The 233,704-nt window shown below is 41.2% G+C and overlaps 7 protein-coding genes across 13 annotated transcripts; 4 read left to right on the top strand and 3 right to left on the bottom strand.

The window, feature by feature from the left end:
* Positions 1–8,082: 8,082 nt before the first annotated feature.
* On the bottom strand, positions 8,083–18,488 carry gpatch2 (G patch domain containing 2). 2 transcript variants are annotated; one of them, XM_046373623.1, is made up of 10 exons: positions 18,287–18,488; positions 17,207–17,450; positions 16,305–16,855; positions 15,734–15,798; positions 14,754–14,951; positions 13,133–13,253; positions 12,417–12,456; positions 12,195–12,259; positions 11,900–11,988; positions 8,083–10,380 (listed from the first exon to the last, which is right to left on the bottom strand). In XM_046373623.1, the coding sequence occupies exons 1-10, from the start codon at positions 18,334–18,336 to the stop codon at positions 10,211–10,213; spliced, it is 1,593 nt and encodes a 530-aa protein (XP_046229579.1). In that variant the 5' UTR covers positions 18,337–18,488; the 3' UTR covers positions 8,083–10,210. The 2 variants fall into 2 exon arrangements, with proteins under 2 accessions (XP_046229579.1, XP_046229580.1); XM_046373624.1 differs by having other exon boundaries at positions 16,308–16,855; positions 18,287–18,487.
* A 991-nt stretch (positions 18,489–19,479) lies between these two features.
* Positions 19,480–35,316, top strand: lpin1b (lipin 1b). 2 transcript variants are annotated; one of them, XM_046373422.1, is made up of 20 exons: positions 19,480–19,689; positions 25,191–25,394; positions 25,544–25,639; positions 27,189–27,478; positions 28,664–28,765; positions 28,865–28,988; positions 29,110–29,446; positions 29,978–30,071; positions 30,152–30,336; positions 30,427–30,520; positions 30,752–30,821; positions 31,538–31,630; positions 31,733–31,794; positions 31,903–32,041; positions 32,172–32,320; positions 32,509–32,595; positions 32,738–32,890; positions 33,055–33,169; positions 33,272–33,375; positions 33,459–35,316. In XM_046373422.1, the coding sequence occupies exons 1-20, from the start codon at positions 19,615–19,617 to the stop codon at positions 33,631–33,633; spliced, it is 2,748 nt and encodes a 915-aa protein (XP_046229378.1). In that variant the 5' UTR covers positions 19,480–19,614; the 3' UTR covers positions 33,634–35,316. The 2 variants fall into 2 exon arrangements, with proteins under 2 accessions (XP_046229378.1, XP_046229379.1); XM_046373423.1 differs by lacking the exon at positions 19,480–19,689 and adding an exon at positions 22,952–23,196.
* Positions 35,317–36,575: 1,259 nt separating this feature from the next.
* On the top strand, positions 36,576–44,031 carry gnpat2 (glyceronephosphate O-acyltransferase 2). The gene is made up of 16 exons (XM_046372608.1): positions 36,576–36,731; positions 37,608–37,808; positions 37,913–38,089; positions 38,580–38,709; positions 38,839–38,966; positions 39,089–39,164; positions 39,397–39,548; positions 39,781–39,911; positions 40,279–40,520; positions 41,628–41,885; positions 41,968–42,047; positions 42,209–42,349; positions 43,224–43,323; positions 43,401–43,494; positions 43,628–43,689; positions 43,890–44,031. Exons 1-16 carry the CDS (start codon positions 36,720–36,722, stop codon positions 43,940–43,942), a joined length of 2,037 nt encoding a protein of 678 aa, XP_046228564.1. The 5' UTR covers positions 36,576–36,719; the 3' UTR covers positions 43,943–44,031.
* Positions 44,032–46,807: 2,776 nt separating this feature from the next.
* Positions 46,808–50,712, top strand: fam228a (family with sequence similarity 228 member A). 2 transcript variants are annotated; one of them, XM_046372609.1, is made up of 8 exons: positions 46,808–47,101; positions 47,384–47,466; positions 48,453–48,614; positions 48,690–48,767; positions 48,871–49,065; positions 49,485–49,572; positions 50,124–50,227; positions 50,392–50,712. In XM_046372609.1, the coding sequence occupies exons 1-8, from the start codon at positions 47,065–47,067 to the stop codon at positions 50,635–50,637; spliced, it is 993 nt and encodes a 330-aa protein (XP_046228565.1). In that variant the 5' UTR covers positions 46,808–47,064; the 3' UTR covers positions 50,638–50,712. The 2 variants fall into 2 exon arrangements, with proteins under 2 accessions (XP_046228565.1, XP_046228567.1); XM_046372611.1 differs by having other exon boundaries at positions 46,860–47,101; positions 50,124–50,244; positions 50,392–50,552.
* Positions 50,713–51,132: 420 nt separating this feature from the next.
* Positions 51,133–83,381, bottom strand: LOC124050263 (intersectin-2-like). Of its 2 annotated transcripts, XM_046372606.1 has the most exons (39): positions 83,255–83,381; positions 78,626–78,697; positions 73,574–73,666; positions 73,383–73,446; positions 72,813–72,988; positions 72,391–72,612; positions 70,623–70,716; positions 68,839–68,981; positions 68,539–68,602; positions 67,823–67,960; positions 67,637–67,743; positions 67,283–67,545; positions 67,049–67,198; positions 66,810–66,950; positions 66,639–66,726; positions 66,405–66,544; positions 63,491–63,630; positions 62,936–63,341; positions 61,811–61,980; positions 61,524–61,584; positions 60,272–60,504; positions 60,149–60,189; positions 59,891–60,057; positions 59,705–59,738; positions 59,420–59,547; positions 58,324–58,420; positions 57,672–57,863; positions 57,373–57,417; positions 54,799–54,920; positions 54,592–54,698; positions 54,313–54,496; positions 54,102–54,200; positions 53,812–53,979; positions 53,300–53,512; positions 52,994–53,115; positions 52,822–52,904; positions 52,294–52,377; positions 52,029–52,202; positions 51,133–51,417 (listed from the first exon to the last, which is right to left on the bottom strand). In XM_046372606.1, the coding sequence occupies exons 2-39, from the start codon at positions 78,630–78,632 to the stop codon at positions 51,266–51,268; spliced, it is 5,112 nt and encodes a 1,703-aa protein (XP_046228562.1). In that variant the 5' UTR covers positions 78,633–78,697; positions 83,255–83,381; the 3' UTR covers positions 51,133–51,265. The 2 variants fall into 2 exon arrangements, with proteins under 2 accessions (XP_046228562.1, XP_046228563.1); XM_046372607.1 differs by lacking the exon at positions 57,373–57,417.
* Positions 83,382–88,003: 4,622 nt separating this feature from the next.
* On the bottom strand, positions 88,004–94,829 carry ddx1 (DEAD (Asp-Glu-Ala-Asp) box helicase 1). The gene is made up of 26 exons (XM_046373885.1): positions 94,680–94,829; positions 94,507–94,558; positions 94,292–94,355; positions 94,183–94,212; positions 93,962–94,058; positions 93,743–93,790; positions 93,525–93,608; positions 93,367–93,450; positions 93,202–93,278; positions 93,031–93,103; positions 92,846–92,922; positions 92,645–92,759; positions 92,198–92,336; positions 91,902–91,962; positions 91,639–91,737; positions 91,375–91,464; positions 90,946–91,134; positions 90,752–90,803; positions 90,423–90,569; positions 90,144–90,235; positions 89,990–90,062; positions 89,779–89,851; positions 89,549–89,591; positions 89,370–89,465; positions 88,703–88,823; positions 88,004–88,519 (listed from the first exon to the last, which is right to left on the bottom strand). Exons 1-26 carry the CDS (start codon positions 94,693–94,695, stop codon positions 88,389–88,391), a joined length of 2,223 nt encoding a protein of 740 aa, XP_046229841.1. The 5' UTR covers positions 94,696–94,829; the 3' UTR covers positions 88,004–88,388.
* Positions 94,830–94,869: 40 nt separating this feature from the next.
* nbas (NBAS subunit of NRZ tethering complex) lies at positions 94,870–232,790 on the top strand. 3 transcript variants are annotated; one of them, XM_046373882.1, is made up of 53 exons: positions 94,870–95,111; positions 95,516–95,567; positions 96,351–96,387; positions 98,520–98,597; positions 99,261–99,308; positions 100,354–100,397; positions 104,543–104,676; positions 106,010–106,143; positions 108,455–108,553; positions 110,274–110,412; positions 110,616–110,681; positions 110,799–110,927; positions 111,369–111,432; positions 111,884–112,077; positions 113,748–114,023; positions 118,192–118,317; positions 118,637–118,788; positions 118,950–119,087; positions 124,526–124,604; positions 126,588–126,692; positions 127,292–127,428; positions 130,269–130,355; positions 131,250–131,403; positions 135,259–135,444; positions 137,374–137,547; positions 137,869–138,002; positions 140,443–140,505; positions 142,178–142,300; positions 142,414–142,516; positions 142,807–142,884; positions 143,024–143,178; positions 147,087–147,199; positions 149,287–149,400; positions 152,516–152,629; positions 154,313–154,470; positions 155,193–155,267; positions 157,122–157,298; positions 157,904–158,017; positions 159,197–159,320; positions 163,190–163,266; positions 164,161–164,298; positions 173,679–173,902; positions 174,099–174,209; positions 180,845–181,095; positions 184,896–185,236; positions 186,951–187,175; positions 190,447–190,637; positions 195,490–195,579; positions 196,307–196,490; positions 214,791–214,930; positions 220,126–220,273; positions 221,571–221,705; positions 231,671–232,790. In XM_046373882.1, exons 1-53 carry the CDS (start codon positions 95,019–95,021, stop codon positions 231,944–231,946), a joined length of 7,101 nt encoding a protein of 2,366 aa, XP_046229838.1. In that variant the 5' UTR covers positions 94,870–95,018; the 3' UTR covers positions 231,947–232,790. The 3 variants fall into 3 exon arrangements, with proteins under 3 accessions (XP_046229838.1, XP_046229839.1, XP_046229840.1); XM_046373883.1 differs by lacking the exon at positions 231,671–232,790 and adding an exon at positions 224,165–224,378; XM_046373884.1 differs by lacking the exons at positions 94,870–95,111; positions 95,516–95,567; positions 96,351–96,387; ... (1 more) ...; positions 99,261–99,308; positions 100,354–100,397 and adding an exon at positions 102,151–102,226.
* The last annotated feature ends 914 nt before the right edge of the window (positions 232,791–233,704 follow it).

Here is a 233,704-nt window from a genome sequence, read left to right as displayed (position 1 = left end):
CTTGAAATTGGATGAGGGAAAAAAAAACAAATAATAATTACGTGTTTCTCTATGTGTGTCAATTAAGGGATCCTCAAACACTAAAGTTTCATTTTACAAAAGTATAACAATCTAAGTGATTTCGGTGAAAACCTTAACCTTATACTCATAATAATCACAAAACCTGCCAGGCTGAATCACTGACATGGTGTCATTTGGTTTTTTTTTTTGTTTCTTTGTTTGTTTGGGGTTTTTTGTGATAGAAGAAACACCATCAGAAATTTGCTCCTTACAGTGAAATCAGATTTAACCTTCAGTTTATTAGCAGATCCTCACAAATTGCATTTACTTTACCAGTTAAACAAACTTTATGTGGCTGTTTTTTCTTGTTTCATATCATTGTAAACTGAATATCTTTGGGTTCTGGATTGCTGACGAGAACAAAATGAGCTTAACCTTGAGACCCGGTAAACTGTGATGAGCATTTCATTTTACAGACTGAATAATTTATAGATTGTTGAAAAATATATGCAAGAGCTCATTTGACAATCAAAAAAATAATTTGCTCTATCACTACCAGTTTCTATCAAATCTCAAAGAGATTTTTGATACAAGTGGTGATAAGAGTAAGGGAAAATAATGTGGAAATGAATATAATGAGTTAAATCATTTCCAAAAATACAAAAAACACTTTTCAAGTTAATGCCACGTCTAAACTAAAGCAACAGCGTCTGACACAGATATGAATAAACATGTATCCACACATAGAATAGAAACGCATAAGCAGACATGCATGTAACCAGGCTTTAATTGACTTACCCCTGCTGTACTTTTATCTATTCTAATCAGCTATGGCTATGTGCCAAATGTGATGCTTTTCGCTGACTACACACACGTGCGCGCACAATGAGAAGCACAGTAAGTAGTGCTTGGCGCTCCAGAAAAGGTGCAGGTGTAGCAGGTGCAACAAGATATAGTATGGTGGGCAGAAACAGGAAAACACAAAACTTTAAAACTCCCAGTAACTCTTTCAAATGTAAAAAATGAATATTTTCCTTTAAGCTGCTTTTACAGCGCAGCCTGATCTAATTTGAGTATAAGATCTAAGAAATACCTTTGATCATATCAGTACTCATCTGTGTACTAATCAGTACACAGATGAGTACTGTCGATTCTCCAGTAAGAGTGCAGTTACAGTAAGCAGGCCAGGGTCAGATAAGTCTTATGCAACGCGTTGTCACTACATCCTAATCCACTTAAAAGACTGACACGCACGTGAATGTGTTTCAACAAAAATCCGTCTTTGTGCAGACACCAAAACCCACATTTGCAAACGGAAAAAACAAGCCTTACAGCGCGAATGTAGAGATACGCGAGGATGAGGGAATTCATCTCATAAGTTTTCAAAGGAACAAAACACAACAGAAACAATTTTAATTTCATGTTTCACTTTCTTTATTAAACATAGAAAAAGTTGCTGAAAAGGCAGCCTGTGTTTTTAACACACGCTGATGGAAGGACAATGTCATTTCCAGCCTAAAAAAAGAGAGCTGCTAATATTGTAGCTGCAAAAATGACTAGATGTCAAAGGGAGTTTGGTACATGTAAACCTCAGAATTTCTGCTCCTTTCCTGTCAGTGCTGGTCTGTCTCTTCTTCTCTCGTGACGTTTTGCTCCTGCTCTGATCTGACCCCCGCCAAAACCAATCTCCACAGGAATGAAATCACCTGCGTCTAATCTGTTGCTCAGATAAAGGCCAGACAGCAGACTGCGTGGAGTGGGCCTTATCTCATTATGCACCACATGAAACAGAACAGAAAGAGACACCACATCAAATCAGCCACATGCACAGTCTCGCTACATGTGTAAACAAACACATGAACGCAAGCACACGCAAATACAAAGGAGAGAGTACATATAAAAACCCATTAAAGATAAAGAGTGTGATTTCTAATGGTAGATAATTTTATCTCAACTACAAAATACAAAAAGCCAGTCACTGAGGGCTATTATCAAGTCAAATCTCCCTAAGTTAATGTATCGCATAAAACATTATCTACACTGAGAAATAATCTTTTATAAACCATTTAGGAAACTGAATGTTGACGTTAAAACGAAGTGGCTCTTATCTCTTAGTGGCTTTTAGTTTGGCAGCTGCCATCAATGGATCCTTTATTTGCTCAAACAAAGCTGAGAAGTCTTTTTTTTTCACATATTCATACAGAAACCAAGCGCAGGTTGAAATTAAAAGAGAGATTAATATTTTTATCAGTGGCTGATATTTTTCTTGGCACCAGCTTAGCAGTCTTGAGACGCACCACAACAATAGTACAGCACACTTGAGTCAAGCCAGAGTGGCGTCAAGTGAAACACCTGAAGGGCAGAACGCTCAGGAGTAGTTTATTTTTACTGATAATTTCCTTATTAATGTGTATCACTGTACAGATCTTTTCATTTTTTGCAGAGGCTCTGTGTCGAAGTTTGTTGCGCTCATTAAACGTAATGAGTTGGTTGAATAGTTATCATCAAACAGGTTCAGATTAAAATCAGATTGTGGTTGCAAAACAGATCATAACAAATCATTTATTATATTTTTAGCACATTTTTAAGCTCATGGCTTTACGGATGGCAGCTCTATCAGACACTTGGTCCACCACTTTAATGCAGACTGAAATATCTCTGCAACTACTGGGTGGATTGCAGTGAAGTAAGGCGCAGACATTTAAGGTGTCCAGAGAATTAATCTGACTTTGGTGCTTCTCTGACTTTTCCTCTAGCGCCACCATGACATCAACATTAGCAGTTTTTACTGAAATGCTTTCAACAGATTCAAACAACCTGACGATCTCTTTATGTCAGTCCAATGTTAGCTTACCGCATTGTAATTTGGTGTATATGTTGATGTTATGTGTTGTGTTATATGCTGAATAAGTAACGTATAAGTAAAGGATTTAAAAAGTGTCTCTGTTGGACAGTTTGTGCACCGGATATTTTTAAAATTTGTCAACATATATTGCAGCCATAACAATTAAAATCAAAGAATAGATGGTTGTCAGTACTGACTGTTTATATATATATATATATTTTTTTTTTTACATAGAAATGAATCAGCCAACACATTATATGACTACAAAAGAGTTTCAGAATTACTAAAACCTCATGCTGGGTGTCAAAAATGTAAACCAAAAAGGCACTAAAAGGGGAGCCATGACATGAAGCAAAGCAAAATCCAGACAGACAGACAACAAGAAAGGGACACAAGCAAAATGGAGCAAATCAAACTGAACCCATGTGGCTGCAGTTAAACAAAAAAAAACAAAAAACAAAAACATGTATATATATTTTTACACTGCTGAGACAGGAGCTCAATAGCTGCTCCGGAGGGACTCTGCCTGTAACCGAGCACCCAGCTGCCAGCTATTGACCCCACACACCAGATGCAGCCCGTTTTCTCTGAAGAAAAGGAAAAGTATGGGTGAAGCAGACACCCTCGCAAGTGTGTTTGTGTGTGTGTTCACCCCTTTCTCCTCATCCCTCAACTCACAGCCACCAAATCTCAGCCTCCAGGGACATCTGTCGGATTGACTTCCAAAACTGGACAGTCACTCTGCATCTCCAACCCCCACCACACACACACACACACGAGCCCTCAGATCTAGTGAGTGTAATCTGCTTAGTTTATGCCTGACTCACAGTCATCCATCAATTACTGAGACAGAGGGAAAGACTATTGACACTGTGTGCAAACACCATTGTCTCGCTGCACCAACACGGTTCCTCTCAGACACTTAAATGGTCTACAGAAGGACAGGAGGAGTAAGAGGAGGAGGGTGGGGGTCGGGGCAAAGGGGAGAGAAAGATGAACATGAGTAAAGGAAGTAGAGAGGTGCAGAAAAGTAGGATGAAGAACACCAGAGAAATAGAGAGAAATGAGATACTTAAATGGCAGAAAATAGCTTTGTTCTATAAGCATGATTTACAGTTTGAGGTCTTTAAATAGATGGATGGGACGGAAATGATACATGAAAGTGATGGACGGACTGACAGATGAACAAAGCTGGAATAGGATCAGTTTCATTGTATTGATCTCTAGTGCACTGTGCAGGGATCAGAGGTCACACACAGACACACACACACACACGTCCATGTCAGAAACCTTAGAAAGCCTCAGGGAGAGACTTAAAGCAGTGTAACCATAGAAATGTCACTTAGAGCTGCTGGGACCTGCTGCTGCTGTCCTCAGAGGGTCAGTGGTCGTCAAATGCTTTTCACTTATCTGGAGGTCCAACGGTCCCACTGAGGAGGAAATGAGTCAGTGCTGGGAAACACATATGTACAGGAAGGCAGTCAGGCAGGCAGGGTTTCATTAGGACTAATTTGAGATCATTTTTATGAAAATTTGAGACTAAATGCTCATAAGATAAACTGTAGAAATGCAGGCTCTTATAATTGGTTTGCTAATAACTTAGGGTCTGGAGTGCCCCCTAGTGGGCAGATTTCTTTGAAATTCACAGCAGCTTTGTACAATGCAGCATCTTGCCTTTAGCTGACCACAAACATGATAAAGACTGATTATTTAAAGGTGTTGTTAAAGACTTTAATGGAAGTCTAATGAGAATGAAGTTTAAACAGTTTACCCTGATTATGGAGTATGCTCACAATCGATCACATTTCATGGTTTTGCCCATCCAGTCATCATGCCGTGTTGTCTTCTGGCAGGTGTCCATCTGGAGGTTCTTAGGGCGATTATGTAACCAAGTCTCCCCTAACAACATAATGTGGATTACCACAGCATGGCCCCTTCATATTCTCTACAGGCAGCACTGGATTAACTGGTCAGCTTGTGGACTCCAAGTCCAACATAGCCTTAGTTCACCCTCGTCAGTTTCTCAGTGTGTTCTCAATTAGAAAGGGAGAGGCAGGGAACTCTCTTCTCTCTTCTGTGTGAATGGTGTCCTTGAATCTTAAGTCCTCTTGTTTGGTCGTGTATTTAGTCTTATTTCTAGGTCTTTGTGGTGCGGAGGAGGTTTTTGGTCCAGCTCTGACCAACTTTTTCTGTTTACTGTATAACATTTAATGTAACGCATGTCCATAGATCTTGGAAAGGAGATTCTTACTCTTTCTATTTTTTACCTATTTAGGTTTTCACTTTTCACTCCATGTATCTTCCAGCTGCAACTGCTGGTCACTTTGCAAAGTGATATGTAATGTGCAAAACATATAATAAGCTTATAAAATACAATGTACTGTTGAAGATTAAACCTGTGGTTCAAAACTTTATTGGCTGGTAACATCTTACAAAACTGTGGTTGTCTGCCTCTGCCCCTGTCAACTTGCAGTTCACATCTGTGTTTGTCCTGACTTTAATATACCATAGACTAGAATATAGACTATAGACTATAATAAAGAGCATCATCACGTGGTGCAACGACAATCATCTGAAGCTCAATATCATTAAAACCAGTGAGTCTGTGGTCGACTACGGTGGTTCAGGTATGGACCTTGATGCAGAGAGCCTACAAATTTTAAAATGTGGATGGTTCACACACATCTTGAGCTCAGCAGCACAGAGGATCTATACAGTCAGCACAATTAGTATTTTAGCATGCTACCATTTGCTAATTAGCCCTAAATACAAAGTAGGCTACAGCTGAGACTAATGGGAAAGTCAGATTTGCAAGTATATGAGCATAAATCAAAGTACTGGACAAAACCAAAAACTTAAAGCTTGGAAATGACTAAAGTTGTTACAATTCTTCTGCTGGGAAATGTGAATGTCTGTGTTTTTGTGTGTGTGTGTGTGTGTGTGTTTGTTTGTGTGTGTCTGGACACACACACACAAACACACGCACCTGGTTCTAGACCTGTCGTAGGCAAGGGCCGCCAGTGCGGGCTCAACACACACACACAGAATCCTGGGAGTCAGCACCATACACCTACTGCTGATGTCAGGAACTATTATACACACTTTCACATAAACACATGCACAAACCAGCACGTAGTCTATCTCATCATATCACTTTTACCTCCACAGGTGGCAAATTTAGCCCTCTGGCCCACTGTCAGCATGTCTACAATAAACAAATCAACACAGACATACACAAAGACTAAATGAGCTATCCTGTCATGCTGATGAAACAAAAAGTCTACCACAGCTTTTTTGTATTCACCTTCCGGCTTTCTTTTCTCTTCTACCCATCCATCTGGAGCCACCCCTCCAACGTTGCCTAACACAGCCTGTCAGCAGCTCCACAGGTGAGCCAAGCCTCAGCTCACGACGCTGTCTCTCACCACGGAGAGCTAACGCCAGTACTCGTTTCCATGATTCCATCGCCTCCTTCGCTTCTTCTTTCTAACCCTTCACACTGCTCTGCCGTGCTTTCCTCCTGTCCTTCCTCATCTGATCGCACAGATCCACCTAGGGGACACTGCCTGGACTTTCTCGCTTTCAGCCAAAATGTGACACCAAGACCCACTGCCTCACGTCTACCCTACGCCACCCGTCTTCAGGTTTTGGGGTCCTCTTGTTCCAACTCCACCTTTCGGTCAACCCTTGCAGTCAGTTTGCATGCTCACCACAGTCCACTGAATCCTGGCCATGCAGAGGTACACCAGTCAAAATGTAATTTTCTGCAAGATTACACATGATAATGACTCGCTTTGGAGGGTCGCCATAAATGATGACTTCCAATTATAGATGCATAACTATCGATCTGTCCACAGGAGCACAGGAGCAGTGGGGAAAGGAGGGAGGAGGCACAGAGCTGTAAAGATGTACAGTAATGTTATGTTTACTGACATCTTTCTTGATGCCACACACACACACACAACGACACAGTGGACACTACTGTAATAACACAGTGAACAGCTGAACAACTGCTGAACTGCTTACAAAGTCCTACAAAGGCTGAAGAGCAAGTATTGACGGGAGTCGATAAAAAGCCTGAGAGATGAGTTCACCTGGGAGCAAAGTAGACCTTCACCTGGTCTCCCTCTCACTCACACACGCACATTATGCACAACTCTGTCTCCAGTCAAACACCACACAGGACTGTTTCTAAGCAGACAAGGAACAGAAACATATTTGCTGCATTTAAAAGAAGCTGGCATCTACTTCGTCCCATCAGCTCGTCTTATTGCCTTCGCTCAGTACTTACTGTCAGGTTCATCCACTGGCTGGATGGCTGGTCCTCCGCTCTACAGCTGCAGTCAGTCAGTCAGTCTCAAGGACAAACGCTCCAGCTCTCCTCGCCTCCGGTCTCTGTAGCTCAGCGATGCAGCAGCGCACACACACACATACACACACAAATACATAAACACCCGCACACACACACACACGTTCCCCACTCCTTCTTTCGGTCCCCTCTGATCCAGTGCTGAGTTTACCTACCTACCTGCCCAGCTTGCTCACAGGGGAGTCCTGAGAGAGTGTGTCAGACAGAAAGTGTCTAAAAGAAGGGGTGAAGAGGGGAGAGCAGGCTGTGGGAGGGACGGGAGAGGGGGGGGGCACAGCCAGCTTTCCCTTATATGCAGAGGGAGGTGGTGAGTAGAAGGGAGGGTAGAGGACACACACACAGCGCTCCTGTATTCCCATAGATACAGAGGAGGGATTTCTAATGCAGCCTTGTAAAGATGGTAGAGAGAGGAGGACGAGAAATGAAGGAGGGAAGGAGGGAGACAGAGAGAGAGAGCGAGAGAGAGCATCATATTTCAGTGATGTTGAGTCAGCATGTGAATGTGAGGCATGCGTTGATTGAGTTGGAAATAAAGGGTATGTTTTTATGGGAAGTTATGGACTGAAGCTTTCATCAAAAAGAGGCTGCGAATGTGTGTGTGTGTGTGTGTGTGTGTGCTGTCTAAGAAACATCAAGACCAAAAAGTTCTGCCGGTTTGAGTTCTATCAGCAGATGTCATGACTGGGGTGACAGGCTCAAATGTTGATGTAGAGCCAGGAATTAGCGTCTTTTACTCAAAATGTTTTCAACAGGTTTGATTTCACTGTCAGATTTCAATTTGATAAATGACCACAGGCTGGAGAAAAACAAAATTCAAACAGTAAAAAAGACATCCATTAGCAGCTAATTAGCAGACCACAACATGGCGTAGGTCAACAGTCTCAGTTTAATTTTTATTTTTGTCACTGACAGCTGGTCTCACACTCCTCTGAACAGGCCATGTGAGATAAAAGACCCTCCATTTGGTGCTCAACGGTCACAATAACAAAATAGAGGAAACAAATATTGTTACAGCACAACTTGCTGCACATTTTATTTAACTGATAATTTCTTTTATTCCTAGAACTGAATCTTTCTACCTGCAATTAAAATGATTTTACATCTGTATTCGGGACAATCTGTGGTTGCAGGTTAGCTATATTAGCTTCAGCAAATACATGAAACAATAACACAAGTAAGTGACAACAGGTATAAAACTAAAGTTAAAAAATGAAATTAAACTTGGTAGCTATGTTATCAAAGGCCCTGCACAGTCACACAGGTGTTTTCACTTGAGGCCTGAATAGAGTCAGCCCTCAGTCCTGATAGCAGCTCTCACCAGGCTAAGAAAAAACACCTGACAACCTTTTCATGTTCATGACAACAATATTCCTTCATTTTTTTTATTTTCAAATTCTGAAAGCAATGAAATGAGCTAAAGAGGTACGCACAATATGGGTTTTTCCAGTGAATACCAATGATTACCTGCTGCTCATGACCAGTACAGACCGGATTACTGATAATTTCATGTTTTTGTGTTTTAAAAAGAAGTCCTGTAGTTTATGCACACCTGAGGGTAAGAAAGGCCAAGATGTAGTGAACAAAGATGGACCATTTAATGTCCCATAGCTGTACTAAGATTTACTGTGTTAAAACCTTTTCCCCCTTCTCTGAAACCATGCGAAACATGTATTGCAAAGTACAATCATGTTGTTGTCTTCTGAAACTGTTAAAAAAAAAAATACACCAGGGATGACATATTTGGCTCTATCATCTGTGTGGCTCTGAGGAGACAAAGAGCGTGTTCTGTATATGAGCAGCAATTTCTTTATTGGATGACAGCTGATTTTCTCATTTTTTCATTATCTAGCCGATAATTTAACAGTTAACCGTTATATTAATTTAACAAGTTAACCGCTTGCATCCCTCAAGCTGAATTTATCAGTCTTCTGCATTTTACCAGAATATCTGTATGGAAATACCGAAATGGTTGTGGGAATCACATAACCATTTTTGTCATACATGGTCACTGCTCATGGCTCATGGATAAATACTGCGGGGTCTGCAGTACAAACATTTTCCAGGAATAAACACCTCAACACACTGGGTAAAGTAAGACAGTCAAGGTAGTCGCTGACCAGACTCTACCTCATGTGTCCAAATCTGTGTTTTCTGTGTAAGCCTGAGCTGCATGCACACATGGCGGTGCTAAATTAAGGGGAAAACTTGTGATTTTGATTTGTATCTTTTATGGGTTTTGAATGGATAATAATATTCCCATGACATGTCTTCTTCAATTAAAAGAATAAAATGGATGGGGAAATCATCCAGATATTCCAACACACACAACCATACAGTGTACCCTAACTTCATCACATTAAAAAAGCAACCGAAAATGAATCTTGACGTACGACCTAACAGTATAGTCTTTCATTCAAAAACTCTTGTGCAATATTGGACATTTGTCATTAATTCACTAACCAACACCGCTGACTAAAAAAAAAAAACAAAACAAAAAAAAAACAAAGCAAAACAAAGCCATCATTTGCCCGCTCTGTATATGGTCAAAAATTCCCACAGGTTCCTGGCATCTGAGGTAACAGGACTGAGGCAGCATGCCAGCTTGACACACTTGCAATGAGGCAATGTCATTGATTTTCTCCAACATGGAGTTTCTTGTGAGGACAAGTTTGCTAAACACCTTTTCTCCAACTCAGTTTCAGTCGTTCACTTTCACTGCTCATTGTTTCTCTTTGCGGACCAGTCTGTGTGGACATCCCAGGCTGCTTGAAGTTTCCCCAATATGGGAAAATATCTCTTTCATCACAGACTCTTCTTAATAAGACAAAGCCTCATTCCTTCCCTTCTTACAACTCACATTCTTGGATTACTCTGGATTTTTTTTTTTTTTTTTTTTAAATTGTTCATCGCACTGAGCATTATCTCCCTCACTACTAGTAGTTCTTGGGGTATCTAGTCCCAGCCTGCTCTGGGATCAGGATCCAGAAACCAGGAGTTCAGTTGAAACCAAGACCTGCACCTTTGGGTCTCTGCGTGGCCCGGATGGGCTCAGTAATGCCCCTGCCCTCGGGACCCAGGCCCATCCCCGGGCTCCAGCCCATGCTCTGTAACATGCGGCTCCCCATGTTGGTGTCAGGGATGGGAGGTGCATTCTCCCCAACCAATCCTGAAAAAGGAGAGGTCACGGGTTAGACTCTCAACAGCTGGTGTATACAAATACAGCAAGAACATCAAAACGTCAAATATCTTTACACAGTCAATGTTGGTTTGTGTCAGAGAAGTCAGATCTACAATATAATAACACACTTAAAACTGTGCGAGGTACGAGGTGAGACTTGAGAGTAATGAGTCTAGAAGAAGCAGTTTTTGTAATCTAGCCATTTCAAAGTTAAATTTCTTATTTTCATTTCACTCATTTGTGAATTTGTTTACTATCTGGAGCTGCCTCTGTGCACTGAGGACTCTCCTCCAGTGACATCATCACTCCGTTAAAATTGTTAAGCTACATCTAAGTAATGTAATCATGTAATCAACTTAGCCACATTTCCAGCCACGTCTGTCTCAACCAGCGGTCATTTTGTCCTCGCTCTTCCTGGAAGTTCACGGTCCAGTCACAGTGACCGGCCTGTTACCCTTTTTAATCCCATCTTTATTATGTATGAAGCACAGGTCAAAGCTGCCCGCTTTGACACACATGAATGTTGAGTCCTAGATGAGTTATAGCCAAATTGTCAGGATGTGAATTTGGCAGGCCCTCGTCGCCACCCTGCCACCCTGAGTTCAGCATCTACTGTTCCTGCACACTGCAACTGTGTCTGGAGCAAGTGCCAAACGCAGCTGATATCTGCAACACATCAACGATGGTGAAACCTTGGACAATGAAAACCTATAAAACTAAAAAAATGTATTTTTTTTTATTTATATATGCCTGCTACTTGAGTAGCTGAGAGTTATAGCTATTTTCTTCCTTTGATTTATTTTCGTAGATTTTAATATTGTTTTGGATCAGGGGATAAAAAGGGAGAACAACTTTGTGTAAGAGTGTGCACACACAACAAACAGCAATTTTGGGGGTTGGACTGTGCAAACAATTCTGGCACCAGGGTTGAAATGAGGATTGAAAATGGGACATGGCTTAAGACTAAATATACTATAATAGGAGTTTGACCTAACAGCATTAGGCTTCACTACCTCCCTCTCCCTCCTCAAAAAGCATCAACTTTCCCAGAGGGTAAAGAGAGGAGTGGTGGTGGTGGTGGTGGTGGTGAGGGGGGGTACACAAGTGTTGCTGGCTAAAAGCTAATCCAGTATCTCTGCTCTGACAGCATGACTAGCCAGCTGACTCTTGTCCAACAAAGCTTAGGAGGAAAGGGGGTTAAGAGCTAAAGCAGGGTTTAATGGTGAGAGAGGAGAGCCATATGAAGGATGAGGGACTCCCTTCCTTCAATTAATTCTTTTAAAAATGTGTAGTGAAACCCTCACTTTTCCTCCCAGTCCCTTGTGTTTACATCAGTGCATGTGCCAGACAGAAGGAGATGAGGAAACCAGGCTGGTGAACATACTGAGCTCAATCAAGAGGGGGAGGTAAACAAGTGAGAAACTGGGAGACAAAAATACAGTAAAAGGGCCAGCTGGTAAAAAGTGCCAGATGGTGTGTGAGATGTATCTAGGTGTGCATCCAGTACCTGAGGGGGCAGTGGATCCAAGGGGGGCTGCTTTTCGCCTCCGCTTGACATCCCCTGTACATAGAGAGCCGAGGTGCCCGCTGGTCTGTCTGCAAAACCAGCCAAGCGAGACAAAAATATGGCAGCTTTAGTTTTACTTCAAATGAAACTACAGAAAATGTGTTCTTATTCATTTGAAAAATACCATTAAACATTGTGAAACCAGTGCAGCAGAGACAAAGGAGGGTATTAAAAGAAATGAAGCCGAGCTCCGATCATAAATCGCCGGCGTTTTAAGTAAAACTGTTGTTCTCACCTGCTGGCTGTTTTTACTGAACAGCTCCTCCAATGCCCTCTGTCTGACCGTGGGTCCCAATGCAACTGAAGTGGCAGAGTGGGACAGACGAAGCCGTTAGCAAGTTATCCATGGAATAACACAAGACTAGTGTTTTTAACAGCGACTGCATTTGGTCCCAAAATCTAAACTGCATTTCAAATCATTTTCAAGGGTAAAACAAAGTAAAGAAACGTGGCTCACCTGTCCGTGTTCTCTTCTTGATCCCGAGCTGAACCAGGGCCTGTAGGAGATATGACATTGTCATTCAGGCCCTCAAATTCCCATCAAGGCCGCTTTCCAGAGACAGAGAGCAAACTGCTGTTCATCATCATTTCTTTCTGAAAGTGAATTGTTGGCCCTTGTCCACCACAGAAACGTTTACAGAAACCCAAAAACCTTAATAGACTTAAACTTTGGAAAATTACTTGCATTTGTGCTGCAGGAACTTAAATTAAATAATTTTAATACTTTTAATTGATTAGTCTGCAGAAACTGTGGCAAATGTGCAATCCAAACATCCCTACAAGACTCCCCGTCTGCGTCTCTATTGTCAAATAATATGGGTGTATTGTATATAATTAATGCTGCGGTGTGTGTTCCAGTTCCATACTAATTTAAGGCAATTTTATTGTATGTTTTTGTTCCATCCAACCCTGCAGTCTGCAAACCAAATTACTGTATCAGACAATTAAATCTGAGTTCATTTTAGATGGAAACTGTGGCACGTGGTTGGCTACTCCACAGTTTCAACTACTTCATTTGTATGGCACTTGTCATAGTAGTTAGTAAGATGCATCTAAAAGTGCACTCAAAACGCAGATTTATAAGAAAATATATGATGGAGATGAACAGACAAAATTTAATTTAAAGAAATTAACAACTTTTTTTTTAAAAAAAAAAAAAGGAAGGGAACTCACTCATGGGAGTCCTGGCTTTGTCTTCCCAGTCTATCACTGAAGCCTTGGCCAGAGCTGCCCTGCAGCCCCACCTCAGAAGATGGCTGGTTTCCATGGAGACGACTCAGTCTGGCCTGGAACCCTGACAAACACAAAGTGGGTTTGTCAGCAATACAACTCAGGACATGATTATTGAGATTATAAGATTAGTTTGATAATTTTAGCATTTAAGTGAAGAAGGTCACAGTGTGTCCCACCAAACTTAATGGGACAGAACACAGGGAGGGGACCTTTAAAGGAACAGTTCACCCCAGTATCAAAAATACGATTTTTCCTCTTCCCTCCAGTGCTATTTATCCACCTAGTCTGTATTGGTGTGGGTTGACATAGAGATGTCTGCCTTCACCTGAACATAATGGAACTATAGAGCACTTTGCTTGTGGTGCTCAAAGCAACAAAATTTAAAAAAATAAAGAAAAGAAACTCAATAGCAATTTCTCTTTTCAGACATTATGGGCCACTTATTCAAAAAGAACTATTTTCTCCCTACCGAACTACACCATATCACCGCACAGAAGGAAAACGCGCATCTACTGATGAACGAGAGGCTTGTGCTCGCGGTGAAGCAGGATGTCAACATTAATGGCATCCTCCTCGTTTGAGCTGTAATGCAGGCCATCCTAGGTAGCTTAGCTAAGTAGTCTCGTCCATGAGCCAATGCACAGTGATAAGGAAAGAAAATAGTTCCTACATGAAACTTTTCACAACAAGCTGTGTGGCGTAACCATGTGATTTCTGGAAAGGGATATTGCTGAGGAGGTTTTCATGCTCTGAACATCACTAGGGAAGTTCCATTTAGAGCCATTATACCTGAGACAAGGCAGATATGACTGATATCTCCAAAACTATTTAACTCTCAGCCTAACAACGGATAAATGGCACTACAGGTAGGAGGTAAAATATGTGTTTACACATACAAGGAATCTGACTTCAGTTACACTTGTTCTCAGTACCTACATAGAAGGACATAAAGACTATAATGGAAGTAAAGATAATTTTTATATATTATGGTATTAAAAAAAAACGAATCCCTTGTGAATGAGATCCGGGAAGAATCACACAGAAAACAACTAACACACAAAAAAAAGAAAAAGTACAACATCGAAGCACCAAGGCAGCCGTACATAGCTCCATATTATGCCTACAGGCAGACAGGATGAAGACCAGTGAAGATGAAAATGAAATTCAATCTGGTATTTATTATTTTGAGGTACAGCTTGCTACAGTCAAAAGCAGGTGACTTTATGCCATAAATTTACAATGCAGCACATTGAAGCCAAACTGCTCAACGGTGCTGTGGTTTCTGTCTGTGTGACACGTTTGCCTCCTACTGGTCACGAATGAGACTACAAAAACATTGTCCTATGTATGTTATGTATCTATGTAAATTTATAATCTCTATACAATGCAATCTATGGTCTTATATCACCACTGCAGACCAAACACCCTCAACCTAAAAAAAACAACATGTCAATATTGTGGCTAACAGGTGCATTACCTACATTTAACATTTAATGCCAGTGCAACTGATTTTTCTGATAACGATTATGCTGTTATACGGTCTGTCAGGTTTCTAGCTTACCTCTCTGAGCTCCAGGGCTCATGAGTGGGAAGGATCCAGTGAGGATGCTGTTGAAGACAGGGTCGGCTAGATCCAGCTCCTCTGAACCTGTCTCTCTCTCCCACCAGGGAACCACCCCTGCTATTCCACACGCGCCTCCGGGCCCTGAACCGGAGCCCGGCTCGCCGTCATAGAACCAGTCGCTCTGCTCATCATCTCCTGGAAGATAAAGGACAGAGTCAGGAAGCGTGGCCCCAGGCTCATGAGCTGTACATGTATTCAATATGTAATTCCATATTTTTCGGGGACTGAAAAGGGAAGCTCTACTATGGCTACACCTGCATGCAATACGGGATAAAAATGCAGAAAATTCAGAAAACAGGTTTGCATTCTCATCCCAAAGAAAGTCATCTGCAGTGTGCACGTGATAATAAAAACACAGCCTACGCAAAGGCTGAACTATTACTATCAGGCCTACACAGAGACATACAAAAATAATACACTGTGCTTCTGCCGTCTAACAATGCAGGACAACGTCATCTTTCTTGGTCCCTATTTCTATGAACATTAATATCTCTCATTGTCATGTTTAGCATGTCTTGTATTGAGACTCTTGTGTTGCATGTTTTAACCTGTATTAGACTATGTAGTATAAGGGCATAAAGAATGATGTTCTTTTTGACATCTACATTCTCCATTATCTATATTATTGTTACGCATGCTTATGAGTGATCTTAAGAACATTATCACTTCTGTTTTTGGTTGACTGTGTAACAACTATCCAAGGACTACAGATGAAAAATAATCTCTGGGCTAACTATAGCACATTTAGAACAATGTTTATCAATGTGCAGTGTCCATGTTACACACGCCAACGAATAAACAAAAATAATCTTTGGAATTAGATCTCAAATGCCCTCATAAACCAACATATTGTGTACTGACTGTGAACACTTATATAAAGTTTGACCAATAATGTGAATACATGTTCGAGCATGTACCTTGCCTCCCTTCATCGTTGGTGTATAGGCCTCCATCACTGCTGTTACTAACACTGCTGGTCTCACTGAAAAAGAAAGATGATAGAAATTTTTTTCTTACAAGAAAATGGTCAATATGAAATCAATTACCATCTACTAGAAGAAAAACTAGCTACCTCGCATACACTGTTAAATACTTATTTTTAATATCTTCTAAATAAATAGAAAATATGATTTTCTACAAACTTTTTTTTCCACTTTACCAACAGAGGATAAAGTTTTGAAATGTTTTCTAAGCAAAAGCAGCCATACAAGGACATCCATCCCGAACTCTCATTAAAAATAGGTAATCAAACATATAAAAATATACCATTTCACCATTTTGATATTCAATGGTTCAGACTCTAAGAAGTGCTGACATTTAAAACCCTGTCCTGCACAGAACACAGTTCTTACCTGTGGGCTGACTGTGTCTCACACACAGAGACACACACACACACTCACAACAGCATACAGTAGAAGAGACAGCGTAAAAAGTGCCGCAGCTTCTGGAAACACAGGGCACGAAGAAAAAAAAAGTCAAAACACTAACCACCTGTCACTCATGTCCTCATCTGAACCCTTCTGCTCCTCCAACTCCATCTTGTCCTTGGATCCTTCCATCGGAGAAGAGATGGGATCCTCACTCTCCACCACCACCCCTTCATCTGCAGCCTCCATTCCCAGCCTATGGGTGGCCAGTTTCCTCTTCTTCACCCTGTTCTTCCCTCCCCCTGGTCCTACAAGTCCAACTCCACAGAGCTCCACCGCTCCCCTGCCCTCATTTGCACCAAGTCTATGAGGCCTGCTGCCAACACGAGCTTTGGGGACAGGTGGGGGGCCTAGCATGGTGGAGGAAGGGGGTTCTGGTTCCACAGGTGGGTCCACAGCCATACGTTTGACCTTACGTCGCCGTCTAAGGCTGCGAGTTCCCTCCGCGGACCCCAGGACACCCAAGTCATCTGGCCACAGCGGCCGCTTGCTTCGTCCTGTGTCAGCTGTTAGGAGGGTGCGCCGTTTGGGGCCAAGTTGTTCATCTGAGTCGCTGTTGTCACGGGCATGACTGTTGGCTGCAGAGACACCCCCTGTACTGGCACGGTAGTCCTGCAACAAATGTCAACGTGGTAAATACACTGTGACACTGATTCTGATGCTGGCTTTAGACCCCTGAACAAACTTGAAGATGTTAACTAAGCCAAAGCAATATTTGAGTGAGGTAAAATTAATTTAACTCTGAGAAACTTGGAAAAAGATGGTATCAAGGAGACTAACTAGATTATCTGTTATAGGCCAAGACCAGGCCAATTCAACCACAAACAATCCCTCGTTAGTGGACAATTCTGACTTTGTGCAGAAACCAATATATCACAGTTACCAAAGGATTAGGCCAGATTAGGGTTTCAAGGTCTGTGTAACCACTGAATCACTGTCCTCCATCCGCACACCCCGCCTCACCTTGTGCTCTTCCACACTAGACTCTGAACCCTCACTGAGGTGGCCTGTCTCCCAAGGGGGGTGCGGGTTGTCTGAACGTCGTTTTCTACCCCTGCGCTTCCGAGCCTGCCTCTTCAGCAGGCAGCCCACGGCCAGTGCATGGTCTCCACCGTCACCAAAGCCACCACGCGCAGCTTGCTCGGAGCTCTCCTCCAGTGCTGACACCAGGTCATGGACCAGCTCGTCCATCGTCCGGCGAAAGTGCCTGAGAGGACAGAAAAGAAGGGACATCATGCTACTCATTATACACTTAAAAGCGTATTACAATGCAACTTGTGTTTTATTGGAGCTATCAAGTGTGTGCAAAACAACTACTCAGTGGCACAGTAAGCTGTAAAGTGTGTAAGAAGTGTGTTTGTTGGTATGATTTGTAAATTATTATTGGTGGAAGAAGTGACAGGCAATGTGGGATCATCCTTGTCATAATAAACCGAAATCCAAGCGCTTTAGCGTGAATTAGCCATCGTAACTTTAGCTGTTGAGATCGCTAAAACGTCAACCGGATACGAAACTCGCATTAGACAAATAATTATTCCCATTTGACGCATTTTCTCTTTCCGTTGAGTAAATTTAGATGCAAAATCCCCTGAGCTCCTGAGTTCTTTGCATAACTTAATACTTACTTCAATTAATCTTCATAAATATGATTTAAGAGCCTGCGATGTCGTTTGGAAACTCCTCTGAAAATGACAGTGACATTACTGTGCTTTAGTTAGCAAGCTGTTCTGGTTGTTGTTAGCTTCATGAGCTATCGTAACCCTTTCTTGTTAGCAAGCTAGGTCAACTACAACGAGCAACCAACTGTCACTAAAGATATTTAACTTCGGTTAAAAATCGAGATTCGTAGACTTAACCTTTGTTAATTTTAACGACTGTCGCCAGAAGATACACAAGAAAGAAGCCCTCCGAAGTTTAGATTAGCTTTGTTGCTAACCGGTTAGCATAGCTAGCTCTAACGCTAGCTGTGTAGCCGGCTGATTCAAGAAAGTGGAGTGGACGTGAACAATATGTTACGTCTCACTGATTTCAAAGACCACCTACCAGCCGGTTCCCGCTTTGCCGATGGTTTTTAGATTAGCTGCACGGAACATTAAAGCCGCCAAATGCCAGATACCTTTAGCCAGAAACAACGGACAAACATTTACACACCACAGACACCATCCTGACACAAAAGCTAACGATCAGCTAGCTGGATCAATATGCGACAACAGGAGGACACCGTGAAAGCAGCTAGAGGTATTACGCTGCCTTCAAGTCCTGCAGAAAATTAAAAAACTAATAATGTCACACGATAGAACAGCACCGTAGCCATACAATTGATAATTAAATTGTTCAACTTTCAGTCGGAGGTGGTCGTTGTTATCATTATTCTCCACAAGTAAAACAGTGACAACGGTTTTACTTTTCTTAATCCACGACACTATCGTTCTTCAGCCTGTAATTCATCACTGTGTGGGGACAATTTTGGGGCAAGAGTGCTTTGTTTTTCACAGGATTTGTAAGTCAGATACTCAAGTTTTGTTCTCGATATATCTGGTTACCATTTACAACAAAAGACACATAAAGTATAACAAATCTATATAAACTTAGAATGTAGTCCAAGTCCGAGCTTTAATGCAGCTAGTGAACGCAACTCCAGTCCGTTGATTACAAGTGTGCATGTATTAAGCGTTTTTGACCACTGGGGGGCAATGTAGACTTTTATTGAAAAGGCGTCGCATTAGAGGTGAATGTCATGGCCTCAAGCAGTTAAAAGGTCCGTCAAATATATATCAAATGTTACCAGTTCAAAAACATCAGTGACACCAGGGTCATATTAGTTACAGTGGTCACTGGAAGAGTCACAGGGTACCAGGGAGACTTGGAGTTCACCCCATGTGACAGGTGCACTGCTCTGGTCTGAATATCAGTGACGGGTGACACTACCATGGTCAAAATGGGGTCAATAGCAACAACAGGTGTCAGTCTCTATGTTAAGTAATGTGAAATTTACACATTGCACTGTCAGGAATGCATTTTTTATTAAGGTCAGCTCTGAGCCAAGGTAGGCTAATTTGTTGTGTGAGTAGTGTGTAATCATGTGTGTGAGACCAACATCATGATAAACAGTATTAGCAGGCACCTCCTCCTCAGATACCAAAGAAGTCAGAGGATCTGGTGTGCAATGACCACTCCAGGACCGTCTCAGGTTTCTGACCAGGGGGCCCAGGTAAATTTAGTAAGACGCTGTCCACTTGCACCCGGCAGTCAGACACTTGACATGCTAGCAGAGCGAAGAGACGAGTTGTAGACTGGTCCGGGACCTTTGGAGTTTCATACATCTGTTTAGACCAGACGCCTGCAGCTGGGATCAAACACATTATGGAATCATGATATCAACAGAGGATGATGAAGTATTTGATGAAACTGTTGAGCACTATGCCACTGACACCACCTGGAGCTGGGTAAAGTGATTTGTAAATCATCTGCATGTGTGGAAGGAAAAACCAAAGCATTAATTGTGGATAAAAAGAGTACATTTCGAACACAGTCAATGAATGTAAAGGTGAGAAGGTGGAGGATTATTTAGTTCACAGCATGAATGAAGAGATGTGCACACACACAGGAAAAAGTGTGTGTCTGGATACAAGTATGCATGCACTCACATGTGTTTCTGTGTTTTGTATGACAGCAGGGCACCACTAAAGTCCTAAGTTTATGTCATTCAGAGTGATGTTGTTATGAAATCTGACCATGAATAAAACATCAGAAATAGTGTTTTATGATTTCAAATGACAGAAGATCAAGCCTCTTCCCTGAATGCAACCGTTACTTGACATAACGAAACAGGAAGTTTTTAACCATAATTTCTTCTTTTCTTTTTTTTAAAATATCCCCCATTTTATCAACTCTTCAGCTCTTCTCTTTCACTTTCGCCTTCATTTACAGCCCTTAGTCAACAGTGTTTTTTCCAAGTTAAATCCATCTCTTATACTCATAATTTCTCTCTAATCAAGGACAAAGAGCTTTTCCTTTTAATCACTGACTTGCAGTTTGGCAGTTCCAGCTAATATTTCTCTCAGGTCTCATGACTCTCAGGCCAGAATGGCTTGAGCCAATCAGAGGCTTGATATGTGTAGAAAAGATTATACAATCAGCCTGTTGAAGCACCGTGCTCTTGCTGAGTCTATTGAAAATCTGTCTAAACAGAATGACTGGTACTTGTACATGTTTTTGATGGCTTTGGGTGATTTGTGAGGAGTTAGTCATGTCTGTAGTGCAAACATTTCACTTGGAAATAAGTAATTTGGAGCATATTTAATTTTTAAAAAAAATAATGTGTCCCCCTCCAAACTATCATAATCACAGCCCTGTGATGAACTGAGTGTGTAACCTCACAAATCAAGACATCCTCCATTCGGGATGAATTCTGGGTGAATTGGGGCTACTGTAATTCTGTGTCAGTGCATGTAAAATAAGTCAAATTTAAGATATTGGAAAATTCAAGCAAATAAACAAACAGGGGGTTTCGTTTTTATTCGGCTGGTAAAGGTTGCAGAGTGGTTTGGTGACAAGGTTGTACGTCAACTTGTTTGTTGTAGCCTGATATTTGTCGCTGCACTGACCATACATGTTTAAAATGAACTTACCATCGCGTGCTGTTCTGAGTCCAGAGAACATGGACCGAGTTCAGCTCTTCCTGGCAAAACAACTTGTTCTTAAAAACATGTGTAAGTGCAGCCATGTGGCTCGTATATCCACTAGAGAATCCAGTGACACTGACATAAGGACTGATGTGTGGACAGCCTTTATATGTAGCAGTGCCAGTATGGGTTGACCAGTGCTAGTTTGAGATATATAGTGGTATATGTCATGCCTAGTTAGTACAGCATTATTACTGACTTTGTCCCATGTTCGAGTAAATATAAAACAAAGTAGCGGGGACGCCCCTGTAGCTCAGTTGGTAGAGCGTATGATCCATGTACTGAGGCTCTCTGTCTGTTGGGTTTCAGGGTTAGTATAGTTCAGATTTATACATTTTTTGGAATCATGGTACAAATGGAAATGATGAGATCAGGAGAGACAAATATTTCTCCTTTCTCCTCATATTTTGAATTTGCAGTGAGGACAAAAATGCTAAGCATGAAAGAGAAATTCCAAGAGCACACCTCAAATATCACTGGACAAAGGTGGAAATGACACCACTGTATATATATTTACATAAGTCTTCATGCAGTAAAAGGGGAAAACAATTCCACCAATCTATTCATTAATAAAAGTGCTTAGCTGAGGTTGGAGCGTGGTCAGCAGTTTAACGAGACAAAGTTCTCAGGAAACAAACTGGAAGTGAAACTAAACACACCGAACCAATGAGGCTGTAAACAGATACAGACTCCGATGAGACAACAGCACTGATATCACGCAGTCGGCTGTGGTGACACGCACTGTTTGTTGCTCAACAAATGATCAAGTATTTTGAATGTTTAAGAGAAGCGCAGCTTTGTTTTCATCTGATTTGTTTTATCTTTAACGGTGTTGACTTGATTCACAACAGTCTCATCTGGAATGACAGTGTGAACAACATTGTGCACAAGATAACAACAAACAGTGCTCAGCAGTGTAGACTGTGATGTTTGTTCCATCACAGAAAATCTGCCACACAGTGTGGAAAAACAATTAGTTCCCGTGCAGACTCACACACACACACACACACACACACACACACACACACACACACACACACACACTGTGAAGTGACTTGATGTGGAAGAGCTGCAGAGAAGAGGCTGTGTGAGACTGTGTAGCATGCTGCATATCAAATATTTGAACTTGTGTGAGGTATTAACAGAGAAATATTTTGCTGTCAAATTTGTGGCTCTGCCCCCCTCACACACACACACACGCACACACACACACACATACACAGAGAAGAGACAGAGAGCAGCACTGGCAATACTGTAACACAGTTGACACAAATCTGATACCAATATGAGTGTGTCAGTGGGGGAAATCTAGGTCTACATTAACTCTATGTTATCATTTGTTAAGTGTAACAAAGTCTGTGTAAATGTGTGTTTGTAACTGCTGCTACTATGTTGGTATGAAATATTAGTCAACCACATCCTCCAGACACAGTTTCACTACATGGTCTCAGGTTAAACTGCCAACATCGTATGTGCTGTGAAGCGGGGCTGTGATTGGCCGGAAAGATCACCTCACTGCATCAGACTGGGTGACTTCTGACGCTGACGTAGCTCCCGCTGTTCGCCGCCGTCATGCTGCCGCACACCGCTTCTGTCACTGCTCTTTAAACCGAACTGAGGCGTTGTGGTGTGGCGAGCTCGTGTCGAAATCGTTTAACCGATGCGTCATTTTCACATGAAAACACAACATCTTTGCTTTAAAGTTTGTCAGAGTTTAACCACCCTATTTTCCTACTAACCATTAGATGTGACCTAATGACAGCAATATAGAATCTGAGGCTCTTTTCATACACTATAATAATGAAAACGACAACATGCCAGTCTTTCACTTGAACAATACCAGTTTGACGCAACCCGTCAGCTGTCTCCATCTACGTGAGCAAGAAGCCGTAATTTTGTTGCCACAGTGGCGGCGCAAACGATGCGTTTTGCAACTCAGCGGGTGGACGCTGATTGGTCCACAGGCGAGTTTTCGCTGCAGATGATGTCATCGTGATGAGGCTTGTCGGTAGAGAAACGTGTGTGTGTGTTTGTGTGTGTGTGTGTGTGTGTGAGGGAGAGAGAGAGATAGAGAGAGAAATGAGTATCGCGTTTACTTAAACGGTCCGTTTTTTGGCGCTGTAAGTCTATGGCTTTAACAAACACTCAGATATCACTCGTATCGGGAGAAGTCGGTCCTGTGATGTGTTGTTGTGCTGTCATTCACCGCTAAGGAAACGCCAGACTCCGTGTGTCGCTAAAGGCTGTCAGCATACTCAGCTATACGAGGTATGAGCCTGCTTTGGTAACGTATTTGACTGCACCTGCCGCTCTGATGATATGTCTGATAAATGCTCTGTTTTTCACACAGTTGTATTCACTGTTATGATAAATACAGAGTTCTCATAGTCATTAAACATTTATTATTCATAGCTTTTTCTGTTTGCACTGCATGTTATGAGTCAGCTGTTTACCTGCATATGTTTAATTCATGTCTTGCATCTTTAATTTGCTGAGGCTTTTTATCTTTTTAATGATTTGCAGGAGTGTGGATTATATTTTCTGAAGCCTATAGCCTGTGTGAGTAGTAATGTGGGACTAATGAGACTTTGTGAAAGTGACATACTCTCTGTCTATACTTGCAACGCTGTATCTCTAGCTCAGCCAGATTCCAGCTCACAAGGAAATCTTCACAACTGCAGCTTCTAAATCCATTAAACTAATGAGCATACCACAGTTAAACACACACCAGTGTCTTTTAAATGAGCGGTGCTTTTCTATCCGTCACCACTCCTTTGTGAAACCAAGCTGTGCTGTCAGTGTTTTGAGACATTGTTCCTCTTTTTTTTTTGTTTCATCTGCAACACAAGAAAATCTATTTTCGGATGTAGCCGTGTGTAGCAGTGTTCACACCGAAAGTGTTTCACTCTGAAAATCAGCTGTGTTTGCCAGCAGCTCTGTAACTGGATGCCTCAGTGAAACGACTGAAATGAATAATTGAGAATAATGAACGTCATTTATAAGAGGTGTTTTAAGATTGAAACATTGTTATGGCTGCTTGGATTCATCTGCTGCTCTAAAATTAGGGCTCCTGTTCCTCTGCAAGGGGCCTCTTGTCCATGTGCTCAGAAGAGAGGGGGGCTATATTGGCAGTGTTCCAGACCTATCTGCCCTGTTGATGCAATCATTTTGGTGGCTCACTGCCAACTGAGTCAAGGTCACCCCCCCATTAATAGACAGCTGAAAACTCCAAGGTGTCTTGAAAACTATAGACTCGTTTGAAATTGTGACCAAACAACTGTCATCAGATTCTGATTCAAATGGTGTTAGATACTGACTAGAGTCCCAAAGTATGCAACATCACCATTTTCTAAGTCCACTTCCTCTTCAAACCATAAGACAGTAAGGGAAATTTTAAGAGGCTGATGTGCCACGTTTTAGTGGGCTTTAAACATTTAACTACTTTGAAAAAACAGAGTGTTTATGTGATGCCAAATCAGAAGCAATAATTGGACTGAATAAGAATCCTGTAGCTGTTAGAGAACAATGCAATGATGAGCAATCACCGCAGTCAGACTAGTGCGTTCAGTCACTCACACTCTTGTTCTTGTGTAATGGTATTCGTTACCTGAAAGACATTTGCATTGTCAACATTCATAGTCCCTCTCACATGTCTCTGAAAACATTGCCTTGGTGTTCTGCTCTATTTCCCATGACGCCTCAGGTTAGCTCAGCCAGTAAACGCCATGGATGGTTATGACATCAGCTTCACCACATGAGTACAGACTGGTCTTACTTTTGTCCTTTGACCTCTGTGGTCTGGGGCGGCTGAATGGAAAACAGTCAGATAGGGTTTCCAGACTTATCAGGAATGGGAGAAGAGGCTGGGAAGGTCAAAGCCGTGACAGGTTCTTTCTACAGTATGTAGGCTACAGGCTGTCCTGGGACAAGTTAGAAGAGTACGGAACAAGAACCAGCCTCCATGTCCTCCTTCCCGTGCCATACCAGATACAGTGCATCTCAAAAAACTGACATCAGATCAGTTACTTAGAATAGGTTGACTTATACGTCATCAGGTTTGATTGACAGGCCGAAGAAGGGGACAGCAAATGCCGGTTCATAAACACCTTCTCTTCTGAAGGGTGACTCAGTTCAAAGCCTGGGTATGTCTCACTGTTGTGGAGCTTAGTGGTCACAACTAGATGATTTAGACCCTTTGTTATGGCTATAGTTTTAATGCTAAATAATTAATTAATTAATTTCTTGCCTGTCCCCTTCACCAGACCCGCCAGACCATGAACTACGTGGGCCAGCTGGCAGGCCAGGTGTTTGTCCAGGTCAAAGAACTGTACCGTGGCCTCAACCCCGCCACCCTTTCTGGCTGCATTGACGTCATTGTAGTGAGGCAGCCTGATGGATCCCTGCAGTGCTCACCTTTCCACGTACGCTTCGGCAAGATGGGCGTCCTCCGGTCCCGAGAGAAATTGGTAGGGAGACTAAAACAGGACAGCCACCTACATAGTTATGAGAAACATTTTAATATTGACAGAACTGTGAACTTTGAGATACTGGAGTACTGACGCTAACCCTGCTTTCCATTCATTCCACTCTTTTGTCACTTCCTCCTCTCCTCCAGGTGGATATGGAGATCAATGGAGAACCAGTGGCTCTACATATGAAACTTGGGGACAATGGAGAAGCATTCTTTGTACAAGAAACAGAAAATGATCAGGTATACTGCAGTGCCTTTGGTTTTGTGCAAGTGCATGCAATGCAGTGCATTAAATGGTGACTGAATGGTGACAAAAACAAGTTTCAAATGAAAACAGATATCAATCTCTGCTCTAAACTGGCTGCAATCCAGACACTCCCCTGTTTACTATTGCGAAGCGTTACCTAAACTATCTTCCTCCATACACACAGTCATAGTAGTTTGAACAAGGTCACGCTGTGTGCAGAGTTGGCACAGTGGCCAGGAATTTTTTCCTTTCCCTTTTCTACTGAAAAGCATTCCTCTGTTCATCAGTGAGTCCTGAATGCAGCATTTACTAAACTCAGGCTGTCTGACCTACATTAAATTCTGTGTCCAGTGACTGAGGCTCAACCAGAACTGGAGTGTCTTGGCAAAGAAATATTCTTATGGCAGCTTAACTAGGGCATGTGTATTGATTGTGAATTAATTGTGAATGTGTAAACTTGGTTTAACCATTAAATAAATGGTAAAATGTTGACAAGCTAAAAGGATAAGGAAATAAATACCTTCTCTTTTCTTAAACTGGGTTTGCTTTTGTGAAGCCCACAAGAACCACCATTCAAAACTCAGTTTAGATTTCAGATTTCATCAACTTTGGGGATAAAAGCTGCTGTTTTTCCTCAGTTCTTGGAAAGCTGACTTTTTCAACATCAAACATTTTCATTTGGTTTTCAAAGATTTTGAATTGCAGGTTGAAGGAGCCAAGTCATGTTATTATAAAATGATTTTTCACTGTTGTATGCACATGAGGACATGTTCAGTTTAAAGACATAAACATGCGGAAAACTACTGAGGCCAGGGGGCCGGCAGCAACAAGGGAAGTGGGTGATTTATTTTCCCCAGAGTGGTGTCACATTCCCAGTCCTGGAAGACAAGGAGGGGAGGAGGATTGTGTTTTCTGAGCCGTTTCTTTCTTGGCAAAGGGAGGCAAAAACGTGAGCGAGTATGTCAGACCACAAAACATATGATTATACCCCAGTTTTTCTCTCTCTCTCTCACTTTCCATATGTCTGCACACACACACACACATTAATATTCCCTTGTGTCCACAGCAGGAGATCCTCCTGGAAAGCATTTTCCTTTTCATAGAAGGAGGCAAAATTGCCTCTTTTCACTGGACTGAGGACCAGATTCTGTCTTGGATTGACTCGACTGTTTTGTTTCACTAGCAAACAGTCTCCTCACAGCTAAAGTTACTGCAAACAATTTGGTAGTGATTGTATTCATTTGCCTCAGACTAGAATTGGGCAAAAACACTAACAGCAGAGTCGTATTTTACACATACAGCGGCACATATTGTTCTTTGTGATGCATGCAACAGCTAATGTGAGCACAGATGTTTCATTTCTTTACTGGTGCTTCCTTGCTCTGATTTGTTTTTATTTGTGAAACGATATATTTGTGTTTGTTGTTATTATGTATTGAAAATTTATTGTCTGTTTTGTAAGGCACTTTTTGATCCTGGTTTTATAAATAAAGTTTGTATGAATTTCATAGGCATTCATTCTTTTAATTCTCATCAAAACAGGACATCCCCTCCTACCTGGCCACCTCTCCAATCTTGTCGGATGGGGCTGTATTGATGAGCTCCTCTTTGATGGGCAAGAAGAGCTCTGGGGGGCCACCCATACAGACCCTGGGCTCCACGGGTACTGCAGGAGAGACTGGCAGCATGACAATGAAGAAAAGGAGAAAGAGGAGGAGGAAGGCCCGGGCAGACAGCATGTGGAGGGAGGAGAACGGGGACTACTCTGAGGATGAAGACATGTTCACCATAGACATCAGCTCAGATGAAGGGACAGAGATGGAGAGCAACAGGTGAGACAGACTAGAATGTAGAGAGAGTGAAGGAAAAAGGGGGGGAAAGAAGGAGATGGAAGAAAACAAGGAATTAAGAAAGCAAGAGGATAATAGAAGTAGGAGAAGAGAAATGAGATACATGTGAGCTGCAAGTGAAAAGGAAAAGCAATACACGTGACAGAGTAATGGAGGGGAGGGGTGGACAGTGAGGCAGTGAGATAAAAAGTATAATTCATCATTGAAATGAGCTGTGCGAGCTGGAGTCTGTCAGGCAAGAATAAACAGACCAGTGTCTGTGGTGGAGAGGCCTCCAGCATTGGAGAAACACACTGAAAAGACATTCAAGACCATGTGGAAACATTGCTTCAGCTGTGAGATTTTTCTTTTCTTTTTTTTTTTTACTGGATAGAACAGAAGAATTGTGGCACGTGAAAAGAGGAAACCTCTTCACTGTGTGTGTTTTTGTTAAGGAGTGTATGCTTCATGTGGATACAGTAAGGAAACTGGCAGCATGTAACTTGGCCTCTGGTGTGTGGCGCAGCATTCGATTTAAAAAAGAATAGTAGCAGGTCACGTATGCAGCTATAGGAGCCATGTCCTTCCCATGCTGTATATTAAATTCCACCTATAGTGAATGAATGAGTGCTGCAGTTGTAAATAACTGCCACATGACAGATTTATTTTCATCTGTGCACGTGAGTGGAGGATGCATTACATCTCAGTTCTGGCTCATCTCTACTGCGCATTACTGCAAAATAACACCAGAATGGTTATCCCATTCATGTACAGCGAGCACAGTTACTGTCCTATAAACAACATGGCTGTAGGTGAAAACATGGTTTTCATGCTTCATTATCAGAGGAAACTTTTGGCAATGTTATTTGATGGTGATGTTTTTTTGCACATTTTCATTTTAGCTTACCAAACAAATCATAATTAGAATTACGTCTGGATTTCTTTTAAGTTATCCATATTTACAAGTTACATGCATGTTCGACTGATTCAGCATGAGAGCATTGTAGCTGCACGATATGTTATGTTTTGAGTTAAGGCAGAGTGCAGCAAGTTCAGGCATGATCTCTGTCGCTCTTGACAGTCGTTGGAAAATTGGGTGGAAAATTAAAAGGTAAAATTGCAGAATGCCACAAAGTGAAAAATGTAGGTTTTTGGGGTTTTTTTTTAAATAAAAGGTGTCTGTTTCAGGACTTCATCTCGGGACGTCTTGAGAGATGAGACAACCAGTGGCTCTTTCAAACAGACCGGCATCTACACTCGCTCAGATGGAGAGTGGAGCCCTCCTCAGAGGTGCTTCCTTCAATCATATGATGAAGACTACACATTTTTATTTAGGAAAAAAAAAAACACAGCTCTTTAGTGGTTGTTTATCCTCTGTTCCTCTGTCAGCCCTGGGAACTCTCGTCCCACGTCTCCCAAGAGTGACTCTGAACTAATGACTAAGCCATCAGAGGCAGAGAGTCAGAATCCAGCCATGCACTGGGCCTGGGGAGAGCTGCCACAGGCTGCCAAGGTAACCAAAATGCCCACCATGCGTACATACACAGAGGGAACAACTACTTATATATTTGTTTTGGTTTTGGTCTGTTGCTCTGGGTTTTCTTTATATGTCCTACTCTTCCCTGCTTTTCTAGCCATCCTTTCTCCCAGTGAAGTCTGACCCTCCACCAGTTTGCCCAGTTTCCATTCCTGTGTCTGAAAGCACACACTTCCGTGTGATAAATCACAAGTCGTCTTCAGAACAGTGCAGACCCTGCTCTGAAATATCAGCACTCAGACTGATGATGACGAAGACCACCGAGGAAACCATGGTCACAGTCAGGATGGAGTCAGAATCTGGGAGGATGGAGTCGCAGACAGTAACTTCAGAGACGCAGGCAGGTGGATGCGCGGCGGCTTGTATGGTGTCTGACTTGGAGGACATGATGTCTCGTCCACTAAGCAAGACAGACTCTCCATCCAAGAAGAAAGGTAAAGTTTCACTCAACAATACAATAAAACTTTCATTCCTTTTGGAAGTCTTGTTTATCTGTCTAACCATCTTTTATTTTGCTGAGATCATAATCAGTCGGCTGTAGTGCAGCACAGTTTGGGTTGTGGTGTTGAAATCACCAAGAAAATGCATTTGGAAGGTCTTTCGAAATATAGTGAGTTACTTGTGATAAGGCATTATAAAACATTTTTTGGTTTACCACAAACCAAATATCATTTCATGCACTGTATTAAGAAAACTAAATTTTTTAGTGTGGAGGAGTTATAAGCCAAACATAAACTTTTAAGTATAATGCTATTAAGAGGAAATTACAGAGAACAGAACAAAGAACAGATATCAGAAACTCTGTTCAATAATGGAAACATGAACAAAAAGGAAACTGGAGTCGGAGTACTTTCAAAGAAGCAGACAAAAACATCTAGAAATAAATAAATAAATAGAAATAAATGAAATAGAAAGAAATGTTGGCAGTTTACTTCAATGGTGTTTATGTCAATGCTCTCTTGCAGACAAGAGAAGCCGCCATCTTGGTTCTGATGGAATTTACCTGGATGACATCACAGAGCTTGAGCCTGAAGTGGCCGCCCTTTATTTCCCCAAGAGGTATGCGGAGTCATAACTAAAATGCAATTAAAGTTTTCGCACAAATTCCATCCATTCTAATAAACTCCTCTCCCTTGTAGTGATGGCAGCATGGCAGTGAGGAGCATCTCAGACCCAGGCCTCCACAGCACCCGTCTGTCTCCGCAGTCGGTCAGTTCTGGAGGAGACAGCGGAGTGGACAGTTACTGCGATCCCATGGCAGACTTCCCATCCATCACCATCTCTTTGTGCGGAGGACTCACTGACAACAGAGAGATCACGAAAGGTAAGATTCTCCCTGACACAACACAAAACAGTGTTGTAAGCTGTGGCAAAGGGAACATGAAGTGTGTGTGCGTGTTGTGTGTCCTTACAGAGCAGTTCCATGAGAAGATCATCTCTTACCAGCAGTTTGCTGCAAACCCCTCCATCATCGATGACCCCAACTTAGTCGTGAAAATTGGCTCAAAGTAAGACATTCATGCTTGCTTGGAGTAACAACATGTTTGTGCCTTACTGTAGTCAAACAGCATCTTATAATTCAGGGCATGCTGTGTGGATTTCACTGTCACAGCAAAAACTGCAGTGAGCGTGGGATTGTTTGAGCTCCTAAAGAGTTTTTTTGTGAAGACATTTGGCTGACAATGTGTTTTCTGCAGCACTTATGGAACTGATAAGAACATGTGTTGTTTTCTTCTCAGGTACTATAATTGGAGTACTGCAGCCCCGCTTATGCTGGCTATGCAAGCCTTTCAGAAACCGCTGCCAAAGGTAAGAAATTGATACACAGCACAGATACTGACTCAAGCTTTAGGTTGGTTCTGTTATGTGAATATCGCTCCCCCTTTTGACCTAAACTGGTACTGCATTGCGTATGTTTGCATCCCTGTATGCCTTATGCTTCTGCGCCTCTTACTGTCATTACGTTGCACTATACCTAATGTTCTATCTATAGACTTTATTAACAACAGCCTAAATGCTATTGCAGCCTGAGACAGACTTTATGTTGTGTGACCAGCACTCAAGTCAAACTTTGTCTCCCCTTCTATTTCCTTCCCTCCTATATCACCACTCCCTCCCTCTTTACTCCATCCATCCATTAGTCCTCTTGCCTCAGTTATATTCACTCAGGCTTAGAGTTTCTTCTCTGTTGTCTGACTGGAGTCCTGGGCTACAGCTCTGTAAGGCTGAGGCAACACTCTTTTTTTATCTTACCTTGTTTTCTCATCTTATGTCCCTATCTCCTATTTTTAGCTTTCTCTCCCTTCCTCATTCTTTGTCCTCTATCCATGCTTAAACTGCCTGCTCATACATGCTTTATTTTCCCCCATTCAAACCGCAGACACGTTGTTGTTTCTGTGTTACTGTTTGTTGATTTATGGTCTAGTTTGGCTTGAGTTTTTTAAATGTTGTTGGGTTTTTTTTGGTTTGTTTTTTTACAATGTTATGTTTTGGTTTTCGTGGGTATTGTGTGTGCTCCGCTTCAGGCTACCGTGGAGAACATCATGAAGGAGAAAATGCCCAAAAAAGGAGGGAGGTGGTGGTTTTCATGGCGAGGCAGAAACAGCAGTACCAAATCGGTAATTTCACCTGCATGCGTAACATTGAGACTAATGCTTTCTATGTCAGTTGTGAAGTGACTGAATGAGTTAAACAGATGAACACGGTTTCTCTCCTTGTAGGACTCGGCCTCTGAACGTGGGGCCTGTGGCTCTGCTGACCAGTCTGGGAAAATGACAAGCAGGTGAGAAACTTCAAAATAGTGTTGGCCAGAAAATAGTTATCAGACCTAAACATCCTAACTGACAGGACTAAGCATCTTTTAACACACTCTTAACCTGTCCTATGGCAGACATAAAGAAGAGTCGTCCTCTAGTGATGAAGACCACAGTGTGGCCAAACAGGGCTCTCCCATCGTCCAGTCAGATCCTGGGCTCACAGTAGGAGGCGTGTCTTATAAGAAAACACTCCGACTCACGTCAGAGCAGCTGGTGAGGAGTTTGGTTTGAAAATGCTACAGATGTTGACATTTTGTTTTGGTAATTGTGATCATCCTTCTTACATTTATATAATATTTTCTCTCTCTCTCTCTCTCTCTCTCTCTAACACACACACACAAAGTTGTCCCTCCAGCTGCAGGATGGTCCCAATGATGTGGTGTTCAGTGTGACCACTCAGTACCAGGGAACCTGCCGCTGTCAGGGCACCATCTACCTGTGGAACTGGGACGACAAGATAATTATCTCCGACATCGACGGAACCATCACCAGGTGTGTGAAACATTTTGCATCTGAAATAATTTCAGAGCAGTTTCACGCAGTTTATTCTGTGTTGATTATGAAGAAGTTTATTTATGTCCCACTTGCACATCTTTCTATCTATCCTTCAATTTTTTTTGGCAGTGTCTTTATATTTTTAATAAGGACTCACATGTTCTCTTTTGTGCATTTGCCTCCAGGTCAGACACACTGGGTCACATCCTGCCCACACTGGGGAAAGACTGGACCCACCAGGGCATTGCACAACTCTACCACAAAGTCAGCCAGTAAGCACTCACTTATCAACACACTATCAACATAAAAAGCACAAATTGCTTAATAATTGTGTGCATATGTTACACCAAAGGTCAAAACCAAATATGATTACTAGTAAATATGCTTCTTCTGTCTTACCTCTCTCTCTGTCAGAAATGGCTACAAGTTCCTGTACTGTTCAGCTCGAGCTATCGGCATGGCTGACATGACCAGAGGTTACCTCCACTGGGTCAATGAGAGAGGCACCATGCTCCCTATGGGCCCCGTCCTCCTCAGCCCGAGCAGCCTCTTTTCAGCTCTGCACAGGTCTCTCATACACACCAACACATACATTTTTCTATATCAGCACGTTATAGTAACGCAATGTGTAAAAAGATGCAGGAGACACTCTACTTGAGTGTTGTTGTACTGTGTTGATTGTTAGCTGCTATTACATCTCTGTGGTGTGTGTGTGTGTGTGTGTTTAACAGGGAGGTGATTGAGAAGAAACCAGAGAAATTCAAGGTGGAATGTCTCAATGATATCAAGAATCTCTTCTACCCCAACCAGCAGCCGTTCTATGCAGCCTTTGGCAACAGACCAACAGTATGCTCATGTTATATACAGTACAATTTTCTGGTTAAAAAATGAATTCAAATAGGCGTCATTTCACACAGAACACACGTCAATTCTTATCTATATTCACAGGATGTATATTCCTATAAAGAAGTGGGAGTGCCACTAAACAGGATTTTTACAGTGAATCCTAAAGGCGAGCTGGTGCAGGAGCACGCCAAGACCAACATCTCATCGTAAGTCCTGCACGGTTATAACTTCAGATTTTGCTTGCTAATTTAATGCATCTGATTGCTGTGATGTCCTCTCCTTTCTTAAGTTACGTACGTCTGGGCGAGGTGGTGGACCATGTGTTCCCTCTGAAGGCTCGAGCCTCCTCCTCAGACTTTCCCTGCTCGGACACCTTCAGCCACTTCACCTACTGGAGACAGCAGCCCCCCCGGGTGGAGCATCAGGGAATTACACCTCCACACACTCCCAGCCCCGCCAGCTGACCACTTGCAGCCTCCCTAGCAGGCAGACTGACTGATGGTGTGCTTGAGATGTTAGCAGTCATTTGAACGGTTACATGCATGTGATGTGAATTTGTTTGCATTTTTGTAGATGATGGAGCACTTTTAGGGGAGAGCAGAAAGCTATTCAGGAGGCCAATCTGCTGTGACTACTCTTCTAACGCACAAGACGGATGTAAGCGCACTTTTTATGAAGAGATGGCATCTGAAGCCTTCTGACTAGATGTATGTACATGTTAAACTATAGTAATTTATTCAGGCAGCTCAGCATGCATATTATTTCTGAGTAAGTGACATTGAGTTGCTAGCCTTTCTAGTCTGTTTATGCAGGTGGTGGCATTCTGTAATTTACAGATAATATGCTTGTGGTATCTGCTGACAAATGCGTCACAAAGAACACAATCATATGGTGCAGACGTCAGAAAACAAGTTACTTCAACCTGTGCCAAATACTCAGTGTAGATTTTATGTTCTCATGAATTTTTCTAGTCAAGACTGTTACAGGCCCTCAATCAGCATAGAAATGCAGATACAATCATTCAGGCTAATTTTGCTTTATAGCAATGTGTGTGTGAGTGTTACCTCTTATTCTGTCTGAAGTCAATATTAGTTATATGGTACATTTAAATGTATTACAGAGCACAGTGGATGAATGAATCTGAGATTAGGTACATTATAAAGTACTACTATTACTAACAATAATAACACCAGTAATAACTGTTATTTTTTATAGCATCTTTCATACAAAATGCTTTACAACAAAGAGATTACATGCAGTACTTCACATAAAAAGACACAGAATGAACCTAAAAACAGGGACAGTAAATTAATGGAAACTAGATAAGAATAGCAAAAATAAGATAAGATATATAAAAACAGTGGTAGAGTGAAATTAATATTTATTATCGCTGTCAAGAGAAGAGAAAGCACAACACTATTAATGGTCATAATAACAATCTGTTGACTCTAAAAACCAAGCGAAGCTCTGAACACTGAATCTCTTTTATTTTTCTGTTAAAATCACACAGTGTGCAGACTGTATGTTGTGATCAGAATGTCATTACTGTGGGTTGATTTCATGAAACGTCTTTTAATTTATCCATACAGGCATGGTTCACTCAGTAACACAGTGATTATCTCATCTAAGTGACTGTTCCGTTCCCTAAGATGTATGCTTATTTCCATAGGTGCCATTAAGTATATTTTATTTATTCACCAAATTAAATACTGACTGATATGTGCAGCTTATATACACTCATTAGTTAAGCAAAACCCATCTTTGAAAATCCTTGGACTCTTCACAGGTTACAAAGGACAGTATGTTTGACCTTTTTTTCTTCAAACTTGAAAAGGGATCCCACAGATAACATGAGGTCATGTAGTGTAGAGTGAGAGCTGCTATCAGGGTGGCCTTCTAATATAACCACCTGAACAGTATCATTCATCACAGTAGGTGTGAGTACGTTTACAAAAGAGGATGTGTATATAATGCTTTAACAGTTATTCTTTCCATGAAAGAGCTAAAATAGCCTGAGAGCGTGTTATCTTTGCCTTAACTGTGAATATGATCAATAACTTGTTCATTCACTCCGTCCACTCTGTCTTTTGACCAGGTCACTGTTAAATTGCTGTTATCAAACTCAAAATAAAAACCATATCAAAATATAAACGCTTTGGTACATCAGTTATTGTGTGTCAACTTTCTTTATTTATGCTTTCTCCTCTTAAATCACATTCAGCAGAATACAGTAGCAGACAGTAGCATTTTCCAGTTAATCCATGAGGGTTTTATCTTAAGAAGCAGAAGAATTTTCTCAACACAAAAACAAACCTTCATTCTTCAGTTTATCAGAATAGAGTAAGTAAAAAATGCCATTTGCTTCTATGATGAAACAGAAATGGTTATGTACAAGTATCTCAAATTTTTACTCAAGTACAGTACTTAAGTAAATGTAATTTTACTGTTGCTTGTATAGCAGATGTGCCATTTTAAGAAGTGGTAGACAGTTTGTTCTTCATCTTGAAAACAATAGCTAACAAAAGAGTCTCACGTCAAGGTGCATTTAGGAGTATGCTATATAGACAAATGTATTGAGAAACCTGACCAGTACACCAACAGGGACTTTAATAACATTGCATGCTAAATACATAGACAGCTTTGCAGCCATAACAGCTTCCACTCTTCTGGGAAGGCTTTCCACAAGATCCGGGAGTGTTTCTGCAGGAACTTTTGCCCATTGATGTAGTAGAGAATTTGTGAGGTCAGACACTGATGCTGGACTCACAATCTCCGTTCCAGTTCATCCCATAGGTGTTGGATGGGGTTGAGGTCAGGGATCTGTGTGGGCCAGTCAAGTTCTTCCACACCAAACTCATCCAACCATGTCTTCATGGACTTTGCTTTGTTCACTGGGACACAGTCATGCTGGAATAGAAAAAACTGTTGCCACAAAGTTGGAAGCATAGCATTGTCCAAAATGTTTTGGTATGCTAAAGCATTAAGATTTCTCTTCACAGTGAGTTGCTGAGCCCAAGCCCTTGCTTTAGCTTTCTTTCATAGGGCCCACATAACGCATGGTAAGATGCCACTTGTTTGCCAGATCTGGGCCACAAGCAGACCACAGCATTGCTGCAATTAAACAATATTTTCAAAAATAAATGGATAACTGAAACTGAAAACTCAAATTTTCTACAAATCCTTGAAAAAAACAAGAAGGGAACACTGAGTTACTAACACGAGAAACCAGACACTGACGAGGTTCTGTTGGCTGATGTGTACACTACACACTTTATGTAGACATTTGCTTCTGACAAGTTATTATTCTTTCTGCCAGCAGCTAAACTAAGCTGTTTCATTTTACTTCATCATGCAGTACAGAGGTTATTAGAGAGCACAGGGCTGTACATAAAATATGCGGGAGGAGGTTCCAAAACCCTGTGATTCCATTGGCCTGCGCCCCGGAGTGCTGCACTCTACGCAGTGCGTAGCGAGGGCAGCTTTTAAAGTACGGAAAACGAAAGTGAATGAGGACAGACACCTGCAAGGGTCGTGTTTGTTCCCGTGAAGGATGACGGATACGGTAAGACACCTGCCCGTAACAACTTTGTCCTCACCCAGAACGCTTGTTGCACCGCTTCGGGTCACTTTGTTGCTTTGTTCTTGCGCAGAGTCCGAACTTATAACAGCGATAATAAATTATGTTCAAGCGCTGACAATGAGGTAGGAATTGCCAACATACGTTTGTCGTGTTTTGGTTGTGTTATTCTTCACTGTGAGGCCGTTATTTAGCTGTAAGTAGTGCACATGGAGCTACTTGACAGAGCGGAGGAGTATTAGCTGCACAAACTTTGGCCTACTTAGAAACATATTAATGTTGCTTAATAGCTTGTGACTACCTAACAGCAGAAGGTCATAGTACAGCACAATGTCACAAGTTTATGTGTTGATTCTGCTCATTACTGACCTTTGTGGGCTCCAGAGTGTTTGAAGATCCCCTTCAGAGGTGTTTGAATAAAAGTACAGTTTGAGTGTGAGTGTAATAAACAAAACAACAATAATAATAACAAGCAACACACATTTTGAGTGGAAGAAGGGCTTGCAGTTTATTTGACATTGTTTGTCTCCTGTGTTGGTCCTTCAGTGGAAAAGTTTTTTTCCACTGTTTGCAACTTGTAACACCCTGATGAGTAATTACCCTAATTTTCTTTCTTTTTTTTGCGTTCTTTTTAAATCAGTTGACATGTAAGTATAAAAATGCTTTTATATGTTACTGGGTTTCAGCAGTGAGTAATCCCCTAAAATGTATTTTATTTTCTCTTTGCCTCCTCTCACATACACCTGATGGTAGTTCAGTCTTATTTCTCTCCTATCTAGCTATGTTTCTGTTCTGTTTTGTCTGTTGTGCCACACATTTAACCTAAATGCATTTTAATATGAGCATGACTTCCTTCTCCAGTATAGTGATTCAGACAGAGCAGGGCTGGATGATGAGGAGGAGTTTGTGGATATCCTGGAGGAGAGGAGGCGCAGAAATGATCTTGGCTTTGCCCTCAGGACCTTCAGCCCCCACCCCTACAAAGGAGCCCTGCCCTGCTCAACGGCTGACCTCAACAAAGCCGTGATGGAGTCTCAGTATCTACGCTACGTGGCCAAGGAGGTGGGACGGTTGTGATTTTAAAACAGACGTGAAAAAGAAGTTTCATGCTGCTGCTGCTGTCAACATGGAAACGATCTTTTTTTTCCCCTTGCATTCCTCCTCAGATAGCCATGGAGACGGGGTCGTCGTTGGAGAACGTGAGAGAGGAGGCTCGTGGGATTTTGGAGGAAATGTCTCAAAACCTGCAACTGGGGTTCATCAGGCTGATGGCCTACACGCTCAGCAAGGTGTTCAAGAGACTCTTCACCAGCATCTTTGTCAACATGGAAGGACTCAACAGGGTCAGGACCAAATAACTAATCAGCACTGTACACATCACAATATATACACCACTCTAATAGAGCCAGAGGAGGATACTGTACTTCCAGCCTATTTCATAACATATACAGTTGGAGTTGAAGGGTTCTGTTTTTTTTCTGTTTGACGTTTGTCTGTGATCACTGAAAATTTCTTTAGGTAAGTAAGGCACTCTGTTCTTTTTTAAAATGGTTGTTTGAGTGCTCGATCCTGACATGTAAACAAAGCAGCAATAGGAAGGATAGGTCATTAATGCAACGTCCAAATACTGTCTTTAGAATAATCTCATCAGTTGCTTGGTTTCTGTATCAAAATGGCCATCACCTGCAGCACTGGGGAGCTTTGTTATATGTCATTCACCCAACCCTGTTATGTTTCAGTCACTATAAGTCATTCAGAGAAGCCTCCAAAGCTAGGACATCTTTTTTTTGCACCCTATCTAGCCTTTGTGCTAAGCTATCTGTCACCTTGCAGCTCCAACAAGCCACGCAGGAGAGTCCAGTGATTCTGATGCCCAATCACAGGAGTTATGTGGACTTCTTGGCTATCTCCTACATCCTCTTCAGCTATGACATCCCAGTACCTGTTATTGCTGCTGGAATTCGCAAGTATCTATTTGAATTAAAACAACAGAATATTGTTGATCACCAATCATTTCACGACTTGTACCTTTTGTTTGCTCACTTCTCTCTCTTTGCCCCTCTGTTTATTCTCCCTTCTCTTCACTGTGAAGCTCTTGCAGGGATGAAGATAGTCGGAGAGATACTGCGTCGCTCTGGAGCTTTCTTTATCCGACGTGCCATTGGCTCTGACAAACTGTACTGGGCAGTGCTGTCAGAATATGTCAAAACCATTGTCAGGGTAAGAAAATAATCTGCTCTTGGGAATGGCCTCAGCTTGTTCGAGTATTCCCCAGTCCAAACTTGGCTAGTTATATTTGTCCTGTGAGGAGGGCTTCCAACAGTTAAATGTGTCTTCTGTAGAGAGGATTTGCTCCTGTGGAGTTTTATGTGGAGGGCCTGCGGAGCCGCACACTGAAGTCTCTCCCGCCCAAGCTAGGTAAGCGTCTTATTAGCACTTTGTTAATGTGCGTTTCAGGTTAGGACAGTCACCTGATACTGTATATTTATACATTGTGCATAATATTCTTGGGATACTTTATATTTTTCTCTATCTCTCATCATAACTTATTTAAGTGTATTCTTTTATTTTTGCAACTCTCATACTTAATGATCAGTTCATACTTAAATATCAGTTGGTCCACTATATTCTGTCATTGTGTTTTCTGCAGGTATGATGCACATGGTGCTGGAGCCCTATTTTAAAGGTGAGGTATATGACATCACATTGGTTCCCATCAGTATCAGCTACGACCGAGTGCTGGAGGAATCGCTGCTTGCCCATGAATTACTGGGTGTCCCCAAGCCCAAAGAAAGCACTACGGTAAGTCCCGGTAAAATTACACCTCTACCACTCCTGCATTTCTCTGATTCCTTACCAACATGATGTGTTAAAGATATAAAAATACGGAAAGAATATATTTCATCAATCCAACGATTTTCAGTTTTGATTGGACCTCACTAACTCATTAGTGCAGGTCAGAGGGGTTCTTGCATGAATAAAGCTGATTATTTCTGGCTTGTGCTTCACTCCTAGCTTTGCTGTTTCTCTGCAGGGTCTGCTGAAAGCTAGCAAAGTGCTTCAGGAGGATTATGGCACCATGCATGTGAACTTTGGCCGTCCCCTCTCAGTCCGGCAGTTGTGTCACGGCAAGATAAACCGCTGCCAGTACAACCTCATACCAAGGTAGAAAAAAACCTGAAAAGTCTTTACATGGTGTGAAATCATTTTATTTTACATATGTACCACATTCATCCAGGCTGTAGCCAGGATTAACCAGCAAAACGCCAACCAATAGCTTGCCAAACTTATTTACATTTTACTTAATCTTATATTTGTCATATCTTCTGTCTCCCTTCACTCTTGCCAGGTGGTTCTGGTGTAGAATACTAAAGTTCTTGAGTTTTTGTCTAAACACAATCAAATCTTGTCTCACAAATATTTAAATCAGCCTAAAGAAAACCTCACAAGGCATGTTGTCTGCAGTAGCTACCTACTAGTAGTCATCTCCTGTCCTACCAGCCCCTCTTCTCTACCTTTATATCTATCACAGAGATCTTCCTCAGAAGCCCAGTGCAGAGGCTCAAGCCTGTGTGAGCTGGCTGGCTCATCTGGTGGTTCGAATCCAAGAGGGGGACTCTCTAATCAGTCCTTGGTCTCTGATGGCCTGCCTGCTGCTCCAGGCCCCTATAACAGTCTTATCAGAAGAGGGCCTGCTGTGGCATCAACTCACAGAGGAAACCCTCTGGCTCAGGAAGCTGGCGCTGGACTTTGGAGCTCGTCTGAACTGGCCTGGTGAGTGAGACGACTGATGGGTTTTATATATTTGTTGTAAATTTTGTATCCTTTTTAAAAAATTAAATGCATTAATGATGTACCTATGTCAACCTTGAACACGTTTGGGATCAATGCTCTTCTTTCAAAAGGCCTTTGACAAAGTTTATTTTACATTGAATGACCAGTAGGTGGCATTTGTGTATTTCATTACAAGTGAACTGGACAAAGTTAATCTAGCTGAGGAGGCAGAGAAAGTATTCAGATAAAATAGACATATACCACACTAATAGTGCTTCGTTACAAGTTAAAGTACTGTGTTAAAATGTTACTTACATAAAAGTATGCAAGTATAATCAGGAAATGTACATAATGTGTTAAAAGTACTCCATGAAGAAAAATCCTGTGTGACTGTAAAACATTTACATATATTATACCAAAAGATTATTATTACTTATTATTACTTAAAGTTGTAATTGGTTTAGGTGGAGCTCATTTCCAACTATTTTGTGTAGAAATGTAGTTAATTATTATTTTCATGATAGATTATTGTCCTGATTATTTTTATTATTTTATTTTTATAAACTGACTGATTGTTTGGTTTGCACGACTATTGAAATAAGTGAAAATGTTGGACATAAGCTTTTGGTGTTGCTAAGCGGGGAAAGAAGGGCCCGGTTGTGAATGTGACAAACTTGAAACTGGCAATTCATACTCCTTCTGCCTTTATGTATTGTACTTGAGTAAATGTACTTGGTCTCCCTCCAGCTAAATCTGTCAGCGTCTCAGCTCGGGACGCTGCAGGTTCCTTCGACACGGTCTGAGGTAGATCAGACAGATTAGATGAATGTAAGTTGGCACAAGTGTTCAGATTCACTTAGGAGATGTTCAGTGGATTAATGCACTTAAAGCAACTTACCCTAAGAGGACCCCAACTGAACTGTCTCACTTCACAGGTCTGGTGTGTGTGTGTGTGTGTGTGTGTGTGTGTGCAGATGCACACATGCAACCACGTAAACATACACAACAATGTACAAATACATTAAAATTTTTTCTGAGATCAATACAACCCTATTAAAGTTCAAACTACCCCCTGAACAATGACAATATGGAGACTGTTTTCTGCAGGTCAAGTCCCTGACTTGGATGTGATGTCATCCACCATGGCCAATCATCGCTCCGTAGTTCACCGTAAAGCTGGACGTGTTTACCTGGTTCAGGAGGAAGAGCCTGCAAGGAAATATCCTGTCAGCCCAGAGGAGGGGGTGATCAGCAGAGCAGCCGCTGTGCTGATGCTGGCTTCCTATAGAAATCAGTCCATGCATGTTTTTGTGCGTCCTGCCATGCTTGCAACGGCCATGCACATCACAAAGACCACACAGAGGGGTGAGGGTTACACACAGCATGTTTCTCTAAAGAAGGATCTATTGTCTTGTTGCTTTATTTTGATCCACTGTTCTGTTCACAGACGAGCTCTTCGCTTTCTTCTGCTTCCTAACGGAGGTCCTCTCCAACGAATTCATCTTCATCCCTGGGAAATCATCTCAGGTAACAACCTCATCCTCCAGGGCTTGGCTTCCTCCAGCATTCTCAGAACAAATATGAAGAGGGCTAAACCTGTGTCCCAGATGATGAGTCTGCATATGCAAGTATGTAAGCACTTGATGTTGTGTGTATCTGTGTGTTGATGTCTGTCTTTCATTACTCAGGACTTTGAGGAGGCATGCTGCTTACTGAAGAAATGTGGAGCAGTCTGCGTCAGTCAACAGGAAGTGACAGTGTCAGACGCAGGGCCAGAGGTCTTATCCTTCCTGCGGGCCCTTCTGCAACCCTTCATAGAGTCTTATCAGGTCTTTTGACTTTTGCCTCCTCTGATCGTGATAGCACCACATGCTCAAGTTGGTGTTGTGAGGAGCCTTTTGTTTCATCAGGCTCAGTCAGCTACAGTCTGGGTTTCTCTTTCTAAAGTTTTGATTTGTTGCCTCTTTTGAAAACAGAACATTCCTGTCACTGATCACCCCCTACAATTATTAAGTAATTAAATCAAATGCACTCTGTTTAGGGGGAGTTTGAGACATAATGTTGACTGAGGACACATGACCTCCGTCTTTATTCTGAGAATTTGGCTTCAGCAAGCCTGGGGTAGTTTACATTGTACAGTTGAACTCTTTTCACTTATCTTTAGTTGGATTCCAGTATTTCTAGACGCAATATATTTAAATTTGATTACTTTAGGTAAACAAAAATGAATGAAGAAACACATAATAAATGGTTCAGTCTTTCTTCAACAGAATGTTATTCCTGGTAGTATGTAGTAGACACTGAAACAAAATTAAGGGCTTCATGTTGGAGATTAAATCTGGAATGCTTTACATTAGAGGCGCACCGCGCACCACGCTGCTCGGAGATGCTGTTTGGGTTGTTAGCTCACACCTGTTCTGCTCGACTGTGCCAAAAGTTTCAATGGATGCTGCGAGTGATGTTTCACGTTTGTCACTTAGTGAAATCAAAAATATAAATCCACTAACTGGAATTATGGTTTGCATTTGGAAAATCTTGAAGTTAATGATTATACAAAGCAGGTTTCCACTCAACTGTCCACAACTTTGTCTTTAACCACAAATACAAAGTTGTGCTTTAAGTATTACAAATATGTGTTTTGTATTTTTTTTGTTTGAGTTGTTTTTTTTAATTTTTTATTTATCTATTTATTTTTACATCCAGGTGATGTTCAGGTACCTGTCTGAAGAGGGAGCTCATGTGTTCTCTGAGAGACAGTTCCTACCTGCTGTGCGAAGCTTGGCTACAAAGCTCATCCTCTCAGGTAAGACAGAAAGGACCTCGGAGCTCGTGGAATGATCTCGTGTCAGCCGTCACTATCATCATATCTGTGTGTTTCAGGTGAGCTTCACACCTACGAAGCCCTTTCATCTGACACGCAGAAAAACGCTCTGTCGGCTCTGCGGCGGCTCGAGACTGTGACAAAGTTGAGGGCGTGAGTAACGGGATTAGCCTCTGCAAATCTGTTTGGTTTTAAGCTCATTTTCTGCGGTGGTTGATAAGCTGTCTGTATTTTTGATGCCAGCGTTACACTTGTTCAGTTTCTCTTTCTGTTTTCCTCATCGCAGGTCTGAACAGAATGAATGCAGAGTGAACAAAGCAGCCGTCAGAAGAATTGGAGACATTCTCTGTAAGTTGTAATAAAGATAGAACAGTTTTGTGTATGGTTTTTCAGGTGTAAACTTTGATCTGAGGTACATTGAAGTCTCTGAAGCACACTTACATTCACTTAAATGTCCTTATTATGCGTTTGAAATCCGGTGTTGACCCTTTGCTTGTGTTTAACACACCAACCAGCAAATCCTTTTTCCTTTTACTCTCTCACTGTAGCTGGGAAAATCCCTCCCCAGATGCTCCAGACTACACCTGACGCAAGACTTTAGTCTCCACTGGAACAGATCCATCTTCAGTATCAGCTCACAGTCCTGTTTGATGCTATGTGACCTCTACCGCCTTTCCCCCTTTACTTCCTGTCTGCTCTATGCAGACATCACTCTGGAACTGCTGCTCCTTAATTCTGCACTCAGACAAAATACTTTCTATCCTGGACACCAGTGGCCAGAATTAACCATGGCGGTGTTCCACTCTCGAGCGTGGTCCCCAGCCCCCCCGGCTGTGTCCTAGCTCTCATCTCTTACAGATCTGCAGGGCCAAGATAAAGCTACAGATACTTAATCAAGTAATCCAAAGGTGACAGTACTGCTGATTTTGTTTGATGGCTATAATCAGAGCTCGTTGATGAAGAAAGACGTCCGTATGACTGATACACTAGTGACGCCTGCGGATGAAGCTATTGAACCATAACTGTATTTCAGTCAGTTACATTGTGTTAGCATGTTTTTAACTTGTAGATGTATAGTTGGCTGACATTTTTAATTGAATGAATGAACAGTGGTACACTTCAAAATATACTTAATTGCTGGTCTGTTAAGTGCATTAGATACTTAACACTGACTTATGTCACTTGATTGTATGTATGTTAATATACCAGTTAAATTTAAGTACCCTAACAATGTGAAATACCATAACACATCAAAGATGTGAGTTTTGTTTGTGTTTGAGACATTTATTTTTAACTTCTTTACAGTAAATGTAAAATAAATTTAACAAAATGCACCATAGATTCTTGAATTTTTCACACTTAAATATAATTTCTGTTGGTACCATTCCCTGAACAACAGTGAGTGACAGCCAGAGGTCAAAGTTCAACCTCCAGCAGTTAGAAGAAGGCCTCTTATGTGCCAATTAACTGGTAGATATTTTTTTAGATCTGATTATCTATACACAGGTGGTACGTCAACTTTGATGCGTAAAGCGCTGACAGGGTCTTGACAAAACACCGAGATGTATTCCAACACTTTAGAATTTAGCTTTTTCTCGCTCTCTTTGGCTCTGTGGCGCTCTTTGTCCCATCTATCCTTCTCGCCGTTCATCTGGGAGAACAGGTTGATCTGGATGGTTCGCAGCGTGGCTGCCAGGACATAGAAACCTCCCTGCATCATGTGGCAGAAGGCGGCGCCCACACTGAGCGTCGCGCCCATCAGGTTGGGCACCGTCTCGCATACCACGCACATGCCCTCCAGGAAGTGCAGCGTGCCTTTCCTGGCCAGGGGCTGGTTTTGGAGGTGGTAGCCGTGGGGAGAGGGGGGTTGCTGGGCATGGTTGATCAGGTATCTCGCGCAGTCGGCGAAGTGTGTGGCCGCTCGGCGCAGCGGGAGCAGGGCCAGGTACAGGTGGCAAGCAGCTTTGGTCAGAGCATGGAACAGCAGCCGCAGCTCAAGCACGGCATTGCCTAAAAATAAGAGTTTAACAGGGTCAGCTGGAGGCTAATTTAACACTGTGGCTAATGTCAGCAACCATTACAAACAGCGTCTGACGCTGGATTAGAGTTTGTTCTCCAGCCATGTGGGCGGCGGGTGTCACCTGAGCACGCACAGCGGGTGGCTTGACGCGTCATTACGCGCGGCCCTCAGCACGGGACCCAACCTCCCACAAAATGACCTACATCACAAATCCTTCTAAAATTCTATATCTTTACATTGTAGTGTCACTTTTATCATGATTATGTCTTCAAACAATTGGTCGTAAGGACAATTAAAGTAACTAGGCTCACAAATGCCAAAGGAGAAAACTTTAAAAATGTTTGAATTGTCTCACCACGATAATAAACGAAAAAGAAAAAGAAAAACAAGATTATGTCAGTCATACATTAAATTACACCTTTTTAACTAAAGGTTTACTCGACACAACACGATGCCTGCAGATTTTACTGGGAGACATGCAGTGTGACACCCGCGGTAACGTTTTTCTTCTGAAGCTCACTTTCGTGTTGAATGAAATCGTCATGATTTCCTGATCCAGGATGCTCCGGTGCGCTATTCATCCTTTGATTTTTGGTCTTTGATTATTAACACTTAGCAAAGCTGCAAGCTAATAGGATAACTTACCCAGCAAAATGTACACCATGGATCTACGGTCTATTTTACACTTAATGCAGAGAAATAAAAGCTGTTTTTGAATTTATATGAATTTATATAGCCTTTTTTCACCATAAGTTTGAAGACCGGTGCCAAAAAGTTCCTAAAAAATCTTCGAGATGTCCTTTAACCATTATCTCTTACCGTCTATAAAGCAGAAAATCCACAGCAGGGCAATAATCGCTGCCAACCAAGTCCACCAATCCATGTAGTCTCCCACCTGTCCCGGACTCGGCAACGAAAAGACAGAAAGCAGCGAAAACGAAAGCAGTTATGATGTGGCCAAGTCCTGCCCTACCTTCACGCAGCTAATACTTAAACATTAAGTCGTCGCATTCTCGGCAGGTGTCGGAGTGTTGCAGCCTCCGCGGAACACCTTGAAAGTGCATCTGAGGTGTCAACAGGCGCATTAAGACCAGCAGACTCTTTAACCTACTGCACCTGCACCACTGTCTGGGTCTGCTAGGCTGGATCAACGCGGTCTGCGGTCAAGTTTGTCAAGTTATTAACATTTTAATGAAGGACCAAATATAAAACTCAAGTAATTAATTCGGGAGTTATACAGGCGGGAATTAGTTTGTAGAAGTGCCACAGTATGCCTCTGTGCGTCTTTTTAAGAAATTATATTAATTGTAAAAATGTAATAATTTTCTTTGTTTGACTAAATACGTCATCAGTCGCCACACTTGTGTCGATAACTTTGTCCTGTGTCAAATGTAGGGAGCTTTGGTGTCACCTAAAGGTGTTGATTTCAACATGTGCCTTAAGACCTGGTCTCGTGCTGAACGCTGCGTGCGTCCTTCAAGCGTTTCTGACCGCTCGTGTGCCGGTGCCGTATCATAGCAACGGAAAACGTTTAGACTGCAGGACACCTGGTAGAGGAGGAGGGAGGCTCGTGTTGGAAACGGAAGCTAGTCTGAGGGGAAGCCAAAGTTAGCACACCTTCATTAAAATGCGACAGCCTTCTCTTTATGTGACGAACTTCTGACGCTAAGACTAAGGAAGTTTTGGTTTTGGGAATTTTTTTAATGAACTTCCGACGTCAACGTCCTCAAGTCAAAAAAGGTAAGAAACCACAACAGTAAAAAAAAAAAACATAACTTAAGAAAAGAAACCACAACAGTGCTGTGGTAGATTCTGAATTAAAAGACACTGTTTAGGTTACATCTAGCTTAATTTACTGTTCCTACCATCTAATAATTGAATGATACGATGAATTTGGATGAATTTGGCATGTAGCCGACTAAAGCTAACTCCACATTCAGGCTTAGCAGGCCTGTAGGCCACTGGCTTATGAGCAAGTCATCACAGATGCTAAAGAACTATTTTTTCCCCCTCCTGACTTAGAGATGAGCCCCAAGAAGAAAAACACAGCCATTGGTGTGATCACCTTCCACACATCTTTACCTGTCTGCCTGCTGAAATCTCAGGTAAAACAAGACATTAAGAGCAAGCTTTTAAATGAATTCCATCAGGCATTTTTAACATACACAATTTTTCAGTATACCAGGGTGTCGTAGGGCTGAATGCTGCCTTGTTAATCATTAGACAACATGGATTTAATTGCTCAATGGCACTTAAATAATTATTTTGGAGATTTATTGCATAATGAGAGCACTGAACTCATTTTACAGTACGAGTTTAAATAGCTCTGTACTTGCCAACTATTAACTTATCTTATCTGTTTTTTTTTTAATGTCAGGGAGCTACAAAAGTACAGTATGTGTAACCTGGCCGTCCCAAGCAGGGGGTACAATGCTTGTCAGACTGTGTGGTTGCCTCTCTTTCCCTTCTGTTCTGTGCTGTATCTGAGTGTACAATGCTAGAATCTCAGTGTCCTAGGAAAGTTGAGTGGAAAGGTTTCAGGTGATTGACAGACATATGCAGTAGCCACCGTAATCCTCTTTTATTTCAGGACAATAGGAAAAAAAACAGGGCCAGGGGCAGGATCAGATGGCATGCAAATGACCAAACCAGCCGGGCAGCCAAATCCATGTACTGCAAATTATGATGTTAACTAAAAACACGGCAATAAAAGGAAGCTGCCATCCATGTACTGATGCTAAGTGATGTCAAATAAATCTCTATAGCGCACTGATATACATGTCCCACCATATGTGCTTGTGTAACAGTGAGACACAGTTCAGGTTTCCACGTAGTGACACGATCTGTCACTGCCTCTTGTGCTGGCCTCTGTTGACTTCTGTTTACTGACATGACTGTCTGGTCTGTTTGTGAACTAGGGAGTTAGGGAGTACAGGAGTAGGTTGCAATCAACTACTAGCTAATATATATTCTCTATTATTTGCAGGACGATTTAAAATGAGCAACAGTGCTTGAAAATGAAAGTGTACACTGCAAACTACAGCCTGTTGTATTAATGACCCAGTTAAGAGTGACCCTACTGGTGTTGCAGGGGTGCATGGCAGATGTGAAGGATGCCACAGAGAGCAGAGAGAACCTATCACAGCGAAGTGCGAGGACAAGGAGTGAATGTGTAAGAGTGGAGGAAAAAGATAAGGCCTCACCAGTAGCCAGACGGGATTGGCTCTCTCACACCTCCATCAGACAACTGCGGGTATTGCACTGAACTAAACTTGTACATGCACAAAAAGATGAGGCGGATTTTCTTACTATATGTGTTGCTATTTAGGCAAAAATGGAGGCTGATAATGAACAGGTGAAAGAATTAATACAACCTTTGCTGGATACAGAAAATGGTTTTATGAAGGTAAGATGCCACATTATGGCATTTATGGTACATTCTCAAAAAGGGATTTGAATCACAAGGCAACCTATTGACGTTTGTGTCTGCCATGATGGCCTTCATTTAGGAGTTGGAGAGGTTTCTGAGTCAACGGGATGTGGCAGAGCTGCGGAGGAGGGAACTGCTGCACAAGCGCTGGACTGAACGTGTATGGTTTCCCCTGCAGAGGAGGGTGGAGGAACATGTGTCCAGCTGTAGCCCCATGGAGGCCAAGAGGCGCCAGACCTTATACAGTCGCAACCTCCATCACTGCAACACCAAGGTGATACTAAATTCACCATTCAGTCCGCTTATACTTTTTTTGAAAGGCAGTCAATTGACCCCTCAGCTGAAAACAGCTTTTGTCAAGTTGTTTACTGTGATGCTTTTTATTCTGTATTAGACTTAACACAAATATGTTTCTTTTGTGCTTTGCTTTTTTACTACAAAAACAGATCAAATTTCCACAATATATGTTTAATTATCGTATCTACTACTGTAACATCTTTAATCTTCAGGCTTTGTATTTCTGAAAGCCTATCATCTAAGAGAATACAGTCCTTTCTTCTCAACATTAAAAAGCCACACTACTTCAAGATGATTTTTTCGTCACTTGAATATTTCGCTTGTTAAATTAAATAACAGCTTTGGGCGCACTGAAGTTGCCTGTGACTGATGATATATTCACTGCTCTTTGCCTAGCTCACTACAGCTGACTTAAAGGACCCACTGTACCTTCAGTTACCTGAAAGACTGAAGGAAAAAAGAACAGCCCGTTCAAATGAAGCAGGTATCTGGGTATTTTTCTTTTTCAGCCAAAAGTTAAATAAGACCTCTGTGAATGCTTTGCTTTGGGTTTGAGCTGAGAGGGACAAGTTCTCTTAAATGTAGGGGTGATTAAAGTGAGACTGTGTGGCTTTTTGAAAGAAGAATCACCACATTCTTCCTGTTACAAACAAAAAGTTGTGCTTGTGAGCAATAAAACACACCCTTGTCATGTTCAGTACACTCAGGACTTTTACTGCTTCAACCATTCTTGGTCTGGTAAGAGCAGTATCTTAAGGTGGCTAATATTAGATAACTTACTGTACCTTCATGTATTTGTAGATACAAGTATTACTGAGTCAGTTTACTGACTTCAAAACTCTTCTCCATTTGTGCTTCTGTTCTGATTAGCTTTTTAGTTTAAAAGGTTCACCATGCATGATCTTCCTTATTGTAACTTTAGCTTCAGTCAACCCAAATCTGTGTAAATTCCAAATAGATGTCAGGTTTTACATAGATTGATTGTTTTTAAACCAGTTTTCAAATTCTAAATCAGCCTCCCTTCTATTTACTTAGGATGTATACACAAGCTACCTCAGAGTCCTCTGATGTTCAGACGGGCCTCATCTAATTATGAAGTCTCTGCATTTGGAAAAACTTCAGTGAGGGATGAGACAGAAGTAAGGAAGTCCAGCAGGTACAAATATAAAGTTTTAAATCATATTTTCTGTAACACTGCTGGATCGGCGGTAACTATGTTGTACAGCTGCAACACATCATTTAAAGATGGCAGCAAACTTAAAATAAGCATAATGTGAGAAGTAATGTTGTGTGTCTCATCCAGGCTCAACACCACCACACCATATCACATCAGTGCAACTGCCACACCAGATGGAAGGTGTCATCAGGCCAGCTGCTGGTTCTCCAGATGTGGAGGTCCACAACAACCCTCAAATTTACATCAGTCTGCGCCTACATCTCAGAAAACCCCATATTTATCATAAATCTTTATCTGTGTTCTCTTCTATCTACCTCAGACACTATACTTGAAAGGGGTGTTGTGGAAACCAGGAATGTGCTGGGAAAGTAGTGAAACATTGACCTAAAACAACAACAAATGTTTACTGTATGTACATTTTATTGATACCATTTTCAGGATTTAATAGCATACTTAACATGAAACTCCATATTTCCACCATTTAATATGACATTACAATCATATATTACATTGATGTGCAAGATTTGACATGTACACCAGAGGGAGGGTATGTGTAGCAGTGTGCTAATGCCCAGCTGAATGTATAACAGGGTATGTGAAGTATGTCTTCATACAAAGAAATCAACCAGCTGCATTAATCCATTAACAGTAAGATGGTACTGTGCACAAATTTGTGCATATGAGCATTACAAAACTCGTAATTCGTTTAGCAAATCTCACTGGTTACATTTAAAATAATGTCTGTATGACTGCATTTCCAAGGACACTTGTCATTCATTATTTTGGCAAGTTCTGCTTCCCTTTCTGTTTGAGGTCACGTGAATGGATCTGGGTGGCTCAGGGAAAAACATGGCATGGACGGTAAAATCGAGAGTTTTTCATGGCAACACCTGCACTGCTACAACAATAAGGCACTTTTAGGTATGTTTGGCTCTTGATGCAAAATATCCTCTTTTCATTACTATAAAACTAGTGGTGCGTGTGTCCAAGGGTGTGTTTGTCATTTGGTTGGCTCATAAAGCTGTAGGTCTAGTTTGACCCAGACTTCTCCAGTGGCGACCTCGTGCAGTAGCAGGCGACGGTTTGCGGCACCTTTGCTCTCCATCTCTTTCTTTATAGTTGCCACTGGAACTTCAGTGCGACCCAGGAAATCTAAAGAGGCAGGAAATTAGTAAACAGCTAAAATTAATAATACAGAAACACACTCCTTCAGCGGATTTTAAATCTTAGTAGAGCCTGATTGATTTCAGGCTGATACAGACTTAATAAAAATTGGATATAGACAGTATATTGACATGTAAATCTTTTAACAGTAAACAACATTTCATTACTGTTTTACAGTTTTAAAACTAGTCAGCGCTTTCTTTTGGAAAAGATATGTAATAGTGATAATATAATACAGTAATGTGTTTCTAAATGTCCTCTAACGTACATCTTGTTGCATATCAGCCAACATAGAGATACGTAAGCTAATAACAGCTTTGTCTAACCTGATAAGTAAAACTAGTCCCAAGATTGCCAACACAATCAGTGACAGAACAATCACAAAGACAGCACAGAAAAAAAGGACAGCAGCGGAAAGGGGTTGTCTACAGCTTCAAAACATCTGTTCAAACTAGTCAAAAACAAACACCAGCAGCTGGCATGTAACCGTCATTCCTCACAAGCAGTTCTAATTGGACAAAAATTCTTAGAACTTATTTTATTTGTCTGAGCATCTCTGTGTTGTGTGGGCTGTGAGTGTGTGTCTCTCATTGACTGACCATCTGGGGAGAACTGGTCTTTCTCAAACACAGTGATGCACAGGACGTCCTGGTAGAGGTCTTTGATAAAGAACTGGCAGTTGAAGTTCCACTTTGGGTTCAGAGTGTCACTGATCGGTCGGGAGGTGTAGCACTGAGCCCCCATCGTCAGCTCACAGTACGGATTACTCTTACCTAGGGAGACATTACGCATCATACATTAGTATTTTTTTAAAGAAATGTTTAAAGGAGAGACTGACTGGATATGTGTAGACAGGGGCCTTACCGTTGGGTTTGCAAGCTTTGAGCTCCTGGGCTTCAGTGACGGTTACCAGCAGTCGGCCGATACCGCTGCTCTTTAGGGAACGAGCTAAAGCAAACACAGCTATTAGATGTTGGCCTACAGTATGCACATACAAGTGTTTATATGATTCAGATCACAGTCTTTTTATGCTTGTGTGTATTATATCCTGCAGACACACCCTTACAAATATGCCAGATGAAAAAAAGGGGTGGAACTCTTCAACAGATTTATATTTCAGCCTGTTTGCAAGAACATTAAAAAAGAAAAAAAAGAAAAAATTCTATTACAAATGGTGAGAAACACAAATACACAAGGATGTTAAAATATTAATGGATGTGTCTTTAAGTGAACCTATAGTGTAATTTTAATTTCTCTTTATTCTGAAATAGAAAATGCACATGGGTGGCTGCTGTGAAAATCCTTATTTCCTTCTATATAAAGGCAGTGTAAAACAGCCATACCAGCCAAGCTAATAAATCTCCCTCACACACACACTGGGTCAGTGTTTACCTTGGTAAGCCTTCTCTCTCTTTTTCTTCTCGGTCTCTATGAAATGTTCAGATGCTGCTTTGATTTTCTGGACCCACGTTGTCCTGCCAACACAATAAAAACATAAATCTCTTTTCACGACATGATTTGGTTTTCGATGGAATGCGTGAATATGCATAAAAACAAGGCACACCTCTCATTCAAGGTCTCAGTTTTGAGTGTGTAGACACGATCGATGTGTGAGACATGGAAGAGTGGCTCGTCACTGGACGGGTCGGGTGGCATTTTCACCAGGACCTCATTTAGAAAGAGGGGCTGGAGGAGGAGATGAAGAGATGAATGACATATGGGCAGACGTTGAGAGAAGAGAAAATTGTAAGAAATACTGTTTATGGACTTTACCTATGCACTGGCTTATAAATAAAAAAGCAATCCAAGTAGTATTTGAACACCACAAAGGTATTTACATTCCTGTCTAAGAAAGGTCCCTCTCACTTACTGTTTTGTACATCTTCAGCTGTATGTTGGTCTTGAGGCTGAATAGCTTGTCTGGTCCAGAGGAGGAGAAGGGTTTGGCGCTGTGTGTGAGGAGGAGGAAATCATTGAAAAGGAAAGCCCACAGCTCCCTGCTGCTTTTGGTTTTGTAAAGCCGACCGCTGTGGAGCAGCTTGCGAGGCCCAAGGCAATTAGTCAGCGAGTTGAAGACCAAGTGCTGAAAGACAGACAGGAACAAAGTGAGGCGTGAAGGAGGAGAGAGATGTAGGAAAGGAAGGAAACTGTCAGTAAGTGCTTTGGTGAAAAATGCTCCCTGGCTTTGCTACTGTGTGGGTGCATTTGTTTTGGTACCAGATGACATAAATTGTGAAGGAGAAGTGAAAGTGCAATTCATTTGCAGAGGGTGCATATAACTGTACTGTACTGCAGTAAGAACATATAAACATTTACAGCCTACGCATAACATGATTAAAAGTTTGATGTGCATTCATAGGAGTCATGTCTGACTGCGTTTACCTCTATAGGTCCCTCGCACTGGACGTGGCTCTGTATCCACTCCAGCCTGTCTGAATTCTCCTTCTCTCTGACTCCCTCGTTAACCTGAGAGCAGAGCTCCTCTGCTCGCTCCAGAGCCTCTTTCAGTGGTCTTCGGTCTGCGTGGCAGTCTGCAGTGTGCTCCAAGATCTGACCAGCAGGAAGAGAAATCAGACAGATCAGAGAGAGAGAGACAGAAAGAGACACGGACTCGCACAGTTAATAGAAAAAAAAAAATGTAATTTGACATATAAAGAGGATTTTCCACTAACATTCTTTATGAGCAGGGGGTAGCGTGTGATCCTCTGCATGGGCTTGAGGAGGAAGCTGGACAGCGGCATTCCTTTGCAGCGGTAGTTAGTGGCTATCTTCTGCTCGAGACGAGGCAGACGGTGAGAGAGATAAAGAATTAGAGCTCATCACACAAAACCACGTGTCTTGTGTGCCTTTGTTTCTATCTAGATTCATCCGCAAGTCGTATACCTTGAGGAACTCTTTGAAGTCAGCCTCGTTGTGGGTTTTGTTCTGCAGCAGGGCGGCGGCGTTGAGCTGGCAGGAGCAGAAGCGGATGTAGGGCTGCATGTGTGCGAGCTCCGAGGCCAGCACGTCCCCTATCAGCTGAACCGGCATGTTCTCACCTCCTGTCTTTTTACGCACACGCAGCGCCCTGGGATGATGACGATGTGGAACAAGAATTTTGTTACCTGTCTGAGCCAGACATAAAACTCAACGATTTTACATGCCCGCTGACTCTGTACCTACTTGAGTAGTTTGGTGTTACACATAATCAGCTCTCTCCAGTTAACAAAGATCATTCCCATCTCAGCCTCTGTTAGACGGCCTGACTCAGACATGGGCTTGTGGAAGACCTAAGTGACAAAGAATAATTAAACACTATCACAAAAGCAGTGGATCATATTCGGGAGTAAAAGGTCAATGCTTTCTAAATATGTTTGCGTTCTTCTGTACCTCTAACACCAGCTCCAGGTCTTCCACGTAGGTCTCCTCAGTCTGGATGAGCTCATGGATGTAACCTTGTCTCTTCCTCTCCTGAGGAGTCATGGTGTCCAGCGTCATCAGGTCAGCACACCCTACAGTGCGCACACACATGCATGCATGCACAAACACACCAACAACACAAGCATGTGCAACAGACACTTTCCTGTCAATGACGAGTACAGTGTCTGAGACAACACTACACGTCAGCATGTTAAAATCTCCCCTTTATTATAAGTTCTAGGATATCTTATTTACAGTTAATGCACAGACAAGAGTGAGGCACATTGTAGTTCCAGTACATGAACATACCAGGCAATGCTAAAGCTAAGAACATTGCAACCAAGAACGCCAAATTAAAGAATAATAAAGCACCTTCATGGTGGAGCGCTCACTCCAAATGACTGCATAGGTATGAATGTGTAAAGTAGCTAATGTTGGTGAAAGAGCAGTGGAAGACTGAGTTGGTAGTTCAAGTCTCTGAGGTACAAACTTGGCAAATGGACGTCAGTGTCAGCAGTGTGATGTCATTATCTCTGAATCTACTCTTTAACAGTTGGTATGCTAATATCTGCGTGTTTATTTTGCTGGTGTTATCACAGTTCAGTACAGGATTGGAAGCATTAATAAATGGAAGAATGAATAAGAAGGTAATAATAAAAATCACAATAAATTACTTTTAGTACGAGCAATACGCTAGCAAGCAGCAGTCAAGATTACTGGTGACTTAAGCAACAGTGAGTCCTCACATTGGTCCTTTTCAGCAAGGTTTAATGTTGTTAGTGCAAGAATGAGTGACCCTGTTAAGAAATTCTTTATCGTACTGATTCTTAGCATTTATTTAGAAAACTAGATTACTTCAATTTGATGCAACTTACATATTTTTTCATTGTACTGTGTAACCAAACTGTTATGATCCATATTTATTTTTATTTATTTAATATTTTTAGCAAAACTTTACATTTCATGCCTTTGTATCAGAGGGACAAAAGCCCGTAAAATGCGTCTAGCTGCCTCTGCCTCGCTCCCTTGGTTAATTAGTTAGTTCAAGAAACATCAAGGAATACACAAGAGAGGAGAGAGAGAAAGCAAGGGGGGTAAGGGTGAGAAATAAATGCCTTATAGAACACTACAGGATAAAAAAAAATAAAAAGAAGAGCAGGTAAAGGAAGCAAAACAAATGTAAAAAGGGATTTGGAAAAAAAAAAAAAAAAAGAGGAACACAAAGCACCACAGTCCTAAACGAGTGAGGTGGAAAGCGCAGAGCCGGGCTGTTCTTGCTGGCAGCTGGGCTTCCTGTTGCAACAGGGCATTTCGGATTGGCTCAGACAGAAGGGGTGAGGAAGAGGAAGAGAAGGAGGAGGAGGAAGAAAAGGAGGAGGAGAGGGGAAAGCCAGCATTACTGTCCTACAGAGGAAACAGAAAAAGAGATGAAGTGGAGGAGCAGGGGGGTGGGGGTGGGGGGGTGAGTGAGATGAAGGAGAGGCGGAGAGACAGTAGACATTAATATAGTTTTAATATTAATGCTAGACTCACACATGCATGTGCATTAATAATGTATTTCTGTAAATGTAAATGTTGCTACTAATCATATCAGCTCTGGTATGATGATAATTTCTTACATTTTATTTTCCTGATGAAGACCTTGTGTGCACCGGGGTGTGTGTAAGTCTGGAACATGTTCATTAGAATTAAAATTTCATTGTGTTTTGTGTCTGCAGCTTTAGTGAGTTCATTCTAATTAATTAAACGTCCAGTGCGTTCAGTTCTTGTTAACACAGATCCACTGCTGCGAGGGGAACATGCAAGCTATGAATACTAATTTCAAACACACACTTCTTGCTTAAAAATGGGCTCTTTTATATCATCACACTATCTATGTGCAAATGAGCAGTGAACAGAATCACACACTCAACAACAGAGCACTTGTGCACAGTCAAATGCATAGCGGACCAGTGCATTGTGCACAGACCTCCCAGTGGAAAAAAAAAGGATGAAATTTCTGACTGATTAGGGATGACAAATTGTGCTAGTTTAATTTGAGGCTAATCAGTGATAGTTCCATTTTATTCTGTGTCCCAGTGATTTCATGGTAAGGAGAATTTTGAGATTTTGACTCTTTTGAACGTAAACTTATTCACTTTATTGCCCAGCATTAGTTAAGAAGATCGATACCACTCTCAGTGTCTGTGCTGAATTAGCCACCTGCTAGCTCCACCTTTATTTAACTGGCACATATGAGAGTGGTAAAGACCTCCTCAATTAATTCTTGACAAGAATGTGCATAAGCATAGTTCCCAGAAGTATTCCCAGTGAATGATTTTAAATTGCTGGTGCAGCCAGTTCAAGAATACTTAAAAGGCCCACTCCTTGAATTAAACAATTATTTGACTTATTGTCTTGCTGATTTAAGAAAGTGAGAAACACTATTCATTTCAACAAGTATCATACCCAAAATATGTAAGTATGGGATTGGGCCTTTTAAGTGCAGTCAATTCATGTCCACCAAGTGAACTCAGTGATTAACAGAAACTCTTTTGACCTTACCGTCAGTCTCTCCATGCCTTGACATGGATAACGAATCTACTGTACCTGGAGTGAACCAGGTCAACTAGATTAGATTTTTCAGCAACAAGAAAGAAATTTGCTTCAGCTCAAAAACATGTTTCAGCAGTTTACATTTATGCCCGCAGTCAGTTATTTTCCCCTTCACAAACAGCACTCCCACAATAATTCCTACTACATGTGTGAATTATTGATTTTCTCTTAAATGGTGTGGCAGAAAAAAAATATTATCCCTCTGGGAGAAATTGCTAAGGCAGAAATAAAGCTCAAGGTTCACTCACATTGCTGGCTGGGGTCTGATTCTGTTGTCATCTTCACATAATTGGTTGGGAGGAGGCCTGTGACCCCATTGGCGTCTCCTTTCCACCAGTCAGGATTGGTCTTGTCGAGGATGTTGATCAACTGACCCTTGGAGAAGCTCAGCTCATCCCGATTGGCGGCGGTGTAGTCGTACATTGCAATAACTTGACACACTGAGGGATCAGAGGCACAGATGGGGATTGAGTACAGGCATGTTTACTGAATTTTTCATTCATGCTAATGCACTTATGAAACAGGAACCGCTGATGCTAACACACCAAACTAACACACAGAAACTCCATCATACAATTTTGTTATAAAATGTACTCATTCCAGGTTAGCCAGTCACTGATGCAATTTAATGGCATCTTGACATTTGCATCATACATTAATGCACATTTTTGCATCAAACTTCAAATTCAGAGACACAGACACTCATAGGGTCGTCAACATAATCATGTCCCAAAATAATCATGTATTAATGTGTTGACTTAAAATGAGTTTACAACGAATCCACTGCAATCCAAATAAGAAAATACAGAAACAACCCAGACTGTGACTGTGTAAGAAAATAAGAGATCATGCACACTGATCAGGAATGAGAAGTCATCTTCAAAATATGTCAGCCATGACCTGGCAGAGGGGAGGGGGAGGACTTGCTGCTGGAGGGACCAAGGAGCTTGACGTGCGAGGAATGAAACCAGCCTCTCTGCCGTTTTTTGCCTCGAGCCTGGAGGGGGAAAAAACCAGTGAGAGTAAATCAATCTCGAGCTGGTTCAGTTCTGAATTCTAAATCGAGAGATGAACTGATGAATCGATTTTGCTGGGCAGAGAGCAGAACCTCCAGAATCTCAGCAGTGCAAACAACAATCTATACTGAATCCTGAGTCTGGGTCTTTACTGGGAATTTATAATCACTGGCTTCATATATCAAGCTAAAGCTCAGTTTAAAGTCTGAGGAAGACCAAAGATTGCTGCTAAATAGCTCATCATTCTTGACCAAGCTTAATACAAATTAAGATCAGCATATTTATTATTGAGGGCATTGATGCCAACATTGTTAATTTAAATTTGGACTGCCTTATTGGAACCTTTACTCAGAAGTCTCATTACAGTGTCAAACTGTTCACTGACAGTTAAACCAGAGCCGTAGCAGCAGCACAAAACAGGCAGTGAGGATTGACCTCACAGTGCTGTAGGTATACAACCTATAGACAACCTTGTTATTACTCGTGTAACCTCCGGTCCACTTCTCACCAGCTCTTCATTGATCTGACAAGTCAGCACATACAAAAACACCTACAGTACGGGCTGTGCTTGAGTGGTGAAAGAAACCTTTTATTTCGCTTACATTCTGCCATTTTCTAAATGCTCTTAGCACGTGATATATTATATGTAATATATTTAACCTGATACATTTTTCTTTACAATCTGTTGATAGAGATTTAACTTTTTTCATATTATTAAATATTTCAGATTTAAATTTTCTCATTTCCTTCTATTTTCCAGCAATGTGGATACTATATGAATGGTATATACAAATATGGGCAGTAGATTTAACTGGATTCATCTTGCTTATGCATACATTATATAGAGCTCAAAGCCAAGGTGCAATTGACTTTTATCTTTTAACACTTATAATATTCCTCTACTCATCTTTTATTGAAAAAAAAAGAAAAGGAAAAAAAGATTACTATCATCCAGGGCGTCTATGGCTCTAATAACTGACCTGCAGTTCCCCGAGCCACCAGCCAGTGGAGTTCTTGGCCAGGACCACTATCAGTTGCCCTGGAGACAGACATAGCTGGTGCATGGTCAGGGTGGTGGCCGTGGTGGTTGAGACTGCCTGGGCAATCTCTGTTGACAAAACAGAAAAAGCTTAAGATGAATTTAGATTAGGCAAATATCAAGACTATTACAGAGTCAATCAGCAGACTATGACAATGTGTATGTGTGTGTGTGTGTGTGTGTGTGTGTGTGTGCAGTATTTGTGAATTGCTGTGCCCATTCTCACCAGGCTTTTTGGTTGGAGCTCCAGGTCTTGTTACCTAAAGAGCAGACAGATAGATAAATAGACAGATTAATACATAATAATCATACAAACTAATTAGTTTTTCTGGTATTATAAACATCCCAAATTTGATGTTAGAAACAGCAAAGACTTTGGTTCTTCATCACTAATGGATATCTTTTGACCCACCTCCGGTTCAACAGGTCGGACATAGTTGGAAGGGAAAACCCCTGTCTGATCGCCGATGCATCCTCGCCACCACTCCCCTTCTCTCTCCGTCACGATGACAACATCCCCCTCGACAAACGTCAGGTCCCCCACCTCTGGACTCTCATAGGTGTACAAGGCCACATACTCTGGTTAGGATGAAATGTAAGAGTGAGAGCCAGAGCCACGTGTCTCCTTCACAGTTTTTCACGTTAAAATTTAACAGATAAATACACTTACCCTCTAGCTGAACAGAGTCACATGTGTCAAATGCATCCACACTAGAATGGGAACAACACAAAGCCAAATAAGTCTTACGCTCAGCTTAAATTTAACATCAGAGGTGAGAGTGTGTCTTCATACTCTGTACTGCCACCCGTCTCCAAAGTGACACAGCTTTTGGGGAACCATCCCTGTGTCCCATTGAGCTGTCCCAACCACCAGTCTTCCCTCTGCTGCAGCACGCTAATGATGTCACCCTGTGAGAAGCTCAGCAGCGAGGTGATGATGTCACCCGCACCAGAGGAGAGGTTGAGGTGAGTTTCCGAGGTGGCTGACCACGAGGAGATGGCTCGAGCCAGCAGGGGGGCAGAGGACTGAGGAGGAGAGCATCTGGTTTTCACAATTTGGTGATCCATCAATAAAATCCACTAAACCATAAAGTGAGCCTCTAGGCCACTCATCTAGATATAAAGCAACATAAAATACAGCTATTCACCTTCCGAGTAAGAGACATAACCTACAAATGCCAGGCCTACTAACACTGATGTTATCTGTTGGGAGAAGGAGATCTGTAAATGTCTGAGTGACCCACAGAGATGCAGAGGGAGAGAGGGACTCTCAGTAGAGAAAAGCTATAAATATACAGCCATACTGCTGTTCAAGATCTGCATGTTGCTATCAGCAGCAGCATGTGTACCCGAGCCAGACCTACTTCTTTGTCTGCCAAAGCCAGTTTATAGCTCAGATATACTACGAAGGCTGAGATCACTATTCCAACAGGAAACCTAGCGAACTGCAAGCCTTAAACTATATTTAAACCTACATTAAATGATTTTTGCTTCCTGGGGGAACACTGTCACACAAAGTTACAAAGTTGACATGGTGAACCAGCCGCTTACTTACACTTATCACAGATACAGAGAAACATTAGCAATCATTCAGTCTATTTTTTTTTGGCCACTTGACAAATGCAAGTCAAATATTCACTCACATTTGGATATAGTCGATATATCAAAGCTATGCTGAAAACAGCTGCCTGCGGCTGAAAATGACATCATTGAGGGTGGTGGGTATAAATTAAAACAGTCCTGGGCCGGAAAATCAAAACAATGAGCTCAAAGAAGCTAAAACACTCAGAAGAGCCAATAGGAACTGCAGAATTGGATGATAATTCATAATTTGTCAGTACAAGAAAAGATAATAATTTGTAATTAACCCTAATTGTTCAAGATAATTAATTAAAAAAGCAGAGTTTCAACTTGCATGTGGAGTAAGCCACTAAAAAGTTCATCTATGCACTTGGAGTGAGTGTTTTTTTGAGGAAACTAAGCCATACCTAATTCAAGGCATGCCTAGAGTTAAAAGTAAACATAAGTCAAGCTTTCGTCCCTACCTTTGAATCGTCTGATTGGGCAGGAACAGTGCTGTCGTCCTCTATCTCCCCATCTGGGACTCTGGGTAAAACAGTGGGGACAAACCATTGGGGAAGGAGCCAACATAAGAATAAAAACAACCTTACAGTACTGTGGCATAAATTACAATACCCAAGGTGACTGTTACAGACTAGTAGAGGGAAAAAAAGCACAGAAATGAACTATTTTTAGAGGGGGGGAACTGAAAGATCACACAGAAAATGTCTTTGAGACTGTCCTAACCATCCTGTTTCTTCCCGTATGCTACCTTGTGTTAAGTGGTGGTGGCGGACAGGACGTTTTTCCAGGTGAACTAAGGGCAGTTTCAGGAGTAGACGGGGCAGGGCATTTCTCTGCATAACTCTGAGGGAACCAGCCCCTGTTTCCACGGTAAATACCACACAGCCAGCCAGGTTCACCGACTGTCTGCTCATCCACCTGCATCAGGGAGAGCACAGTTCAGTCAACCAAATATAACAAGGTGGTGATGATTAACATGTTGTTTTCCAACTACAGTCATCTTTTGACGCTAATCAGGAACAATTAGTATTACACAGCAATCATGAACAATTAGTGTGTTTAGACATCCATCACACAAAGATGTCAGATAGATTAGAGTGTACTAATGTGGTTACATGATAGCAGAAGCAGATACTCTCAGTGGCAGAAGAAGCACTCAGCAGACACTTTACTTAAAACTTTAGTACCAAATCTGTAGTGTAAAAATAATGCTACAAGTCAAGTTATTGCACTCAGAATCTTATTTAAGTAGAAATACATGAGTATTAGCATCAAAAATGCAGAATCATATATATATTATTCACTGTATTGTAATAAAATATCACTGATGCTGCAGTTGGTGGGACTAATATTAACTACCTTATACCGTATATACTGTTGGATTGATCAATCTGTAATAATACATCATAATTTATTATCTGAATTATTTTGTATTAATAATGTAAATATGCAAAGCTAACTACTGACAATGTGTAAATATTATGACAAATGGCAGTTATTTAGTAACGCATTGCTGTGCTCTAGCTGAGTGGTGATGCTAATGGGAGCTGCTCCAATGGTTAAGAGTTGACAGAAATAAATAACAGTGATGCACAATTCCTATATTTTAGTTGCAAATGCACATATGCTGTTTTGTCCCATTTACAAGGAGTTTGGGAAGTGACATAAAAAATAAATTTTCTTAAATGCAAGAGAGGTAAAGTGAAAGAAAATGAATGACGGGGGTGTCATTAAGAAAAGGATTTCTGAGGAATACCTGAAATATGAAATAGTAATGTTTTTGTGGCAATACATCTCACCGTCTACAGTGAGGGTAAATGCATGAATGAAACATGTGCAGTGTGTGTTCACAGTGGGAGTGTGTGTTTCATACCTCTATGAGACAGTCTGCATCTACACTCAGCTCATCTGTGTTTCGGGCCACAAACGAGTACAGAGCTCTGTACATGGTCAGCTTGGAGGAACGCTGAACCACCAACCCCAGGTGTCGCCCTCCTCCATTCAGCTCCTCTTTCCTCCTCCTCTCCTCCTCCTCTTCTTCTCTCCGTCTCCTTTCTTCCTCTTCCCTCTTTCTCTTCTCCTCCTCCTCCTCCTCCCTTCTTCTTCTCTCCTCTTCCTGTGCTTTCTCCTGGGCTGCTCGGAGGCGAGCCTGTGCCTCCCTTTCCTCCTCCTCCCTCTGTCTGGCTCTTTGCTCCTCCAGGAGCCTCCTTTGACGTGCCTCCTCTTCCTCCCTGTCCCTCCTCTCTTGCTCTCTTCTCTCCTGATCTAGTTTTGCTTGTCTGTGGGAATTAAATGCAGCTTTTTAAAACACAACACAGAGAACATGTTTTGCTGAAGGAAAAAAATGAAAAGCAGATTCACGTTAAGTATTGTGAATTATTTGCTAAAAACACAGATAAATATAAGTCACATGTTCCTTCACACTCACCTGGCAGCCTCCTCTTCCTCCCTCCTCTTCCTCTCGATCTCTTCCTCCCTGCGTCTCTGCAGCTCCCTCAGTTTCTCCTCTTTGACTCTGTACAGGTCGTCCAGGACAGCCTGCTGCCTCACCTGCTTCTCCCTCAGCTCCTGATGCAGTCACAGGATATGCAGCTCATTAGAGAGACATAAAAGACACAGGCATCAACTAGTTTAACAAGGCAGAAACAAGTGTTAATGATCAGCCGCTGAGCACAACACAGCTGTAAGCTTTCATTCTGCTCCAGCAGCCAAAGCAGCTGACATACGGTACTGTATAATGATTTGCATATTAAAGAAAGTAGACATGTTTAAAAACCCATCAACAAATGTTGTGGTTCTAAAAATATATTTGATGCAATAGTAAATATACAACCATTCCAAACAGAAAAAAGCCAGTCTACACTGACAGCCATTCACAGAAGCATGCAGATGATATATAAGCCTTTTTCTCTTTCTGACACACTTACTTTGCAGGTTAAATATTCTGCGTGTCTGTGTGTTTTACCCTCAGGGTGCATCATGTTTACACATAAAACACACACAAAAACAAATCCCACAGAGAGAAACGACAAGAAAGGGGAGACATGGCACGAAAGCAAATGCTCCATTTAATAATGAATCAAAAGACAAAAGAGCAGGCATTAGTGATGGGATCGAAACAATGAAAAGGAAAAGATTGTGGCATAAGGAAAACCGAGCGGCGAGATGGCAAAAAACATAATAAGGAGGGGTGGTTAAAAAGATTACACAGTGGGAAACAGAGAGAAACAGAGAGAGAGACAGGAAGAAAGGTAACCTTGATGAGGAGGAAGAGCTGGCTGAGGCAGGCCAGCAGAGACAGAAGGCCCCGCAGGACACAGTCATCCATATCCCCAAGCTATGAAAGAAACACACAGGGTGATGATGGAGAGTGGGGAAAGCGAGAGGAGGAGGTCAGAAGATGAAATACAATAAGTGGAATCAAAGAAAAAAGATTTAGAAGAAGCATCATAGAGAAACAAGAGAAATGGAAAAGCAGAGGTGAGAACAATGTGAATTAGTAAGACAGATATCCAGGTAGCGGGAAGCAAAGGGAAAAGAGAAGCAGGAGAGAAAGGAAGGCGTTAAAAGCTTTACAAGGCAGTTAACAAATGGAAACAAGTTAACAGATCAAAAGAGGAAGCCTTCTGGTGTTGCAATTTTAGTGTCAGAGCAACAATATTCTGTGACATCAGCCTTCACAGGTACTGAATTCTTTGGCTTCCCGCCAGTGAATGTGTGCATCTGCATTAACAGTCAGGTAACAGGGTTTTCTTTGCCTGAGAGGTGAAACTCTAATGTTACCACGACCAGTTGGACAAGATTTTGCAGCACCATTTTAGTGCAAATCACCCTGTTTTTGCTCTATTCCAGTAAGAAAGTGCTGAAGAACAGGAAAAAAAAACCCTTACAAACCAATTTCTGGTTTGTAATATTGGTATAATCCATCATACAGTGAGGCTATTTTTTTGTTACTGTCAAATTATTCTGAAAATACAGAACTTCTCTCCTCATCATATTAAATATTAATCTTAGATATAATAATCTTACAGGAATTGTTTGACATTTTGGAAAACACATTTATTTTTTTTTTTTGTAGAGAGTTAGTTGCTTTCATGTCTGGACATCATGCATGGAGTAGTCAGTTCATTATCTTAGCTAACACAAAGACTAAAAGCAGGGAGAAGAGAACCACACTGGCTCAATCCAAAGTTAAGAAGTACACCTTCCAGCAGCATTTGTAACTCAGGTGAGAAAGAAGTCACATCCTGTTTAATCAGGACACATAGAGAAATATGAAACTGGCACACTGTCGTACAGGCAATTCAGCTCTTTTCTCCAGCCTTTATATTAATCTAAACTATTTGCCTCCCAGCTGTAGCATCATTAGTGTGTAGATGCGCAGGCACAAATCTGCTTATCTAACTCTCAGAAAGAAACAAGTCTAGTTTCCATATCATATTTCTGCCCTGCAGTTGTACGCCTCTGCACACCAGTCAGGTTGTGGTTTACATCCATGTCTGTTCGGACTTATGGAACATACTGCATGTAGAGCTTCATCACAAGGTGCAACGACAATCACCTGAAGCTCAATATAAGCAAAGCCAATGAGCTTGTGGTTCAATTATGGATGTTGCTGCAAAGAAGTTGCACATTCAATAAAGATGGATACTTCACACACATCTTCAGCCCGGTAGCACAGAGGATCTATACAATCACACAAAAATAATGCGAAGTCTTAAAGGACTATTTACAAGATTTAGCTTTTTACCAAATTGTGTAAATGTAACATACTTGCTTTAATCTATACATTTATTTTTATATATTTGTGGTTACAGGCAAACATTTTTTTCTATTCATTTTTATTCTATTCATTAGCACAAAATGTACATGCAAGTCAGCGAGCATCAATTATTGTTAATGTTACATAATCTTAGCGTGGTAGTGCAGTTTCAACTAAGATTGACAAAACACAATGAATAATTTATGTTTCATGTGATGGACTGTACAGCATAAGCATGCTTTAGTGGTCTGCTTCTTGATTTTTCTACCATGGGGATGTGTAGAACAGTAGGCAAATTAAATGCTAAGACACAGTAGTATGGTCTGTAAAACGGTATATTGTGATCCAAGTTTAAATCACACATAATCAAAGTCACGCTTACACTCTTTTAGAAGGGTTTAGGTATGTGTGTTCTTCATTGATAGGTAAAAAAAGCTTGGTTTCTGTCTTCAAGAAGTGACCAAGATATTAGAGAGTTGTGAACCTAAACTGCTTCAAAGCTACTAACCTCATCTGAGACATACTGAAATGGTTGTTAACATCCTATGCATCCTGAATCCAATCTGTACTGACAACTGACCTTAAGCTCTTTATTGTACTGCTCCATTTGGACCAGTTTGTCTGTTGTCTCCTTCTCCAAAGTGTCAAGCTGGTCCTTCAGCCTGCGGCAATTCACGCCTTTCTCCGTCACGCTCCCAGTTACAGACGTCAAAGCCACAGCTAGAAGGCAAAGGGCAAAGGTCAGAGGTCAGAGGGAATTTGGTGATTATTATTACTGTGTGTTACTGTGTGCGAGCAGGTGCTTGTCACCCACAGGAGAGTTTGTTGAGGCTGATGTTTTGCAGCTTCTCAGTCAGCCTCTGTTGTTCTGGGATGAGCTGTGAGAGCTTCCTCTGCCAGTCCTTATGGCAAACACAGAGACAGCAGAAATGAAAAACGCTCATCGAAATCATTTAAATTTGACGGGGAAGAAACGAAAACGTACCTCAAACTGAAGCTGCAAGGTGTTGATCTCTGTGATGCGCGTGTCTCTCTTCTGATTGACCAGGTCCACCTCTGCCTTCAGAATCCACCTTTTGCTCTGAGCGTCACGGAGGCGGTCTGTGATCTGCTTGTGCTTGTTGCCCTGTGAGCCCAGGCAGATGTTGTTAGTGGTTGCCCACACTCTCATTAGCATTGCAAGATTAACAGTATGCACATTTTTGAATGTTAGTGTAGTCTCACCACTGCCTCCAGCTCCAACTCTAGACTCTTCTTTTTGGCTCGTAGTCGGGAGATCTCTTCTTGCTCCCCTCCTCTCCTCCTGCCCAGCTCCTCTTTCTTCCCACGCTCCCACTCCTCCCTCCGCTGGCGCTCCATCTCCTGCTTCGCCGCCTGAAAGTATGAGGGAATGTACTCATCATACATGGCAATCTTATTGTTTAATGTCTCGCAGGTGAGGCCTTTTCTCCCACTCACCTCCTTCCTCTCCAGCTCTCTCACCCTCTCTTCCTCCCTCTGTCTCTCCATCTCCATCTTCCTCTCCAACCGCCTCTCCTCCTCAAGCCTCCTCCGGTTTTCCAGCTCCCTGGCCTCCCTCTCCCTCTTTTCCTGAGCCTCCCTCTCTTCCTTCTCTCTCCTTTCCCTCTCCTTCCTCTGTGCTTCCTCCAGAGCCAGTCGCCGTTTCTCGAGTTCGGCGCTGCCTCGCGCAAAGTTCTCCTTCAGCTTGTCTTCAAAGGACACTAAGAAGAGGAGAAAGAGAGCACTATGACACAGAGGAAGACCAAAGTCTCAAATTATATGGAAACATACAGTGTGGAAGATGTGCCATACCACTGCTCTTGGTCTTTTGTGCAGGTTCTGTCTCTGTTGTGTCTATTAAACAGGGGGTTATGTAGGGTCCTGTTCCATTAACAAGTTCACTGGACTTGATCCCTCCTCTGAAATGAAAAAGACATATGGTTGTAATAAAAAAAAAAAAAAAAATTATTTGTGTCAGTGTCTGTTTGTAGATGTTACCTAAGAGAGGGAGGCACCAGGTCTTGGGGCAGTGTGAGGGGCAGAGGTCGGCCAGTTTTAGCCATATCCACCAGGTGCATGGCCAGAATGAACTCATCCCCTTGTAGCCGACCATCCTTATCCACATCTGCCAAGGTCCTATGTATGCACAACGTAGTAAGTCACATTATAAGGCAATAAAGACGAGATGATCAGTAACTTTTCTGGTGAGAATATCATAATTGTAAAGCAGCATAACTGTTTAGATGCCAGGAATAAGCTGTAAACATATGACATATAACATATGACACACGATCACCTCATAAAGTTTTGGAACGAGTGACCAAACAGTTTACACATCAAGCAACACTAACATTCACTATCAGTCACATTTTGGTCCAGTACTAACTGTCCCTTTAACTAAGTTTTGGTTCCACCAACTCCTGAAAGAAATATCTGGCTCACTGGCTGTGAAATGCTTGACTATGCTCATCAGCTGCTTGTGCTGCATGTAACATGCAGAAAGTTTATAAGAGCTTTTGTGCTGAAAACAGCCGTCTGTTGCAGCTGAAAACAATGCTGACGTGAGCACTGAGAGTGAACCAAAACAATTCATTAAATTTAAATTTAGAGCTTTATTTATGCTGTTTGGGGAAATCTTTCAGTGATGTATGACTGAAGAGCAAAGACATCACAAACAAACAAACACACACATAAACACACACACACACACTCACCAGATCGTAGCTAGCTGAGTTTGGGTCAGGTTGGATGCTATCAGTGCATTTCTAACCTGAGGTCCTGCAAAGTAAAAAAGCAGAAGTCAGTCCTCACGCCAACTGATGTGGACGTGTCTGTGTAGGTCTGACTGCTGCGTTCTGTCAAATGGGATTAAAAGCAGTTACAACAGTATACGAATTTGTGAAATGAAACTGACCCAAGCAAATCTTGAGAGGACCACTCATGAGCAGGCAAGAGGTCGTGAGAACTTCATGTTTATTTAGGTCAGAATGTGCAGATGTGTGCGGGCGATCTACCTGACAAGTAGCCGCTCATGTGTTTATCTAGCGTGTTGAACTGCTGACGGTACTTGAGTCGTGAGGCCTGTGGAACGGCCCAATCACTTGAACCCGTCTTCGGAGAGTTACTGGCCAAAGATGTGGTGGAGGAAGAATTTGAACTACGGAAAGAGTGAAAGAGAGGCATGTTGATATTTCGGGTATCACCTAAAGGGAAATTACACAATAATGTTATGTGGTCAGCGTTCTTTTCTCCCTTGTATTCAAGGCTTGACTTAAAACCACTAATTGCTTCGAGACTCCCCAGTGTTGTTTCTCGGCTCTTAATTAGCTGGTGAGGAAGCTGCTGGGAACGACCACGTGGACAATGACTCCCTGAAACAAGACAGCACTGTTTCCTCAGGCACGGCTAATCAGCCATTCTGTTTTTATTTTAAACAATGCCTCTGCAAAAACAGCAAAAGGATGGGGGTGGGTCAATGATGTTCATTTGAGAAGAATGTATTTTTTTCAGTCATTATAGGGTGGAAACTTGCAGTACTCTTGAAATAAGAAAGAGGTTTCAGGGAGACAATGGGAGACGTAGTGTGGGATCCTCCCTCTGCTCAAGGGCTTATTTCTGTGTGTGTGTGTGTGAGTGCGCCTGTGTGTCTTAGCGCCACCAAGTATGGCCGCAAATTTGTCTTGTAATAAACAGTAGAATCTGGAAACAAAACAGGAAAAGAACCATGTGTTGTACATTAAATAAGATTTTAACGTGATGTGGGTGGCTGATGGATCAACCTATAATGGTACTTGACTTTCCAACACTCCTGCTGCCCTTATTATTGCTTGCTTTACCACCTACACCTGAGGTCAGGACTTTTTGTATGAAGCACTGGGCCACTCAAAACAATACATTCAAAATGAAATCAGATGCTGGTCCTATCCTGTTTCCCAAACCACACAAAACACCAAGAGAAGGATCAAGGATATAGGATACCACTATTGTTTTTTGTTTCTTTTTCAAGGGAATCCGGCTGTTGCTGAAACTGCACAAACCTCTCAGACTCATGTTTCTTCTTTGTTTACTCCTCATTACATCTCACCACTGTAACTATTCCAGGCAAGGATTAAGTGCTTCATTCAAAAGCACAGATGAAAGTCTAACTGCCGCAGATATAGGACTACAAGCACCTCCGGTCCCTATCTCATATTTCCCTTTGAGATACAAGCTGACATTCATATCTTAAATGTAAAATGTAAACCTTACTTTGGTGGTGCACAAACACAAGTCAGGAGACCAGCAAAGTAAATAAGCTTCAACCTTAGCCATGAATACTTGTACAAAATTACATGACAACCTGATCAGTAGTTGAAATAAAACGCCAGTGAGTTGGACCTAATGTGGCTACTTAAATAAAAAAAACTCCTCTAATGTTTGTAACTCCACTTCCGACTCTTGGCAACTAGGACATCAGATTTCAGAAAACCTTCCTGCTCTGTCTGTTATCTAAGTGTTTCATCTCTGCCTGATCCTCAACTTCCCTGCTAAGTTTCTTTGTGAGCGCTAAACTAATGGGCTGGTGGTGAATGACCAGTGATTATACCAGCCTTTCTCTTAAAATCACTGCACTAAAAATGGTGCATTTTAGAAATCCTCACATTCCCAGTAAAAGCTGAAAATGTAGTACTTGATTTTAAATTTATGTTGTAGGAGGAACTTGATGTGTTAATAATGGACATTCGAAATGAGCAAAAGAGCCTCTAAAGCCAATTTGGGGGATCTGACAGTATGCATTTATTTTCATTCTGGGTCTCACCTGCTGGATCCGAGGTCCAGAAGAGAGTTTGCCTTTGACATGCCGGTGGATGGAGAGAACGTGATAGGAGAGGAGAGGCCAGAGAGAGGGAGCGCTGCAAACAGGGTTGGAGGCAGTTAGTTAATAGTTAAATATAATTTTAATAAATTCAAGGTATAATGAGAAAACAATGCGGTGGATGATTTAGAGCATGCATGTAAATATGCAGTGTACTTCTCTTATGCAATCAGTCTTGTCAAACTGTAGGCATGCAGGGTGCAATTGCCCTTGAATGTGTGCACATCTAATCTTATCTCCTCATACTTTATAGTCGCAGCACACAGAGCTCCAGCAGCAAGGTTATTGACATCTGGCTAAGAACGAAGTGATCGTGGTTGTCTGCAGTCCTGAGCTAAAGAGGGTTTGGCACCAATATATTTTCATAAACAGGGAGAGGGGGGTAACAACTAAGGGAACAACAAATAATAGTGGACATTTCACACACGCTCTCATTGCTCATTTCACAAAATAAATTGGAGTTGAACAGATAAAAATGAGATTAAAGAGAAGACAAATATAAAACATATAATACAAAACAAATGGAGAAGGAAGTGAGAGAAGAAGAGATCAAAGTCAAATAAAACAGAAATCCAACACAGACCTAATGACTAGAAACATCAAAGTCTGTATGTTCACCCACAACTGACATCAAGACTTGTCTTATCTAATTTAATCTTATCTGAGTATAGTAACTGCAGTAAAGACTCATCTGTTTGGTACTGCATACTGCAACACAAACATACAACATATACAAATGCTCTAGACTACTGCTACTACTATAGACTTCAAGGAGTATATAGATATGCTTCAGCCTTTTCATGTTGCACATGTAATCTACTCCCCAACAATACTGCACCATTAACAAACAAGATCTAAATAACTGACTGTGATACATTAATATATCCAATCAAGTCCTTCTTAAGCTCCTAGTAACTTCTACTTGATTTCAAAGTAGTGATTTAAGTTGAACTATTAAAACTCAGGAAATATTCTAAAATATTTTGAATGATACAGAAATATTCAGTTACCCGACTTAAACAATGCCCTTTAGTAATATTAATTTAGTCTGATGTTACTAGTACAACATTTTGTAATTTGAGGTATGTTGTTATTTTGGTGAAATGTCATTTAATATCTTCCAGTTTAGTCAGATTAAAAAAAAAAAAAAAAAGTTAGTAAGCTAACATGGGCTTTGTCCGCTGGTTCAGTAAGCTATGTGGAAGTGACGCCTGACAGTTACTATAACTAATGTAAGATACCTAAGATACTGTTTTCGTAGTGTTACCAAAAAAAATGACTAATCTGAAATGACAAGGAGTTGGTACAAATGGGATGTGTGTGTTTCAGGAACTTTTGAGTACATTTACTCTCAAAAGCTTAAAGCTTACACTTAAAAGCTCAAGTACCCAGAAGTACCCACACTGATTTTGTACCTGTGTTCCCTAAAGTAGAGGCTTTGTTTCTATGTGTACAAGTTTATATGGACAGCGATTCATAAAAGACAAGCTTCTCATTTATTCGGTACAGTGTTTATTTTAGCCCTCTTTTGCATTTAATCTCTTAAAGTGATGTGTGCCAAGGAGATATTGTATTGTATGAAATGAAAATGAGATTAACTGAATAGCTCTGGAACATAATTGGGCATCTTTAGTTTGCATTCATCCTCTTGATCCAGGGTCAAGTTTGAATGAATCGTTGCTAAACCAAATGGTTCCACTGCAGAACCAACCTGCATTGTTTGGAACAAGAGGCGGGGTGAGGAGGTTGACACTGCCATTGGGGAGTCCAGAGTTTCCTAGGCAGGTGATGAGCGGCAGAGTCATTGGCGTTGGTACCAGGGGTTGCACAGAGTGCATGTGGGGGTTAGCCGGGATGGGTGTTAGGATGGGCATGGTTGACAAAGCTGACATGGATGGCAGACCAACTGACAGGTTTGGCATAGAACCCATTCCTGTTACGAGGAAACACACAGGTGCAAACACACACACGAAGAGATCCAGAACATTGTTTCAGAAGACAAACTAATACGAAAAGGTACATTTGAAATAGGTTACTTTTATTTTCCTAGAGGTTAGGCAATGAGAAGAAGTGCTAAAATGTAGTGGTTTTGAAACTGGATTGTTGCCGTACTATCCTGAGAGAAATCTTTACCAAAGCGAGCTGATGAAGGGATGGCTGAAGCAGAATTGGAGACGGGAGATTGCTTCATGATGATTGGCAGGGAAGAGGGTAAGTTATGCCCCTGAAGTTTGAGTTTAATAAGCTTCATGGCAATGGAGAACTCCAGTCTGTCCATCTTCCCATCGCTGTCCATGTCAGCTAGGTGCCTAGAGGAAGAGGAGACAGAGAACTGAGGTATAATATGATCTCCTTATAGCAAAGACTGCATTCCCAGTATTTTTTTATTCACTGAGACAATAGAAAAGCCCACAAGGGACAAGGCTCTGGTGGGATTGAATTCCAAGCACTGTTATTCACATAAACACCAACACACACACACACACACACACACAAAGTACAAAGACTGTTCTAATTACAGTACACACACAGTTTACTAGGTGGGGCAGGCTGTGAAGGAAGCTAGTGCTCAACAGGAAGTTCAGAACAGGCCGAGAGGACCATACTCACCATAACAAATGGCGAACCTACCGACCTACTTGCTCTGGCCTCAGGTCAAATTATTTATAATGAAGACGCACTAAGGGATTAGTTGGTGCTTACCAAATCTCAGCCAGGACAGAAGGAGGAAGGCCAGACTGGAGGAAGAATTTTCTGGCTTGTTCTCCTGAAGCCAGACAAAAATCACAGGGGTTAAGAGAGACGTACATTTGACACAGCTACAGCTGCTCATGACTCTTCTAAGTGTTTAACATAAACAAGTATTTGGTCTGTTTGTTATGACAACAGCCTACCTGAGACATAGCCGAGGACGGGGGCGAGGCTGTCAAACTGTTTGTCGTGTTTCCCCCTCTCCTCTGGAGTGATGGCCCACACGCTGGCTCCACCTGGACAAAACCAAGAGACAATCCTGACTTTAGTTTTGTAGATTTTTAAACAGACAGTGTAACAGGACTGTGAGATCATCTTACATAACGTGAATACTGTTTGAACACAACATGTTTCCTTTGCAATAGCAGGATAAAAGATCATTTGAAACTATGTTCTACTGGATAAGACACATGCCACCAAAATGTCCAGAGTTTTGGACGGTTTTGGCCACGGAAATGTGCTTGCAACATCCCTTGCTGTCGCCATGTTTCTCATGTCTGCACTTTCAAATATCAAAATGCCTCAAGGACCAAAAGTTTACATATCAAAGATGCTGACAATTTCATTTCCACCTGCTGCTGTAGCACAGGAAAGAGAACAGCTTTTACAGGACGTTTTACAGAAAGATTTACCAAAACAAAACATTTTGTTCATTTAATGCTAAATAGGTCTATTTTACAACAAGGAACTGTAGGCTACGTAGAAGAAGAACGCTTCACTGTTTTAAACCATGTTAGGACTGCACTCCACTCAACACACACAAACACAGCAACACATTCAAAGCCCTCTAAGCAAAAATGCTAATATGGAGTTCTGTATACAGCGCCTTTTTTAACTTCACCTCCCAAAACATCTGCAGAATTTCCATCGCAAATGAGATCATCCTCCTCAGATGAAACCACTCTTAAACAAATCCTGACAATGATTAATGTATAAAAATGTTCAGTCAGCTTTTTTTCCACTCTGCTCCACTCTTGCATATCTCAAGGTAAGTTCAGGGTTGGCCATGAATTAAATATGAATTTAAATGTGCTGTGTGAGGGATATGAAACCTAATTTTTACTCAGTTTCATAAGACAACTTTAATAAAGGGGAATGAAAGATCATACGCAGAGCTGGTAATCAATTAATCATAAGAAAATCCGTGAAATTAATCAAATCATAACGCGATCGAGGTATACATTCTTCATTTCTTTTCAATAATCTCTGAAGCCATTTTTAAGAGAAGGATTGACTGTGTGCATATTGTGAACAGATGGATCTTTCCATATGGCAGTAATTGAATGACCGAGACGCAGATAAGGAGGCAATGATAGATAATGGGTCCAGACAGAGAAGATAGTGAAGGAGAGTGATGCACCAAAAGATTCATTCAAACAAGAATAGTTGAGTGACTGTAAACCATATTAAGCTGGTGTAAGAAACAACCAATCAGTTACAGCTACAGGAGAAAGTTGTAACGTTACAGATTGAAGTCAACTGGGGGGAAAAAAACAGCTCTTGTGCAGCTCATCCCCCTCTGCTCGACAGCGACAGATGGGCCTGATGCTGAAGGCTGTTAAACCTCAAACGAAATGATTTTTCATAACAGTGAAAGTGTAAAGTGTAAAATGTCAACAGACAAAGACAACATGTTGAATTTGTTGAGAATTTTTCAGTTACTCACCTTCTACTATCATGAGCTCATCATTGACTTAAGGCTGAATTCTAAAATGAAAATTTCAGATTAACACCTCCCTGGATTAAGACCCCCTCTAAACCAAACTGGGGGCTTTGATCAAGACACTTACGAGAATTTCCACAAAAACACATGAACAAGCCAACATAAAACTAAAAATGTATGTGCAATGTACACACAGATGAAATATAATATGAAGTGCATTTCCACATAACATTTTCTGTGTCTTTCTTTCTATTGATGTAAAATAAACTTAAAGGAGCAGAATTAAAAGGCAAGAAAAGACAAATATTACATTTTGAGGAGGAAACTGGAGAACTTTGTATGTTTACACAAAATCTGGGCCAAAGTTATATAAACACTAAAGTCTGAATATCTAGTCATTTGGTCTTGGTATGTAGCTTTTGGTAGATGACGTATGCAAATGATTGATGTGATGGGATTGCTTTTCATCTTTGATAATGTCGTATTCCTTTCCTGTTTCCCCAGTCTGATTTGGATTCTTCTCCTCGGATGTTAGCAACAGAGATTATCTCACACAGGAAGCTGTTTCTAAACTAACTCTTTCAACATGTACAACAATCCCAGAACCAGCCATGGTCCTAGGAAAGGGACAGTAAGACGGATGGGCCCTGTTTCTTCCTCAGCTCTGGTAGATGCAAAAAAGTTGAGAAAGTAAGAATGACATCATTGAAAATAGGACAAAAAACTTAAATCTGGTGTCTAGGGTGTAATTTATTGACCACCTTCAGGAAATACCACCCTGCCCATGATGGAACTTCCTCCACTACACTAACCCAAACACCACCACTGGCTCTTGTTGAACACACACACACACACTACACATATTACACAAACATCTCAGACGAGTGACACAGAGCTACAGCAGAGCAGTCCCTTCTATGTAGCCTGAAGATTAAATGTGAAAACCAAAAAAGTTAAAGGGAATTCAAACCTTTTCAAATGCATTAAAAGATATAATCAGAATCTGCCAGCTGTCACTGAGAAATGTCTGTTTGTCAGCAAACACTCGGCAGATTGCCTCGGGTTGGTTTCGGTATTTGAACAAACTCACTCTTCTCTACACTACCATGCAGCACCTGTTCAGGTATGTGCTTTTTCCCTGACGAAGCCAACGGTAGCAGCTCGCAGTGACCGACCTAGTTTTTGGTATTGTCAGCAAAAAATTGCAGGCACCAAAAAAAGGAGAAAGTAATTAATCTCGCACGGCGATGTAAGTATTCTTCACATCGTCTCGTTGGCTTTGACAGACCTCATTTAGACTCTATTGTAAGAGAGAAAGTGAAGCGATATTTAGCACAGAGCCACTGGGACATGCAGCTAGCGTGGCCTCATCCACAGGCCTGTCAGTTGATTCAGCGTGTGAATGGTATCAGAAGAGGGCTGAATGCTCTGTGGATAAGTGGGGCACTGCAAAGCTTCTTACACAGCAACAGCAGAGCCTGTACTCAGAGAGACCCTCCTGTGGCTTGACACTTGTTTTGGAAACAAATGGTCACTCAATGCGAGACCAGATAAAGAGGTGCCAAAATGTAACAATATGTAGAATATTAAAGCTAATTACAGTGAATGTTTTGGGCCACAGAACCAATCACAATGTTTGTTTACAGTAACATTAAGGTAGAAAACCATGTGGTGTCATCTTGGTGACATAGAATTTAATTTTCTTGTTGCTACTTTAACATCTAAAGTGCACATTTGAAGCTTTCACATAGTAACAACAGTTTGACTAATGTTGGGTTGGAAACCTAAATAACCTGTTGGGCCACAGACTAAAGAACGACAGTTTGAGTCTACAAAAACCTGAGGGGGGGAGGCGCACCGTCCTTCCTCTATGCGAAGTTAACTGTCTCCTGCTGTAGCTTCATATAACAGAGAGAGGGAATCGTATCTATATTCTCATTGTACTCAAGGCAAGAAAGTGAATAAGCTTGTTTCACCAAATGTTAAACTATTTCTTATATGTAGCTTCTGCAAACCTCCTTGTGAGGTTTCCATTAGCATGCTGACTGTTGAAGACCATAACTGTAAATCTGAATTTGTTCTTTACTTGTTTGCCAAGAGGAAAATGACATCGCTGTAACATTTATGTATCCATCCTGTCATACCCTGAACATAAAAACACCTTCCTGCCCACAACACTCAGTGAATACACAAGAGCCCTTTAGTCAATACTGAGACAATATAGCACACAGTCCATCCACAGGAAAAACAAAACAAAACTGCAGTACACTCTCATGAAATAGCTTCCACAGCAACAATGTGGAACCAACTGTATCACAGTTCACCTCCTCAGCAGCTGCTACACAAAGAGCCTGTGTGCCTTGTATGGCTTTACGTCCCTTTGTCAGTCTGTGTACTGTTGTCTAGGTGCTGCACAGTCCTTAGGAGACACTTGAGCCAAACCTCCAGACAATCAGTGCTGGTCCACAGGGGGAAACCACATCACCACTTTCATACCTATTTACATATCAAACGCTTCACCGGGGGAAGACAAGTTGATGCTTCACCGAGGTACAGTGGATCAACAGTCTCTGCACGCTGCCGGATTTCAGATAACACACGCACACACTCCTCTCCTTCTCTGGGAGTGTTGCATATCGTCCACCTGTTATGGAAATGCACAGACTAATGCCTCCCATGTAGCATGTTTCCATGGAGAAACTCATCCCATACTGCTATTGTGTTTCTGAATTGTCTTCTCACTATCTACTGTCTATCTACTGCATGAGATTAAAGCAAAGAGTGTGGTTGTATGGGTTTGACATTTTGTTAAACAGTAGAATTAGTCATGTGGACAAGATGCATCTGACACACACACACACACTTTCTCCGAGGTATCACCCATAGACATTCTTAAAGGAGTGGCAACTACTGTTCTACGATCAAAGGCTGGAAACAAGAGGACTAACACATACACAAACACATGCTATTAAGCAATTCTGACCACACCAAGGACAAAAGAGATGCATCATTTTCAAGTCTGAGTACAACAGAATTAGAGGTAGTCCCCCACACAAAGATATACACCAAAACAGCTCACGGTCTGCATAAAATGTAAAAATAATTACACATTCAAGTTCCTGTGCTGAAAAGGTTCACACAAAATGTAACTGTTTACAATTTCCAGCAAAATGTCATGCGATGAAAGGTTCAGTTTATGACTGATCCTTGACTTCAGTGCCGGATCAGTATCACGTTCAAACAGTTCAAACAGTTCAAACATGAAAACATCACAATAAATGCACCTTCGCTCTCGACGGGAAGATGACCACAGGGAAAGGTTTAACTGCCGGTTACTCTGTCTCTGTGTATCTGCTTTTGTTTCATTTTTTGCTTTCTTCCTCATCAATCTATTCCATTCAAGCTAATTTCCATCCTCCCCAAGGTGCAAATTTGCCTCCCATGGACAAACACACCATGAGTCCATGTGGACACGCACACACACACACACACACACACAAGCACATAGAAGACAAAAACAAAGTGTTCTTACCATTCATGGCTGCAGGTGGAGAAGACGGGCAGAGAGGGAAGTCCTCTACTCAGCTGGCGGGTTCTCAGACATCTGCAGGGAAAGAGAGAGAAAGATATGAGAGTGACTGTGTGTGTGTGTGTGTGTCACCGAGCAGCGGGTATAAGCGAGGAAGGCAAGCATGCGTGTGTGAATAAGGAAGAGAAGATAAAGGATGAGAATCCCTGCAAGAGGAAAAAAAAGGGTTGCAATGCAAGGAAAGCACAGTGAATGGCTAACCCAGGGAAGGATGACAGAGCGGACAGAGGAGGGGAAATAAAGAGAGGGGAGAGGAACAAAGTGAGAGAGAGAGGGAGAGAGAGCAGATGAAGAAGGAAAGAAGGAAGAGCAGAGATGCAGACAATGACAACAGGGAGAAGCAGGCAAGAGGAGGACAGAACAGACAGTTGAGGGACACGGAGGAGGGGAAAATGATGGTGGTCTGGGAGGGGAGGGAGAATTTATCATTGTCTGCGCTCAGATCACAGATGGAGGCTTAAACCAGCAGTCTTTTGCCAGTCTTAGTCTTTATTTCTCCTTGTTAATATGTCTGGCATTAGGCTTTCTGTGCAGTTACCATTAAATTAAGCTCTGTCACTTAATGGAAATATAAACATTCCTCTGAGAAATATAAATATTTACCTTAGTTACATAAATATTTGCCTTGGGACTGTGTTTATTTTTCATATTATGACTATGACTATTTGTTTCATCACAAATACAAACTTTTCTCATTGGAAATATACATATTTGACTTAGGGGTGTGTAAAGTTATATATAAATTTGTCTTATGGCAAGAATTGTCTATATTTATATATGTGCTCACATGTCTCAGCACCAAACTCCACCTTAAAAATGACTTAAGGATGTCCTTAATGCAGTCTGCATTCACTGTTGCTGTTGGGCAGGGAGAACGGCCCACTTGATGGGATTCCTCTGTGGGATCTCCGGCACAGTCTCAAGAGGTACAAGGGGCATATCATCCCATGCAGGTAATACTCTTCAATGGCAAAATGAGCCCTACAAGTATTGGCTTTCATTGTTTTTTCACCATGACAAGCCCTGCCACATAAAAACCCTCTGCTTGTGGGGTGTCATTGTTTCCTGTCCTTGTGATTTTTCTGACTGTTTTACCCTCTTCTTTGCTTTTGTTGCCATTTTTTTTTTCAGTCCAGTTGTGTTTTTTTTTAACTCCCTGTATTCTTCATCATTTGAGCTCACTACATCTTGAAAATATACACATCTTTTTTTTTCACTTTATTGGCAGTATATATATATATATTTTTTTTTTTACATACATTTATCCCATCCTTAGTTGAACACGCATGCAACACCTGGCAAATTACATGCAGTGAAACACACACAGGAGCAGTGGGCAGCATCAAGCGCCCGGGGAGCATATTGGGAGTTAAGTGCCTTGCTCAAGGGCCCATCAGCCAGCTAATGGAGGGGGGCAGCAATTTTTTCACATTAATCACTCCACCACCATCCTTCCCGTTCGTCCTGGGGGACTCGAACCGGTGACCCTCCGATCACAAGCTGCTTCTCCAACCTCTAGGCCACGGCTGCCCTCAAGGCAGATTTCACCCTAAGCTGTCTTTCCTGTTCTCATGACAATATTCTAACAACTCAACTTTGTTCTTCAGATTCTATTAGTCTCTTCACTCAGACCTACCCCTTTATTTTCTCTTGTTTCATCCATCTATCTATTGTGAAGCCTATAGCTAACAAGCTCAGCTGTGTTTCCCGTCAGGTCCGAGAAATCTCTCCCTCTTCTTTCACCAAATCATTACTTTGCACTTTTTTACCTCACTTCACTTCACTTTCCACTCTGTCTTTTCCATTTCAGCTCCCCTATTTCTTATTCATTCCTCACTTGAACACGCATCCCCTCTTATATGACTCCCACTCAAATTTTTTCATCTCTTCCTCTCCCTTCTGCTCTCTTTTGGTGTGAATTCCTGGAGGGGGGAACCGTGCTTGTTTTAGTATAAATCATTCTCTGCACATGCCGACACTGCCAATTACTTAAGAGCAATGAACCGCTCACTGCAGCGTATTGCATTGCAGCGTGTGCCTCTATGTGCGCTTTCTATTACATGCATTCAAGCTCTCACACAAACATATACACACACAATATGACCAATAAACAATGCACATGCACAAGACAATAATATTGGCTCACTGAGTCCAAAACCATAAATCTTTCTGGGAAAGTATAAATAAAAATGTACAGACAATATGAAGGAAGCTCAAAGAAAATGAATCACATTAAAACAGTCTAACACTTAACTGTGTGTGTGTGTGTATGTCATCTTCAGTTTAGACACCGTATCAACCAATAAATATAAACCAAATAAAACCAAATTTTTACTCTGCGGCCCACTAACAGGTTAATCTTGCCACGCATGTGATGACAACTGAGCTATCTTCCTGACAACTGAAAAAGGTCGGTAAACACTCAGTTAACATTACCGTGTCAACATACCACTCCAATATCAACAATGAGCCTCAAGACTCATGGTTTCATTTGTCAAAGGCGTTAATGAGCAACAAAATTTGACTGGAAATAGTGTACTCAGTTTTCCATTAATTTTCCATCGCTTATATGGGTCTGTGTTGCAGTGGTAAAGGGCAAAGACAGACAATCCAAACATCTTTCCCTGTGCAGCCCTTATGGGATACTTAAGTTTAAAAAAATGCTAGGCTACATGTAGCACTTTGACAGTTTTTGAGTTAGTGGAACAGTGTAAGACATGTTCGGGGCCAGCGGTTTGCTGACCCACCTCTCTGAGAGAGAAAATGAATCAAAGAACCTTTGACTCTGGCCTGCATGCTGATTGACACCTGTGTGTGCCGCACTGGCCTGTTCGGATGTGCGTATCAATGCAACGGCCTGTGTGCACAAGTGTGTCTGACATACACTCCTCACACAGAGGAGGACCCTGTTTGAGCAGACACAGCCCAGGAAGCTTTGCCGGGCCCGAGGAAGAAAGAAGCCTGTGTGTGTGTGCGTGTGTGTGGGTGTGTGTGTGTGCTTGTATTTTCTGTCTATTGACAAGAGCACAGAAACATACATATACAAAGAAATACACATGCCTTCCTCTGCTGTGCTGCAGGTGAAAATCAGGGATATTTCCACCAGAAGAATTTAGTCTTATATATTTGTGGGTTAACTTGAGCGCACTGATTTTTTCTTTCCTTCCACTCCCAACCCCCAGCACTCAACAGCATGTCCTAGCTCGGCTTTTTACTTCCTCTGGCACAAGACTTTTACTCTACAAGCATACTGCCAAATTTCTTTCAATACAGCAATCACACTGCTGTGACTATGTGTCACATGAAAATGGACACTAAATGTCTATCAGCTTCCACTTTCAACACACCCAATAAAAGTAGGCCTGTGCTTGTGTGCATTTACGTGTGTGTGATGCAACGCCTTCCTTTTTGGCAGGTGGATACGTAACAGTCCCTGCAGGGATGAGGCCAGGTGTCAAAGGAACTGCAGTTCAGATGGACTTTGTCACTTCAGAAAAGAAAACCTCCTCTTTTTATAGCACACAAGCTAAGCAATTTCTACAATTAATACTGCAGTGAATGAATTAGAGCATGGATAAAGTGCTAAACTCGCCTCAGTCATTTCATAGAAGAATGAAAAACTGCAATGACAAAACAAATAAGGATCTGGTAACACCTTTAAAGCTGGCTACAGTGAGATAACATAACAAGAGGTAGTTCTGGTGCTCTATTTTCTCCTCCTTTTTTGTAAAAAAGGAAAATCTTGAGCTATCATAAATGACATGACATAAAAGATTACATTAAGGGCGCTGCGTGCCAGGTCAAGACAATCAGTCCCCAGTGTGAAGTTCTAGGAATATTACAGTATTATCTTTCTCTCAAGATAAGGATATTATTTAGAGCGAATATTCTGGACACAGTCAAAGCGGCAGTCTGTCATTTCCAGTGAACACAAAAAGGTGAATATTCTCTGGGTTTATATGGGTTATATTTTCTGTCTTAAAACAATAAAGTCATTGTGTATTGCCTGAAGAAAAAAAAAAAACAGCCAGGAAGCATATTTTCAGTATTCACCATCACACCTTATCTTAAGGACACTTGATAGTGACAGTGACAGTATTATCTTGTTAAGAGAGAGCTCTTATTTTAATAATTTAACCTGATTTCGCTTTGAGATGTAAAACCACGGTATGTTAAAAATGCATTTAAACACATTCTGCAATAAATATAACGTCAGGTGAAGCTGTTTATCAGCCAGTTGCTGTGTTTTCCATTTAAAACGCAGACAAAAGGCTGTCACTCAGGGTTTAGTGACAGATGTCAGAAACTGACACAGTCACGAAGGCATTTTTCCTCTTTAGATCTACTATACATCTCCTGCGGCATTTTTTAAAAAAAATCACTTTGTTACTGTGCTACACGGGCTTCCCTTTCAGATTTAGGGTTTAATAAAGCAGGACGTCCTCGTTTAAGCTATACCATCAAGAAAAGGTAGAATGAAAATAACAAGGTCAACAGCGACAGAGTGCAGCCGGTCGATATATCACAATTGTTTCATCTTGTTAGGCATGCAAATCATTTCTGGTCATTTACCTGTTGCGGTAGAATTGCGGCGGTGATCCGACATGCAGGCTGGCAATTTAAGCTGCTGAAGAGGGAGGAACCGATCCGCCAGCTGGGGCGGGTGTGGACCAGAAATGGGTGTCTCCAGAGAGTCAAGTCCATAGTGTTACATTTACAACTTCCGCAATTGGTTTTCAAAATAAAACGCCATGACGTATATATCACTGCTTAAAACTCATGTTGCACCTGAAGCAAACTCCCTATTTATTCTTTCAAACAATAAACAGCCCAAACAACTTCTTTCCCAATATATACCAGTAATGTAGTCAATTTTATTTAAATTACTATTGAAGGGCATTTTAAACAAGCTGTAAAGGTAAGTGTTTGTTTTTTCATTCATCATTCTTTTCTTGTTTATTATTTTCCATATGCATCTCTCAGTAATTACAGGCCTGAACTAATCAATACAATCATGTTTATCTTGCCTCACGCATTTTACAAGAGGTTTTCATAAAGGCTCATGTTCACACTTCACTTACACAGACTTTAAAAAAAGTGTGTGTACATCAGAGTAATTTTATTTGACTGGTTCATATCAAACAGTGTGCTATATCTTTTGATTTGCTGTATTTTTGAAATGAGAACAAACTTTTAAAAATAATTCATCATCTTCAGCAGAACAGGAGACTACATGTGCTGTCAAGTCTAAATGACTACACTGTCACAAAGGAAAGCTGCTTATCGCCAGACTCTTGGTTGGATCTAAACACGAACTCGCCAGTGTCCACTTCACTTATTGACATGGACATAGGCTTTTATTTTGAAGGCACAAGCTCTTGACATTTGAGCTCTGGTTTCTATTTGATGCTTCGACAGGTAATCAGACAGCTCAAGGCAAAATTACTGATGAACCTGATATGCGCTTCATACACAAAAAAAAATACTGATGCACTACTTAACTGGCTAAAGTCAAAATTGTACATTATTATTAAAGCCTATTTTTGGGTTAAACCATATAATTCTACTAAGGCAACTTTGCATCATTTCCTTTTTCCTGTCTTTCCCGGCTTATGTGAAGTGAACTGAGTGAATTCCACTGAGATGTAGTTATCTGTAGTTAATTGCATGTCCCCTGTTTAAGAGCTTTGTAGCGTGTAGTGTGTTTCCCAAAGGAAACAAAAAGAAAGCTGCTGGTGTGGTGCACCCCCAACAGCCCATTTTCAGTATTACATCCACAAGTTAACTGATACCGCCTCATTAGGCCTGATACTTTCCCAGGATTATTGCTGTTGTTACAGTCTTTAAGCAGTGATGACCCTGCACATAAGATCAGTGAACCCATTCTATGTGGCTCATAGTATTCAAGAATAAAACAGAGAATGCATGCTTTCAAAACTTTATATCTCAGTGACTACTTATTTACATGACAGGTTCAAGACATGACCACTGCGAGCAATTTCCAAAAATGTTTTCATTGTCGTTGTAAGCGAACATTTTTTTCATTTGAAAAATAAAACACAAAAATAGAAACAAATAATGATGCATGAGGTCATAGAAGGAGTGCCTTCTAAAAATGAAGGAAAAACAAGTGAAAAAAACAAAAACAAAAAGCGAGAGCAAGCACTTTTATAGACAGACCAGAATGTAAGGTAAGGTGAGGTTAGGTGTTAGTGTCGGTTCCAACTACGGTACATAAACATTTATAGAACAAAGCTTCAAAAAATATGAGAGTGCATGAATGCAGCTAATGTTCAGTGTAAAACACACTTGTTGCCTGTGTCAAGTTTAATTTAGAACATTATGGATTTCCTTCCTGTTTGATGCCCTCTTCACTTCCCAACCCCATAATGCTGCTGGCACATTTTCATGCTCTTCTTCGATTGATGCACTTTCATTTCACTGAATGACGGGTGCCATGGAGTATCACAAGGATGTTGCTGCTTCAGCGGGAACTAAATACTTAACACCTGCATTGTCAAATTCTGTTTTTATGTCACTCTCCCTGTTCGGACATGCAGCTAGCATAGCATATCCCTCTGGTCCTTGGGACTCAACAGCATGTAATACAGGACACCTTCATTTTCTGATTCTGTTTTGATATTAATATCAGCATATGGACCAGTGGTTGTCAAAGTGTATCCAAGGGATCCTGCACATTCATCTTTGACTAAATGCTCAACATCCCCAGTGACTGACTCTGCTATGACATCATCACCTTGTGGATGATACTTTTCGCCAGAGCCCAGTTCTGGTTTCATTTTCCCATAATGTGGATCATGCTCCTCTTTAATTTGTATGTTTCTTTGGAGAAGGATGTGACAACCTATGATCACTGGAGTCCCATCCATCTGTACATTCACAGTTTGAGGCTCTGTTGGGGACTCTGTGTCCCTGTCGTGGGACCAAGGATCCTTGTGAGTTCTGACACCATCAAGAATACTGACGCGACTGACATCTGACTCATCTCTCCCTTGGTGCATACAACTGTCCTCATTCCTTGTTTTGTCTGGGTCTGTCTGTGGATCCATGTCACGTTTCGTTTTTTGTCTGTTATTATCTCCAAAACTCATTGAGGTGTTGGGAGGAAACACAAATGACAAAATGAAGACATTGTCAGTTCTGTTTGTTTTGTTTGTTTTTGACGATATCGCTTGACTATGGTTTGCACTTTGGTTGCGGTAGCTAATGAAAATCCCCAGCACCTGTAATCTTGTGAGCTAAGATCGAAGTTATAGTCAAGGATATCAAACACAGTGGGAAATATATAAATATTTTTCTTCTGAGTTACACATTTATGTATCTCCGCAACTACAGCTGTGGTCAACAGGTTCAAGTCCAGTTTTTCTTTCTCTCCAGATTTTGATGTTACATCTTGATCCAAGTCAATATCTGTGCAAATGGGATAACAGCTTACTGTTCTCTGATGATTTCTCCTTGATTTTACAACATTTGTCTCATGATTTGGCAGTGTGGCTCTTTCCTCCTTTGTCTGCAGTGCCAGCTTTCTGTTTTTGATTGTTTCATTCAGTTCACTTCTCTGAATGGCAGATTCCCGTTTCAGTTTGCTTACATGTCCAAGTTGTTTGGGAAATAATGTCGGAATAACAAAAACCTCATCAAACCATGCGGGTCTGTTGTCATTTGGTGCTGTCGCTCTGTGGAACACCTGTTCGGGATACTGCTCTCCGTTCTGCATGCAAATGTTGAAGTTGTGCTCAAGGACATCATTAATGAGTTTTGTTCTACACAAATTTGTGGCAAAATTAAATACTTCTTTCATAATTTCCCCTTTCAATAAGCGTGTGTCAAGTTTATCTTTTAGTTGGTCTTTGTTAACCTCAAACCTATTTTCTGGCAGCGAGGGTAACTGTCCATTATCGTCTCTTCTGTTGTGGAGAAGGTAGAGGACGGGTCCTTTTTAGGCTTTTGTGCTGTGCACTTAGCATCAACAGACGCTGTGTCAGTTGTGGTATGTGGATGAGGATGATGCAAGCGACCAGTGTCAGATTCATCCTGACAAAGCTTATGATTTTGATCTTGATAGCATTTGGGAGTATCAGGGAGTTCAAAAGGTAATTTCATTTGAGGACTGCTGTAGGTCTTTTCTTTAGTTTTTTCCATAAAATGACACAGCTCATTTTAGAAATTAAGATTAAAATTATGTTCCACTACCTAGCAGAATTGTGGCAAAAGTGTCCAATTCAACCATAATTCCATTGGTCAGTAATTTGGGATCAAGGTTTTGCTTTACTTCAGATCCTACATTGAAATCAAGACCTGAGCTCAGGAACGACACTGCCCATGCTCACATTATCTTTTTTAAGGCATGCTACCAGGAAGTTCAAAACTCTCATTTGAGGATTTGACTGCTACTTCTTAGCTGCCTTACTCTGTTCATGATCTCACATGCAAATTTATTCCTATGGTGTTGACTCTGCAGGCCAAGGTCAGAGTTGTTGTCTGGAATCTCCACGATGAATTCCTTATGGGATGAATTAAATGCTAAGACAAATTTACTAATTTCAAGCAGAACAGAATTCATCAAAGAGTTAAAACAGATGTTTCGTTTTGGGTCAAATCCAAAGTTGAATTAAAGGCCAGTCTCCAATCTCCGGGACCGTGCGAATGAACCAAACTCTTTGTTTGATGCAGAGAGGATTTGTTCTACACGGTTTGAACGCATTTTCCACATGTTCTTTGCTCCCATTTCCTCTTGTTCCACGTAAATTTTTGTTTTGGTTTTGGTCTGTTCTTCACCTCCACAAAGCCCTTTTACATCAATTTGACTTGCAAATTTTGGGTCCATATTTAAGTTCACGGTTGATAAGCTGGACGATACGTCACTGGAGGTAAGACAAAGTGCAGAAACTTGATTCAAACTTACAAGCAATGTCAGAGCTCAGAAAAAGACTTTCTGGGTTTTTTAAGTAATCGTCATTTCCAGCATTTCCTGAATCCGATTTCCTTTGAAGCTAGATCTGACTCTCCAATAGAACAAGTGTAGCTTTTCTATGTTCCCATTTCCTCTTGTTTAATGTCATGTTTGTATAGTGCATTCTTGGAAGCAAGCTCTCTTTTCTAATGTTGACTTGCAAATGGTGGATTCACATTTGAGTCCCTACATGGTAAACAGGTTGAAATGTCAGAAGCAGAGAAAAGTTTCATTCATAACCACAGAACTTGATTTTGATGAAACTGCACAGGCTACTACAGAAAAAAAACCCAAAACAAAACAAAACACGCCAAACCACTTAAATACATCAATGTTGTAGTCTGTCACTTTGTGGGGAAATAATATTTAATTTTGTCATATCAATCAGAAATCAAAACACAAAATCCAACAAATTAAGTTTTTGCATTAGCGCTAGCATTAGATGCCAAGGCGTATGTTCCAGCGGTGCAGTAAAGACATTTGAGATCGAGTCCCTCAAAATAAGGAGGGCAACAAGCTGACATTGTTCCATCTGTCAGGTTAAATCAACAACTAAACCAGTTATCATATGGATGCAAACGATACAGAAACTTGGAATCCCCACTGAAAGGATGTCATTTTCACATCTTTAAGTATACATTTTTTTAATACATTTTTTATGAGTTATGTTTATATGCTTATGTTTCTTTTCTCTGGTCAGCAGCCTACAGTGTTTTACTGGTTGGTGTGTGTTCAGAAGGCTCTGAAAAGCTGGTTTGGCAGGTATCCCAGGTGGAGGAAAGAACTTTGGGCTTCTCTTTCAAGGTTCGCCAGCTCCTGGACTGTTGGGGCCAGAACATCGACATGACCTGTGTAGTTACCACCTAGACAAAAGCGACAGGTGTGATGATTAAGACTAACACCGGACGATCAGTCTGCAAAGGCCATAATGTCTCAAATGATCCATGCAATAATTGGAGATATTTCAGATTGCTTGTTAATCCTAAAGTCAACTCAACTGTTGTGGCTAAATATATACAAACAAGCTTATACTCAATAACCCATACCTCCCAATGTCCTGCGCTGACCGTAGGTGACCTTTCCATCAAAGTCATCCACAGGTACTTTGATGTCTGGTTCACACTGTGTTATGGTGCACTTTAGATGCTCCTCAATTTCAGACAGGAGCTGTTATCAGAGCAAAGGGAAAGGGGATACAAGCAGAAATGAGGGTTCATCAAGAGTAGGAAGTTATGTCATTCTGACATTAGAGAGAGTTTACTAAGGGCTGCCAAAGTATGTATGGTGAACTACTTAAGCAATTTTAATTTGTCCAAGAGAACCACATCATCACTGATTGATTAATTTGTGGACAATCTCCTCTTGGTCCAACCCCTCCCATCTACGGACAATGACACAAACTCTACAGAGAAACGGAGAGAGAGGAAGAGTCGTTCTCTGGTATCACATCCTTCCTGTAAACGCACAATTACAATGCAACTGTTTTCATTTGTCCTTTGGTCCTTGGTTTCGATAGTTTCAACAGGGTGCATCACTAACAAGCCTCCTCCACATGCAGCTCACCTGCTGCTGTGAGACAGAAATGCAGGTGGAAAAAAAAAAAACAAAAAAAAAAAGAAAAAAAATCCTAAAATCCCAGAAAATTTTACTTCAAACAGCAAAGTTTGCTTGCTGCCTCTACTCAACTGACTCCGAGTGTGTGTCTCAGTTCACCTCTTTCTCGTTGTACCAGATGGTGCAACCTCCATCCTCCTTCAGTCGGGTGTTGTAGCAGCCTCTGCCTCGGTTCGGGCAAACATGGTACCACACCTGTGCACAAACATTTACTTCCACCAATTCTCAAAAATATACGCTGTTAAAAATCATCTGTACATTTCTGTCATACATCCTACCTTCTCTTTCTCCATGGCAACCAAGGAGATAGCCAGTCCCATTCTACAAGTTAAAAGGCAAGGATTTCATCTGTATGTTGACGTTATCATCTATTGTCTCTCACTTGAATCATTTTGTGATGAGACATTTTATGTTATATTTTTTGAAAGTTTCAGGTTGCAGTGAAGATGAATTTGATTATAATTCCGATGATTTTCCAAGCAAAATCATAACAAGAATGTATATTTACCTCTCAGCTCTTCCAACTCTGCCAATACGATGGACATAGTTCTGTTTCTCATCTGGCAGCGTGACGTTAATCACTGGAGGAAAAGAAAATAAGATGAAAGTTGTGAGAATGGATGGCAGAGTGGACCTTCCCCTCTGGCCCTTGAGGGGAATGAATAAGCAGGTTGTTTAATGATCTTTTAAGTTTTATTTTGGAAATCTAAAATCTTTACCATAAGGAACTCCATGGATGTCAATCCCCCTGGCAGCTACGTCTGTGCAGATCAAGAGCCTCACTTCTTTTCTCTGAGAACACAAAAAGGGCTTCTAAAAGTGAGAGACTGGTCGTTTTCTAAAAGGGCATCATTAAGTTGAAGTCCTTTTTACCTTAAAGCGCTCCAAGTTATTTTTCCGCTCATTGGGCTTACGGTCACCATGGAGGCAAACACAGGAAAACTGGTGGCCTTTACTGTCTGGACCTTGAATAAAGAGACCAGCACTGAGGGAGGATGCTGAACTTTTCGTGTAAAATAAAATATACTGTCACCTTATATCATTGTTCCTTTATCTTGTGTGTATGCAATTGGATATTCCCGGTTTTAAAACATCTGTCCAGTGATGGCTGAGATGTAAACTCTCAGTGGTAGGCCTACAGATGCCTCCTACCTCCTCCTTGTTGAATGAAGTACTGTTCCATGTTGTCACAGTCAATCTTGGTGCGACAGAAGATTATGGCCTGGTCCATCTTGTGCTCTTTGACGGCCCTCACCGTGTACTCGCCCTTCAGCACTTTGATAGCTTCTGACCACATTTCTAAAATGCACATATAGTACATAATGCTACAGAGTCCTTAGGTGTGACTACATCAGGAAAATGATAATACAATATTTGTGTTGTTGTTCATGTCACAGTCATGAATAGAAGACTATATCTGACACATCATACTAGAAGGATAAATTCAAATAGCCCAAACTGTGCTGCTTATCTGCTCTTACCTGCCGAATTGACTCCTGGTCTGGTGTTATCTTTGGCATGGACTTCATCCGTCTGTCCAAAGCAAAACAGATCAAAAAGGAGGTAAACTTTGTCAATGCCTTATTTAAAGCAACAACATACATGCTTAAATAAAGTATTGAAACATCCACAATGACTGACAGCAAAACAAATCGGCCCAACCCGAGAGACTCACCCTGATGTGGTTCTTGCCCAGACGCTCCCAGAGGCGATCGGTCTTAGGATTGACAGGTACTACCACATGGTGGACAGTCTCGGGGACAGAATCCTCACCCTTCAGGTCCACCCAAGTGGGAAAATGCATGATGCGCTCCGACAACTTCTTTACGTCAAACGAATGCAGTGTGGCTGAACAAACAATCACCTGGAAAAGAAGATGCTTTTAAATTAAGACCTGAAAATCAGCTTCAGGTTTGGACTTAGATGAAGCAACTGAAATGGTTCACTTTGAGTTGGCCCATCTTACAGCAGTAACATACTCTATTGAATGTACTACTTGCTTTGCTAGCTAGTGAGCGCCAGAGAGCAATTGCCTGCATATAAACATTAAACTTATTAATGTTAAAGTGGTCTCAAGATATCATCACTAAAATGTTATTGTTACCTGCAGCCTCTTGCCATCAGAAGTCACCTGAGGGATCTGCTTGTGGATCCTGTTGATAAAGTCTGTGTAGCCTGCAGAGAGCAGACCATCCTGAGTGACACAGAGAACAGCAGACAAAGGCGTCAGTGACCCCAGGGATTGTTACGCTCTGTAAATCAGCCATTAAAACTGTGTTTTTGCTTGCAGGTTATAAAAAAAAAGGCAAAGCTTCCGAAGTAAGCCACAGTAGAAGTTATTAAAATACTCTCCATGTGTTGTACATACACACTCATCCAGGACTAGAAAGCGCACTTGGGACAGACTGAGTTTCCCAGTGGATATGAGATCGTCCAGCCTGCCAGGTGTTCCCACAACAATGTCAATCTAATTATAAGACAACACACACAAAAAAAAGAGAATACAGGACATGCATGGGAACAAGGCAAAGGGAGACAAACAGCAAAAGTGATCTGTTAGTTTAAGTCTATTTCTAGTTTAACAATAACCTTATATTAACAATTTGTTTGGAGACATAATGTGTTACATACCCCCTGTTCCAGAGCAGCCAGCTGCTCTTTGGCAGCCACACCACCAATCACCAGCAGTTCCCTGTAAAAAAAGAAAGAAAAAAAAAAAAAAAAAGAAAAAAATCGACAAATGTACTGTACAGCATTTATAAAAACATTTCTAATCAAGCACTGACTCCATCTGCTGGTATGAAACAGGAATTACAATTTAAACAATTACTGGTTAGAAATACACAAACACATGCATTTTCTCCACATGACATGGTTATATGGTATTCGCGCCAACACATGTAGATACCAGCTCTGTGCAGTCATACCTGAGTTTGGGATTATCCACATATTTCTTAAATTGCTTGACATTGTTGAGGGTTTGTTCAGCCAATTCTTTGGATGGCTCGATGATCAGAGCTTTGGGTGAGTTGGACGATGCTTTCACCTGACTCACTTTGGCAGTGCCTGCACACACATATGCACACAGATGCAGAGACAACTGTCTGTTTAACACTGGGATGTATAGCAGCAACATCACACTTGGTGGCAATGCGTATCAACAATGGAAAAAATTCAGCTCTAGTACCTTGTGTTAAAAATGTAAAGTAAAGCTTTTATGACAAAAGAAAGTACAGCATCAACTATTCTAAGCTTCAAACTATCCCTGGTTCCATAAAAATGCGATGTTTAGCTCACAATCGCATTTGAATGTTTTTGTCTCTTTTCAGTGTATTTATTTGTTACAGCTGAAATGATGTTGCATCCACACACACCTGTCTGAGAAGATTTGGCTATGTGACCCTCTGGCGCCTGATTCAGGGCAACAAACTCACTCTTAGGAGCATGTTTAAAATCTTCTCCTCCAAAGTTGAACTTCAGCTCTGCATTCTGTCACACAGATAAGGAAAAGGGCAATTTTTATGGTGCAAACCCGGCAAATCTGTTGTTTTTCTATCTTTATATTTATGTGATACCTTGAGCACACAAGAGGCAAAGAAGGGCTGATTCTTCACATGTTGAGGGATCTCAAAAGCCGGACCCAAGTCAATACCTGGAAAAAAAGAAAACAGAGAGAAAAGGACAAGACACATGAATAATTTACTATCAGCTCCAGATGTCCAACACAACCACAATAATAAAGTCATAACTGAGACGGCACCATTTTTAGAAAAGGAAATTTGGCCCTTCTCCAGATCCAGGAAGCACCCAATTGTGTCATGCATGGTAAACTCCTGAAAACATGGGAAAAAAAACAAAGAAAGAAATGCTTAAAAATTATCCTCACAATTGTTTATATATGTAAAAAACACGCTCATTCATCAATTATTACCTCCCCATAGCTGTCAAACTGCTTGTTGTTGGACTTCTTTCCAGTGCCACCAAAACCAAAACCATACTTATCAGTTCCTAGAAAGAAAGAAAGAGTTTGTGAATGAATTACTGTTCCATTGAGAAAATTTATCTTAGTATGATCTGCAGCACAGAGATTGTGTACCCAAGTCCAGGGAAGCCTGACTGGTGGACCAGCCAACACGACACAGACCCTGGTCATGGCAGGTCACCTCGTAGTAGTACTTCCCTGGAGACAGAAAGACATGAATAAGTTTTAAATCTCAAGCAATTTGAAAGTGCAAGTATTTTGAAGACACACACCTTTGGTAACTGCTTTTGTAGAGCGACAGCCATGCCACTCTTTAAACTCCCTGCTCTGGCAGCACAATCCATCTGGACCAATTGCTGTGCAGGTAAAAATAAAAAGACACAGTGTGAAGAGAGGACAAAGAACAAAACTGAGATATGCTGCAGAGTTACTGTTAGAACAGAACAAGCTGGTGGGACATGATGTCACATGCTTAGTTTTCTCCTCTTACCAAAGGCTGTACTGCGATCATAAGGGTTCATCTGCCAGTTGTTGAAGACTGAGCCAAACAAATAAATAAAGAAGGTTAAACATCTGTAGACAAGTGATTTCATAATTTTATATTATACATGTATTGTTGCTTCATTATTGGACCATAGAGGTCTGTGCAATCTCATGAACACCCTTTCGGTGAAGACTGAAACCAATTATGTATTAAAAATGGTCTCACTGGCTCCTCCTGTCTTGATGGAGGCTCTGCCCTTCTTGCCCTCCTGCTGATCCTTCAGGGTCTCATACACGATCTGGATCACAGGGATACTGAAGGCCTGAGAATAGCAAGTGTCACGCTTGAGTTTTAAAATGCTTACAGAATGTTTAAACGCTTATTACAAACTGCCAACCACAAAAGTAATCTTGTATTTCAAAATTGTCTGGCTATCAAGTACTTACACCCGTTTTGCCGCTGCCAGTTTCTGCCGCCTAAAGAAATGAAAATGAAATGTAAAACTTGCATGGTGTAAATTTTGTGTCCAAGACAGGAACAAAGAGGTAGACTTACCATAAGTACATCTCCTCCACCAAGAATAAGGGGAATAGACTCCGCCTGGATGTCAGTGGGCAGCCTGAAAATAAATCAGTTCGGAGTCAACTGTTGGGCCAGCAACGGCTAACATTTAACAATAATATGGGTAGACATCTATTTCTAAAGCATGACTATGTATTCGTGTGCGCGTCAGCCAAACAGTCCAGTCCGAGGTTTGTAGAGTCACTTACAGCCAGTCTAGCTCTTCCACAGCCTGTGCGATTTCAGGCATAACGCCCATCTCTGTTGAGTAAAAAACACATTTGATGATTCAGAAGGTTTATGTAGTCTTAAAAGGTCGTTTGGAGTGGAAGTAAAACACGAATGCGACGTAAATATAACAGAGTTAACAGTAAAAAATTACCAGAAAACGCTGCCATTACTGCTGCTACAAGTGCAACACAACCGGAAGCAACGTGTTCAGAATTTTCGGCCCGGTGCAACTCTGAAGCTGACTTGCCTTATGTCATTGGTTCCGGCTAATAAACTAGTTCGTAAATAACCGTCGCTATATATAACAGATATTGATTGTAGGGCGAGCTACATGAGCACATTTTAAATATTACAATAATACTGTAACATTTCAAGTCAAACCATTAAACTTCTTTTCCTGAGCGGCTGGCCACTGTTTCTAAAGGCGCTACCTGACTTATTTTGTCCTCCGGTGATTGCCGTAGACTTTTGACAGCTGCTTGAAGTAAATATGGCCGAAGAAAGTCTGATTGAAGGCGAAGATGAAAACATTTTATACGACCTACTTGTCATTACTGAATGGCCGCCAGAGACGGACACTCAGGTGAGTACGGTTTCCGTTTATGCTCACTTCCAGTTTAGTGCATGGGTCTTTTGTTGAACATTTATTTGCAAAAATGCTCCCGGAAAGTAAAGTCTAGTCAATTGCATGGGGTCCGCCGCGCAAAGCCACGTAGCAGAAACATACAGTTACATTGCTAGCTAAACCCTCGTACTCTCATATCACATCGACATATAATCTAATCTTCCTTTTCATCATAGTAACTGATGCAAAGGGCAGTTAAGTCCAAATCAGCTATCTAACTCCAACATATGTGGTTTCGAGACTGGAGCTGTACACATCAAATAGGTGACCCTAGCAATACGTAGGATGTGTTACCATACAAACAACTGTTCTGTGGAGGTATGAACTGATTGAAAAGCTCAATGACTTTCTAACATTTGCAGTTGCGAGGCAACAAGGAGCACAATACCTCCCTTATAGCAAAAGCAGTGACAGGTAAGTTGTTTTATTATTATTATTATTTTTATTATTGTTATTTTGCTTAGTTATGAAACTCTGCATGCCGGAACGAAGCATTTACTCCATCTCAAAACAATGTAGATTGTTGCTAAAATGTTGCGCACCAGGCCATCACCTTTTCTAACAAGTTTAGCGGTTAGGTTGCCTAATATAGAACACCCCATGTGTGTTTCGCTGTTTGTTTGATTGGTATCAAGCGGTGCCACCACTTGCTTGAAAGTCGGCCAGCAATTCTGTTCAAGTTTTGGGATGAAACGAAGTTGTTATTTGTTATTATTATTATTTTTTTATATACAAAGTTTTGTGTCTTAGTTTTATACAAAACTTGATTAAAGTTAAAATAGAAATAAAGTAAAAATAGGTTATAAAGGAAGGATGCATACTAAATATGTTCAGGCTTATAATATGTAATTCATGTTACAACATATGCAAGATTATGCCGACATGACTGATTTTATACCAAAATGCAGTATGCAGGTGCCAAAACAATTGACAAACAGTCATTGGGTTGTAGGATGCTATAGCTGCATATAGTCAGATAGCCTTTGCTTGGAGAGACTGAAATTCAGGCCTTATATGTTATTAAACAAGGCTTGCAGTCCCCAGCAACTTTGGTAATAATGTTTGTACAATAACTCTAGTTTCTATTCTTAATTTAATGTATGACAAGAGATGTTTTATACAGAGATCAATAAAACAAAGAAGACGCGATCACAAATTGTATTATTACGTTTACTCACTGTGATACATTTCTTACAGGTCCATTTCGGTTAATCTTGCACTACTTGTGGTACAGGTAAGTTCATCATTACTGTGCTGACAGGTCAGGGCTGTGTGCTCTAATTTGCTCGTGACTTGATATTGCTTTGCCGGTGTAATGGACGGACATGCTATACGAAACTGTGATATATGTTGTTTATTGTTAGAATCATTTTTAAAACCGATGTGTGTAGCTTCATGCCCTTTTGACACACACACATCACCTAATAACCACAGTAGTGACTTTTACTTTCTGACAGCAAGGATATATTTAAAAGTGTTACCAAATGCATGGTGATGACAAAATGCATTTCTCTGGCGCTGACTAAGGAAATTCCATGTAAACACCAGTATTACGAAACAACTTTAAAAGCATGGATGTAAACTTGTTCAGATCCATTAGGACTACATTTGATAGTTCAGCCATTTGATAAAAATAAACATATTCTTATAAACTTAATCTGGAATTTAACAGATGGCTCTAAGTTTTTCCCTTAATACAGATCCTATAAATATTTTATTTATTTTGTTTATTTTGCCAAATGTTGGCACAAACTGGGAGAAACCTTAACAATAAATGATGAAATTAATTTAAATCTCCCTGGCGTATCACAGTTTAGTCCTGTTAGACTGTATGAAATATTACTTTATATGAAGGCACTGAACTCATATTAAAAGGTTGTTCAGGTTGCTGGACTCCACTTTGATGGAAACCCTACTTGGCTTAGTTGATCTGTACTTCTTGAATTCCACTGCTCACAAAGTCTCACAGACACAATCCTCTATTCTGGATGTATATTTCTGAAGGTTTCTCAGCAATTTGAAAATACTGACCTTGTTCATCTTGCTCTTAATGCACAGTGTCTGTCGGAATGCATGGATAGATGTGGCCTGCAGTGGATTTTGTCATGCTCTAGCATCAAGGCCTGCTTATCCTCTCAGCAGGAGGCTAGCTAGCACCATCAATAACCTCATTAAACATTTACGAACCTCTCCAGCCACGTTTGCCTCTTAGCTCTCCTTCTCTTTGACGGGACCAGAATGAATCAGGAATTTCACTGAATATAACCAAACCAAAAGAGCCAGCAGACGGCCCTCCACATGCTGTGATATTTTTATTTGTGGAAGAGGGAAGAGCAGAAGCCATAGACCAAACAATTGAATAGTGCAAGAATATAATGAGCTTTTCATGACATATTTTGATGGAGGGTAAGAGTTATATTTTTCTCATGAACAAATCAAAATGCTCCAGTCACACCAGAGAGGGCAGTTTGCAAACCCTCCACTACTTGGAAACTTTGAAAATGCAGTTTGTTATGCTGATGAACTGAGAATATTTCAAATGTCTGAGTAAATGGTTCCCTAAACCCAAAAAATCCACACTTGTTTCACAGTTCATTAAGTGTCCATTAAAAAAAAAAAAAAAAAATCACCAGATGAACCAAATCAATAAATAAAGATATTTTCATGGCCGTTTAATTTATAATTAAGCCACAGTTTTTAATTGAATTGATTTTATATTTCATTTAATTTTCAAACTAACCTGAGTTGTTTTTAAAATAAACCGACTTAATATCATTTAGTTTGATTTAAATTAATTTTTAACTTATTTATTTACTTTAATATAGTGTAATTGAATTTAAAAAAATTCAATGTGTTTGAAATATAATTGAATTGGATGTTTGATTTAATTAGATTTAAGTATTTTTTTCTTTAACTTGATTTTTAATATGATTTTAATTTATCGCTTGATTAAAATTAGTGTTTAATTTTATTACATTTTTTATTTTCTCATCAAATTTAATCAAATTGAATTCAGTTCCTGTTGACATTGCTATGTTTTGACGAGATTTTACTTCACACACTTCACACATACAGACACAGACACTGTAGACATAGACAGTACAATGTCACAATGTCATCCACAGCAACAAACCCGATGCCTCTCTTATCTCATTGGTTCTGTCCGTCCTTCGGTATAAGTTGCTCTCAGCAGCTTTGTGAACAGCTTTAAACAGAAAACTCTCTTTTAGACCAATTTAGAAGGACTCCTTTGTTGTAATATATGGCATTTTGTGAATGTGGCCTCTATTTAACAGTTACTACCATATTTAATCAGTCCTCGTAATTTTCTGATTGTTTCATTTGTTTGATTTTTGTTGACCTCAGCCCCTCCAGCTCGTCTCTGCCTGCTGGTCTTGTCCGCCAGGCAAACAAGCAGATCAACTGGCAGCTGGTGCTTGCAAGGTGCAGCGCGAACACGCACAAGCAAACATACACATACACACTTTCTCCTTGTGATCAATATGTGAAAATGGGCTACTTTGTTGGGAACATGCACTAAGCCTTCCCCTCTTCTGATTTTCTCTCCCTTTTTGTGTATCCCCTCATCTAATCATTTAATTGTACTCATTAAAACAGACAAACCAAGTAGAAAGGCAGGTTTTAATTGGCTATTGATTTGACCATGTGAAACAGTGTTAAGAGTGGTCAAACGGTGCCGCAGATGCCCATCAGTCTGATGTGCTTGATCCTCCCATTTCGTTTCTGTCTGCCCATCTTTAATTTCCTCTGAAACTATCTTTGCTCTTTTGAATGCCCCCAATTATTATTGTTTCTGCTCTCTGGAAGCCATCCAATGTGGGCTCTTATTCCAGTCTTTTTTTATCTCTTTTCCATCCAAACTGGCCTGCTAGACACAATTTTACACACACACACACACACACACACACACACACACGCACATTGCTACTGTTATCTTCCTTAAAATATCAGTCATAATGACATTGGTTAAACCCTCCGTTTCCTCCTCTTACCTTCTGCTCTCTCTGTGTTCTCTCTCTCTCTCTCTCTCTCTCATTTCTTTCTGTCTCTTGTTCATTCCTTACTGTTCTCTTATTTTCTCCACAGTAATGGCAAACTGTTGGCAGTGGTCCAGGACCAGTGTGTGGAGATTAGGTAATTACTGAACTCTTCCCCGCTGTTTGAGGCACTCTGCCTGTGTGTGCAAGTGATAGAGAGTCTTTTAATTATTGGGGTGATTTGTCACGTCCCCCTTAAAAAGAAGCTGCAGTCTCGGCCAGTATCTAAAAGATTTTTTTTTTCTTCAAGCATACAATCAGTAATATTACAATCAGTCAGAGTAAAAAATATGGGAGTCAATTTAGCATACCTTTTGTGGCACCCACTCGGCAGGCATTGTAAAATTAACTGTAACAATTTGAAAATGCCAGTGCTCCCTTCATGTTTCCTTGTGTGTTTGTGTGAGAGAGAGCAACCAACGCACACATACGCATAAGTGCGTTTGTGCTCTTTTTGAGTGCCTGTAATTATTTTCTGACACAATCCAATTTCCACCTTACATGGAGAAAAATGCACTCAATCAGCAGTGTGCTCTATTGACACAATGTAATGCTTTAAATGGAGCAAAATTGAAATGAAATCAATAGCGGTGGACCGTGTACACAAATATGTGTTGTTCTCCAGAGGCTAACAAGAAGCAACAAAAGACTACTTCTTTGGTGACCGTTTGTGTAATTGGAAGTCACTTTCACACAAATATCAATATGTAAAACATAGCATGTTTGTGTTGTTCCCTGTGCTCTGAATTGTGTTGTGATTGAGCTGAAACAATCAAGTCTCTCCACTTAGACCTCAGCTTGTTATTTTTTATCCCTTGTGCCCTTTGTTCGCATCACTGTTGTTTAATCACAAAGTGTTTTACAGCCTTGCCTCATGGCGTTAGTTGGTATGAGTGGGCATTAATTCAGCTCAAGGCCTCAGCCACTGAGCTCTGTTAAGAGTGTGTCTTAGCACTGCCTACTCTCAAGGCCCTGTATGCATGATCCATTGAGCTGCTTCAGTTGGCAGGCTATCAGTGGCTGCTATAACCCACCTCATACCGGGTCATATAAGGCTTGGGTGTGTGTATTCTTGTCGTGCAGTGTAATGCCACTTTTGCTTTTCCTGCTCCTCTTATCCTGTCCATGTGTTTGCTCCTCAGATCTGTGAGAGATGACTTTGGCTCAGTCATTGGGAAGTGCCAGGGTAAGCCCTTCTCCCGCTGTACCATCAATCACATGCTGCAGTTCACAGTCATAAATCACCTCACTAAACACCCCGTTTGCTTTATGAATGTACTGGTTACTGTTGTGTAGTATAGTCAGTGTAATGTGACTGTACTTGTAACCTTTCATGCCCATCCAGGAGAGTTATGGTGTGTGTGTGTGTGTGTGGGTGTATGTCCTTGTACCGTAGATTTAGTTTTTAGTGGCTCAGACAGATTACGTTTGACAATTAGAATAAGAGATATTAGAATAAATAACCGTGTCCCTCTTTCAAACATGAATTCAGAGCAAAAGGTCTTCAGATCAGTTTAAACAACAACTTTTGCAAATGAAATGTTAATGGCGTCATGGTACAGCTCCACTGAAAGCTTATAGAAGATAATATTTAATTGTTCCACAGCACTAAATAGAAAAGAATAGACTTGAACATTGCTCTCACTTTAGACACCACAGAAGAAGAGTTACCATGTAGTGCACTACATACCCACAAAACTTCTATCAATTGAACCAATGAAGTAGTGTCTATGTTATTTACCGTATGTCACATTTATAGAAACGAGTCATGTGACACTACACCTGCCAGGGACGATGAAAAATGATCAGTTTGTTTTTAACTGTAAACTAGTGTTTTTCATTCACGAAGCAGTGAATGAATGAACAATGGGATGATTTCAGAGCCGGTTTATCACGTTCTTTGTGATGATGATGATGATTAACATTGTAGTGTCAATTGACTGTATCTGTAGAGGTCTCTGTGTGTGTGTGTCTGAGCATATGCCTGTGTTTGTACACATCTACTTTGAGTTTGTTTCAAAGATATATCGACCACGGTGGATAATTGGGACGCGTGAAAGAGACTGTGAACAGCAGCACAGATAATCACCCTCGTCCCCTGTGCTGCTTCTCATTAAACTGAGTCTCATAGTAGCTGATGAAAATAAATAGCCTTGATTGATTGATTGATCATATGGTTAGTCATTAAAAAAGACTTGTTGTGTTAGTAACCCTTGAGGCCCAAACTGGATAAGTTTTGAACAAAGCAGAACAAAGTTGAATATACACAGATGTTTGACATCTATTGAAATCATTCATATTGACTTAGTGTTTTTAGTTAAAGCTGCTCCAATTGAAATTTCAGCAAATGATTAAATTGGCTTGTGGTTTTGAACCCATACAGAAATGTCAATCAATTTTGCCGCCTCCCTCAGCACTGTGGAGCATTTATGTGTCTTTCAACTCAATATTTTGGTTTTAAAGCCCACAACTTTATTGTTTGGGTCCCTCTTCTTCTGGTCACGTTTCCAGCAGCAGTGTGCAGTTATTTTCAGTGGAAAGCCCACTCAGCACCAAACAGCGGACAGCAAGTTGTGTGGTAATTCAACCACTCTTCTAAAGGGGCATATATTTCTCACAGGTGTTGGTAGAGACCAAAACAGGGGCTAAAAGGAGATTGAACAATCGACTCCTCAGGTAGACAGAAACATGGCTCCAAATGAATGCTTATGTTGCTCCATGTGTGCCAGATGTTGAAATGCTGGCAAACATAGTCAGCAGATTTGAAAGGTGATCATATCGCATGAAAAAAAATATCCAAAGAACCATTTATTGTAGGTTTTCCACAGACGTACCAATTTAGAGCCATGATTATAAATTTCTGACTTTTGACTGGTACCGTAGTGGTCAGATCAAAAGGGACAGCAATGAGCACCAGTTTCTCAAGGTCTCCTCCACAGATCCAGCCTGAAGGCACCAGATGAATTTGCTGAAGGCAACAACTAGACTGCAGCAGCTGTCACCAGGAATGTTTCAGTCGGTTTCAAGTTATTGTTCTACATCTCCAATAAAAAACAGAACTGTTAGAATCATTTGAAAGAAGCTGTTATCACAAAAAAATAGTACATATAGTCTTTTTTTTAAATTATTTTTTGTTTTTTTCTTCACATCTCCTCACACGCACATACACAGGGCCTTAAACAAATCACAGAAACAATGCAAGATCCCAGCAGAAGCCCAGAAGCTGTGGCTTTTGTCAGTATTTTCTATCTCTTTCATTCTTAAATCTTTTTTTCTCATTTTTGTCATCTTGTCCAACCCTTCTGTCTCTTTCTCTCTGTCTCTCTCTCTCTCTCTCTCTCTCTGTCTCTCTGTCTCTCTCTCTCTCTCTCTCTCTCTCTCTCTCAGACTATATTTGTTCTGCTCTGGCTAGCCGTCATTGTGGGCCGTTGTTCTGAAATGGCTCATAGTGTGGATAACAGTAGCCCCTGGGCCTGTGTAAACCTCAGCCTCCTTCCTTTTTTTCATTCCATTTCATCTCTCTTTTACATTTTACTTTTACTTCATTTCATTTCATGGAGATTTGTCCTAATGGATTTTGCTGTGATCCTGCCTTCACTGGCATTTGCTTTTAATGGAGGAGCGTGCATGTATGTGCATTACTGCCTCTTTTGCTTGTGCGTGCGTCTGTGTGTGTGTGCGCATCCCTGTGTGCAAACGTTTCGTTGCATCCACACCTGTGTATCGCTCTCTGTCTCTTTCTCTTTCCCCACCCCCCGCCCCCTGTCTGCTCCTGTTATAGAAGAGTCATCTCCCACCCCCGTACATAATTCATAAGTGTTGAGCTCTGATAAATGCATCTGTGAGGCTTTAGATAGAAGGCTTCTGTTGGGTCGTTCGGTATAATTCTCCCCAACTTCTGCCCCCGCTATTGCTAGGAGGAGAAAAAAAAAAAAAAAAGAAAGAAAAAAAATCAGGACAGTAGCATCCAATTTTCCAGCTCCCAAAAAAGCCATCTATGTGGAAATGGAGCCCTCTCAGCCGCAGAACAACATACTGTATACAATTCATAATGGGTAGTGAGAGATAGGAGGGGAGGGCAGTGTGAGAGCGAAATGGAAAAAAAGATTGAAATAGGAAGCAAAAGAACAAAAAGAGAACAGAGGCGATACTTGGTACCTATGGCTATCATGATGGCGCCGTGTTCTTTTCTGCTCCTCCTCAGCCGAAAGTCTCAAAGGTGCGTTAAATCGCCTACTTCCTCAGGTGCTCCTCGATACTTAGGCCTTAAAATTTGGGGAGCTATTATTTCTCTCAGTGGGTGCCGAATTCATTGTTTCTCCCCCTCTCTCTCTCTCTCTCTCTCTCTCTCTCTCGCTCTGTCTCTCATTCTGTCTGGCCTCCCACTTCCTCCCTCCGTTCTTCATTTAAAATTCTAGTCATACAATATCCAACGCCTCCATTCGTTTGCAGTATTGCTCACCAGGGGTTGCAGCAGCATTGCTCAGCCAAGAAATTCAATACAATAAACGCCAATAGCGCTGTTATGTGATATCAACAAAAACATAACTTCCTTTTCATAACTTTATTGCTTAGCAGACACAGCATCCATGGTGGCATATTACATTTCACACTGATCCCCAATACAGAAACCTAAGTCTGCGTAAAAGGTTGCAACTAACAGTGCTTAAATATTCTCCTCAACTACATAGAGATTATGCATGGTTGTACAAGAAAAATCTAACCCCCCCAATGTGTCATAAAATGATAATTAAGTATTCAGGGTGGATTTGGTATCAGGGGTCTGCCACCACACTGGCCCCAGCTCTTCGATCAGAAAGAAGCATGACAGCAAAGCCTTGAGAAAGTGCCAACGTGCAGGGATGTGTTTTATAACAGCGATATGGTTACACTCACAGCACTGCTGAGCCAGCAGATTGTTAAAACAGAAGCCCATACTTCAATAAAAGCTCGATTTATGATCTGTGTCCTCCTCCCCTTTTTCTCTTTGCCTCCCTTTCTTTCTATTCACTCCACCTTTCTCCTCCTCTCATCCCGTGTGAAAGCATGTGCTTTTTTGAGAGACAATTATTGAGATGTATTACTCTAGCTATCCTTCATAGATGAATTGGATAGGTCCTTAGACACACTGTGTTGATGTATGGCATTAGCTTTATCCTTCTTCTCCCATCTGTATTCATCATCGTCACACCACAGAGCACCAGGGATTATTCACAGAGAATTTTCTCATCTGGCTTAATAAGAACTTCTTAGCTCCCTGAATCTCTTCATTCTCTATCTGTTTGTTTGAGCTTTCAAGTCTTCTGTTCCACCCTCCCCCATCTGCCACAGTGCCAAAGGACCCGAATCCCCAGTGGCGAAGGGTGGCATGGAGCCATGACTGCACCCTGCTAGCCTACGCTGACAGCACTGGCACCGTGCGCCTTTTCGACCTCATGGGCAGCGAACTCTTTGTCATCCCGCCGGTAACTGTGCCAGTTCCTCCTCTTTGACGTCATCAAACAACCCTCCAAGCCATCCTTAACATTTTTTGTTCTTGTGCATGCATTGATACTAATTTTAAGTGATTAGATGCAGCATATGGAAACCCAGCATTCATTTGGCTTCTCTTCAGTATTATCTCCATAATTTCTCAAATGATTGGCTCAAGTTACAATATGAAACATCTAATATGAATTAATCATCAGGCAGATTGTAAGTTGGTGAAATGTGTTTCTTGCCTTGAAAAGAAAATGTGCCACAGCAGATTTGACTGCATTTGTAACTTTGCAGTGAAACAGTTTGGAGGTTTCAGACATCCATAGTCTCTGCTCCTCCAGAGACTGGTTGGGCTGTTCTGCTGTTTCAGTGCAGTTCACATTGAATGGGCACTTTGAGCTGCCTGTCACCTTTTGAAGGAAACATGTCCATGTCAGACACCCTCAGGTTCTCTCTGTGTCTGTCATTCCTGCTTTCTCATCTCTCTTTCTTCTTCCCATTCTATTCTTCTCCATCCTAACCACCTCCTTTCTTTAATTTTTCACATGCGTGCTGCTCCCTAGATCCCCCCCCTTCCCTGTTTCCTGCAGCATTTTTCCTTCTTCTTTGCATGTCTGTCTCTCAGTACCTCTCCTCACGCTGCCATTTCAAGTCCATCTGCCATCCACCCCCCCCCCCACTTTAATGCCCTCTGTGTGATACATATTTTCATTCCCCCACTTCTATCCATCATCCCTTCCATTCCTCCATCTGCCCTGACAGAGTCGATGAGCTCAGACACTCCCCAGCCGCACTCATCTGTGATCTTCATTCCTTTAGTGCAACTCTACTTTGTTATGTACCTACAGTCGGTGTTTGTCTGCTCACTCATTCCCTCCCCCTGCGCTCTGCTGTACTGGTTCTCTTGTTTGCTGCTGTTAAGTGCATACACTGGTGGTGACTTCCTGCTGTTTCTGGAGGAGAGCATGGGAAAAAAAAAGTTAATCTCAGAAAGTATGCATGGAGGGAAATAAAAATCAAAATTTGCTAGTTTTCTCTACCTCCGCCCATCTGTCTCACTTCCTGTCTCTCATTTGTTCACTGCCTTCCCTGTGCTGTCATTTTCTTTCTTAATCTTTTATTCTGTCATTTCATGTTCTTTAGCAAACGTTGTTGAGAAGAGGTATCTTTGTTGTTTGTCCTTGTACAAACTTGGCTGGGGCACAAAGTGATGGATAATTATACATATTCCTCGGCTTCTTTTGATTTCCTTTTGCATTTACATCAGTCGCTCTCAAGCAGCTGCTGACTCTTTCTTCTCGTCTCTCTCTCGTGATCCAGGTGGTGAGTTTTCCTGGGGATTTCAGTTGTGCAGTGGCCGGCCTGATCTTCCTGGAGTACACTGCCAGCGCTCAGTGGTCAGCCGAGCTGCTCGTAATCACGTATGGTGGCGGCCTAAAGAGTTACCTTGTCAGGTGAGAGACTGCTTCTTTAGTGCTTTAGAAACAGCAGGATTCTCAAGGCATCAGTTTGAAACACCAAAATTTATTTTTATTGTTATTGTTTAATTTCTCGAGAGGCGGCTCACATTCCGGACTGCTTTATTATCTCCCGATTTAAATGCATGGACTGTGTATTCTAGCCCTGATAGGTACCTTCGCTTTCAGATCTTCCTGTTCGGCTGAAATTTCAACTGTTTTGCCACCTACGTGTCAACTGATATTTCAGCTTTGTTCATCTTTCCCTCTTTAAAAGACAACTCAACTGCTTTAATCTCTTAAGCCCCTTGTGTAGTTCTCGTAATAGGAGACATCATAGTCTGCACTGGCAGTCTGTCAACTGTGCGTGTGTGGCTCCATGTTGATGGTCATCTTTGTGGTGTGTGTGAACCCCAACCCACTCACTTCCTTTCCTGTCTCATTCCTGAACTTCAAATAAATCAAAATCAAATTAAAAAGAAGACTTTTAAACCATGAAGCAGTGAGTAGAAAACTACACACGTGTTATACAATGGTGACGTACAAGTAGAAGCTTCAACTAAAATAAGTCACTCGTGTGAGTCATCGCGTTGACAGCTTTACTCTTCAGTTGACAGTTCCACTGCTTTCACCACTTCCGTCTCAGCTTCCCTCACCACTTATACTTCGACTGACACTTCAAACTTTCAAGTCTTCGCCTTTTAAACTGTTGATACATGATTTTGATGTACTTACATTTTAAATGACGTCATCTTTCAGTTTGTACTGGCTCTAATATACTTTCAAGACTTCACTTCAACTGACAATACCAGCTCGATTACTCACTTATACTGGCTGAAGCGCCATCTTCACTCGCACTTAAATCAGCAGTTCAGTTTCAATAAGTTCTTACACTTGACATTTCAACCCCTTTTTAGGACTTTTCCAGTATTTGTAATTTGACTTCAGCTTCAACTACAATTTTAAGTTTCTCAATATTTTTTAACTGTTTTAAATATTTAAACTAAAACATTGCAGCAGTAAGTACTTACGGTACTTACAAATTGATCCTTTTCTAGCCGTTCCATTTCTGGAGATTTTCTTAGCCACTTTATAATCATCAGATTTAAATGCATGTACTGTGTATTCTAAACCCTGCATCCTATTTATGGTATGGTTTGATGCTGGGTGGTTGTCTATGTGTAAACATTAGGGCTGGTGATACCTCTCTCTGAATACCAATTCTGCTTGTCCAGTCCTTATTTAAATGCACATCTTGCATATTTGATTAACGATGACATCTGATTTCGCATGCCATACTTGCAAGAGCCTGCTTGTGTGCTTTCCTCATGGCTGCCCACGGCCTCCCTTTTAATTTAGCATTATTTAATATGCCATTATTTCAGAGATTTCCCATTTCACTCTGTATGATTGCTGCAGTCACACCAAGCCTTGGTGCTCTGACACTCCAAGACACGGGATGAGATTGTGCCTGTGGGCTGAATCTCGATCAGACGACATCCTGCGCTTCACGACTCCCCACCAATCCTGTGTGCATAGTGATGTTTGCTGAGAACAGGCGAAAATGCTGATTTATTTCTCTATTATAGGTAGATAAAAGGTGCTGGCTGCCTCCGAAGGCATCAGGGTTTGGGTGCACGTGCGTGTGTGTGGCTGTGTGAGGACAAAATTAACATGTGGGAGACATTTGCGAGAGATTTACTCTGAACGTGCAGGCCTGTTTTTAAAGGTTCATTTTCGCCATAGAGCTTATACTCGCTCTACCTCTTCATGTGACTGCATTCCAATATTGCCGCTCAAACACTTTGAATTAGAATTTCAGACGTAAAGCTGAGCCATGACAGAAAGTCTCTCTCTCTCTCCCTCTCCCAGCTCTCATGCATGTGTGTGTTTGGTTGTGTTCACATACACACAACTGCTTTACTGTGGCACAAACACCTAAGCATCTGGAGGAAACTGAATTATAAAATCTTTTAGCTGTTTGCTTTGTGTTCTTTTCCTCCCTTTCTGCTTCTCTCTATACAGTGTACATTGCACAAAAACATTTCCCCAGTGAGATATCCAGACACAAATTACATGGCATCTTGTCTAGTACCAATTTAATTTAGATTTCCCACTTAGATTAGATTATATATTTTGCCATGTCTCATTTTAATTGCAGCTGGGATTTAAATTGCTCTGTCATCTTCCCCCGAAACAGCTTTGTCGCACCATTAACATTTTACACAAGTGTTCATGTTTCAAATGTTTTTGTGCCAGAGTTCAATTGTAGATGACTTTTTATGTGACTTTCCTCTTCCTCTCTCAGTGTGGGAACAAATCAGAACTTCCAAGAGAACCACAGCTTCACTTTTTCTTCTCACTACTCTCACGGCATCACCTCAGCTATTTACCACCCTGGTCACCGGTAAGTTAGTCAACAAGCCAACACCCTGTCAGACTTGGGTGCTCATAAAAGATAGTTGAAAAAAAAAAGAATATTTCTAGCAACATTTAACTTTTAATCCATCAATGACAGCAATATTAATGCCTTCAGCATCTTGTGGCCTCCACAGCCTGAGGCTACATCTATTAGAACAGAGTCTCATCCACAGTGTTGTTCATACATTTATATTCAAAGATCTGCAGGCCTCCCTGTAAATCCTTAGAATCAATTTTCATCCTCAAACCCACCGCTGAAGATGCTACATGATGCCACGTACAGCTTAAATATCTGAACTTGAAAGCAGCTGAGTAATTTCAAATGCTTTCATCATTGTGTTTGATGGGCAATAGGAGCATGCCATCAGTATGCTTGTAAATATGGATTCTGTTGATCACTGTGCATTAGAGTGAACAGGTGTTACAGTATGAACATGTATTAAGAACACATAATGAGATGTATGTGATCACCTTTAATATCATATTAGAGGTTACAAAAGATACTAATACACAGTTCTTATGCAGGCATTATTGTACAAGGATGAGATGTTACTTTATGGAATGGGGTCAAGGGGCTTACTTAGGAAAACATGAACCAGCCACTTTAATGCGATACCTGCAGGAATCGACTATAGCAGTCTAAAATGTCCTTGGCCTTCCTCATCACGTAGTGTTCAGAGGTTTCGCTTAATTATGTCTGGCTCACACCCGTGACCTTACTGTTTTCACCACGCTACACCAGCCTGCACAAACCAGATTTAGTTTGGCCGGTGAAGCTTGATTTGGCAGCTTAATGGGTTTTGGCAGCTACTGTCAAGTGTTTGCCAACTGATAGATGAGTTGAAACTTTAATGATCCCTGTGTGAAAACTGGGTCAGCAACAGAGAGAATAGGATAGTGATAACAAAAAGACAAGGTGAGAAGCTGGATTTAACAAGAATGGTTTCAACAGCTGAAGATGCATATGAAAATTCTGCACAGCAATGAAGATATAACATGTTTGAGTTCAGAACACTAAGCAAGTGTTAACCAGCAACAGCTTTAAGTGATGTGTTGCACAGATGGGATCATGTATAGCTGGAAGTTTTTACAGATGTGCAGACATTGTGATCTTTTCATTATCAGAATTAGAGGTAGAGGTAGTATATTGCATGTATATGAAGAGTACACAGATGTGAAGTACTTTGACATCTGTTTTAGTGAGACCTTATAACCCAGCACACAGAAAAAATGGCTTATATCAAATAGGAGCTTCCATGTTAACATGAAAATGAACTTTCCATCAAACTCACCCTCAGCTCATGGCTCTTACTAAATGTCCTATTCTGCACCAGGGGGCAGTGTTGAGCTGGGCTGTACTGCTTCATCCACGCCTCCACTCCCTAACTCCCTGGCCATTGTCGCATCAGTTCTGTTTCTTTGCAAAGAGAGACACACAGATCACTATGGTCATTGTGGTATTGTTAGTGCCTTATCTGTGCTTGGACAGTGAGTCCAGCTATAGCTCTGATGAATAACTTTTTCATCCACCACTGTGCTAAATAGCACCTCAGTAGTGTGAATTCTCTCTGATACCCTGGCTTGAACCCAGGCTAGAGGATGACCTAACAGTGACCACCTTAATTTGTTGTCCTTGTTATGTCAGGTCACAATCATGGAGGTCCTAACAATGAGTGTGTGTTTGCTTGTTTTTTTTTTTTTTTCAGATTACTGCTGGTGGGGGGCTGTGAGTCGGGGGACGACAGCACGTCCAAGGCCTCTAGCTGTGGGATTACAGCCTGGAGGATTCTGTCTGGCTCGCCACACTACAAGCAGGTCACCAGCTATGAGGATGATGTCAATCCGGTGAGAAGACTACACATTCACGCTCACATTATTCATGTCAACTATACTACTATATTACTACCTATATTAGGACCAGCACCTTGTTGTAGCCCCTGCGTTTTCATTGTGCCTAAAAAGTGCAATGACAATAAAAGCTTTCCATTCTATTCTATTCTAACATCTAATACAAACACTCATTACTGTCATCTATTTGCTGCATGTAGAATCAGAGAAGAGGCTTCATCAGGATCCCCAGCTTCAGACTCTTTTCCAGACATGGAGATGAAAAGGTAACACGGCCCTCTACTTACCATTCCCTTCAATTAGAACGAAAAGCTTAATATGACAGATGTGGCAAACATTTTCTTGATTTAAAAAGATTGTGTTCCTGCATTTGTCATGTCCAGGACGGCGTATTCCGCATGAGTCTGAGCCCTGATGGCACCCTGCTGGCTGTCATTCACTTCTCTGGCCGACTGTCTCTCTGGGACGTCCCCTCCCTCAAGCAGAGGGCCACATGGAGACAAGACCAACAGGTAAACCTCTAAGCTGTTTGTGTTTGTATGTATGCATGCATGCATGATTTTGTTTATGCCAAATTCACTTGTGTGTAGTGCAGTTAAGTGTGCTGGCAACATTTTGTACATTAGATGCTTGACTGACTGTATTAATGTAATCTCTCTCTGACCTATGTGTGTATGTGCATGTGTGTTCACTCCCCATAGACAGTAAGGGAAGTGGCTTAGGGAGAACTTATATTTGCAGGATGTTTTGGCGATTTATGCAGCATGTGTGTATGTTCTGCTTCATTGCTGGTCTGAGCTGGCAGAGCCTCTGTGTGTGTGTGTATGTGTGCCTGTGTGTGTGGGGGGGAGCAAATGAAAACAGGGTTAGCAGATTCATTTCTACACCCCCGTCCCTCTCTTCTTTTCCTTCGCTTCCTCTTTGGTCCCTCCATCCTTCGCTCCTCCCTGCAGCCAGGATTTGAGGAGATCAACCCAGAGTGGAAGACATCGCTGGAGAGAAGGAAGAAAATAAAAGGTAGTTTGGCCTGGAGGGCTAAAGAGAGCTGACTTTGTTGCTGACACAGCAGTGCACGGTGGATACAATTTAATGATCTTTGACATGTCTTATTCACTGAATTATACAGTTATTTGGATGTACAACCATATAGTGTATGTGAGGGCTAGTGAATATTTTTCCCCGTCACAGTGTGCATACTTGAGAGTATGTGTGGCTGCATCTACGCCTTTTTTTTGACAGTTTTGGGCCAATAGAGATGACAGCTTGTGTAAGCAGTAATCTGTGTGAGTCCTCATCTCGTTTTTGACAGGTGATAGATATGCCCACATGTGTAACCAAGTCCAGAAGCATATTCAAAAAAGTTCCAGGGTTAAACACGGATAAGAATGTGTGATCCCAAAAGGTGGGATTACTAAGTATGTTTTCTTTGACTCTCCTCTGTGCCCTTACTTCTGAACCATTGCCCCAGATAAGGAGCAGTACTACCCGTTGGTGGATGTGAGCTGGTGGAGTGACAATGTGTTGATCCTGGCTCGCTGCTCTGGCTCCGTCACCGTCTCATCCGTTAAGACGCTGCGCAACCTGCTGGGGAAATCCTGCGAATGGTTTGAGCCCTCACCTCGAGTCACCGCAGCCCATGACGGGGGCTTCCTCAGCCTGGAGGTAAATGTCAACTTAGCGGTATGCATGTGCGGTTAAGTAAACAGACAGAAGGAGTTAGTCAGTTATAGAATGGCATGTGAGAGTCTTGTAAGCATCTTTTCATGCTTATTTATTATAGATGTTGACCTCCAGGGCTTTAAAAGGAACATTATAACATAGAGTGCCATTGTTTCTCGTCTTTCATCCATTTTCTATACTGTTTGTTAAGTTCAGTATAGGGTTGGCCCACCATGTGGTGGCCGAGGAAAGCTGGTCACACTGGACAGGCCACAAGTCTGTTATGGGGATGTTAGTTCTTTAGCTTTCTTTATTAAAATATTTGAAACAAAAAATTCTTTTGTGCACAGAGTAAGTTTGCTGTGTTTAAATATCAGTCATGGCTTTGCAAAACAATTTAAGGTGATGATGTGTGATAGATCCTTTGTTTGATGTGATTTCCCAGTGAACTGTTTTTTTCTGACACAGGTCCTGTATGATTATACCATGTTTGCTAGCATCATTGTGTAAAAGTATGTGTGTGTATGTGTAGCAGCGTGTGATGGTGTGATAAATATCCCTAATGCTTTATCCCCCAACAAAGACTCTAATATCTCATCGCCGACCTCTTTTATTTCACTTTTTTTTGCCACTTTTCTTTTTTCTTCTGAATGCATTGAGTGAGAGATTTTTTTTAAACCAACCGGCTGCCAACTTTTTGGAAAGGTTTCATCAGACTTCTTCAGCGTGGAGTGGGGGACTGGGTGCCTGTGTAGCTGCATCTGTAGCTGAGGGTTTGTGTGCATTGAATTTTGTGTTGAAAATACCTTCAATGCGTGGATGTGTGTGGGGGTAAGGCTTGCACTGTGTGGATGCCTACACATGTGGAATAATGTGACCTTGTGGAAGCTGCCTCAGCTCCTCATTGATTAAGGTGCTTAACATTTTTACAGGTACTAAATGTTTCATAAACCCTGACTAGGAGCCCCTCTGCCAGCGTTTTTCGAAAATATGACGACTTGCTGCAGTGTGCAGATGAAAAATGGGCAAATAATATTCTCCCAACTGAGGCAATCATGAAACTAGAGAATAGTTCAAGACAGGCTGTACAAAGTACTTTAGACAGCTTGAATTTAGATTTTCTGTCGAGCAGCTTGACCTTGCTGCTGTTCTGTATTTTAGACAGCCTGCTGATCTGACATGAGGGCATTAAATTGAGTGTGTTTGTGAGCTTTAAGCACAGCTATGGTGTATGTGTAAACTGTGTTACACTGCATTTTATGCTTCCTTTTTCATTCAGCTCTTCCTGCTGGTGCAGAGGTGTCCAGACTCAACTTCACAAAGTCATTCATTCAGAAAGTCATTCTGAGAAAAGGTTGTAAATCTGACAGCTTCGGTCATCGGGAATGGAGTTTCTTCTGTTTTGCAGTCCTCACTTTACGATTTGAGCTCACAAGATAGATTTTTTTTATGTAAAAAGATGACTGCTGCTTTATGATCACTTTCAAATCATGTGTTAATATAAAGCCATTATAATTCAAAGTTATGTTCAAATCACTTTTTTTTATTCTTGATCATCAATTCTCTTGTGCGCCTTCATTTTTTAACTCTCCTGCTCCCAGCCTTCTTAATTTTTGCAGTCCCTCCGTTTATCCCTGTCCAATCTATAATTCTTTATTTTGTATTATTCACAGTGTGAGGTGAAGCTGGCTCAGAAACGTGGGCGCTTGGAGAGCAACCTGAGCGGTGGGGCCAGTGAGGATGAGGAGGGTGATGATGGCGGAGACTCTGACTCCGATGACGAGTCGTCTGCCAAAGCCCGCTACTTTGGCTACATCAAGCAGGGCCTATATTACGTGACGGAGATGGAACGGTTCGCCCCGCCACGCAAGCGCCCCCGCACTGTAATTAAGAACTACCGTCTGGTCAGCCTGAGGTCAACAACACCAGAGGAGCTGTACCAGAGGAAGGTAGGAGCCTGACCTGCTTTGTTAATGACTAGAATGTTAGTGTTAACGCATACATGTTGATATATAACTTCTATGTCTTGCTTGGAAGGGAAAGGGCTTTGAGTGGAAGGTAAAGGTCTTTGAGTTTGAGCTGCTCTTGACAGAAGTTCAGTAAGAGAGATGCAGATAAGTTCATGTGTTGGTCCTTTTGAATTTTGCAAGAGTATCTCGCAAGCCTGATTCCATATTGCTACATTAGTTGTTGAAAGACTTGAGTTTTGATAAGACACAGGGAGAATTCTGAGGTTTCTGTAAAAATAATCCAACCAATCTGGGTGGCGGTTTAACACTGTCTGTTCTGTTGCACACATGTCATTAAAAATAGTCTAACCATTCGGAGGACCACCATGAAGACCATTTTTAACTTTGTGACAGCCTTAGTAGAAGCACAGCTCTAGGGATTGCAGTCGGTAGGAGAGTCCACCATTTTGGCCCAGACTAAATCATCCTAACAACTTTTAAGTTAGATAAATTGTAACGCTTTGTACAAACTTGTGTAAATGACTTTCCCATCAGCCTCAGATGTGCTTTGAGCTTTGTGCTATTTAACAGATTTCAGCTAATATGCACATTGTGTGTAATGCTGCCGTCCTCTGGGGGCATAAACCCTGAAATTTCAGACCTCATATAAGTACAATGAAGTGCAAATACACACAGATAGTTTCCACTTGTAAACATCTGCCTCAACTGCATGGAGAAGTAGTTCTCTGAGGTTCGAAATTTCAACCTCCAAGTTTGACTTGAACACATCAGTGCGAGAGCTGCTGGCGTTGATGTTTGAGCTTTGAATGAATGGCCGGTTGGTTGGTTACTGAGGTGCTCAGTGGCTCCGTGGAGAAGTCACGTCGCTGTATTCACATTTCATAACATTTACGTGATTGTTTTGACATTGTTTGACATGGCAGTTCAAGTCACTGTTGCAAAACACTGAAACCAGCAGGAGTCCTCACAATAAGATAGCATATTCATAATAGGGGAAAAATGAAGACTCACATTTCTGTTCCTGTTTACTTATTCATTGCAACAAACACAACAAAAATCTGATGCGTTTAGGCGAGAAAAGCTTTCGTCAGTGTTGATGCTGGAATGCCTTCTTGTGTGGATTTGAATGATCTTTTAGCTCAGCAATATAAACAACAACTCCAGAGCTGACATGCAGTTCTCTGCCTCACACAGTGTTAGAAATTCATTTTGGCAAAGAAACTGATATTACCTATTTAATATTTCAAAGACATTCCATTCCTAATTATACCGTCCCTTTTGTAAGGCCTTTGTCGTACTCAAACTGATACATGAATCACTGCCTCACTGTAATGCCAGTAATCATTTTTAAGAGCAATCGTCAGTTGTCTTCAGTGGTGGATATCACATTTACCATGAAACTCTTCATTTCTTTTTGCCCCTTAATTTAGCAGCAACTGAAGGATGACATATGAATCCGTTTGGTCACTGGCTGAATTATAACAGGCTGATCTGCAAAATTGGTTTCTGACTAAATAAATCCTGTGCAAGCTCAGTGAAGTGCTATTGTTTTGTTGGATCAGCTCCAGAGTGCTGTTGAGGAGAAATGAAAACCAAGCAAGATGTTCAGCCTGCTTTAAGAATATTTCTCAGTCCCAGGGGTTTCTCTGAAATGCTAATTGCTGCATTAGAAATATGGCTGTTGTTGCTTCTTACTACAAATTGCAGCAAAGACAACAACATGCTCTATCACAAAGCACAGTATCGGCTCTCAGTGGTCCCAAGTTGGAGCATGATTCATCAGTCAATTTTATGACCCATCATCCACTTCCTTCTTCATCATTGTCATCATCATTAGATACCATTAGTCATCACCATCAATCCTAACAGTGGAGAGTTACAATGTAATATATCATTATTATCTCTTTGTAACACTTGCTGCCCGCGGCACTTCCCCAGCTGCTGCTGCTCTCCTGATGAAATTGTTTTTTGTTTTTTGTTTTTTTTCTGTTCATGTACCGTATGTGAAGACAATACAGACACTGTGTTGCTTTCATGTATAGTGTACGTGTATGCATATTACCTTCGTGTTGCTTGTGTTGTGTTTCTGCAGTTTGGCGTTTCCATACTACATACTCACATAGAATCCAAAATGACGTGATTTCTTCTTGGAGATTCAACTCATGTGAGGTTTACAGTCCAGTCGTCTGTGGATAGACCAGTAGATCAAGAGAATCAGGGTTATTTCCTCAAGTCAGTCTCTTCATGTGTTCAGAAGTCCGGTGGTGTGTTTGATAGTGTAACCCTGCCAGTGTGCTATTCACATTGGCAGGACTGCTAACAGTTTTATTAGCTGAATCCAGAGAGAGAAGGAAGCAGTTTTTGATGTCCTCCTACGTGAGGTTTAACTGTGTGGGGTTCTTATTGCCCTCGAGGAACCACAGTCTGGCTAATGTGTTGCTTTGTACTCCTACACAGAGAGAGATGGATACATAGTGTGTCAGTCAGCGTACATACATCATGCACCTTCACACACACTGAGTGTGCCTGTATAAACTGAGGTGTCATGCTGTTAGATCAAATCATTTTGTGAGACACTGATATGACGCAGAACCTTTTTGCATCATGTTGACATAAAAGTCAGACAATTTAATGATTTTACTCATGATAACAGCAGCTACTGTTCACCAAAGAGAAATATATGGTAACAAAACAAAGAGTCTAAAGCCATGCTAGTGGATCTGTGAGACCGTTCTTAAATAAACGTGACGTGCTAGCATTAGCATGCTGATATGTCAATGACAATGTTGATATGTTGATATTGCTCTCCTTAGTATGTCCGAGTGTTAGACAGGTGGAATGTTTATCATGTTCACTGTCTCAGTTTCCATCCCCTTTCTATACTGCTTATTCATGTAAGGTTGCATGAATAGGGACTGGAGCTGACTATGGGAGAGAGGCAGGGTACACCCTGCACTGGTCAGCAGTCAATCACAGGGCTGACACGCAAAGACAGACAACCACACACACACACACACACTCACACCCAGGAGGAATGTAGAGTGGCCAGTTAACCTAATGTGCATGTTTTTGGGATTATGGGGGGAGCCGGAGAACCTGGAGAAAACCCATGCAGGCACAGGGAGAACATGGTAACTGCACACAAGGGCTGGACCTGGACTTGAACCTGGAACCCTCTTGCTGTGAGGTGATAGAGCTAACGGCCACACCACTGTGCTGCCCCGTCTAAGTCTAGTGTTTTAAATTTAGCACCAAATGCATTTGTGCATATCCCCTGACTTGCCCTCTGTTAGGTCCAAAATGTTACAGTTTAGCATTGTCATTGTAACTATGTACAGCTGCTAGCATGGCTGAACATACTTAGGATTTTTATTATATTAGTAAGGTAGTACCAATGCTGTGTGTAAGTTCAAACATCTGGCGCCTGATTTCCTGCGTGGTTTTTCCCACTCTGTCAGTTTGATTATCCTTCTCCAAATATGCCCAAATATTTCATTCCCCTTCAGCCATTTTCCTTATCCCACAGTAGCAGACCCAATCCGCACTGTGTCACATTGCACATTCCTTCACAGATTGAAATCTGCATGTTTGAGCTGTTCCCATTCAGCTTTTGGGTATTCAGAGTGCGTACTCAGGATTTTGGAAGTGCTGTAGCTTGTGCACATGTTTATTCAAAGTGGTAGCTTCTTTGTCCTGAGTGCGATAGAATATCGGGCCATGGACTTTAGCCTAGATATTTGCTCTAAATACCATGTAGTTTGAATTTGTTTTGTGCATTTTATTTATTTAATTCTGTGTAGGAACACAGTGCATAAAAGAGTGAATCAGTAATGTACAATTGGGATGATTATTGTACATCAAAAAATATACCTCACAGAATACAAACAGAATTAAACTGTTGTGCTGTTTTGTTTTTTGTTTCCAGCCTAAATTTTACATTAAATTGTGCTCATGGGAAAAAAAACTGTTTCACAAATACTTGTGTGAATCACTGACACATAAATATTATTCACTCATCTTTTCTGATTGCATACATTTGATTTTGTGCTGTCTGCCCAACAATGTGAAGAATGCAATATATATATATATAAATATATTGATCATCACCTCACATTGTTTTTATTGTGTGTGCTTGTTTATCTCGCAGATTGACAATGAAGAGTATGGTGAAGCCCTGTCGCTTGCCCATGCGTATAATCTGGATTCTGACCTTGTATACCAGAGACAGTGGAGGAAGAGTACGGTCAGCATTGCCTCAATACAAGATTATCTGGTAAGAGATAGAAGATATAAGAGAGACACATGTGAGGAGATGAGGAGGAGGGATGGTTAAGAAGAGAGCGAGAGATATGAAGAACGGTATCAGTTTTGGTGTTTATCACAGTATATTAGATGTCAGTGCATGTGTGTGGGCGAGTAGGGGTACAGCAAACGCTTAAGTGCAGCACAACCCCCTTACTCTATTTCACGCATCATTTTTATCAATTTGTTACAAATTTTCACACCCTTCCCTCCAAATTCTGTGTCTCATTTTATCCTATCATTTCTTCTGAACTTATTCCCTCTCCTTCCTTTCCTTACATCCCACCAAGAGCAAGATCTGCAAACGCTCATGGGTGCTGCACGAGTGTGTGGAGCGCGTCCCTGAGAACGTGGATGCGGCCAAGGAGCTGCTGCAGTACGGCCTGAAGGGAACTGACCTTGAGGCCCTCATAGCCATAGGAAACAGGGAGGATGGTGGCAGGTAGGAGGTTCACATATGCACAGAACAGATCAGTCCTTGCACACACGTGTTTGCATAAATGACAACTGATTTTTTTTTTGTCAGGCTCCTTTTTCAACCTAAGGCTTATTCTGGATTTACTTTTAAAACACACCATGTCTCGTTTCCTTGCCATATTTCAGGTTTATCATGCCAGGCGACGTTGACCTCGATGATCTGCCCTATGAAGACTTCCTGTCAGACGATGTGGAGCTGGAGATGAAAAAGGAAAAGGAGAGCAGGAAGAGACGAGAGCTGTTGGCCAAGGTCGACTTCAGCAGGTATACAGACAGTCAGACTGTTAGAAACTCGGCTGAGTTTTGCTGTTTGACAGTAGAAGAAGACAAAAGTTGAAGCAGGTAGAAATACTGCCAATTTTCTGAATGTACAGAGACTAGAGCGTTTATTTGAACAAAATTACCAAGGCTGTCTGAGACCATCCTTCAGCTGGAAGATCCAAGCTTGGTTGGCAAGCATCTGCCTTGATGAAATGTGCAAGTTACCAAAGCTTATATTTCACACATATAATCCTTTTGCAGTATCTTGTTCCCTTCTAGGCATGATAGTGGTATATCTGTCACTCAAAGCAGCCACGTGTTTAATTATGCATAAATTTAAACCGTAATATTATGTAAATGAGTGAGTTGTAGAAAATTCAGGACCTCGTACAGTTGTCATAAACAGACAAAATATTTTGGATCCCCTCGTCTTTCATCTAGCATTATCATCAGGTCAAAGTGCCTCTTTTCTGAACACCTCAGTTTATGACCAAATACCTGGAAGGTTATTCCCATTAGGCTTAGCTGTGCTTAATGTTAAGTGCTAATTAGAACATGCTAGTATGCTAGGGCTTTAAACTGAAGATGACACACGGTAATGTCATTGTGGATGAGTTAACAAACTGTGACCATTGAACTAAAAGCACCTCTGTGCCAATGAACATTTTCACGGAGCCGCTTGCATGGCACGGCAGTAGACTTTCTGGACTCTCAGTCGAGTTGGAAGCTGTTTGTAATTTTTTTTCATTAAACTTTCAAGATTTCACTATCAGAATTCTCCAGCTTCCAACTCTGTGTAGCAGTTGTTAGGTGGGTGGTAAAAACCTGACACTGACCTTCGTGAGTTGCCTTGTCGGCAGGCTGTTGCCTGCTGTTTAGAGAGCTTAAATGAAGTCATTATTATTCTCTGTGTCAACTGTAATGATGATTCCATTTGCTGAAAATAAAGGAAATGAGAGACTGTGGTGAAAGTATTTAAGGTGCAGACAAGGAAACCATGAGGAAATGGGGAAGAAGGTTGCCGAATGTAACACTGATTGTTTGATTAGGTCACACACCGGAGAGGTGATCATAAAGGCAGGGATATTAATGAGGATGAGGGGGAGAGCATTGGTGGAGATTAGTGGGTAATCTGCTGGAGGTAATTTATGCCTTTGTTGTTGAGTGCCCAGGGAGGGACTAATGAAAAACCCTTTAGTGATCACTAATCACCTCTCTCTCTCTCTCTCTCTCTCTCTCTCTCTCTCTCACACACACAAACACACACACACACACAAATAGACTTACCCATGTATCATAAAACACTCTTTAGCTTCACATAAGCTCTTGCACATACTACACACATTTGTTAAAAATGACGTTTAAACAGAAAGAAGTAAGCATATACTGAAATGAAAGATGCACAATTAAAATGCCTATCCATACTGTGCGTACAGGTATTTCAAGCTTCAGTAGCTGGATTGTGCTGTCTCTGTTGTTCCTCTCACCTCAGACACTTAACCAGTGAGCCTCCAGTCTGCATTTGAATGAGGAAGAGCAGAAACTGCGTAATATTGAACTCCTGTTAAATCTCCCTCTTGATTCTCTGTTTATTTATTTATTTATTTGTTTATTTTTGTCCTTTTAGCCATCCGATTTTATTTCAGTTTAACTCATTGTGCAATAAAACTGTTTAGCTTTATTGCAGACCTACAGTGCGTGTTAGATTAAGAAAATGTGCAGGATAAGAAAAGGATAGAAGATGGAGCAAAAAAAATCGATAACTTCCAAAGTATTAACAAAAACAAACATCACATTAAATCATCAGTGAATTGCTGTCTTTAAATATGCCTATTTTTCTCTTTTCTCTGTCTCTTGAGTCAGGGTGTCTGCCAGGCAGCTGATAGATACGTCCCCAAAATGTGTTTTTATATGTGTGTGTGCGTGTGCGTGTGTGCATTCGAGTGCAGCGAAGCCCCTCACTAATGGATTTAACCATGTTGCCTCAAGGACTGCGGCCGAGGCCTGAGACAGATAATAATTCTCTTAATTTCTTTTTAACTACACCACCATTACAGAAATGGCTTGGTATTGATCACAGCTGCTCTGTATGTCTGGGTGTGTGTGTTTTGTGTGTGTGATGCTCCTGTGTGTTTTTAAGGAGTGTATTTAACTACTGACTGTCACACTGAACGCATCTTTTGTCCCTCCACATCTTTAAAAGTTTCCTGTATTTGTGTGTTTATGTGTGAGTGTTTGAAAGACACGCACAGCCACATTTTTTTTTTCTATCACCACAGTCAGGTCAGTGAAATAAAGTGTGATTAGTCTTCACTCATGGGCTTAAAAAGACAACAAACTGACTTCTGAGTGAAGATCGCATATTGACAGTTGTTGTCTGAGAGGAGAGAATCGCATTTTCAATAATCAGAGTTAAACCCACCCAGTTGATTTCTGCCATCTTGCGTAAGAATGTGAAACATGTTCATTTCACTTTCAGGAAACACTGGGTTTTACAAAATGATGGATGTTAATTTTCTTCCCCAGCCCTCTTTTTCCTGGTACATTTCTCTTGTTACTACCAGCTTTACTGCTACGGGCAATGTGTTGTATGTGTACTCAGTTATCCTGATACGTAATATTGTATAAAATACAGACTTCCTCGGGACTTGGTTATTGGTTTTTATTCTCAACTGTCATGCACCTGTTCAGTGTGCTTTGTCTTGCATTTCTTGAAATTGTTGTTTTGACTGCACGCAGGCAGTTTTATCATGATGCTTCTTCCTCATCAGTCCAAGTATGCATAATAAAATATAATTCAGAATCCGTCGAGGGCCATTATAGCTGCTGCTCTGACAACAACAAGATAGACAATGCTGCAGTTGTGTTGTGTGTGTATGTGAGTGTGAGTGTGTGAGGGACAGAGAGAGTGTGGAGGTGAGGGCAGTCTGCTGCAAGGTGTTCATATCTGATCAGATTCAGACCTCAATCTGAAGTCTCATTTTCTCATTTGCTCCAGCACTGGTCGGGTATGTGTGTTGGGTATGAGTGTTTATTTGACTGTTTATGCTTTTTTCTATGGCGTCCACTTGCATGTGAAGGCATGAGCCAAAGTGTTTTTGTCTGATGGAGTCCAATTTTGTCCCTCACAATATGTGTGTGTGTTGGTGTGTTTATGTGGTTCAGTCACTGTCCAGTAGTCATATTTAAGGTGTTTGGACAAAGATGGAGGGGCGAGGTCATATGATAATAACCTGCCATTCTGGTAGCTTCGCAATACACACACACACACACACATGCACACACATGTCCCTTTACATTAGACAGCATTTGAGATGATGTGCAACAGTCTAAAGTGCAGTTAAAGTTGTGCACATTAAATCTTAAACCCTACAGCCCTCGATCTCCATTCAGATGTGTTGCAGTATTTTTGTTCATTCTGGCTTTCTTAACCATGTTTTCCCCTACAGTCGCTGTTCATTGTAAGGGCTATTCAAAGAACTAATAAAATCCTTTACAAAGGCACAGGCACCTTTTTGCTGCCCTTTTGCTTTATGGACAGCTTGCCCATTTGTATGTGTAACAGTGTAGTACACAGTGTTGCTATGCTGAGTGGAATTCAGCAGTAGGATTTGCAATTTAAAAGCAAGAGACATGGACCTGAATTGAACATTTGGCCACCTTTAACCTGTCAGTGGCCATTTACACGATGCAACTGCACTGGTGGTGTTCTAGAAATTTTTCTCAGGGAAAAGGTTTAAGGTTTTATTTTCTTTAGGTGAGTATAAAAGGTGATATATTATAAACTAAATCTTCTGACGGGATCATGCCAGCCAGGATATGTTGACCTTTAGACCGAGTACTGAGTAGTCATTAGTACATTGTCATATGAGTACTCAGTACTTATGAGTCAGACCATGCCTTTATTTGAACCGAGCCTGCATTTTGATCTCATCGAAACACAAACTCACAAAGTGAAAAATGATGCAGTCATGCTAACACAGTGGTGCTTTGGGCTAGATGCTAACATAAATATGCTAACATGCATAGTGTGTTAACCATTTTTACTAAATTTACCATCTTAGTTTTGTGTGCTGGTGTGGTCAAGTTTGCTTTTGCAACATTTTGGCCGCAAAAATGGATAGCTTAAGATAAGGATTGATAAGGATCATAAGAATAGATAAAGATCATCAACATTAATTCAATCATTATTATTATATACATTATGTAAATCCATAAGCATCAAGAAATTTTCTTTAAAAGCCAAAAATATCAATCTGAGGGTGGCACTATACAAAGTATATTTTACATTTTATATTTTAAAGAATCGCAATAAAAGAATAGTTTTATCAAACGTGAAGTCAATCAAATTGTTTTCTTCTGGGGCCGTTTTGTTAGTATTTGAATTTATGATTGATCCACGAAACTTCAAGAGGAATTCAGACGGGTGAAATAGCTTTCTAACATCTCGTCTCATCTCCCTTTCTCCCCCCTCTCCCTTCCACCTCCACTTTTCTTACTTTTCTCTGAAGAGGCAGAGCAAAGCAATAATTACCACTGGTACGAGTGCTAAGCCGCCGCTCTTTGATGTGCCAGAGAGTGTGTTGAGCCAGTGTTAATCTCTGTTAGTCTGTAGAGGAACCCTGATAAGGCCCGATAGTGCACTCTGTAATGAGGGATTAGGGATTAAGGCGGCGGTGGAGGGGTCAGCTCTTCTGTGGTCACACTGCGGTTGATCCTGGGTACGTTTTTAGGGAGATCTGGGCACTGCTCCGTCTGGTCGGGTTGTTTACTTACACACTTGGGTGTGTGAGTACGTGGTGAAAGGTCTTTTATTTTACTGCAAGTATGTGTGATGTGAAGGGGCATACTTGACCACTCACAGTAGTTTTTAGCTTTGTGCTTTCTTTCGCTTGGGTGTACCTCGAGTGAATGAATAATAGTTAGACCAAATATACCTTGGTCTTTGGTGGTCGTCCAATTTATTTATGGCTGTGATTCAATGACATCGAAAATTGATTTGATTCTCAGAGGGCAATTAGTTACCTCATTGACATCTAGCACCCCATACATAACAGCTGAAGGGTTCTTTGGTCATAAGGAGTTGATTTGTTGCCCTTAGAAAATGATTAGATCTAGAGGGCACTATATTGTATTGTAGTCACCAGTCCAAAGCATTGCTGTATAGGTCCCTGTGGATATACTGTATAGGGTCAATTTTCAGGTAATTTAAAGCTAGAGTCTGTGTTAGATCAGTGTGGGGACAAAGCTTGACATTTGATTTGACTGGTTAAAACAAAACACTTTTCAGATTTTTCAATTTGAGATTTAAAGTGGCTGTTTTGGATGTCAGTTGTTATGTTGTGTTGAAGTGCTTGTTGAGAAATGTTATTCATTTGTGTGTGTGTGTGTGTGTGTGTGTGTGTGTGTGTGTGCGTGTGCGTGTGTGCGTGCATGCTTAGGCTGACTCTGGAGCAGAAGGAGCTGTGTCGGAGCCGCCTGAAATTACTCTCATACCTGGACCGGCTGGCAACATACGAGGTAACAATTACAACCCCCGCCCCGTACTATTTATCAGTCCTTGGAAGTCCTGCAATTATCTATTACAAACTGAAGACGTACATTTTCACAGTTGAGAAGATTAAAAAGCCTTATTCTTTCTGCAACTAACTGTTATTTTTAGTTTGTATGAATTTTCTGATAAACAGTGAAAAAAGCTCAAGTCCAAGTCCAAGATGATGTCTTCAGATGTGTTTTTTTGTCCCACAGCCTGTCTAGGCCTCAGACATATGCAAGTTACAGTCCTTGCAATCAAGACTAAGAAAATCCACAAGATACTCACATTTAAGAATGTTGAGACAGTGCAAATTAAAATGAAAAACTCCCGTAAATAATCCATTTTCAGAATTTTTGTTGTAATTGTTTGTTGATTGACCTTCAAGTTAATATACTCATTTTTTCAGCTTTAGATTTCATAGCAAATCTGAACTGCTCAACTGAGTGTGAAAGACTGCCAAGGTAACTTAACCATGAGGTGAGGGCTTCACTGACTGCCGGTCAGCAGCAGAGCATCAGTCATCTGTCAGTCTGTCACTGGACCTGTTCGGATGCAACCACTCTGTAGTTGCATGTTCAAAACAGATGAAAAGACACTTTAAGACAAGAAACATGTTTTGGGTCATGGTTACATGCACTATACTGTTAGAAGTAGCTGAAACTGTTTCAGTGCGTTGATTGGTTCAGCTTGGACCCAGCAGGCTCAGCGGAGTCTGAAACAATGTTCTCCAGACTATGTCTCATTATGAAAACTACACTCAGGAGATTTGGGCTTGCATCTGTGAGACCTCACACTAAGGACAGTGTGTTTGTATAACTATTAACTACTATTAAAAATGTCTGAGGGTCGCTAAAGGACCATAATATGTCTTCATTGATGTCACTGCAGTAGATACAAGCAGTGTTTTTGTTAAACATTCTTTATTGTTCAGCTGTTTTTCCATCGGCCATTTTTCCATTCTTTCTCCTTTTGTCTCCTTTTCTGCCAAAGTACATAAGCTTTCCTCACATGCCTTTTACTTGTACTTTCTCTTGTACTTTCGCACTTCCCACTAATCCCTTTAGAAGTACTACTACGAATATGGATATCGTATTGTTTTTAATATCGAAAACTAGCTATACGTTGATACTTTTCAGAGCTCATTGTAAGCATCAGTGCAGCATATATAGATACATTCTTAAAGTGGAACCTGTGACTCTTGCAGCTGGTCAACCCTCGGATTTCAATAACATGAACGTGCACACCGTTCTCATCCACAATAAATCACAGACAAACAGGGCCATACTTTTCCTCATGCTGGAAAGGAGAGATGAGATTTTGCCCTGTTAGATATTCAACTCAGACAGAATGACGTCTCTCTCTTTATTCGGACATTGTCATGGTAACTGCAGCGCTCGTCAGATTTCTTTTGCCCCAATCCATTTTCTCTGGCTGTCTATGAATATGATATTAGGATTTTTATCATCCCGACTTGGGCTAGCTCTGTCTGCATAAGGGCCACTCAATGGCTATCCATCAGACTCACACATACACATCTACACAAAGAAACACAGACAAACCCTGCTTTAGAGGTTGCTGCAGAGATTTTATGCACACAGACACACATAAATCACTCTAAGCCAAAGGCCAGGGCCGCAAATGTTCCCTCCTGACATATGCGTGTGCACACATTTACGCACTCGCACTACCTTCCCCCAACTCAAAGGACAAGACGGCTGTATGCTAGAAAGTTAAATAGCACCCCTGTTGACTTTGTCTTAGCGCATTCATTTTGCAGTCACATCTTCTCACTCTTTTCCTCACATCTTTACTTTGACTTTCTATCTACTCAGGCTTTTTTCTCTGGAAAAATAAGCGTCTGCTTCACAAATTTCCTTTTATATACCTCAGTTGTACTGCGTCTTCCTAAATTCTTTTGGTCTCTCTCACTTTCTCTCTCCCTTTCACTCTCACTTCACACTCTCCAGGAGATTCTTGGCGGTCCTCATGCAGCCGAGCAGAAATATGATGCCGAGTTCTTCAAGAAGTTCCGCAGTCAAAATATTGTTTTGTCAGCAAGAAACTACGCCAGGGTAACATCACACTCAGACTCTCGAGTTATCACACTTTATTTGCTCGTCTTAGCTGTCTACATCTCCATTTGGCACTGATGTGACGTTAACTCAGTTATCATTTTATTAAGTATACAAAATGTATGCAGTCTTTTACAGCAGTCTTGCAGTAAATCTTGTTTTCATGAAGGTGATAATGTTCTGTAATAATGTGATAATGTTAAAACATTTGTTGCTTCATCTGTATGGCCATTTGGAGGCTACAGTTTTGGGTGCTGCTCACCTGTGTTATATTATACAGGGAGATTACTGTTCTTTAGCCTGCCCTCACTGATATACACTATATAGACAAAAGTATTGGGAATCCATAGACATTAATATGGAGATGGAAAAAATAATAGAAATACCTGTTATTAGGTGTGTCTAATAAACTGGTCACTGTCAGTCTTTCTTTGTATTTAACACAAAAGCATTTAGGATGTATTCCATAAGTATTTGCTGCATAATTCAATATAGACTTTGATTTTGCTTTTAGTCCTAATGTGCAGATTTTTTGTACAGTTTAAAATCAGTTCAGTAAGAGTTTTCAGTTGTTGGATCATGCATGTTTTGGCCTACAGGAGAGCAACGTACAGGCTCTGGACATTCTGTTCACTTACCACGGAGCCGAACTCCTCCAGCATCGGCTCGCCATCCTTTACAACTTCCCGGAAACCACATCTCCACACGAGTACACTATCCTGCTGCCTGAAGCCTGGTGAGACACACTCATTAAAGAACAAAAAGCAAGCAAAGTAAAGTAAAAAAAACAACAACAGTGCTTCAATGGGAACTGAAACAGTGCTGGTTGTAGTCCAGTCACTGAAAGCTCACAACAAATGTTAAGTGCTGCCTTCCTGTCTTTCTGTTGAAAAGGTGCAGCCTTTTCAGTTGAGATAATCTAGTTGACATGTTAAAGAAATGTTATTCAGATTGAACCTTGTTTGTCTTTTGTTTTTTTATTTTAATTCCAAAGATACATTGAGAGATTTACTCTTTGTCTGTTCAGGTGTACTCTAAATTATAATTTTTACTACTACGTTATACTTAAAATTAAAAATAAGCATTTTAGAAATGTAACATGACATGACAACATTTAAAAAAGCGTGGTCTGTCATTTTATACTTTCATCAACAATTTACTTTGTAAAGCGTATGAACAGCAGGCGTAAAAATACATGCATTACCACAAGGATGTGCTCCCTTTCTGCTTTCTGAAAATTTACACCTCTCTGGAAGTACACAAGTTGCACTTCTCAGTACTTTTAAATTAAAACCCCCTGAAACTGGAATCACAGCTGTCTCAGAGCTTGCACTTGAAGGTCTTTTTCGCTTCTTTATTCTCACCATCACACATCAGGATTCTTTGTATCGCTCTTGATAAAACGGCGCGCACACACACACATACAAGCTTATTCCTACATTACATTAAGTGTACACACACAGCCACAGCTTAAGGGCTGATGTTGGCAAGCACAGCTGTGAAACAAAAGGCGAGACTTAATTGTCGCTTCTTAAATTACACGCAAACAAATGAACACCTCAAAATGATACAGCACTAAGCTGCAATGATTACAACTATCTGCCTGCTCTCGTTTTAGTTCTCACCTTACAGTTTCTGTTTTGGGACTGGAGGGAGTCGGGAGAGGATAGGTGAGAGGGAGCTGATGGAGGGCTGCTTTGGAGAGGAAGAAGTAATTCTTCACCCCTTTATGATTCACTAATAGAGGTGACAGACAGATTTACCGATTAGTGCTGCCAGATGTCCATTTTGCCTTTTTGTTTCCTCTAAACCACTTTACAGTTTTGCCCATCTCCCTTTTATTAATCTTCCTCTCTGTGCTAGTCTTTTTTAATTAATTTACATACCACATGTAACACATGCAAACAAGGCCAAAGTCCTCATGAGGGTCATGAGTTAAAAAGTATATCCCATATAAAAATGATTGTTCTTCCCACTTCCATCCACCCACAGCCACTGCTCCATTTTATTAGCCATGTCTGAGTTTGTATGGAGGTCAGGCAGCTGTGGCTCTGCAGTGAGCATCCATCATGTCTCTGCCACTGTAGGGCAGTTTCCTATTTTCCCCAGCTTGTGAACACCAACTGCTTCTCCCAGCAGCGCTTGCTCCAACACTGCAGCAGACGGAGTTGGCTCAAGCCATCTGTTTGGAGCTCAGTCGTTATACACCAAAGTCGTGCTACACTGAAAGGGGAAAATATCCTCCTGTAATGTTGATCAGGTCTTGCATGGGCTCCTCTCGATACGTGGATGAATGCAGAATTGTGATATTCTGTTTCCCATAGCTTGAAAGAGTTTGACCCAGTGGAAATAAAAATAAACTAGAACACGAGCCCCGAGTTTGCTTGGCATCTCCATTTTCCTCTGGCCCGACTTCCCTGCTTCTCTCAGACTGACGTGAAGTAGATTAAGGGAGCGAACGAGGAATAATTCATTCCTCCCATCGATATTCAAGCTCTCACACCAATATTTACTCTCCACCCTCTAACCTGGCTGTCTTTAATGAGGAAAGAGGAGCGGGGAGTTGGGGAACGACATGAAAAAAAAGAGAACTAAAAGAGGAAGAACATCTCGATCTCTGTCATCTTCATGTTAAAATCCCAATCGTGATGGATGAACTTGTGCTGGAGTGTTGGTAAAAATCTTCCTACTTTTGCGTGCTGACATAAATCACATCCACTGCTCGGACATTTCTTATGTATTTTGTGATTGGCTAGAATTTATGGCTGTGTTTAAAAAAAAAACCCAAACTACTGCAGCGTGTGTCCAATCGGCCTTTAACTGCACCAGAGCTTTAGATGATTTGTAGCCGAAGGTATCTCCTCGAGTTTTATGGCCTCAGTACATATTTTTCTGTCTACAGACAAATAGATAAGAAGAGGAAATGCATTAATCGTAGAATAAGAGATATAAACGGCTTCTGTTCATCCCGGTGTTTCAGCATGTGTGCATGCATTCATGTGCTTCAGTGACTGTGCGTCCGAGTGTCTGAGTCTTGTCAGCGCTGGCACGCCGGGTTACAGAGTCATTCTTCAACTTTGGTTTCTTTTCTTGTGTGTTCTGTATTTATCTACTTCAGAACTGTCACACTCAAGGAGGCCAGGAACAAGTAAAACTTAGCACCAACATGGTGTTTAGAAAATAAATGTCCCCCATATTTACAATTGCGGCACTACCCAGACTCTTCAAGTTCTTTCACTTGTTTATTATTGTGCCCCTGTTTGTTCTTCCCTTATGATACTTTGCTGTTTCCATTTCTTATATGTTGCTACCTCTCACCACTGTAGTTTATGACCATGTTTACTCTGAAACAGTAAATGTCATTGCAGATTCATCACGTGCCATTATAGGTGGATGTAGTGCAGGGTATTTTTTGACTCCTGGCTACTCATTGGTCTTTGTTCTGATTTATTCTTGGGCATGTTTATATCTAAAACTAACCCTCAGCTTTCTTTAATTTTGTATCTTTCTCTTTCCCTCTTGCCTCTGCCTCTTTCTCTCTTTGTTTGTGTTTCTGCCCTTGTTTTTCACTCTCAGTCTGGATGACAGAGGTGAGTTGATGTTGATTCCTTGGGATGAGCAGAGACACAGAGACATGGACTGGTGCGAGGCGAAGGAGTGCAGGTAAACACAGAACACCATCTTGACTCAAACACTAAAAACTAACTGAGCCGTAGTAACATCTCTTCATTGCTGACGATAACAAAGTCTCTGCAGTGTAGAATTGTTAAAATTCGGGCTCCATACAGGCCAGATGCTTGTTCTGGCACCATTATCTGAAACAAAACATGGCATCCTATTATCTAAATGTTAAACATAACCATAACAAACTAATACCAAATCTTGCTGCAATGCCAGTTTATGCCATTTGTCTGCTTCTGCAGGGAGGCCAGCTTCATTTGCAATTTTATGTAGCGAGCTCTTTTTATTGCTCTTTGGTGTAGTCATAATATCAGTTGAGTATTGTGGCACGCTTGGCTGGGGATTGCAGACGGAAATTGTGATACTGTGATTCTGTGAGGCCAGCAGTGTATTTATGTTGGTGTTTATGTTTCTCCTTGCACAAATTTTATATCCTCATTCCTCCCAATTTTTGTAGTGATGTTCTATAGTTTGGTTATTCTTAACAAAAAGGTAAAAAATCTGTTCTGCCTTTCACTACGTTAAGGCTTCCATATCTTATTGGTGGCTGTTGAGCCAACTGATATTTGTTGACTGCGGAGGTCTTTAATAACAGATCATGTTCATAGTTTTACTTTGGTTTAAATATAGTGCACATATTTGTAGGAATGGTGAAATATGTGCAATAGTGTTTCTCATCGCCTTGTTTTTGAATAGATTTTGCAGAAGAAAGGATGATCTTACAGTTGTTTTTTTGACATAAAAGAAGAGAGGTAGAGAACATCACCAGATTTGTTTTTTAATTCAATCTTTCTGTTCTGCCGTTTCTACGTTTACTAATTCCCAAAAAAATGAGTAGTTGAAATACTCTCCACTCTCCCTCCATGTCTTCCTCAGAGCGGTACTGGACCAGAACCTGTTCGACGATGACAGTTTCCTGTACGACGAGGCTCCAGAGCTCTTGAGGTTCCGCACAGCTACACCCTCCATCGAGCTGCTGACCGACTGGTACCAAAGCAGAGCCAAGGATATCGACTCCTGCTCCAGACAGGTACAAGCACCTACATCGTTGCATGTTCCCGGTTGTGGCAAAAAAAGACCAAAACAAAACAAAAAATCAGTAGGGACTGTATTTCCGCAGAATTTTTGTCCCCTTCATCTCATGATTAGTTTGTCCATCCCTCGCCAGAGATCGAAATCAGCTCCATTTTCTTCAACCAAGATAAGAAGTCTACAGGAGTCTCAGGATTCTTCGACTTGATTGGAACGTATCCAACAGGATAAGGACTGAATTGAAATAAAGATAGTTGCTGTTGCACACTTCTTTTAGATGACTGGGACCAAGTGATGTGTTGGGAGTGTTGAGATTCAGACTGCATAAGGGATGTTGCCAACCTCCATCAGTAAAGGTCACTTAGAGCCTATCTGTGACAGACATTATCATATTTGCCATATGGACCTCTAATGAAGAGTAACCAAAGCTTCTGTCATCTGTGTTCTGTAGCTGAAAAATAGGACTTGATAGGACTTGTTTGGGAGAGTAATGGAATGTAACCGCTGGAGCTGCCCACTCTCTCCACCCACACCATCCACACCACAGCCCTGTCCCCTATACCTCCTTCATAGTGATGGATCAAGGTTGTAACAGCACTCTCTTTGTCTTTGTGAAAGGACTAACTAGGGTGCAGTCATATCTTTCCCCTTCATTTCTCCATTTTATCCCTTTCACTGGCTGTAAGGAGGATGGAGGAGAAGAGATTTGGGGGTCCATTGCTCATTTCTGAAGACAAGTGGGGAATCGTGCCTTTCATCACCCACTCAAGAGAAAGAAAGCGAGATTGAGAGACTTGAGTGTATAAGTGTGTGTGTGTGTGTGTAAAAGAAGTAATCTCTAGGAATTCACACAAGCTCTCTTTCATTCTCCCCCTTGTTCTTTTTTAATTTGACCTCATCTTCTTTTTGCTCTCTCACACATTACTCTGGTAGCCTCTTGGGATCATCCCAAACCCTCATGTCTGGTGGTTTTTCACGCATTTTTTTTCCTCGCTCACACCCGTGTTGACGCAGCAGAGAACAACACTGGAACAACTCTTCTGCAGTTTTTTTCTCCTCCTTCCTGCTGGCTTTACTTTTTCATCTCATTTGTTCTCTCTCATTTGCACCCTCCTCCCATCCCTCATCTGGTTGTGTTTATGCTTGGGAGAGCGTTTTAATGGAGGAAAATGGGGTTTGATTAAAAGGAGGTACATCAGAGGAAGCTGGAGTGTTTTAAGCAAGTCACAGAGCTGCAGGAAGCGAGGCGCTGAATGGGAAGATTGACAAGATGACTCAAAGAGGCTGATGGGTTTGAAAAAGCAGAGAATGGAAGCGCAGCCGAAAGAGAGAATAAATGAGATAAATGCTGGGCCAATGCAACATCCCTAGTTAGGTTAGAGCGTATTACAAACACAGAAGGTGGGGAGGACAGGACTAACAGATGCCAAGGTACAAAGGGAAAGCAATCTCATGGAAAGAGCTGTCAGTGGGAAAGAAAATCACAGGTTACAAGGGGGTGAAAGGGTAGAGATAAAGGATATTAAAAACAAGAGCTGTTCGAAACACTGTTGGCAACAAAATGGCACAAAATGAGAGGGTGGTTTCGTAAAGCAGACAGAGAGGGGGAGACAGCCATAGAGGGAGGGCAAAGGGCCAGACTTGGCAGAGTTCAAATGGAGGCCAATCATGGTGACTGTGCAGACTTTTTGTAAGAGGTGGAGAAAGAGAGAAGAGGGAAAGAAAAAAGAAAAAAACTGCAGCGGAGATGAAGAGAAAGTGTAGAAGCAACTTTTGATAAAAGGGCTGTGATGGTAAAGAGAGGACAGACAAAGAAGGATCAAATTGAGTTGGAGAATTAAACTGAAGGGTGCTGAAATCTGCTAGAGTTTAGAGCACAGAGAGACAGAGAGAGCGGGGGATACACAGTGTGCTACACTGGTACAGAGAATGGTGAGGGTAGGGCATGGAGATGAGGTCGTAATTAAAAAGTGCGATTTTAACATCTGAATTGTCTGGTTAGCTGGGGAATCAGGGGGATCTCAGGAGAGTGGGGAAAGAGAGAAGGAGTGAGGGAGAGGCGGAATGAAGAGGATTTTTACTCACAGTTAGATCAATAGACTTCTCTGTCTTGTTGTATCTAATTGCTCAGGCTCTGACTCAAGGTGATTTGGGTTTTCTCCCATTGTGTGTGTGTGTGTGTGTGTACATGTTAAAAATGAAAGCATACAATTATTTATTCAGCAAGAAATGTGTTGAGACAAGGTGAAGATGACAAGGTTGAGAACCTTGTATGTGTGCATGAGAGTGCATGTGCAAGATGCAGTGCTAACCATTGTGCTGAAGGGCTCTCCTTCTCTAAAAGGTGGAGAGAAAGCAATCATCACTACAGGGCCCCGCGGCATCTGCTATTGACTGGCTAGCATCCACAGGTGGCTGAGCATCGATTGGCTGGGCACGCTGCCAGCGTATAGGCGGTCGGATATCGATTGGTTGTTCTTCTGGATGGAATTTTATCGATTAGAGCAGCAGGAAGCCCAAATCTTCTGTTTTATTGCCCAAAGGCTAATGATTGGATATTAGTAATGACTGACAGTTATTATTTGGTTTTGCATTCGTTAGGATTTTGTTTATTTGTTCATGTCTCACTTCAGTGACCTCAGCAACAGTTTTTCAGTGACGTGGCACTGTGCTGTAAACGGATGCCTTCATTCACCTGCTGGACAAGTTATTTTGACTTGGTTAACTGGATTGGAACAAGGTGGAAAGATACAAAGCAACAGAGACAAAGGCATGTTTATGTACTTGTCTCTGTTGCTTTGTATCACAGACAAGTGCATGTGTATGGGAATAGAGTGTAATGCAACAGCATTATAAAGGACAACCTCAAGGTTAACTCATCAGATGTCACAGAAATTAAACATTAGAGGTTTCTTAAATGTATGATATCTGTTGTACTTTAATACTGCTTTGTCCCGGAGTATACAGTCTCCATGTTGTGTCTTTCATGCTGTAGAGTTTTAATCAGATGGCATTATGTTTGAAAGACCACTCTGAAGATAGCTTTCAGCAGAAATAATCAGCAGTAAAAACTTTTTTCGAAGGGTTAGTTTTTAGTCATACGAGTGGCATAGATCTAGGGTAGCAGCATTGCTCAGTCCACTACAGTTTGACCACATTCCAACAAGTATTTGCTCTTAGGTTTTGTACAGACTGTCATGGTCATACACTTTGTTGATCTCAGTTCCTCTCTAGCGCTGCCATAACATTAATATTGTTGAATTCTTAGTGAAATTACTTTTTTTTTTTAATTTGCGAGAGATATTCATGGTGCCCAGAAGAGGAATGACTAATGACTCTGTTGATGCCCTAACCCTTAATCTACCAGCAATTCAAAGTGTTCGCATAATGAGTGTAATATCTCAACATCTGCAAGATGGATTAGCAGTAACTTGGGTACAGGAAAATTATGTTCCCCAGAGGATGAAGGCTTCTGACTTGATCGCTTTGACTCTTCCTCTAGCACCTTTAGCAGGTTGTGTGAAATGTTAAATGGATGGGTTTCCATGCATTTTCATGTACACATTCAAGGCCTTTGTGAAATTTGTGGTCACCTGACTTTTCATCTAGAGCCATCATCATGTCACAGTTTCATTTTCTCCAGTACCCTGGTTTATCTCTCATTTAGCAGTTTTGCTATCTTTACGATAAGCATTTTAACCTCATGGAACCAGTATAGAATGGTCTCATCACTTAATAGATTGTACTTCATGAGGAAATAAGTTTGGCTGATGATGTACAGTAGATGCTTCATACTTGTTGTTTAGACTGAGCATTTTTTCATGTTGCTTTTTCCTTCTCTGTATTTCGTCAGGTGGACTGTGCCCTGTCGCTGGTGCGTCTGGGGAAGGAGCGGCAGATCCCAGGGCTCCAGCTTTTGTGTGATGACTTAGTCACCATGGAAACACTTGTGTATGAGACATCATGTGAATTGAGTTTGACGCTTAAAGATTTGCAGCAGCTAAGTGACATTGACAAGCTCCGCCTGCTAATGAAAAATGTAAGTGATGCCATGATTTCATTCTTTCACCTTTTACATTTCACATTTTGACTGGAATATTTTTAGTTTAAATCTGGTTTGAATTTGGTGTTCTACATATCATGAAATCATTGTATGATTCAATTCAAGATGTTCACTTGTGCGCATGTACTGATGTTGTATGATCGCAGCCAAAATGATGCAGGTATTAGTATTCATCTTTCTACTAAATGAAATGAAACTGTCCCTCTGTACACTGTCAAAACACGGTCATGGAGATGTCACTGTCATTATTGTAATCTAATAGTTTTACATAGTTACAGTTAAAAAGGATTTCATAGTTGGACCAGATCCCATTTGGAGATGAATATGTTGATATTGTTTTTAAAATGCAGACTGCTGACAAAATATTACTTATCCCACTCTCCTCTATTTAAATATGCTCACTGCAACATGCTGCTTTGTCTGACTCACAGCATGCAAGGTGTCCATTGTCGATAAAAAGAAAGAAAGCTCAACCTGCAGCTACATTTCATTTTTAAAGTTCCATAGTCTGGAATAGCTAAATACAACTTGAACAGGGAACAAAAACAAACTATTAGTTAGATCAGTAAATCAGTTTCTTTTTAATCTCTGAAATCCCTGACGTTTGAAACACAATCTTTCCATCTCTCCAGCAGCAGCGAGAGAGCTATGAAAGCTGGTCTGTAGCAGGTACTATAGTTACAAGTCCCCTTGGAGTACATAATATGAGCTGTCCTCTAAATTGTAGCTAATAACTGCCAGCCTCAGCCTGTGAGGACCACTGCCAGTAGGATCGGCCATACAGGCATGCAGCCAGGAAATGTTGTTGACTGCACTAACACATGCTGTTTGACTGGTACTCCCTTGGGTGATATGCAAGTGTGTGTGTGCGTGCATGTGCGTGTATGTGTGAATGTTTACCAAACTTGCCTAGATTAAATCTCCCTCTTTGCCGGTGTCTGATGTCTTCCTTTATCCGAGCCACAGTACAGCAACGTAAAATGTTTGTGTGTGGGTGTGCAAGTTTGCATTTAGCAGCTGAATATTTTTTTGAATCTCATTTTCCCATGGATGCTCTCTTATCTGTATATCCTGAGTTAGAGCTGTCTGCAAGGTGGAAGCCAAGCCCTGCACGAACTTGACATGCATTCTCACAAATCGCTGTGCAGCCCACATACCTTCGCTACCATAGTTCAAGTTCAGGTTTAATTGCATGGCACAATTTCGTGTAAATTAAACTGATTTAGGTACTTTGTAGTGTTCTAAAAATGTTAAAACCGCAAAGATCTGTCAAATATATATGAACAAGGAAGTACTCAAGATACACAAGATGTGCATCTGATTTTTTTTTTTTGTGCCCACTGTTTTTTTTTTTAATTGATTTCCTTCTTGATAAATCAAGTTATTATTTTCAGTAAATCAGTCATCAAAAAAAAATCTCCCATGTGTGCAAAAAAGAGCTGAAACTTGCTTTGTTAAAAGAGATCCTCTGCTGTTGTATAAACTACATTTTCAAAAATAATTCACAGCTAAAAGTTGTTCATGTCTTTGGTCCAATACAGTAGTACATATGCAAGAAAATACATTTTGCTCAAAGATGTACAATGATAAATCAGTAGCCAAGGCAGCCCTGACCTTAAAGGAAGAGTTCATCTCAAAATAAATATTGAGTCATTGTCTACTCACCCCAGACTGATGTGAAGTTAACAAAACATTTCTGGAGCTTCAGGACAGAAGTGTTTCATTTCCATTTTTCACTAACATTTTTCGATACAGAGCAGGGAGTAAAAAATTGAACCTGGTATGTGCTTATTTTTATTTTCTTTTTCTTTTTTTGGATAGACATAATCAATATCCATTAGTATTTTTGGAATAAGACGGGAAATAGGAGTTGGGAGTTTAAAGTAAATATCTTTTCATCACCAGTCCAGCACCAAGCGCTATGTGAAAGACACCTTCCAGTGGATGGTGCCGTTCCTGCACCGATGTGAGGGACAAGAAGAAGGTGTGGCTAAATCTCTGCTCAGAGAGTACCTGGTCAGCCTGGCCCAGGGAGACCTCACCCTGCCCCTCATCGTCTTCCAGCACTCCAAACCTGACGTAAGTATCCTCACATATACACACAAACACAAGACGTCACACTTGGCCAGCCATAACACACATTCAGACTGTGTTTCTCTGGTTGTTTGTGCCATGTCAGGGCCAGTGTCTTATCCCTGAGCTGTAAACATTATATTTATGACCCCATAGGGCCACAGCCAAGGACAGGTCTCCTGGCTATTAGAAAATGTGTGCCACATACACACAAGTATTTAAAAGGAATGAAACACATCAGTGTGCATGTACTGAAAGAGTAAGTCATGCCTTACTAAACAAACACATCTTACACAAACACACTTAACACACACTCCTCTCCATCAGTGCCAGCAGAAGATCATCGGGGACCCCGACCAGCTGATGGAGGTCGCTCTGGAGTGCATCTACAGCTGTGAGAGAGATGACCAGCTCAGCCTTTGTTATGACATCTTGGAGTGTCTGCCGCAGAGGGGCTATGGGTCAGACACACAAATACACACACGCACATGCTGATGAAACCATGCATGTTTACATACAGTCCGAAACACTGGGAATTATTTAGATCATGTAAACCATACAAAGATGCTGAATCAGTCCACCATCCTTAAGGATACATTGGGCCTCCCCTCTCATTCCTTCCACCTCTCTCTGAAGACCTATCGATAAATCTAACTACCACCTCTGTCTCTGGCACCCTCCCTTTTCGCCTTTCTTTTCCCCTTCCTCCTCCCTCTCTCTTTCGTGGTTAACTCTCACTCCAAGGAGCCATCATTTAGCCAAGCTACAGTCTATACAGTATTTCCTGTATCCTACTCTTTCTGCCCCCCCCCCACCTCTTCTATAAAACATTTTATTTCATATGGCAGAGGGTCTGTCCTTTAAGACTCCCAGGAGGCTGTGTCAGTATGCAGTGCATTTGAAAATTTGAAAGAGAGCGAGTGATAATAAAAGACTGACAGGGAAAAAAAGCAGGAGTCCAAAAGAGTAAATTGTTGATTAAATGGACCTGCAGGGTGTCTGAGTAGTTTAAATGAATGAAAATGACTCATTTTCAGATGGATTATATTTCCTGTGTGCACCTTAATTGGAAAATTGAATTACTGTTTTGTGCTATTTTTTTTTTTTGTTTTGTCATTTGGCTGCAGTGAAGCATCCATACTTTTCAACGATAGCTTCTATTGCCATTTTCAGCTGGCTCACATGGTTCACTTAGCTGTGCCATGCTGTGATTGTACGCATTTCCATTGCACACTCACAGCGGAGACAAGTGTGCTGAAACAACATAATATGATACTGTTTGGGAGCAGGACCACTTTTGACCAGTATTCTTCAAACTTTGACAAATTGAACAAGTTTTCTCTTCAGCTAATAATAAAGACCCTGTGGTTGTTCACTCTTTGTCTGCACTTTGTTTCCTGATCTGCTTTCCTGTCCCACACTGTGTAATTGCTGTGTAAGCTACTGTTAATGCTACTGCTAACTGCTGACCACCTAGCTAATGCCAATGCATATAGTAATGCCATTACTAATGCTATTATACTGACCGTTTTCATCAGTACTTTGTAGGAAATAAATAGTCCCAATAAAAAAACACTTCAAAACTGTAGAAAAGAAAGAAAGAAGCCTAACTCATTAGGTATAGACATGCATGGTGGAATATGTGAATTCCCAGTCAGGTTCTGCTTCATTTTCAGATAGGTAAAGAGCTTTTAGGTGACAAATATGATGAGGGGATAGACGCATGAACAGGTGGGGATGTGGTAAAAATGTTTTTAGAGATTTGATTCAATTCGTGAAAGCACATGCAAATTAAATCACTGAACTCGATGCATCCTGTGTTATATTTCTAAAGTCACAGCTGATCCGGTTACTCAGTCAAAATAGGCATGAATGCCAGAATATTAAGTGCTGTTGCAGTCTAACATTTGAGCTGTTAACTACTGTGAACTGGGTCTTACCACATAAGTATGTGAATTTCTTTCTAAATCAGTACAGAACTGCATTTAATGCTTAGCATTTCACTTTAACAGACAGGGTTTCTTCCTGCAGTGTTTGGATTAGCCATACTGCAAAGCTCTAGTGTTTATGGAATGTCCTCAACTTCACATTTCTCCCACAGTGATTTTTCTGACTCTCTGCAAACTACTCTCTCTGACTAAGCTCCAAAATTGCCAGCCCAGCGTAGACCATTACAGATTTGCGAGCTAGGAGAGAAACCATGAGTTAGTAGTTTCATCCCAATTTTCTGAATTTTATTGTGGGACAGCTTAATTTGGTCTTAATCTGCTAAGAAGAATGTAATGTGCATTCACCCTTAGAGAGTGAAAAATGCAGAAATGGACAGGGGAGATTAGATGGTGAGAGAGGGAAGAAGTAAAATAAGGAGGAAAAGGATATTAAAAAGAGGAGTATCAGGAGGAGGAGCAGTTGAACAGATGGATGCAGAGAAATGGATTGTAAGGTCAAGACTTTGTGTAAAAACAGAGAGATGGTGTGTTCATAAAAACAGACGAACACACACACACACGCACGCTGATGCACACAAATAAACACTGACGCACGCACGCACTCACACACACACACACACACACAGAGGGTTGTTTCATCAGGGTCAGTACTCTGGTGGGGGACAGACCAGCCTGACCCAGAATCCTTTGCCTCAAGGCAAAGCATCATGGGGTTTTATTTTTAGTGGGGAATCAGTACAACCTCACAGTGGTAGGCCATGCACACACCCACACATATACAGTACACTGTGTACACTGAATACACTGTACTGCACACAGACATGCACTTGCACACTCTTTATTATACTTCATGTTCTACTTTATTTGCTTGAAATACCTCTTGACATTCCCTGATGACATTAACATGAAATAACCACTGCTTTGTTTGTGCATGTGTGTTATCATCCTGCAGACCAGATACGGACATAACCGCATCCCTCCATGACCAGGTGGACAAACTAGAGAAGCATCTCAGGTATGTCTGTACAACTCATTTTTCAGCTGCCTTTCCCCTTTTCTCCCCTCTCCACCAAGGTAAGCTGGGTGTGCAGATACGAGCTTAAGGATGGAGGAGTTGCTGCTTTTTTTCCCTTTTCTCTAACAGTTTTAACTGAATGCTTTTGAGTTTTGGTCACAACAGATATTCAGTGCGTTTCTTCATGCATCTGTGCTGTAACTGTTAGCAGGGCATCAAAAGTGCTGAAGAGAGCAGCTCGTCACTTTGGTGATTAGTGCTGCATTGCTTGGGAAATGTTCACTTTGCGGCAATGCTTATTACATCCCTCCTCCCAATTATGGACCTGATTTAAAGTATCAAGAAGGAGAGGAGACATGGATATGCAGTCAACACACACACACATACGCTTGATATCAAAGGATCGTGGTATGTCCCATGGTATTCAAACAGCCTCAGGCATTTTCTGTGTTACAGGTTAAAATCACCTGCATGTCTCTCTCTCTCTCTCCTTCTGTCTCTCTTATTCGCTCTCCTCTACCCCTCTCCTCAGGGTGAACTAGCGAACACAGAGAAGTGATGAGGAGGGAGGGAGGAAGGAAGGAGGATAAGGATGAAGGCAGGGGGAGGGTAGGAGCCTGAAGGGACTGCAAATGTAGATGATGATGATGATGATGATGATGATGGTGATGAGAAGAAGGCAGCAACAGGAAAGCTTGTGTTAGAGCTTAGTGTGGGCCTTTACAGACAAATATCTACACATATTTACATGCAGGCACACACAACCATGCACAAACACACCCTGGGGGAGCCAGGGGAAGTATGGTCATGTATATTTTGTGCTGGCGTATTGTGACTCACACTTACACACACACACACAAACACATGCGCACACTCTTACCCAGATGAATCAGGCAGTAAATGCGAAGTGTCTGCTCTCAGAGCGCCTCCAGAATAAAAGCTGTTTTCAGCTGCTGCCACTACCACTTGCTGGCACATTAATATGTGCACAGGGAACATGCAGACATTTCCACACACACATTCACACTCAAGCAAGTACACGTTTCCACACTGCTGTAAATATCAAGACTTGCTGTCTGTCTTTTGCTCACGTTTGCACACACACACACACGCAGGCACCTGTTTACTATGGTAATGAGTTGCAGAAAGAGCGAACATCTGTAGCAGCACGACCCTGCTGAGACTGGGGGTGCCATGATAATCCCACACAACACACATACATGTACACACATGCACATGCTCTCTCCTTCGGTCATATAAGACTGCCAGCACCCACACGCTTCGGGACACACACAAACACAAGCTTACAAAGAGGTGCTGTCTCGTTGGCAGTTTATCATGTTGCTCTTCAGTCTCGCTCTACACTTTCTCCATCTGCACTGTGGTTTGCAAATGACTTTCTGCTGCCAAAATAATGAACAGCTTAGAGCGTACACATCTTCTGTCTTTCTCCTCCGTACTCTCTTTTGGATTTTTCAAGTTTACTTTTACCCCAGTTTCTTCTTCTTTCTTACTGTGATACGTAATACTGCCAATCATCCTGACTTCTGGTTTTCCTAAAAAAAGAGTTAATAAATGTGACTTGAAACTGTATTTGTCTTTGATTTTCCTGGTTTTGTGTCAGTGTGTATGATTATATTAGTGTGTACATATCTGTGCTTGTACTCGACAGTGTGGCAGAGGTTCTGGAGAAACACGGCCTGCAGAAGCCCATTTCATATGTGAAGAACAGCCAAAACAGCAAAGAAGAAGCCCACCAACTCATGGTGAAACTGTGTCGTCACACTGGCCGCAAGTATGAACCTAAACAGATGCTCTCATGCATGAACACAGACAGTACACAAATGTCTGTGAAGAGTATATGAATATACTAATTATTTATTGGTGTGTGTGTGTGTGTGTGTCTAGAAACCCTCCAGTGAGTGAGACTGTGTGGAGAGGTCTCCTGCAGGACCTGCTTGACATGCAGCAGAATGTCTACACCTGTCTAAGGCCAGAGACATGTCACCAGGTATTTTACCGCAGCAACAAAAACAAAAGTACTACACAGAATAATGACTGAACTAGTCAGGAATAATTACTGAACTAAAGTGTGGAATATAAGTGTGCAATTTAAGGTGCAGGTTAAGTGTCTGATGCGCAATTTGCATCTTGAATGGGATATCTTTCACACACTGAGCTGTGTGTTTCCACCTCCTGAACTACTGAGTTCTGCAGTGCAATTTATTAAACAATGTTAAACCTTATACTCGCTTGAATACTATCTCGTCCTGTATATTATCTCCTCCCTGAATTCTGCAGGCCTTTGTTGAGTCCCTGCTGTGCTCCAGCCGTGTGGAGAACGTACGCCTGGCAGGGCAGCTCATGCACTGTTCCAAGGTATATTAAATATGACTGGAGATTCTACATTAGAGTTACACTCACACTGCGCATCGGGGTCTCCAAATGTTAAAACACCCTTAACAAATTCTGATGCTGAAGACTTGTTGATCTCTAAATTTTATATTAATGATTCCAGGTCAGCCAGGATGTTCCTGTCAGCTTGTCTTTCCGGGGTAAAGGTTATGCTCAGAAGGTGGCCTATGACAACAGCGTGGAATTAGTGTTGGCTGCAGCCAGGGAGTACTTCAACTCATCTACAACACTGACAGACCCCTGCATGGGCCTCGCCAGGTGAGGAGGAAAATTTAGTATTTTTCTGCTCTTCATGTTTGTCCTTTAGCCAGTTCTCACTTATTTAATGGGCTAATTCAGATGCAATGCCTGATATTGCATTTAATTTTATGTGTTGGACATGTTGTGTTGAGCTACAGTTATAAGATGGATGTAATTTCCGACCATGTGTGCTGAATAAGATGTTGACCTTGCTTCCTGTTGATGTATAAGAAACAGCATTTATTTCTTTGTGAGTAGATGTATATTGTTGAACTCGCATGACTGACCAGGAAAAAAAATAATGGCAGCCGCTTTCATTTACTCTCCTGTGGTGCATCACATGAAGTTTATACCAAGTACAAGTCTTTGTATGTGTGTCTATTGCTGGTTTCAGATCTCAGAGGGGAGCCAGTGGATGTCTAACCTTACCGTCTGTTCCTAGTGGGGAAGTGGGACAGTAATTGGGTCGTCATTCATTTATAGTAACTAATACAGAGGCCCCCCTCCACTAACTTGGACAACATCATTCATTGTAACACTCCCACTGTGTGTGCGTGGGCAGCTGCACACATGTGAATTTGAGATATGAGACAGAAAGTAGTGTCAACATGTGCTTGTCGCTCTGAAATTAATAGACCGTACAGACTGGCTGCCTGTGTCCTTAAGATTAAAATAACTGCTCCACAGGCACACATTTTATCCTGTGATGTTTTATCCTGTGTCCTGAATGGATGCGGTCAGAGGCAGCTGGACGAGCTTACACAAGGACGAAAAGATTCCTCTTAAAATAACATGGGAATCCCCTCCAACTACTGAAGTTTTCCATCAAGCATCACTCAGGACAGACAGAAGAGATCCATCCTTCCAGACACAGAGACGGAGAGGCTCACGTACACACAACAGAGACAGACAATAAGGCCCTTAAAAATCTGGAAAAAGTTTTCATATCTAAGTTCAAAGCTGCACTAAATCAGTACCTTTACATGGACGACTGATCAAATGACTACATTTAATAAGGAAGGTGTGAGAATTATGCTCTAACACTGATGTTCTCCTTAGCTCTATGAAGCATCTTTTAGCTCATTATTTTGGTTTTATGGCCCACACACCTTTTGTCAGCATCAGGCTGGCTTAGATTTTAAAAAAAGCTGTAAAAACTCACAGTAAACTACCTGCACAGCACCAGACAGCTGACATAGTTATCAACTAGATGGTAAACATTGTGGAACATTTAAAGGCTACACAGATATTTAAATTCTGGGGTTGGTGGAGGCCAAAACGGAGATAAAAGCAGGGTGAGTCTTTGACTTCCATCCAGCCACAGGTGAATGGTAATGTTACACTTTGTCTGCTGGGTGTGTAGGCAACTGTTTGCTATCAAGGTTGAGATATTAACTTCAGTGTTTTACAGCTACTTGCACAAACCCTAAGAGGCCAAATAATCAATTGATGCAGGTTTTTATACAGTTCCTGAAAATACACTTGAGTACTTTCCAGTAATGTAAATTAGGCTCATATGTAATATTTTATTTGCTTTTTCAAAAGATAACCCTACTATCAATACTGAGCTTTCAGCATTTTCTTAGTGTTTAGTATGATATACTCTGGCTCCTAGTTGGTCCAGGGAGGTTTCCCTACATGCATGTCATTATCAGACCTGGACAAGTTCAATACAGTGTGCCAAACATGTTTTGTTTTCATCGTCATTCACATTTTATTCAGTAAATACAATCAAACATATGTTCTTAGATTTGAAAGAATGTGCTATTGCTTTAGTTCAGCTTTCTGCCTCTTTATATTTGTTGTTGAAACTTGAAGGTCAGAGTCAGTTATTTGCTTTCAGTTATGTTCTTGATAGATATGAAAGTTGCCAAAATGTCTTGTCTGCATGGTGAAAAAGACACACATATTTCAGCAACCATTCTGCAGAAAGAATGGAAAGAAGTGAGAATTAAGCCAAGAAAGGATGATTTGTTCTGTCAGTGGTTGGCTCTCTCGTGTTTGTGAAAACTCGGCTTGCAGGACCTTGTAGGAGAGGGTGGAAGCAGAAATGACAGAAATGAAGAAGATGAGGGGGGGAAAAAGCAGAATGATTGCTTCAGGTGCTGCTGGTGTACAGCTTGGTTTGATCAAAAGTAGGGCAAGGTCTCTACAGTGTTGCTCCATTGATTACTTGCTATTCAAATGTTAACTTGTGTTCTGCTGGGTCTGTTTAATAGCAAGTAGTTATCTGCAAAGTATAGAGCACATGCTGCAAAGCACACCATGACTGAAAATTTTTTTCACTGGCATTTTTTTTCCCATAAGTCTCAAGCAGACTGCCTGCAGACTCTTGACAGCACGGGTACATAATCAAAATGCCCTCTTTGTGTCTCTCATTTGCCCGTCCACAGCCCTCCTCTTTCCTTTCCTCTGCTCTCATTTGCTAGGACAAACCTCTTGTTCCTTGCAAGAACCCCAGTCACGCTCAAAAAGTGAGAAACAGAGTGTTTTGCACAATGTGTGCAGCGTAGTTTGTTACCATCTTTTTGAAGATGTATGTTTTGGAATGTTTTTATTACATTGATAGGGATTCCGAGAGGCTTTTTCTCCTCTGTTCGTTGTTCAGACACTGAAGGTTAAAGAACTGTGGGTCAGCATGTTTCTGCAATGAGTGCACATCCCAAGGACAACTTTCTTCGTCTCGGCTTAACTGACGTCAGAGCTCCTCTCTAAGCCGCTGTTTTATGTCGGATTTATTTATTTGTAAATTGATCTTTCTGCTCCCTTTTTCCTCTTCTCTCTCAGTCTGTACCATATTTGGCTTTGCTGTATAATTATGTGATGAAAAACCAAGAAAATGAGAAAGTATACTCACATCTGAAACAGGCACACACACTCACAAATTCATTGTGCTGTTACATATGCAAAGTGATGTGCTACATAATCCTATTAAGGGTAATGAGTGTGGATTGTGTAGCAAGAGAAAACTCCCCTGTCGAAGATCCGTCAAATTACTCTAGATTTTGTAAATAAATCCATTTGAATAGTCTCACCATGGGTCTGATCAGAAAGTTGAAACTTCACAAACTAACCAGTTTTTGCTACAGAATGTGTAAGTGTGTCTCATTTAGTCCTACCCACTCAGTTTGTCATGCAGTCAGATTTATTGTTGCTGCTTTATTTCCATTTTTTTTTGCAATTCTGTCGAATTAAGCGTGACTTTTACTGTGTTTTCACGCCTATTTAAAGTGCAGCAACACATTGATGCTTGTGTCTGACATGTTTAAACTGAACTCCTCCAAAAGGTAAACAGTAAATGACTTGAAAGGCTTTTAATTTCACTTCCTTACTGATAATTAAAGATACAGCCTGATATTTTGGTAGATGCTTTCTGACATTGGATGAGAAGATCAATAAAGCTCTTGTGTTATTGTCTTAACATACAGCTAGCAGCTTAGCAGATTGGAAGACTGGAGACTGCTAGCCTGGCTCTGTCAGAAGAGAAAATCCAATTGAAGCTCATGCATTTTATTTCCTTTGTTAAAGCCATACAAAACATGATGTGTAAAACGCAGGTGAAGTCTTCACTGAGTACATCTGCCCAGAGCTGAATGGTTTGGCACCTAACCTGTGCTCAGGCAACAAACTGACGTGTTCACACTGTTTTTTATACATTAAACAGCGTATTCTGTGTTGATTTGTGAGCTTTGGAGCTTTTATACAGACCAGTTATTAACACTGGTTTTTAGCTAAGCTAATCAACTGCTAATAGCTAACAGAATTTCCTGAAATGTTTGAACTTTTGCTTTCCAACTTGCCTCTCCTTTACACATTTTAATGTTCTGATCATAAGAACATCTGCTCCTCTGTAGCTAAAACTGAGGCTTCCTCTTTTGGATCTACCGATTAATGTAGCCGACCAAACGGGTTTCTGTCTCCGTCAGGGCGTGTCTCCAGCTCATCACAGACTGTCCTCAGGCCATTCAGGATGAACTGGACCTCATCAGCGCCCTCAGCCAACTTGAAGACTTTAGCGTCAGCATCCTGCCACTGCAAGGTACAACACAGTGTGTATGTGTATGTCTGGGTAGAAAATTTGCTCAATTAACCACAAGTGCCTGTGCATTCATTCATGTGTTCTTAATTTAAACTCAGACATGGAGAGGTTGCAAGGACGCTGTCCCTCACCTCTCTCACCCATCTTACATGCGACCTGTCTCCCTCCCTGCTGTCACTTCCTCTGTCCCTCCATATGTCGCTTCTCCTTGCCACTATATCTAAATATATGGTTATTTATGGATCAACTGTTGGGCAAACAACATCTGCCTGATGGCCTAATTAGGATTGAAGTGTTTGGTCTGTGCGTGTGTGCTTTCTCCTACACGCACACACACACACACACACACACGTCCTTTTTAATATTTCTGCTCCATCTGTAAACCTGGCCAATCAGTATTCACCTCCACTCTCTTTCTTTCTCTCTTCACTGGCTCATCATTGGCACCCTACCGCAGCAGTTTCCAGGCATGGCTCTCTGTTAAAGGAAACTGTGCAGCCAGAATGAACCAGCTTGGCCCCTCATCGCCTCACCTCTGAACTGAGGTGTTGTTTGCCTCTGAGGCCTCTACTCTCTTCCCCCCTTTGCCCTCATCAAACTGAGCTGCCAGCATAAAACCGCTGTGAGAGAGGGAGCCATAAACTGCCATCTCTCTCTCTCTCTCTCTCTCTCTCTCTCCCTCCTTCTCCTTCTCCCTCTTTTTTCGACACTTATTCCCCAGGTTTTCGTTTTTCCGTTTCTTCTTGGCCCTCTTACTCTCACTCCTCTCTCTGCTCCCTTCCTGCTGTCTACTCACATTATTTTTTTGCTGCCCACTTATTCTTACCTTTGAGACAAAGGTGAGAGGAGGAGAGAGTTTAGGAAGAAAGTACGAGAATGAAGGAAATGTGACTGAGAAACTAAAGCTAAACAGAGAGACTGAAAGGAATTATAATAAAAGGGAAATTCTTGAATTATTACTTCCTGTTTTGTATTTGTTTTCTTTATATCAGTGATTATTATAAAGCCTTTCTTCAGTTTTCAGGGCCCGATTGGCTCCGTGGTTCTGTATTGCCTGCAGTGCCTTCTGAGTATTTTTTTTTTGCACTGACTCAAGGGCACACGCACACATACTGTCCACCCACAAAAATGCACATTATTTTTCTTTTTCGCCAAAGTAAAAGCCCTTTCCTTGTAAGCTCCCACACTCTTGAGATAAACATGCACAAGTATGAAGTGAAAGGATTTGAGCATATGTAACCCGTCTTAGGTTGTCTCCTGCAGCCCTCCTACAGAGCCTTAGGCGATGCTTCATAGACACCACCCTCCCCGGAATTCCTTCTAGGCCTCGCCCAAAGTTATGCCAAGCCATAAAGATACTCAGCAGGTGGTGGAGAAAGTACCGAAGCTTGTGGAGGCACTAAACGTGCTATTTCTCAGATTTTTACTGCCAGTGTAGAAAAATGGATTTTTGGGAGTTTCTGTCTCTTACCTCGTAACTCCAGGATATTAGCCAAATTAAATGCATATAGTTAATTGGAAACAATAAGCACTGAATCTCCAAGAACTGGTTCTTAAACAGCTATTTGAATTGAACGTATAACCATCATATATCATTAATTCACCTTTATTTTTTCTCGTAACTGGTATCAATTGTCAGTACATGGTGAAAATTCCTTCAACAGTGCAAAACACAAAGCCGCTCAGCTTGCATTATTATGTAAAAGGGCAAAATCCTCAGCAAATCTTCACATTGGAGACCAGATGGTCTTTGCCTTTTCTGCTTATAAAAAGATTTAAATGATTAATAAGTTTATCACAATTGTCGATAATTAATTGAAATGACAAACGTCGATAAATATTTGTAGCAGTAATATTTTTCCATATATTTTATTATGCTCCTTTTTATCCTCACCAGCACTGGCTGATATATTGTTGTTATTATAAATAACTATACAGCATTCTATTGTTTCGCAGGAATCATGACAGCAGCTGCATCTCCATCATTTACACCCGATCATTTGTATCATCAGCTGCAGCTTCCTCCAGACTGAATACAGTAATTAGCTGAACATGTCTGACACCCCTCCCTTCTCTCCCCCTGCCAGTGCGTCTGCGATCAGACCGTCTGTCTCTCGTGAAGGAGTGCATCGCCCACTGCCCCACGGCCTACAAGCAGTCCACTACTCTGCTGAACCTGGCGTCGCTTCTCAGAGTGGCAGGTACTGACAGACACGCACTTTATCTGACACTGCTGACCACATCGCATCACTTTTCCTCTCTTTTCTTTTGAGGTCTTATCCTATGTATGAAGGCAAACTCTCAGTGAGTAAGGCTCTTCTCTGGTGGCAAAGCTCATGAGATTAAGAGAGAAAGGACCGCCCACACGAGGCACAGAGACATAGCCTAACATGCGTGGGTACTTTCAGTGAGTGCGTCAACGGTTCTCACGGTAGAGAGAAATTCACCTACTGGAGCGGTGTTGCAGCTTTCAAGCAAAAATCCATACTTAAGCACATAGAAACACACACACACACCTTGAAGGAGCGAGCAAATTTCGCTCCCCAGAGGCATCATTTTGTGTGTTCTCTCATCCTTTGTTTTTTCTCAAGTTTCATGTAGTTATGACAGTGCAGAGCGGGTTCAGTGTAAGGGCATTAAGTCACATATCGACATAGGTTTTGCATCCTTGTGAAGAGCCCATCCAGAAATACCATTTTAAACTAAGTTCGTGATATTTGGTTGTCGACTGTTTCGCAGAATGTTTGATTTCATTTAGTTTTTCATTTTTGTAAAAATGTGAAATAAAAAAAACAAAAATGTCGAGGTTCGTGTTTTTACCTATGGAGGCAGCTGCTGCCTGGCCCCTTTGAAGCTCAGTTGCTTTAAAAATGGATAAAGAAAGAAAACAAAAAGTATTGAACCTCAAACCTGGCGGATGCTGGAAAGAGGTATTCAACTCACTTTGTCGACAGTTTTGTAATTACGGTCGATATCCTTTTTGTTTTGTTTTTTTCTTTGCGTTTGGTATGTGAACCATGTGTTTTGCAGAAAATATATGAAAAGAGTTTGATTCTTAACATTGCACCTTGCAATATTGTATTTATTTTGGATGTACCCAGTGTGATATTTTAAGATTCATCAGTAAAACTGGACCCAAAGGCAAAGTTTAATGCATAAACTTGCAAATATTTGATTCTATGTAGTATGTGAAGGAAAACGTGAAATATCTTGATACTAAGTTTGGTGTGGAATTCATAAATTCTGCTGGTGAAGCCGCTGATGAGCCTCGTCTAGTTTTAGTAAACAGATTTCAGTTCTTTAAGTTGAGTGTTTCTGTCTTTCCAACCTCTCGTGTTTTGGAGGTACTTTAAGTCCAAGCTCTTGACCAAAATCGTGTTTACATCAGTCGTCTCATGGTAGTTTCAAATGGAATTCTTCTATATTTAATTCATTTTTTTCACAAGGGTTTTATGTTTGTGCGTGAGATTTCGCATCGTTCCCTTTGGATTAGAAAACTGCATCATGGTATCACTGCAAGCACACCCTGCAGCTGACTGAGGAGCAATGCAATCAGGTCAATATGTTTTAAAATTTTCATTCCTAGATAAAATTCATGTAGTTGAAAAAAATCTAAATTCAAACTGTGTACACTGGGATCCCTCCATCCACCCACCCACAGCCATCCGTTAAACTGACATGTGATAGAGTTATCGATGTCGCCTGTTACCCCTTGTCCTCCAGGACGACTTGAACGCTGCCGTCCTTCTCTGTATCTCTGTGTTTGTTGCATCTTTATTCCTCTTCAAGAATATGAGCTCAACTCTTCCGTGTCTGTCTGTCTCTCCGTGTGCGTTGCTTTCCTCTCTCTTCTGTCCATCATCTCTCGACTCGTAGCTTGTTCTGTCTTCTCTCTCTCTCTGAGGCCTGTCGCCAGCTAAAGGAAACCTGCTAACCGGCCTTGTGGCATTTCTGAGTCTCTTCTGCTCACATTCAGTCAGCAGGCAGCTCTCACTGTGTGGCTTTAGAAAAAAAGAAGGCAGAGGGAGATGAGAAGAGGAATAAACAAATTTTTAAATAAATAAATGCAGGGGGGAGGCTTTTGAAGGGCGCATAGCTCTGGGGCTCTGTGGTGAATATTTAATGCAGGTATCACCAGCACACCAGTAAAAAGCCCTGAGGGTTTGGTTGCTGCTACAGAAATGCTCCGTAAATCATTCACTGTTATGGGGGTAGAGGTTGGAAAAAAAGTTGTTTTTGTCTGAATTAATCAATAATTATTATATTCCAAATGAGGTCCATATTATGCTGACCTGGAAAGGATCCTTGTCATCCAATAAAAAGCCTCAGGAGTTGTGGCCAAAGCTTATTGGCTTGAGTTATTTCTATTAGTTGTTTTTCTGACATTTCTCACCTTTTCATCCCAGCCTTTGATTAGCCCATCAAAGACAGGTAGAGACCCAAGATGTCTCATTTAGATTGTCTTGAAATCAATGCCAGAGAATGTCTTCATAAAAGCACAAGGTGAATGACGAACCTCCTCTGTATTGAGGTCTTGACAGCTTTTGAAGACACCCTTTCACCAGTCACCCATAAAACATTTGACCAGCACCTCTTTGTTAAACACCACCGTTTCTATCCATCGCTCAGTCCATACACACACACACACACACACACACACGCACACGCTGACCAGTCGAGCAGCATTGCACTTCTTCATCACTTCTCGCCATTATGTTCTTTGATCTTCAGTGTGCAGGTCTGTTCAGGAGGTTTGTTTCTGCCTCTGCCTCTTTTGATCGTCCTGTCCTCTCCTTTTTGTTTAGTGAGCTTAGATAGACATCAAAGGTCGTCCCAAGACGCCACGTGAATGTGAACACCACCACCAATCCTACCAACACGAAGATATCATACAGAGATTCATTCTTGTTTAGCCACAAAGCATGGCCTTTTTGATATTTCATACTGCGTCTTTGCATTGAACAGACATGGCAATAACCTCATTTATGGTAGACAATGTTTAATATGTAGTCTTGGGCTAAGCCTGTGGTGCAGCTAATACATTTAGATGTCCTTATATTAAAACCTTGAGCCTGTGTGTGCAGTCAGATGGAGATTTAAGAAGAGGTTTATTAAATTAAATTTATGCAAGGTTATGCGATTCTCTGTTTAGCGTGGTGGGTTTGATATGTTGACTGGTTTCAGGATTAAAAAATATAGTTTAAAAAGAGGTGATGACTTTCACATGTTCCCTCTCTAAGGTGCTGAGATCAGCTTAAACAAATATCTGTGTGTGTGTGTGTGTTTGTGTTTGTATGTGTGTTTTTTTTTGTCTAGGAGATGACAAGGCCACGCGAAAAGGCCAAGTACTGACCCTGCTGGCAGAACAGGCTCTCCAACGTCTGGACTTCAAGGCCTCCTACATCCACTGTCAGGACCTCATGGCTGCAGGTATGTAGCTGACCATGAGCCGTGCACTAAAGCCTGCAGAAAAGCTGTAAAGTTCACTTCTGTCTGCCTGCCTTTCTCCTCATTTGATTCAGTTATAGATGGGGGAAACGCGATTCCAAAGCTTGAATCTCAACAGAGGCCTGTCCTGACAGCAGAGCTCCACCAGAGCCACTGTCATAAAATAGATTTTTTTTCTGAAAATGTGGTGCACTGTGTTTTGCTTTGTCAACCCTCGGGTAGCTGTTCATATCATAAGTAATGAATGCAGTATCATGATCTCGACTCATGGAAGGGACCGCATTGATTTAGGTTACACAAGTATTATTATGGTATAGCATTTTTGAATATATTCTGCTGTATGCATTTCCCACATAGTATTTAGTGTCCTCTACAAACATGAAAATCAGACAAGGTACAAGGTAGCAAATGACTGGTAGAAGGCTATTGGTTACGATAAACAATTTACTCACAAATGTTGGTATTGAGATCCTGGGAAGTGAGTTCACCAAAGCTTCACCGGAGCATCAAGTCGACGGTTTTAAACAAATTCTTATTCTAATCTCAAGGCAGCACTACACCAACAAAGTGCCTCATAGATGGACGAATATCTATAACTTCATAAAACCAAAAATCTGACCTTCATATCCATTCAACACAGCCGCTGGCTACATGTGTGGAGGTGATGAAGATTCTTCTTTTCAAAAAGAACTGGTCTATCTTTCAGGGCCCAGCAATGATTTTTCTTATGTTTTAACTTGCTCGCATTGTGCTTTGTACATCCTTCCTTTGGATAGCTCAAATCAAGGATGGCTCTATATCCGTTCATCCATGAGAGCAATGAAAAGTAGATTGATATCGCAAAGTTGTTACGATCTAGACTGCCTGCTTTGGAGTTTTCCTTAACAGATTGAAGTGGTCATTCTGATGACTGTATGTTTGCTCTGACCTCGTGTTGCATTACCCCCATAGCTCTGAGTAACTTTAGACAGTGTGGATGAGTGAAAGGTGCTGAGGAGGAGGCGAAGGTGGTTTTCTGTCTGTGAACACAATGGGAATAATTGAATCTGTTTGTAAGAATGAAGTCAGGATGGTGTGTTGGTTTTTGTCTGCGATGAAGCTGGAACAAATGTAGCACAGTTATTACAATGATATTTTCTTCAAGGGGAAAAGTGGTTTACATTTAAATATGTATTAATATTCCAAGGGCTTAGAAGGTTATACTTTTTTATTATATTATGAATATCTAAGCATTATATCCTTTGCGTTTTATTTTTTTTCTTCTGCAAATTTTTCAATTTCATTAAGTATGTGAGTGCGACTTGTGCAGCTTGTGTGGCTTTATGTGTTATGGGACCTTGGTCTTCGGTCTGATAGGATTCAGGGTTGATCAGCAGGGATAGAAGGATACTGAGAGAAATGAAAACTACTTCTGCTCAGCTATATTGTGTGACACATTTATGTGTGAAACGAGTGAGTTTGGGTTTATACTTGACCTTATACTTTGTATCATTCCTTGCCGCATAATATTTTTATTGATTTACATTGTTTTTTATCATAGTTTCTGAAATCTCCTGGTCTCATTTTCACTTTAATTTAAAATCGCATCATTCAATTTTCCTCCTTTCCTCTCTTTGCTTTGTGTTACCTCCCTGTCTTGTTTGCCTCCGTCTGCTCTTCCTCCAGGTTATGGTCCAGCGTGGGATGTTTGCAGCCTGCTCGGTCAGTGTGAGGGTTATGGAGACCTGGAGGCCAGACAGGAGCTTTTAGCCTTCTCCCTCACTCACTGTCCACCTGACAACATCCATGGCCTTCTGGCTGCCTCCAGTGATCTGCAGACCCAGGTTACATTTTATTCTTATTGTGGTTTGACCAATATGGCGTTTGTTACAGTGTTTCTTGTCTTTTCTGCAGCAGCCTGTAGTAGACGAGTCAGCTCGAAGAAGAATTAGATAAAACAGGAAGGCCAGTAAACAAAAAGAGGAACTCAGTAGTTACCTTTCATATGAACAAAGAAAGACATCAACACAGCAACATGGTTTTCTTTGATACATCGAGCCTTTTAACCAGAAAAATTATGATTTTAAGATTAATCTTTGAGATCCTTCAAAGGCTGCATAATAAATCTGAGGTGTCGCAAGATGATTTAAAAAATTACAGTAGAAGAAAAAACATTTGTGTTACCAAAGAAAAGGAATATTTTGCCTCTTTGGGCCTCTAAAAGGTATTTAGATGGAACAGTCTAAGAAAGGATTGTGACTCTTTTGGTTGAACTTCTCACAGAAGATTTTTAAATACAACCTGTTTGGAAGTTATGAGTCGACTTTGCATTACTTTTAAGAGTCACAAGCCAAATAATTGGAAGCCTGACCCTCTAAGTCCAGGTTCTCTTTCTCTGCTGCTGCCACCCTCAAAAGTTTGTGGCAGTTGAAGAGGTGGCCAATACAAACTCACTGTCTCCAAAAAAAATAAAAATAAAAATCTTTAAGGGACTCATTGAACACAACATTTTTTTGCTGTTGTGGTGTTAAGCCTTTAGACAAACCCAAATGTTTCTGTCCTCCAGGTGTTGTACCAAGCAGTTAACTATCAAATGGAGCCTGTTAACACTAAGAGGGAACGAGAGGCCGACTCCGTAAAGGTTTGTGTGTGTTAAGTCTCCATATGTAAGAGTATATGTTTCTGTATGTGCAAGTCTTCTACTTCTACAGGGTTTCTACTATTCCTGTGTGGGTGTATCTTCGTCTCTTTGTTCGGTTTGTGTGTTTTCCTATTACTCCATATTTGATGAGTTGTAAATCTACTGTTAAAGTTGCTCAGCTCTCTTGGTTTATTTATGCCTCCCGGTCACCTCCCCTTCAGCACCGCCAGCTTTATGGTGCCTTGAGTGGGTGTTAATGTTTCATGACTTGCATCACATCCCCTTTGTGTCTGGATGGGTGCTCATTTGAAGCTGTCTGTTGTCATTTTATGGCTGTATTGATGTCCCTACTCCTCACCCGTGTATATTTAAGCCTTTTTTTATTTATCTTTGTGTGTGTGTGTGAGAATGCGTGTGTTTTTTCACAAACATCTGGAGTAGTTGTGCGTTTAGGTTCCTTTCATTCACTGACCCTCAGTCCCCGGCCAAATGAAGTATTGATGAAAGGCCCAAAACGATCTGGCCCCGACCCACCGGCCTTCTAAATTTGGTTTGGATTTCCTTTTCAACTGGGCAGTAACCAACATACTGTGGAAACTGGTGGCATGCTTTCAAAAACACAAAAAGAATGCAATTCACTGTACAATGCACCAAACATTTGTTAATTTTAAAAATGATTATTCTATTTTTTACTTGTGAATGTGATGTACCTTTATTGCTCCTTCAATTTTCATGCTATGCTTTAATGTGAATTTGATGGCATCCTGCCGTCCTTTAAAGGGATAGTTTGACATTTTGTGAGAGCAACCTTAATTTCCTTCTGCTCGAATGTAAGACAGAAGTGATTGACTCTAATGTCTGTCTGTCAAATATGAAACTACAGCAAGCAGCATCGACCCACCAGCACTTTTAAAGCTCATCAATTAACATATTATATTTTGTTTTTAATCTGTAAAATTGTGTATAAAAACAACAAATTGCCTTTTCATGGGGCTTCTCTTACTGTATGTGCCACAGTATTTCTTGAGTCATTGCCAGCAGAGATTCCAGGAAGTTACCATTCAGATCCTAGAAATAGACTGGCACATAACCTCACATAGAAGGTTTTAGTGAACTTTAGTGGTGCTGATCTTTGATCGGGGCCAGGCTAACCGTTTTTCCGTTCTTCCAGTCTTTATGCTAAGTGGCTACTGGCTGAGACAGTAGACACCACTCAGACAGGCTGAGTGGTATAGACCTCATCTGACTTTACACCAGAGAACACAATAAGCATATTTCCACAAATGTCAGTAGCTGGCTTCTTTTGCTTTAAGAAGCCAGCTACTGTGACTTCAAGGTGTTTTGATATTAGTCACTTAGTATAAATGTTGGATTGAGTTGTGTAATCCTCATCACCAGTTAAAAAAAAGTACAATGCTCCTTGTTTGTGCAATAGATCTGTTTCCTCTTTGTAATACCTAACCTTGTATGAATGTGTCACAAAGTTCTTTACAAAGTACGGACTGCATGTCTCATGCAGAGCTGGGAGGACTCTGTGCAGCCTGAACATTGTATATTGTAATTCCCTTTCTCAGCACACAAACAAACCCACAAACACAAAGAGCTCCATGCTTATTGAAGTGCTCCTCTCAAGTACCTCATAAAAAAACAATGCACAACCATGTCTAATACCATATTGATACTCTAGAGTGCTCAGCTCAAAATTCGTCCTTCGGTCTAATATAACAATAAAGGATGACTTCAAGTTAGGCTCCTACAAAGGATACTACTGCACATGCAAGAATATCCCAAAATAATGTGGATATCATGTCATTTCTCTCCATCCTGTAACCTCTTTCACCTGCTCGGCCCCAGGCCTGCGCTCCCCCTGTGAGCTCCCCCGTGGGGACAGCAGGGGACCTGCTGCACAGGACTACAGCTAAGACCATGGAGGTGCTGGCCACTACAGGGCTGACCACCAAGGCTGTGCTGACCACGGTCAGCGACCACCGCTGGTGGAAAGAATCACTTAACTACCTACGACCTTTGCAAGTAAGAACACTGACCGTTTTCTTTTTAATTGTTGTGACCTGTGGTGATGCTAATGACAGTTTTTATGTGTGTGAATGAAGTGCCTAATGAATTAAGTAACTAAATGTCTGTGGTTTTCATGTTGGATAAACACTAATGTGTAAAAAGCATCTTGAGGCAGCCAACAATAACAATTCAGTTAGTGCGGCTTTACTTGCTTTATGCTTGTGTTTTACTCTCCCTGGTTTCTGCACAGGATGTATGCATTTGACTGTGTGTGTACGTAAAGAGACTCCCCCACCTCCCACATCATGCTCTTACTCGTAGACTTCACAGTCCTCATCCAAAAACAACCCAATCAAGAGCTCATCTCTTGCATAGTTAATTGGCCTGCCTGTTGAATATTTCAATATCTGGCAGTTTGCCGGCGTCTGGACTGGCTTGGTGGTCGCCGGGGCAGAGATTAACGGCGTCTCTGTTCTCGGCAGCGATGTGAGGTTGTGGCTCATGATTGCAGGTTTCTGAGGAGTGAGAAAAAAATTGAAAGGATGTGAGCTGTGGGATAGAGAGATGACAGTGCTGTGGGCATGTTGTGAAAGTTTAATGATGTTTTGATGGCTCCTCAGGGTCACGACGCAGGAGCCACTAGTCAAGCAGGGGCATGTGAGAACTCCAACCTGGAGCGTCAAGGCTGCAGCCCCTTTTATCAGGACGTCATTGATGATTCCTATGTAGACCCGGTGAGTGGCTCTAGACCAGCTGGTCTCCTGGCTCATTATTTTTTTCTTCCTCTTACTATTTCTGTTTTCCTCATTTCTTATGTTTTTCTTTACCTCAGGTCACCTTCTTAAATTACAGCAAAAATGCTCGAGTGGGTTTCTGACTTAAGGCATTTAATTAGATTTTTTTCTCCCATGCCTTATAAAATTCTTCAAAAACTATATTGAGACAAAATGAATATTGATTTCGTACAAGTAATTTTAATGCCAATAGCAATTTGTAAGCACTAAGAGTACTTTACAGGAAAAAGAAGGATAAACTTAGGAATGATAGTGAAGATTTTGGTAGAAATCTATAATTCTGACAGAAGATGTATTGTATGATGGAGGGTAGCTGTAAATGGAGCTGTAAATATTTAAAAAAATCAAAAGATAGGAATATTGGCAGAAGGAGTTGTGGAAGAGGGAAGAGAACAAAAGTAAGAAGAGGAGTAGTTTGACCTTTATCCCTAGAAAATGGCAACCCTGGGCTATGACTGGGCTTTTTACTCAGAGACACAAATCATGTGGATAGCTAAAAGAGTGGACACGAGGGGGAAACAGAGAAGGCCGATACATCTCTTCTCATGACATTTTAATAGGCCTTTCCAAATCCCCTCCTCCACTCCATCTCCAGCGTTCATCCATCTTCCATCATCCATCTACCAATAATGGCTCCTCACATCCATCTGTCTATGAGCCAGCTGATCAATGGGATTGGTTTTTACCTTAACAGTTTCGATGAAGGAAGTGGGGAGGGAGGAGAGTCTGATTGAGAGAGAGAAAGAGAGACAAATGCAACAAGACAGAAAGATGGATGGAGTGAGAGTAGCAGAGACGGACAGGAAACACGTGTGTTGAAGCGATAGCTCTGAGGACGGCAAGAGTGCAAGCTTCATTGTTCACCTCTCAGACACTTGATGAATAACTTGGCATACAAGAATCCTATAAATGAAAGTGTTAAATGTGTTAAAAGGCTTTATTTGGCCCTGAGGTTCATTTGTGTATTCCATCTTTCATCTGTCTGACTTCCTGGGAATTAGGACGCTCAGTCACCTTAATCACATCTTGCTGTGTCTGATCTGCTCTTCCTAGTGTTGGGATTCCCTCAGATACACATTAGGTATTTATTTATAACTCTCTCACCATTCTGTCTTTTAGAGTCAAGACGTGTATTCGTCTTACAAAGATGTGCCGCAGGAGACCTTTGCTGAGGTTCTGCTGAGTACTGGCAAGCTGGCCGAGACCAAAACTGAAGGACAGACCGTGTTTCCTGCAACGGAGGGTAGGTGTTGCAAAAAAGGCCTCCATATATGACACATAGTAGCCTGTTTTTTTTTTTTTTTTTGACAAAGGGATTCAGCCATATGAACACCCAAAAACCCAAGCCCTGAATATCTAGATTGATAAAGTACGGTGTGAACTTTTTGAGATGCTTTAATATAGAATAAAGTTATACCACTTGTATTTTAACCGTCAACTATTCTGCCAGCTGTCATCAGTTGTCATTTTACATTCAATCTGAGTCACACAGTGTGAGATGTTCCCACATCGTTGCTTTCAAAAACCTGTTAAAATGCATACTTGAAACAATTAAATGCAGTCGGAGTAGTATTTAACATGCTGTTGCTACTGTGGTCTTGATTGAGACTGTGCTGTGATAGAAATAAAACTGAACTCTGCCACAGAACAGACAGACCATATTGACTGCATCTTCCAGCCATCTGTGGCTCCATGCTTTTCTTTTTTTAGTCGTGCTTTCTGTTAGAGTTGTACAAAGTAAGGCTGCTTTTCTCTTTACTGCCAATATATTTTGACAACATGGTTGTTGTTTTTCACCGACCAGGATTCCTGTATTTTATTGATTTGAATGAGTTGATTGATCCGTGTGAGTGTAGTGTGAGTTAATGCAACTTACATGGTTAATAAAAACGTACAGCTTTGCTCACCTGTATGTTATAGTGCCAGAATGAAAGTTGAGAAGAACAGATTCATTCAGAGTTGACTGCTGCTGCTGTGCGGGTCAGATCCGAACTATTCATATTACTTTCAGAAGCCGTTGAAATGCGGTTAAAATATTTTGTGACTCTGTTACACTGGTTTGGTAAGCTCAACCTAAGTGTGCTTTTCCTAAATCTAGAATTGCCTTTCTTCTTTCTTTAAATTCATAAATAATATAGCTTATTTAGAGTGTTTTCTATATGTCAAAGATAAAGTGAGTATTCTACAACTTAGTGCTCTGTCATAGTGAATCTGTGGTGTTTGCAGAACGCGCCCTGCCCCCTCCCTCTTCTCATCCGTCTAGCCAGGGAGCCCATGTGGTGGATCAGGGGACAACATGGGAACAATACCCTCATACTGATTAATTAATGCATATCCACGCATCTCACGGCAACAGTAAATAATGATGTGTCACTGTGACGATACCAGAGAGATAGCATCAAGTCAAAACATCGAGGCCATGCTGCGTGATGGATCACAGCTGCTCGCCAAAATCAATTCCACTACAAAAATAAAAAAGCAGATGTGTGTGTGTGTGTGTATGTGCATGTGTGTGTGTCTGTGTGTGTTTGTGAATACTAATATGTTGACACTGAAGGATACGTGGCACACAGTTTGACCATGGCGTGCTAATGCATAGACGTGCACACACACGTCCCTCACACGCTCGCACATTCTGCCAAATCCAAACTCCCTCTCTCTGCTGCCGTCATTCAAATGAATATCTCTCTTCTTAAAAGTCACCTTCCCTTCAGAGCTGCTACGAAGTGCGACGTGTCGAGAAAGAGAAAAGCCGGTCTGGACGGCATCACGTCCGATAACAGCCTTCGATTAACGACTCCCGTATCAGCCCGCCACGCTGACTGTCCTCAAAAACAGACTGGGAGATGGCCTTTAAGAAAATAAATATATTGATTTTTCACCTGGCCCAGATAAGGTGGAGGTAATTAATGATGACACAAGTGGAAAGTGACTCAATGGGATTGAGCTGAGTAAGGTGGTGTGGGGAGAAACAGAAGGGGAAACACACACACACATACGTGCAGAACATGGAGTGCTGCCATTGGGCCACATATTGCACCGGGCCATAATCAGTTGTAGTTCCACAGTGCCTGCACAGGTGAAATAGCAATAAGTCACTGTCTGACCATCCTGCTCACAATTTGCCCGAATTTAGCTGACACAGGAAGCAGGGTTATGTGTATTTATGCATGGACACGCACACACACATTCACACACAGTCGCATGGTGTCTCTTTATCATGCTCCCTGTTTTTCTCTCTCTCACAAGCAGTACTGCATGCTTTTAAGTCAGGGTTATCTATTCTGTGTGTAAGTGTGTGTGTGTGTGTGTGTGTTTACCCCCCTGGTAATTCCTGTCCCGATGGTATCAGTAGCTTTAGAGAGGCGTGTAATCAGCTCATTCTGAGGTGTAGCTCATTGAAACCCGGGGGGTAGGAGAGGAGGGGAGGGGAAAAGGAGGAGGATGGGCACTCTGTTTAAGAGAGCTGTTATGGCTCTTCAAACTGGCACATCACTCCACCCCTGCTTGCACATGCACACAGCGAACCTCCAGCTACACATGTCAGGTACTGACCTGTGTGTGTGTGCACATATGAATGGGCAGTGTGAGTTTTGTTCTACAGTATATGTCTCTCTCTCCCTTTGCCCCCTGCCTCTGTCTCTCTCCCAGTGTCCATGCTCTACTTTTCTCTGTCTGTTCCATTTTGTCACAGGCTCTTATCACCAACACAGGCTTTTGTTCTCTTTGGGTCTGAGACTACAAAGTGATTCTGTCAGCCTTTGCTTCTCTCTGCTCTCTCCCACCATTTCCTCCGAGCTAGTGAGCAGGTTAGAGAGTGATTAACTAAGGTCGTGTGTGTTTACACTATTTGGGATGGTAGACTCCATGTCCCATCACACCTAGCAAGACTGAAAACATAGGCTGACTCCCAATTCCATATTACATACTAACTTCAAGCAGTTTATAAGTATGTATTAGACTGAAAAGCATTAGGAAAATGTCAAAATCTAGTATTCTTCAATCTGTCAGTTTGCATACTAAAAATGCTTTATTTTTCAAGTGTGTTTTGAGTCTGTTGTCACACACTGCGATACACAAGGAAATGGAATACAAATTCACAGCTGCAGATCATTAAAACACTCACTGCATGTAGGTGACACAGCTTGGGGAAATGTTTGGATGATTGTAAAAACTGTTTTGTTCTTATTGTGAGATTTAATGTTGCATTTATGCAATAGCACCAGAATAATGGGAAAACCTCACTTATTCCCTTGCTGTAGTCAGAACTGAAAATCCTAATTGAGTGTCTGTGGTTCTCAAATGTGAATATTCTCTTTCGAATATTCACATTTGAGAAGCAGGAACCAAGCGGACTGTTGCCATTTCTGGTAAATTCAGACATTCAAACATTCAGTCATCAAAACACATATCAAAACAACATTTAATCAGAAACTCTTCATTTGCAGTCAGCACAACCTGGTCAGCCAGATCAGTGGTTTAAAATGAAAAGCCAAAAGCAGTCAACGCAGATCATTTTGGATCCTGATAATCAAAGTCCTCTGTCTGTCTTTGACATCATTGGCTAATTTGGCATTCAGCGGATTCAGCTTTAAAGTGCACTTAGATGAAGTTTGGGCTCTTCTGGAGAGCACTTATTAGAAGTGGCCCTGTACTTGCTCTTTGAATAATGAATGCAGTCTGCGCAAGAAACCTAATACAGGCATGCATATGCACACACACAAACGACCAACCAGCATTTGTATACAACATATGTAAACACACTCACGGCACACAATAGCCCAGTGAGTAGATGGACAGTGTCCCAGAACTCGGGGAAGATTTTTAATGATGCTTCTTGACATTGCAAACACCCCCCCCCCCCCCACACACACACACACACTTCTTCTCTTCTCCCTCTATTTTTACCTTCCCCCTCTTGTCTGGCCCGCAGGGAGGTGTATTCTGACGGGCACTGTCGTCTGTATTCAACAAACGTGGGATGAGACTCATCCAAAAGGGGAGGGTTGCTTGTTAATCCACAGTGCTTAAGTTAAAAGTCTTTTCCTTCCCCCTTCTCTCTTTCTTTCTCTCTCTCTCTCTCTCCTTTTCCATCCCTCCATCCTTATCCAGTTTTGCTGCAGCTGGCCAACGATGCATTTCCCAGGGACATGATGCTGGCTCTGTCCTACTTACTTGCCCTGCCTCAGGTAGGTGGACACACAGTTGCACACACATAAACACAGGGCTCTATTTTCAACACACTTACAAACAGAGTCTGGTAATTTAAGTGTGTGTAACAATGCGAGTCTTATTAGAAATGTTCTGGCAAACAGCTGAGTGAATCCATGTCCTCTGTAGAGCCCTTACCTCTCAAGATGAGCTATTGTGTTAGGCAGTTTGCATCATCAGTGTGTCAAATCAAAGTCGCACTTAAAAAGCACCAGAGTTGTCTGAATGACATGTCACAGCAGCGGTTCATCAAAAGCACGACATTGTGATGACCCATTCACCGCACAATACACTTGGATTCAATCCACCGTCACGCTTTTTTATAAACATCACCCTCCTCACTATGCGTGGCTCCTGTTTACCTCGTCTCAGCTGTCAGAGGAATAGTCAGCGTGTTTTGATTCCTAAGAAAACAAAATATAAGACTGAGAAACCCAGTAGCGATTGCAGTAGATTGTGTTCAAGAGGAGGTAGTGAAATCCCTCATGCGTCTTAACACTTGCCGCATCTCTAGTGAAACACTGAACTGCTGGAGTGGATATTACATAGATATTTCCTAGAGATCTTGTTAACCCCACTCAGATTAGACATCTGAGGTGACTGACTGACTGCGAGCACTGCACAGGTTGACACAATGAACACAGTTTTTCCCTTACGGGTTTGCATATTTAACTTGTTATTCTGATTTAGAAATGCTTTTTCAACATTATGAACAGGACTGTGGAAGTCCATGAGAGATTTGTTTTTTCTCTCACAGGATTAAGTATTGGAATCAGAGGAGTGCAGTTTATTTTCATTTGCATTTTTACTAAATGTTTTTCTCCCACCACCAGCTAAGTATCTTACTCAGATCTTCCCATCTGTATATCCAGGTACTGGATGCCAACAGGTGTTTTGAGAAACAGTGTCACTCTGCCTTGTCGCTCCAGCTGGCTGCCTATTACTACTCCCTGCAGATCTACTCCCACCTCACACCCTGCTTCAGGAACAAGAACCACACTCTCTACCAGGTTAGACTGAATACCAGTTTTGTGTCCGGGTGGTGATCTTGGGTGATATTGGTAAGCTGAAATGGGAGGTGTCGGGGTGTCCATACTCGTCAGTCCTTCTTCTAATTGCCACTATGAATTATGCTCGATTGAAAGGATAAATTCTTTATGTAAAATGTTTTACTCAACTCCCAAAATGCTACGAATTCCCCACACAAACATACAGATAAATTAAACATGAACAAAACATCAAAAAAGGAAGACATCTGATGGGATACTGACAACAAACAGCAGGGATTTGTCACACAGATAAATAAATAAATAAATAGACATCTAAAAAGTTTAAAGCTGCTTCAACACTAGACCCCAAACATTGATCTGTTTTGAGCAGATTGGTTTTGAAGAAGTTTTCTGAAACCTAAGAGGCTAAGTGTAGGTTTTAGCTCTGTAGTCAGAGCGTTTAACAGCCAGGGAGCACCACACATTTCCTCTGAGTGAGATACACAAAACTAAGTTTAAAAAAAAAAAATAACTCAGACATATTTTGTATCTTTGGAAACTTTGGGATCACCACTAGAATTTCAGATAAAGTTGAATTGGTGATTGGCTGCACCGCATGACTTTGTTGTGACTGTCTTGCCAGTGGGACAGACGGATTGAAAAGGTTAAAAGCCACAAAGAAAGGAATCCAAGTCATTGTAGCCAATTGTCATTTCTGTCTGAGTGTGATTGTGTTGAAAATTCATTTTAATTATTTTTGGGTTCAAATGCACAAATGCTGTTTGCTCTCTTAGATGGAGACCATTGTTTGTGTCAAAGTGGGACTACAAAAGCCTTTACAGTGATGAACAAGGCAAAAAAATGAATGAATGAATGCAGTCAGAAATCATAATGGGACCAACTGGGAAAATAACGCCCAGGTCGAAAATAACTGTAATTATCCTTTTACCCATCAGAATAGTAATCCACTTATTTATGCTTTAATCCAAACACTGGATTGGATGTCTGCGCTCGTGTTTGTGAATGTCTTTGCAATTGTGTCTCTGTATTTGTCCTAATATATGTGTGTATAATAGGTTTTCTTTCCCCAGATGTCTTAATTATAGCAGCCAGACATTTTGCATAATTAACTCACTCTTAGACTCTGCGGATTAAAGGAAATTTGACCACATGTACGCTGCAAATGCAATGCATTTGTCCGTTCTGGTGGCACAGTAATGTTTCATATGTTATTTTTCAAACAGTGCAAACCGATAATTAGCCACAACAGACCACTTTACTTCTCAGAGAGAACGACATATCAGAATATATGGGCGAGAAGGGGAAGAAGAAGATAGTTGAAGTGAAAGAGTGGAGGCAGGGTTGTCAGGGGGTGATGGCGAGAATAAGAGAAGAAATGGCTCTGACCTTCTGCTTGAGTGGACAGTGGCTCTCATGGGTTTTAGCCTAGGTGGAAGGAGGGGAGGTAAAATGTTGAAATAAAAGAGAAGAAGAGGAAAAGAGGCCAGCAGAAGAAGTGGATAAGTGTATCCCAGATGACATTCAAGGTCAGGACCAAAAGACCCACATGCACACTCCCACTCACACAAGTGCACCAACAAGTTATTCTCAACACATAGATGCCACACACTCACACACACACACATCCTCACTGCATCCTAATGGTAGTAATCACTCCTCCACTTCCTGCCTCAAGTGAAGTTCAAGTCCATTAACTTAAAATATATACAGCTTTTCCTCCTCCGCGCTACACTTTGGTAGTTGTACCTTCATTTTTAGCTCATTTCTTCCTTTTTTTTATCTGTCATTTCCTCTGAGTTTTTTTTTTTGCTGTGTTCTACCAGAGTGTGTGCTTGTTATCATTGTGTTCCAGGTCTTGCCTTCACTCAGCTCTTATTGATGAGGTAGTAGCAACTTTTACTCCAGTGCTGATAGAAGCATGAGAGAAGAAAACCATTAAACCCTTCTACCTTGATTTCTCTCTCCACACTCATCATGTTTTTTTCTTCTCTCTTCCCCTCCAGTATGTGCTCTCCGTGTCCCTCTCCTTTTCTTATTTTTTCTCTGTCAGTTAAGTTAAATGAATTGCTTTGTCGGCATGACAGTTCTGTTTTAATGCCTCTCCCATGCTGCCTCCGTCTGTCCACATTATGTTGCTCTTCCTGCTATCGTTCCTCCCTCCTTCAACACTCTGTTTAGAGTCCCCCCCCAAAGGCCTGTCTCGCTCTTGTCAAATCTCGGCCTCTCCTTCCACAGTACTTTCCTGACAGTGCATGCTTTAAACATCTGTCTTGTGCTTTCTTTAGCTCTCTTTCTTTCTCTTATCTTTTAAGGGCACACATTGTACGGCATGCAATATTTAATTTCAGATACGTATGACAGGGTGCGCATATCAGAAATTCTTGCACATGCATCGCAAATGAGGATGGAGGGGTAGAGAAGAACACGTTACACACACAAACATGACTGTTTATAGCTTTCACACATCTATGTGCATCCAGTATAGTGTGTGTGTGTGCACGCAACTGTGGGCTAACATGTTGGTACGCGTTGGAGTGTTGGATTTGTTTTCGTGCGAAAGTGGGTGGTGTGTTTGTGTGTGTATGCTGTGGCGTGTCAAGCTGTCTCCAAGTGTTTCCCACTCTCCACTTGAAGAGCAGTAACACTGTGTCTCAATAAGTCTCAGGCTCTTTCAGTTCTCTTGTCACTATCGCATAATTTCATACGCAGGCAATGAAACACCAAACACTCAAGCCACTGAAGTCATTCAGTTGCAAATAGAAACAACTCTCTGAGGGTTTAAAACCTCAATCAGTCTGTTTCCTAACTACAGTATTCTGTAGATATAAAGGTTTAGGAAATGCAAAAAGAACATTAAACACTTACTTACTATACTATATTTTCAGACCTTATGGTGTATAACATAAGATTTAAACAAACAACAAGATAGCCGTCACATAAAATGCACATTACATACAACTGAAATCACATTACGCACACAAGTAAATACACGCTTGTAAATATTACATTTAATAAAACATGTGGTCCATTATGCTGTTCTACCTTATCTACTCAGAACATACATTCACATGGAGGATTTCTTATCACCTCTTGCCAGTCACGCTAATAAAAGTATGACTAGGAGTGAAAAACCATCACATGCAGTAACATCCACGTAGCATTATTATCAGACCGCAGCTGAAGATACACTGTATAGCTCCGAACAGGCAGATCCTCCTAAACGTATTTCAATCAGCTTGGGAATGATGGCATGTCATATTTCACTATTACTATTTATACTGCTAACCTTCAAAATCTGTCAGAATCCCGCTTGGAATGATGAATTTAATGGAACTTGCAGCACTACAGGTGTGAGACAGAAGCTACCATAGTCTCAAAATTTGTTTACTCTGTTAGCAATATATTGATGTTAGAAATGTGTAGCACATAGGTTAAAAGTTAGAATTTATTGATTGAAGGGGACATTTGCATTGGTGGGGAATGTCACGGTGTAGCTCAGGGAGCAATTCAAGATTAGAGACTGTTACTTTAGTCAGTGACATAAGTACTGAACATACTACAGGAGACATGTAAAGAATGGAAATCTAACACCTTATTCCTAACCATATTTTTTTTAAATGTCTTTTGTCTTATTTTTGTAAGTTCTGGCCAACTGGAAATAATAACATAATATTCATCAAGTTAAGTTAGTTAGTTAGTTAGTTCTGGGAATGTGACAAGGAAGTCAAATGAGTTGAATTACATGAAGAGACGATTATGTGAGTTTTAAACAGATCCACAGGTTAGCTAAAAATATGTGAAAGATAAAATTATTGATCAAACTGGGTGTTTCCAACCACCTTGATGTAATTTAATATATTTCCTGTGCAGTGAGGAATTATCTCTGACCTTGATACTTGGTTTTACCCCAAGATTAAGTGATTTAGATCACCTCAGAAAACAAAAAAGTTAACTTGATTTTCTGACTACAGACCTTTTTGCTCTGCTGGAGGTGTTAGCATTGTTCGCTCTAATTCTTCAGGTGTCACAGTCAAGTAAATTGAAACCATTTCTTCTATAATTGAAACCATTTCTTCTATTTTAAAGTCTTGCATTAACTGGTTGCAGACAACATTCAGCTCTCTGCCTTTGAAGATCCTGGTTCAAACCATTGACTTTCAAGGTATAGCTGTTACTTTGCCATCCGATTATGGCTCCCAGGCATGACAGACCAGCACCAGGCTCAGTGACAGAGACTCTGGGTTTCCATTATTCCCCAAGGCATAATGAGCTGATTTCCACTTGCTTGCACTGGAAGTTTTCATTATACGGACCAAATTGCTTGTTTGCAGAATAGAGGTGCTCTTTACCATAATTGTTCTGCTGGTTCTGCATACACGATATTGCACAATAGCCTGTGTTTCTGTCAGTGTTAAGATCTGTTTACCAGTGTTTGTCATTGCTTTAATGTGTTGCTTTTACCTTGATTGTGCGAGTGTGTTATGTGTGTGGGAATGATTGTGCATAGCATAGTTGTTGCTGTGAGTGTGCCGCCACAGTACAGCAAGGTGCTGAGCAAAGAGATTTAGATTTTTCACCAAACCATTTATCTTCGCCTACGGTTGCCATTCTCTCACTGAGTATTGATCTCTCATACTTGTGGTTCACTTGCACAGGCATTTAGACATTTATAGCATACACAATTGTACTGTGCACACACGGTAGATTGTTACTTTAAGATTATATCAAGCAGAAAAACTGCTTAGTGCTCTGAAGATCTCATTCCAGCATTTAGATTTTAAATAAAAGCCCACAAATGATTTTTAGATCCTTTGCTTTCAGTTTACATACTCAGATGGAGTCGATGAATTGCAAGGAATATTTTCACCTTTATTAAACTTAATTGATTCTGCCTAAAGGAAATCTCAACAGTGTTGGTTATTCAGACTACAAAGATAATCTAAGCAGAAGAGACAGAAATTGTATTTGCAGACAAGATGAAAGTGTTTTCCTAATAGCATCGAGAACACTTGATAAGACAGCACTTTGCTTACATCCATTGACATTTTACATTGCCTGCGGTCACTGAAAATGTTTTTCAGTTCACGGCCACAACGGGATTCAAGCTTCAAGCTGTCTTGGGATCTGACCTTGCATGTGCTCGACCGCCGAGCCAATTCCCTTTTGTTGAATTGAATGAAATAATGAATTCGACTGACTTACTTCGCCATCACAGATAAGCACCACAGACTCAATGACTTCAGCTTCCTGTTTTTGAATAAATTGTGCACTTGTACAAATTGCGCTCTTGTACCATAATCATTAGAAGTCTACATTTTACCCATGGGAACCCTGTAGAGCAGAGTAGCTGCAGAACGGGCGCTATTAGACAAATATGCACTCTAAATACACTGTTGCCGCTGACTGGGAATGTTTGGGACTAAGAAGTCTTTTGAGTAGATGCATTGGCTTGACTCTGCCATGTTACTCCTGTTACTCCTGCGTGTGTCTTTGCAATCTTCTTGCCAGGCTTGTATCTTGCTTGTGATCAGTCCCCTTCATGGTGTATTATGACCCACAGTGCAGCCGGGCCTGTTTATCGAGTGTTTATTCCTTTCTAACTGCTTCCCCGTTTCTCTCCCCCTTGCATTCCTCCTAATTATGTGCAAATACTGTACACACCATTTGTAGAATTAGTGCTAATGAGGCCACTGACTGTATAACTGTTAGTCATGACATAAACATGTCTCATTAAGATCATTACTAGTTTGCTGTCAGGAGAGGGAAGGCATGTGTGTTTCTCTATAACCTCCGTGTGATCGTTACCACACAGCCCCACATGCACACGCGCACACACACACACACACACTAGGTTATCTTGAATAATGTTTTATGTATATGTGTAGTGTTGATGACCTGATGATAGCACACACAAATCATGCAGACAATCTAACAGCCTTTTAAGTTTGTGTATTTGAGTGTTTTTGATCAGCACAGTGTTGTAATGAATGTTAAGTTAAACTGTTTTACATTGTGGGACTGCCAGACTGATGGGAAGGAAGGAAGGCACTCCATTAAACTTTGTACAGATATTCAATTTCCTCAGAGGATGAATCCTAACAGCTTTGGTGATCCGTGACTTTTGCCCCACCAGCAGGTTAAATGCATCTATGGAATCAGAAACCTCAACATCTTCTTGCTGGATTAGTACAAATTTTTGACATTTATGGCTCCAACGTGACTAAATCACAATACTTTGATGATCCCCTGACTTTCTCTCTAGTGCCGCCAGCAGGCCAGCATTTGTGGTTGTGAGTGAAATGTCCAGACTGATTTGTAATAACTTGAGGAAATGTCAGGAAATTATTTTAGTACCAACATCAAAACAAAGTTTTGGTGTGCCCAGTGCTTTGGGTTTTTGAAGTGCAATATTGACATTCACCCTCGGGTCTTGTTTAATGCTTTAATGTTTACTACTAATTAACAAGCTAATATGCATTAGCTAAGATGGTTAGCATAGTAAACATTTTCCTTGAAGCACATTACCGTCTTAGCCTTGTCCATGTGATCATTTAACGTGGTGGCATTAAAATTTCACTCAAAGCAGGCCAAGGATCTCAGTCCATTCTTCACTTCAGTTAAATACTCTGTGATGACTTTTTACCTGGAGTCTTTTTCTTTATTTTACTACAATGACTGAAATGATGAGAGTCTAATCTGTTGATACATACATAATATGTTCATAGTCATCAACCTTCTCAGACTAGCAAAGGATGACCACTGACGAAACAGTGTGTTAAAAGGAAAGACAGTACTGTGTGATATAATATTAAGATTTAGTTAATCACAATAATAAAAACTGACTCACTCATGACTAACTCATAGAGTTATTATAATAATATTTTATTTTGCATATTTAGCCAGACAGCTCGGGAAAAGCCAAAGGGATTTTTGATGAGTGCTGTGTTGGCACTGAAATATAATAACATGGGAAATTAAGACTGAAAATGAGAGAGCAAGCATGGTTGACGAGATTTGAGACGGCAACATAGACTTTTTATTTTTACACTGTTCCCTCTGAAGTAGCATCACAGGAAGGAGGGGAGCATGGAGAAAAGAGCCTGTGGCAGTGGTGGAATATCTAAAGGGGGGAGCTGGAGAGAGTTGGCTTCCTCCCAGCTGTGTAACATTGCACACTAACTTTTGCAATTACACTTTACATACATTTATTTATTTATTTATTTTTTTTTTGAAGAAGAAAGCCTATAAGAGGCTTTTGAGATACTTTAAGCAAGTAATTAGAAACGATGAGGATAAAAAACAAGGAGTGAGTGTTTGCATAATTTGAAGACTAATTGAGATTGCAAAGAATGTTTATTTGAAAGAAGGAGTGGTGAGATTCTCGAGTAATGAGAGAGGAGGGATAAATAATTTGAAATCCAAGAAAAACGTAGTGTTTAGAGATTTAAGGGAGGGTTTAATATCCAGATAGCCAAAAGGACAAAGTACTGTGGATGAATGACAGAAAGAGTAAAAAAAGAGGATGCAAAGAGTATTTCATCATAAAAGCCTTATTTCAGTAGAACTCTTCAAACATCAGCCTGTCCATCACAGTGCAGCAGACCTTCCTCTCTCTCTCAGTGGTCTGCTTTGCATGTCATTCTCCCTTGTCTGAAAATGCTGTTCAAAATGATGCCAGCATTAGCAGCTACATTCTACTTTTCCTCTCCTCTTACTTTCCTTCTCCTATCTCCTGGATTATCCCCCCCCCGACATCCTATACTCTGCAGTGCACTTAATATTAATATTTTTGCCCTTCTACCTCTTCTCCTCACTCTCCCTCCTGTCCTGCTTTTGAACTGTGAATCTGCCACCACGACTGCCACTAAAACCAAATCTAAAGGTACAAATAAACACACACACACACACTCATTCTCTCTCTCTCTCTCTCTCTCTGTCTCTCTCTCTCTCTCTCTCTCATAGATCCACACCTCTGTTTTCATGCTCACACATCTCCAGCAGCCATAATTACCTTATGCAAATATGATCAACAAATAAACCACCTCATCCTGCTGGGCAACAGCATATAAGACGCCTAAACTCAAATTCAGGAGCTCATTTAATTAGAACAGAGGTGATGAGAGATACAACATGCATCTCCTGCTTCCTGCATGTGACACTCTCAATGAAAAGTGTTATTCCACCATTGAGTTTCCCACAGGTCTGAATTACAGTAGCAATTATGGGTTATATTTACCCACGTATTCTTCGAGTGTGGGGGAAAAAAAGGCCTATGTTGAGTTGCCTCATTCAACTCCGGTGCAGCAGTCAATCACTTCTTGGAAGGAAAATTGTAGAAGTAAGGCCAGGATAGTTAATATGCTGCAGATTTTTGAAAATTACTGCCATTTTTGAAAATAGCCTCATTAGTTCATCGCACCAAAGCACAGGAAGACCTGTGAAGTTTTAGATACCATGCAGTGCAGGGTTTTTGAAGCTCGCAGTGCCACATAGTTTAATTATAAGCCTTAAGGGCATTTGGAATTTTGTCAAATCTAGCTTAAGCAGTGTAACACATCTCCTGTGTCACTCTAAACGGAGGAACTGCATTTGTAGGCAAATATGTGTAAAAGATAAAAGAAGAAGAGAGTCTGTCAAGTAAGATCCTGATGTTGTATATGGTGGATATCATGTTAAGTTATACACAGAAGGTAACATATCAGGTAAACATACCGGGTAAACATAACTCTGGACAAAAAGGATGTTTGTATTCAACAAACCCACAGTTCAACTTTCTTTTAAAAGCCTTTGATACCTTTGTGCACAAGTGCACATTTCAGTGAACACTAAGTACTTTTCCATCCATGTTTTAAGAATTTCTTTATGCACATTTTCATTCTGAGCATAAAACCTGATTAGTAAAGAACAAAACAAACGGCCCTAAATCCCTTGAGCTATTTTGTATTTATGCTTGGCCAAGGTGAAAAAGTTGCAACAGCAGGACATTTTTTAAATCCAGGGTAGGAAGTGCCAGGTTTCAAGAGGACATTCCCCTGAGGTGAAGAGATCAGTGACAGCTGTGATATTATATTGTGATGTTGGGCAAATATGATAGAAAATATATTAAATGGGCAAATACTTTAAACATGTGGCCTATTAAGCATAGCACAATGTTTATAATTCATAAGTGCAGTTTAAAAGCTTGAAAGCTGGCAATTCATAAAGGTTTAAGTTTTTAAAACCAATATGTTCACTCCCCTACAGAAAAGGGCCAGAGACCTACAAGTTACTCAGAGGAGCCCAGTGTCCACTTCATATCCCTTCACCCCTCTGGACTACCAGCATGAAATAACACATTGAGCGTTTGTGTACAAACGTGAGAATTTTTCCCTTTTTCGCAGGCTGACCCAAAGGAGCTGATTCGATTGGTCACACAGCATGTGTCTGCATATTCGGATTGGCCGGAGGATCTGCAGAAGTTGATCAGCCAGCTACATGTGTACAATGAGCGTCTGACGGACTTTACCCAGGCCCAGGTGTTACAGGGGCTGGGCCGTGGAGTGGACGTCCAGCGCTTCAGCTCTGACTCCGATTACAAGAAGGAGACCATCCTTGGCCTCACTGAGTAAGTGTTAGAAATGTTTATAGATATAATCATACATACAGGTTCATAATATAGTGTACTAAGGTCTGCTTATTTGATGTACATTTTTTCTTACTACATGTGCCCACGAGTCAGAAGCATGGATCTTCACGCTTCAGTGCTTAGAAAACTCATCATTATTTTCCTCCTCTCTGCATGTGTGTCTGTTTGTGTTTAGGACACTGGATGACAGCGTGTACAGAATCGCTATGTCTCTGGCAAAGCGCTACAGTGTTCCACTGTGGGAAGTCTACATGACTCACCTCGAATTCCTCTTTACAGATAGCGGGTACATGCACACACACACACACACACACACACACGCAAGTACGACCACCATCACATAACCTTTCCCTGGGCAATTTTTCATCTCGCGTTACTCATCTACGTCTGTTTAGATTCTGTCATCATCTGTTCAGTTTCTGAAATGATTAGTCTGTCGGTGTGCGTATGAAATGCCCCTCAAATATAGTTTTGTATTGACAAATGAATGTGTTGCTCATATGCACTTCTCTCTGTGCACATGTCCTTGTCCCTCCTGTATTTAAAACTCTGAAAAGTGAATTTAAGTAGCACCGTTCTCTGAGTGATGAAAAAACATAACCACATAAAAAGCATAGTAAAAGCCCACCAGAGTAAATCAAACATGCTGTGACTTTCATTTTATTTTATTTTTTTTTAGGTGGGAGAGAGAGGACGTGAGTGTGTCAGAGTCTATTTCCATAATTTAGTTGCTCTCTGCCTTCATAGCTGGGGATCTGACTAGCTCTGCACCTTTCCTTGTTTTAATAGATTGCCTTTTCAGCAAAGTCAAGATGTGTGAGTGTGTGTGTGTTTGCACACACACGTGTGTTCATCTGTGATAAATACCCCTCTGTCGCATTCTGATATAAGAAAATGGTTTATGGACACCACTTGACAATAAATTACAACTCCTACCCTCTTCAAACTCTACCATAGCTGCTGTGTGTGTGAGCTTGGACCAAAATCTTAAGATCATGATAAATGTGTGAAGAATATTCATACTATAATCTTGACTTGAAGTGTCTGCAGTCTGCGTATTGATTTAATGGATGGATGGACACAGTGACTGATATGAATAGAGAAGATGAGAGGAAAACCTAAAGGAGAAGACGCATACAGACAGATGCACAGGTCTGAGAGGGAAATACTTTGCATTTCACTCATCTTAACTATTAGGAAACAGCAGTTAGCCACAATGCAGTGCCCTGGGATTAAGTCCACCTCTGAGGCCAGTACTTGAGTTAAGGCAATGACAAAAGTCTTCCTCATGCATTTGTTTTACATTAAATTGGCAGACACAGACTTTTGTCCAAAGTGCCTTACAATAAGTGCGTCCAGCCTCAAAATATTCAAAAGCTCGATGTCCCAACCATTATGCTCATCCTCTCCATCTTCAGGCTGGTTAGTGCTTTCATAGCAGCTCATTTCAGGAGCTTTAAGTAGTAAGAAGAAGAGATCTACAACTGTTGAAACATAAACACAGATGTTAATAATATGGTGAAAGGATGACAAATGCTCACAGCAAAATGATTCCAGGTTCAAATCCCGGTCTGGGCTCTTCTGTGTGGAGTTTGCATGTTCTCCCTGAACCTGCGTGGGTTTTCTCCTGTTTTCTCACAGCACTCCGGCTTCCTCCCACAATCCCAAAAACACATACGTTAGGTTCCTACTCTGTATTCCCACTAGGTACGAGTGTGTGATTGTCTGTCTTTGTGTGTCAGCCCAGTGATTGACTGGCGACCAGTCCAGGGCGTACCCTGCCTCTCGCCCGTAGTCAGCTGGGATGGGCTCCAGGCCCGGACAAGCAGTGTAGAAAATGGATGGATGAAATAGAAAGAGCTGCTGAGTATTGATTGTTAATGCTGTGTTTCAACTGGATGGCACAGCTTGGTTATACTCCACTCAGCTCGACTCACTTTTGGAACCAGGTACTTTTCTTCATTTCATTTTTCCACTGCAGATCATACCCCTTCGACGTGCAGTTCTTTGCTGAGTGTCGTGCTGACTGCTGCTGCTGTTGTGACGTCATCAGCAGTACAGAAACACAGGAACAACTGAGGCTACCAAAGGGATAGCTTTTTGTCACAGCAAGGAGACAAAGTTTGTTTCAGAAAAGGCTGAATGAAGCGAGACAAAAGACTGCTGAAAGAAGCAGAAGAGTTTGGGAAACCTACATCAGGGCGCAGATGGATGAGACAACTGTGGTTGTTCCATGTTTCATAAGTGACGATTCCAAAAAAAGTCCCAGGTACTCCTCAGCTTTTAACAATGGGAAATTGGAAAAGTGAGTCCGTGAAGTGAAAAAAACAAACATGATGAAGAGAAAGGTCATTGGGTAAAGAAATACCTACAGAATCAGTGTGTCCAAGGGGGGACGAGGGAAGGGAGGATGGGCCATATAGCTGGACAAAGAGAAGATGGATGACAAAGCCAGAGTGCCCCTGAGACAGTCCTATTAACACAGAATGAACACTTCAGAAGAATCAATGCACTGCTAAACACCGCCACCGCCGTGCGTGTCGGTCTTTGAAGATGTTCTCAGGAGCCTTTTAGGGACATGAATGTCAGCCAGCATTATTGACATTTTAATGACAGCTATTAAACCATTTAAATGGCAAAACAGAAAAGGGTTATTGATGTATTATACAGAAATAACCTGCCAATTCAGTTGCTTTTTCACGTCCCTTTTTTTTTTAAAACTTGGAGCATTGACCCCTAACTCAGCCATCCAGATTCATTTGTATCTATTTTTCCCGACTTCATTTAAATACACGTATGAATTTGTGTGTCTCTGGAAGAAGGGCAGCCTTTTTAATTAAACTGAACATGATAACAGCTTTTCCTGGATTTGTTGTTAGTGTCAGGATTTGATTGACGAGTAAGAGGTTAAAAAAATGAAACTTGGATTACTTCAAGTAGGGCACATGAATAGCGGCAGCACCCGCTGACCCTTTGTGCTTTTTCTGCCGATCAGTGTTTTTTCCTACGATGAGTAGGAAAGAGTCTTTCGTGGCATCTTCCTTTTCTGACTCATCTTCAAGATGTGTTTTGCTTTGAGCCTAATGAGGAGCTCTCACAGACGGAGAGGACACCTTTGAATTCCATACCAGCTCTTTCCAAACGTACACCTGGTGACCTCATCTGCCAAAGGAAAGTTCAGATTATATCAGAAATTTGCAGTTTTGTACACTATGCGGTTAAAACTTCTTGAATTCCCTCCTGAGGCTAGTTTTGTTTGTGATTATTTCAGTGTGAGAATCCAAATACTAGCTGTCAAGACCTCTCATATAAGCTAAGCCAATTACCTTAAAAAAAAATCCACTTCATTTGAACCCACTTTGCTGTGTCTACACCAGACACTTGCCTCTTTAACCTTCCAGGGACCTTGTGGCATGCAAATTATAGATCAGTACTTTCAGAGCTGCAGTGACGCCTGCTCCAGCAAAGTTCCCCCTCTTCTCTCTGTCACTGCAGTTCCACTGTAGCTGTTTTATTTCTTATAACCTCTGTTCTCTCCTGTCATGTCGCATGGTTTGTAGTTCGAGCAAAATATGAGTTATTAGGAAGTTATTCACTGTTGATTTTCTGCATCAGATCATTTTTACAAACAAGGCTGTTCCCTTGTGGCGTATGGTTGAGGATGTTGAGGTGCCACTCGCTGTCTAGCTGTCACCTGACCAAAAATACATGCTGTTCTTTGCATCATACTGTGGACTGTTCTCTACATTAACAGATCTCAAATGTTTCTCTCGCATAAAGTTGCTGCAAGCACGTATCTCTCTGTGTGTTCATTTGAGTGTGCTCAGCATGCTGATGAGCTTTACTGCCTAGAATAAGAAAACACATTTCTAGCATTCAGTGGGAATGGTAATCGTGCCTTTGCCACACACATCTTAGCGTTAGTACATTCTGCTTACAGCTGCACTTGGTTCGTGCTTTTGGTTCCGATATTTAGTGATTATTGACCTGCTGTCAGAAGCACTGCAAGGTTACAGCCTGGAACATGACTGTGAGCATGCTTGTCAGAGTCAGGGGGGAGAACCAAGGACATAGATCTTCTGTGCTGCTGGGTTGAAAATATGTGTGGGGCATCCACTTTTTACACTTTTCAGAAGGTGTGGCTTCTTAGTAGCATCATCCGTGTTCTATGCATTGTCTAATGCCATGACCACAACTTTGTGTTGTATCAGACTCAGCGTTATTGGCCAAGCATAAGAACACATAAAGAAATTTGACAGTTTTTTTTATTTCTCTCAATGAACTCACACACTAATAGACAACAGTCGTCCACCACAAGCTGATTGGTTTTGCCGATATTGAGCTTCAAGTGATTGTCGTTGCACCATGTGAAGAAGATCTCTATCAGTTCTCTTTAAAAAAATTCTTTCATTGTCTTCACTACATATATGAGTTGGGACAGACATGGATGTGAACTGCAACTCAACTCGATGGTGGAGGCATACAACCATGAGGCAGTAATCTAGTTTTTGGAAATGATGTGCAGTATATTCCATATGAAATCCTTTTCTTGCCTGAAATAGAACACATGTAAAATATACTGTATATCTTAGCTCCACTAACAGTATTGCTGTAGGGATATCAGATGTTCTGTTGTTCGGTCTAGCAAATTACTCATCGTCAGGTTAATCATCATCATAGGTCAATTCTTATCAGAAAATAATACCTGAAACGACACTCTCACCTACCTCTGCTGTATTTAGTGCTTATTAGCGAAAAGCAAAAAGGACTCCAAATAAATGCTAATGTTGCTCTGCATCTGCTGCCTGTCAAAACAGGCAACTGAGTGTCAGCAAGTTTGCCATATTAATTTGAAAGGTGATATATCTTTTCAAAGCTTCTTTCTGCTGTATGTCTCACTATTTCTGAGTGCCATTGTCCTGTACTGAACTCAGCCGCATTAAAATACTTTTACAACCCCCCTGCCAGAGAGTAATTTGTAAACAAATTAGCAGAGATTGTACCCAGAGTGTTTAATTCAGGCTGTCAGATTACCACGGCAATTAATTGCGCCTCTGAATTTAGGAATATTAAATGCCTGTTTATGTTTGGACATGGTGCAAGAGACAACAAACAAAATATGGTAATGTAAGATGGGGAAGGAGGGAGGGATGGGAGATCATAGGAACAGCATGGAAAATGAGAAATACTCCACCGGATTAAATCAGTTCCTTGCTCTGGCTTTTGAAAACGAACAAGAAAAGATTGTAATGAGAAGCTCCTGATTTTGCAGCCACACAAACACAACAAGAGAGGGGAGTGGGAAATCGTGTTATGTACAGAGAAAAATACCACCAAGCGAGCTGCAGTAGACTAGTTATAAAATCTGTGGGACAAAGAGATGCTGAAAGCTGGAAAGAGATGAGAGGAGGTGCTCACAACGTTAGCAAAGAGAGGCACTAAACACCTTTTGTCATTGGGTAGAGAAGAAAGACAAAGAGGAGCTGACAACATGGCTTTGAAGAACTACAGTAACACACTCAGCTAAAGCAGAGCCTGACATGAATACTGGGCACAATCCACCAGTCACAGCTGTCTGTGCTTTTGTCTGTGTGCCATTGCCAAGGAAAACTCCAGACGCTCCTCAAACAGCCCAACCTAGACAAGTTGTTGTTTCACTTGCCATTGTTTTCGATGCGTTCAGTCACTTTGGCGCTAATGTGATTAAAGAGTGAAACGTCAGACTTTGATTGGGGTCTCAGGCTGCCCGCGAGTGTGTGCACTTAGGAAAGAGACGAGAGGAAAAGTGACTGCGAGAGTCTTTAGAGTCGCTTGTTTTGTTGACTCCGGCCTTATTCGAGCCCCTGTTGTGAGGGTGATTAGTGTTATTTACATTATTGAGCTTATTGTCACCTCCACACTACTGCTCCTGTCTATATTTTTTTCATTAGCGAAAGCCTCCCAGCTAGCTCTGATGGAGCGCCCAGAGGAAGCATCGTCTTCTTTGATGTTGTCCCGTTCCAGCAGATAAACAGCTTTCCCTCACACTAGCACACTCCCAGACAGCCGCAGATTGCTCAGAGCCCCTCTGCGACTACTAGCTTTCCTTCGCCTTTGCCTTTTCTATTCTTTGTATCTTTCCTTGTTTAACCTTTGTTCGCAGTTCTCCGAGGTTTTTCTCTTCTGATTCTCTTCTCCCTGGTGTTTTGCTTGTGTTCTTTTGACTTGTCCTTTCGTTTTTCAGACCACCTGCTGCTGTTGACTGAGTTCTGTGGCAAAACATGTTTTTGAAAAGCAAAGCAGTGCACTACTTGTTCACAAATTGCTGAATGGGTTTCCACACAGATTTTTTTCACATTCTGATCATTTTCACATCACATTCATGTTCTCTTTCTGTCTCTGTGTCTCTTCTTTCTGTCTTCTGACTACAACTTTTTTTCGAGGGACTGTATCTTTGGTGATAAGCCTGCAGATCTTTGTACTCCCTCTGCACTGCTGTTTTCGAATACCACTTTGAAACCAGATAGTCTCCAATGCTCGTTGTCTTTCTTCTTTGATTTTTTTTTTCTTGTCATTATTGCTGTTTGTTTCTTATCTTTTTCCGGCATGGTGGAGATTGCTGCTTATGTGAGCAACTTAGATCTTAATTAGTTTTTGTACAAATGAGCCACTGCATCGGATGCAAGAAACTTGCTATAAAGTATTTCACATCCTGTGTACCAATGAATATTCTCTGCAGAGAACACATATCTCACATAGCAAGCATTTACAACAGATTATGTTGAAGCTTTTAACTTGGGATATGTGTGTTTATATTGCTATGAAAACTGTATGGATTATTATGTTCAGTGTGCAACTGTAAAAAATTTCCAGTGACATACACTCACAGTTTTATTGCCTTCTGATCTGTTATTTTCTTTTCTTTTCTTCCTCCTCATTCAGTCTTTCCACCAAGGAAATTGAGTCCCGGAGTGAGGCCCTTGGTCTGTTTGACACTTTAAAATGCAACCCTCAGGCCTTTTACAGCCACATGACCAAATACGTTCTGCCCACTGTGGAGGGAACCGACCAGGACCGCCTGCTCTACTACTACACCTTGCTGGACGCTGCAGGCTGTGAGCCTTATGTCACCACCACCATCAAACCAGACTCCCATGTCAAACTGCTCAAAAAGCTTCGAGCTGTCGCCAGCGGTAAGTTTTTTTTTCTTTATCGTTGCAATGCAGATGATACAACTACTGCATTGCTAGTAGTTGGTTTACAAGAAGGACAAAAGGCATGGATAAGCTGCCTGTGGTTCAGATGGAACACCTTGAAGCAATGGATGCGGTTTGCTTCTAAAATCTGACCCTGTCAGTGCTAAACACATCAGTAATAGAAACATGTCTCATTAGAGCCGATTACACGTCAGTATAGTCTGTCTATGATATGAGTAACTACACTTGCTTTTTTCTCCTTATTGAATGTAATCATCTGTGCAGGAGGTATATTTTAGAAATAAAGGATTTCATTTGGCTGTGCTCAACAAATGCTCTGCTCTGAAAAACCACACACCGTGCTAATGGTGCAGAATTGACAAAAGCACCTGGCATCAGTTAATGCTGTTTCTCAGGTTCCAGAGGTTAATGCACTTCAGTTGTTGGTGGAAAACTAGCCCCGAGCCTTCAGTGTCAAGAAATCAAGTGTAATGCTGAAGACTTGAACATAATCCCTCTTGATATGATTGATGACTCACATACAGATGTCGGCATTCCTTGTCAGCAGATAAGCTCAAGTAACTGTCATGTAGTATCTTAAGAAGCATAGCGACTGAATGCTTGATTTGTGGCACATTTCTGGTCCCAGATAAAGCTTGAAAAATCTTAGTTCTCTGTGTAAAATGAAATAATGTTTCTTCAAATGTACACATATTGTCTTTTTTCTCAACGTCATCTTGCCCTTTGATCTTATTCGCTTCCTCCTCCTCACCACCAGCTCATGTTAAGAACTGAAAAGAAAAAGGATTGAAACAAACACAACCATTGACATTTTCCTGTACGTGACAGGAAGCAATCCACCTCTATATTAGTCGTCAAGCTACCTAATGCACCGAGCTCCTGAAACAGCAACCGCGCCGCAGTAAGGTGCTCTTTCCACTCAGATTCCTGTTTCAGCACTCTCTCCAAGGACGTCATGTCCAGGTTGTAGCGTGTCACTGGTTCAGCGATCCAGCTAGAGGGCTCAAACTTTGTTGTGTACGGGTGGAGGTGGTGTCAGCTCTCGATGAAGTTCAGTAAAGGTCAGCCAGGTGTCAGCTGTGTTTTCACGCCTCACTTCCTCCCTCTGCTCCTGATAACACCACAGCTTTTACCGGTGACACATGTCTCTGTTTAGCACACACACACGCAAACATAAACACACCTTCGAGGCATCCGCATCGAGACTTGTAAATTTCTACATAAATGAACAAAAATGGACTTTAAGGTCATACTGCCACGGCTGTATTTTAGTTTCACTCACACACTGTGTGTTTTCAAGCACATTCAATAAAAAGAAGAAAGATGCAGGATGACGTGCTGCTGTTGATCATTTTGTGCTTACATTTTAACAAATTATTCAGTAATATAATGCACAGCATTAAGGACTGCCACAGACTAACAAATAACAAATTGAAAGTTTTCAACATCTGATCAGTTACAAAAAGAATCTATCTTAAAGATGAGTTGAGGAATAAATCTGATTTGCCTCTGCTTCAAACAAAACCTTTGACTTGTCAATGTAGGAAAAGTACAGGTGCATATAATTAAACAATGATAATAACCCCATTCCATAGGTTGAGCATGCACAATACCAGAGCGCTGGAACTGGGTCACTTGAATGGAGCCATCGTTAATGTTATTAGTTAATGAGCACTTTTGCTTTTTGCCCTCTGACAAGTCAGAATGTCTGCTCAGAAATGGTCGAGTCCCATGAAGTCGTTTGCTCTTACTAGAGTCTCATACAAGTTAGACAGATCTGCAGTGCCAAGTTCAATTTGCTACACAGTAATTGAACAGTTGCTTTTCAAGGGGAGGGCCTCACACAGGTTCCTGATCAGGTTGGGATCTGGAGAGCCTTACAGACTGTTGTTGCGGTCCTTCAGAAATTCCTGAGCTACTTTTGAAATCTGACGGGGAACATTGTCCAGCTTGGGCGAAGGCTGTTGTTGATGGGAAGAGCCATTGCTGTGAGGAGGGTGTATTTGGTCTGCAGTGTTCATGTGGGAGATATCTGTCAAAGACGCTCCACATGGTTGCAAGAACCCAAGGTTTCCCTGCACAACATTGCATTGTAAACAGATGACAGTGGTGTTAGTGTTGTGGCTGACTGGTGTACATACAATTATATTTCATCAAAGTGAGTAACACTAATGTCCTAGCACATATACTGACCTCGTGATATTAACACTTACACAGTGCCTTCCCTCGTAACTCTCTCTCACACACACACATGTTCACAGACACGGTTATAACTTAACCCACACGTTCACACTCTTGTAGCAAAACTGACACGCAGGCTGTTGCAGTGTCTCCAGGGCCACCAAGTTCCTACTAACGCTCTCCAACAAGGCACACACAGTCATAAACACAAATATACACACACTCAAAATGACTCATTTGCAGTCCTGAACAGACTCACACACGGAGACACACGTACAAGGCATTCAGAAAGTGGAGAGACAGGTGGTTTGTGTCCAGTATTCATCAAGATTTCAGACACAGTACCAGGTGACTGTCTGAGTGGGCTCTCCTGAGGAAGGGTATGAGATGCTGCCTGGGTGTGGAAGAGACTGAGGCAGAAGGAGGAGTGAATGGGACAGGGGGGAGACAGAGACAGAGAGAGAGAGTACATGTGTAAGTGCATGTAACTCTTATCTGCAGTTTAAGTGTCCGTCTGGGCCTGTCTGAAAGTATTGTCTGAACATGTGTGTGTGTGTGTGTGTGTGTGTGTGTGGGATTTCGAGCAGCGTTGACAGAGCCCTCCCCACAGGCAGACCAGTATTAAATATTTAAAGCGCAGACAGGCTGTGGTGTTGCCACAGTAATGTGTCTGTCTGATAGCACGAGAGACCTAGAGCATGGCACTCTCTCTCTCTAACACATACACACACACACGCACACACATACCGAGTTCTGCAATGGTGGAGTGAAGATATGATGCCCACAGACACATACGCAGATAAACTGTACACCTTTGCATGCAAACGCAGACAAACAGCAGCACCTTCACTTACTCATTGGTTGCGGTTCACATCAACCTCTTACTCTTTTCTGTACATTTCTTTCATGCACTCCTGTCATATACTAGAATATTGAACAACCTCGGCTTATGAAATCATTCTGCAAATCATCATCCAATCTCTAATTATCCTGGAAGGGCCGCATGGTTTGCACTTACCATACGTGAATACCATCGTAAAGCATGCACTGTATGCATAGTGTAAAGTGCCTTTAAATAGGCCTCTCTTTTGTAAAGTGCTACTTTCTGAATGGTGAGGTGTTTGATAGGAGTCTGAATGATGGACTTCTTACAGGATATAGCTATTACATTCTGCTTTGGCACGTAAATACATACAGCAAAACCTAATACTATGTGCACAATGCCTGCAAATTCCTTGTTTATGCTTTAAATGTACATGTCATTTATGCATATTTATATATATTCCACAGTGTAAAGCTAAACATAAAGGCTGTGTTCTTTATTCATCATATTACTTGTTGAACATTTGAACATTTTCCTTTAGAAATCATTTAATATGTGAGACCGTACTGTTCCACTGATTTAATTGCACAATGATCAGTGCAATGTGATGCAGCAGGTCAAGTGTACAAGGATTATAAGGGAGACTCCAGGTGTACTGCTACATGGCTTGCTCTGTGCACACAATGTAAAAATAAATGTACTTAACCAATGTCAGCATACATTTTAATGTTTAAAAGTCATGTGTCTAAATAATAAACTCTTTCTGTTGCAGGTTTGAACTACCGGAAGCTGACAGATGAATCGTTGGATCCACTGATCACTCTACAACCAGTTCTGACCAGTCAGAATGTGCTGTCCATCTCCAAACTTGCAAATCGACTGCCTGTACCTGATGGTGGAGGCGCAACAGTAACCCCCAGTGCAGTTCACACAGTGTGGCTTCAGAAGCTGTTTTGGAAAGGAGACCCCCAATTGCTGAAGAGACCTCCACAGAGTGACCAGGATTACCTCCATGCGTACGACACATGCGCCAAATACCTGGACAGGCTGGTCCCTGCTGACGCTGTCCACTTCCTGGACAGTATCACCTTTTCATCTGATGCAGCAGAACACGTAAGCCTAAATTTGGTCAATTGATAGTGATGTTTGTGTTTTGAAAATGTTTTTCTCCCTCAAATCCAGTCATCTTCATTGGAAATGATGCGTGCTAGACATAAAAGAGGAAAAAGTAGAATGACACAATGTGAAGGAGGGTATGTTTTCTATTACCTTCTCAGACAGGAACTGGTGGGAGTTCGGCAGACAGGCAATTTGTAATTGCAGCACAGAAGGTACTGAAGTTGGTTTCAGGCAGCCACCCAGACAGGATTCATATTGTCTAAAAGAAGTGATTGTGGGGGTATCCAATCACTGCATCAAACTGTCACATTCCTCACTCTGTACTCTTCATCGTCTGACCCGCCGCCTCTCATGCCCTCGGCTCAATTTTTGGAACGTCAAAAGTCCTTTCCTAATTTTAAATAGATTATTATGTTCACATCCGTACCCTGTCGCCTCAGAGCACATACCAGTCATGATTTATAAAAGAAATTATAAAATTGCACAAGAAATGTCAGCCACATAATTACAGCTCTCTGAAAAATTGTCCTGCAGAGGACTTAACGTGCCTCAGAGCACCTTATCAATACTGGCCCACACTTTTTTTCTCTTTTTTTTCATAGTGGCACACTGCCACCAACCCACTCTCGAGACCTTCCTTTTTTCTCCACTCTTGTCTTACGCATCCTTTCTGTTGCTGTGACTCTGCAAGAGCTAATTGATCCCCCTCTACTTCAGAGCCAATTAAACTCCAATTCCCAGCAGGCACTCTTTTCCCACTGTGCTTTTAGACATGCAGATTACCTCTCAGAAATCCACTGTCTGCTTTTTCTTTCCTCACCCTCTCTTTCCTTTTTTTGATCTTTTTTGAACCGTCAAAGGACAAATCTTGACCCTTACCTTTGTTAGGAGTGCATCTGACCTTTCACATATTGTGCCCCCCTCTCCCCACAATGGATTGATCCATTTCCCACAAGGCTGAAGGCTGAGAGGGATGGCTGGGACTTAGCTTGCATCTTCCTGGACATGTTTTTTGAAGGGAAACAGAGCATGTTGGCATTTTTCCCCCTTCTGAAGTATTGATCTTAGATAGCATCTTTGGGGGAAGCATTCTCCTCTGTTCAGTGAACAAATCTTGCCCTTTGATGAATGCCTACATCTGATTTGATATCGTCACATCGGGAAAACAACAGATTAAGTTCACACGCATGAATGCATATCTATACTTATCCTTAAAAAGAAATTGTACCTGTCAGGAAACTCCATTTGAATGGTCAACCTGTTTAGGCAGAGAGAACTCCTGTCAGAGTCAAGATATCCAGCAAATGCAGAAGGGTTAATAGCCTGCGCCTGAGTGTGTGGCTAAAGGGGCTGGAAATGTGAAGTAGGATGATTTATAAGTAAGGGGAGAGTAAAACCTCCTACAGCCAAAGGCCATCTCTTCTCCCCATGAATGGTTAACCTGCTCTCACTCAATTGAATCAATTACACAAGGCTTCCAGCTATGATCTCTCTCTCACTCACAGACACATCACACACACTGCTGAAGTTCCTGATGGTATTTTGGTGCAGATAGATTGGGTTCTACCTGCCCCTCTTCAGCATGTTAAAGTTTGAAATTAATGTACATAACTTGTGCACCTCTCTTTGCTCAATTTGATTTTCTTTCCTCGTACTGTTCCTCCCTCTCATCCCTCTGTTCTCTCCATCCATTCTAATCTGTCTCCAGCTGAGCATCCAAGCGAGGTCGGAGGTGATAAAGCGAGCCACCAAAGCCCTGCGCCAGCTGGGCGAAAAGAACAGGAAGAGAGGAGGCGACGGTAGCGGGGAGCAGGAGGGGACGGACCCAGCAGGGATGACTTTTGATGAGGCTCTAACACACCTGCAGCAATCACAGGCCCACCTGGACACCCTGAGTCATGCCTTAATTCTGTCACTCAAAGAGAGCCAGCAGGTAGACCCCATCTGCCACACATTTAAGCCTTCTTATTTTTAGGAGGGAGACATTCTTTTTGTGTAAATGTGTTCTAAATGTTTTGTTAATGTAACAACACCCTGCTCGTTTGCTGCAGAGATTCACGCTTTAAGGTAACGCATTAGCGTAAAAGTAAGGTGAATGACCAGTTCGAGGCTTAAATGGTAAATTGTTTTAAGTTATATACAGCTAAATCTTGTGGATTTGTGTAGGAAGCACTTTTAAATTTCTTCAAATGTGATGCAAAAATAAAATAGAAAGTGTTAAGCTTGGAAAAAAGTTATATACTCATTCATGTTAAAATATTTTTTTTAAAGTTGAAAGAAGTTAATCATTTACTTCACGAAAGGCACTGCAGCGTAATCTACAGGGAACACATGAATAATGTGTATGTTTTACATCTGTTTTTTTATTTACTTCTAAATTGACCCAATAGTCAATTTCTGAAACTTATTTGATTAAGTGAGTCATTCACAATATTTGAGACACACACATACACACACACAGAGTTAACCACTTACATCCTGCTTCCTTACCTGCTCACAGGGTCACCTTTAGCTGGACATACAGATAGCTGTCTGTATGTGCGTGTGAGTGTGTGTATGCGCGTGTGTGTTGTATATGTCTGGGGTGGTTCTGCTCGACTAAGCTCTTTCGGGCCTCACTGGGACTAGTCAAGGTTATATTCATGTAAAACTATGAGCTACTGTTTCAAATGAGCCCTGCCACATGGCCATATATACAGTACATACACCATGCTGTATCTCATTAAACAAAGTCACACTGACTTACCCCACTGTCACCTCCCTGTGACTGTGTGTGTGCATACACGAAATTAATGTGGGGCTAGAAAGAGTGTTGCTATGCAACCGTGAGATACCCATGAAAACTGATAATTTCTGACCCCTACACTGTGCATGTTTACAATATTTAGGCCATTTATTATCTCCGTTTATAAGCACTAGACAAAAAGATACAAACCTTACTTTGCTCTAAGTTTAAGTCACAGGTACACACACAGACTTCACATCTTAAATCCATTCACTACTCTAGTCACTGCTTGCGTAACCTTTAGCCATAACCTTAGCCTAACCTTAACCACTCACCCTAAATTCAGCTGTTTTCAATTGGGCATATGTGTTTTGTCCCCAGCTGTACCAGCCATCCCCAATTAACTGGTCTTTAGTCTGAATTAAATCCCCGCAAGTAGCGCCAGTCATACACACACATGCACACACAGTCCAGCCTCTGCAGTGTAACTTCCTGCCACAGTTGCAGGAAGAGATTGTATCCTTGGAGATAGATAAAAAGGATATAAGAACCAGGAAAGGGCAGATAGGTAGAGAAAGATAGATAGAAGGAGCCCTGTAGGCTCTGTTTGGTTATACTGTGGTCATTTATCAAGTGTGCGTGGCCAGCTGCTGGCAATAATAGTGGATCGTAGAGGAATCCACCATAGGCACTTTGACCTGCCGCGAGGACAGCAAATTACACACTGTGGATATTGTATCGTACGATACCATGATACAGTGTTTATGAAAGCTTGGGTCAGTGCTCAGAGAGTAGCTGTGAAAAGATAACTGTGCTATGAGCAAATTAGTATTTGCCTTAGCACAGTGCTGTGTGCCGTGCCTTTGATGATTAGCGGTCATAGTCCTGCAGCAAGCAAAATTACATTGTTTTTAAAAAAATAATCTTTGTACCAGGAGGAATCTCGACTAGATGCCCAAAGCACCTCATTAAGCGAATCTCAGCGCCTGTTTGTCCATCAAATTTGAAATGTCACAAAATTAATAATAAAACTGGAACTAGATTAAACTTTCACTCACAAATAACACCTAAAAATACTTGTTCTTCTCACTTTGCAGCTGGTACCTCCCCCACACTTCTACTGGCCAAAGATTTTTCCTAGAGACAATCATGATTCCCAAATTTGAGATTCATGTTGAATGTGATCCGCTAGAAGCAATGGCACCACAAAATGTCACCCAACCTGGTACTTCAGTCTAAAACTAGGACTTTATTACCTGCCACTAATTGTCATACATCATTAATATATGTTGTCCATGTGTCATGAAATCGGGACTGTTATATACCATATGAATATAAATAGCATGTATGTTATGTGTTCCATTATGGGTGGGAAACAAATGATCCTATGTTTTTGAGCTAAAAAACAGGAGAGCAACACTCCAAGGTTATGATGTTCTGATTGAATGCAATGCATTGCTGTACACTGAACTGCCCAACCTTACTGACAGTGATTGTTTACTGCAGAATGAGTGCTTTTACTTTTTGCACTTTAAGCACATTTTGCTGATAACACTAACACTCATAGTTTTGCTTGACTAATATTCTTTCTTGTTTTCCTCTGGCAAACAACAAAGCTGTGCATAATTAACATTACTGTGCATGTGGCATCTTTGAAACCTGTCACACCCTGAGCTTTTCATTTCTCTGACTGCAGTAGTTGCTGACTTCTTTGTCCATTGATACTTGTGCCTTTACTGTGGAGTCACCTCTATCATCCAGTCATTGTAGTCATTTGCCTCAAGACCTTGACAGATAGCTAGTGTTAACATGGTGCATTCTTAGGTTAGACCACAGCTCTTTGCAGCTTCTGTTGAGAGGCCTTGAATGAGAGCTATTCTGCCTGTATATACCCAGCCCTGGTTTATTTAAAGGTGAGAGTTCTGCCTACGGAAGAATAAAGTATAACCATAAGAATGGCTTTAATTTTATAATGAACATTTGTGCTGAAAAGATTTTAAAATGAGGAACTATTTTTTTCTTGAGGAACTACTATTTTTCTTAAACATTCTAACATCCATTTAAACACAAAAATACAGACTGGTACACACACATACACGCAAACAATTATAATTTCTGACTTCCCAGGCTGATATTCTCAGCCTTTTCTTATTGGAAGAGAGATAAACAAGCAGGACGGTGGAGAGGGTGAGCGGGTTCAGACCCACGCTGCCCTCTGGGTTAATACCTGTAGAGAACAAATCTCTCAATGACAAATTTCACTCATTAAACTTTGCACTCTCTGCACCGCAATCAGACTTTTTTTTCTTTTTACTCTGCCTTTATCCCTTTTTTCAATTACTCTCTCTGAATAATAATAATCATTTTTGGCCCAATGCTGTGAAGTTTTATTGTTGCTTGATTTTTTTAACATTTTTGCCCTGAAATATTTCTCTGCAAAATGTCTGCACTGCCATCACTCTGTGTTTCTGTATTCCAGCGTTATAGTCAACTTTATGATCTGTCCCGATCTGAGAGGTCAAAAGTACATGAGCTGGCAGTCACCATGGCCACCGACGGGCAGCCTCTGGAGCACATTGGAGAGCTTCTGTGCGTGGCTGTTGGACCTCTAGACCTGTCTGTCAAATCAGTGCTTCGTGATGCAGTGGAGAGAGTTGTGGCCGCACTCAGGTATTTTCTCTCTCTGTGATAGCACTGTTTCTTCATAACATACGCCGTAAAAAACAAACTCTGAGGTGGAAACATCAAGCCAAGACTTGTCAATACACATGTACACAAACGCTTCCCACTGACAATGACATGGAGACGGATGACTTGGCACTTAGAGGTATTCAACATTTTGGAAACACCTTTTCACTGTCTTACGTTAGATGAGAAAATCTGTAAAACTCTCATACACATTATTATCTCACATCATCTCATTAACATTAAAGAAAAACTCCCACATATGAAATTACAAAAAGTAATATTTTAAGACACTGACTTAAAATTACAATATATATTTTTACTGCAAGAATATTAACGTATTAGTTACTATTTTACTACTAGTAATTACATCACATTAGTCATGTAATCGTAGTTGCCAAATTATCATATCATCAGCTAAAATCACAACAACTGCTGCTTCAGGACTCAGAACACGTTGAATTGCATACCTGCCTCCGAAGTTAGTGTTTGTTTTTGTGGGTATCACTGGGTGATAAATCATAAATGGTGTTGCACACCAGTAGCTCCACTCTAAGCGCAGAGTTGTTTGGAAAATGGTTAATAATAGGTCAGCGTTGAGAAAATTACATTGCTGTAGGCTTATTCACTGTGTGCTACCAAAGATATCGCCCAGTGTGAAAACCTAACGAAGGCAGGAAGAAAATCAAGTTGCCAGGTTGGTATATATATTTCCCCTTTTTTCTTATTTTAATCTCTTTTACATTCACTGTCGTGCCTTGTCAAGCAACATTATCATCTACATACATCCTTTTCATACCTGTCCGGCGAGATTACATACCCATGTATGTCGAAATATGTTTTCTAAAAACAAGTCTGATTAAGAGCAATATCTATTTCAGCCTCAAAGGGGGGCTTTGTGATGTATGTTCCAAAATATTGAAGGCCACCCCAACACAACACCTACTACCTTGATCTCTGCTGGTTGTTTTCTGAAAATGCACTGTATATTGGTCCAGTTTGGCTCAGTGTGTTGGTGGTGAAAGTGCTGTCAAAACAAATGCCTGAAGTGTTGAATTGAATCTATAGTAGCTGCCTGTGGGAATTGGACTTACAGCATTTTATTGTTGTCTTCTTGCTCCCTGCATTCAAATGGAAGGGAGAGATGATTCACCTCGAAGCGTCTGCCAAGCTGCTATATTTTGGGGCAACAGAAAATATTCTGATATTGTACAAATTAACATCCAAAATGACAGATTTGGAAATTTGGAAACACACTGTGGTTTTCATTTAACATATGCATAGGCTTAATTAGAAGGCTTATTTTTAGTGGAGCTTTTTTATGTTTGTCCTTTTTGACAGACCAACGAGCATGATTTTACTGACAGGGCCAGATATCATCGGACCAACTGATTGGCTTGATAAATGAGTGCCAATCGCCTTGATTATATTCCTGCCTCATTTCCTGCTTCTTTATGGCTGCTCAATGGCGCATGGTGCAGATAGATGACACCTGCAATTTACCCACACACTTGCACGCACACACACACGACACAGTATTCTTGTGCATGTGCACAGACACCTGCACATTCGTAGTTAAGTAGATGTGAAGGCACTATCCCTGATGAACACGCACAGACTTTCTTGCGTGCACACACTCTTCCCCTTTTCTCTGATTCATTATCTTCTTATAATTAATGCAGTCTAATACAGCTGTTTCCCTCCAGATCTCATTCGGCTGCCACAGCAACACACACCCACACATATACACACATGCACACACTCATTATGTGTCCATTTATGTGTATTCTGTGTGTTGGATGGGAGAAGCACCCATAGCCTTATTCACCAGAGGTGTTCTTTCCCTTGAATGTGTCACTCAGTTCTCTTGCATATGAATATCCCTTTATGCATTCAAGTATGGCTCTGTGTGTGTATGTGTGTGTGTGTGTGCATGTGTGTGTTTGTGTGTGCCTGTTGTTGCAGTGCTTTCTCAAAGCATTGTGCTTGGCAGGTATGAATGAGCTGGTCTTGTTTTTGGCTCTCTCAAAGCCTTCAGTCTGGTGCAGCAGGCATACTTAAGCCTCACACTAATGGCCATCTTTTGTATCTGTCATAACTGTTCTGTGTTTGTGTGTCTTTTGAAAAAAAGAAAATGTAAGTGGTACAATGCAGTGAAGAAAATACTGTGTCTTCTGTCCACCTTTTGCCAGATTATATGTATGCTGTGTGTGTGTGTGTGTGTGTGTGTGTGTGTGTGAGTGCGTGCGTACATGAGCCCAGCAGCAAAAGGGAGTTGAGTCAGGGGAAATCACCCTTTTTCCCCTCTCTGTCTTTGTGAAAAATAACCCTCCTTTTACAACACACACACACACACACCAAACATGTGCACACACTGCAGCAGTCCACAGCCACACCAGGAAAGAAAATACACTAATGACGCTGCAGAAAAGATCACATATTACCCTTTTTAAGCTCACCTGCTATTATGTGTCATTAAACCTCATCTCATTGACACCTGATTTGTAAAGAGAAGCTTTTTTTTTATCAAAGCTAAATTATTAAATTATTACATATTCTTGTGAATTGACCAACATGCTCTCAGAGCTTGTAATAATGGAGACGGCTTTAAACATTTTTATTGTTGCTTCATATCTCTAGGACTTTGAATAATTTCATGATGGTTAATTTTTACAAAGCTGTGCTTGCTTCAAACATTTAATCTCTGCCATGTTTTTAACTAACGCTGTCCCGAAGAAGAAAGCTTTTAATTTTTTTTTCTTTTTTCTAGTCAGATGTTGTCCCTCTGTAATTTGGTTTGAAAAATCTTAATTAGCATATTAAGTAAGATAATTGTTGTTGTGCGACTTAGTAGGAGCAATTTGGTTATTGGCAAAGAGTCAATGATTATGGGAAATAATCATTAAAGTAAAATCAGTGTATGCTTAATACACATAAATATCGGGGCACCACCCTGTCACCAGGGACCAATAGCCAAATTAATTAATGGGAAAACAGTCTCTTAAAATTGTGAAGGATGAATCCGAGCACTGGCTGTCATGAATTCAGCTGTTATTACAAGTACATACACAATAACCACAGACCACGACAGGTTAAACTATAACAGGATTTATTAAACAGCAACAACCATCCATAGATAAGTATCACTTTGTAATAAACACTATTATAATCTAAGTTTTATCAACACCCATTAACTATTAACTAAGATAACACAGGTACAGTAGCAAGAGTATATCTATATACAGGTGTGCATATATACAGGTGTGTGTGTGTGTGTGTATGTATGGGTGTGTGTGAGAGAGAGATGATGACACAGTATGGAGGCTAACAAGCTAGCCAGGTAGCGGCTAACAAGCTAGTGGCTAAAAACAAACAAAATGGCGGTTAGCAAGCTAGCCAGAGGGTGGCTAACAAGCTGCAGGCTAAAAACAAACAAAATGGCGGTTAGCAAGATAGCAGCTAACAAGATAGCAGCTAACAACAAGCTAGTGGCTGACTACAATTAAGATGGCGGATGGCCACATGAGGGGAGGAGCTACAACCAGAATGGCGAGTGGGGAAACTACAACCAAAATGGTGGAGGACTACATGAGGAGGGGTCAGCACACCAGGATGAACAACCACATGAAGGATGGCTCAGCAAACAAACAGCTAGTCACACGCATGTGATGACTCAGCAAAACTCCAAATGACTACCGAAGAATACGCCGGCCGTATTATTCAGAGCCAAGATGGTGATAACCAACGTGATGTTGCTTATGTGGTCACAGAAGGGAACGATGGGCGGAAGCCTTTGAGCGCCACGTACCCCTTGGTTACGGTTCGTGATCGCGTGCTCGGACTTTCGCCTCACCGTTCAGAAAGAAGAGTGTGAGGAAAGATAGAAATGAAAATACAAGAAAACACAACCCAATAAAATAATCCACTCTAATTCTTTAGAAACTCGCGTGTCACCACACAATAGCGGAGTCAGTAAACCGGAGCTTATCTGCTCAGCTATTGGTCCTTTAACTGGTGACGCGCGGTCTCGCTGAAACGGCGGAAATGACCGACCGGAAAACAAAATCAATGAATGCAGCACTTAAAAGTTATAGAAATCATGTGTAAACAACCCTACGTTACACTATCTCTGCCCAGACATAAGCCTCTTACGTTGCGTTGCTCCGATCATTCGGAGTTTGAAATGATGATCCGCTTAAACGTTCGCAGCGTTGTCCTCGGCGGGATGCTGGCGGTCCGTTATTCAGAAGATGCGGAGTGTTGATCTCTCGGCGGCAGCGGAGAAAATCACCGGTGAAAAAGTTAACAAACTTTGTTTCGTCCTTAACAAAGTCGGCGCGCGGCTCGTTAACGTGCGATCAGCTGATTGTTCAGCGATCCACGTCGGTAAAAGGAAAAAGGAAAAGTTACGGAGAAAATACAGCAGTCTGTTTCTCGGCCTGCGAGTTGCAGAACTGTGACCCGGGATCTAAAATGATGTTAATCAAAACGTTTGATTGTTGCTCCCTTTTGGCGGTTTGGACATTTGGAGAGCCTGGAGAAGCTCTCACTGTCACAGCACGCACGGGGAAAAAGCGAAGGCTGATGGTCGCAGTGACCTTTTATTACCTGAGTGACGTCACCGTAGATTCCTTAGGGATGGCTGGCACACAGCCAATGTCTGTGCTCGTTCGGGGTTCGAACTCAGGAATTTATGACTAGGCGTATGCCATAAAATAGATTTCTAACGGTTAGTCACTCTAAGTCAGGCTTTATGGGTCACATGTAGGCCTCTCTATTGTTCTCCAGAGCACATGACCAGAGATCCCAACATTGTGGTGATGTGTTTGTTTTTCAGTGGAGACCCAGACGCCCTGACAAATTACCCACAGCCCCTCAGGGTCCTGGAGGCTATGGTGACCGCTGTGCACAACAGTGTTCAGAGTGGGTAGGTTGTCTACCTGCTACACACACACACACACACTTTTCTCTTACAATATTTGTAGAAATCTTTTATTTATTGCTGTCACTTTAACTAAATTATCCTCACTGAGGAGAAGGTCAGATAATTCAATCCCAATAACATGTACATCATCCAGAATTTTTGGGTCACAATATAAATCACACACATACTTCAAATGTCTCTCTTCTGCCATTACTCTCGATTTGCAAGGCAACCAACAATTATTTCGATTATAGATTAACCTTTGGATTAGTTTCTCGATTAATCATTTCCTTAATGAAAAATGAGGAAAATACCCATCAGACTTTGCACAATTCTGAGGTGACTTTTACAAATTCATCATGTAGTCCAAGCAACAGCCGGAATTGCAAGAACATTCAGTTTAACACAATCCAAAAAAGAAAGCAGCGGAGCCTCATGTATAAAGCATTGACTCAGAGGTTAGTGAGTAAGATTTCCATTTAAATGCCTAAATTCACTTTACACACAAAAAATGCATTCTTGAGGACTTGGAATACATCTGCATTTCTGTCTTTTCGAGCCCTGTAAAAGATGAAAAAAAACAAACCCTTAAATGAGGCTTGTGACCACTTGATAACGCCTGTCTTTTTTCGAAGAACCTTTACACCTTACCGCTCTGTCTCTGTCTGTCTTTTTATCTCCGCCTCGCTCCGCCTATCTGACTGCTGTCCTTCTTACCCTCCTTCCTCAGCGACAGCGAGGTGACTTCAGATGACCTACTGGCCTGGTTGCATCCGTTCTGCGGTGACGCGTCTCTGCCTGTGCGACCTCGGATCGACGTGCTGCAGATCCTGGAGAGCAACTTCAGCCTCCAAGACAGCGACGTTCGTCTGCTGCTGCTTTACAGAACTCAAGCTGTACTCAAAGACAGAGAGGTAACCCGCACGCACAAGCAGATAGAACTCATCAGTAGCCCGCTCACTCACAAAGTGCGAATGTGAGAGATTTTAAGTATATATTACTTGAGAAACAGCTTTAATCCCAAACACTCTAAAAACAGAACACTGGTACTTGATCTGAAGGAGGCTACAGATGTCTTCTCTCCAAGGTCATAATATCAAATGAAAATTGAAAATGTACTAGAAATTGATGGGTGGAGAGAAGAGGTAAGTAGATAGAGACCTGAGCAGAAATGGGGTGGTGAAGATGCCGAGAGGGTGGATAAATTACTTACTCATCCCATCGTGAAACATGTAAATGTTGACACGTACATTCCCATTATGTTACATTATGGGCCTCTGAGCTATAAAAAAGCTGGTGTACCACCCAGGGGATAAGTAAGGTGTAATTAATGTCTTTTTATGGTTGTTGCGGCTGAATCTGATGCAAACACTGCAGAGTTCATGTGGCTTATTTGACCAAGAATTACAAATTGAAAATTATGCTGCTGTCTATTTAACTCTTTATGGAAGAAATCAATATTAGTTCTCAGAATATGGTCTGCTCAGGCCTTTTTGTCATTCTTCATAACAAAAGGTATTTCAGTTGTTACAGTTCTCGAAGACCTTTTACAAACAGTTGTTTATTTATAGAAACAAATACGTGATCTGGGCAAATCTGATTGAAAATGTCAGTTGTGCATCTAAATTTGATAGAGTATGAATGTGTGTGTTTGTTCTGTATTTCAAAAGAAATCAGAAGCTTAAGAAATGTTTCTGTTATGTATTGACTGTAAATAATGTATTGACTTTTGATAAAAGACACAGAATCACCCAACCTCCATAGGGCTATAGCACCACACATCAGTGAATTATTCATGGAAAGAGACCATTATTACCTTAATTTGAATGAGTGGAAACAGAAGCAGTTTGTGGTAGTGCACTTTAGGTTATTGACAAGTGTAAGTGCCTTGATTTGCGATCTTTTAGTCTTCCTAATTGAGATGAATTAGCTTGTTTGTCTATGTAAATGTAAAACCAACACATAAATGCTTGTAAGCATCCCTTAATCCTGTGCATATTTGCAGTAGTGTCTAATAGCATGTACTGTATCTGGGTTAAAGCGAGCTGGATTTTTGTACATACTTATGTCTCACATACTCCTGTTGCTCCGGACAGTGGATGTCAGCCTGACAAAGGGAAGTCATGTTTTCAACCTCTATGCCTGGTATGGGCACTTGACTGTAGTAAATAGAAACAAGCTGTTTGTTAAGACAGCAGGAAAGATAGTAGGCCACTAACAAAAGCAATTAGATGACCTTTGCAGCACAATGTACACACTATCATAAATATAACAAAACACATCCTCTCCACCCTGACTTTGCTCCCCTCAGGGTGATACTTCGAGTACCTGTGGGAAAGAAAAGATCTACAAGTATTCTTTTGTCTCAATTACAATTGATGTGGTAAAGAAACTACAGTAAATTTAAATGTTTGCAGGCTGGACACCTTTGGTATGAATGGACTGTAGCTGTACGTTTCAGAAATCTTTATTTTGTTAATGAGGTTGGGTTTTGTTTTTTTTTTTATCTTCGTTTCTCTTCTCTTCTCACGTCCTCTCCCCTCCGTGGTGCAACCTACCACTGAATGGTTAGTCATTAAGTTTCCTCACTGACTAATTAATGGTCCAGGCTGGTTAATTAATGTGTAAATGTATGCTCAGCCGTGGGCCATTGTCAGCTCAGGTAGACAGGTGTGTGGGCCCCGACTCTTTAACTAATTGGGTGCACACTCGACATTTGGCAAGCTCTGACAAAACACACACAGGCGGTCACACGTGTGCTCTTAAGGGAGCTTACATCCAAGTGATCAGTTAATTAATCCTGTAAAAGATTAAGAATTGCACTTATTATGGATCAAGTGCCATTTTCTCTCACTTGTCTCTTCTTAAGGCAACCAAAAGACCTTTAAATGTCTGAGCAAGTTTTTATTGAGGCCAAATGTCTCATTTAGCTTTCATTAGTCTAAATTTCCTTGTTAGTTGCAAAGATTTTTTAATATTCACACTGATGCAAAAATTCAAAGCCATGAACAAACCGAGCACCCACTCTTTAATTTATTACATTTTGCTTCCTAATTGGAGCGACACTTCATTGTCTCTGCTGGCCATTGTCTGGCTAAAAGCAGTGGCACAGTGATCATGTTAGCTGGGCTGTAAGCAGCACTGGCACTTGTGGCAGCATGCTGGTGCCCAGAGGCCATGCGAGAGACGTGGCGATGCCCCAGTCTGACCTCATCTCATTGGCTTAGAGCCAGAAAGAGAAAGGGAGGGAGACAGAGGAGGAGAGAGAAATGGTGCAGAGTTGGTATTGTTACTTTTCTGTCCTCCCGGTCCCTTAACTAATCAGCACAACTCCCTACTAACTGTGTCCCACAGGCTGCCCAAGAGAGAGACACACACACACTCACACACTCACACATAAACTACTGTATCCATGTTTCACTGCATAGTCAGCCCTCCCGTGTTGTACCCACAAATTCTTGCACACACACAGAGACTGCCTGCTGTGATTTCCATGACAACCGTGCTGTCAAGCCACAGTTTGTGAGTGAAACTGATAGCAGTAGTATGTTTAAGTTGGAGTTTCTCTCATCTTTCCTTTTCCGCCACTGTCTGTTTGCCATTCTGACAAAGGCATCTGATTAGCACTGTCGCCTGCGATCAAAGGCAGCTGCAAAATAGCTATATGCACTCTCTCTCTCTCTCTCTCTCTCTCTCTCTCTCTCTCTCTCACACACACACACACATACAAAGACAGACACGCACACACAATACACTCACAGCTTTACTGTACAGACATTTCACTGCATTAATATGCGTGCACATGTACAAACATGCGCAAAAATACTGTATATGCGCACTGAGCGTCTTAATTCAGGAAAAAGATGTAAGTGAAGACTGAAGACAGAAGAAAACGTCGCTTTGATCTTAGAAATGAGTCTCTTCCCATCCTTTTCCTCTGCCTGCCTGTGAAAGTGTTTAACTCCACCTCTCTTTGTATTCCTTTCTTTCTCTCTGTCTCACTTATCAACAATACTAAAATGTCTTAGATTAATCAGAAGTGGACAAAAGTATTTCAGAAAGCCCCCTGGGGACCACAAAAATCATTAATTGTATATTTTGTATTTGTTTCTGTGGTAGATAAAGAGAAAGGAACTAATATTTCAAAAGGTTTAGTTTTTGGGAAAGAGTAATTATAAGAATGAGCATGAAATCAAAATGTGCTCATTGATCAAGAGAGAGGAAATTAGAGGGGATGAAACTACAGTTTTGTAATTGATCAAGTAATTACTTAGGATCAAAACTGCTGTCACTTGTTCTATAAATTGGCCTCTTTAATTGGCATTGATAAATTCCAGACGCGATGCTGGCTTTGTATTATAGTCATCTTTTTCATTGGAACCCGGCAAACTATCGATGTTGAACAGTGGATATTACTTAAAAACACACCAGGAGAGTTGAAAGCAAGTCATTAGATCTGGGTTCCAAAGATGCAGTCTATGAAAAGGTTTTTTGTGGTAAATAGTCTAAATGATGATGTCAAGGTGGTGTGTCACTACTACAGCATGTGAATTTATCTGCCCTACTGAAATGACCTTGACTTCTGACCATTTGGCAGAGGGGACAAGCAGAAAGAGAATTTTGATATATCAGTATTAGTTTTGTTGCCAAAAGGTTTTATAACTTAGAGCAATACTACTGATATGATTTTTTTAAGATTAGCTCAGACTGTGACTCCTTTGGTTGGAGACCTTCCAGTTGGCAGCCTGACAGACCAAAATGAACAGCAGCAAATAAGGTCAATGAGGAAATCACTTCAGGCCATCATTACAGAATAAATTTATTTAATTTTTTTTTCAATTAATGATTCTTTAAATTCTTCTCAGATCACACTTCAGTGTCTCAGCCCAGAAACACTCAAATGAGTTTGACACTTATTTGCTTTAGATAATTGATGAACAGCCAACAGCAAGTTAGCTTAGCTTAGCACAACATCTAACTTCTTGACGAAATGTCTCTGTTTAGCTACTAAATACTTCACTATATCACCAGCTACTTATAATTTTGTCTGCTACCTGGTTGGCCAAGCAGGTAGTGCGTAGTGGGTTTTTAAGAGCCTTTAATATGAAAACACCAGCCTTCTGTGGCTGAAAATAACACTACAAGAGCCGAGAGTGTGATGTTGTGGGCTGGAAAAAAGCAAAACAATGACATAAAAAGTGACATAAAGCTCCGCACAGTTTAGGGGAACACCTTACATTACCCATTGTTTTGTCACTTCAAGCAAACCCTTTCACACTACACAGTCATTACTTTTCGCCACCTTAAATATGGTCTTTATTATCCATCCATCCATTCATTTGCTAGGACTGATTATCCCTGAGAGTTTTGTGGTGAGGTGGAGCCAATCCCAGATGACACTGGGTGAGAGGTGGGTTGCACCCTGCACAGGTCACCAGTCAATCACAGGGTCTTAATAGTTTTACTAAAATAATTTCCAGTAGCTCACATATCTAAGTTATAGAATTACCAGGCATCACTGTGTTCTGACTGAATTTAAATTCAGTGGGCAGTATCTGTGGTTATGACGGCTGATTTAGCTCAGAGGTTATTCTACAGCTCTCTCTTTCTCTTTGTTTTCCAGTATCCAGATAACCCGATTGTGTTTGTTTCAAGGCTGGATTTTGTATTCCTACAGATCTGATTCGCTTACTGTGTAATCCTCCATCCTTGCCTCATTGCCTTGCGCACACACCTCTTTGACAGCACATCAAGAAATCCTCAGATCCTCACAGTGGGTTTGGATTTGAAAAGTCTTGTATTCTTTTTTTGCATTTTCTGTTCAGGCCTCCTCCTCCCCCTCCCCTGCCTGCGTATATCTGCAGTCTGCATGTTTCTGTCCATATAGCCTCATTCATATACAGAGGGGGTTTGTATTATACATCCATACAGACAAACACACATGCACTCCAGCATGCCACTCTGTGATAGGACTAGGCCAGTGCTATCATGATGGATGCTGTTTTAGCCCAGTGGTGTCCATCCCGGGTCAGGCTGGGCCATGTCGGTGGAAAGGCCACTGCGTGATTCACAGCTGCTGCCTAGCACACACCCAGCGATGATGGATCAGAGGGAAACGGAGAGAAAGAATTAGAGGGGGGTGGGTAATGATGGATCAGAGACAAACAGAGAGACAAAAAGATTCAGAGATGATATTACAACAGAAGAAGAGCACAACAGGCCACTTACTATTCCAATACATCATCTTCCCCCACTCCCACTGCATCCCAGCACACTACACAGACACACACAAAGACACCTATAAATGGAGGTACTAATGAGCCCAATTGAAATGCTGACATTTAGGTAGAGAGAGGAAAAGGGGGGAGGCGGGTGATGTGGGAGCAAAAGGAGGCAGGGCATGAGAGGTGAAGCTCGGGATAGATTTTGTGACTTCATTTTGAATGATTAGTCATAACAGCAGGGCCTCCAAATGTCACCACCATCAAGATCGGAGGGTCTGTTGTGCCTGTGCGCATTTGGCCTTTATGTCACTAATAACAGTATACTGAGGGTCATTTGTTTATAGCATTTCACAGACAAAGAGATGACATCAGACGTTTCACCGTGAAGATATTATTGTGCTAAATCCGAAAGCGCGCACACACACACACACGCGCGCACACACATATTCCTGTAGTTGTGGGGACAAAAATCTGTTCCCCGCAAAGTAAATCATAAATATTAGGGTTAATGTTAGGCTGAGGTTACGGCTAGGTTAAGGTAAGGATTAGGATAAGGCAAGTAATGTTTGTTGTTATGAAATGAATGTCCACACACACACACATATACATATATATCAAGACACACATAGGAAAGGAAGGTGAGCTTGATCATTGCATCAAGGTCTTCACCCCTGTGTGCACTCTAAATGTTGTAGAGCACAGGGGAAGATCACCTACACACGTGTGTGTACGTGCATGAAAAGTCATCATCTAGGCTCATCAGCCGTGATAGCTGATTCATGCTACAAGCCCCCTTTCTCCCTGTCAGTGTCACGGATCATTTGCCGTAACACATTGTTTTGGTTGTGTGCTGTTTGGCCTTGTAGTGTGCCATCTATCTAATATGGATGAATTGAGGCAAGCAGAGCAGAGCAGGCTGTGTAGTTGCACTCTGTCAGCCTCTGTTCTGCAGCTGCGCAGCCTCTGGACCTCACACTCTAACCCAGACCTAGTTGTTATTAGACTTTCTCGAGTCACATTTTGATTTCTCTTCACTTCATTTTCGATGAAAGGTCTAAATTTTGAGGCAACCTTTGACAAACCCATTTATTCTCAGGGGCCTGCATGACCGCCCATTATTGATCATGTCTCAGCTTTAGAGAAATCTGGTTTCATGCCTAGTTATATGGGACAGAGTATTTAGTTATACAAGTAAGAGCCATATACTTGTCGGGATTGGACATATGCACACAACTCAAACAGATATGCCACATGCATAAGCATATAGTCCACCTTAACATCCATGAAAATTTGAAATGTGTGAATTTTCAAGAGTGTTCATGTTTAATCAGTATGTAACACATCCCATCCCACTTTACCTGTCCTATATTTAAATATTAAAACCACAGTTATCGACAAGATAAGCCTCATCCCTGCAGGTAAGATATAGAATAACAATGAAAGAACACAAAAAGGAGTATCCAGTTGGATGCAACACCATTCTGTTGGAACTGCAGTATTTGTTTTATAGGACAGGAATACAAACAGAAACATGACAGGGGAGTGTTTTTGGTTGACTGGACAGTGTGTTCTGTCTGTAGCTGATCATTGCCATTTTGGCCCTTCTGGTGCACAAACGCATTCTCACCTATTACATATTAACAAATCAATGGTTAGGCTGTCTTGATCCAGTGTCAGAAAAGTTGAAAACTGTAGAACTTCAGGAACTGTCCCACCAGGGAGTGTGTGGAAAAAAAATAGGACAGACCCTTGCAGAGGTGAAAGCCATATGGAGAGGAGAAGCAAGGCAGTCAAGCCGAGAAAGATTTGTTTGGTGAAAGTGAATGAGCTTAGACTGGAGGGAGAGGGTTACACAAGAAGAGAGAGAGAGAGAGAGAGAGAGAGCAGTCTTTTCCAAGTCTATAAATAATAAATGTGATAGAGTTGAATGAGCTGTCTTATGGCCACACTCTAATACAACAGGTCAGGGGTCATTGTCTTGATAGCCAAGCCCCAGCTATAATTCCACTTGTTTTGGCAGCTTTTATCTATCCCCCTCGGCTCCTTGTGAAAACTTTATTTATGCTTTGTTTTTAACTTGGAGCCAGGAGAGAAAAGCACAACACTTTGTCATCTCAGTGGGATCACTGATGATTCAGTCAAAAAACACCTCAGAGGAGGCAGTGCAATAAAATAAACAAGAAAAGAGGGGATGTGGTGAGGGAGACAGACAAGAGGAGAAATAAGGAGAAAAGAGCCTGAGGACAGTTGAAGTTATAGGAGTGGGCAGCAAGAGCCAGACAAGAAGGAGGGAGAAAGATGATAAAATCTGAGATGAAGTGGAGGTACTCATGCACCATTATCTCTTTTAGCACATTTTTTTTGCTGTGCTGTCGCACCAGGCAAAGACGTAAAGGCTTTTTGTCAGCTGGTATTATTCAGCCTTAACATATTTGTGAGCTTTTAACTGATATTCATCCTAAGTAATTGCAGGTGTTTGTGTGTCTAACCATGTGGGTTTTTGTGTGTGTGTGTGTGTGTGCGTGCGCGCACGCGCGTGTATGCGTGTCAGTGCACGCACACCATGTAATTTAATATCTTCCCTTCTCCTTGGCCTTCCTCACATCTTGAATATTCATCGGCCCCTATACGCATGCATGATTAAGGAGAGCTTGGCACAAATGGATTTAATATTAAAATATACTGTAAAGGCTGCTCATGTGTGCATGCTAGATATTGATGTCTGTGTGTCAGGACGGTTTCAAGCTACCATCTCGTTCTTTCCTCTTAACCTTGATCTCCTCATCCTTTCTAACCACTCCCCTTCTGTGTTTTGTCTTCTGTCTCTTATCTTGCTCTTCTTCCTCTCTTGAGGCGTGTACCGTTATGTATTCTCAGGTGTCATGTTATACAGTGTAGATCTACCCCAGACTTCAGGGAGAGAGCAAGAAAAAGCATAGCAAACAGAGGGAGAGGTTGGAGAAGCTGCATTTGTTTGTCATTGCACTCATCTTGTCATGTCATACTTTGCATGCACATGGGTGTGTGTGTATTTGTTTGTTCTCTACGGGCGTGTGTGTCTTTATCTTTGCGCTTATGTTCTCTCTGCATGTTTTATGTGTTGCACTTTCAAGTCGTAATAAACTCTCTAACCCCCTACAGGCCCCGAGGCTTTGCCCTTTTGGTGTTTGCTTCTCTTTGCTCTCATTTTGTCTGAAATCTGCGCTCTCTTATCATCCCTGCTCACTTTCTCAGCATCGCTCATTCTCTCCCTCGGTCTTCCTACCTCTCTCTCCCCTTGTGAAGTGTGCGACCTCTGCAACTTTATTCAGCCTCTCGCTGGGGACATTAGCCAGAGCGGGTCAATGAATATTGATGAGCTCATTCAGAGCACACTCAGTAAAGGCCAGACACAGAGATCTCTGGATCCCACGGCTCCACTGGCACTCCTCGTCCAATTCACTGACATGCCCACATCCTGTTCCCCCACCCCCACCCCATTAGGCCAAGGACTGACATAATTGCCAAGTCACAGAAAAGATTGTCAGGCAGATTTGTTGATGATGGCAAAAGTTCATGTGTGTTTAAACAAGGGCTCATACATTCACAAATTCAGGAAGAAATGATGCATCTTTGACTTAACCCAGAAAGGCTAACAAACTTGACTGTTACCTTGACTGAATTGCCAGGTGTAGTGTTGTTTGTGATGCAAATATTTTTAAACAGATGTTGATTCTCAAGATTAAAAAACTGCTGTGATCAAAGATAATCCTTTGTATCTGTATTGTTTTTATAGTTACATTATCACAGGCCTTGCAGTGTCAGAGCTTACGTTTTTGTTTCTAATTTAAGTAACTGCTGACTGCTATGCTGCCCTTCACAATTAAAATATAATATATTTTGTCAAAAATTAGTTAAGACCAACATCTGACTTTATGGCAACTGTTTTACCAAATAAATCATTATTATTCTATAGAAATGTACAGGGACATTAAAATATGTAGCAACTACTTTACTGATTTATCACACTTCATGCATTACCTGCTGCAAAGATACAGACAGGCAACTAAAGCAAGAGAGAGGCGGGGTACACCCTGGACTGGTCGCCAGCCAATCACAGGGCCAACACACAAAGACAGACAACCACACACTCTCACACTCACACCTAGGGGCAATGTAGAGTAGCCAATTAACCTAATGTGCATACCAATGTTTTTGGTATTGTGGGAGGAAGCCGGAGTAAACCCACGCAGGCACAGGGAGAACATGCAAACTCCGCATAGAAGGGCCCAGACCGGGATTCGAACCTGGAACCCTCTTGCTATGAGGCAACAGTGCTAACCACTGCACCACTGTGCCGCCCTAATTATCTACATATCTTGCCAATTAAAGTTTAAACTCCTTTTTCTCCAATTTATTGCTTCTAGAGTCAATACTTTCTGACTTCTGGACACATTGTGTATGTAGATAAGAAAACCTCAATGAAATAGTCACCATGATTGGTACTGTGTTTGCAGGTGGAAAAAGGAGTGGGTCAAGTATCCACCTTTGATTAAGTACCTGGCCATGTCCAGGAGAGCTTTTGGCTTTGGTACAAGAAATGGAATCAAATGTGAAAAAATAGTTTAGAGACTAACATGTCACAACTCAAAATAAATTATGAGAGGTCATGACCGTCTTTATTGTAAAACCTCAAAAAAAGAAAGAAAAAAAGAAAAAAACAGTAACCTGAAGACTGACGAATTTAACAAACTGACACCATTAAATGATAAAGTGGACTCTGGAGCATTTTTCATGTCATGATATTTAATAAAAAAATGCTATCCTCTTTTATCCCGCTCATTTAACAGAAAGGTGGGATTGATAAGGCCATCATCATTGGCAGAGATAATAAGATGTGACGAGTGAGAGGGCGAGAGCTGTGGACATGGACAGTGATAACAACACTGATCTTTACCATCACGTCACGCACATGATGATGTGTTCACCACATTCTTCAACAAGTCTTTCACAAGGTCTGCTCATGTCAGCTACGAAGACTTGATGTGTCCAGGTCAGTCATAACTGATGTCTAAACGGGGCTTTTGTTGGCTTTATTAAGATGGATTGGCCGTATGAATCTGTATGTGCTGACGTGTGAACCTGTTCAGGCCTAGAGAAGTGGTAATATAAGCGTCCCTTTCTATTACTTAGATGTTTCATATCAATTCCATTATCTCATTGTTTTGAAGCAGTCCATATCAGGAGCCTGACTGAACATTCCCATAGGAATCTGGTTTTCATCTAAATGTCCAGACTGAAATATCTCAGCACTCACTTAAAGAATTGCAATAAAATATGGTACATATACCTCTGGTTCATGAAGGACAGTTTTGATTAACTTTGGTGATCTGATTTTTCTTTTCACTGCACCGCCAGTAGGCTGATATTTGTAGTTTTGTTAGCTATTAAGCTATTGGCATGATGCAGTGAATGAAACTTAATGAAGCAAAATTTTCATTTGTTCCCATCAACCTTGGCTGTGCTCTTTTCTTTAGAGCCACACAGGAAACCATGGCTTGCTAATAAGCTGAATTAAGATTGTGAACCTGAATTTTATACCAACTAAACATCCTGTTTTCTGTGGTCAGCGTGTATTCTGGCAGTTGGCAATTACTGCCACAGTGTGTTTTGAAAGGTCAGACAGAGAGACTGAGCCGTGACTGTGTACTGTTTTCTAACATCTGGTTAGAGTCATTGATGTTAGAAGTTCAAGTGGTAATTATTAAACTTGAAACAAACTTCAGCTTGACCAGCAGTACTGATTGTTGGCACGTCTCATAAATTATTGCTTAGACATGTCTTGCAGATTATGAAGGACTGAGCTGTTTCTGTTCAACATTTCCAGACTTGAAATATCTCAGGTTGTTTTTAATCCAACATGTTGTTTTGATCATTTACAGCAAATCAGACATAGATTGTATGAGCTGGATTGATCAATCGCTGCAATCTTCTGAGTTGAGCAGGCTCTCATCTTGACTGTAATTCTTCACATCACTGGACGACTATAAACAATTACCACACACTTTAAATAAATAGCTTTTGCTGCTTGATATAGTCACTGTCTCATTCACTGAGTGTTTCATGTCAGAAAACTGTTTAAAATTCTTTTAATGTTAGCAGAGGCGATTAATAATTTAATGCAGTTGGGACACATCCACGATAAACAGCTGGAACCACTGGACACTGTGTGCTGTATCTAAGACTGTCCATAGCCGGTATATTTAGAGATCAGTCATACGTAAGTCTTAATTATGGGCTCTTTTGGTTTTGCCCCCACAAAACCTCATGTAAGGCAACAAATATTCCAAGACTGCTGTATTAAATGACTGATCAGACACATGAGAACAGCACAACCTGATTACATGGGTTTGGTTAAGAGCAAGATGAAACAGTATGTGATTTGAATACTGGTGGAAATTTTTAAAAACACCTCCTCTTTCTGTCTTTCTGTTGTTATTTGAGGTTGAAAGTTGTGCTTAGTTCAAAATTGATGTGACTCATATTTGCATCTGAAAATAATCTGATTTGATGTCAAATAAAGCAGTGATTTTAATACTTGTAACAAAGTAAATGTTAATCTAATGTTCTGTCCAAGCCATCCTTAGGAAAACCAGTGTTTAAACTTTCCGTGTCCCAGGATATCTTGTATGTGTTAGTCAGTGATGGAATCTATCAAAACAAACCTTTATTTCAAGTAATTTGATCATTTCGGGAGCTAATATTCAATCGTTATGCATTGACCCATGCAGCTTATTTTATATTAATGAAAATTGAAATAAATAGCCCCAGTTGCTGGTATTTGTCGTCATCTCTAGTGTCACTTAACAAATTGGCCAATATCTTCATTTGTTTTGACTCAACCTCTTTGACACTGAAAGTTTAATCAGTGCTGGAGGAGGGTTCACATTGTAAGTGGGATGAAATTTTTCAAGCAGGCTCCTAATTTGCATATGCTGACTGACACTTTGATCCCAGTGTTCTCATTTAGTATCTTAATTGTATGATGCTGCAGTTTCTCTGAGAGAAGACCAAATTGATGCTTGCACCAAAACAACTTGAAGGGCAGCTGATTTATTTTTTTATTTGTATCCCTGCTGTTGTATTGTTTTTGTCAACATACATGTAAAGTAATTTACAAGGTGCATGCAGTATATTAGTTGTCATTTAAGGTTATAAATCACTCAAAAAATAAACAAACAAACAAAAAAAAAGAACATTACATTTCTGTCAGGCTGACTTGAATGCCATAAATCACCTACAGGCTGTTTAGTATGACAGGACAACAAAGGATAATCAACCATTCAGTTCATCAAACCATAATATGAAACACAGTGCTCCAACAGGACTTCATTCATTCCCCAGAGCCTTTCAGCACTCAGGACAGTTCTCATTTACAGGTGCCATTGCTTTATGTGTGCGGTATGTTGACAAAATATGCAGTAGTAAATGTCAGTCAGCATCTTTCACCAACCTCAAACGTTCATGTTCTGTTATCTGTAACCCGCACTGTTAGGACATTTCCTCAGTGTCTGAAATGGACTAAACACATGTTTCTTAGTGCAAGGAAAGACTTTATGGTTTCTTTCTTTTGCAATCCTTTGTTTACCTTTTATTCCTTAGACTGTTTTTTGCAGTGTTTTGTAGACTGACATTTGACTTAGCCAGCCGCCAAGCCCAAGTTGATGTGACACCATTGATCAAAGTGACACTGCTACAGATTTAACAAATGGCTCATAAAATGCTGGCTTGAACTCCTTGAATGAGGTTTGAATCTGTGTATTTAAGCGACATTACTATGAAATTGCTGGTGAGTTTGGTGAAGATGTCTGTTGGCTCAAACCCCCTGTAGATTCTAAATATGCACATTAGATTTTTGCTGTTTTGGTAAACACGCTTATGGTCTATAAATATAAATACCTCAAAGCTGAGTCTGGAGCTCAAGTCAGTGGTAACACAACCCTAATGTTACCCTGAGCAGATTTAGTTTAGAGCAGGGCATTCTTCAAGCACCCTGTGTGTGTGTGTGTGTGTGTGTGTCTAAAATTATCTATATTATTGCCTTCAACTGTCACCTGTGTGCTGAAAGCAGTTCAAATTTAAAAGACTACAGTAGAGCGCTTTGATGTCAGAATATTTACTTAGTGAGAGTTTATTCCTTCAGGAAAAGATGGAGACATATGGAGGAAATTATTTCAGAGGAGTTTATTGAAGCTCTGTTTCAGTGGCATTCAGCTGATTGATTTTGATTGCGTGTGCACACCTGCGTGCCTGTTTGCAGATTCTTATTATGTTTTTATGTGTATGTTTGTGTGTGTGTCCTCCTCTAAAGTGTGTGAAAGACGTCTCATGCCAATAACTCAGGAGGAAAAGATGACTCCACTTTCATCTGTGTAACACCCCCCTCCACACATACACACACACACACACACACACACAGTCACACACACATACACACACTACTGCAGTCTTTTATACTTCTTTTTATCCTTTGGTGTGTGTGTGTGTGTGTGTGTGTGTGTGTGTTTTAACCCACATGTCACATGACGGTTTTCTGCTCTGCGTATCTATTTGTCCCAAAGTGCCTCCCAACTCTCCATCTCTCTCTCTTACACACACACACACACACACCCTTGCTCTCTTTTTTCCCACTGTTTTATTATCATATGCTGATAGCAGTGTTAGACTGCACTCCAGTTTTTAATCAGTGGAGAAGATACCCTGTCTGACTACACAAGCTGTTTTGGACAAATTACAACACACTTTGTAGCTGCTGTTTGTCCTATAGAAATGTGCATGCGATTATGTTCTTCAACAACTTTATAAAACTTTGGGATTGATGCCACTGTAGTCAGTCTTCAAGTGGGAGTGTGTGTGTGTGTGTGTATTTGCAAAGAGATAAAGCCAATGTCAACGAGGTGAAAATCCCCATACTCACGTATATTGTATTATACCCATCAAAATTGCTTTCTAATGCAATAAGGGGTCATGAAATTTCATAACCAATTCATGAACAAATCAAAGCAGTTGGAAAACTGTAATACCCATTTTACAGTATCACTTTACACACACCAAGGTACACACAAGCCCCAACATCCACTGAGGTTTTCACTTTTTCCTGTGTTGAAATGTAAAAGGTTGTCAAAGAGCAATAACGTTGCTGCTGGTAACAACTAGATGTCATGTTTCATTTACTTCAGCCTCCCCGTCTGCTTGCTTGATTTCTATGCTTTTCTTCTCGTTTCCTGTGTCCCTGTGTATCGTTTTGCTAAAAGCATGGCTACTTCCAGTCACAGTGGGCGAGCGTGTAGCATGTGGTCGGCATAATTTAACAGCACTGTTTTCTGTGCCAGCAGAAAAAATGGAGGTTCTGAAGCCTGAAATTACAGGCAGTGAGAGCTAGCGGCTTTTTTTGTTTGTGTGTTTGCTTTCATGCCTGTGTGCGTGTGCTGCTCTCTGTGCCACAGAAATGTTTTTATAGCGTATCGTCTTGTTTGCTGACCCTTGTGTATCAGTGGTTGCAACTGGCTTACGTGAATGGCCATGTTGACAGTAATTATGTGTGTTTGCCTGTGTTTGTGCATTTGCTCTTTCTCTTGTGTCTGTTCTTCTGTGTTTACACTATATCTTTAATAGAAACTGTACAATTTATTCTGTATTTTTGTTTTTTGTCCTTTTTTTCCACTCTTTAGATTTGCTTCATTTCAGTGAAATGAATAACTTGTTCATTATTGATTAACCAAATAAGTCAAGAAATGTGACTGTCTAAACTATGCAATGTTCTACTATTAAAACCTTCTTACACTGTAGTTTACAATGATAACAATTGATGTAACTCTTGAAATTCACAGCAATTTTTAAAACAGTGATGTCAGACAGAGAAAGTAGGGGATTGATTTTGATTTTACTGGCCAACTGTCACTGAGGGGATTTTATCAGCTGTAGCTAGCTAAATAAGCTGTGTCTTAGTTCACAGATATAATGTCCCGTTAGCATTTATCCTTTTGTTTAACTAACTGATCTTGGAATGGACAGATGGGACGGGAAGCATGTAATTTAGTTGAAAGTGCAAAAAGTGATGAGAAAGGGTAATGAATAGACAGGAAAGGTGCCAACAGTATGTATATATTTAGATTGGCTGACTGACCAAGAGTCCGTGAGTCTGATTTAATTTGCCAGCACTTCTCTGCTAGGTGTTATGGCGTTGGCTGACAGTCTCATCCCTTTCTCTCTCTCTCTGTCTCTCTGTCTCTCTGTCCTTCCTTCACTCCTCTTTCTGCCCTTCTGCCCTCCTGCATTCTGTTCTTTGTACGACACCACAGAGAAAATGTTGATTTTAATCACTAGGCATAATTAATTACCATCCTCCCTTGTTAAGAAAATAAAAGCCTCATGGCCACATAGTAATTGGCAGCGATTTAATTTACGGTCTACTGTAGGTGAGTTTTGATGAGTGTGTTCGCGTCTGTGTGTGCAGGCGGGTTGACAGGAGGTGGCATGTTGGTGTGTAATTGAATGAGCAAAAATGTCTTGCAGTTAATAATGTGTTTTATATAACACGCAATCACAATATTATCAGGGAATCCCAAGGCCTTCCAAACCCTTGAATTTTTGAAGATAATGAATATATGTGTCAGTAAAACTTCATAGAATGCTGCTGTAGTGAAAAAAGTGTATTCGGTATTCAGTACTCATAATGCGGTAAGGCAATAACAATGATGAACAGGCTTTGGGTCGCAGTTTACATTCAGTGATGGATTTGAGAGCTTTAGATTGCAGTGAGGATTTTTTTTTTTTTTTTTTTAAACATGTAGTTAAGATTCCATTTCTGTTTACAAAATGACCTCCATTTCCAGAGGGTCCTGAGCTTCAACTTCACCCATTTTTTGCTCCATTCCCATTATCATAAGGCGCTTCACTCCCCCACTGAGCATGAATCTGTGCTGTGCTGCTACTTATTAATAGTTGCATGTGCTCTTACTTATAAAGTACAGGTTGAACACCTTAGATGTCTGCAGAACCAGTGAGAGTATCAGATACTTTATTAAGGAAATCAGCCGATGCGAGTACTGCTTAATTACCAGTCATCTACTGCACCGAGTGTTGGTCCACTGAGACACAATTACAAGAGCGAGTGGATTAGTATATGGAGCTCCACAGCCGAGAAAAAGGAAGTGAAAGATTCTCAAACCAACAGTTAATACTGTTGGTTAAATACTATGGAGCATGAAAACAGTTCTTTGTACTTTTTTTATTAACCTCCAAGTATTTGATCAAAAAGCGAAAAACTTCCTATTGTTTACTTTTAGGGGTAAAGGCATTGATATGGTGTTTTGAATGCTTATTTTACTCAGATGTCTTGTTGCATATAAAAATATCATATTTAAATGTTAACAAGGTGAAAAACTTGATGTATTCTGAGAGATTCTAGCCGATTCAAATCATTAAAATAAGTGTCTTTGTGTTTTGTGCCTCATCAACATTCAAGCCAAAACATGTGGTGCAAAAATTTGTGTTCTTCAAGTAGTTGCCAAGAAACTAGCAGGACTGGGCTTTATTCTCTTTTGTCAGCACAATGAGCTACACAGGAAAAAACTCACCTGCAGCACTCCACTGTGCTTTGCAACAGACTTCCTTTGTCTATATGTTTGGTTAAAGGCTTTGTAAATGGTATGCAACAATATAGAAGATTCATTTGGTCCTTCTGGAGCTCCAAAGCACAGAATTTTGGCTTTTGTACATTTATACCAGCATGGCTATTTTTTATGAATGTGACAAACAAACGTTTCATCATCATTTTGAAGGTGATATGGCATCATGTGTAAAGTTTTCTGCTGTGGTCTAGTCTAGTGGTTTTCATGATTTTGGTGATTTGAGACCTTAGCATGGTGCACCTACCTGATTGCTCTAGTAAATAAAAGTAGAGCTTTGGTAAGAGAAGAGGTGTGTGCTATATTTACAGGTTTATTCAGAGGCAATTCCTCGTACCTTTAGATGTTTGAATTGGTCTGTGTATGGACCTTTTATACTGATGAAGTATTGCTGGCTTTACATAGATATCCATTCATACATTTGATAACACCACTGAGGCTGAAACTATGTTTTATGAGACTGGCTGCAAGTGATGTACTGCATGTGTTTGTGTGTGTGTGTGTGTGTGTGTGTGTGTGTGTGTGTGTGTGTGTGTACGTGCATGTGCATGTGTGTGTCCACGTGCGTGTGTAACAGAGCCTGTCTTGCAGCAGCCATGCTTTGGCAGGTTGTAGTTTTCCCCTCAGAAATCAGCCACCCTCTGAACTGTTAAATCACACTAGAAGCCAACCTTTGCGAAGAAAATTAATTACTTTCCCTCTCCCTCCTCCTCCCCTCATTTTTTCCACATTAACCCTCCTTCATTCCTTTTCACTCTCTTTTTGACTCACCCTCTCAGTTTCTCTCCTATAATAGTCTAGAATAAGTTTAACCACAGGTGACTTTTTAAAAAAAAAAACGAGGTGCTATTACGCATGGAGCCTAGATCCATTCTTTCAGTATCCTGTTTGAAGTTTGAAGCCTTTGATACTAGTTTAGCCTGATGGTTTGTGATTGCACTGTTCATTTGGGTCCTGTTTTGGCAGGAGTGCCTTGCCCACAAGCTCTCCTGCAATCATTAGGTTGTCAAGTTTTGCCATCCCTATTGAGATGCTTCATTTAAAATCAATGAAAGCTGTTCTCCTGGTTCAGTTGTGTTTGTGTTGGATAGTGTAACCAAGATAATAGATCACATAAATCCACTGGATGATACTGCCATTTATCATAACATTTATCCAGAACATTGCACATACAGCAGAATTTGAAAGAAGCGCTTGAACACACTTCATTCACCTAATTTGTGCTTTGTGCTCAGTGACCTGAGGCTATCTTACAATGCAAAGGCCTTTTGCTTCCTGGTCTCATACTGTTTTGCCTCTCTCTCTCCACCCTTCATTTCAGTTTCAGCTAGAAGATGTGGAGAATGAGGACAAAAGATACGCCCTCTTCCTGGAGCTACTGGAAGCTGCACAAAAGTGGGAAGACTTTCAGCAGCTCATGTTCCTCCTACAAGCGTGGCCACCCATGACCAAGGAGGAAGTGTAAGACAAACATACTTTCATTGTTTTTTGATTCTTTCAAGGTTAAAGCAACAGTTTGTCACTAAAATGATTCATATTTATTAACACTGTCAGTACATATGAAGCTACAGCCAGCAGCAGCATTAGTCTATTTTTAAGACTACAAGGGGGAAACAGCAGGCTTGGCTCTGTCCAAAGGCAATAGCACCTCTAAAGCTTGTTTAATCCATACAAACCCCAAGGCGTAAGAACAACTAGTTGCTGTGCTGGTCTTCATTCTTACCCTTAGACAGAGCCAGAGAAGCTGTTTAAGTAAATAGACAGCTGGCTGTGGTTTCATATTCAGCATAGAGATAAAAGAATGGTATCAGTAATGTAACCAGGAAAAATATTCCCATAAGCACCTCTTGGACAACAAATTCCTTAATTGTTAATGTGATTGCAATCATGTGTTTACAGCTCGCTAGCAAAAATATCATTATTCACACACTCATACGGAGAGGATGTAAAGAAACTCACATATATTTTATAGACAGGTGTGTGGAGATGGAAAATGCAAATAGCACTTATTTTAGATTGTGGCAGTGTACCTATACTGTACCAGCTGACTTTTTCCCATCCTCTCTCGCCTTATCTAATTCTCTCTCTTTCAGCTTCTTGTCTTAATGCATTGGTGCCCTCGAAGCATCTTCAATGAATGTCAGTTTTACAGTTAAATGTAAAACGAGTGCTGTTTCACTGGTTTGGGTCAAGGCAGCCTCTTATACGTGCTTAAGCCCAGTGAGTAGTGAGTGTGTTTTGGTGCTTACGAGTCAACCGCAGACATTTGAACAGGGTTTATGCTGTAGTTTGTTAATTAACAAAATCAGACACGCATGAAGACATTGACATTTTAATGGGCAACTTCTGTGCAGTGCATACTCAGTTTACTAAGAGTGGGAATGCAGAATAATCACTCAGGTGAACATATGAAACATAGACTTTTTGAGTTGGAAATGAAAACATGTCTTCACAAAGCTTTGGGCTGCAGGCCTCTTGCACCCGTCCGTGTCTTATGAGCCTCAGCAAGTGTTGGCTTTATTATCAATAAGTGTCTAATGATGTGATTGCTCTTCTCCTGCTCCATTGTTCTTGATTAAAAGTGAGTGTTGCTTGGAGGGTCTGCGAGACAATGCAGTGTTATGCAGTCAGAGTTTTATTCTTATGGCTCAATCAAAGCAGACTGTTTCTTCTCCAGTAGTTGTTAGAGACCCACACTGATGTACATAAAACTGCATATGTGTGTGTCTGGAAAGTCAGCTTTATAGACTTTGGGTGTTTGTTGATGAATAAGATTCACACATGTTCATTACTGATGCATCAGTTTAAATGTCAAAGCAGCTTGCCTGATGTGATGCTTGCCCTTTTAATCAAGAATAAACATTTCAAAGATTTGGGGATCTGGTGAAGCGTCTTAAACCCTTCTTGGACCAGAAAGTCCCAGTTACCACAAGAGCTAAACTCAATGTCTCCCTTTCAGTAATTTTCACCTTCACGCTAAGCAGCTTTTGGCTAAGTTGAATGCAAAAATGTGTGTCAGGCAGAACAATCTGTCTTTCATACGATGTAGAGGGGAAAAAACCCCATCTGCATCTATTGGCCTATTTTCCCCATTAAAAACCTTTTCTGTGGCCCAGGACCCTTTTCAGGAACTTCTTTACTTTACCTGCATGTAGACCAGAGAACTCAGTAGTAACTCAGCTGCAAGTAGTAAACAGGGCTGCACAAAAATTCCTGATTTGAGTTAACAAAAGTTTTCAAAATAAGGTGAAACAGTATAACAAACAGATGAAATGAGAAGAATCTGGAGAAGAAGTGTGAAAAATGGCTTTTATTCATCAGTGTATTTGTAAAGGACAAATGAGCCAGTATCTTTAATCGCAGAGTGCCACTCAGCTGAGGAGCAGTAAGAGAGATGGGGATTAGGTTTGGATGCCGCAGCTGCTTCAAGTTCACCCCCGGATTTCACTGACACTCCTCCGACTTTGTGAGTGTAACAGCTGTAGGCAAATCATCACTGCTGGGACATTCGACTGTAATCGTTTCTTTTATCTGCAGACTGAGCTGTTGTACTGTATAAATTTAAATGCAAACATGATGCTGAGTACAAAGACGGCTTCTGATTATGGATTTTGTTTCTTCTTGTCGCTCTAGTCTCCCTCATTTAAATTGCTCGAGTTAATTTGGGGCAACATGCATACACACACTAACTACACTACACTGTAATGTGCCTCTTTGAAGCACAGAAGCCTGAAACTAAGGTCTGATCTGTGTTCACTGTGCATTTTATATGCAATGGTTGCTATATCTGGCAGTAATAATTTGGGACACAAAATTCAGAATAACCTAACTTTCAAATTCCTCATTTAAGATGTTCTGTACAGACTTCATGGCGTTATCTCTAAGTTTGCAGGACACATGGTTAACCTTAACTATTAGTCTGACTGAGCATTAATCCTGGTTGGGATTGAAGTGTGTTTACTGTGTGTCTGTAGAGTGGAGATTTGTTTCTGTCAGACTACAAGAGGCTGTTCTGGGAGCTATATTGAGTTGCATCTAAAAAGCTTATCCTTTAGTCTGTCCGCATAAACTGAGTCATGATTCATAGCACGAATGGAGGCTGGCTGTGACTCACACTGCACCCTGTGACAGATTTGGCGAGCGCGCAGACACTCATAGTCGCATGCAGCAGCGCCTCCCTTTCCCCTGCTAAAGCACAGGAAGCAGCAGTGTGCCAGCAGCACAAGTGGACTCTTGTTTGTTCCCATGGCCACCTCATTCGAAGGTGAAGCAGCTTGTCAGGACAAGACGCCCCGGTAGCTGGATGGATAGCTGCCTTTTCCTGCAGACAGACACACACAGGACCCTGCTGTTCTCCCTGCTGTCACTTTGTCTCTCTCTCTCTCTCTCTCTCTCTCTCTCTCTCTCTCTCCCCCCTCACCTCTGTCCCTTCTATCCTCTCTGTTGCTTGCACGCTGTTCTGTGTTATATATACTCTTTACTCTTGTGCAGATATACATGGGCACATACGCATAGGATCTCACCTTAGGGTCCACTTCCTCAGACACACTTTCTTAAGACTCACTTCAGCTGCCTAATCTGACATCAGGCTTCAGCCGCTTGACATTTTTCTTGATTCCTCATCATATAACTGAGGATTTATCAGTATGTTAGCATTTGCCCTTTTCATGGGAAAACACACAGAGTGAAACGAAGTACATTTCACCCCCCGCCTCCAGCTTTTCCTTCTCTGTCTGTTCATTATTCACGACACTGCTTGTCATGTTTTACACATCCACTATAAGGACAAAAGTACTGAGATGGGGCCGTTTTTCAGGGGTTGGGCTAGGAATTGTACTCCCCGTGAAGGGAAATCTTAATGCTTCAGCATACCGAGACATTTTGGACAATGATAAACATCCACCTTTGAGGCAACAGTTTGGTCCCTTTTTTATTCCAGCATGACTGTGTCGCAGTACACAAAGCAAAGTCCATATAGATAGGCCTTTTTTAGTCCCAGAGTTGAGAAATTCTCAAGACATGGCTGTGTGAGTTTGGTGTGGAAGAACCTGACTGGCCCGCACAGAGTCCTGACCTCAACCTCATCCAACACCTTTAGGATGAATTGGAATGGAGACTGTGAGCCAGGCCTTTTCATCCAACATCAGTGTCTGACCTCACAAATTCTCTACTGCATGAATGGTCAAATATTCATATTGCAATAACATATTGCATAAGTTTATATATCTAACATTTTAAAATGTCTAAAAACGATTCTGCTTTTGTTAGAAATTATATTGAGTTATGTTCTTACACTGTTCAAGCGTATAAAGCTTCAGAATTTTATTCAAGCTAACGATGCATTTTAATTGGTCACCTGTCACTGTAACTTCCGGAAGAGAGTCAGAGAGTGAGGGAGGACGTCAGCTAATGTGACTGAAGGTAACAAGAATGAAACTCAAAAACATTAAATGTCCATAAACATTTCTGCCTGAGTCACGGCGGAGAGATTCTCAGCACTAATGGTGGTTGAAGAATGAAAACAGCAGCTAACTGCATATTTTGTTTTCATTGTTTTGAGTGACAGACCCTGTGACGGCATAAAAATTATATACTGAGTGTTTAATCATGCACAGGATTTTCAGCAGTGCTAGCATGTCATCATCTAACTGCTATTCTAACTGCTCTAATTTCATCATTTGTATGTTTACTTCAAACTTTATTGTATGTTGTATAGTATATTTTTTTTACATACACATGATACAAACATAAAGAGGCCTTGTTTTTTCTACAGCATTCACAGACCACTAGTGTTAGTGTTATCTAGCAGATCGAAGGTCTCCTATATAGCACTGACCCACTGCCATGCTAATTACAATACTAATAAAGTTAATTATTTAAAAAGGATCCATCCATCAGCCAAGATATAATTAACAGATGCTGCTCTGTGGTGTTCAAACTTTTTTTCCTTACTATGCCTGATATATATTAATAAGCATGAAGGGTGTGTTGCCTTAACGTCACTGACGTTCGCTGGCCTTGGTAGGAGCTAATCTGTCACTCTGGAGGCATTAGCAAACAAAGTGAGGCCTGTCACAACTGACAGCTGTCCCCTGGTGTTCACACAGTGGTTCGGAGAGAAAGAGAGAAAATGTGGCATATAGGTGTTAAATATTAACTACAATAGTATTGTGGTCAAACATCTTTCCTGCCCACTTACTTTCCAATGTCAGAATTCATTAGATTATCTGAAAGCCTCTTGATAATTGTACCTGCCTGCTTATGTCAGACTGTGATTTGAAAGGAAGGTTGATGCTGTTATGTGGTTGTTGTATTTATATTATTTATAATGCACAATAGGGTGAACGTACATTCAGCTGCTGTGTCCCAGTCATTGTCTAGCAGATCATTATCTGGTGACATGCAGAGTTGTAGATGAATAAGGACAGTGATTTTACACGTTGCCGTACTGTTTTTGTTTTATTGTACACTGTATGTCCTGGTCTACTTCTGTTGTCCTAAACACACTCACTGATATTGTCACTGTATACTTATGTACTTTAAATGCTTACTGTTGTATTTACTATCCTGTGTTCTTCTCTGTGTTCACCTCAGCAAGAAACTACACACAAACACACACATTCACATCACAGATCTGTCTTCCTGTCTATCTCCAGGGCGCACTCAGAGCGTAACCCCTGGGTTGTGCTGACCTCAGCACTGCTGACCCGCTGCCAGGGGTCAGAGGTGAAATTAGACCTGGGTCAGCAGGTCGTCATCATGGTGCGATCGCTCTATAATACCAAACACAAGCTTCCTGCACAGGTAAACGGCAAACACTCCTCAGATAATTGTCTTTGACTGCTTGTGTCGTCTTTTCTTTTTCAGAAAGTTTGTCAAATCTTGTCCACAAAAACAGTTTCACCCCTTTAGACTAATCACCGATTGTATGAAAGTAAATGCAGACAGCAAAATGATGTTGAACTTTAATGTAATACAGCAGTAGTGGAATTTAACTAAATACAATTATTAATAAAATTTTTAGGAACTCATTTGTGTTTTCATCTTATGCAAATATCTACTTCAACTCCCCTACGTATCAGAGGAAAATTTTGTACTTTCTGCTTCACTAAATCTATCTGACAGATGTTAGTTACGTTTTTAACATTTTAGCTCATAAAATATGGCATGTTGCTTTCGATAACCCAACAGTGTGGAAAATACTGAAGATAAACTAGCTGAATGAGCTAAAATGCCATATGTGTATATATGTTTGTGTGTATATATATATACACACATATTCAGTGTAACCTCACTGCAGTGCCACCCTTTTACCTCATATCTTAATACAAGAGTACAAAGCTATTAAGCATGTAACCCACAGCAACATGTTAGCATCAGCTCAGTGCTTTTTGCAATGTACTGTAGACTCTAGCTGCTCTTCTATCTGACGGCTCCTAATGCTATTCATGCCCTACTGAGCACTATGGAAGTGGTAAGCCTAATGCCATTCTGTATGTCTACCGCCAGCTGACTGTGATATTAGTTTAGCACTAATGCTATTCAGTGTGAATAGGCTAGTGTCTGCCTTGCTGTCTAATATTAGTGTGGGGAGGGGGTTGGGGGGGTGTTGAAGGAGGCCTTTTACTCTGCTCTGAACAGCTTTAATTTGAATCTGCTGGAATGAAACCGCCAGAGCATGGGGGAGTCAGATTGCATTGTGATATCCATATATTACTGGATAGGACTGCAACAGAACTGTATGTCTGGTGTGTGTGTGTGCGTGTTTGTGTGTTTGTGTGCAGACCTTTTTAAAAGTATTATGTCCCTGCGTGTCTGTACAGTGTATGCACATCGATTAACCTTCAGTGTTCCTCGCCTACTCTCTCCCCTCTGCTTCCTGCTCTCCCCTTTTGTTCTCCTTGCTCTTTTTTTACTCTGCCTTCTGATTGCCTCTCTCTGTTTTCACCCCACTTTTGCATGTATCTCTCCCTTCCTCCTTTCATTCATTCATCCATTCATCTGTCCATCCTGCTGCCTCTCTCTCTCTCTCCCTCTCTCTCTCTCTCTCTCTCTCTCTCTCTCTCTCTATCCCTCTATCCCTCTATCTCTGTCTCTCCAGTGTATCGGACATATAACCACCCAGCTGCTCCAAAACCAGCTGAATCTCCAGCAGCCTGCACTCAAACTGATGGCTGAGAGTGGTGATGAGCAACTCCTGCAGCTGACTCTGGATCAGATCAACAACATGACAGCAGTGAGTATCATTGTAATCGTTGCCGTGGTAAAAATATTCAAAAATGCAGACCAAGTGGAGTCCACTGAATCGACCACAGTGCAAACACTGCAGATATTTTTGTTCACTTATCGGTTAATTATTTAATCTCTTTGAAAGAGTGCAACATGTGTTTTACAACTTCCATGGCCTCAAGGTGATGTGATCAGTTTTCATGTCCAACCAACAGTTTAAACAGGACCAAATCATCACATTTGTGAAGCTGGATGTAGAAGAGGTTTGGCATTTTTGTTTGATAAATGACTCTAATGATGAATTCAATTGTTATTGAGTAATTTTCTCCTTGTGATTCCAAACCTGTTTGTCTTGAGACCCTTCAAAGTGAAATAATGTCCGCTTATTGTGGACACGAGTCCACACAATCAAAAAGTGATTTTTTTCCTTCTTAAAATGTTCCATTTAAATAAGGTTTCAGAGGCCTGAAACTTACCATTCATCTCACAAGAAAAAACTGCAAAAATATGTTGAAAAGTCTAAAAAATCTAAACATATTTTTGTGAAATGGAAAACATCAATGTTGCATAATGACTCAGTCCACTATTTCATTTTTGTTTCAGCGACATTGGTTGTACAACACTTTGTTTATTCTAGCTTTAAGTCAGTAGATCCAACATCATCATTATTTCTTTTATGTGTGTATTAAGAGCAATAAAATAACAATGTTCTAGTAGGCCTCAGAGACTGTGCACTGTATACAGAGACGAAATAGAAAAAGGTGAAATACAAAGAAAAACATTCAAGCAGAAAACGAGATGACTGGTGAAGAACTTTATTCTTATCTTCGCTGCAGTAAGATAAGAATAAAGTTCCCCCAAAGAATCTCAGCATTCAAAGAAACCAATGTTCATCCACTTGCTGACTGTCCTCTTGTTTTTGGAAGCCACAATCAGATTAAGAGAGTTATAGTTGAGGAGTGTGTGGGCTGCTCCCTGTTGTTTCCTGATCAGATAAGCCATTGTCACAAAGTAGGCCTCTCGGACCCAGCAGACCCCTCTCTTTGCTCCAGGATCAGATAAGAGAAAGCCTCTCTATTAAGTGCCAGAGTTCCTATTAAATGAAACATTAAAGCTCCTGTATCGATACACCTGAGACACACGCTGCTTTTAGCCCGCAGAGAAAAGAGAGTGGGACCAACGGAGGAAGGTATTTTAAGGGGGTAAGGGAAGAGATGTGATTTAGATGTGAGAAGAGAAAATCGAATGGGTGGGGGGCTGACAGAGAGAGAGACAAATAGGGATGAGAACAGATGTTCAGAAGACAGTGCAAATGCATGAATTTGGAAAGTTACACAGACCAAGACATTTTGAGAGGACAGAGCAGGAAGCGTGGCCTGATCGAAGAAGGGGTGGTTTGGAAGGAAAGACAGAAGAGATAAACCAGGCAGAGTGGGGTGGGGGGTGGGTATGATTGGAATAAGACAGGTAGTGTGTCACACTGCTGTGAGGAATAGTCTTACCACTGCCACAGAAGAGCTGAATGAACAGGGGCATGTTCAGAGCATATAGGAACAGCGTTCATCTGAAGATAACATCAGCAGAGACAGAGAGAAATTGTCGTACATCTGATACATCTGATAATGTGTTGGCTTGCTGCTGCTCACTGTGGAATTGTGTGGGTGTATATTTCTCTCATGTCTTTGTGAGTGTCTGCTAGCCACAGTGTGTTTATACTGAGTGTATTGTGCTATTAATTTGTTTTCAAGTACAATGTCCTGATTGCCTGAAGCTATTTTAATTCTATTATTTTTCTTTTAAACAAAGGGCAAGCAGGATATCAGTATTTAGGCTTCCTCTTTAAACTTTCTTTATCAATCCTGGATCTGATACCTTATTGTAGGTTCTCCAGTCCAATAATAATTTAAAATCTGTGTACTTAACTGCTTTGAACTCAATGTAATCAGGTATGACTACGTCTCATGAATCCAGAAGTCCAGTTTGTGTGACAGATGACAAAACACTGTACAGCAGTTTATCACACTGATGTTGGATTTCACAAACAGATTATCATGGCTGCAGCTGTTGTATCCAATGTTGCAATAATTTGGAGGTAAACAACAGTAATGCAGCCTCCACTTGACAAAGTAATCTATCAGGAATGTATATTGCACGTATTTGATTGTCCACGGCAACACCTTGCTGGATGACTTATCAATCTGCCAACTGCTGAGCAAGGTTCAGCGACTCTGCATTTTTATTTAATTGTTTTTTGTTTTTTTTGCCGGATCAGTCAGCGTTGGCACCCCTGCAGCATACCCAGACTCGTTTAAAGGAATAAGGGAGCTGTGCTTATTCACTCAGGCATAAAGTCAGTTTGAGAATGGACTGAGTCAGTAACCTGCTGTGACCGAATAAGTGAATCTGACAATGAATTTCGTGACACTGACAGAGAAACTGTATTTAATATGGATCTTCACGTCACAGGTGATACGCTGAACAAGGTCAATATCAGTGACAATGCCAATCTGGTGTGTCAGTTGGATGCATCCCTAATTTTATCTGCACATTGGATTAGAGCTCCTCAAACTAATTTGGACAGGGAAAAAAAGGTAAAAATGCCTGATGTAGTTATTATTATTGATTATTCACAGATTTTTATATGAATTTTTAATGAAAATGTAAGAGACTGCTATCTTAAAACTGGATGAATGAAAAGTTGAAAAATATTTTTGTGCTTCAGATGAATCAGTGCTTTAACATGTTTCAGTAGTTAATTGTTTTTCCTTCTGAAACTTTTTTTTGCTCTCACATATTTTTCACCCTGATGACCAAAGTCAGGCTGATAGAGACGTCAAGGCAACACGAGATTCTGAGGCCTTTTATCAGATCTGCGAAAAGCCCTGACTTGTCAGCAGCTGATCATTAGCAGATCAGTAGATCTTATCAAGGAAGGATCAGAAATTATTGATTTTAGCTCAGGTTGGTCGATCAGAAGTTCAAGTGAGTGTACTGAGGAAGCTTACTGAATTCCAACTGACTGTTGTTTGGTTGAAGTTTGCTCTTTTTTTAACAGTTTGTTTCACTCTAACATTCCAGGCAAAATTAAGTTATCACATTAATTTGCCTTTCTTTTCTTGTCGAAATTAACTACTTTGAGATTGATTTTGGTCACAGTGTACCACATATTCATCAACAGTGCAAACAGTAGTCCCCCTCATTAAATGTATGAAAATGTCATGCCACCCTGAGTGATTGGCAGGCCTTATCTTCAGACACTGCCCCACCGGCTTACTTCTTTACACAGTGCCCTGTATCTGATGTCACAAATTACTGTGCACATTGTTTTCCCCAATATAAACACATACTTTTTTTTCTTTATAAAACGGATGCCCCTGAGATCACAATGGAAAAAAAAAAGATTAATTCTGAAGATTAGTTTTTAATTAAAATGGCGTTATAGAAAACCACTTGACACATCAAGTAAATGAGAAAAAGTAATTTATTTGGCTGTAGTGTGAGATATGTGTTCACTTTACTTCACATTTACGGTGTTTTGCTTCACTGAGGAGGACACCACAGTAAAAGTAGTAAAACAGAAGGAGGGAGGAAAGGAGTGGGAGTATATGAATTCAAAAGGGAGACAAAGAAGTAGAAGAGCGAGTGGGTAATGAAGAAAAGGTTGTACTGTTCTTAATGATGCAGGAAAATACTATGCTGAATTTCATTTTATGTTTTTTCCACTCAGACCCCCCCCCCCAAACAAAACCAAACCCCACCCCTCCATTATCATTTTTTGCGTCTTCACCTTCCTTTCCTTTTCTTCTCCTGCTCGGCTCCTCTTAGTGAAGATGTATGGACGATGGAGGAGCAGAGGGGTGCAGTGGAGGAAGAAGAGAGAGGCCTCACTAATGGAAGGCAGTGATGAGAGGCTGATAAGAGCTGCCCTGCCATTATGAATGAGCTGTCATACACACAACATACAGCATCCATAGATATGGCACGTGCATACACACCTGCAGTCCACACCAAAGTTTGCTGCAGCAAAAGGTCCTTTTGTCTTTCTTCTTGTTTTTCCACTCCCTCTTTCTCCTCTACCATCAGAATGGACTCTTGAAGTCCCACTGTTTCTACATCTGTCAGGCTCTCTTTTCCAGTATGGTACAAACACGGTTTACAATGATATCAGTGGCAGATTTTTCACCCCAAATTCTCAGTAATTTGTCGACAAAAGCCAGGCTTCTCATTTTTAGCCAGCCACTGTAAAGAAAATGAGTGCAGCATTTGTTTTTATACCACAATACAGAACTAGAATTATAAGAAAAAATGTAAGATTAGACTGTTAGCTTATTCTAACATAAAGCCTTTTATATGGCATCTGAAAAAGTATGGGATTTTGAAATGGAAAATATGAAAGAAACCTGCTTTACGTTCCACTACACCCAGATTCTTTAAATGCAGACTGGCACTCTTACTACACCATTAACCTGGCATGTGGAGAAAGCCAAAGTTCAACACTGCCCTGGCTTTTCCAAAGAATCTCATACACCTTTTCCATCAGTGAATCGAGCACAAGAGATGTGTATGATGTGAGTGTGCGACTGAGTGATTATGTGTCTAATTGTTTGTTGAAGTGGGATCATTTACAGCCTTTGCGCCATATTGGACCTGTTAATCTAGCAGTGTTTTCTTGCAGCTAAGTATGCTGATCCCTGATCTGCTCACTGCGTGCATGTGTGTTTGTGTTCACTCATGTGCGTCACAGCCCACTTTTATTTATATTTATTTATTTATTTTGGCTTCACAGCTACTTCTTCTGTCACTTCCAATTATGTCGTGCTGTAAACAAGGACTGTTTGTGTATGTGTGGGTTTGTGTGTGCGTGCTCAGTTTGATGCACCACTAAAGCCTCGGGACAGCTTGGATGGAGAGATGGGAAGCGGAGCCTGGGGGAAGGAGAGAAAAGGATGAGAAAAGGAGGGAAGGAGATAGTTGTGTGTTGTCTGGCATTCCAAAGAATCTTTATGATTTAAATGATAAAAGAAGGCTTGGCCATGCATTATGTATTAGGTATTGTACGTGTGCGGTAATTCCAATTAAGCTTTCAGCAGCTCAGAGAGAGAGAGAGAGGGCAGAAGAAGACATATACAGGAAATGAGAGACGTGCAGAGCAAGAACAGAAAGCAAGGGTGTGAAAAACTGACCACACCAATCAGGCAACGTTTAGCAGTCACTGAAAACAAGCAGGAAAGACAACCTTGGGTGTCTTTCACAGTGTGAGGCGGCACAAAATTAGAAGGTAATAACAAGAGAAAGAGGGGGATTGGATGTCTTATGGCTGCAGTTTGATGTGTCTTGCCATGCTGAGTGTTTGTTCATTCACTCAGGAACACGCCAGCTGTGAACACACTCACACAAGACAAAGGAAGCCTCTTGTTTTTGCTTAAACCGAAGAGACAAAGTATTGTTTTGAACCTTTAGAGAAGATGTGAAGGGGCTTTTAACCTCACACATACTCCTGCTCAAAATGAATACGTACACCACAGGAGAGGGTTTCATGTCCTCCAAGCTGCTGCCCTTTGAGAACGAAAGGAAGGCATGATGGATGTGTTCCCTCCCCAGTCAGATTATGTTTGCGATGAACTGTTTGTAAAGGCGAGGTCTAAACAGACCGCTGGGGAAACTCAAAGACTCAGAACGGTGTGAGAGAGATAGAGCAGACTTCATTTTTAGCTGTAGAGTCAACTCAGAGGTAAGCGTACCTGACAGTTGAATGCTGTGATGAAGGATGTGCCTTGGCTGCCAACATCAGATTTAAATCATGATATGGTTAATGGGGCAAAAACACATCAAAATCAGTCAGATTGTTCAATGTGACCAACTTTTCTTTTATGTAAAACCAAGAAATTGAATAAGTAGTTTTGGTGTAGTTTGTCAGCTTGAGAATTGTATTTACTGGTTAGATAAGATCAATTATCACGATAGCCCCTATCTGTGTACCAAGATAAGCTAATGGGTAGCTTGTGTATTTTAATGGTCAGATATTAAGAGAGCAAATTTCCCAAAATGTTAATTTTTCCTTTTAATATCAGCTTGTTTGGAATTATTAATTTGGACAACCATTTTACCAAATGATCATATATGATTCCACTGACTTTCACAGTATTAAGAAGTAGAAATTAGTTAATATATATTAGATGAATAAGTGTCATCTTTATTCTTCATTAGTTGCTGAGGAAGAAGATAGCAGGACAGTTATTTAGGAAACAGTAATTGTGACTTTAGTTAGGAATGAGGAGGAGGAGGAGGAATGATAAAAATTTCTGATTCAAGACATTATGTGTAGGTAGCGATCAGATGTCTACTTTATGCTGCACACATACAGTAGGTGTGAGCTCTGGACGAACAGCAGTGCCTGGAATGTGACAGACCTGTTCGTGCTGTAAAAAAGGACATAAAGTTATCTGCTCTGCTCTGATATCAAGATTCCCCTCCATCCCTGCATCTCTCAGCTGCTCCTTCACATCTATTTTCAGCTCGACTGTCAATCCAACTGACTCTAAGACTCAAATCTGCTGTCTCTCTTGACACCGTCAAACAGTAATAGCCTGCGAGGTGTACGTGTGTGTGTGTGTGTGCATGCATTCGTTCGTGCGTGCGTGTGTGTTTGTGTGTCGGTGAGCATCGAGGACCGGGCCTGTGCTGGAGTGATGTTTTCCCATTCTTCTAAAATGGACCAGGAGAGCAGAGGAAAGACAGAATGCTTGTTTATTTATTGTGGGTTTTTCTGTGTTTTTAGATGTGTTGAGGATGTCCATATATTTGAGTCTCTAAACTGGCCCCAGAACAGAACTGAATATTTGTCCTCTGAGTCCGTACACATCTCATGTAGCCACAACTCACTGAATGAGAAAATACATGCACGAGTCGTTACCTTCTGACTGGCGCCCTGCAGGTGTGATCTCTGAAGCATCTGCACCCCCACCTCCCCCCACCTGATGGTTGATACAGTGATACATATCAATCAGAGCAACATAAATATGTTCTGCTTCTTATTCTTGCACACCACCTTGTTGAGCTTTCAGACCAGTGGTGTCCATGTGTGCGTCTTGCAGTAAGTAATTTGTATTTTGTAGGTGTGAGTCCTCATTACAGGCAAACACTGCAGAAGGTGATTTCAGTGATTAGCGCACCTTCAGGTCAAATCAAGTCACATTCATTTATATCATCTTAAATCACAGTAATAGCCTCAAATGGCACCACAAGGTCACATTGAACAAAGAAAAAAAAAAAAGAAAGATATTTATGAACATACTGACAACGTGGCGCTAGCAAAGGCAACATCAGTCCACCGCTTTGGTTCAGATAAAAATATCTCACAAGCTACTGGCTGTATTGCCAATAGCTCCCTCTTTGTTAAAACTCCAGTCGTAATCTGACTTTTAATCCAATAGCACCAGCAGGTCATAGCTTTAATTTGTTAAATACTTTGTTTTCCCATCAGTCTCAGCTTGAATTAGTGTTTAGAGCCAATAAGCAAATGTTTGCATGCTAACAACTCAGCTTAGCATGCTTAATATGGTAAACATTACACATACTCAACACCAGCGTGGCAGCATTATTGTATGTGAGCATGTTAGCATTTGGCTCAAGCATTTAGCTCAAAGCAGCCTCACAAAGCTGTTGGCTTGGCTGTAAACTTTTGGTTTTATTGTAGTTTTGATCATCATGTCTGCAAAGCTGCAACAGTGAGAATAAATGGCATTTGCCCTTGAAGAAGCACTTAAACAACAATGACAGACTAATTGTTTTTGTATTTGTAAGACAAAATTACAGAAATCCAAATTCGACCTCCTGTACTTGCTGTAGTTATGTGCGTGTAATTTTTCCCACCATTCACTTTTGGTTTTACCTCCAAACAATATGGTTTAGACAGCTGGGCTAACTACTTCTTATTTAGAGCCTGCCTCATCATTTAACTGATGTGCTTCTTGCCTCTGAACTCTCTGTTGTATTGTCAATATTTTTCCAGATTTCAGGACATATTCGTAAAAGCGAGAAGTCTTGGGAGGGTGAAAACTTTAACACACACAGGCATTAATAAGTTTAGACACTATAGAAACAACAGTTTGCTCGTATTTTGTCTTTACTTCTGAGGAATGTGCGTTACTTGCTCCTTTGTCAGTACAGTTTGAAATCATCTATGTGAGATATTGAGCTTCAAAATAGGTCAACGTTCACAGCAGCTCCAGAAAACCCATCACGTTCTGGGCCTCTGCTGAGGCTCAAAAATCAAAAGTTTGAAGCTGAAGTGTTAAGTTGTTTTGAAGTGCCTCTCCTCGGTTTTACTCTGCACTCAGCACTTGGAAACAGTTGGTGCACTTAAAAATGTATGTATCTAATGCTTTCAGTGCATCTCTGCCTTTATCCTCTCCAACTCTCTTCCTCCATCTTCCCCTGTCATACATTTTCCACACTCTCAAGCCCTCCATTCTTTCTCTCTTTTTTCCCCCCTGCATTCTCATTATAACCGATTGACCTCCTCATCCACCTCTGTCTTCTTTCTCTCTGGCCCTCCTCCCTCCCACACCTTGTCATGATTCATCTGGTGCCATCTGTCAGTGGAAGGGATATATTAAATTATTAGTAATGCATGACATACTGTATATTTATATCTGTTATATGTCAACTCTCTGTCTCCCTTTAGTACCAAAGCAACCATAAGGTCATATTTTATTGAAATGATGAATGCATCCAAATCCAGAACACCCTTACAGAAAGAAAATCTTGGGACGTAGTGATAATGTTCTTTTTCAGATGTCTTAACATTACTACAAGGTAAAACTTATTTTTTTGTTCAAGATATCATTCCACGAGGGGACAGTGTCCCTGTCAATGACAGCAGTTGAATGTCTCTCAGCTCTCATGTGAGACATTCAGGTTCACTAATATCCACCGTCAGAGGGAAAAGGATCCTTTTAAACATTTTTATGTTTTTAGGGATGAATTGTTCTTCAAGGAGAGGAAAATGGAGTGAGGCCAGCTCAGAGATGAGAGATTTTAGAGGTGAGGGAGAGAAATTCATCCGGGTCTGCTCCCCTTCTCGACTACAGAATAGAAGACATGAGCTCCACATTCATAATTGATCTGCCTCAGCTCCAGAAATATCCTGACAGGGACTCACTGTTGTCCGTGTGTGTGTGTGTGTCTTATGTGTGTATAGTTGTGCAAGTGCAAGCTTAATAATAGAGACAGCAAACAGGTGAGCAGACACAGAGAAGATGGGCTGAGTCACAGAGAGAAGCAGTGAGACGGCTTTCCAACCCCAGCGCGTAGCCTCGCTTCTCCCCGGCCTGGAAACCGCTCACAGCAGCCCCAGAGCCAATGAGTTGTTTGAATTTGCATGCAATTTATTGATGTAAAGAGGCATAAGATGGGATTAAAATATTACGTAAAGGGCTGTTTATGGCAGCATGCGCATATGTTCAGAATCGTTTTGGTAACTGAGAATTCTGCGAGGAACTGCAGAAGAAGAGGAGAAGGGTTTGCGTGTGCTTGCATGTGTGTGTTTGTGTGCGTGTCATGGGAATGGTGGTCAGCCACAGGATCAACAAAGGCTTTGACCACTATGACCTCAATGGGTTCCTTCAAGCGTGTAACAATGTAATCCAGCAGCCCTGAAATACTGCTGCCACAGCACAAAGCTCCAGTGCTTCTTGTTTTTATACCGACTACTGTGGCTGGTAAAGCTCCAAATTTGCCAGACCACTCTGAGTGTTTTATCAGCCACTGGGTGTTTAGAATATGCCTGCTGAATGGTGGTTGGTAACCTGGCAGAGGACTGGTTGCATGTTTTCCAAAGTACTGGCTCTTACTCTCGGCATATGTTCACAGAGATGAAAAACAGGCAGTCACAGTTCAAAGGAAAAGTTAGTTTCTCCTGATTCTATCGCCACATGTGTGTTTACACTTTCTCCTCTCTTTTTCCTCCAGGAGACAGCTTCCTCCTGTGACGCCGAGCTCCTCTCATTACTCCTGGATGCCGGGCTCCTGGTGGGCTGTGTCTCTTCAGCCCTGTACCCCCTGCTCAGCTCCCACATGCTGTCCCACCAGCAGGAGGGAGGCTGGGACGTGGAGAAAGCCGCCGCTGAGCTGCTGGCGGCAGGCCATGGGCCCGAGGCGGGCTCCCTGCTGCTGGCTCACCGCGGAACCCACCAGGCCCAGTTCACCTTCAACTCTGCCTTGGCCGTTCTCAGGAAGTGGCTGTGAGGGGAGGAGGGAGGAGGAGCAAGGTGTGAGGGGAAGAACGCGGCAGGGAGGCGGTTTGGAGCGAAGCCACGGACTGTGGTGATAAAGCAGATTTAGTGAAAGAGAAGGGGAAAGCGTTCAGAGAGGAGTGGCAGTAAATTGGATTGAGATCTGAAGAAGTTAGCATGAGGTGATAAGAAAAGTGGTGGTAGGCTGTACCTCTGCATTTTCATCTGTAATTGGGTTTCGCAGTCATCAACCGAAGATACTGCAAGAGAGCTGCAGCATCTGCCTTGAACGTATGAGAGCGAATACCTTTAATATTGAAACATCTGCTCAATTAGAAACACACAATGCGCACACATACACAGTCACAACGTCAGCTGTCTCTTAGTCATGACTAGATGTTCAAACTGAGGGCTGATCAGAAAGTGCAATTACTGCTTGAATTTATTTGTTGTGTGTTCGGTCGTGTATTGTGTCCCGTTGTGTGATAAAGTAATTGAGCAGTAGCCGGAAAGCAGTGGGTGGATATTAGCCTATTGTTCCGTGACAGGTTTTCCTCTTTGACGTCCCACCGTTAAACACCCTGCCTCTGCTCTATTGTTTTCCCCCTAATAATGTCTAATTAATTCCTTCTAAACAAATTAGCCCCACAGCTGCCCTGCACTGTGTATACGCATGTGTGTATGCACAATTACTGTATATGAGCAGCCAGTGATTTCATGCAGAGCTAATGATAATGAAGAATAAACGTGTGTTTAGGCACACAGTGATGCTGTCAGTATGATTTGTTTCACTTTAGGAAATACAGGTTTTATTTCATCCCACCATTTAGATCTGAAATAAAGACAAATATAATACATTTTGTATTCCATTTCCTGTCTTTGTAACAGTGTTGGTAGAAATTTGCATAATCAGGTAAGTTTACTCAGGCTTTTCACTAGACATCTGTAAATTCCTTTTTCATAAAGAAAAGATTTTTCAAAGTCATTGTTAAGATTATCAGAAAACTAGGACCCCAATAAAGCAAGACGGCAGGTGAGTGCATGTGGTCTGCCAACAGGGAAGTATATGAAATCCAAACAGTCCAACAAAAATCTAATCTTCTAGAGAAACAGGGATCACACGATCAAACCGGAGCAGTACACACCCACACATACATATACAGGGGGAAAAAAAAGGGGGGGAATTTGTGATCCATCTTGTGATGAATACCCTGAAAACATTCACATTAAAATTACAACATTTCAACACTGTTCCAGCCCTCTGACCCAAACATCTGGTAGGTGTTTTTGCTTGCCGACAAATGCACTTTTTGTTTGGTTGCACAATCTTTTGGAAGCAGTTTTGTGAAAAGTGTTTTCATTGGTCAGCACACACAACCCCATAGAGGGTTTGGAGCAACCAATTTCTTTCACCTTTCAGTTGTCACCTAAGGCAATTGTAACCTTTGTTTGTTCTCATAATTGCAAACAGGCTTCGTTGCAGAAAGAAAATCGGTGACTAATTTATTTTGTTGGTCAAAGTTTGAGAACTGTGATTTTCCGACTGCGTTCAAAATGAAATTAATGAAGTAGTGCAGACTGCAGGTCCCCAGAGCAGATATTTTTGTTTTTGTACTTGCACTAAAAAATAAGTCTGCCCCATCAAAGTAAAACATCACTTTAATGAAGAGTATTAGGGAATGCAGAGTTTGTAAGGTGATTAGGCGAGAAAGATTCACTTTTCTACTTTTCTAATCTATGAGCTGAGAAATATTTTAATTGCAACATTTTT

This window comes from Scatophagus argus, chromosome 19 (assembly GCF_020382885.2).
Source record: "Scatophagus argus isolate fScaArg1 chromosome 19, fScaArg1.pri, whole genome shotgun sequence".
NCBI lineage: Eukaryota > Metazoa > Chordata > Actinopteri > Scatophagidae > Scatophagus > Scatophagus argus.
This window is presented reverse-complemented; position numbering and strand designations above follow the sequence as displayed.

Excerpts from the sequence above, each read along its gene's own strand:
- gpatch2 (XM_046373623.1), bottom strand. The coding sequence starts at position 18,336 with ATGTTCCGTGCAGCTAATCTAAAAACCATCGGCAAAGCGGGAACCGGC. Across the intron at positions 13,254-14,753 it reads GAGCCCTGGAGCTCAGAGAG|GGTTCCAGGCCAGACTGAGT; the intron begins GTAAGCTAGAAA and ends TGTGTTTGTCAG. Across the intron at positions 11,989-12,194 it reads TCAGTAAAAACAGCCAGCAG|ACAGACCAGCGGGCACCTCG; the intron begins GTGAGAACAACA and ends CTGGTTTTGCAG.
- lpin1b (XM_046373422.1), top strand. The coding sequence starts at position 19,615 with ATGATATCAACAGAGGATGATGAAGTATTTGATGAAACTGTTGAGCAC. Across the intron at positions 29,447-29,977 it reads CTCTCCATCCAAGAAGAAAG|ACAAGAGAAGCCGCCATCTT; the intron begins GTAAAGTTTCAC and ends GCTCTCTTGCAG. Across the intron at positions 30,337-30,426 it reads CAACAGAGAGATCACGAAAG|AGCAGTTCCATGAGAAGATC; the intron begins GTAAGATTCTCC and ends GTGTCCTTACAG.
- gnpat2 (XM_046372608.1), top strand. Across the intron at positions 37,809-37,912 it reads TACGCTACGTGGCCAAGGAG|ATAGCCATGGAGACGGGGTC; the intron begins GTGGGACGGTTG and ends ATTCCTCCTCAG. Across the intron at positions 38,090-38,579 it reads ACATGGAAGGACTCAACAGG|CTCCAACAAGCCACGCAGGA; the intron begins GTCAGGACCAAA and ends GTCACCTTGCAG.
- fam228a (XM_046372609.1), top strand. The coding sequence starts at position 47,065 with ATGAACTTCCGACGTCAACGTCCTCAAGTCAAAAAAG. Across the intron at positions 47,467-48,452 it reads TCTGCCTGCTGAAATCTCAG|GGGTGCATGGCAGATGTGAA; the intron begins GTAAAACAAGAC and ends CTGGTGTTGCAG. Across the intron at positions 48,768-48,870 it reads CAGAAAATGGTTTTATGAAG|GAGTTGGAGAGGTTTCTGAG; the intron begins GTAAGATGCCAC and ends GCCTTCATTTAG.
- LOC124050263 (XM_046372606.1), bottom strand. Across the intron at positions 68,603-68,838 it reads CATGAGCGGCTACTTGTCAG|GACCTCAGGTTAGAAATGCA; the intron begins GTAGATCGCCCG and ends TTTACTTTGCAG. Across the intron at positions 60,505-61,523 it reads CCCAATCAGACGATTCAAAG|TCCTCTGCCCCCCTGCTGGC; the intron begins GTAGGGACGAAA and ends TCTCCTCCTCAG.
- ddx1 (XM_046373885.1), bottom strand. Across the intron at positions 93,609-93,742 it reads TGATCGCAGTACAGCCTTTG|CAATTGGTCCAGATGGATTG; the intron begins GTAAGAGGAGAA and ends TTACCTGCACAG. Across the intron at positions 90,570-90,751 it reads ACCAGGAGTCAATTCGGCAG|AAATGTGGTCAGAAGCTATC; the intron begins GTAAGAGCAGAT and ends TGTGCATTTTAG.
- nbas (XM_046373882.1), top strand. The coding sequence starts at position 95,019 with ATGGCCGAAGAAAGTCTGATTGAAGGCGAAGATGAAAACATTTTATAC. Across the intron at positions 98,598-99,260 it reads TGGCAGCTGGTGCTTGCAAG|TAATGGCAAACTGTTGGCAG; the intron begins GTGCAGCGCGAA and ends TTTTCTCCACAG. Across the intron at positions 158,018-159,196 it reads ATGATTCCTATGTAGACCCG|AGTCAAGACGTGTATTCGTC; the intron begins GTGAGTGGCTCT and ends TCTGTCTTTTAG.